At 42.8% G+C, this 288358-nt stretch overlaps 2 protein-coding genes across 4 annotated transcripts in view; one reads left to right on the top strand and one right to left on the bottom strand.

The window, feature by feature from the left end:
• Positions 1-4762, top strand: part of MED30 (mediator complex subunit 30) — a 17369-nt gene extending 12607 nt beyond the window's left edge. For all 3 annotated transcript variants that reach the window (XM_056484816.1, XM_056484815.1, XM_056484817.1), the window contains exon 5: positions 3404-4762. In XM_056484816.1, the coding sequence (XP_056340791.1) occupies positions 3404-3499 (96 nt within the window). In that variant the 3' untranslated portion in view covers positions 3500-4762. The remainder of the gene's footprint in view (positions 1-3403) is intronic.
• Positions 4763-84892: 80130 nt separating this feature from the next.
• On the bottom strand, positions 84893-265191 carry EXT1 (exostosin glycosyltransferase 1). Its single transcript, XM_056483707.1, has 11 exons — positions 263913-265191; positions 114944-115037; positions 112204-112311; positions 108575-108694; positions 103070-103202; positions 101630-101748; positions 100818-100913; positions 97801-97890; positions 93976-94136; positions 92800-92971; positions 84893-90337 (listed from the first exon to the last, which is right to left on the bottom strand). The coding sequence occupies exons 1-11, from the start codon at positions 264857-264859 to the stop codon at positions 90152-90154; spliced, it is 2226 nt and encodes a 741-aa protein (XP_056339682.1). The 5' UTR covers positions 264860-265191; the 3' UTR covers positions 84893-90151.
• Between the last annotated feature and the right edge of the window lie 23167 nt (positions 265192-288358).

Raw genomic sequence — 288358 nt, 5'->3', positions numbered from 1 at the left:
GTTTTTACAAGCACCACTTGGAATATGATCTTACTCTTCTACAGTGTTTACATTATTTTCTTTGCCTGAAGAAGGGATTTCTAACAAATTGATTGAGTGCAGCATAATGACTCACAGTGATGTTTTAGTTTTAAAATGTGAAGGATGCATGAGTTAAAATGAGGAGAGAGACAAGAATGCTGTGCAAAGGAGGGTTCTGATACGTCTCATTGTAAATTGTGAATTGAACTAGACAGCACTGATTTCTAATGAAATGCAAGTGAGGCAAAAATGACTTAAAGTAAAACATTTATTTCAGTCAAAGTTGAAATTACTGTGTCCTATTGAACCCAAATCTGTATGAAACATGGCAGGTTCTTTATGCTAGCTTTTCATCCTTGAAAGACAGCTATTTTCTGGATGTATGTTATGGTTCTCCCACTTTGTTTCATTTATGTGGGTTTTGTGCTTCAGTAAATGTTTTCATAAATGACCTACCTGACCTAAGCCAATTAAGGTCTTGTTGGTTACTGGAAGGTGCAGTCCTTGACAGTTCCATCACTGGCTATAATACTTGCAAGGTCAGTCAAAATGGTCCCCATTGAAAATTAGTATCACCAAAGAAGAGCCCTTAGGGTAGCTTTTTTGGTCAGATCACTTTTCTGACAGAGAGGGAATAACAGAAATGGGCCTGACAGATGTAACTTGAATTTAGGTCTCTTAAACTCATTATAAACTGCCTCATAGAATTTCTCTCTACCATCTTGAAACAGATAAGGTCAGAAACTGTTGCATGTATGTAGGATGTACTTTTTCTTGTTGCATACAACTGTTAATCCTGAGAAGCAGTCTAGAGTTCAACTAAGTCATTTCAACAGAGGGAGGAAGGAGTGGGAGACAACTTGCAAGCAATCTGTTCAAATGAAAATTTGTCACTGCTGCAGAAGCTGCTTAAAGATTTTGCCCATTTCCCAAGAAGGCCATTTCACCTATCTTTTCAAGGTTAGACTTGAGTTGAGATGTTCTTACTGGCTCAGCAAAGTCTTAAGCAGAGGCCAGCAGTTCCAATGGTGCAGAACATATTAATTATGTAGTATTTTGTGGTGTGGACCACTGCCTGTCAAAGATCAGTAACAAAGATCACTGTATGCATTTCAATTAGGATACTGTGCTCTCTGAAGTGGATTTTTTTCTTCTCTCTTTATTCTTTCAACAGCCTAGCAACACAGGGATGGTTCTTCATCTGAGATGATTTTTATGGCTCCAGAAAAAGTAGAAGAGCTAAGAAATTAGCTCTTCACTAAAGATGAGGATCTAAAATTATCTTCACATAAATAAAGAAATAAATTTATGATTCTTGTCCTTACAGATGCTTTGAAAACAAATGAAATCTAGGCTGAAGGTTCCCCTGTCTAGGATCAAATAAAGATCAAACAATTTACAGTGTCATAATACTTTCACAAGCGAGGAAAACAGTATCACAGAATGAGTCTTTTGGGCATAACTTACACAAAGTTCATGTGAATAACAGTATTTAACAGTACAATTGGACATGGATGGAGAAAGAAAACAGTCTGCTTCTCAGAGGTCAATGGTTCTTATTTCTGTCTGTGACTTCAATTACCAACTGTTCAGCCTTTATTTCCAAGGTTTTGAAAAACCTTGATATGGTGTGGCCTCAGTAAGAGGGAGGAGTTACAACTTGCATTAAACTAGTAGTTTTGATGTGAGTGATATTGCTGATTTCTCTAGGACTGAATGTTGAGGATGGCAAAACAGAATTATGTTTAAAAATGCCACAGATATGAACATGCTTGTTTATCTCATCCCTCTTGTGCTTTCTCAAGCATCAGGATCTTGCATTTACGACCTTTGGTAGGAAGATCCTTGTAATTCTGTCATTTCAGTGCTGTGGTAACTACATGTTGCTTAGCTTTCTCTCTTGCCTTTAGTTAGGAGCTGAATCTCTGCTGCATATTGTGAAGTCTTGGATCAGCAAATGGAAAAGAAAGAAGTATTAGATAATGCACATATTGACTTCTAAAACACCTTTTAGCCTGTAAAATGCTTGGCTAGGAATTCCATGTTAGAGCACATGCACTGTTCTACATATGTTTTTGTATCCTTCTAGGGAATCTAGATCTGAGTGTTGTGTCTTCCAGTGTTCTGCAAAGTCTGTATTCAGGAGTATTTCCCTTCCTATGTTTCCCATGTTTTCTAAGCCTAATTATCCTATTACTTCAGATGGTTTTTACAGGTCTGAAGTGAATAGCCTTCCTTTTTTTCTCTGTACTTCTTTCCCAGCTGACCAGCTGGCAGTTTAAAAATATTGTTGTGTTGACTGCATCAAAATTCAGGAGACTAATTTTCAGGATATTGCTTCATTTTCTCTCTGTTAGTAACTTTGGTTGTATACTGATTTGAGTCACGCTTTTAATGTGTTGCCTTTTGTGTAGTGCAAATAACAAAGTTACATCAAACCTGAAACATTTTGTTCTGTTTTGATGGAAGCAAGTCTTTCCTGTGCTTTCACTTTACTTGGAACTCCAGACTTCCCTACTGAATAAATAGTTTGATCTGTAATGTTGGAAGGCTGACATCTTATCAAATCAGAAAGAAATGAAGGACAAATTGTGTACTGTTAACAACAACCTAACTTTGTTCTCAACAGCTTTGATTTGAGCAGGAAAATGAATAAATGATACAATAAATATGAATATTATTGTTAAACAGGAAAGGTTAGGGAAATTGTGTGATGTCTTGGTGCCCTTATCTTTCTTCTGTAGAGAAATAATTTTTAAGTTTTGGCTATGCAACAAAATAAAAGCTAGTTTGCTGTTCTCTGGCTGCTCCAAATGCTTCTACAGTTTGCAAAAACAAATTTGTAATTTTGAAGAATTTAGAACCATTTTCAAGACAGGACTCTTAACGCATCACAGTTGACCTACATAGCAGAAGGACTGCAAAAGCTTGATTTGTTTCACCTGTACCCTGTGCCTTGTTCAAACTTGTAATGTTAATGCCTCATTTTTCTCTAAACCAAATTTATAAAACACATATTCACATAAATTTACCTGCTCCCCAAATTCCTTCTTCCAGCTTAGGATACTCTGTTTTAGACTTTTCAAAGTGAGGACTGATCCCTGCAGGATCAGTCAGGTGTTTTGAAGGTGTCAGGTGTTTTGATAAAAGGCTGCTGTGAAATGAAACAGCATTCCCCCTCTAGCAATGGTCCTTAACTTTTGAGGCTTTCAGGTATTTTTAGAATGTGCTTTAAAGGGGATGTATAATCCCACTAATAGTGCTCACTGACAACTTAGAAAAAGATTCATATAGCATTTCATAGCACTGTAACTTTTGTTGAATTTTTGAGTGCACTATTTGAACTGATCACAAAAAAACTTCTAATAAACTCTTCCCACAGAAACTGAAACAGAAGAATCAGCAGCTGAAGCAGATCATGGATCAGTTACGAAATCTTATTTGGGACATAAATGCCATGTTGGCAATGAGGAACTGAACAAGGAAAATCAAACTTTGTAACTGAAGAAGATACAAATCTGTTTGGAAATACTTAACTTCCTTCTAAGAAGTAACATGTTTTGCCACAATTATATTGCAGTAATGTTTGAAAAGTCTTCAAGATTAAAACATCGGGTCATTTTCTAGTGATGTAAATGGTGTTGGGTTTATTTTTATAGAAGATTCATGCTGTAAGTTTTACCTGTGTGATTCTTTTGCACAGCCTCAGTAATTTACAGTAGTAGTTTGGATTGCTGTGTAGATAGGGGGTTTTATAAATAAAGCGTTTCTGGATTTTCTTTATAATACAATTAAAAATTATAAAAACATATGTTTATATGCCATTCTTCAGTGCAAATAGCCTCTACAGAGAGGAAAAGTTGCAAGACAGGAAAGTTGCTCCAGTGAGCTAGAGGGCTGAAGTCAGCAATCCAATACTGCAGTTCAATCTGCAGTATTTTATATATAATCCACAGTGCAGAGCACAGCAGGACAATCCCCTCCCTTGCCCGGCTGGGCCTGATGCCCCCCAGGACAGGATTGGCCCTCCTGCCAGGGCACTGCTGGCTCATGTTCAAGTTGCCATAGACCAGGACCCCCAGGTCCCTTTCCATGGCACAGCTCTCCAGACTCTCATTCCCCAGTCTATACAAACAGCCAGGGCTGCCCCATCCCAGGTGCAGAATCCAGCACCTGCCCTTGTTAAACTTCACAGTTGGAGATCACCCAACCCTTTAATTTGTCGAGGTCTCTCTGCAGGGCCTTTCTGACCCCAGGGGAGTAGACAGCTCCTCCCAATTCAGTGTCATCAACAAATTTACTAAGTTTTCCTTCCAGTCCTGCCTTGAAGAGCACAGGGCCAGGGATGAAGCCCTGTGGAACCCCACTAGTGACAGTCACCAGTGCCCCATTCACTGTAACACTTTGTGCCCAACCCATCAGCCAGTTGCTTACCTGTCATGTAACTCAGTTACAGCTGTGTGCTGGACATTTTGTCCATAAGGTTTCTCTGAGAGACAGTATCCAAAAACTTTGCTGAAGTCCCAAAAGGTTACATCTGATGGCTTCCCTAGATCAGCTAGTGGTGGTTTACCCTGGTGTAGAAGAGAATCAGGTTCAACAAGCAGGACTTCCCCCTCAGGAAGCCATGCTGGCTCTGAACAACTGTTACTGGTGGTGCATTTCTGTAGCATAATGTATGGTTGGAATACTTTGTTTTGTTTACCAGAATGCACTAAATAAAGACCTCATTAATCTTTTACCTATGTCTGTGAGTCCTAGTACACTTTGGAGTATATAAGCAGTTCATTATTTTGAGTTAATTATAAACCTTCATCTTTTTTGGTTACTTCTCAGAATTTTCCTTTGCCCTGAAAATAATCTTGAAAATTTTTGTTATCCACAGATGCTGCCAGTATACTATGTGTCTCTCCAGATGAAAAAATACATAAAGCAACAGTTTCAATATAAATTCATAGGGCACTTTACTCTCAGTATTTGTCAGGTTGAAAACTAACCATCCTCAGGATTTGCTTCTTGTGTATTACTTTTAACTCTTATTCCATGCCCAATCAAACTCCATAGTAGTTTTGTGTGAAAGACTTGTTCAGAACCTCCTGAAGCATCCAATTAAATGGTATCCTTTTAAAAGCTACCTTTTCTGCAGTCTGATGGTTTGATACTGAATACTTAGTGATTTGAGATTCATGGATTTTAAATTGTTACACTGATTTTCATAGAGTCATAGAATGGTTTGTGTTAGAAGGGACTCTGAAGATCATCTTATTCCAACACCTCTGCCACAGACAGGGTTGCTCAGAACCCCCTACAGCCTCACCTTGGACACTGCCATGGATAGGACATTGCAGCTTCTCTGGGCAGCCTGTTCCAGTGTCTCACCACCCTCACAGGTGTTTTGTTGTTCTGTCAGTCTCTCTAATTCTGTTTTTTAATAATTTCAACCCATTCATCTACTCCTTGAGGTAGAAATCACTGATAACAGATCTGATCACAACTGATTAACAATATGTGACTTCTCCCTGAAAATAGATACAATATAGTTGTCTTTTGTTTATCTTTGTAAAGGCTGTAAATATTGATGGTTGAATGGATGTCCCGTCTTGTAGTTGAAAATAAAGTGTTAGAAAACCTTGATTTTTATTAGTTTACCCGGTGTTGAAAGTGGTCTGAATGTATGACAATACCTAGATGTGAGTAGCTGTCAAAACACCTTACAAATAAGATTTGATCTCTTTTTTCCCATATTGCAAATGCAAGAGTAGATATCTTAGTCCAGGGCAAAGGCTGCAGCAGAATTGTTTGTTCCCTGTTTAAATTCACCACTATGGCAGATTTGCTGGTTAGAAATAATAGGGTTTTCTGCAGCTGTGAGACTCATAATTATTTTGTATGCAAAGCTTTTGAAAAAGAGATAACTGCAAGTAGAGATTTTACTTTGTTGTTGGTTTAAAATGCAAATGCATTTTTCTATTTGCAAGCTGTAGTGGCAGCTTTCTGTTTAGTGCATGCATAAGCATGCAAACAGCCTAGAAGAAGTATTTGAAGTGGATTTTGAAATGGCACCATCATCTTAATTAGGAGTGTGAAATTCTCAGTTCTTCATATTTTTGTTCTATTTTTGGCACAATTATGGAAAATGGAGATTAGTCTAGACTTCAATGTACTGATCATATGGCATATAGGTGGTCTTACTGAATGTGTTTAAAGTTTGGTGACTTTTTTATTGCACACAAACAGTACAGAAGTAACAAAAAATGTGGAGTGTAGCTATTGCAACTAGATGTCTTGGTGATAAGATATTCAGCTTTCTCTTTGCAGCTGCTGCAGCAGCCAAGGTCTATTCTACAGTTTTTCATCTGGGAAAGAGGAGAAACACTTCAAACCACTACCAGAATAGATGGGCAGTAGCTAAATTGCAAAGTGCAGAAATAGACAGAATTGTAAATTATCACAGTAAATACTGTCAAACAGGACTGTGCAAGGTGTTGGACCAAAACCATACACTTTGACTTACACAGATGAAAGTAAGGGTAGTGAACATAATTCAAATGCTATCAGATCTGTGAATAAGTATAGAATTTGGCCAAGAAGATGACAGTTTTAAGAAAAGTGGTGATTCCTCAGCTGTGAAACACTTGAATGAATTACTGGGCATCAACACATGCTGAAATTTAATATTTTATTCATTCTAACTGAACTTTAACTGCTGGATAATGAAATTACACCAGATGAAGTATTTACAAATACCAGTAAAGCAATACAAACACAGATGTTTCAGTGTTTGGTTTATGTATCATTGACTCTTATACTAATATATATCATTGAAATTATCTTCATGCTACTGGTGTTCCCCTACTTTCCTCACCAGGCTGGTGGTTCTCAGAATTCCTGCCTGCAACAGTGCTGGACTTGCTGTCCCTCCTGAGCACACAGAGCTCTGACTGGCTCTGGCAGTGTCCCCTCTTCACTTCAAGCATCATTTTCATGTGACTGGTAGTAAGTATAGCTGCTTACTAATGGTTGGACTCAAAGATCATCAAGGTCTTTTCTAGCTTGAATTATCCCATGCTTTTGTGGCTATTTTTATATTTTTTGATAGGCAGAAGGTGGATAAACTGACACTTCCAAAAGCAAATACCAGAACATAGGATTGTGATATTTTTGGAATATAAAAATATTTGAGGGGTTTGGATTTCTTGGAGCTATGTTTTGCCCAGATAGGACTTGGGAGAGTAGAGCTACAATGCAGAATACTTTAAAGGATATTTGTGGGAGTAGTCCAGGTTAACACAACCATTAATCCAACACCTTTGTAGACAAAATAACAGATATTGAATGTGTGGTTCAGTGTCACAGCACAGAAGATGCCTGCTAGGCAATATGCAAAGGTCCGAGGTTTTTCTTACATAAAAAGACAAAAGTTCAGAGCAGATTTATGCTTTGCTCAGGAAAGATGCAAGGAGCTTGTCTTCCACAGAGGCAGCAAGACCAAATACATGACCATTCTTGTTGTCCCACAGAGAAAAACCTTGCTCTGATTGTGGTATTTCCTACTGATGGAGAAACTGGAATTGTGCACAAATGCTACTCCAATTAATCACTAAATAATGGATTTTCAGGGAAGGGGACAAGGATCTGGTCTCATAGGAACCAAGGTTTCATCGGTGTGCAGGATGGCTGCACAAGCCAAAATCACTACAGCGAAGGGTAACTGACTACTGCTGTGGAAAACAGTAAGTTCCAGATGTAGGTTTGAAGACCTGAAGTTGAAAAAATACTTTAAAATGTGCAATGACACCCAAAGACACTGTGAGTTGGCTGGGGTTGACAGAGGATGGGTTAGTTTAATTGCTTCATGCTAGCAGAGGAAATGGGGGATTATAAAGGAATTTACAAATACATCAGTGCAGAAATAATATTTGGGGAAGGAAGTGAGTAGTTTTCTCATTGCTTTTATGTAATAGTAATGAAGACTGATGTGGTAGAGCATCAGGGTTTAAAAGGGAAGGGGGTTTTCCATGCATAAAAAGAACAATCTGACTGATACCTATTGCAGGATATTAATTAAAGTGATAGAAAATATGTGCCAATGCCAGTTTTTATTTAATAAAATGTAATGGATAAGTGAAATGTAAGAGCTAAATAAAAACAATATAGTGAAACTTTTAAGCTTAACTTCTGTGTAAATTTTAAGAATTTTTTTTTGCTCTTATTGCATAAGGGACACATTCTGGCATCTGTTACAACATTACAGAACAAATAACACTGAAGAATCATTTGCAATAGTGTTTGTATTGATTGAATTTAGTCAGAAGCAGAATCTGTGTTTTCCAGCATCTCTCACCAGACTAGCCCAGTAAAGACTATCAGTGTGTTTGAGGTAAATAAGCAGAGGCAAGTTTCCATGTGTCTCCTTAACTCTGACAGCATCTCAGCTCATTGAATGCCTCTGTGTCCAACTTTCAGGCTCAGTGGTTGCTTGGAGTTCTGCTGCTGCACATGTTCCCAGCAGCTGATGATATCTGATAATCACTGCTGAAGTTGTAGAAACTGATTTTTGTTCCTAAATCCTATAAGAGACTTGATGTGCTTAGGGCCTGCTTGGCCCCTTGGGCTCTCACTTTCAGCTGACTGCACCTACTACAGAGCAATGTTCCAGAATGGAGTTGAAATTGAGTGGATGAATGTAATGAATTACATACATGTCTGTACTAAAATTTTCTCCTACACCTCTGTGTGCTTATCATGAAATCTTAATTGAAAAATAAATTCAGATTTGCCTAAATAGGAAGAAAGATTCTTGGTTTTAAAATTGTCTGAGTAGCAATGGATAGTAATGCAGTTGTTTTTATAGCGATATAGAGGGTTCAGTGGTATTTACAGTCCTGGAGAGGGGGGAGGAAGTTCATAAAGTTCATAAAGACAATCTGTTGCTGAAATACATTGTTAGAGTGGGAAGACTTTCAAACAATAAGGGCAAAATATAAAGAAATACAACAGCAGCAATCAGAAGTTGGGTGAGTACACCCTGGCCATAAAATAGAGGTAATGAACAGAGGTAATGAGGAAAGCATATTTTAAACCTGCATTGAAGAGATAAATTTGGATACAGTGAGAGGGAAAAACCCACTGCAGTTTTGGGGTGTATGTCCAAATACTGTGTAGTAGGAAATGTGAGAGCTCTTGCTCTGAAACCAATGATTCTGATACTGTAATTCTGCATGAAATACTGAATTAGTTTTGGGTTCAGCATGATACTAACACAGTAGAAGAATACTGATGTGGTCCCATCCCATATGAATAATCATTAGAATAACTTGTGAAAGCAAAGACAAAGCTCAAATATAGAAATTCTTGGGTAGATGCAAAGGGGAGGTAATTAGTGATTTGGAGTGTCTGTACTATAGAACAGTGAAGAAGGTAAACAAGAACTTACTTCACCAAACAGCAGTGAAGAGGGAAAACTCTTAGCATCAAGATATGAAATTCTATTTTCCCTAGCAGTTTAGAAGATACCTCTTGGGTTACCTGGAAATTTTAAAACTATACAGCACGTAAAGGATAACAAATGTGTTGGGAAAAGGAAAAAAAAAATCCTGTCTTGGATTGGCAGAGCAAGAGGTGGACTGAGCTGACCCGACTGGTTTCTCCACCTTTGGACTGTACAGTTGTAAAGCATGTTTATCAGATGATTGTCAGATAATGAGCTCCTGAGAGCAGCTGGACTGGATGCCACCTGCAAGTATTAAAGAGGCTCTCATGTATTCTTTGTGATGATTTGTTGCTGAAATTCCTCTTCAGGTTAACATGCCCTCATGGAATTTCTATTAGAAGAATTGAATTGGAGCAAACAAAAGAAATGAATCTTGTTTCTCACTCCTTACTTCCCCACCTCACATCTCAAGCCTTGCATTCCTAGTTGTGATGCATTTCTTAGTGAAGTAGCTGATACTTGACTACTGTCTGTTGACTCAGTAGAGCTTAGGAAGCCTTTTACTGATGGGACACGTGTTGCTATTTATCCACCCTTCCCCAACTTACAACAAAACCAGCTGCAGTGCTTGCATGCCTTGCAGTGTGATCTGGTATCACCAAGGGAGCACAGACACAGACCAGGATCTAAACATGTAAAATACTTGATCATATTTTGCCTCAGATATGAAGTAGCATTATAAAATTGTTATGTAAACCACATGTTACTTTTATAGCATTTGCACACATATATTTTTGTTTGATGTGGGAATTTTCAATTACTTTCTAGGGACAAGAACTTTTTAAAAAGATCTTAAATAGTCTGAGCAACCACATCTAAAATACCCTCCAGCACTCACAGAAGACAGAAGTAAGAGATGGAAATAGAACATAGGCATTGCTTCTCCTCACAGAAAAAGAAAATGGGTATTTATGATTGCCACAGCCCAAATTTCTCATAAAAATCCTTTGGTAGCTTAGATTTTATCAAAATTATGAGCCCCACAATACCTTTTGGAAAGTAATAAGTAGATTCATGGTTGTAAAGCCACATACAATTAGATTTATTTATTTAGCATGAAATTATTTATTTATTATAGCAGAAAGTTGCAGAGACTGCTATAATTTAAATTAGTTTTACAAAGCCAGAGTGGAGTTGGAATTAATTCAAGCAAAAAGTATGTGGCTTTCATATTAGAGCTTTTGAACATGACACAAACAATTCAGCTAGTTTTCCTGTAGAACAAAAAAATTTGGCAGAGAAACGGTGAATCCTTTAGATGTGCAAACATGTGTCACAGACAGGAGTAAGGAAAATGTGGAAATTTCAGCTTACTGATACTCTGAAATAGTTTTCAAGCAAATTATGGAATGTACTACTACCATTTTGCCACACAGTAACACAGCACATTCCAAGAAAAGTGGTTTCAGTGACAGAGCCCAGACTTGTAGCATAAGGCCACAAGTGTGTGCTCACCTCACATGTGTGCTGGCTGTTCAGGTCTGGGGCACAAATATTTATTCCCAAAGTCAGTCGCTTCCATGTACCATGTGTATAAAATTTCAGAAGCCCCCTGTATTATGGTTTGTGTGCTTTTTTAAGGTCTTCCACTGACATGTAATAAAGTCAAGTCTCTGGTGATCAACCATATACTGGTATGAAAGTAAAGATCTCTATTTGTATAGGTGGAGATATACAAAATCAATGTTTATCTCTGCCCCTGAAGTGCAGGTTAGATAAACAGGAGGGATTAATGACAGAAACAGACAGCAAAGAAATGCTTCCTGCAGGACTGAAGGATTTGGGTTTTGTTTGTCAGCTTTTTTATTTCAATATGTCTCAGTGCATGCAGGTTTCCATTTCCAGCTCCAAGACAATTTGCATTTGAAGTTTGAGTTCAGGCTTTTGAGAGGCAGGAATTATCTGCAGTGTGCAAATGTGAATGTGGAGTGCAACTGCCCAGGAGACTGGTGATACATCATCTCCAGGGTTTTTGTCAAGGTCTTGTATTTTAGCAGTGTCAGCCTTCCCAGTCTGTTGCAAGCACAATTTACACCCCTTCTGTCTCCAAGGAGGAAAGGAAAAGCGACAGAGATGTTCCCAGAGGAGTGACTAATTTTTACCCTTCAGGAGTGTTCAAGGATAGCCACCCCTAGTAATCTTTAAATAGTTGTTTTTAAAACAAGGGAGGGGGGGGAAAGGAAATCAGTTAATGCCATTTCCCAAGTGCTCTGCAGTGCACATCATTATCTATTCTGCTTCTTGTAGTCATTAGCAGAAAAAAATTAGGTCTAGCAGTGAATGGTCAGTATGATGCTGTGAGCAACACAGAATTCAATTTGAAATTTAAAATAGACTCTGTTGTCTGCCTATATCAGCTATTAACTTTAGTGTCATTGTCACAAAGCCATCAATCTGTGTCTGTCTCAAACCCATTTTCTGTGTAGAGTCAGCCCATCTTCCTTATTTCCTACACATGTAGATTTTAAATCATCTTGTAAACCTTGTACTGCACCAAAGGTTGAAGGCTGAAAGACTTGGCAGGTTGGGGGTTTTTTAATTCCCCTGCCTCCCCACAACATACATTCAATATCCACCAACAGATGACAGATTGCAGCTACTCTTTGAGCTGGATCATGCCAGAAATAAGAAAACAGAAAAAACCAGCCCTAAAGCTGGTATGAAATGGATGAAAACCTGGTTCCACTGAAGCTAATGGCAAATGCAGTAGAACAATTAATTTCCAAGTAAATGCTATAAAAATTGTTTCAGAGAAACAGTGCAGAAGTGTCCTTTCTAGGTTGAATCTTGTACATTTTAGAGATGATCTCTGCTTGTGTAGCACCAAAGCAGCTGAGCACATCAGAAATGCCTCAGTTAGTTGTCATCTAGTTTAATGTGGGGGAGTTTGTTACTGGAACAGTTTAAGCATTTAATTCAGAAAGTCTTCTGTTCTGTATTTTGCCTCTCTTCTGTGTCTAGTGATGTCTAAGAACATTGACTTTTAAGGCCCATAAATTTCCTCAGAATTTCCAGAAGGCACAGTTTTAGGAACATGTATGTTATTTGTAAAGGATAGCTGTAACAGGAAGGATTGCTTGACTAGAGAGCCTATTCTGGTCTTCATTTTATTCTATCAACATTAATTCTTCAAGCAAGTGTCTTTTTAAAATATCTACAGAGAAGTTTCTGCCTCTTGAGTCCATGACAGAATGTTGCTTCATTAGCCTACATCTCCCTGGAACAACTGTGATGTTGTGTTTCATCAGTACATAACACAGCAAGTAATGAAACCTGGCTAATTCTGCCCATTTATGTGTGCAATTACTTTGTTGTTTAAGTGTTGGATGCTTGGAACCTGAGTACTCAAAAGCTGCATGGCTGCTTTGAGTACAGTGTCCAACAATGACACTTGTTGCAAATCTTGTGTTCGAATCCCATTTCAGCCTGTGGATGTCTGTTTTACTGTAACACTGAAGCCAGGTTTTGCTTGCAGGAACTCACAAACTTGCTAAGCCTTGATGTAACTGAGCTGCTGTCATCCCTAGATAGGATCTAAGTGTTGGCAAAAGTCCTGTACTGACCCTTTCATCACCTCTCACTCTTGGGAACTGGCACTAGAAGGCATTTTGTAAGTGAGGCACAAGAGATTGCACAGTGAGATGCAATACCTGCCCCACTGGCATTAAAGCACTTCCTCAAAGAACCCAAACTCAAGTCTTCGATCTTTGGGAGCACATCAGGCTCAGACTGAGGTGAAGAGGGGTGCAGCAGAGTGAGTTGTGCCTGAAAGGATCCAGCTTGGTGTCTGGAAGGTGTTCTCTCATATGCAAGACTCTTATTTTTGCATGCATAGCAGCTTCACTGCAGAGAGAGAAGGCAAACATGTATTTCATGAAAACAGAGATGACACAGACTACGTGCATCATTTATGTTTGTTGGAAGATACAGCTTCTGAGTGCAAATCAAATAGCTGATCCAGAAAAGGGAAAAGTAGAAAATATTGCTGTGTTGGGGTTTTGTGGCAGAGTTTCAGTAGTGGGTGGCTGCATGGGTGGCTTCTGTGAGAAGCTGCTGGAAGCTTCCCTCAGGTCTGACAGAGCCAATGCCTGCTGGCTTCAAGGCAGACCTGCTGCTGGCCACAGCTGAGACCATCAGCCTGTGGTAGCACCTCTGGCACAATGTATTCAAGAAGGAGAAAAAACTGCTTGGAGGAGTGAGAATATGTGAGAGAAGCAGCCCTGCAGTCCCCAGGGTCAGTGAGGAAGGAGGGGCAGGAGGTGCTCCAGGTTCTGCTTGCTGCAGCCTGTGGAGCAGCCCATGGGGAGGCAGCTGTGCCCTGGAGCCCATGGAGGTCCATGGTGGAGCAGAGATGCACCTGCAGCTCCTGGAGGACCCCATGCCTGGCAGGTGGGTGCCCAAAGGACACTGTAACTCTGTGGGAAGCCTGTGCTTGATCAGACTCCTGGCAGGACCTGTGGGCCCCTGCAGAGAGAAGCCCAGGATGGATCAGGTTTCCTGGCAGGACTTGTGACCCTGCAAGGGACTCCCACTGGAGCAGTCTGTTCCTGATGAGCTGCACCCTATGGAAGGGGCCCATGCTGGAGCAGGCGAGGAATGTGAGGACTCCTCTCAATGAGGAGGAAGGAGTAGCCAAGACAAGGTGTGATGAACTGATCACAGCCCCCATTCCTTTCCCCCTGTACTGCTGAGGGGAAGATTGAGAGAATTTAGATGTAAAGTCGAGCCTGGGAAGAAGGAAGGAGTGGGGGGAAAGTGATTTAAGATTTTTTTTATCATTATTCTACTCTGATTTTTATTGGTAATAAATTTAGCTAATTTTCTCAAGCTGAGTCTGTTTTGCCCATGACAAGAACTGGAGAGTGATCTCTCCCCATCCTTTTCTCAACCTATGAACCTTTGGTTATATTTTCTCTCCCTTGTCCCACTGAGGAGAGGAGTAATAGAGTGGCTTTGGTGGGTACTTGGCATCCAGACAGGGTCAAAATTTCAGAAAGAGAACAAGTAAGTGCTCCCTTTAGCTAGAGTAGCTAAGGCCTAATGGAAAAGAGAGAGATACTATTTGTGTAAGCCCAACGCTGCTTTTGTGATGCCAGTGAATTTGCAGTCATTGGTTTAGATGTGAAATATAGTTGCAACACCTTCTCACCAGATCCCTGCAAAATTGCCAGATAATACTCCATTGTAGAAAATATACAATGCATCCTATTTCTTATTTCTCTTCACACACTTCTAAATGGTGCATAGGAAACACAATCCTATAACCCTTCTCACTACAATGTTGTGGTTTTAGGCCCAGGTGGACACATATAATCACAAACCCAGCCTCACATTATTCACATTTTGTATGGCTGGAAAAAACATCCTTTTCTGATGGCTAAGCCACTAGGTTTGATGGGATTCCAATACTCAGGTGAGATCCTCCACTCTTGCTGGAACCATGAGCCTGCAATGTCTCTTGTCTTCTAAATAAGGAAGGCAACTAGGACCAAATATGAAAGACACCTTATGGCAGGAGAGTAAAAGTGTCCTGGGCATAGCCTCAGCCAGTTAAGAATGGAGGAGTTCTCAGGAAACCTTGATCTTCACTTTGACCCTTTTTGTACCTCAGAAAGGACTTTGATATTAAAAATGTAACAAGAGTCCATCTGTAGAACAAGAAGGAAACTAGAACTTTATTCCAAATCTCTTATTTTTATCAGTTATTGATGTCTAGAAGTAGATGGATACTGTACAGGGCTTGAAAAATTCTGGTGCCACTGGGGGCTTTTAACAAATGAATTGTAAACACAAGCCAGGTGCTCATTAGTGGCCAGAGTGTGAAAGTTTTGGCAATATTTGGCCTTGTATGAATATCATAATGGAGTAAGAAGGGCTGGAGGAGCACAAATCCTCAGAGGAAGATGTGCTTTGAGAAAGGATGTATGAAAACAAAAGTGCATTCCTTTCTAAACTGCATAAAAGAAGAACTCAGTTTTTGAGGATGGTCTGGAGCATGGAGGAGACAACAAAGGCATCACCAAGGTATGATGTACTGCTGAGTGGAAATGAGGGCAGGAAATATTGCAGTTGATGCTATAAGTCAGGGCAGTGTTCTGGGGATCCTTGAAGGGAAGCACAAGTAGCTGAAATTTAATGCAGGAGGCCAAAGGAAGATGATGGAAGAATTCAGAGGTGCCGCTGTTGAGGCAGATGATTTACTGAGACATTTGAAATAGGTTGCAAAGGAAAAAGGTGAAAATGAAGAGGAGGCTCTAGTAGTCTTGAGGAGAAATGATCAGGGCATGACCACAATTTTTGTCACATGGCTGATGCTGATGAGACTTAGAGAAGTTCTCATGGTGAAATGATGTAATTTGGCAAATGTCTGGCTCTTGTTTCAGACTGGGAGAGATGACTCTCAGGAGATTTAATTAACATGTAGGACTCTTTGTAGGAAATTACTAAGTGTTGCTATGCCCAGAAGTCTCTCAGGAAATTGAGAACAAAATGAAAGACAATCATGATTTCTTCACTGTACAAACAAATTTTGCAAGAGTTTCAATCTCTGCTTGCTGTCCATGAGATGAATATTCAAGTGTGTTGTCTCCTTCTGAACAGAAAGCTCTAGAAAGATCAAGTACTTCATTCTTGGCCCTCCAGAAGGTTCATGCTGAATGATATTTGAAACATAGCTCAATAAGTGTTTATGAAGAGATAAAGGATAAATTCTATCTTGATTTCATATTGACTTGTTATAGACAAGCAACTGTTCTGAAAATGTTTTCATATTCATTCATCTCCCTTTAGAGAATGCAGTGTGCCAGTTTCTGAGAGAGAACAAAATTATCATGTATTATTTTTAGATGCAAGCAATTTGTGGTTAATGCCAGACCAGGATACTAAACCCCCAGTTTCAAAACCATGCAAGTTTACTGGGCAGCTATAAAACTCACTGTGAAGCAAAGAGGAGAAATTTTCACCTAACTCAAATAATCTGACATGTACTTCCAGCCTACAGATAAGAGTGAAACTGGAGTAGCTCAACAACAGAAGATGAAGAATATTAATGCACTGTCTATATGTGGATGCAAGGAGCATGGAAAATAAGCAGCAGGCTCTGGGAGAGATACAAAACAATGACGTTTATGAGCTACTGGGCACAGCTGAGGCAAGGTGGGTTGATTCCTGTCAATGCTTTGAATGTCAATAAAGAGAGAGACAGTCTGCACAAATAGGCAGAGACATGGTGGTAGGATGCAGCTGTTTTCTCACTGGTGGGGTGCATGCAATGGGCTCAAATGACTTTCTGTTTTCTCAAAGAAATTTTAAGTTGGTGGATCAGAAGAAATAATTAACGTGATGGATTTGGGCAGAGCTTTTTCATTCAAGAGCTCTTGGAAATCCATAGAGTCCTAAGCAAACTGGATGCTTGTGATAAAAAACAGTTCAACCTTTTTTAGTTAAATTAACACTCACAGTTAAGTAGTGTAGCAAAGCTACAAAACACTGGATGCTCTGTTTAAATGTTGGGTGTATTCTTATGAAGCTTTCTAATTGCAATTATTAGTACTAGCCCTGGGACAGGCCACCCACTTCTTTTTCCCACTTTGATGTCAGCTGCTGAAGGGAAGAATGTAAATAGAAGCTGGACTGTAAACACAAACACTTACTGAAGTCTTTGGTCCCAGTACAGCAGCCTTGACTCACTGTTTTAGGTTTAACAGCTCAAACATATAGGAAAGAGCTCTCCTGTGAAATATGTAACCATAAAAAAGACATTTTAGCCACCTCCATGTGTAGGTAGTTTGATCATTAGCAGTTTTGTGTGTCTCTTTTGCTCATGCAGTGTTAGCACTGAAATCCTATGTCCATTACCTGAACTGCAGTGCTTAGAACCAGCTGGCACTTGGTAAAGTCAGACTCAGCTTTCCAGTGGAGCTGGGAGCCACAGCTGACCCAAACTGGCCAAAGGGTTATTCCATTTTCAATCACATGTATAGTGATTGATGTGCTCAGGAATAAAAATGGGTAGAGGAAGTGAACAATGGAGTTTTGTCTTCCAAGGAGGTCATTGCTCAGCTGGTCTGCCTGTGGGACAGGGTGAGGAATCCCACTTGATTTTTTTTCTCTTTCCCTCACCTATTAAACTATCTTTATCTCAGCTCATGAGTTTTCTCATTTTTGTTCCACTTGCTCTCTCTCAGTGGAAGTTGAGTGCCCAAGGAAGAAGGTGGTCTTGTGAACATATCAAGGTGAATGTGCCAGCCACAAGGTTAGAGCTGAGGCAATTTCTGAGGCATATTGATCAAGACACCTTCAGCCTGACTTGGCACCTGCTTTTCTGCTCCTCTAGGATGAGATGTCTCAGGAGCCTGTGTGAATTATGGAGTAAGAGGTGAGATGCCCAGGATGCCTCATACTGGTAGGAACTGTTGCCCTCAGGTCCCTTTCAGTTTAGCTTCCCACAGATATATGTGCACTACTAAATAACTGTCTAAGGATAGTTCATTCAGAGACACTTTTCTACAGGTATTATGGACAAGATTCCCCAAGTTTGGATCTGTCCACCGTCCATTACCACTATCCCAGAAAATCTTGAAGCTTCCCTTCTCCCCCTCAAGCCAAAAAACATCACTGTGGGAAAGAGCCTCACATCAGTTCAGACACTCTTGGAGAAAAAACATCAAAAAATATTATGTATTAAGTCCTCCATGGGGACCCACCCTGGTGGAGACTGAGGCTGTGTGCTAGATGTGTGGATTTCCAGTTGCCTCCAGCACAACCCCTGAATTTTGGGCTACAGTCCACACCTTGCCACTGGCCAAGTTGTGTGTATAGCTTGTTGCAAATGCCTGTAGGCAGGGAGGCACAGCCTAAGCTTTCTTTGAAACATGGTAGGGAAAGACAGGCACTGACAGAATACCTGCAAGGAGAGGGCACATGCCTCCAAATGGGCAATTGCTGCAGTGGAAGGTCCTGGTCTGAATGGGAGAGTGATGGAAATTGAAACATTAACCTCTATCACCTATTCTGGTTAGCATCCTGACTCCCTTGTCTCCTTTCCTCCTCGAGATTTTATTTAATGACTGGTCACTGTGGGGAAAATATGATGTGAAATCACCACATTTCATGGTGGCTGGATAGTACACTAAAATATAAAGAGGAAAATTTCTGGGCTGGCAGGGACAAGCATAAAAAAGCTCACAGGTTATTTATCCAGGAGTGAGCTTAGTGAGCTTCTCCAAAGGTGCCTGCAGCCAGCCCTGTCTCCAGGCATGGCCCCTGGCCTTGGGAGGCAGCAGTGCTGCTTGCAGGTGGCTGGGATCTCCTTACCCAGGGCATTACTGCCCTCCTACCCAGCACTTTTTGTGACACATGGGGGCAACCCAGAGCTGAGAAAACGAAGCTGCCCTTGCACCTGGTGCTTCAGACTCTTGCAACACATTCCAGTTCCCTCTCTTGAGGGGCTTGCTGCTCCCCTGTGCAGCTGCTTCCTACTGTCCCCCCATCACCCCAAAAGCAGATGTCTCTGTTCCTCTCCCAGAGCCCTGCACCTGCTGAGCCTCCCTCACAGACTTTTTCAGTTTTGCTTAAATTCTTTTGAGCAGTAGATGCTTCCTTGCCTGGATCAGTTGGAAGATGGAGAATTTTTGTTTGACTAAGCTTCCCCTTAATCCTTTATCAGGAAGCTTTTATCCAGCAGGATCAGGGAGTGAAACACACAGGACAAAGGCTTGTTAGCAGAAAATATTGCACTGTTGTGTTTTCTTTGGGAGTTTGGCAACAGACTGCAATACTCTGTAGACATGCATGTGTCCAAGGAAGCCTTGCCATGGGGCTGGATGCAGCCTGCTGGGAGCAGGGGAGGGAGAGGAGCTGGAGATGTGTCTGTGATGAGATACTGCAAACTGCAACTGCCCTGCATGTGTCATTAAATCCACACTTCTAGATATAAAAACAGTGTGGGACTGTCAACACTAAATATGTCAGTCACAGGTAGAAATTGCCTGCAATTCTTATTTGCATGAAATCAGAAATAGTAGGAGGAAATCTGCCCGCAGCAGCCTTTCAATTTACGTCAGCCTGCCAAACTCTTCAGCAACAGCAAGCCACTGTGTGAACACTTAGTCATCACCTTCATTTAACATCCAGTGGGTGTAATGTTTGGCAGCCTAGCCCTCTGAAGAGACAGCCCTGGCATCTCATTTTAGCACATTATCCCATTATATTTTGTGCTGTACTATCCTGGTGTAAGGAAAGAAAGAAAACCACGTAGCTTTGTGCACAAGGGCCACACAATTAAGGATGACTTCTCTGGGGCAAGTAGAGTGCCTGTAATTAAAAACTGGAGGGTGGGGATACAGTGGGTGAAGTGAGGCAAGAGCTGGAACTGCCTGAGTGGACTGAGGATTGGCCACCAGCACCATCTACAGCTGAGGAACCTCTTTCCAAACCTGCTTCTGGAGAGGAGCAAAAAAGACTCTCCCTGGGACCTAATTAGTGTAAGGTGCCCATGGAAGGGAGGTTGGATCCAGATGATATTTAATGTCCTTTCCAACCCAAACCATTCTGTGAGTCTACAATCTACATATCTGTGAATCCATGAAAGAGGAGTGGCTGAGTGCTCTGCTGCACTCAGCACAACTTGGAAACTTATTCTCAATTCTTGTTTGTTTTGGTGCTCTTTTTTGATGTCCTTTTCTCTCCTCTCCTCCATGGTGCTCAGGTGATTGGTGCTCCAGCTACAAGGAGCATGGCTGGTGCTTGGGCTTAGCCAGTCCCTCCAGGGACATGGGCTGGGCCACCCCATGGCTCACAAGTGTTCTGGCTTGTGGAGAATGGAGGGTGCCTAGTGCCTGAGCTGGAGGATCTTTGGTGGACTTAGGGTCTCAGGGTGGAATTAGATATCTTTTTAGACACCAAAACTCATTCCAAATCTGACTCCACTGGGAAGAAAAGGATACCTAGGTAGATGCATGATGCTAAGTTCAAGTTTAGAAAACACTAAAGTGCAAAACATTGGTGTTTACTAAATCTTTATCAGCTCTTTTTCAACAAACCCTATGATGTTATCTGCAAGTACTAAATACCTATTTTGGCCCCTAGGTGCTTAATATCTGTGTAATCAAAAAGCCAAGGCCCAGATGGACCCTCGAGGGCAGCAAGTTTTCAGAGATATTCATGTAATTGGCAATTAAGAGCCAGACTCCTATGATTACACCAGACACCAAAACAACCAAAATACCTACCACTTGGTTCTCCCTGGTGTGGAACCCAAAATAAGAGTGGTCATATAGAGATTGCAGCTGTCCATAAACAGGCTTACTGTCACAAAGGGCAGCACCAAAGCTTGCAGAGACAGGGAAGCACAGGTAAACTGCCTCCTTGGGGAGGCCCTGACCATTCCTGCTCCACGTTGTGGCTAGATGTTCTTGGGCAGCCTAAGAAGTGTTCAAGGCCAGGTTGGATGGGGCCCTGAGCAGCCTGATCTAGTGCTTGACATCCCTGCCCATGGCAGAGGGTTGGAGCCAGATGATCTTTGAGGTCCGTTCAAGCCAAACCATTCTATGGTGCAGAGGTGGCACAAGCCCCAAAGTTTTCCAACTAAAAAAAAGCACCCATGGCTGAAGTACAGTTTCCCTTGATGTCCCCTGGCACTCCACAGCTGCTCAGCACAGTCATGGGCTGTTTCCTTGGCAGGGAGCAGCAGTGGTGGAAGAAGAGGCTTTAATCCACCTCCATCAGGTGACCTGGCTGCAAGGCTGGGGCACAGTGGCTTTGCTGTTGCACCCTCATCCTGGCCCCAGGAACCTGGATTTTTTCTGCATGCAGCTGCTTTCCCTCTATTTCTCTCAACCTCAGACAACTCTCACTTTGCTGGCCAGCCACTGTCTTAGACATTTATGTGCCTCCAGGCACTGGAGGAGCCTGAACACCACTGAGCATGAGGCAGAAAGTCTTGTGAGAGCTTCACTCTTGTGTGCTCAGCTGAACAACACCAAAATCCCTCCTTGTGTGTGTGCCCTTTAAAATGTTATCCCTAGAAAAACTGCACATAGCTAATGTGGTGCTTCTGTGATCTTATAACAGCCATGATGACATGAACATCCTTGAAATTCTACCCAAGCTGGGGGTGAGGAGGTGGATATTTTTATTCACAGCCAGCCTGTGACCTGATCCCATGAAAGAATGTTCACTAATAGCCCTGGTCTGAGTGGGATTACTCTCATTGCTCAGTGAAGAGTGAGCCCACAGCAGAACAAACATTGGCAGGATCAAGTAGCAGATGAGTCATCTTTTCTAAACACAAAAAGACAGCAGATCAGTAAATAAACATGTTAGTTAAATTAACTATCACACACAAACTCCATGTGTATGTAAAGCTACCTTGGGGGTATAGCCACCACTAAAATCCTGCTTAGGCCTGTGTCCTAAGACAAGCATCTCCAGCTAACACATCCCTGTGCAAAGAATGCCACTGCTGCAACTGTCCCTGGCCAGGGGAACACTCCTCCTAATCCAAACCATGTGCCAGCTGAGCACCAGCAGATAAACTAATGGAGTCCAGCAAGACAAACATCTGCAGAGTTAACTTCTGCTCTCCTTTGCTTCCTCTGTGACCAGTTTGAAGCCTGTTTGGAGTTGTACTGAGTAAATTAGAGGGGAGCTGTGTTTTCAGTGTCTCGTGCAAACACAACACTACCATATTCCCCCATGGGCATTCAAATAACTTTAAAGAATCAGTATAAAAACATAACCATTACATCGAAAAAATAATATTTAAGCTGATAAATCTTCCCAGAGGCTCTAAAACCTTCTCTGGTTTTTGTTTGGTTTTTTTTTTTAACTTAAAATTAAAGAGGTGAACATCTCCTGAGTAAACTGATCCTAGCAGTGTAAGGATGGAGCACAGCAGGGCAGGATGCCTTGTCAATGCAGAGTTCTTTGTAGTAGTCTTTTTGGTGTTTTTTTCAGACCTCTTCCAGGGACCAAACAAGAAACCTCTGACAGGATCAGGCCAAGTTCAGTTAAACCTCAACAATGCCAAAGTTTTACCAGCCTTTACATTTTTCTTGTTAAATTTTATGCTACTGCTCCTCACAGGCTCCATCCCTGGCATCCTTCAAGTCAGGACCCGATCACATCAACAGTGTCTGTGAAGGTGGGTTTGGTGCCCACTGCAGCAGTGGGTGCACTCCCAGGTCCTACAGCCTGGTCACTGCCCTGGGCATCCTGGGCCCTCTCTAGCCCTAGGCAGGCATGAGGTCACCCTCCAGCAGAAGCTGGTGTGCTTATTTCCAAGAACTCCTGATTTAGGGTCATCCTGGGCAGCAGTGATGGCCTGTTTTTCAGTGAGGCTGAGGAAGAAAATGTGTTCAATGCACCTATTTTCTGTGAAAGTCACGTTCATAGATGTGTCCAGCTCTGGGAAATCAGAGCTGTTTGGGGAGCTTAGATGAGTATGCCATCACTGTGTATGATTTTGTGTTTTTTTAAATGAGAGCTGTGTGGTTTGTATGGAATTTTGTAGCCTGATGTGTCAACTTCTAAATCCTAATGGAGCCATTTTTTTTCAGTCCTTTTACCTTGAAGCACTGGGTTATCCACAAAGACAATTTTTCCCCCATTGTATTTCATTCTTAGAAGAAAATTGCAGCTGATAATGATGCTTGTTGAGATTCTTTCAGCTCTAGACTTATTTTAACAGCATTTTAAACAAATTATGGGACCAATTTTGGCTGTACTGTTAGCCATTTGTCCCATTTTCACAGCAATTTTGACATTACCTCTAGTATCTTCTTCAAAGCTCTGCATGGGCTGGGTGCCATGAGGTTTGTTGGTGAGCTTTCCCATTGAAATCCATACAAGTCTAGCACATGGGCAATTTCACAGCATGGAAATGATGTCTCAAGAAATGCATAGTGTCAATATCTTTTCCATGGGCATGGAGCTCACTTGCTGCCTTCTGAGGTGAAAAACACTCCAGTTGCAGCAGTGGCTTTGTGCAACTTATTTAAAGAGTGGAGTCTCAGCTGCTGCAAACTTAGAGCTCCTCTGATTTCTATTTCTACCTGATAAAATTACAGCTCATTTGTTTGCTTGTTGGTTTCATTTAAGGTTTGAATTGTGCTGATGAGCCTCACAAGATGCATTTCCTTCTGTGACTTCAGTTGCCGTATCAGTGCTGAGCTGGGTTGAGCTGTGCTGCAGGAGCTCTTCCTGTTGAAACAGCTGTGGTGAAATCCTGACTCAGGCTGTGGCAAGGCAAGGAGGCTGGTGGCCTTTGGTGGGGCTCTGATCTCACACCTGGTCACCTGCCCCTCAGACCTCCTACCTGTGCCACAGGAGAGCTGAAAGGATAATGAGTGTTTTGGTCTGGGAATATAACCCCAACAGGATCTCAGCACAGCCATGGCTCTGAACTCTTCCTGATCATTTAGTAGGGCAAAACATGCCAGAGCAAAGCAATTGAAAAATGTTCTTATTCTGTAAGGCCACTTCATACCTGTACAGTTTTCTTCTCCACATGGTTTGATTTCAGCAGTTTAAGGGCACAGCATGCAAGGCAGTGGCAGATCAGACTGTGTCATTTTAATATGGAGCCTTAGCTGTGTTTCATTCCAGTAATATTTCACAGGAGGCTTCTATGACTGACAGGCACCATATAAATAAAATATATGATCATTTCAAAAGCATAACCTGAAGGTTGCTCTCTTGTGCTGAGTACAAAATTTGCTACTAACATTCTTCCTCAGCCACCAATAAAATGAATCAACAAAGCTGCTGGACATGGTAGTTTTAACACCAGTCTATAAACTAAATATGCAAAAGTGGTACATAAAATATAGGGTAGGGTAAATTTATACACACACACACATATATACATACGTTGGTCACTCACTGTCACATATTCACATGGTACAAAATATCAATTTCTTCCTTTTCAATCATGTACTTTTAACAAATGTAAAAATATATCATCAGTAAATATAGACTAAACAACTCAGCTGCCTACACACTGAGCTGTGGTATGCCTTGCTTGTCAGTAGGTGTCATGCAACACCACAATTTTTAAACACCTGGCTTGCACAAAAATATCTCTTAAAGAAGATATTCACCTCCAAATGGCTTTTGTGTGGTTTTTTTTAAGTTGCAAATATGGTTATCTGGGTGATGAACAAGTGTGATGTGAGCATCCACTAATGAGGGACTGCAGCTGATTCCTGTCTCTTTGGATACGTGGCTGGTTGTGTTTGGAAAGGCAGCAGCAGCCAGCCAAGCAGTGAGCTGGGTAGCCAGGGCTGCAGAGAAGAAAACCCTTGCTGGAGAGACTGAGCACAAAGGCACCAAGCCTGATACCTGCTCACCTCTACCTTACCTTTCCTCTCCCTTTTTCTCCCTGTGCTCCAGTAATCCAATAAAAACTCTTTGTTTCTGTCATAGCTGCAAACACAACTCAATAATGTCATCGTACAGATCAGCCAGCTCAATTTTTCTCTAATCCAATCAATAAAATGACCATGCTGTGCTCTCTGCTCCAATTTAAAATTGAGGATGATAGCCTGAAAGAAGTAAATCCCAGAGAGCTGCTGATCAGACCTTAGGGTATAATTTTGTTTGGTTGCTGTTTTCACAGCTTGGTAATACACACATTGAGCCTACAAGTGCAGCAATGAAGCTAAACTAAGTGGGAAGCAAAACCAAAGCTGAGTTTTACAGATTTTAGGCTGACTCAAAGAGCCCATCAGATGCCCCAGCTGTGAGCTGAGTGAGTGTCTGGGTGCTCAGTAGGAAGGAGCAGTTTCAGTCACATGCCTGGCATCACACGTTTGAGTGACTTGGCAGACCACAGGGATTTATGGTTCTGTGCCCTAAAATCTAGATCAATCCACAGCCCTGAGGGGTTCAGACTGCCCTGAGTAAGGACATTACATATAGCAGCTGACATCAGCAGGCATTTCCATCCCAGCTCCCTCTGGCTAATTCCTGATAACACTTTGAATGTCTATTGATCAGGCAGGAATTTTTCTATTTGCTCCTGCAATTGAAATCTCATTTGATTTGTTGGCATGAAGATATCATCAGCTTTTAATACAAAGAGAGTGATTTTTTTTTTCAACATCTATAAAGCAGAAAATTGTTGCAACTCTTTTTAAAAAAAAAAGAAAAAAAAACAAAAAACCAGCTCTAATGCCAAAACAGCTGGGGGAAGCAATCCTGAATTTGTCAGACAGATAGATAGCCCTTGTTGCAGAGAAGTGTTTTGGAGTGTTCCGGTTAAAATTGGTTTTCATTTGCCAGAGTTAAGAGCTGTTGAGAATTGCACATGCAGTAAATATTTTAACACTGATAGTGCTGAGCTGGGAGCTGGCAGAAGCTTGCTGTGCTGCTGCTGTGGCTGCAGTCTGGCCAAGTTTACTGAGGCATGGGATGCTGGAGGCCCCCGGGGGGTGTAAACCAAAGGGGCCAGGTGCAGAGATCCAGAACACTACATGAAGTGAGCTGGAGCCAAAAAAATGCCAAAGCCCCACAGGGCATCCGACTTCTCAGACCCCTTCTAAATTCAGCCCTAGGCCAGGGAGAGTTTTTCCTCCCCCACAGGAGGTGCCGTGCTGGTGTCACCGGTCAGGGAGCAAAGCACTCTGACAGCACATTGATTTTGCACAATGTAAGATGCTTCATGGAAAGGGAGAGATTTACTGTGTGCCTGATGGACAGAAAGGCAGGTAGCTGTGTAATCAGAGAAAATGGAGTCTACTAGCAGCATCTTATTTATGGTTGTTTATTGTGAAAACACAGAGCACCCAAGAAGGACTGTAATTTTCTCTTTAAAAGCCCTTGGAACAGTTTCCCAGCACCACATGCAGTATTGCAGTTAGTGAACTATTGGACTAAGTAACTTGGACCAATGTTTTGTTAACAGATATATATTGCTAACAGCATAATATAATATAGATATATTGCTTGATTTGGGGCCAAATCTTGGTTCTAGTCAGAACCTCTGGGGTAGCTATAAACTGTGCAGTGCCATGGCTGTACCCCCTTCCATAGATATCTTATTACCTTAAATTCATGCTATTATTTCTTCATCCTGTAAACAGCCACAGCAAATCTATCTATAGGTCCAGCACCTGGGGGTGATTAGAGAGAGGATATGGATGGTGGCAATGTGAGGTTGTAAGTAAAGCTTGTCTGTAAGGTTGTCAATAAAATCTATAGATTGAGAAATAAATATGGATCATCTAAACAGCTGGAATATACAGAGAAGTAGAGATACAGTGGGGGAGTTGGTGTGAATGAAAGACAAATTCATTCATGAGATGTATTCAAATATATGTCTGCAGATACACAATTTCCATATATATTACAAGACTGTAAAAAGACAAGGGTGGATATGCATTTTCAGAGATACCCAATTCTTTAAGCAAGGGAAAATACACAAATACAGCAAATAGCACAGAGCAGCAGAACTAATGCAAGCTGGTTTCCAATGGATTTGTGTCCTGGCTTGACTGTATAATACATAACAACCTGTGAGCTCCAAATTACTGTTTCCCATGTCTGGGAACCTGACAGGGTTTTCTAGCATCTAAGAAAGGGTTAGGCAAAGCTTGTCTGCAACCTTTCCTTCAGTGGAAATGACAGCACAGCTCTTTCCTCCACTTGGCTGCTGATTTTCATTAAACCTGTAGGGAAACAGTACCACAGAGATTGTCAAATATGTTTGAAATTAGTCAAGGAGTTGAAAACTGATTAGTAACACATACACATCCATACATGCACACACGTGCAGCACGTGCTTGGAGAAGCATGGGCTCATAGGAAGCCAAGCCTAGACAAATTTGTAAAAGGCTCTCTGATCTATAAGCTGCTCATTCCCAGTGTCACACAAAACATCAGAATGTGTTTTATTAAAATATTTGTCAGTCTGCTCTTAATTTAGATTCTGGTTCTTTGTATAGGAGAAAAAAGAGGTTCTCCTCCTAAGAGCAGGACTAGAGGCAAATGTGGAACCATTTGTAGATTTGAGAGCTGGAGGACAATTACATTCATGTAATCCCACATCCTCACCAAAGAGTGTACAGGCAGGGTGGTTCCTGTATGCACAAGGCACACTCAGTGCCTTAAGCTAAGAAAGACTTTGTTAAGACTGGACCTGGAGTCCATACCCAGTTCTCCTGCCATGTGGTAACAAAGAAGAATTCAACCCAGAATGGGGTAGAGCTGGCTTTGTAGGATGTTCTGGAATTTTCACATTTATTTTTTGCGGGGACACTAAGAAAGGTTGACTTTTTTAGCTTATCAAAGTGAAGGTTGGAAGAGAATATGGTCATTTTCTATAAAAATGTCAGGGGCAAGTGTGAGCAAGGCAGGAGAACTGTTTAAATGTAGAGAATATTGACAGCCTAAGAGCTCACAGTTGTAAGTCAATCTTCTAAAATTAGAACAGAAGTTGAAAGAAGCTACCTAGTGAACAGAGGAGCTAATTCCTAGATCTGCATTTTAGCACAAGTGGGAGTAAATGACAAACTCATGTTAAGATCTAGCTTAATGAAAGATTGCCAGGAAAGTGTTTGATGCAGCAGTATATAACTAGAAGAACTTTGCCACCCAAGATGTTCTTCATCCTCTTGAGGTTCTAAAGGTCTTAATTCAGCAGTTCAGAGGCTGGAAACCTGAAGCTGAGATGTACACTATACTGGAAAAACATGCCAAAGGGTAGGTCTGCAGTGCACTGCCACATTCAGCTGTGAAGGAGGATTGGGATCTACCCAAGAACAAAGGGGAATTCAGGTCCCTGTCCCTACACAGCACACCAAGTGGCACACAGTGCAAGCCTCCAAGTGATGATTGTAGCCCCATAGCTGCTCCCACTTAACCTGGCACCATATCAACTCCTGTTAGCTGTCATTTGTGAGCACAGTTCTGTCCCCTTTCTTGAACTTTATGGGTTTCTTTGCTCATACCCTATTTACCAGGCTTGTAAAATATGTATAGCCTACAAATGGCAGAAAGAGTTTGACTAGAAATATAATTTAGAGAATTTTATACAACAAAGACATGGAAACTGTGGAAGGCATCAGCCATAATGCTTAATGCTGTTGGATATGCATAACTGATTGCCACTAAGCCACCCAACAGCATTCCATGCTGCGTGGGCTTGATTTCTTTTTCCCAGATACTGCTGAACAGATTGGTGGGAGTCTGAAGAGAAGAAAACAGAAAGATTTATATTCTGACTTGCACCCTGGATGCCAAGCCTCACCTTCCACCAGCTCTCCAGCCTGAGTTAATTTCTGCAGATGCGTAGGTGTAGGAGAAATCTCATTCCTAATGTGGCATATAGGCTGTATTTCAGTCTCTCTTTATGTTTATCAGTAACATAAATCTTTCTTCTTACAGTGCAGAACATCTCTTGGAGGCAGGAACTCATTGACCACATGCTGCAGCAGTTGGAGGGCCATGCCTACTAATTATTGGCACTCTGCAGCACTTCATCAACATGTTGCTATTGCAAGCAATAATAATGAGCCACAGCATGGATCTCACAACCAGTAGCTTCCTTCCTACTTCTTGGGTTTTTTACCCTAGTTTTTTGCTTTCACTTTTTATCTTTGTACCCTGATCACTTTCCTCATCCCTGAACTGTCAATAGTCTCCAGGTTTGACAAAACTTCCAAGCTGGAACAAAGGAAAAAAAGGCATTAACCCTGTCTGGAAATTTATCTGCGACAGAGATTTCCCCTGAGCCACTCTCACATAAAATATATTTAGGTTAATGTTCCCCAAGGCATGGCAGGCCTGGCCATGACAGCATGGGCTGGTGTTACACGATAATTTTCCAATGTCAGGTCAGGAGAAAGCCTGGAATCCAGGCAGAGAATACTGATTGTATGTCTGTCCATTTTCTGTGGTGTTTACCATCTGCACTCAGACTGAAAAGATTAAGAGAAGTGATGACTCTCTTACCAGAGAGAGTCAGGAAAGTCATTGCAAATGAATGGAGATCCAGCTCTTTAAAATGCATGTGAATATTAGAAGAACAGAGCTTTTACATAGTAAGTTTTTCCTTGTGGCCTCCTTTTCATTTCTTACATGTCTGCATGTTCCTCACAAGCAGGTAGTGCCAGCAAAGGCTGGACAATGTACAGATAGCCACGGTGGATGCTTCAGGGTGGTGCTGCAGTCCTGACCACCCCTGACGTCTGCCTCCAGATGCTTCATGGTTATTTCTACCTGACTGACATCTGTGCTCTGAGACTGTTGCTAATGTGCTGGATGCACCTGTGTGTTGCTCTGGTTTGTGGTGGCACCTTGCCCTGAAGCAGGACACAGTACCAACACAAAGAGCAGAGCATGGTGGATCTCTTACTCTTATCTGTAAATTGTTCCGGCCCCCAGTCACCTTTCCATCCAAGGGATTTCATAGAAGTCAGCTTTCTCAGTATGCCAGTGGGAGCAATCTCACAGTGCCAGCATCATCTCAAGAGCTCCCCATATCTTCCAGCCATACCTCAAGAAATCAGATGTAACTCAGGAAGTCCAGCTCACACGGTCTCTTGGCTTGGGCTGTACAAAGGGTGGCTCCCAAAGACTCCTAAGCCCATACCCTGGATCCTTCCTCACCAGAAATCTACTTCCTGATTACTTTTCTACATGGCAGTACAAATCACCTTCTTCTTGCATCCACAGGCCCCCATAATCCCTCCTTAGCCAAATTAATGTGCACCAGCAGAGACTCACAGAGATGCTCTTAGCAACATGTGCTTGTCTTCTAAGACTAGTTCATGGGGAGCACTAACCTGTCCTGCACAGGATGAGGCAAAGTACAGCCCATGCAGCCTGCAAAGCCTCAAGTTTAACTGCTCTATTTTCTGGTATCTTCTTTCTTGTTTATTCTGATTAATATTTATAAAAGCACCACCAGTACTAAAATAATTGCCAGTATTTTGACTAGCAACTTGCATTTTCAAGCTTATGAAGTTAATGTTGGTCATAACACATGAACCTGAAAGCCTGTGTTGTCTAATATCCTATTTCTGAGAAAAAGCAAGGGAAGAACTCAGCCACATAAACTGCTACCAACATGAAATATCCTTCCTGCCTCCAGCAGCTTGGGGACTACACAGGCTGTGCAGGCAGTTTTTGTATGAATGATAATGTGATAAATGCTCTTTATTTTTAGTCAGCCAGCACATACAAGAAGCTTTTAGGATTTTAGTCTACTAAAGTAGGAGGCAAAAAGATTTTTAGATGTTATTTATTTCTATATAGAGAGAAAACTGCTGTTTATGTCCCCCAATGTATTCCTGTTTTCTTTTTATTCTCAAGGTTTTTCCTCCTGGAAAAGCAAATATATCTGTGAGTTAAACATTCTTTTTAGTTGAAACTGATATGACGACTTACTGGGAAAAAAAGAAGATAAAATACCGTCTCAGTTGAGTCTTTTTATTTTTTCCAAAATAAAATGCATATTTATGAATACTTGTCAAATCAGAACATGGATGGTCAACACCCAGGTAAACAGTATTAGTTTGCTAGCTGTTTTCCCAGCTCAGAGCCAAGGTTCTTAATGGCATCAAAAAGGAGTGTCATAAGTGCCAAAAAAGCCTGTATATGCACAACCTGAAGTTTAGTGGTCCTACCAAGCCTAAAAATTATCCTACATGCTCAGAGTGTTTTTTCCTGGTGTTTGTCTATTGACTGCAACAAACATATCTGCTATAGCATAGTTAAGTTGCCCAATTTGAAATATTAGTTAGTCTTCAACTCCTGCTGATCTCAGTGTTTAGGTTTCTGTGAAAAAGAAAACAAACCACAAAACAAAACAAGAAAGATTTGGCTATCTTTTCAGGAGTCTAGATGTGGAGACAGAAAAACAGATACTCAAATCCTGGCACCAGATGTCTGATGGCATGTTTGGAGAATTAGTAAGACTGGAAAGACAGGAAAAATGGAGAGGAATTCTTCACCCAATATGGTTGGAATGTATCTGCTAGCAATTATTATGTCATTATGATTTCACAAACAATATGTATTAGCCAGTACACAAATCTTCGTCAGTGCTAAATGAAATGTTAACCATTATATTCCAAATGCTTTATCACAAGAGACATTTTGTAACATCAGAAACTAGTTTTCCTTCCACTCAATTATGTCTATTAGCTGGTAATGTACACTGAATCCCTGCCATGCATTTTGTAATGCTGATCTTCATTAACTGAGTAAACAGAAATGCAGCCTCATTGGCAAGGCAACTCAAGTGACCAGAGAGCAGGGATCACTCTGGCCAGAGACCATCCATCATCATCCCTGTGTCAGGGTGTGAAGCTAGCATGTAATTACTGGGCACTTGGGGTGAGCAAGACCACAGATGGAGTCTGGAACAAGCATTACATTTCCACAAAATCCCACAGCTGTAGCAAGGTGCAAGACTTTGCTTTATAGGAAGCATTTGACAGCATCAGGTAGATTTCAATGCCCCAAAACATGAAGCAATTTATAAAGCAAAATGATACAAACACAAAAAGCACAGTGCACACAAACACAAAACCCACTTCTGTTTTCTCCCATGCAGCAGTGCAAAATTGGACAATTATCCTTCCCTTGAAAGACTTGAATTATAAATGACATTTCTAGATCTCTGTGATGGGTAACTCTCACACCCTTGAGTAGTGGGACTGATGCTAGTTAACTTTGACATCATGTATAAAATGCTATCAAACCAAGGACTTACTTCAGAAAAACATTTAAGCGCATGGTTAAGCTTAACTACTGCAGTGAAGTTGATAAAAGTGAAGCTCATATTTAAATACTTTTGCAGCATGGTTGTTATTATGAGTTGAAAAGCAGCCCTGAACTGAAAGTGCTTGGACTTCAGAACGGCTGCATCTGCTTTGTCTCACTGTGGAGTGGTTTGAATGGCTGAGCAGGGAGCACAGCTGTGCAAAAATAGCCCCAGCCCCAAAATCCACCAAATTCAGTTCTGCTGGCCTCTCTCCCCTGTTTGTATAATTACATGAGCACAGCTTGAATCTCTTCTCACTTCTGCAAGTGTAAATCACAAGTAAATCCTCTGAAGAGGGACTGAATAGTGAAAAACAGGGAGAGAATGAGGCCAGCTCTTCTCTCTGTAGGTACTCAGTAAAATCACACCAACACTGGAAAAACAATCCCTAGGAAAAAAAATAAAAAAAAAACTTTCTGCAAAACTGTCACACCCTACAACTCTGGATTTCCTACTGTGCTTCTGTCATCACCTTCTGATCACCCTTTAACTTTTTGCTTATCTAACTCCTCCTGACTTTGCTGAGCCTGGTTCTCTCTGACAACACTTCAGTGTAGACCTGCTGATGGTGGTTACGTGTGACTTACACCAGCAGGAGCAGGTGAGTGAAGAAATGGCCCCACTGGCTCTTATCTTCCCACCACAGAGCATCCTTAACTCACAAAGAGTAAGGATCACACCCAGCAGCTTGTGCCTGGTCCGAGTTGTACAGGCATGGAGCCTGTTACAGGATTTATTAATGGAGAAGGTGGTGATGGCAGTGCTGTTCTTCCTGCAATTTACATAAAATCTGTGCAGAAGGAGGGAGAAAAATTGTGAACATCTGGCTGTACCTGTAGCCAGTACAGAATTCCATTACTGGGTTGGCATGAGCCCGAGAGCATGGCACGGCTAAATAATTCATTAAATTAGCAGGAATTGCACATGGAAGACATACACCAATACAATGCAGAGCAACACTGTTCTCTATGGCAGAACAAGCTTTACAAGAGGAGGGGTTACTACCTGATGTTGTACCAAAGCCTAGAAAGGTGTTGGTCTTCCTTCAATTAACTTAGTATGGGATAAAAGCTCAGAGGACTTACTGTCCATCTCATGGATGCTTGTTGTGCATCACAGGGTACAAGGACAGCTGCTCTCCCTGCCTCCACAGCAGTTGTGCCACTGGCCTGCATAGAGACCCTACCCAAGCAGGGTCACTACCAAGCACTACCAAGACAGAAAAAAGGATATAAGCAGGACTGAGTGTGTGACCCACTTGGTGTGGCAGCTCACCCAGCATCACTCTCTAGATGAGGGTGATAAAGAGCTCTCAGCCAAGCAAATCATGTGGCCCACCTGGAAATCTTCCACTGCAGGGGTGTTTGTGTCTCCCAGCCACTGGTGAGGGCCATGAGACCTTGAAACTTGAGCACGAGGCTCAGCAGGGCGTGCAGAGCTCCCCATGGCCAGATCCAGGCTGAGGTCCCTGAGCCTCCCAGAGGAGCTGGGAGCAAGGACAAGCATTCCTGCTGGGGTTCAGCACTGACCCACTTGGGACTGGCACTTCATCACTGTGTCAAGATAATTCCTGATGTTCTTGATATCTGCGAACAGTTCAGGTACTCACAGGATTAACCCATAGAAGAATCTGCTTCAACAGCAACAAGAGCATAACCAGAAATCAGCAGCAAGTGGAGAGCCCAGACAGAAGCAGCACAATGTTGGTCACTTACTCAAGATTAATTCAACCATCTCTAATTTGCCTAACATAATGCATTTGCATTTAGTCTGAATTTGCTATATTAGCTTCCACACAACATGATACTGGCTCCCTGCAAACCCCATTCCTCTTCTCTTTGTAAGCTAAATTTTTACTGTCTTTTTTCTTTCTTTGTTTTTTTTTTTCTCTTTCTTTATTTTTAAGGCAATGAAATAGAGTTCCTTTCTATTGTTTTGCAAACAACTGCTGAGGAAAAGAGCAAAACTGTGTCAGGTCTCTGCATTGCCTGAATGAATACAATTCTCAGAAAGGACAGTGCTTTCATCTTAATTGCTAGCTAGCAACAAAAGTGTTGGAGTTTAGAACTTCAATATAAATCAATGATGGAAAAAAAGCACAAAAAATTACTGGAAAAGAAAGTATCTTTGTGGATATTGTATAGTACTGCAAAAGCAGGAGAATTACGTAGCCCATACTAGCATAATATTTATAAATCCCATTGATGCCAGTTTTCATAGGTTTTTTCCCTATTCCTGAGCAATTTGCAAACAGTGCTCTAGGTTCTGATAAACACTGAAATACAGATACCTTGCAATACCCTGTACTTGTGAGTTTACAAATGAGCTGTAGAATGCCCTCGTAACTTAAAACTTATTTTTAAAAAAACACACACATCTCTGAGACTGCAGAGCTATGAAATATCACCTTAAATTGGAGTGTGATTCATTTTGATGTATTTAATGTCAGGGCTTTCATTATTTAGCATGAAACCTGGTCAGTGTGGCTGGCCCCATTCCAATGGGTACTAGAGCTCCCATAGTCACTCCACCATAATAACATAGCCTGATTGAGTGTTGGCTCAGACCAGTGCAAGGATTGCAATGCTAAAAAGGGGACTAATGATTTGAAGTATCCATCCTTACCTTGAAAGAGCTTAATCTCAGAGGTAGGGGAAGAAACTGAGGGTCTATGGGGTATGCAGAAGCAGAGGTGCCTAAAACCATGGACACTAGTGGCTGTCACCTTTCCCAGAAGGGAACTTTCTATCACAGAGCATTGTGTGAGAATTGTTTTTTAAAAAACCTCCAGTCTTTAAACTAGATAGGATTTTGTTCATATTTTATCATATTTAGATTGTATTTTATCATTAAAGGCAAATCTTTCTTGCTAAAATTCTAAGACTTTGTTATAAATAAAACCAGTCTTGTCCATAAGTCCATGGTGATCTTCCTTATGAGGTACTGGCACAGGTTCCCCAGGGAATTTGTGGATGCCCCATCCCTTCTAGTGTACAAACCAAGCTGGATGCAGCTTTCAGGAGCCTGGTCTAGTGGGAGGTGATTCTGCTGATGGCAAGGGGATTGGAACTAGGTGATTTTAATGTCCCTCCCAACCCAAACCATTCTATCTTTATTTCTGTAATTCTGTGATTCTATGATGAGTGTTTTAAACATGCACCCACAAGCCAGTTGAACCATTCACATTACCATCTGAAGCTGACATCCCAACTTCTCCAGCAGCTGGTCCCTGTATCCAATTAGTTTTCTTGACAGGACCTGAATATTAATTTGCTCTGGGTTTTAATTAAATATTGAAGAATTATGGTGACATAGCATGACAGCCTACTGCAAAATAATTTACAATATCCTGTTAGGCTGTTATTCTAAAACAATTTTCCTAGCATGTTTAATCTTCTTAAAACCTGCTGCTAAGTGAAATTACTGTATTTTGCTATATATCAAATAATGATAAATGGCATCTTGTATCTACATGTGCCTTCCATATCCAAGGAGCAGAGTACTCCTTCTTACCTGCTTCCCTCTCTCCCTTAAAGAGAAAAATATTTCTTTCCATCATTAAGAAGCCCAAGTTTCTTTAGAACAGATCCCCAAGGGGGTCACTTGTATATTAAAAACTGAGCTCATGCTGAACATGTGCTATTACCATCAAAGGCAGAGAGGTCAAAATGGATATTACAGATCTGTATAAACCTTCTTTGTCTAGCAGCTCAGGTCAAAAAGTGCCAATCAAATGTCTGATGTTTTGATGCAGTTTTCTGCATTGCCTGAAAAATAAATCACAAAATCCACCGTTCAACAGAAATTAGGTGTGTAATAAAAATGGGCAAGATCCTGTTCTCCCTTTCAGCTGCAAAATCCCACAGACCATAATGAAATTTCTTGGGTAAGTGCAATCCAGAGGTGGATTTACTGGACAAGTGCCAATATCAGCAGGTATTGTGTCAGTCTAGTCTGGAAATATCTATAGAGCTGGGCTGATGCTTCTTTTCAGGTTTTATGCAGTGCCCATCACCTCATTAGCCAAGCAGTGATCTGCTGTGCTTATCCTTCCACACACCATGAAATCATGTATTTAAAATAGACCTCCATGATACCAGTGTTTGAGGTATCACTGGTTATTTGAATGACACTAGAATTGAATTTTTTGATTGGCTTTGCTTGAACTAAACCAGCAAAGGAACATAAGATCTCTGAGCACACAGTATATTTCTCAAATGTTAGATTTTTTTTCAGCCTGAGCAGAAAAAATGGAGAGTTAATTTTGACAGCACAGACACTGCTGCTATTGTGCAGGCAGAAACTCGAACTTCCCAGCTGTCTTGCTGGCTCAACACTCCATTAGACATTTGAAAGGGAAGAACACACACTGGAAATTTTTTGTGGAGGAATAGCTCAAGGGCAGAATGTTTAGACCACTGTCAGAGTGTTCTGGAAGCCATATTATTCTTTTTTTTTATTATTTCTATTATTTGCATTCTTCCCTTTATAATGTCCAGCTTCCAGGGAGGATATAATAACACACTGCTGCTTCTCAAAACCATAACCATGGCAAATGAAGCTTGGGCCAGCATCATCAACAACCTGCAATCTGAAGACAGGGGTGCCTGTGGGCTAGCCAGAATGCCCCTCCAACAATCCTGCTCAGTGTCAGTCTTATCTAAAATAATGCAAGGCACATCTGTTCCTAAAGCAAAAATTATAATTAAACCAAATAATTTCAATCAAGCTGCAAATACAGCAATTACAAGATGGATCAGTATCTGGGAAATAACAATAGTGTGGATTAAAAACCAGAAGGATATATGACACCTTTATTCATAGCCTCTGCTCTGAGCCTAGCAGCCTGCCCTAGGCACACCATTCATTTTCTTTGTACAGTGTTTCAAAACATCTTCCTGGAGCAGGGCTGTTCCTCCATGCCACCCCTGCAGAGACACCATCTGTGCTAGTGGCAGTCCTGCACACAGCATAGGTGACATCTTCATGCTTGAACAGAGGAAAGAAGTTTTACTTCCCCTATGCTCCCCTTAATGCACATTTGTTTTTCAAAGTAAGAGACTAGGATTGCTGCTGTGGAAGTGCTTTGGGGAGCTCATGTGACAAAAGCTTTAAAAGCATAAAGGGAACTATTAGTTTTTATTAATCCCAAAAGGCTATTTTGAGAGTTGCCCAAAGGGAACACATGAGCAATACTTGAGAAGAAGAAATATTATTTTTCAGTAAGGTATAAAATATTTACTGTCTGCCAGTGATGGGCACTAGATGATTTGTGAATATTACTTTGACAGTGCAGTGTTTAAGGATGCATTTCTCCCTACAAAGGCAGCCATCAAAGCCATATATCAAAACCTAAAGATCTCTTGCCCATGTATATATTGAATGCATTTGAAAATGAATGCATGTATAACTTACCTAATAGTTGTATAATTTTTACACAATTTTTAAATATGTGTATATGTATATGTGTTGTATAAAGTTCCTGTTGGATGAATCTCCCATCACTGTGCCTTGTTGCTCAAGAATGAAAGATCAAGGTTGCATTTTACACCACATGCAGGAAATTTAGATGCCTTTCCCATTATTTACTTACAGGGTGCCTGCACTCCATCCTGTCAACTGATGAATAACCCTGCTCCCCAGTCAGAACAGAGCAAAAGGCAGCCCCAGGGATAATTCACCTTCTCTGTCCTGCTTTCAGATGGGCACATCTCGCCACAGAACACTAATGAGCTGCTTAGCCCAGAGACTTGAGGAGGCAAGAAAAGTGGATGTCTACTAGTAAAAGAGACATACAAGTATTCTGCCTTTATTAAAAAAAAAAAAATCTCCAAGTTCTTTATCAACATCTTTATAAATTGTAGATCTGTGGAAGACTCCTAAAAAAATGGAATAGTTGCTTTACTAGTTTTAATTCATTTACACAGAAGCCCAGCAGACTGCATTTTTAATTCTGGCTTCCACTGAACCAAAATTGAGCTGAAAGGCTGTGGATATCATTGTGCAATATACAGGAATATTCAAAGCCTCAAGTTTTTAATGGTTTCAGAGCAAGCAAGATAAATCCCTTTGGTTTTCTCACTTTTCCCCTTCAATATTATGTTTATTTTCTAATTGGCTTGAAACAGAAAATTTAAACAAAGACTTCACATTTCCTGCAAGGATTTTGTGTAGATGTGCATAAAACTCTAGGCCACTTGAGTGATGTTATTCTTCTGAGTGCATTGCCCAGTAGTACCTCTGGACCTCTGGAAGCCTAATTACACACCTCTGGATTATTCACAGGAGTAAAGCCTGGAAGACAAGGCTCCCCTAATGAGAGATTGCTTCACCCAAACCTGACATGTAGCCACCTCTGATATGGATTGTGGTAGCATTTAACAGTGCACAGCAAGATAACCCAACTAAATTAGGACAAGAAGTGGAAAAAGAATAGTGCTGCCAACAAGAGCTCTGGGGAGACTGAAAGTAGGCAGATTGCAGCTACCCAAGCTGTAACCAAGCCAAGGAGCCTGGGGGAATGCTGTCAGTAGCACAACAGTGGCTGCACTGTTCCAGTGGCTGGAAGGAACTAAAACCTAGTTTATCTCTTACACCTCATATTAAACTGCACAGCCCCCATGTGCCTGGCTCAGGAGGGAGTACAGAGCAATACCTTGGAGGAGCTCTGGAGGTTGCAAAAGCACCTGGTTTGGGCTGTCCTGGGTGCATCCCAGAGCAGGGGTGACCCAGCCACCTCTGCCTGTCTCTGTGCTCTGAAGGGAGGGCATAAATCTCCAGGAAGCCATCTGCAGCTATGATGGTTGCTATTGCTTTACCAGAGCTTTCTAGCTTTATGGAGCTGTCTGGGCCATTAGGAAGTTTCTGGATTGTATGAGACTTTTAAACTTTTTGGGTACCTATGAATAAACTGAGACACATGAAATCATAGCCTAGAGGAAATTAAGAGTCTGAGTTTAATACTGGATTCATGCCTGAAAAAATCTATGAGTGCACCTCAGCTTCAGCCTGAGAGCATTTAAAATGACCACAGCAGAGGCACCTGAACTAGCATGACTAGAAAGCAACAGTCTCAACCTCTTCAGTACAAAAAGACTTCACACTATTTTGAAACACTCCTTTTGGTGGCTGCTCAGAGCATCACAGAGAGTGCTAGCATGAACATAAAGTCAGTTCCTTAACACCAGGAATGCAGTTGTTCAGGCATTCCATGACACACCAGAATGCAGATTAATATTAATGAGAAAGCTGCCTCTGCTGAACTTCTCAGCATTATTTTCTCAGCTAATCCATGTTCTGTGAACTTGAAACCACAGGCAGAGTCCATGTGAGGAGAGAATCTGGTGTGTCACAAGATTAAGAAGTTTGGAGCCCAAACCAGCCTCCCCTTGGATGGTCCTCTTAGTCTTTGCTGGTGGATTAGTCATTCCCTGTCAATACTAACTTGTTGTATGAAGGCTTCCACATGGATTCTGCAGTTGGCTGGAATGTGTTTCATCCCTCTCTGTGACTGACTTCAGCTGATTACTCCTCTATCACTAATGTGATAATCTGATGTAAGGCATTCAGGTTGTACACCTGAGATTCACACAGCACTTATATAGTAGAGCTGACCATGAGAAATCAGATTTTTCCTTCAGATCTTGTGTTGTCTTTTCAAACACAACAAAAATGGAGTTCACAATGTGATCAGTCATTCAAATAATTCTCATTTTAAACCCAAAGTATCTTAAATACTGCTTAAAGCCCTCAATAAAACCTGCACTAGGTAACTTTGCTCTTCTGCTGCAACTGAACCTCTCTAAAACTAGGGCAAAGCTTATCTGTGGAAGCAGAATTGGTCAGCCTGTGACTGTGGAATGAGTTCCCTCAACCTAACCATGTCTCTCTAAAATAAATGCAGAATATTTATTTTGTCTCTCTAACCTTGCCTTCTCTAAAATAAATACAGAATAACTTGTGCATTTTTCCAAGAAAACAAAGCTAAACAAAACCAAAAGTGATAAAGCTGTACCAAAATAAAGCATTCCAGGGAACACAGTTCACTCCAATGCAGGGGTGAAGAGTAACCATCACATGATAGATTCTAATCACAATCACTTAAGGCATCAGTGCAAGCATGCAAATGCTATCGAGATGAACCTATGCAAATTGAATTTCTTGAACAGTCTGCTGTGAAACCTTAACTTCTCCCTTAAAACCACTATGGAACAGAAAAACAGCAATGTCCCTTTCTGTACAGGAGATCAAGAGAGATATTGATGTCTAAAACTGACACAACTAAGAGAAAAATTAGGAATTGTAGTAAAAATAGGAGCAGAGGATGCCTGAATACATATGATGTATTTTTGGAAGTCAGTGCAGCTATTATAAGTCTAAATCCTGCCTTAGAAATCTATGATAGGCCTTTGAAGCAGCTGCCAAAGAGGTGAGTAAAGGGGATCAGCCAATAAGGGATTGTTTTTTGCCAAAGGGGTTTGTGCATTAAATTTTGTTGCATGGTTTCACAGAAAACCCAACATGTTAAAGGGAGAGGAAGTAACAATCATTTCTGGTATGAAAGGCCTCTGAGCTGAAAATGATTGAAAGCTGCTCCCAGTATCACATATGTTTGTCTCATTCTTAGCCCTCATTATGCAAACATTTTCACCCTTCCATACACACACAAGAGCACCAAACTGCACAAGCTTTTGGTCTGACCATTTGTCACTTTATCCAGCTATTGATCCAGCATCTTTCATCAATCACTAACAAAAGATCATCATCAGAGTATGAAACAAAGTTGGACATTTGGTTGGAAATGAGTTTGAGCCTCTCCTTTTTCAATTTTCTTCATGCTGGACTTTAATCCCTCCTTATGATGTGGCATTCACTCTGCTTCCCTACACCAGTGACATTATGTAATGAACTGAGAGGTGCCTGATCTTTTCAGTAATGACCAACAGTAGACATCCTATAGTTACAGAAAGGGCAGGGGAAAATGTGCTGTGGGAATACAGGCTTGACCTGGTTTGGGTTTTATGAAGGAGATAATTATGGCAAAAAGCCATATACTATCTTTTGTGATGCTTTTGAGTATCCAGAACAACCACATGAAGTTGTCATAAAGGGCTCTGAGTTTCCAGGGACCCAAACTTTCCCAGGGTCAGTCACAGAGACAGAGGTACCAAAAGCACCTGCAGTGGCACAACCAACTGCACTCTGCCACAGCCACAGAATGACTCAAGTTGGATTGAGACACTTTGGATTTTGACCTCTGAGAACTAGAATGACAGCTGAGACCTGCCACACTGGTATGGATGGGACTTTTTCCTCTGCAGTGGCAGAAGAGAGCTGCTCTGGTAGCTGTGAATCTCTGCCTGCTGACAAAGACCATCCAAAGACTCCATGGAGCTACTGATCTTTTCTTTTCAAAACTGTGCTGTGAGTTACTTTTCTACAGTCTAAACCAGATTTCTTTTATATTGAGCCCAGCACTTACATGAAAAAATATACAATATACACCAATATACACTATACATGGCTCTACTTGGGAGTACAGCAACCATCAGATGAAGCCATGCTGTGAGAAGCAGGTTCCAGAAACCAAGGGAAAATCAATGTCAAGCTGCCAGCTGTGAAAGAGCCTTTTCTGTAGGGCAGCCTTCAGCATCAATTGGACTTTTTTCCCTTTTTTTTACCTGCCTTATTGTGATTTAATGTAAAGGGTTCAGAAAATCTTTAGTAAATAAATGCCCTGAAATAAGAATATAGAAATATGCTTATGTTCCTACATTTCACTACATACAAGCCACACCTTGTGGCCACAAGAAAGGTACATTGCACATGTTACTAAGTGCACACAGGAGAAGGTGAAGTAAAGCTGGGGTCCACTGAGAAAAGCTCAGGATAAAAAGAGAAAGGCCAAGAACCTCCTTGAAAGCTGTAAATACGATTAAAACATGGAAGGGAGAATGTCAAATGGATTAAGGTTAATAGTTCACACACTGCCATGGTTTGCTTATGAAGAGCATTAACAGTTTTACCAGGAAGGATTGGTAAAGGACACTGTGAGCAATCTGCCTCTCTTCTGAAGGACCCTGCAGAGCACTCAATGCTGACCTCGAAGTCCTGACTTGATCAGTCAGAAAGAGGACCTGAAGACTACAGTATAACAAGGTAAGGAGGGGAAAAGCCTCAAAAATATGGTTTTATGTCCTGAAATCTGATTGAACCTTCCCTGGTTTATGGGCTGATCCAAAAGAAAATGTAGCAGAAAGCTTGGGCTGACTTGAAATACTATCTCAGAGCATCTCTTTCAGCTCCCTCTTGCATTATTTGGCAGTCTTTTGATAGCACTGTTCTTCTCTCAGTGATTTCAGACACAGCTGGCTTTCCTCCAGGCAAATGCTGGCTGGGAGCTGGGGACAGGCCACTGAAGAAAAAAAAGCCCTTGTTTTATATGTTGTGCATGGAGACAAAATCTTTATGGTGTCCACATCATGTGGAGGGAGGTACAAAGGGGGTGCAGGGCTGTACACTGAAGAGCCAGATGAGAAATGGAAATCCCCAGTCTGGCACAGAATGTGATATAAGATGGTAATACTGTGAGAAATGGTTCAGAAGTGCAACAGTTCTGGTTTCTTCAGGGAATTAGTAACACAAAAGTCAGTCTGATTTTGCTCAGCAGAAGAGAAACAATACCTAGCTGACAAGATAGCTCCAAGTACAGGAGATGACTGGTTAGATTACACTGAACAAAGCAGGCTACTGTGACAGCAAAGTTTCCTTTCTTGTGTCTCACAATCTTAACAGATGTTTACTGAGAATGCTTTTCTCCACTCACTCTTTTAAAAAATCTAGTTCAAAGGAGTTAGGAATTCATGACCACTGACATTACAAAAGAAGCAATAAACTTATGCATATCAAGGCTGATGTGTCAAAAATTCCAAAGAGCCAAGCAAGACATACAGTGATGTACTATGATATAAATAAGATACAGTGATGCATCTTGATAAATTAGTTTTATTGTATAGTCAGAGTGTCTCAAAATCTCCACACCTTCTGAAGAGGGGACTTCTCTAATAAGAATTTCTCTTATGAAGAGAAGTATCTGTTTTACTGTTTACTGGATCTATTTTACAGGTATACTCTGTTCTTTGTTAACTGGACTTTTTCACTATAGCAGTACCATTCATATCCTAGTTTTTCTTGCCAGAGTGTCATTTCTATCATAACAAGGAAGCAGATTTTTGGGGGGGTTTTGGGGGTTTTTTTTGGTTTTTCAGTTTTTGTTTTTTAAAAAGTTTTTGGTTCAGAAATTCAGCACCATCTCTGTAAATATAGTCAGGCCCTTTCATCTTGGCTTTTCTGTTGTGGAAACAGGGACACCTTTACCTTCATGGACCAATATTTTCAAAGTGATCACTGCTAGACCTCATCTCTCTCTGATCTGGGTTCATTTATCTTGTTTATTTCAATGTTCACATTTTGGCCTAATCTGGCTGTTTTACCATCACACACTAGCTTCACATTAAAGATAGCAGCAAAACATATATTTCCTGATTTGCTACCCTTCAAAAATGTTCTCTATTTTGAAAGAAGAAAAAGGATTGAGGAATTCTGATAAGGTGGAATGTGAACCTGTTTGAAGGTGTGTTGCCATTGTAGTGCAGCCAGAGCTGCCACTGTACCACTGCACACTTCAAAATCTGAACAGAAATAAATAAAAATGGTATGCATCCAGAACAGCCCCAGAGCTTAGTGAGGACCAGAGAATTCCTCATGTTTGATTAGAGAAATCCATTTATAAATTTATTCTTATCCTGAGAGCTGCTTATGGCAGTCAATCAACAAGTGACAAACCCTAAACCCCTATGTTTCTGGTTAAGTATTATAAAAAATGGCAACTGAGTTTCAAGAAGAAAAGCCATTTCTCTGGTACTGTCATCTCAGCTTTTGAGTTCAGTCACATGCTCCTGGGCAAGCAGTGTGTGTTTTTTGTCCATGCTGCAAGTGTACCAATTGCCACAGCAAGTGGTGTTCTGCATCATGGTCTTGCTTCAACTTCTGAAACATCTCAAGGGTAAGGCCAAGGAACCACCTGAGATGTAGTTGCCTCACAGTTGTGAGGCAATAAAAACACCATTAAAACAATGTCCATGTTCACAAAAAAGATGCTGCTCTTCTGTATTTAATGGAAAAATGTGTTTGTTGGACAGCAGCCATTGGGTATAGTGAGTGCCATCTGTCCCATTGCCCAGTATCACATACCAGCTGCTGAGCACACAGCTTGACCAGAAAAGGGTTAAAATCAGCCCCTGCCTCCTCTGTGTAAGGCATAATGTCCATTGGCATAGCCTCATAGTAAGAAGTAAGGACAATTTGACTCCACCTTCTGAAGGATTTGTGTTAACACAGAGAAACTAAAATCCAGCAGTGTTTTCCTTTTGTCCATCCATCCATCCATCCATCCATCCATCCATCCATCCATCCATCCATCCATCCATCCATCCACATTAAGGTACTTACCAGACACCAGTTGCCATGATTACTTTTGCTGTGGACACTGAGGCATGCAGACATAAATATGATACTACCAAGACTTTGGACTTGAGCCAGTCAGTCGTAAAGGAAGGGGAGTTAGAGAGTATTTTCCAAGCAAGGAGGCACACATACATCTGGGTAAGTTAGTGCAAGCAGGAAAGGATGGGCAGATAGCCACAGCTTCTGAGGCACATGTGTTATTTTAAAGCAGTTTTCCTTCAGTATATGTGTCACACCCAAATTTAGTATCACCACATAAAACTCATTCTTTTCACAGAACTGGCTTCTAGTGTCCTCTTTCTAAATTATATGGGATTTCTAGTGCAGTTGTGCTCTTTGGAAAAGAAACTATAATAATTTGGAGTAACAAGTCCAATTCATGCAGAAATAGTTCTTGCAGAGGCTCTGTATTAAGATGGTTATATGCCTTAGGCTCAGTATGCCTATGTCAGGGAGATTCTGAAATTCACAAGAGAGATTTATGCTCAAGAGCTAAATAAATATCTGTCTGTGCAGGAGGTGCAACTGCCACATAAACTCAGGAGTTTATTGCCCTTTTGTGCCACAAGACTTGTGCTATGCCCTTATCAGCAAGCAACATTTATCCCCCCTGCACCTGCTTTGCAATCTCAGGATACAAACTGGTGATTAGAGACAGAAGAAATCCAAACTGACAATTTATTATCATGGGAAAAAAATCTAAATTTAAAGTCATGGTAGGCAGGGCTACTAAGTTCCTCTGGGTAGTAGCCTCTTCCTGCATAGTCTAAGGTCTTGCATGTTGTTTGGGCATTGTCCATGTCTGCTTTAGTTCAAATGCCTGAAAAATTACATGAGAAGGAAAAACAGAGGAGAAAACGCTGAAGAAAAAGTTCATAAGAGTATGAGCTGTCCTTTAGTATTACGTGTGACCATTGACAGTGAATTTCCTCAGCTGGCCACTCCCTCTCAATGTGCCACCAGATGTGTCCTATGCGTCCAGAGTTGTCAATGACTCACAGAGCTCACCTGAAGAAGCAAGCCCAGGCTCAACTCCTGGGGATACCTGGCTTAGAAAAGAAGACAACAGTTTAATCTGACAAACTGACTCTGGAGGTTCCCATTTCTCTCCACCACCCATATCCCTATCCTTTCCCTCCAGCTCTCTACAAGGTAACCTGAGCCAGTAACTGTCAGCTTGCTTTTGCACTTACTTTTTGGGTTGTCCTTGTCTGAACCACACACAAATGCAGAAAAATGTCAGTTTTGATACTGTTGAACACCTCTTAGTGTGAGATGGAAACCCGCTGCACCAAGCAGAGGCCAAATTGTCCCGGTACATATGGGGCTCCTCTGCCTCGGGCAGGTGAGTGATTGCTTTGGGCATGGTTCTGTCAGCTGCAGCAAGCCTCGTGTCCAGCAGCCAGGAGCTCGCTGGGCTTGGCCCTCTCCTCCCTCCCCAGCCTGCCATCCCATCCACGGGCATCTGGAGGAGGGACAGGGACAGGGACAGAGACGGGGACAGGGACAGGGACAGCCCCAGGAACAGCGATAGACCCAGGGATAGCCCCAGGGGCAGGGACAGGGACAGGGATAGGGATAGGGATAGGGATAGGGATAGGGATAGGGATAGGGACAGGGACAGGGACAGGGACAGGGACAGGGATAGGGATAGGGATAGGGACAGGGATAGGGACAGGCCCAGCTGTACCTCAACTGGCACTGGCAGCCACAGGGGCTGAGGGAGACACTGGTGGCTTCCAGGCTGTGCCTCTGCCAGGCTGTGCCATTGAAAGGCTGTGCCCCCAAAAGGCTGTGCCCCCAAAAGGCTGTGCCACTGAAAGGCTGTGCCCCCAAAAGGTTGTGCCCACAAAAGGCTGTGCCCCCAAAGGGCTGTGCCCCCAAAAGGCTGTGCCATTGAAAGGCTGAGCAGCCATCCCTGCTGGCCAGCGAGCCCGCAGTCCCTGGCCAGGACACGCCCGGCATTGCAGCTGCAGAGCACAGCCCAGCCTGGCTGCCAGCCCTGTTTACCTTGTCTGGGGCTGCTGTGTCCTCCTCGGGCTGGAAGTCGTGTTCAATCAAAGCATCTCGCATGAAGCTGGTGTGTGTGCCAGAACAGAGAACCTCCATATGCTCTTTGGAGCAGGCAGATCCCCCATAAGTTGTTGAGAGCTATGGTGTGAGATAAATGGGAAGGAAAAGCTCCTCCTCTGATCTTTCCTAGCAAGCCCAGAAGTTAAAGGGAAAATGGCAACAAAATGCTAAACTTCCCTCTGGCAGTTCTGACAATAGAGAAAAGCATATGTATTTAAATTCTAGAGGAGAGCAGAGAGAAGAAGGAAGAGGAGGAGAAGGATAGCTCTGCTGGAAAAGGCACAAGGGGTCCCAAAGCCCCCCAGCAGCTCCATCTGGGGCTGTGCTGTGTCTTCTCACAGCTTGTACCCCTAACACAGCTATGCCAGTGTGACAAGATTTCTACTTTTTGTCTCTGGGCAAACAAGTTGAGGAAGCATTGTATTCATTCACCAGTCAAGCAAAGGGTTAATCCATCACTGCCACACAGTGCCACCAGCTTCCTGAATGCTGCCTGACTTTAAAACAAGACTTAACAGTATTTCTGACCCAGACCATCAATTATTACCATGCTTTTCTCAGTGGCCTTCCTCAAGTATTACTGCAGCACCCACAGATGATTTTGATATCCTGCAACCACTATTTAACCACAGGTGAGCTCAGACACTCTCCCCTCTTTGCAGCCAGTTCCTTCCCTTTCTAACTGGTATCACAGCACTCACAATTTTTCCCCTTTGACATATCAGCCCCTAATAGCCCTGTGTGCCTGGCTGAAGGTTTCAATAATAGGATGCAGAAACCCTAACCTGCCCAAAATACCATCTCAAGCATACAGTTTGTAAAGCCTCCAGTTGCTTTGCTGAGAAACTTTCACTGTCAATTAAAGTAAGGATTATCAAGATATCTACTTTCAAAGTCCAGAAAATTTATTAGGTTGGTGCTTTTTTCTTAGAAGTATTGTAACTCTTGTGCTACAGAAAAGATTGACTCTTTTCTTCACAGACTTACTCATAACAATAGAGAGCTTGATTTTCTCTCTCATTGTTTCCTATTCAGACAATTGGAGGATATTTCTGAAACCCCTGGAGCTGTTGCACATTCTGGGAGGGCTGACTATCTTATCTAGGAATACCCACTGTGTGCATGTTTTCTACAGTCACTGTCAGAGGCATCCAAGAGCCCTACAACTCCCAGTTCATATGTATAGACCAGACAGGGATTGACAGAGGAGGCTTCTGCTTTATCTCTGCAATCTGGTGCAGGACCTAAGCCCAGAGAACAGTAGTGGTTTACCAAGATTATTGATAGTAACTGTGGTGAATGTTCCTTCTGGCACTCAGTCCAGCACCCTAATCAGAGTAATCAAAGCATTGATTGGTGTGGATGCTGGGGGAGTGCTGATCACTGATGCTCAGTGTTCATATTTTCAGTCAACAGAAATAATACCCCAAGATAGAAATGACCAACACTTTTTAAAATAAGAGAAAAGCATAGATGTCATCATGAGATGGGATTACAGACATGTGGTCTGTATTGCATTTATAACTGGCCTGCATAACAATGAACATGTGCAGTTTAATGCAAATAGAGATAATCTGTATTGCCTGCTAAATGCATTCCATCAGTTTTACATTTATGGAGCTCAAGGCAAATATTTAAAATTTTGGCCAATGCACCATATGTCTAAAATGTTTTAGTTCCATTTGACATTTTTAAAGTATTTTTATTACAGTGGTAGCTTACTGAGTAAATTCGTTTTTTTCTAGAGCTGGCTATCCCATACTCCCTTTTGCCATAGCATTCCTAGACCTGTCTGCCATGATGTCTTAATTTTTTGGCTCACTAATCATCTCATTTAATCTAATGTGATTGGTTTGGCAGCTCTATTAACTTTTTTTCCTTTTTTTTTTTTTTTTTTTTTTTTTTTTGTATGTAGGTGCTAAATGAGGCAGAATGTGTGCACGGCATGCGAGGCTGCCTTTTTCCACTTGACCATTTTAAAGCATGATTGTAATTTTCTGGACAGCAGCAAGAAAAGTGGGACAGCACAGCCCCTCTGTGCAGCCCACCTGGTGGCAAATGAAGCATCCTTCATGGTGGATTAGCAGTGAAGCTGCTGGCAGGTCAGGATCAACTCTGTGCCCACTGCTCAGGGTGACTAATGTGCATGAAAACTGCACCTCAATAGCAAGACCTTCCACAGACAAGTATAGAGACAGGACAGACAATACAGAGGCTTCATCCAGGGGAGTTTAGGTTTGGTAATGGCTGGGAACTCTCACTATTGCAGGCTGGGCTTTGGGCTCCTCAAAATATCATCAGGCAAAAATATTCAAGTAGATATAATTAGTTGAGTGTTTTCATTTATGACTGCTTCTTCACACATAACTAGCACTCTGCTTTCCAAAACATTGTAGCTCTCTGGAAATTCTGACTGAGAGTAACAGTGCAACAAGTTTTTCAGCAAGACACAAAAGCCATTATAACAAATATCAAAACAGCGAGTCAGCCTAAATGTTTAATGAAGTGAGATTCAAACATAGCTTAATAGCTTAATAGATTTTCTTCAAAACTTCATGGGAACATCCTTGTTGGTTATGAAAGAAAATCTTCTTGTTTTCTGTCTGGATCAATTTAGTAAATTAAAATTGTAAGGAAACTCAAGTAAGTTCTATTGTTGAAATCTCATCAAGAAGCATTGCAAGGAACATTTATCAGTGTGATACTAAAATCAGACTTCTCTGAGTGCAGCAATAACAAAACAAATTCTCTGCTGATGTAACTTAGTTTAGGTCCTGGGTGCTGTGCTAAAAGCATACTTCACCTGATGCCACAATCAGGTTGTTCCAAGAGGTAGATTAATTTAGGTTCAATGGATTTATGTCAAGAGAGAATTTAGCCTAATATTCCTCACTTTGGCTTCTGTCTAGGGAAATATTCTAAGAGGAAATTTAAAGGGTTTTTGACTGATTTTATTTATCAAATTCCAATAGAAGACCTCACTGGAGAAATGAGAAGGTCAGCTTTTCTTCAGCACAATCCAATTGAGATGATCGTCAGAACAGCAGCAACTGCTTTTGAGATGACAAATATTTTTCAGAACTTAGGGACAATTTCTTTTTAGTGGATGGTGAGGCACTGCTCAATCACGATGGGGTGCAATTTTCAAAAGTGCATCTTTGCCTCTCTGGGCTTCCCCAATGGCAGTGGAAAGAGGCATAAGAGGGAGGTCTGTGTGTCTGCAGATTCAGGCCACAAGAGGTGACCAGGACTGTTGAGAACAATTGACATAGATGTGTGACAGGGTAGCAAATGGTGGATTTAATTGTGTCTGCCTTGGATGGACAGAGAGACTGAGTGCCCTGCTGACCTCCCTGTGCAGCACACACTGCTTTGCTGTCATCTTCTCTCACACAGATCCTGCCCTCTTGAAAAGCACTGAAGTTTTATACTTCTCCCTTCAGCAAGACACTGCTTTATACAAATGCCAGCAAATGAATCCTGATAAAGTAATCAATCAGTTTAACAGAATGAAATCCCCGTGTACAAAGAGGTGACATGAAATTATTGCCTAACACATTAAAGGAATACACTGCTGTAGCCCAATTACACCTTCACTACATACAATGAAATACCTCTCAAGCAATTCCTCAACAAAACAATAAACCTGTCATGAAAGAAAAATTTATTGTTCGTCAAGGCTGTGTATTCAGGAAGTAATACTACTTTCAGGGTCATGCTGGTAGTAACTCAGCTTGAGATTAAAGAAAATTATAGGGAGTCTTCACTGTATTTTATACTTCCACTTTGTGGAGCTAACAAATGTCTGTCTGAATCCCTAAACTTCACCAGCAAAGGATTATTCAACGAAAAACAGAAGTGCAAGTTGATAAGAATAGCAATTTTTATATGTACCACTTCTTACTTTGTAAGATCTTCCTTCCTGAAAATAACCTTAAAAGTTATACCAGCTAAAAATAAAGTTACTACACTTGATTGTGGAAAAAAAAAAAAAGAAAAATTCTTCTGATTTGCATTGGTAAACCTTAGAGTGGAGTCTGACCTCTTGTCAATATGAAGTATTCAGACTCCATATTCCTGAATCCATCTATAATTCTGTTTGTAGTCTAACAAAGAAATCGTGAGGTGAACTACTTCTAATGATTTTCAGTATTAAGAATTCCCCTCTCAATCTTTGCAAGAAAAAAAGACATACTGAAATAGAAAGTGTCATATCACAGGCTTTTGGTTAGCTGAGCAGCAAGTTAAAATCACAGGAAGAAAGGTTGTGAAATAGGCTTAAATATTGATTGGATGCCTGCTCTCATTCTGAGAAGTTTAAGCTGTATATTCCTGTGAGCTTCAGTTGCTGAAACCTTTTCTAACTGCTTTGCTAGGCTATGCAGGCAACTTGCTGTTCACTAATTACTTATCTAATCAAGCTGTAATTAGCATGGTTTTCTATAGAGAAAAATTAAAAATTACCCAAAGCTGTATTAGAGAAGATGCACATTTGGTGAAAGGAAGAAATACAGATTTAAGAACTGTCCTTTATAAAAAGAATGATGGTTTTCCCATCATGGGTTTTTGTGAAGATCAGTGGAACAATTGCTCCACATAAATATGATTCCTGAATCATTTAACAATCATTTAAAGCAGAACTTCTGAACAATTAGAGGTATGATCAGAAACCACAGAGCTGCTGAGCAGGGAAAGTGAAGATAGTTTTAATTCTGTTCCTCCACAATGGGGTGAAGGATTGTCATATAATTAAATTTTCTTAAGCTTCTATGGAAATATTTATGAAATGAGAGCATCTTTTAAATAAATTACTGGTCTATTTATTATTCTAAAATATTGCATAGATAAAATATTCACCCTGGTTTGATTGTTAAACTTGTTTGTGAGTCAGGCTGAGCAAACATTCTGAAGACCTGAACATTACAACCACAGGATAGTCTGTGCCTACTACACGACCCTATTAGCTCACACAGAAGAGACAAAACATAAGGGGATCTCAGCAAGTGGAAGAGGGAAAATGTGCCTCCCCAGCATTGTTTTCCCTTTCCCACACCACACAAAGGCTGTCAAATAAGCACTGTGAATTACGAGTCCCCTTATTTCAGAGAGAATATTGCAGAGCTGCAGGGCTACAGGAAAGCAAGGCAGGTCAATAAAAACAATAAAAGTCTTGGTAACATTCTCCTAGGAGAAGGAATTGCAATGATTGGAGTTATTTACCTGAAAGTCCCAGTTCAGGAATAGGAACCAGTAGCTTAGGATGGCTGCCATGGTTTCTAGCCTCCAGATGCTGGCTCTGCCCTCTTGGAAGATCCCATCTGTGCAGCAGTTCTATTAGGGATGGTTGTAGAGCTACTGCTGAGCCCCTGATTCAGGGCAGCTGGAGAGAGAGCACTAGGATAGTTCCCTTCTGGCTGTGGAGACCTTAGAGAAGGCAGAAGGGTCATTTGTCCTTTCCTGTCTCAAGGCACAAGCTGAAGGCAAGAATGGAGGTGGTAAGAAGGGAATAGCAATGCAATTAAACACTAAATCAATTCAAATAGAAGAGAAAATTCTTTTCTGACAAGTGGACCTATCCCGTGAACCTGATGCTGCAGGGCAGTGCTGGTGTGAGAAGGTGAAAGAACTGGATGTGAACATTGCTTTGCTAAAGGTGGTCTAAGTGAAAATTGCTAATTTTGACTCTTAGAGTAATAGTCTTTTTTATGCTTACTTTGAAGTCCTGCCTCATTGTTTGAGCCAATCTGTAATGAGTAGCAGGAGGAGAATGCCTAAAGCATCAGTGGAGGTCTGACATCTTCCTTTAAAAGGAGAAGGAAAAGGACTCTCCCAGATGTGCCATCAGAGCTGGTGCAGTGTGCTGCCCCTGCTCGTGCCATCCCTGTCACCCTGCAGCCCCAGGATGGCCCCAGTGCCCCTCTGCTCAGAGCCACAGCAAAAGGATAAAGCAAAGGTCACAGGTTCCAGCAAGGGAATCTTAAAACCAGCACAAGGAAGGAAGATTTCACTTGGGAACCAGGGACCCAGGAGAGACAGTTCCATCTTTGGAAGTATTTAAAGCAGCCTGGATAAAGCTCTGAGAAAGCTGGAGTAAGAGAGCCCTGCTCAGAGCAGGAGGCTGGAGCAGCTGTCAGATGGATCTGATGGCCTCTTGTGCTTCAGCACAGAGCCAGGTTCAACATTAATACCTCAATATCAGTCAGACTTGTCATGCAAGGTGCTGGAAGGAAAGATGGGAAGTTGACTCTGCATAGGAATGCCATGTGGAGCAGCCCTGGGCTCTACAAGGCTTTATGTGTGGGAGAAGAGCCAGTGCTGGATGCCACCAGCTCTCTGCAGACCATGGATGGAGGGGAAGGAAAGCATCTCTGTGGCTGCTCTGAGGATATCTATCATGACAGCTTGATCCTTGACTTGCTAATGGATCTACTTCAGAGAGAAAGGACTTAAATAAAGATTAACCTTTGTATTATTAGGGAAATGAGAAAGAAATGTAGAATGACCTTTTACCAATTCACTGGTACACTTTCCTCTCTATGTCTGGTGGAAGGCAATAATAATCATCCTACAGAGACTCAAGGAAAGTCATCAGTGCACATTGTTCCCATCTGATTTTTCAACATTTCTCTCTATCTCCTGCCACAAATCATCTGAAATTGTCTCCATTCATTAGAAAAGAATATAATTAGAAATCATATGAAAACATTTCTTTTTTAAAAGAGCACTAGCTCTGCAAATGTCTGGTAGATCAAGAATATTTTCCAGATCCCCAGGCTCCACTGAAATTAAACTGAAGCTCAATTATTTTTCAGAGATATCCACAAACCTCCAACATTTTCCCTGTATTTCAATACCTTTTTCCAGTCCCTACTGACCTCAAAAACTCATGGCCCCAAGACACAGAACAATCAACCTTTCTATTATTATTTGAAGACAGATGTTTCTTCCATATTTTTAAATAGCAATATGATAATAAGGCAGAGTTTATTTGACTCACAGATACCAGCAGCTGCAGTTCCCCTTAGTGGAATAACCATAACTTCCCAGGCTGAAAGGTTTATATGACATCCTTGCACATCCCATGCATAGATTTATGGTCAAGTCCATCTGCAAGGCCACATTAGAAAAATTATTGTACAATTCTGGAAATCTGTACACCAAAAAGCAATTCAGTGCATATTAGCAAAAAAGAATTTTTTTCCAAAGTGCATAAACTCTTCTAGAATATGAAAATTCATCCCATCTCAAGGAGCTTGTGTAACAGTATTTTCTATGAGCACTCACATGACCTTGCAATGGCTTCATGCACTGGTGCTGAATGAAGATAGACTCGAGTGATTAATTCCTCTGCATTGCTTTCTGCCTTTCCTTCTCATCTCCAAGCATGCAGCAGCCACACTTGGATGCAGAATTCATTCATATCTTTTTGATACTTATCTGTTCTTCTCTTAAAAACACCATGTCCTCAGCAGCTCCAGTCCTTTGCTCTTTTCTGTACTTTCATTATGTGCTGCCACAGTGTAAGCCCCTGACTTTTGGGATTGTTAAACTCCCCTTTATATTCTGTGGGCATGAAGTGTTGAGTGCAGATGAGATCAGGACACCTCTATGTTATGCAAGAGCCAATACTGAGTGCAGCACAGTAATTTTCTGTCTTGGGAACTGTAGTGCAGCCACTGCCTGGTTTTCTCCCTCCACTCCCTTCATTTCTGCCAGCAGCATCTGAAGACACTAATTTTGCATATGCTCCAGTGAAAACAGCAAGATGTCTTTTTCTTCATCAGCTTCAGTAAGGAAGGGATTTCTTCCATGAAATGTAACTGATTTTGAAAAAAAAATAAATTTAAAAAAAGCTGAAAAATCTGATTGACAGAAAATTTCAGATTTCACTCAGAATTTGCTTAGAAGTATTACATTTCTGATTAAGTTCTGTGCTCCAGAACTACTAAGCCAAAGTAAATTTCTTTACCACTCTTGATCTCAGCAAAACTTGCCATTTTACACCATCTGAAGATTTGTCTCTAATTACAAAGCAAAATCATATAAAACTAACTTTCATTTATTCTGTGACATTCCATTATGAAATTACAGTCATCCAGTGTAAGAATTTCCATGGAATACATCTTCTCCATTACAATCAATAATGGAAGCAGAGAGCAGATGAGAAGATACTGTAGCTGTGTTAGAAAATTTTCCCAACAGATTTGAATGACTGCTTGATTTCTCACAAATACTACATTTTTAAACCAGTTTTACATGTTTTAACTGCATGGGCAACACATTTCACTAGACCATCACTGCAAAGCAGTGCCTGAAGCTCTAAACCACTGAAACTAATGATCTAAAATTTCACAGAGGGAACCATAGGCAACACAGCAGGTTTGTGTTTCTGTTACAACAAAATATTTTTATGTAAGCCAAAATGGCACATATAATTTCATGAATAGAGCATAGACCAAGAGAAAAGAAGTGATGTAGCCACTATGTGTACATATATATATATAATATCTCGTGCAAGACACAAAAATTGTGACTGATGGGAGTCTGTATTGACCTGCCATGTCAGTCTAAGGGCATGCATCACATTGTATGGGCTGAATTTATTTTAATTCTTTTCTCATGCCAAGAAATTAATTCTGATGCTGTCTTTTAATTTTCCTACAAATTCTTAGTTTATAATATTTGGTTGGGCTTTTTTGTTTGTGTTAAAATGTCTCCACTAACATTTGACAGGCTAGAAAGGTCTAAAACAAATGTTGCTAAACAAACTCAGAAGAGGTTGTCTGGTGATTTTCCTATTATTCTGGTGAGTATCTCTATTTCAAATCCATGTAAAACAAAACATTTTATTTTTCTTTCCACATGGTCAAATTGGGAATTCTGCTTCACATTGGAAATTTCAGTGAATCATTTCAAGCTCACTATTTACTCTTTTTTCCTGCTTCAGAAATTAAAGCAATATTTACTGAGTTGGCAATCACAATGATTCTCCATAAATGGATTCATGGTTATAAGGTAAAGGAGCACAGGATGAAATTACATTTTTGGTAGACACAATGCAGCAACAGGGCATGGCTGGTCACCCCAAGGCTTTGGACAAAGGGCTGCTGGGACAGCATTTATGCTGGTAAGATAAGGGTGGGTTTGGAGTTTTGATCATGCATGCTGTGTATGGGCAGGGGATGTCTGTGCCCAGAGTGGGCTGGGAGAGGGAGGGTAACTCCTGCCCTGGAATCCACCAACATCCATGTGCATTGCCCAGTGACAGCAGAGCCTCCATCCCAGCCTAAGGCAGTGCCCCTGGTTCGAGGCAGGGCTGGGGCTGCTCACATGTGACATGAGCACGGGCTGGAATAAAGCTGCCTGCAGCTGGGGTGAGGAAAGGGACACTGTGCTGCCCTACCCCTGCTGGAGAGGCTCTGGGACACTGAGTGTGGCACTCCTGGATCCAAGCAGGACCAGCAGCATGGGCTGTCCCAGCCCTCAGGGGACACTGGCACCTGCAAGGCTGTTTGTCACCTCCTTTGGCCACCCAGGCTGCACCACGAGCAATGCACAGGGAGGCAGCCAGAGTCCCACTGGGGACAGGCATGGGAAGTGCCAGGCTTGGGCATCTTCTCACAGCTGCCCCCTGACTGCTGCAGAGCCACAGACAGAAATCTGACATCCACTGTTTGAATGTCAGACAGTGTCCTTCAGTTGTGGCTTTATTCTGTGATCTTCATGGGTGGTAAAAGAGCTGGAGAGGGAAATATTTGTCCCCTGCCAGGAATTATTAATGTCTTCCTTTATGAAATGAGAAAGGCATGTATGAGCAATCCCTAAACTCAAATTAGATGTCTAGATCAGAGGATGCTGCTCTGGTGAGGTGCCATCTCCTGCTTTGTTATGAGATTTCAAGGAGAGCCTCGAGCAGTTCCTTGAACTCTCACTTTCTTCCCTAGTTAGGAAGGACTGTGTGGGTCAAGGCACCAATTTCAATTCTTAAAGCAATAAGATCTTCCAAGCAATGAAGAAGGAGCTACTGACACTTGACACATCTACAAATCTTGCCAAGTAATTGTCTGCAGGGGTATGGAGCTGAGGTTAACATCATCAGCCTGCTTTTAGAAAACTGTACCTCTGTAACTATTATATGTACATACTGTATATATCAAAGCTATAACCTATTTACAAAAAGTTTAAAGAACCAGAACAGACTAACAGTTGGGAATACTTATAATTGTTGTGCATTGTTTTTAAACACTCTTCTTCCCTGCCAAAAACTAAAGTGATGGGACAAAAAAGGCCTTTCCTTGAAAGAGAAAAAGAATTAAATGAGAAATCCAAGAGCAGGATGGATTTCTGATTAAAGCAGGAGAAAAAACTGGCTACAGTTGTGTCTCTAATTTTTGACTAGCTACTTCTTTCTAAGAATCTTTACCTAATTATCCTGATCTTTCTTTTTTTATTATTTTTAAAGTCCTACTAATTCACAGGTATTCAGTAAAATACTCCATTATTAATTACTAGGGGATTTGTCCTATATTTTTAAATACTCAGATAAGGAATTGTTCTGTGCTGAAGCAAAGGAGCAGCCTTCTATACTGTAACTAGAACTTCTAAGAAAAAAGTCTTGACTGAAACAAACATCACACAGAACTGAGATCCTGAATAACCCAAGTGCAAGAACTAAGGAAGTGGAAAGCATACCAGAGGTTTCTTTAAAAACACACCAAGCAACAAACAATCCCAAGGGCAAATCTTTCTCTGATCCTTTCCTTTCCTAGGAAGAACATTGTACCATATGCTTGTAAATCCCATCTACAACTCAAAGAAACAAGACTGCTGCCACCCTTTCAAAAATGCCCTTCTGGACATCTGCAATCAGGCAATGACACCAGGCCTTTGCTTTGCCAGTTGCTCCATTCTGGCAAGTACATTTGTGTATTTATTGCATATTACCTGAGCATATTTATATTATAGCATATTTATAGCATATTTGTTATGGGATGAATCCCATGGATTCAGGGACACTGTGCAAGCCCCAAAGGACACAGAGCATTCAATCTGCTGTGCTGGTCTCCCAACACCTGGATATGTTATTTAGCCTTGTCTTTTTTGCAGGGTGGATGAAATGATGCTTTCCTGGCAGGAAGGCATTGGACAGGCAGTACCACAGCCATGGCTTTTGCTAACTGAGATGCCATATGTGTACAAAATAGATTGCAGTGCTGCACTGTGACAAGGTTCTCACTGGGACCCACATGTCCTGGGTTGCTTCATTGCTCCTGTATTCCTCAAACAGGAGGGAGAAGCAGGATTAAAAATAAAATGGAATCCTGCACATTTGCAAGTTTCCTCATATGGGTATGGGACTGCCAGTAACCCACATTGTAGAGAACAGCAATCAGAAAATAACTCGGAAAATAAAAAGTGATGAAAAAAATAAAGTCGAATGTTTTTGTGTTCCTGATAGATGAACTACAGGAAATTCAGATTTAACAAAAAGTAATCAAAGATAATGACACAAACCAAACCCAGCAGGTACTGTACTAAGGAAGACAGAGAAATCATGTAACTTGGGGTGATGGCTGTAACAAAAAAAAATGTACACCAAACAAACTGGAAAAGCTAATGAAAGGGTGAAATTAAGGCTACATAAGAACTCAAGATAAATAATAAAACTTCTTTCAAATATACATAGAAGATGAGGTCAATAAAGGAATCATTTGTGTCTCTAGAAACATAGGACCAGATGCCAAAAGAGTAGACATTTCAGAAAAGTTAAATTAACTTCTTTCACTGTTCAAGAGGGAGGAGGATGAAGTGTTGTCAAAGAGAGAAATGCACAATCCTGAATGAAAAAAATAAAACTCCAAATGAACTCAAGGTCAACTTATAAAACATGATAAAACAATTAAATTCTGAAAACATTTCTGGGACTCTGGAGCTCAATAGGTCCCATCCCATTCATTGGGAAGAGCAAGGAGCCCCTTATAACTGAGTCATCTTGGATTTAATGAATGTAAATAATTTGTGATAGAATCTATTGTTCTATTGTTTTCTATGATCAAATAGCTGGGTTTGTGTCCAAGGCATTCAGTGGATAACACTTATGTCAGCTTTAGCAGGGCTTTAGACATGCCTGCGACATTTGTACCTGGGGACACTGGGGTCTGGATGGGTGGGCAACCAGCTGCAGGGGTGAAAACTGGTAGGAGGGTTATGGTAGGAGAGTGATGGGTGAATTGTGCTCTGTCCAAGGTAGGCTGGGGCTGACTGGCTTTACTGAGACTCTGGAGTGCTGGCAGAGCCCTGCCTGTGCATCAGGAGTGTGCCCTGGCAGAAAAGGTGGCCACTGACACCCTGGGCTGTGCTGGTGGGAGCACAGCCAGGAGCTCATGGGGAGGGACTGAACTCCCACCCAGCTCCTGCTGGGCCACATGTACACACTGTACTCCTCTGAGCTCCTCAGAACAAGAAACACATGGAAAAAATGGAGAAGAAAGAATGCTGGGAGCTGGAGCACTGGGTTTGCTCAGCCTGGAGAAGAGGTGGTTTCAGGTGACATTACAGCAGCCTGCCAGCACCCATGGGGAGCCCATCAAGAAGATGACCAAGCTTTTCACAGTGATGCTGGGGAGATGAGAGACACCAGCATAAGTCTGAACACAAAAGGTTAACCAGGATATCAGGAAAAGCTTTTTCCCCAAGAGGAAAGTCAGATATTGGAGCAGGTTACCCAGACAACTCGTGCAGTCATCCTCCTGGGAAGTTTTCAAGACTAAACTAGATAAAGCCCTGAGCAACTTAATCTGATCTCAGATCTGGCCTTTCTTTGAGCTGAGTTTGGACCAGAAACCTCCAGAGGTTCCTTTCAGAATCAATTATCCTGCAATCCTATGATCTGTAGGGGTCAACAGCAAGCCAGCTGAGAAGGGAGCAATGGAAGGCTCTGCTGGATCATGGAAAAACTTAGACATGATAAAGAATAAACCCACTGAGAGTGTCTGGCAAGTGAAATGGCAGCAATGCCAATTAAAGGCAAGATTAGGAACAGAGATTAACCAGCAAGTGAGGTAAAAGAGAGCAAGGGCCTACAACTAAAGGCAGAAAAGCTTCTTCTACCAGTACTGCCCTTGGCTGGCTGTGCAGATTTGGAGAAGCCTCAGGGAACTTTCTCCCAGTGGTTAAAGCTGTGTTATTTCCTCCCTGTGTGATGTGAAAGTTCAGACAACCAGCAGTCCAGCCATGGGAGTGTTTACCATGCAGAGACAGCTGTCCTGGAGCCAAGGGCATGATGGTGATGATGGCTGTGTGGAAGATACACAGATATTTCATAGCATGTTCTCTCCAGGAGAGTCCTCTGGTCCAAGCCTGAGCCTGAAAACAGTTCTCCTTTTGCTGCAGAAACTACCCAGAGAACCTCACCAGCAGAAGCAACCACCTGAGCAGGAACCACTCAGAAAACATCCACAGTTTTTTACCAGAATTTTCTTTATCCTGGATTAAATGCTTGCCATGGAGAGACAACAAATAGCAACTCTGCCTGTGAAAATCCCTGAGAAACCCAAGTTGCTGAAGGCTGAAAAAGTATCATAAGAGTGTTATTGCTTTTCAGTCCCATGCCTAAGAGACTGGGATGGGTAGACCTCTTTCCTGTTATCTTTTGTCATTTTTTTTCCTGAGTCATTTTCATTTCTATTCATCAAATGGAAGGAAAACTTTTATTCCAGTAATGCAGGGACTTTGTCAGACTACATTCACAATTATAAGAGGCTGTTTGATCTTCAGGTAAATGCAGATCAAGAAAAACCATGTCCTCTTATGCTTGTAAATAATTGCAATGTAAAGTTCCATAAAAAAAAGTCGATGAACCCATTCCCAGGAGATCAACAAATAGCATTGTCCAGAGATTATAACCCAGCCCTGGGGTCATTCTCAATAGACAGCTGTCTCATTTCCCTTTCAAAGGAACAGCCATATATCTCACTGCAACTCATCACAAAAGTAATAAAAATATACATTCATTAACCTGCAGAAAGGAAAAGTGAGAGAGTAAAACATGCTGATGAAACAAAAATAGCTCAGCCTAGCTAAGACACGAGATTGTAAGGAGCTTCAAATGAACTAGACCAAACCAGGTAATTGGACAGTAGCACACCAGATGAAACTCAGCCTAGGCATGTGGTGTGTGGGAAACTGTTTAAACTACTTGTAAACATTTACAGGCTCTGAATTAGTTGTTACTGACAAGGAAAAAGATACAGGAAATATTGTGGGCAGCTCAATGAAGACATGTATTAAACATGCAGCAGCAATTTAAAAAAAACAGGGATGAAAAGGTAGGGGATATTGAGCATGGAACAGACAGAGAATAATACAGAGAACACTGGAATCAATGGGACATCCTCAGCCTTGCCAAGTCAATAGACATTTATTTTGTATGACACCTCTCCTGAAATCTACAACCTCAAGTGCCTTGCAAACCAATGCAATCTAATTGCAGAATTAAATAATAACAAGGGGAGATAAATTTGGTTCTCTGTTCACAAATTGAGTAAAGAGCAAAGGGCTGAAATGAACTCAGGATGAGCGCTGCAGTCCTTCACAACTGATGAAGAATTTCTGCCTAGAGAAGATCAGAGAGGAAGGAGAGAAGAGCAAGAAAGCAAAGGGAAAATATAGGCCTGCTGTGGCTGCTGAAAGGAAAGCAGTGTGAGTGGATGCCTGGGTTTGTTTGTGGGTAGACATCCACATACATAGCAAAAAAATCTCTATATATTGTTTTATCAGTGGTTAGCTCCAGGGGAATCACAGTCACTGCTTCAGAGCAGGACTGGACCTCCAGTGCTGCAGCCAGGATTCAACTTTCTGTGCCCATTTTTCACATCCCTGTTTTTGTCTGGTTTTTATTCCTTGAGCTGTTTATTGTGTAAGTTACAAACTATTTCTTTGCATTTTCTGTATGTTTGTGCTGAATGGGAAAACCCCTGGGGGAAATGTGTGGAGAGCAATGCTGGCAGGCTCAGAGCAGGAGAGCCAAATATCTGATCTGTCATGGCCATGTTGTGTTTGCAGTAATAGGAACAGTGGGGTGGAAAGGAATGCAAGGATACTACTGAGGTAACAATCAGTAAAACTAATGCAAAGCCTGAGTTAAGGAAGCTTCAAGGAATGTATGTAAAAGTAACTAAACCTCAGATAAATTAAGTTATAGGCAAAGTACTGATGCTGAATCCTGCTAGAGTGGTTCACATTCCCACTCTTAAAGGTGAAAAGCAGCCACTGTCCTCATTGTATAGATGAAAACAACCAGAGAGGAGTTAAAGATCATCCATGAAGTCATAGAGTGGAACTTTAGTACATGGAGAATCAAACTCAGCTTTGCAGTGATCTACCAAGAGCTTACAGAAAAGTCACTGAAAAGTTCTGCTATGGAAAACATCATTAGTGTAGTTTGAAAATTTCCAGTTAGAGGTGAACTACAAAGAGTAAAAAGCAGAAAAAAAGAAAAAAAAAAACTGTCATGAAAATTACGTTGGGTCACATAATTTCAAAAAGATGTAGCAGAAACAGAACTGATCAAGAAAGAAGAGGTGGAATTGGCACTGCTCAGGTTTTGGTTTGTAACCCCAAGAAGGGTACAAAAGTCAATGCAGAGGGGAAGCTGAAGGGAAACTGTCACTGTAGTATACTGAGAGCTAAACTTCTGTCCAAGGCAATTCTCACTCACCTTTGCCTACACATCCTACCTTAGAGGTCAAGCATTCACTGCCAGTCTCTCCAAGCACACACACTGGGGTCCATTGTAAAATTCTAGCATTAGTATCACAGATAAATATTTTATTCTCACAAAGTAAATGTAAATGTGCAGGAACATATATTTTTAAAAGTAGGGAATTTCAGTCTGAAAAGATTGCATAGAATTAGAGAAAAATTAATCATGGGAAGACTTTTGAGAGGAAAAAAAAATCAAATATTGAAGGTGGACCTATTTTGTACCTTTAATTAATTGAAAGGAAAATGTAAATGAAATCCTTTTACTGAATGAAAATCTAGAACTGGATCAAAAAATACCCCTAAGTTTTATTTAGTAAATTCTTTCCTTTGAAAGAGTGAAATAAAGAGTGGGTAGGCACAAAGAAATTGGGAAGAAGAATAAACATTATTTCCTAAAGAAAGAAGTTCCAGTCTAAATTTGATTAGGTGTAAGACAGGAATGACCTTCTCTCTTTCAATAAGGTGAACAAGGAAAAAAATCAAAAGTGTTCCTCTTAGGCAAACACTAGCAGTGCTTATTTACATCTGCCTTCCCATCAAAAGGAAAAATAATAAAGTGGGTAAAAACAGAAATAGGATTTTTCTCCTCTCTATCACTTAAAAAAATAAAAGGCAAAATTAAAAATTACCTAAAATAATTTAAGGAGATCCTCTTTCAACAAAGAGGAAGTGCCAAATTAATCACAGCCATGCAGGTCTGGGACAAGAGCTGAGGAAAGACACACATGACCCTTTTCCTACAGTCAAATTCCCATTTGTACAAAATGGTGACAAGGAGTCAGATGGTAGAAACACAGATATTCCAGAAAATTGAACTGGAAACCATATTCACCTTACACAGCCCTCTGCTTCCATGTTTAAAGCCTATTCCCTGCTTCCAGTGCTGTCACAGTTTCCATCTCAGTGCTCCCTCCTCTTAGCACTTCTCAAAGTAATACAGGCAACTAGATTCATTTAACCTGGAAGCATCATCCAACTATAAAATCTACATTATCCCCAAGGTAGTAAGTTCCTTTTATTCACTGTTCTCATGGCACTTTGGGGGCAAGAGTGAGTCTGGACTGTAAGAAACATAAAATATTTCTAAACCCTTTTTTCTACATACAGCTATCCTGAGCAGACACTGCTGAGTGTTACAGGACTAAGAAGTATTTGAATAATCATGGTCTGTAGCCACCTGCCAGTCAGTCTGAGCTGTGGAGAAACCAGAGGTCCTTTGTTTGTGTTGGTGTTGAATGGCTCTTGTTTGTCATAACTCACTAAAGTCAGAGAAGCTTCCTTCTGCAGAGCTCCAGCATCCTCCTCTGCTGTCTGAAGGCACAACCCTCACTGCTGCTGGGGCCACTTAAATACAAGGCTTTGGTCTTTTTTTTCCACTTTTCTTTCACATCACTGCCTGTGATGTCCCATAATTATAAATTGTTGGGGCAAACTTCCTCTTTGACTCCTTGAGAAGTCTTACTTTTTTTATTTGACAGACCTTTCACAGATGTTGTTACTCTAAGATATTGGGAGGCTGAGGGAATATCTTTCTGCCCCAGTCAAATAAGGGAAACACCTACAGCAATGCCAATGAGAGGAGCTCTTCTCAAATCCACATTTCCCTCTCAAAACAGGGTGATCCTGCAGAAGGCTCTGCAGGGCAGAGCAGGGTGCCCTGAGCCCTCCCTGCAGACTGGCCAGGGGGATGTGGGGCAGCCAGCAGCCCTGGGGCACAGGGGACATTTGGGATTTACTGCTCTGTGCTAGCAGCTCCCATGAGGGCAGCTGACTCCCTGAGCCAGCATTGCAAAGCCACTGCAGGCACACAGTCCCTTCCAGACTGACTGCACATCTCCCACATCTCCTTTGGGCCCCCTGCAATACACCTGAGACCCTCAAACTGCATTAGTATTTTAGCTTTTCTTTTTTTTTTTGTCAGAGACACCCAGCAGGACCCATACCACAAACACTGAAGCTCTGCTTTACTGTGTGGAAAAGAAGGCTTGTGTTGCCTGCTCTGCAGCAGAAAACAAGAGCACCTGGTATTTTGGGCAAATTATCCAACTTTAACATAAATCACTAACTATTGTCATGGCTGACATCTTCCATATTCAGAGAATTGAGTAAATCACAGAAAGATCACTCAAGTCCACTACTTGTTTTTCAAAATCCTTTAGATCCTTTAGATGCTATGGACTGACAATATCTATCTTGTTTGAATATTGAAAATATCATGGGTTGTCCCAGGCCTTCCCTAAACTACTGCTTCAGATTAGCTGTAACACACTTCTTGGTTAACAAGGAGCTAAGAAATTAATGAATAAACCATTAATCATTTAACACAGTATTGTCTAGTGATTTTTTTTAGAAACTAGAAATACAAAATTTAAATATAAACTCAACTCTTAGACTCATATATCCTAGGTTTTCCTGGTGCTTTTTTTAATAATATCTATGGATTGTAGCCAGGACAAGGAATATCTCACATCTCTGCCCTGTTGTTCACTGCAAAATATTCTGGTTTGCATTCACTCTTCTCCAGCAGTTTTTCAGTTGTAACATGCTGCATGAAACATCAGAAGGGGTTGCTGCTTCTCTGAAGCCCCAAGAAGCTGAGCTGTTGCTCTGAGTGTGCCTGTGCAGGCAGGACAAGCAAGTCAGGTCCCTTTTGCTCGCATCTGGGCCTGTGTTATTCTGTCCTGTACCTCAGGGATTCATGTCAAATAGATGGACAATAAATCACTGACTTATTAAGCAGATTCCAGACCAGATGGAGTTAATGCAACTCTGCAAGGCTTCACCCATTCAAGGAGACATCCTTCCAGGAGAGGAATGCTCTTTTAGTGTGGCAGCTTATGGTGCTTACAGGCTCATCTTCTCTTGGTATCTTCCTTCTTTTACTCTCCACTCCCATTTTAGAAACTGGATAGCACTCTAAAGAATTGTTTGCTTAGGACCACTGAAGAAGTAGGAAATGTTTCTGAAAATCAATTTCCCCATATATACAAGATTTTGATACATAAATCTGGGCTTGGCAAAGCCTTGCTGCTTCTCATTATGCAGTAAAGCTGTACAAAATGCAAGCAGGTCGAAAGATTGCCCAAGGTCACAATGGGAATCAGTAGCTCAGGTTGAGTGAAGGGTACAAACATGTGAGCTCTGATTTTCGTCATCTAGCTATTGGACAACACTTTATTTCCAGCTACTATTGATTTACAGCCCTCTACCCTCAGAACACAGCTGGCATTTTGTTAATTCAGTACCCAATAGCTCATAATGATCCTGCTAAAGATAGACTGCTATGGGGCAGTCAAACTCCATGGAATGATTGCATAAAAGAGTGACCAGGAAGTCATTTTTCTTACATAGTCTGATTTTTAATTCCTCAGACAGAAGGAACTTTTTGCTCAGCTAAGTTTCATGTACAGTCATTCAACAATTTTTCCAGTGGAAGAGTTTTCTGGCACAAATTGCTGAATACTTTCAAACTGAATGGCTTTTAGGACTTTTTTTTTTTTTTTTTTACATTTTTAGGGGGACGTTATTGAAATTTCTCATTTTGATAAGATGGAAATTCCCTAAAAAGAGAAAAAAAAAGAAAGAAATTTCTCAGGAGGCATGACTATCAGGGAGATCTCTTTAAAAGGTAGATTAATAAAAAAAGAATTTTTTTAAGGAATTTTATCCCGTCACAATTTTCCAGATTCCTCAGATGACACACCATGCCAACTATCATCACTCACATTATTTGCCATGACAGATCCTGCCTGACACAGTGAATCACAGTGGCCAGGACGTGTGACTGGCAGCCATGAGTGGGGAGGGTCTGATTTAAATCATGGGCTTTCCTTTACACCTGCCTGCTGTGCCTCTGCAAAAGCCAGGGCTCTACGTGCAGCCAGCTGCTCTTGGTTTGTTTGCAGGTTCAGAGAGAGCCACAGCAAGGGACAGAGAGTCCTTTTCAGCACTCCTATTTCTTTCCAATTCTCTGTGCAAAATGACTAGAGATTTCCATTAAAACATCAAAATATCTTTCTAGGTGGAAGTCCAACTCTGCATAAGATAAAGAAATAAAAAACTGTATAAACAATCTTAGCATTCAAAAGCCTTTCCAAGCCAATTGCTGTATAATGAATTCAGTGTAAATGTGTGCTGACCTTGGATACAAAATGATCTCTTTCTGCCAATAATTTGCATAGTGGATATTGCTTTTGAGTCAGGAATATAGTACATTGCAGTGTGATGGCTTTAAAGGATGAAAAAAAAAATAGAGAGTGAATATTAGCTCAGAGAGACCTGCACAAGCCAGGATGAGCACCAGGAAATATTGAAGTCTTCATCAAGTGAGGAGAGAACTGCATTGTTTTTAAGGAATAAATGCCTTCGTGTTTACTGTGTTTATTAATGTATGTCAATTCATCCACATTGGCCTGGCTGCAAGCTCATAAAATAAATTGTACATAGGGTGGAGAAGAGAGAAAGTGGCTGCTGCCCTGTCAGGTAAATGCCCTCCCATCAACGTGGGCACTCTTCTGTGCTTAGGCAGGGGATGGTGTGAATCCAGGCATCTCCTTCCACCCTTGGGGTGGAACCAGCTGCATGCAAGCAGGACGTAAAGGACATAAAAAATGCTCTCTGACCTCTTCACTGAAAACTTCACAGGCACTAACATGTCAGTGGGACTCCTGCACTGCCCCAGCTGCAAGGATGGTGCTTTAGCATGGACAGAGCAGAGCTGCTTCCCTCTGTCAGCAGCAGCCCCTTCCTGGGAGGATCTTCCTTTGGCCATGGGCAAGGCACTGAACAGTCCTGATCCTCTGATCCTCCCCACTCTCATCAGTGCTTCCCTCCTGTTTCCTTATCCTCGTGTTACATCACCTCCTTGGGCTGTCTTCAGGACTTCCCATGTGCCTTCAAACTCCCACATCAAATGGGTCCATAGGCCTACAAATAGGACAATTTTGGGTACTTTAGAATACTGAAACAGTGCAGGGAGCCTTGCATATGCTGAGCACTGCTGACCTACAAGCAAAGGATTCTCTGAAATGATGGAAGGACTAAAGCACCTGAAGGTTGCAGCCCTGCACCTTCAAAGCATTTCTAATGTTTGCCATGTGCACTGCACATGCCTTTAGTGAGTTGGTCTCTACTGAGGGACTGGTTATTCTCAGTGTAATACCAAGCCTGCACAAGTATTTCCTGACACTGGTTGATACAGTAGAGCATAAACTGTGGTTGTCTTTTCTCTGTCTCCTTTTAACATACAAACTATTTAGTGAGCTATTCACACTCCATGATCTTAATCCAGCTCAGTCCTAATAAACACCATCTTGCTTTTGTAGAACACCTTTGTCCCATAGGATCTGAAAATACTTAACAGGATTGTACTGTTTTCCTGGATAGACTCATTTTTATTCAATAAGACCATAATGTGCCAGAAATTTTTTAAGTGAATCTTTAGATGTGTCAGCCCTTGCCCAAGAGAATTTCAGTAAATATGCCTACATCATTGATTCATGCAATTCTGGACTTCTTCCACTTTATTCTGAAAAGTCAATATTTTTGAAGGATTCAGGATAGGAATGTTAGTACAGTACATTGGTAAAGACAGCTCTTCTTCTGAGGGGATATGAATGCTAGCACCAGAAAAACACTGTAAATATTAAAAGAATATTGCTCATGACAGAGGAGTAGCTGAAGTAAAATGAGGCCCTGACTAAGCACACATATTGTTTATGGGGTGGATACTTACAAGTGTGAGAAAGGCTCTCCTGCCATGACACAGGAGATGTCAAAGAACACATCCTGCTTAACAAACCATGCTTGACTTGCTGCCTAAGGCATATTCCACACATACCCCAAACACTGAGTGATGAAAATATGGGAGTGCATTGGAGTGTGGAGCACCCAGGGGACAGGGCTGGATGAGGTTTCAGAGGAGACATGGAAATGGAGTCCCACCTGCATCTGTGGCCTGGTGGATGTCACAGATGCCAGCTGGACCACTCGAACCTGATGGTGCTTTTGTCTTCCTTCAAGGTCAGAAAGGAGCCACATTCAGCTCTCTGGCCCCACTACTGCCCAGGGCTGTGCCTGTCATTCCTGTTCTCCTCATTTGCACAGTGAAGGAAAAGACCTGCTTACTATAGTGGCACAAAGGGCTTGGAGATGCTGCAGAGTAAAGCTCTGGGTAAATGTACATGACAGCCAGGTCACCAGAGTAAAGAGCATTTGACCCTTCCCCTCTGTTTGCACAGGGGATGGAAGGGAAGGGGATGGGCTGGAGTAGAGATGAGCTGCTACTGCTGATACTATCAGTGCTGATGATTATTCCAGATGAGCTGAGAACTATGGACTCAAACAGAGATGTCTGTGCCAAACACAGCAATAAGCCACTTGCAATGCCTTTGAGGTCACCAGGCAGTGTGGATGACACTCTGCCTGCTGACCCCCTGCCCCATGGCCAGTATTGGCACAAAGGGTGTTTGCTGTCAGTGATGGGTAAGGCAATGGATGGGCACCTCACTGCTCATCTTTGTTACTGCCTCAATAAAGCTTTGGCTGATAAAGCTTTGTCAGAGTCCATTACTATTTAGACCCTAGTTAGATGGAAACAGCTGGCAGTCTTTGAGCAGAGTGAGGGGTTTGGATGAAGACAGAAAAACGAGGGTGAAAAAGTTTTTGTGCAAGCAGAAGATTTAGTACTGCCAAGCACACAATCAATATTGCAAAGTAATCTCAGCAACCTGTTCAGCTTCTGGCCAAGGGTCACCAGTTCAGCTTCCTGAACTTCCTTCCACAGCTTAAGAACAAAGAAACAAACAAAAGGTTCTTTCTGTAGCACTCTGCAGCCTTGTTCTTCAACTATCCCAAGAAAATGCAAGTCCTGGACAGAAGAAATCCTGTGACACATCTCATAATAGAAGACATTTCTTGGGAAGTCCCCAGTCTGAGCTTCCCAATTCTGCTGCATGTGATCTTCATTATCTGTCATTCTCATTTTGTCTCCTGACAAAATGCTCTCTAAATCAGCTGGATTCCCTTAACTGATTGCAGTGGGGTTTGCAGGTTACTTGTGATGATAAAAGGATAACCCTTAGAAAACGAAATGCATTAAACACTCAGTGGGAGAGAATTTGGGAAGTGCTTGCCAAGATCCAAAATAAACAAGTTTGAGGTAGGTCATGGGGGAGATCAGACACAGCCATTCAAACCCACATATTTTCTTATGGAAAGCAATTTCATTTGTGTCCCTGTGACCTAGGGACAGAACAGAAGGGAAAGGCAAAGGGAGATGGGAACTTACACAGATCTGCTACAGAGCACTGGGTTCTTGAGCAAGACCTGTGGCCTCTCTGATCTCTTTCTTGCATATTCTTTCTCCCAGTGATACAAAAGGGATAACTCCACATGCTGCAGGCCAGGTACTGAAAGGACGATTACACCACAAGTCTTTGTTGTTCTGTGCTGTTGAGCTACAGTCTGTGCTACAAATGGGGAAGACTAATATTATTAATTCCGAGATTACTGGAGCTAACAGGAGTATTTGTTATCAGGACATTTTCCTCTAACCCCAGGATTACTGCTGAAAGCTTTGTGTTTTCTTCATAGCTTGCTGGTACAGAGCAGCAGAGAAGGAAAATTACTGCTGGACAGACAAAGGGACCTGCAAGTGCAGAGGTAGGCAGTCAAGGACCTAAAATAATTGGCACCATGCAAGCAGATGGTCTAATTCACAAGGCAGAATCAGTCCCTGTAAGAGCTACACAGATTTGGTCCAATGCCTCTTAGGACATGCCTTCATCAATAGTCAAGAAGGGGCTGATATCCCATCTGACACCACAGGTCTTTAACTAAGTGCACATTTCAATGGAGGACTTTGAGCAGCAAAAGCAAGCAGCTGAAATACAAGGTATGTGAACTAGACAGAAATTGTTATGTATAGGATTATAGAATTATTTAGTTTTTAAAAGATCTTTAAAGTTATCAAGTCCAGCCATCAACCTAGCACTGCCCAGGCCAGCACTAAACCATGTCCATAACTGACACATCTACACCTTTTAAACACCTCCATGGAAGGTGACTCCACCACTTCCTTGAGCAGTCAGTTCCAATGGTTGACAACAATTTTGGTGAAGAAATTTTTCCTAATTTTCCCCTGGCTCAACTTGAGGTTGGTTCCTGAGATTATTTGTTCCTATCCTCCTAGAGAAAAACCAACAATTGCCTAACCACCTAACCTAATGATCTAAGCACATGAGTCAGATGAACTGGGACAGCTACCAGAAACAGGAGATCCTCCTGCACTGTGCAAGGAATTGACCCATAATCCATGGTTACAACCAATTCTTGTGTTGTAACCACCATGTTAAGTGCCAGGAGGTGATTTTTCAATTTTTCAATTTCAAGCTTGATTTTAGCAGTTTGCCTAAGGGATGACAACAAACATGTTGCTGAAATCTTTGTCTTCTGAGGGCTATGTTAAGTGAAAATGGATTATGCTAATTTATATTGGCTGCACAGGAAGGCAATGACACAGTTATTAATGATCTACACAACCCAACACAGGGAAGCACCAACAGACACAAAAATAAGGTGCAGCTGGTCTTATGGATGTATTCCCTGTCCCAGTAATGTCTGGGCACAGGCAAATTCCTAACTCATGCAAGTAAGAGTTGTATTGCTCCTCACATCCCAGGAGCTTTGTGGAGACCAAGGGGACTGATTTTGCAGAATATTTATCAGCTACAGCACAGAACTTTTCTTCTGGGGGACATTCTCTGCTACAGGCCTGTATTTTTGAAACTGGTGAATACAGGGACTTCTCAGAGAACCTGGAGTGAGCTGGGGCTTGGAATGGCTCTGGAACAAGGGATGTTTATCAGGTCACCTCTCTGAGGGCTTTGGCTGCAGAAGTTCATCTCACAGGAGTCAGCACCAGGGTGAGCACAGGTGTCCCTTCCAGCCACCAGCAAGGAAGGCTGCCAGCAGTCAGGGGACAGGACACCAGCTCTGCCAGCCCAGGCACCAGGGCTGAGGCAGGACTGGAGTGGGGCCACAGCTGCTGATCACCTGCACCATGCAGCACCAACCTGAAATCACTGTCACAGAATCATCATAGAGACATGGAACATGGGTTCCATGGGTTGGAAGGGACTTTAAAGATCATCTAGTTCCAGCCCTCCTGCCACAGGCAGGGGCACCTCCCTCTTAACCAAGCTCCCCAGAACCTGACCTGAATGTTTCCAGGGATGAAGAATCTGTTTACCTCAGTTCTTACACCCTCTCTTTATCTCTGTCTAGAGGTAAAGAGATTTTATACTTGAGATGAGGAGGTTATCCATCACTGGGAGTCAGGAGGTTGGAGTTTTGCTATGGTAAGTGTTAACCAGGAATTTCCCTGCCCTGATGAATTTACTGACAAGGCAGCACCAAAGGAGAGTGGGTGGCTACTGACATCATGGAGAAAATAAAATAAATATTCTCAACCATAAATATTTTTATTGTTCTTTGCACAACACTAAGAAAACAGTATAAACCTACTCTTTGCACAGATCAATAGATGATCAATAACAAAAGCAACTTCTTATCACAAGCAGGCATTTTTATAGTCCCAGCTAAAGTGCAAAACTAAAAGGGGACACCTCTCATAATAATTTCAGTATGTTTGTTTGTTGAAAAGCTGAGTGGTACTGTTGACTTCTAGTTCTGATCTTCAGAGCCACAGCACAAGCACTGGAGTCTAAGAATCTTCCTGCCAGCCTGCATGCAGCACCAGGCTCATGCAAGCACCCATCCTGGGGCTAGCATCAGCATCCAACAAGTAAATAAGGGCTGGTTACAGGTGGTCAGAACTGGCTGCAGGGATAAAGAAGCCCCATGATGAATATGGAAAATGAGCTGCTTCAAAGCAGAGGTTTCATGGTAAGGCATTCCAAACTCTCCTCAGGCCATGAGCAGCAGCTGAGTTTGGGAGAGCAATGCATCCAGAAGGACTTTGGCTCAACACTGTTTCCTTCTTGGCTGGGAAAAGCTCTTTTCCATTGACTGTCATTGATCCAGACAGTATTTACTCAGATTTCCATGGACAGCAATAAGTCAAGGGGCCCAGGCAGGGAAAGCAATTGAGTTTTCCATGTGAGCTGGATGTGCCATTTCTGGAGCAGACTGGTGTGCCCAATCCATATCACAGGCCTGGTCTTGGAGAGATTTCAGAAAGAAAGAGGGACATATTTTATCCATCAGTCTTTTGATTTCTGTGTTGGAACAGCCAGCATTGCAGCAGCAGGTTTTCAGGCTTTAAGGCCAGTGAGCTCACCATGATTGGCTCACCTGCCCACCTGCATAAGGGATCCCATCAGTTTTCCCTGGCAGTGTCCCCATCCAGCCCAGTGCTGTGCAATTCAGCAAGAGCACACTCCTTCAAAAGACAATCAGGCTGATTTAGTCTCCAAGTGATGGAGATTCCCTCCCTCCCCAGGTAACCTGTTCTGCTAATGAATTATGAGAAGGAAGGGAGCCATTTAGTCAATGGTATTTGTGTACAATGATTTTACATGTTGCAATGGTGCCCACTGCAGTAAGTAAATTGCCCCCTGGCTTTCATAAACATCATCTGTACACAAACATTACCCAAAGCAAGTCTGTGGCAGGGAAATTCTCCAGTGTAAGATAATGTCATCTCCACAGCAATAAGGAAGGTAAAACAGTGCTTGGCAGCTGGGAAAGAGGGAGAGGCGACAAACAGCAGCCAGCTGTAAAATGACCATGTCAGGGCTACAGCTGCTCGTGTCTGCCTGATTTAAAGCACCAGCCCCACAAAGGCATGCTGAGGAAACTAATTCTGTAAGAGTAACTTCATACCCAGGAAAATTATTAGGAACCCAGAGGTCAAGCTGGTTCTGTGGGGTGCCTTTATAATACAGTCACCCGCAGAAAAAATGTCAGAAATTAAGTTCCATCTAATCAGATAGAATTGGCAATAAAGACAGGACTGCTCCATTTATTTATTTATGACATTGGGTCCAAGGGAACAAGAGCCCATTTTCCTTCTAAATTTGGATGTAATTGCAGCCAGCTCTTCATTAGTGCTTTCTAACTTCCATCTTGGAGCTGATGGCATCATTCTCGTTTTATTGGCAGAGAAACCGATGCCAGAAATTGAGAAGTGATCTGGCCAAATTCTTGCAACATCTCAGTAATAGACCAAAGAAGGGAATGTGGCCCTGCTCTATCATATCCTTTCCCCACGTCCTCTCCAGCTGTGCCCAGAGGAGAAAATTCCTGAGAGTCCAGTGCAGATCTACCACTTCAGCCAGGTACAGTCAGACTGAATGGTCCATTTTGACCACAGCCCCCTCCCTGTCTATATCTGCAACAACCTCTTCCATCGTGTGATCAAGGACAATGATGCTTTTGCTTGTACAACATAGACTCATCCAAACCTGCCTTAGGAAGGTGTGCAGAGCTTAAGTGTCTTTAAGTTGTGTGATCTCTTGGTTAAAAATGAGACACAATTGCTTTAGGCCATTTAGTCCTTGCTTTTGTCATTATTACTTTCTAAGACAGAAAGACTCATCATTTTGTGGCTGAGCAACAACCTAGTTATTAGAACTGATGACTGATAACAAACAGTCAAAAAAAAAAAAAAAAATAACCTGCCTTTAAAACATTAATGGGTTTGTTCTAGGTGGACTTCTGTCTTCTTCATACATGTTTAAAAATTAACACTTCTACATCCAGTATCCATCTGTTAACACAGAGCAAAACAGGAATTCAATTTTTGCCTGTAGTGTCAACTGAACAAACAGCTTCTTTGTGCAGCAGGACAGGGAGAGAATCTGAAGCCTTCATTTCCATCAGCACCTTCAGCTTCCAAGGAAAACACAAAGAAAATTGTTATCTGTTCTTCCAAGGGGGAAACTAAGGAGTTAATTTTATAGAAATTATCAGGACATGGGCCCAACACTAAGGATGTAAAATAAAGAACAGTCATTGCTCCTATGGGGTTACAAATGGCTGGATCTTTCTAAACAGTTTAGCATACTTTTTTAAAAAAAAATCTATGATTAAGTGTCCCAGAGGAGGCAGCTGCCTGATGAGCACTTCAGGAAATTTGACCCTTATCTGCAGGTGCTTAAATGGGAGCTGAGCCCTGGGGAAAATCTCCTGCCTGTGAACAGCCCAGTAAGTGGCAGTGAGAAGGGCAGGGAGCCATTCCCTTGTCAGGAGAGCATGGCTGGGATCCAGTCTGGCCCAGGCCAGGGGCAGTGAGAGCAGCCTGACCTCCAGAACATTCCCAGCCCAGGAGGAGGGAGCCATGGGTGGGAGGAGAAGGAAAAGCAGGGACCCAGCAGCCACAGCACCTTGGGGAGAGCCCCTTCTCCTGCTGGCATGGAGATACCTCTTGACCTTGGCCAACACCACCAACACACATAAAAAGCAAAATCAGGATCTACCAAATCAAAGAACTGCACCAAGCCATCTGTACAACATCATTCCACTCTGGTGGTTCTTCTGGTTGTTGGAACTCCTCAGGCATCACCAGGCATTGGCTCTGTACTCTAGATCCCCTGTCTGGGTCCATGGACATCTTAGCAGTGTTTCAGCCTGTGCTCCAACCACTGTCAGGCTGCCTGGTGCAGATCTGACTGTGCCAGCTCCCCCAGACATCACCCCCACACCATCTCAGGATGGCTCAGGTCAGGAACTGGCCCTACCAGCACCTGACACATGCCTGTTGGGTTTGAAGGTGGAAAGAGAGGGAAGGGAAAAAATAGAGGTGAGTGGATGCAAGCCAAGCTGTGACATTCAACCTCAGGCTGGAGGGCAGACCCTGTGCTGTTCTAGCTCCAGAGCTGGAGTCATTTCCTGGCCTTTCCCCATTTTCAGTCCAGGGTATATGCAAGCTCTCCCTGCTCTCCTCTGTACCTTCCATTCCTTTTATTTGGACCAAACACTGAAGTCATGGGTGTGGGGCCAGCATGCCTTAGTCCAGCAGCAGGACTTGATGCCTCTATTAGAATGTTACAGAATATTGATAGTGGAAATCACATGAGCCAGTCAAATTTCTATGCCTCAGAGACAGCTCTTTTCTGTGTCTTTGCTAAACAACTCATTTCTGATATGACCCAACCCAGACTCAGGCATTTTTCTCCCACTCTTCAAATCCTCAGCTTGTTCCATACAATTTTTTTCTCCAGGGATTTCTTATAAAAGAAACCAAACAAATAACAAGTGACCTCCTGCTCCAGCTCTCTTCCTTCTCACACCCCTCTCACCCACACCAGCAGGTTTGGTTTGTCTCCCTCTAGTCCCTGAAATCCCCCAGGACAGAATACTCCCTGTTCTTCCATGGCTGTATACAGTTTTAAGCTGGGCCAGGGGAGGTGTAGGTTGGATATTAGGAAGAATTTCTCCACAAATAGGGTGATTTGACATTGGAATGTGTTGCCCTGGGAGGTGGCAGAGTCACAGTCCCTGGGGGTGTTTGAGAAAAGCCTGGATGTGGCACTCAGCTCCATGGCCTGGTTGACAAGGTCATGTTAGGTCATAGGTTGGACTTGATGATGTCAAAGGTCACTTCCAACCTACTCGATTCTGTGATTCTGTGAAATATGATTTTGATGCTTTTGCTCTTTACAAAAAATCTGTCCCAATTTGTCTTCCCTTTCCTTTTCAATTTGGAAACCTTTGCCACTTTCCCTGATTTCCTCATATCCTTGTAATGATTCCTTAGGGCTTTTCTTCACGTTGTCTCTAATTTTCAGGGAGAAATTACATAGAACTCAGTTCCCATTTATCTTCTCTTCCTCTTCCAAAGTTTATTTCCAGCCTATTCTGCTCATAAACTGATTATTCCTGGACCTTGCCTCTCAGTTCAGATCTGCAGGGACCAAGCACAGTGTGTTCCTCCATATGTTCTACCACATCTTTCTGTTCACTTGCTCTCTAGCCAAATTAATTGTTAATTAGTCATAAAATGTGAATATCTTAAAAAAAAAAAAAAAAAAAAAAAAAAAAAAAAAAGAAAGAAAAAAAAGAAAAAAGAAAGAAAAAAGGGGGGAAAAAAGAAAAAAAAAAGAAAAAAAAAGAAACAAAAGAAACAGAAGAAAAAAAAGAAAAAAAAAAAGAAAAAAGAAAAAAAGAAAAAAAGAAAAAAAAAAGAAAAAAAAAAGAAAAAAAAGAGTGAAGAGGAAGAAGCAGACAAAGAAATAGGCTCTGCAATGGAGCAGTGAGTGTGTAAATGGGAAGCCAAAGCTTGGAAGCTTGGAAGTCTCCTTTCCCTTAGCACTCACCTCACAGCTTCCCTGGAAGGTGAAGTGCCTTTGTCCCTCCCCTCTCCTCCTCCTCCTCCTCTGTCTGCACAGAAAGCCCCTCTGATGTAGCTGGGAAGGTCTGAGAAGATTCCCAAAGCACACCAGAGCCCTGTGAAAGTGCCACTGCCCTGTCTGCCCGGGCCATGGTCCAGGCTGGGCTCATCTCACAGCCCCAGCTCACCCAGGGCTCAGCCAGCTCTGGGGTGTTCCTCTCTCTTCAGCTGGTCCAGTGGCAGCTTTTTGCTTTTATTGGTACCTCAGCATTGTTAGGCTGTCCCTTTCTTTCCCTTAAGTATTTTTCAATATACTAGACACCTAGAGAGGAGCTCTCAGGCCTGCACTCCTGTCAATAGCAAAGCTGCAGTGAACTGGACAGAGGGGCACTTCCAGATGCCTTCACTGAATGCACAATCACAACAGCCATGGATGGAACATGTGCTGCACATCTCCTTGCAAGGGCAAGATCTACCCCCCCTACAGAACACACTTAATAGATACTGAACAACAAGGTCCCCATTTTCTGCTGTGTCCCAGCTGCCAAGAGCCACTCTGATGCAGCAGAGGAAATATAAACCCAACAAAACTGGGTTTACAGCTGCTCTAACAGTAAATTGGCACAAAGCAGCTGGAGCTTACCAGGACAACTGGCCCTGTTCCTGGGTCCACATCAGCCTCATTTTATGAGGACACTTCAGATGGCAAAGACAGGAGCTGTGGATCCTGAAGAGAAATAAATAATCAGTTAAAAACAATGATGTACTCTGTGTGTAGAATTGCACCATAGCATATTATATGAGGACCCCTTTGAAGTTGGCTGCTTTGGAGCACAGAGGAGAGAACTGGGGCCTCCAGGAGCAGCAAAGATCTTATCCAGCAGCATCCTCCTCACTGCACAACCCATGCTGGAGCATTGAAATGAATTATTCTGTGGGTTAAAATGTGCTGCCTTACTTTTGAGTATTTGTTCACTAACTTTCTATCACAGAGTCATAGAGATTCTTTTAGATTCAAGGAGATTCTGGAGTTACATGTGAAAAGTTCATTGCTCACACAAGGTTTGCAAAATCCCCTAATATGATGTGATTTTAAATTTGAAGTAGCATAACCTTATAACCAGATTAAAAGGGATAATTGCAAAGGAGTGCAAGACAGAGCACACTTAAACCAGTGTTTTGGAAATTTAAAATGAAAAAGGAAAGAGTCAGCACTCTTTAGTTAAAAAGGAAGTTGTATAAGCACTTGAGAGAGAAAAAAAAGAAAGAAAGAAAAAGCTTTTTTCTACATGGAAAATTAATCTGAGCACTGACCTCCAATCTGCTCTGGCACTTACACAGTGGTACAAGGGGAAATGGGGACACAGTGCAAATGACATACACAAATTCCCACAGAAGAAACTCTTCTGCTAGAGACATCCATTCTCCAGATTCAATCCCAACCACACTAACACACTTTCATCTTTTGTCCTGTACAACTCCTACTCTGCTGATGGAAAGCTTCCACAGAAAAAGTGTAGCTTACAAGAGAAAAAAAATGATTGTGAGCAGGTTGGAATTTCTCTAGTAGCAGAGCTGCCATGCTCTGCAGTGAAAGAAGCCTTTGGCTCTTCAGGCTGACCAAAGCCAAGCTGAGCCCATGCAGGGTTCCAGCCTGGAGTATCTGCAGGCTGAGATCCACTGCACTGCTCAGGGCAGGATGGGTGGCAGCAGGCTGGGGCCATCAGCTGGGCTGGGTTACTCTGCTGGGCAAGAAAATAGATGCTATTGCCTGCTCAGCACTAAAGGGAAAAGGGAAAGCAGCAGTGAGAGAGAGAGAGACAGTTATTATAAGTTTGACTAGGGACAGAATTAAATCGATGCAGTAAATGGCACTTAATGCACTTTAGTGACCCAATGCATTTACTTCACCATACTGTGCCATGTGGCTGATCACATTTGATGCATAACACATGAAAAGCACTAGAGGCCATTGCTGGAGAATTTCAGGATGCAAAACAAATTGTCTGGGCACCTCTGTATTTTTTCCATCATTTCTGCACGCACACACACACGTGTACACACCCTTCCTGCCAACATACTGGACTGGACAGCAACTTCCAGAGGTCAGCTTGGCACTGACTCCACATTCCCACTAAGTTTGTCTTATCAGGATGAGCAGTCAGGGCTCATAAATAAATTCTGATAATTTCCTTAGTTTGGTTAGACTGAAACAGCACAGCTACCTTTTTTTAATTTTATTTATTATTTTTTTTAATTTTAGTTTTATTTTTAACTGAAAATCCAAGAAAACTTGGATTGTTGCAATCTTGAAAAATTAAATAAGAGGGGATGTGTGCCAGCTGCAAAATACAGCAGGACTTTAAAACACACAGACTAGGCAGGCTGTCCTCAGAAATTTCAAATCCAAGGGCTGTGTGAAGGCTCAGATTTCTTCCTTTACCTGACACCTGGGGGGATACACAATGTCAGAGCTGTGGAGATAAGAAAAAGACAATACAATTCTAGAAAGATGGTAGTTGTTGGCAAAGCTGGGCTCTTCTTGTCCTGGCATTGATTTGCCTTTTTTTCCCTTGCTGCCACATGGACATGTATAACAAGAGGACATGGATAACCTCCAGAACAGCTGGACTTGCAGACAGTGAATATCCATAACTGCAATGAGCTGGGACTCAACAGGCTGGGGCAGCCAAGCCTTACAAGATTGGGCCTCAAAAGTCTGCCCCTTTGTTATACAGGATTAATGACTTTCAACCATTTTTGTAAGTGGCTGTGACTGTGATATTGTTATTTCTGCATGTCACCATAAATCATTATGTTTTTTCCAAACCTTCTCTTCAATTAGAGGTTAAACAGAATAAATGAGTGGAAACTACAACCACACATGCAGTGAAAGGGGTTGGAAGCAGCCACACCTAGTGCTTCCCCCTATTCATACCATGCCAGGGCTTCTGCATGATGTAATAAAAATTTACTCTTAGACTGAATGTTTCACCTGAGGACCAGAAAGCATTAGCTATGAACCCCTAAAGTTCACATTCTTCATTGCAAAATGAGGGTATTTATGATTACCCACTTGCTATTTAGGAACAGTGAGGTGCAGAGAGGTTAAATGGCTTTTTACCTCAGACAAAATCATTAGAAGAGTTGGAAAGTGGAGCAAGAGTCCTACCCAAAGACCAAGAATCACATCAGCCAGTCTGATCTCATCACATCTTCCTCAAGACTTCAGTTGCTACTGACATTACCCCTCTAAATGTATCAGACTTGAATCCTGTTTCTAGGGCCATAAGATGGAATTCAAGGAGACTAAGCCCCATCCCCACCTGTGACCATGTCCCAGTTTTGGACTTGTACTGCACAGCACCACGAGGAGCACAGCAAAGCCACTCTGAGCAGGTGTCAGGCCCAAGCCATGCTCACCCCAATGCCTCACAGCTAAGGAAGGTCACTAACCTCCATGAGACCCCAGCTTGGGGCTCAGGGAAGCCATGAGGAACATTGTCATAATTTTGGATTCACTCCAGTGTTGCTGAAAGCAGAATTTGGCCCTGCTCTAAGAGAGGGAGACAAAAACACACATTTGACTTATTTGCCTTTGGAGCGAACTAGACAGATTTCAGCACTTAAAGGGATTGCATTTAAATCATCCATGGATTTTGAAAACAGCATTATTGCTTGGTATCATAAACAATTCCCAATTTTTAGATCTTCCTGAGCTAGACTCAGTGTTTAGTCCTAGTAGCAACAATTCCATTAAGGCTGTGAGGGAAATGCAATTGCAATGAGCTGGTATACATTTTCCTTAAAAATTATAATGTGACAAATGTTTTATTTTAGCTTCTCTTGAGGATTTCCTGGACATTAAAAATATTCTTAATGTAGTGGCTGGCTGGCATTAACATAGTGCTCTAAATGCCTGTTTCAGGGAAAGTAGAGGACTCTGTTTTCCTGGCAGCCTTTCACAAGGTTGTGAAGATGCTGTTGTAAAGGTGCTGTTGTAAAGGTGCTTTGTTATCTAACAGTACCAAGACATCACTGGATAAAAAAGTATTTTAACTTCATGCTTTGATGTCACATCCTGAGGTGTCTCCTTAGACCTGAGATCACCTCTGGTGGACATGCAGGTGGTTTGGAACCCAGCTCTTTCCAATGCCCGCCGATGAGAGACTGCAGGAGGCTGTTCTTAGAGGTTTTCATGGTTGTTTATTGTTGCTTATCTCAGGAATGCTTTGTCCAGCGAACAGCAGTCTGCTCGCCAGACGTCCATGGCAGAATCTGCCTGGCAGAGGCAGGACTTATCTTTTATAGTCTAAACTACGTACTAGGTATTTACAAATGACCCCCAATACAATACAATCTTGTTACATGGTCCAGATCTGTTCTCATCCAATCTAAGAGTGCCAGCGTGTCACCCAGCATGGATGACACGGAGAAGAAGGAGGAAGAATATCCACACCCCCAATTCTCCATGTTGGCCACGTGTCCCTTATCACAAACATTCTAGAAATTTGCTAATTCTACATTCTAACAGTCTAATTTACACTCTATTCACTCTTGTGGCTTGCATTTCTTCTCTCAATGTTGGTAAATTGTTCCAAGGAGCTAAATCCAGCCCCTGAGACACCTGGGTCTCATTCCAGGGTCTTTGGGGACCCCGCCAGGGGAGTCTTAAACCTTCCAAGGAAGCCAGAGGAATACTCTGGACTCCCACACTTTGAAAGTCCAATTCTGCCCTTTCTTGGGCTGAAAACAATCTATTGTCTTCACCACAAACAAGAGGGATTTACAACAATCAAAGCAAGAGGAAAAATCCATCTTTTTCCTGATATATTGACCTCCATTACTCTGTTTTAAATTCTTGGTTTTCAAATACAGCTCCAGGTACTCTCAACTTGCCCATTTTCATACTGTATTCCCAGCTCCCTGATGCTCCATCAGTGGTAGCAATAGTGGGGATATGACAGTCGTGCACACCTTACCTACTGCATTGTACAGCTCCACAGAAGTTTAGGTGATAAGACTGTAAAATGGGGCAGATTTTCAGAAAAAGACCCAGCCTGGTGTCCACATAGCAGACCATGGTGGAACTAAAAGCTGAATAGGTAGGTGTCTCTCCAAGTCAAGATGGTCTAAATGAACTAGATGATCTTTAATCTCTTCCAAACCATTCTATGATTCTGTAAGATATCCTAACAGATCCTAAATTCTTCCTTAAAATGGAGGACCTTTTCAGTCATTTACAGAGCTCTCCCTGAGGCTGCCACAGACCTCAGGATGCTTAATACAAGGAGGAACTGACTGTGAATCTATATTTCAGAAATAAAGAAAACTCAAAATGTACCTCTCAATTGCCAGCAACTGATCTGTGGTGGTTTTGTGATTGTGAATGGGAGCTGATTCTGTGTAGAGGGGAAGGCATGAACTTGAGTGAAAATATTTTACAGTCTCAGAATTCTCATTTCTGCTGCAACTTGGAGAAAGTGTTGTATCTTTTTCTGTTTTTTTGTTCTTTGTTGGTTTTTATTTCAGTCATTATCTCAGTAGTTTGTGTTAACACTACATTCTTCTTGTGAAATCTCAGAAATTACTTTAACTTATGTTTTCTGGAAAGAAATATAGCTGTTCCTTAATTTGCTTCACCACCACCAGCAAGACAATAGTTAATTACAGAAAGGAGACAGGTAAGAACTCAAGCTGCACAGAGCAGCCACTGCAGCATGGAGAGCTCATCCAGCCTTAATGTGCAATAGAAATGCAGGTGATGTGCAAATTCAGCTTCCCAGGGCCAGCAGTACCTGGAGCTGGCAGCTCATAAACCTGCACACAGCCCTGGAAGTCATGCAGGGAAATGAAGTGTGGAATAAACCATATCATGCAGTGACTAGAATGTCACCTCACACTGCTCAAAATCTTGAGTAAAATCTGTTTCTCTCTGATAACATTGTGGATACGATTAGCTAAGAGCTTTAGAAAGGGAAAGCAGACACTTGTTTCTTTTCTCTCTGCTAATCATTTAAAAACGAAAATAAAATAAGGTGTTGATCAGTGCCAAGTCTCTTATCTACCTCCATTCAAGTGACAGCACAATGGGCTTCAGTGAGGCTGTTCAAAAAAGGCTCTCCAGAGTGCATTCAAAGTTGAACTGATTATGTGCTAAATATTTTGGGGCAGATCCTCACTTCATGTGAGGAAGCAAGGTCCCAGGGACTTTGCAGACCTGGCTTTGGTGTATTCCAGCTAAGAATAGTTTTCATTCCCAGTGTGGCAGGCTAGCAGGCAAAACTGACACCAGTGTGGGATTCCCTCACTTACCACATCAACACAGAGATATCCAGAGGTTTTTCTTCTTTTATGGACCACTTTTCTATACAGCAGAGATGAAATGGGCATAGCCTCCAGGGATCCTACTCACCTGACTGGTTTTGGATTTGATCTCCACTGTCTCTGCAGGCCACTGAGGAGCTGTGACAGCAGGGGTTTGGTTGAGGTCAACAATGCACTTCTCAGGTGACTATCCCAGTTTTCTCCTTTTCCTCATTTTGGTTCACATCACAGGGCCACACTGGAGCACATCAACTGAACTCTTTTCAGATGAAATAAAGCTGTGAGGGGCAGATGTGGACCAGACACACTCCACCCCCCCATTTAAATCCCCACCTCAAGGTAAATATAGCATGAAAACCAGGTTTCAGATGACAGCTCTACACAGTCAGTCCATGCTGAATGCCAATGCAAACAGCCTTCTGGTGGCTTCTACAGGTGTAGCTACTAGCATTTAATCAAATTCATTCCACCACAAGCTGTTTTGTATAAATAACATAGCAAAACCACAGAATTCAAGTGCTGAAGGAGTGCTGTCAGATCATTTTGAGGGAAACATTTTGTATTCATTTTCTGGCAGGGAGAAGCCCATAGTCAGTATCAAACACCAGTGACTGCTGGGACACTGTTTTGAAGGAATCTGGCACTGAAAACCAGAAGAGCAGACTCACATCTTTCAACCCCCTCCCAAGATACATCAATATTCATGACTGGCAGATCCGATGGGTTGACAGGATAAGGACCTGTTCATGCCCTGGCAGTCTGAACCCCAGAAGGGATGAGGCAAGCAAGAACACCTTTGATGGGAACAAACACTAAGCCCTCAAATGCAGAGGCCATGGTACTGGGCCAGCTGGTGTTATCAGGAGCTTTCCCAGTGTGGGATTCACCCAACCAGATGTTGGCATCTGTTCTGCAGATCCTGCAATCAGTGTGCTTGTGCCATCAGCAGAGAGAAACCAGCACACATGAGGCACAACTTATCTCAGGCTAAAGCCCATGTCTGAAACAGGTGAGAAGAATATTCCCCAGCAGTTCTTCTGTCTCCCCAGCTATGCAGGGACACAGCAAGGCCAAGCTCTGACAGAGAGAGGATGCTCTGTGCACACAGAGAGTCAGGTGGGCTGAATGCAAACCCCCGTGATGGTGACAGGCTTCTGAGACCCCCCTAACAATAAACATGGGTCATAAATCAGTAAATCTTCAACCTGCAGGGATCAGTCTTCAAAGGCCTCCAAGATAGTGGAGCAATTATTTTTGCATGTACACATTACAGTGACTCCTTCTAAAAGTCACCTTTCCTACCAATGACTGTGTCACAACACAGGGATACTGTCCTGCTTTACAAAAGTGACACAGACCAAAAGTTCTGCCCTGAGGTGAGCCCCTGTCAGTGCTGCTGGATTAGGACACTGTGTATACAAGGCTACACCATGTTTGTCAATGCAACAGAGACACAGGAAATACACAGAGCCAATGCTGAGCTCAGGCTAAGGAGAAAGCAGATAAAGAGCCTTTCATTTAACTACTCCAGACTTGAGACACATGGCAGTTTTGCTCCCAAATTTGCATTCTCAAGAACCAAAGCAAGATTCGTTATTCTACCTTAAAAATAAAAACACACTGCAACAGAAATGTACGTCCTTTATTAACAACTTTTCAAAATAAATCTGAAGAAAAAAAGTCTTTGGTGACACTATCTATAAAACCAACCTATCTTAGATGGTAAACCTATGATGGTATACAGGTTAATGAAGTAAACCAAATTATATGGCTTTTAAATTTATCATTCTCTCTTTTTCTCTCACTCACACAGTTGCTTTAGGTTTAATTGCACCATGTTGTCAATAGTCAAACAAAGAGGGAGAAACACTTTAAAAAAGATGTGGCAGCACTATGAAAACATTGGTAATGCATTAGAAAATTTTTCTCAAAAATGTACATTTTATACAAAATAAGATTGTATTTTTGTTTGCTTTTTTGCTTTACATTTGCTGACCTAAGAACTCCCATTTCAGGTTTCCATTCTCATAAGCCAAACACTATACATATTATCTCTCAAAATAAATATACAGAATTATGTACAAGGTCGCAAGGCCCATGGATCATCACTAACCCACTGTGAAATAATCACTAAAAACATTGTGAAAGAGTGGAGGGAGCATCTCAAAGCATCTGATGAGTCCTATACCCCCTCCCCCCCAGTTTAACCCCTGCCTAATTTAACTCCCTCTAATTTAATTCCAACTTAAAAAATGTATGTGAAAACGGTTAAAATAGTGGTATAAAGGCCAGCTTGACTTAGTTTTAAACAAGGGTGAGATGTACAAAATTTTGGAAGATGCAATTTTATTTCCAGCAGACACCAGCTAAGACCCTGCATGGGGCAGGTCCCTTCTTGGAAGACCACAGGTCCATCCCATGAAATCCCACTAACGTCCAGGGAAATGGCTCTGTCAGGCTGATGCCCTTGAAGGCCACGTTTCCAGAACAGACATCAGAGCCTGCCCAGGAATAGAAAAAAAAAAGAAAAAAAAAGAGCAGTCAACCAAACCACCCTCTGCTGTAAGAGGATGTTTAAGTGGAGGAATTAACAAACTGTTGTCAATAGATAATGTTATGGTAAACATTGGGTATTCTTTTAGGTTCAGTAGGGAAGTACAAAAGAGACACAACATTTTACACTGGGCATGTAAGGATTTTTAAAAAATCTGAGTCTACATCTAGCTCTTTTTTTCATTGCTTCAAATGATGACTTCCATTCTCCAAACGACATCTTTTGGTAAATGAGCTATTTTAAAAGGCGCTCACTGGTGAAGATTAATTTCTTTGCCAAAATTTGCTCTAAAAAACAAATTGCAACCTGAAATTGATCAAATCCATGTTTTCCAATTGAAAAGATCAAAATGCTCAATAGCCATGCATTAGCACATCAGTGTGTTCACTATGAAATTATTACAAAGCTTAAACATTCACATCTAGAAAAAGTAATGGTAATAATTAAGAGATTCTCACAAAATAGAAAGAGGGCAAATAAAATCTTGCGCAGGCCCAAGGGACTGCAAGGAGTGCCAGGCACTTTCTATCTTGGATATTTGCCCCTATTTTTGTGTCGCATTTTTCTCATTAAACCTTTCTCCAACAATAGATCTCATTCAAATTATAACTGGAAAGGGTTTCTTTCTTTTTTTTTTTTTTTTTTTTTTTCTTTCCTTTAATAAATTCAATTAAAAATTCATCAGTTCTCCCAAACTCTAATCCCTACTTCTATTCGGTTTTAATGGCATGGATCTATTCACATTCATCCACCCATCTCACCCCTGATTAAATTAAGGTCAGTAACCTTTACAAAAGGCCACATGCGTAACACTCAGTCAAGTCATCAGGCATTCAAGTACCTGTAAAGTAAAGGCTAACATAGCCTGCTGTTAATGAAAAATAATAATAAAAAAAACCTACAAAAGGAGCAACAAGGAATGAACCTTGTTTCAGCACCATCTGAATCGGGAGAGGAGAAAAAAAAGAACAAAGAACCACTAACTTGCACCTAGGACATGACAGGAGAGTTTTTTCATTCACTAAGGAAACAATACTCTGTCCAACACAGGTAGGCATGGGAGGCTTTGCTGGCTGTCCTTAGGAGCACTGGCCAGGGATGGCCACAGTGAGTGTAACACACTCTGAGTGCCTGAGCTCTGTGTCCAGCTCTCCCCTGGTCCCAGGGCTGTGGACACGCAGACCGACACGGCTCTCGGACTGGCCGGGAGGGACATTCTTTCCCAGCAAGACGACTGCACCCGGGTAACGCACGGCAAAGAGAAACGCTCCTACCTATCCACAACCCTTCTGGAGCTCAGCCTTCCATTGTTACTTGTTTAATTAGCAATCAGTAAACACACTGAGAGTGCACAGTCTCTTTCAGAAACCCCAAAAAGTGACGATAACAGAATGTCAAACAGCTTAGAAGCTTGGCCTGACTTGCTGCCCTCCAAAACTAGTTACGCCCTTTCTAACTGAAACTCCAACCCATGTGCCCCCAAATGGCATTTACTAAAACCCAAGCAGAATTGTAATTTTGTTTTAGCACAGGTCTCTGTTGCTGGCTACAGACCAGTGTCTGTTTCCCAGAGATGCAGATGCTCTTGTGGACATGGGTGCTCATTCTCCTGCACATGGCACATGAGCAAAACATGAGCCCTTCAAAACTCATCCAGTGTTTGGCACATTCTCCAAAAAGTGAATCTAACGAGAAGATCTTCTCCAGTCCTTGAACAAACTACCTGATCTCAAGCCACTGAGCCATTCACTCTGGAAAATCAAATCACTGGATTTCATCTTCCCATACAGATCACCAAACACAGACCTGAGAGCACAGGGAAGTGAGGTTCAGATTTGTATAAGATGTGGGCAGCTGAATTAGCAGCTCACCTGAACACAGACTGAAATATATCCTGCTCCCTTCCCTCCCTGGCCCTGCCTACCTACTGCTGTCTCTTTACATTTCTCTCCATCCAGGCTGATTTATCTCTCTAAAATGGTATTTAAAATATCCAATAAATCACTGGACTGTTTTCCATGAGTTTAGAGAGCTGATGGGCTCACAGAAGCATCTGGTGGCCACCACCATGGCAGAAGGTGTCAGATGAGACTGCATGGCCAGGGACTGGGTGGGCAACAGGAATGGAGGGAAAAGTGGCACCTCTTCCTTTCAGCAGCTTAAGTCACTAGCTGCAGTCTCACATTTTTTGGCAGATTCCTTTAAAGATTTGGTTCAGATTTACTAGGGTAATGGTTTTAAACTCAAAGAAGTTGATTTAGATCAGATATTAGGAAGAAATTCTTTGCTGTGAGGGTGGTGAGGCACTGGAACAATTTGCCCAGAACACACTGGAGGTGTCCAAGGCCAGGCTGCATGGCGCTCTGAGCAACCAGGTCTAGTGGACAATGTCCCTGCCCATGGCAGGGGGGCTGGAACTAGATGATTTTCAAGATCCCTTCGAACCCAAACCATTCTATGATTCTAAAACAAAATGTCAGGAACCTGATGGTCCTGTCCTAACTCAATGTGCTCTGTTCAAATATTGCAATACATATGCAAAGCAAAGCACTCTTTGCAAGACCTTACATGTCAGGTTGCATTCAACATTTAGTAACATGTACTTTTCACTTTTACAGCAATTTTCTGTTTAGGGATAATGATCTTACCAGCAAGAGAAATTATCAAGCTTCACAGCATTCTCTCTGCAACCAGTATCTATTAGTTTTACAAACAGGAGAGTGAGGCATGCCCTGGTTATGCAAGTTGCTTAAAGCTGCATATTAAATTGGTGCCTGAGCCTGAATGAAACAGGTGGTCATTCTGGTCCAATTACTCTTCATCCCTACTAGATGGGACTGGTAGTGACTGAAGAGTCACTACTCTTCATCCCTGCTGCCAGATTGCCTGCTTACAAAGAAGTGAGGTATAGAAAGGCTTGCTGTTCTTCAGGGCATCAGCACTAAACCCTCTTGCTGCGATTTAACAGAGCTCCTCTTGGAGTGGGGATAATTACAGAGCACCCCAAAATGTGAGAGTTTGAAACATTTTTAAAGTGCTTATTTTCTTAGCAAACTGGAATGGCATCTTCCTGACCCAAATCACTGCTTCTGTTTTCATTCTTCAATGTAAAGAAACACATAAATAAGCAAAGGATTACAAAGAAATAAACAACTGGAATATTTCAATTCAAAAATACTTATATTTGAAATGCTAAAACCATTTTGGAGCATGAGCAGCACTCTTCTTTCAGAAGCAGATTTTTTTTGTGAGTTACCCTGCCCCAAGCATGCCTGGGAATACACCACTGCTGCCAGAACCCAGTGTCTGACCATATGGTTTACTTCAGGTGTCAGACCTCCATGAGGGAATTTCTCTATGTATTTGCACTTCCAGAAAAAAAAAAAAAAAAGGAAAAATAAAAAAAAAAAAAAAAGACAAAAGGAAGCCTTTGATTTCAAATAAGTCAGTTACAGGCCAAATTCCTGCACTGCAAGCACTAACATGTTTTCTTGCTTCCCATCAACACTCCTTTCACCCTCAGAAGGAAGCAGCTTTGGCTGTTCAGCTGCCAAGGGGCACCACTGCCCGCAGCAGGGCTTGCACAGGCTCTGGGTGTCCCACAGGACCACCATGGCAGCCGTGCCCACTGCCCTGGGGTGCTCTGCCATCCATGGGCAGGGACACTCTGAGCACAGCACACAGCCCTGCAGCCCTGCTGTGCGTGTCCCTGTGCTCCATGTCACTCCTCCACAGCAATGCTCCTCTCTGCCTTCAAGGCAAGGCTGATTCCTTTAAAACAGAGGTCCCTAGCCAGAAGGATCTACTCTCTCATTTGGCTCCTTGGTGGTTCTCCAGTTTTCCAGCTGTCCAAAGGAGTTTAGCCATAGGGGCTGCTACTGGCTTGGGGAAAACAGGAAAAAAAACAGTTGGTAGTAAATGAGAAATATTAATACTTCAGTTCTGTCCTGTTTGTGCTCAGTTTGTTTCTGGACCTGCTGCATTTTCTCCCAATGAGATTACAGCATATAACTGTGCAGGAAAAAAGGAATGAAAATTGCATTGACAATCAAATGCATAAAAGAAAGAAATGGCAGCTTTGAAATATTCACAACCAACACAATTTTGATTAAAGAAAGAACTCTGTTTTTAATAGGTTTTTTTTTTTTTTGATCATTAAAAAAGTTTAAACCTGCATAGCAATCATTTCAAAAATAATTATTTAATGTTCCATAATGAAACTGTACACGACCTAGTCTCGGGGCAGCGGCCTGCCGGCGTCGGGTCGGCGCTCGCTGCTGCCACAGTCCGGCTCCCGCGGGCCGGGGCGGCTCGGCCCTCAGCAGCTCCTCACAGGCGCTCGATGTCTCGGTACTTCTTCCTCAGGATGGAGACCTGGTCTTTAAAGAGGACAGGGTCCAGCCTCATCTGCGAGTGGATCAGCGGCATATAGCCAAACCAGCTGGCAAAAGTGTTCATGCAGCTCTGCCGCTGGGCAAAGTGGTCGGGGTCAGCCCAGCGCGAGGCCCGGGACGTCTGTGAGGGGAGGAGAGCAGAGATCAGAGCTGGCCTTGGCACATGGCATGGAGGGAACGGGGGGAGCTGGCCCAGGCAGACACCGCAGTGCCCAGCTGTGCCAGGGCTCGGGGACACGCGGCTCTGGGGCGGCTGGAACCTGCTCAGGGGCTCAAAGAGGGGGAAGAACACCCTGCCCACCCCTGACTTCCCAAACAGAGCAGCATGGAACATGAGCTCGACCACGAGCCAGCCTGTGGAACATAACACCCACAAGCAGCCCTCCTAACCTTGCCAGCACTCTGTTTCACCCTACCCCTAACTCTTCTTTTCTTCAAACCCTCCCACTATTTCAAAGATACAACAAGTTATTAAAAATCACCAGGAAAAAAGAGAAGGCCACTACTTTCCAGCAGAGGTGCATACCACCCAAGCCCAGGACAGTTGCTGCCCATGGTCTTCAGCCACAGGAGGAAAACAATTATTCAGGGTCAAACCTGAACTTTTGCAGTTCAGATCTGCAGAAATTTACACAAATAATTTCAATCAGCTTGTAATTGAATATATGTCCTTATGTGCTTGGCACTACTCGTGTAGGTGCCCTGCAGTGAGAAGCAATGTGCTTCCAGGAATCCCACTGGCCAAGTCTAGTGCATCAAACAGCACTGTCTCACAGACACAAAAAATGAATTGAAGTCCCATGCTACATCATATTGAACTCTGACCCAAGGAAAAGACCACAGTCTTTGACTGCATACATGCAGAATATTCTGGCATGATTTTCCAAAGTTCAGGGCAGCTGTAATCCCTGTGGAAGTTCATTGAAACTCAGCAGCTCTGGAAAAAAAAGGCCCTAGCAGCTTTAAAGCTGCTATTATTCTTTGTCTGTACCTAAAGAACATTTATAAACCTAAGAAAACTATTATTTAAGATAAAGTATGAATATTGAGAACCTAGGGTTTTTTTTGTGCCACTTCCTATGCATTTCTCTATAGCACTTATGTTTCCACTATACTTTAGAAACAAATATAAATTCATAAAGTCAAAGGATGTAAATTAAAAAGTGAAGAAACAGATAAAGCCAGGGACTTGCCAAATGACTGTGGTACCAGACTTGATCTTGGTCCAAGGCCTGTCCGGTTTAGCTCAAGTGGAAGGTTATAATGTGCATTGATTACAGCCTTCTGATTTTACAGAGCCACTAAAAAGCAAGTAAAAGCTTGCTGCTAGAGGATTATAGCAGATATTTTGGCCATTAACACTGAATTTCCATTTGGCTATTAATCTCTGTCACAACACTGAGGTTATGTTAATTTTTTATTTGTCTTTCAAGGAATTATGAACATGGTCCATTACATTTCCCAAAGCTGCAGGAACAACTTGTCTTTAGGAGAGAGTTATAGTTCATGGCTGACTCAAGTCACCCGTGCTGTAAGATGAAAAATGAGTGCTCAGGCTTTGCCAAACAGCCAAAGCACAGCCCTGTGGAGAGGTGAAGCTGAAACTGGAAGCAATAGGTACTTTTCTGGATGGCACCTTCTTGTTCACAGAAGGTCTCCTGGGCACCCAGATGAGTCAGAATTGCTGAATGCTACCAATACCTCAGGTGCAAGCACAGTGCATAGAGATAGTGGAGTTTACAACTGGCATGGCAACTCCCCAGTCAAAGATCCAAGTAATGCTACCAGGAGCAAACGTGAGGGGAAGATCGAGGGCCCTTCTGTCCCCTGCCCCCTAATGATCATTTACTGTTTTCACTGAGGTCACAGACACCATGGCAGCACAGATGGAAGGCTGCTCAGGACTTGCAGATTTTGCAGGACTTGCTACTCCCCTCATTGTTCTCTCACATAGGGTAGGAGGGCAAGTGTCCCACATTACTATGTATCCCTGTTACTAGAAGCTGGAAGAGGACCTAAAGCAAGCACTTCATGGGTGCTAGTGAGTGATGGCATGACTGTGGGATAAAATGCTCCCTGTGGGAAAAAAACACTTGCATATCACAAATTATCTCTGTTGTGACAGTTCAGTGTCAGTGCTTGAATCAAACTATATAATTTAAAATAGCACAGGGACAGCCTGGTACACTATATTAGTTAATAATAATAATAAATAGAAAATCCTTCTAGAATTTATTTATGCTTCTAGCATTCCACGATTAGGTCTTGGGTCTAGAATACTTAATTAGAAAATCAGAGTTTAACTGAAATTCAGTCACCTTAATCACCAGTTCCAGGAATTTGGGATCACCATGAATAACACCATGTCAGAAAACTACAAATGAAAGCAGCATCCACAGTAGACGTTTGCCATTTTTCCTTTTTCTTCACTAGAATAAGCATATCTAAAGTCCATTTACAGTTCTAAAACTAAAAACTGCACTAATATTTGACATAATTGTACCACTCTGTAAGCCTAACCTAGAAGTGAACCTGTTACATTATCAATACATCCAACTGCTAAAACATACTGTGATTACACACCTGTCCCATCATGGTCTCCTTGTACTGTTTTTTCTGTGTTACTTTGATTGGAGGCAATTTTGTCACGGCTGACACCAAAAAATTCATTAGAATGTCCTCACAATTGGCCAGTTGGTCCACCATATTCTTTAGGCTGGCAGGCAGGTAATGAGTGTACAGGTAGTGATAATATCTGAAAACCAACAGCAGTGTTATTAATACAAGTAACTGGGCTTTCACGTATCCAGGATATTTCTACGTCAGTTGAGACCCAAGTTTTGTATTCAACTCCCAATATAACACTTCCTTTCTTTGGTCTCACCCTCCAGCAAGAAGGGAAAACAAATCAGTTTCTCATCAAGACAATAAACAGTGCTAAAGGAAAAAGAGAGCTTTTATGCAGCCATGTTGAGAGAACCAATGTGGACCTAAGTATCAAGACAATGGGCAAGTAGGAAGGAGAGCCCCACCGTGCTACAGTTTGATAGACAACATTGATGCATTAATCCTACATGTTTTCTTTCCAAACTGTTCACTTGGAAAAAACTTTTACTAAAATTGCCCTACTACTGTTCCTGTTGTTGAAATTATTCTCCTTTGGGTCTATATCATCCCCTGTGGCCTGTCTTCTCCTTTGTGGGGGTGTGGATTAGAGACTCTAGAATTTCCTTTTTCTTTAAATGCAGGGAGTACTTTGGTCTGCTGAATAACACAGGTCTTCTAATAACATAGGTTTTCTCCAACATGCTGCAATATGCTGAGCTGCCACATGCTTATTGTACTGTATTTCTAGAGTAGCCAGAAGACTTTGCAGTCTGCAGCTGTCAGCCAACACATACCCAGAGCTGGTCTGGAAGTAACCTCCTTTCTGCTATGCTACAGGCCATTCAGCCAAGCAGCTTAATGAATTCGGGAACTCTTTGAAGTGTGTAATTCCTGATGTTAAAAAGAGCAGTCTGCCTGCCTCAAAACACAAGTGACTTCAAAGAGACCCAACAAGTGCAATAATGATTACCAGATCCCCAGAGCTAAACCAAGAACCTAAATTATTACCCCATAAAAAGTAGACCCACTTACTATCTTTCCATTTTCTCCCCTCCCCGGAAGAATGTTCTTCACACCCCACCCCCACCCCCACCTCCTCTTTACTATTTTGTTTCGTACAGAAGAAGGATAGCAGATGTTCTGGATTCTTACTTGTGGTAAATAGCAGCTCCTGTCAATACCATGGAATAGTCATTAGTCCATTTGGAGGTATACCCCCACCTTTCCTTAGTGTTGTCCCAGAAGTGACTGCGTGCAGGATACCCTACAATCCTCTCTGGAAAGCTCTGCCAAACTGTAAAGGCAAAATCCACCTGTGGACAAAGGTACAGGCCAAATGAATACTGAAACCGTTTCAACAAATGTCAACAAAACAAAATACTACCTTGCCACTAATTCACAATTCAACATCTTGGAACTGTTGCAAAACAGTAATTCTGTGTATTCATCAGTAAATTAAACTGACTGCTTGACATTTTGCCCTATAATTATGCACATTTTAATGGTTCCTGTTAAAGGGAGTCTAGAGCATCACAGCATTACATTAACATTTTCAAGCTTGCCCTTTACATATCAAACCTTTTCAAGTTACAGAAAGAATGGGTGTAGGTGCATGTATTTATACCTCAATGCAACACCAAGGGGTAATAGCCATGAGGTAAACTGAAATTTTTGCACATGTTTGTGCATTGCGTCTGTTTTATCACTGTTAATACAGAGTTTGGAAAATCAGGAGTCAAACACTTTCAATGGTAAAGGTGGCTCAGTGAGAATAAAACAGTCAATCAGTGTGGAGTCCTTTTATATTTTCTAACTGTTTTGAGCCTTCTGAAGACCATGTCAGTCATACTTTCAGGACTGTCAATATGATGAAAAAGGTTCAACATATAGCTTAATAAAAAGGAAGATAAAAATTTCCATTTAGCTAAATGGATAAGGAACCTAAACTTTAAGAAAAATGCTCTCTATTTTTATGAGCCACAGGAGCATGTCAAATGCTGCCAATGGCATTTTTTTTATTTTATTGTCTTGCTGTAACTATTTCAATAACTCAAATCTCTGAGAATTGAGAAGTGACAGGACATTGCTACCCCATGATCCTACTGAACAAAATCTAGTTATATTAGGAAAGGGATGATCGGGGTAGTTTGCAAAAGGAAGATCAGCACTATATTTGAGGAGAGTTTTGGTAAAAATACATATGGAAAGATTTTATCAATGGTTGGCAGTCCCTCCCCTTCAACTTAGATTTTGGAGCTCAAGCTAGACTGAAATTTTATAAGAGTTATACACAATTCTAACTGTCCTAGTCAAGCCCAAAAAAAAAGAGGGCTTTGTTTCTGCAATGCATTAGGTTCCCCTCAGTACCAGAGGGACCTAAAATTTTGCTTAAAAATGTTTGAAAAGCCTTCCAAGGAATGCAGTCAAAGTTAAGGGTATAAAGGTTAGATAAAGAATAGCTGCTCTGAGAACAGTCCCATTTTGTGTTGATTACTGTCAGACTTCTCACATTTACAAGTATTTTCATGAAACAGAAGAGTCGCACATGGGCTGAAATACAAAGTTAGGGCCTGGTTATTTTCTTTAAAGTTATTTCAAGGAATCTGAGGCCAACCAGAAAGACAATGTGCACAAGCCAGTTACCGTTGTGATAGTTCTGATCTCATCCAAATCAATACCACATGAAAGAACTGAAGGGTTTTTTTCCCATAAAGGCCTTTCCCATAAAACGTGACATCTGTTTTCTTTAGAGAAGTCTGAGAATCTCATACTTAAATAAATAATAAAATTGCTGCACCCAGTGCCCTCTCCTGTGCTTTCAACTATCTGCCCTTGCACTAGGGAGATGCACTAAAGCAAACACTGTAAGAGAAAACTCCCTATATTAAAAAAGCCCCTCAGATCTCATCCTAAGTAATTTCCAGAAGAACTGCCACTCTCAGCTGATCACCAAGAAAATCCAACCAAGCTGGCAGTCTCTTAAAGCTCTGGATCCTGACCCATGCTGATTTCTAATGACTTCCCATGCACACAGCCCTCTCTGCATGGGGAACAGCTCCTCTCACAGAGCAATTACTGTTGAGAATGGAAAGCCTGTACTACGCTGGGGTCAGACAGTCCAGAGGATGTGCCTGGTGACTGCTGCTCTCAATGGGAATGTGATTGTCTTTGACCACGTTTCTAAATTGCCTTTCCTGGGCCTTGTAGCTGTGCCACCACAACCCTCCATGAGCAGCATTTCAAAGCAAATGTCACATCATATTTGTGTAAGCTGTACCATGGGAGAAGTGAAGCAATAGAGAGGTCTCCCAGCTCTTCATGGGGAGCCACCAAGCAGAGCTGCTGGTGCTGGTACCCTGGTAGAGACATGCTGGTGCTGCAAGGTGGGCTCTAGCAAGAGCTGGCCAGCTGGTTCTGTCTGCAGCACAGGGACCAGGGGGCTCATAGAGCAAATACCCACTGCGCAAACACACTGGATCAGCTGCAAGCTGCTCACAGGAACAACAAAGAAAACAAAGCAAAGCAACAAAGTCACAAAGAAAAGTGTAGGTTGTCTCACACAACAACAAGTGTTTGTGATTCAAAAACATGGCCAAGTTGAATGAGAAGCACTATTCATTTCATATGTGTTCCAGAAGCCTGTATGACTGAAGTTTGGAGGATGACTAAATACCAGTTAAAACACAAAGCCTCAAATCATCATGGAGTCCACAGGATGGATTGCTGTAAGTACCTCATCAGTGCAATGAAGTCCCTTAGAGGTACTACCATGATCCCCAGGGCAGATGAGATGGGATGCTTCATCCTGAGCAACAACCTGCTGAGGAAGTCCAGCCCAAGGAGAAATGCCTTTTATTGTTTTGGGGCTTCTTGGGCTGTGCAGGGCTTTGTACACAAGTGCTTTGGCAGCAGCCATATTCTTCTTCATCTATCAGAAACTACCGAGGTGCAACATTGGTATCAAACAGGTTCAATGTCAGCTATTTCTTTCATTTTTTAAATGAAAGAGGGCTACCAAGGCTGTTTCTTGAGCAGTACAACCACAGCATAACATCTGTACAGGGAAGAAGAGCAGTTGCAATCTCATCCATTTAGAACAAATTCAGTGACATCTTGGGGTATATGGCAGTGACTGAAGACTAATGTTACGCATTTCTTCACTGACATATAAGTAGTGGCAGCATCAGCGAAAGATCCCCATCACTGACAGAAATGCAGGTGAAGTGGGGAGAGCAGAATGACCACGAACATGGAGGAAAAAAGGGAAAACAAAAGAAAATCGAGTTTTTCAAGCTATTCCCTGGCCATCATTAATAATGTATTTCCCAAATATTGCACTCTATATAAACTGTCATCGGTTTCCCTTGTGGTTCTCAGGAAGAGGTTCTAGAAATCAATACTCATCCCAGTTGTAAAAATTGGTTTTCTACAGTATTTTTCTTTTCTTAGTGCTATCTTGCTCTTGGCACAGACACTCAAGCACCTAAACTGGCAAATATCTCCAATTTTGTGGGCTGACACAATGGGGAAAGAGCATTCTTCAGTGAAATCCTGCACTAGGGTGACAATGCTGTCTTTTGGCGTGATAGCAGTCCCTCTCTGCTGGCAAGCCTTCCTTCTCCACCTACACCCTCCTGATAACTGGGGGGGAGAAGCTACCCCAATGAGAAAAGTGAGAGCAGAATATTAAAGCTGACTGCTCATGGCTGCCTACACCCGCCTGCAGCTATGTTACTAAAATAATAAAGAACGGAAGAACCATATGCTAATGATGAGCCAATTAACCAGGGTGAAAAGCTCCTCTGATGGCAGGCAGTGGCAGGGCTGCTGAAACAAGTGCAACACGTTAAATCTGAGGAGTGTAGCAGGAAATCTTGCAGCATTTGCTCACTGGCAAAGCCCAGAGAAGAGCATATCTGCTGTGCTCAGGCTGAGCCCAGGAGCCAAGCAGACGCCCAAGGCAGCAGAGACCCTTACCTCAGTGGTTGAAAGCACGGTGTCCTCATCCAGGCTCAGCACTGCATCTGTCACTATGTTGTCATAGGGTAGGAAGCGACTGCTCATAACCTGTGGGTATCCAAGGCAGGAAGGGGAGGAAATAAAAATCACTTGAAGGACTCATTTCCAAGGCAAATACTTAATTTTATTCCTCACTCTTATTTCCTCGTCTGAGGTACATGGCATATTTCTGTCTGATGGAAAGGACCCTTCAGCTCAAAAGTGAAGGAGTGTCATTTTTGTCACCCCAGCAGTCAGCCTACACCTTCTATCTGAGGAGTAATTTCTGAATAGACCTCCCTCTTTGCAACAGGCTGCTTTCCTTTAGTGACAAACTGCATTGGTCTGTACTAATAATTAGATGTACCTACAGCTTCTTTGTGGAGGACGTTTTCCCTGGTGGCTATGACTGTCCCTCTGCTCTCCTACAGGGTGTGAGGATCAAAGGTAATGAACACTGAGAAGAACTTTCAGTGCAGCCTTCATAAGCTTCACAGCTGGGAAACCAAGCAGCCCAGGCTGTGTGAAGGATATAATGCTACCAGGACAGTGCACCATTCTCCATCAGAAAAGGAGAATATGCTGAAAAACCTAAATTGAGCCTTATCTGCATGAAGAATTATATAGGTATCATAGCATTTTAAAAAGTCACATTCTTAAATGGTCTTCCTGTATCTGAAGGAACCTGAAAGAAAGATGGAGAGGGACATTTTATAAGAGCATGTAGTGACAGGACAGGGGGGGAATGGATTTAAACTGAAAGAGAGTAGGTTTAAATTAGATATTAGGAAAAAATTCTTTCCTGTGAGGGTGGGTCTGGGTTGCCCAGAGAAACTGTGGATGCCCCATCCCTGGGAGTTCAAGGCCAGGCTTCACAGAGCTCTGAGGAACCTGGTCTAGTGGGAGGTTTCTTGGTCCATGGCAGGGGGGTCAGCACTAGACAGCCTTTAAGACCCCTTCCAACTCAGACCATTCTATATACAAAAAACCTATATACAGAATAAGCTTTTTAAAGATATAGCAGGACAGTCTTCAAAATAACAGGAAATAGATGGGAAAGCTGGACCAAAAAGATAATAGCAAGAAATGAAAATCCATATGGTTTCTTTATCAGACTAAATAGCACCTTTTGAGAACAGACAAAGAATAACAAGGATACCATACAGTTTGTTTCCCTCATCTGCTAGGGAAATAGCCTGGTTAGTTACTAGACTTCTTTACCAATTTACTATGCCAAGAAAACACTTCAAACGTCAAGTCCAGAAAGAGGAATCCACTGTATGGAAACAGGGACATGGAGAAATTTTACACAACCTATCTAATTAATTCTAATTGTCAGTTCTACATCCCCTGCAACCTGCTTGGAACAAGTTGGAATTTATGCCTTGATTCAGAGAAATCTATCTGCATAATCAGGATGTTCACAATGTCTGTCTGGAGAGCACCCCTCCATCACTATGATGGCCTTGGTCTGGGGAGGCAGGGCTGTGATGAAGAGGGGATCTGGCTGGGGCTGAGGGTTTTGCTTTGCCTACACTAAGATGAAGCAAAGCAAGCAGCCAGCAAGAGACCCAGGTTCTCACCACTAATCTTTTACAGACTGTGCAAAATTTTCAAAGAGTTCAACAGTCATGACTTGCCATGTATTTTTTTATAGCTAAAGTACCATTTTGTAAAATGGGTGTTAGAATATTTGATTTCAAGAGAAGAGTGATGGTTTGGTAAAGGCAGACCACTGTGATCAGCTGCATGGAGTACTGGTGCCTGCCAGCAGGCCTTGGCCAAGTTTGGAGATGAAAAGCAGTTCCTTTGTGCAACCTTTGAACTGTGCTGCTCTGCAAGCTGGGTCCAAAAAAACAGCTTTCCACAAGAAGCCATTTGGCATACGTTGGGATATTAGAGGGAAGAGACTGTCCACTATAAACACACCTTTGTGTACTCAGGAGACTCATTTTTAATCTAAACAGTGCCTGGGGCCAATTTCTACAAACACTATAGAACTGGTCAGAGATTTCTCCTCTTTCCCACCTCTGCTAGTTTTACAATAAGAAAATAGAAAACACCCAGAACATTCAAAAGGTTCAGAAATCTCTGTACCCTTTCTTGGCCCTGCAGCAATTCTCCTGAAACTGTTTATATGGCTAGCTAATGCCACAGCCTTTAGCTGCCAACCTTGCAGGGCTCTGTGTCTTGTTAAGGTGACAAGGAGAAAAGACCAAAGACAAGACTGCAAATTCAAAATAGGATTGGACAGGCAAAGCAACTAAAAGTCCCTTTGCTCATGCAGAGCTCTGCAGCCAGCTGACAGAGACTGCAAAGAGGTCTAGAATCTATTTCAAATTCTAGAAGCAGGAAGTCTTGCATCTCTCAGGCCTGCATTTGGAAAGGAATCATCCACTTCAGTGTGATTTTTAAAAAAACTCTTTTCTCATCTGTTGGCATCTATTTTGACTTTGTGAAAGTACAAACAAGACGTGTGTTGCACAGCAGGAGATGACATGGTGATTTTGTTCTCACACAAGTGTCCCATGTCCCTTCCTTTTTTTTGGCAGCAGTACCTCACAAGGCCATAAAAGAAGATACTTTTCAAAGGCAAGTTCTCATTTTCAACTTTGCTTTTGAGTCCACAGCTGACCCCCCCCATATGACTTATCAGACTCAGTGAGTGCAGCTGCATAACTACTTTCATGCACCTGCAGAGATGGAATCTCCCATGATGGGGTCAGCACTATCTACTCACGGGGTCACATTTCAAAAGTGGGTCCCACCTGTGAATCTCAGATCCAAGGCATTAATTGCCATGATGATGATTTCTGAGTGCACAGGGCCCATGCATGAAACAAATCTACAACTAAGCTGATACAAAAGGCCAAGGAATAAAGGGGAACTGTCATTTTTTTGGGAACAACAAAGCTTTCACCAAAGCCGCTGGAAAAATAAATTCTTGTGCTGTCAGAGAATGCAGGCAACCTTTTACCATGCTCCTCTCCACCTACCTTGCTTTCTCCTTCAATGACTATGACAGGCACAGAAGTGGCAGGCCAGCGGTGTTTGGCTGGGAGGGGTTTATCACAATTCCATAAAACAATAATCTGAAAGAGAATATTGGACCATGATCAAAGACCTTTGTGGCAATGTGGTCCATACTCTAAGGTCTCAGATTTCCAGACACACACATTAAATTCAAGTGAAGAATTTCAAAATCAAAAACAATGAAACAAATCTGGATAAAAATAACACTCCCTACATTGATTTCACCCAAGCTGACTACTTACAACATATATCCTCTCAGGAAAATAAAGGTTAGACAGGAACTTGGGAAGTCTCTGCCTCAGCCACATGACACAGCTGCGACTGATTTACTGTGGCTCTCATTAAAGGCAAAACCACTCGTGACACTCCATTGCAAGAGAGTGCTCCTCCTGAACTCTCCAAGGTTTTTTTATAGAAGCCAAAATCCTGGCACTGATAAGACTAAAGTCACAGTGGGAGGAAGGAAGATCATGTAATGGCTCTTGAGGCATAGACACCCTTGTGCAGTTTGCAGCACACACAATGCTGATCTTTAAAGTGCACTCATTATTTTTCCTGTGTCATGTAACAATGGGTTTAATTACTATCTGTATTCCACTCCCATTATACTCAGAATTTTTATTTCCCATGCATGTAGGTCAGACAGTAGAAATCTCAGAGGAAAGAAACATCAGAATTGAAACACGGGGTTGAAACAGGGCTGAGTCACTAGGCTCCACATTCTGGCAGAGTGGTTTGTCTCCACTGTGACTGACAGCCAAACAGTGCTGCTTACCTGTGCACAGTACTGGGACTTGGCTACAGCAACCAGGAGTTTCAGCACAGGCTGAGATTGGGAAACCAGGGGAGTTACTGCGTGGATAACGGCAGTGAATGTGGAAAGAGGCTTCAGACCTGAAGTGAAGAGAGACACGTTCAGTAAAGACAAAATCGCCCCAGTTACTACAGATTAAAGGACTTTGGGGATGGAAAAAACAATCTGCACTTAATGCAAACCTTGCCAGGTTTTTTTAGGTCATCTCCCTTCCTCTCAGATACCAGATGCTTCAGAGATCACACTTCCCTTTAACTCCCACTCTGCGCCTTTAACTTCCACTCTGAAATACCGGGCTCCAAGACAATTATTTCCTTTTCTTACTCACTGTTTCCACAGATGTCCTGTAATCTCTTTCTTTCATCCAGTTTGTCCCACAATATTGACATCTATTTTGTTGAGCCAAATGTCTTTCTTGACACAGGCTCTGCCTGGCTTTGGATGCTTGATGTTTTTTACAGATTATCTCCACAAATTCCAGAAGTTTATTCATTTTCCACAGTTCCATTCAAAATCCTGTCAGATTTTTGCTCTTTCTGGGTTGGTTCCTATCCACATGCATCTTCAATTACATCCTGAACTGATAATTCTGCTTGCTTCCTTGCCTTCCATTTTTAAATTTTTGTCTTGCTATGATTTCCTTTTTTGCTTGGAATAACACATCCTACTGGCACTTACCCTTTATTACTGCTCTTAGCCTCATCTAAACTCATCAGTGTGGGGTCATAGTAGTTTTTCATCAGAATTACCACAGAAGTCTTCTCCTTTTTTTAACACAGTGACTGTCAATTTTTAGCAGTTCAGCAGTACAGATCCACACAAGTAGGATGGCATAGGCTGAGCCAAAAGTAGCAGCAGTCTGGTAGCAGGAACCCTTCAGCCTGGAGGCACATTCGCCTGCAGAACTCATTGTTCAAGCTCTGCTTCAGGAAAAAGCCATGAACCTAAGCCCTATTCATTCCTTCTAGTGGGATCCACATACCATGCAGAGTAAATCCATACATGTGTGCACTCCAATAAAAAGTGTCATGGGTAAATTACCACTTTTCCCATTTGCCAAGCACAAATAAACAAAGAAAGGAAAAAGCTATTCCTCTTATGTTCCCTCAGGCCATGAATGGGTCAGCAACTCAGGCATTAATTACCAGCAACTGGAAAGTATGAAGGAACACAGATTTTTTTTTTAAACAATCTTTGCAAGCAAGAGGCACATGACGCATGTTGATGAGTCAGAGATGTTCCAGCCTACAGTGGGCAGCGAAGATTGAGATAGGATAAATGAAAAGCATCATTAACTAGAAATGAATGGTAAGTCACTTAGCACATGCTACTCAAAGACAAAACTTCAAAATTCCACTAGAAATTCCAGATGCTACTACATTATAGCAAGGATTCACTCACCCAGATTAGCATAGTAGTAAGGAAAATCTCCCAGATATGAGGAATACTGTGGCAGTACAAATAACCCTCCAGGATGTTTATTCCATATTAAGCTGTTACGTGATATGTGCTTAAATATTCTGTCCTGAATAATCTGGAAAACAAGAGAAGTAATGATTTTTAAATATAGTCACTAGTAGAAGCTTCAGGGACTCCAGCTGACTGGAATCATCACCCATTCTGCAAAAAGCTGAGGCACACAAATTAGTAGACACTCCTCCTTGATCTCTCTTAAAAGGACTCAGAATCTGCACATTGTGACACCACTTCAGCAGTTCAGGCTTTGTGCCATAGGTTTTAGAGCACCTCATTAGTCTCTCTGGACATGGGGACCACACAATTTATTGCATTTTATATTTCAAGTCAAATATTTTGTCTACTTGAGTATCTTCGCAGTTGTAAGCCTGATTAGTTCATTGTCAGGTTTACTATCCAGAACTCACAAAAGATAATTATTTGAGGATGGCATTAAAAAGCTAGGTAATATTAGGAGATAATGAGAGTATTCAAAACCAAGAAGACTTTCAGCAAATCAGGCTGCACAAATTATTATTTTTTTCTTAATTATAAAGGGATATTAGCACTCAGATACATCACTGATCCGCGTCTCAGCTCTGTAACAGTTCCTTGTTGGATGAAACAGATGATCTTTTCACAACTACTGTCTGACTGACTAAAACCAGAGATTCCTAGATTTTTAAGGTCAGAATGGGTTGCTAGGTCATCTACTTTAGCATCTAGAATACCACGAGCAAAAAAGGAAAAAAAGATACCAGGCCATCCAATTGGTATGTATTTATGAAATTACAGTTGCTTCACATTGGATATCTGATTGCAGGAACAAGAATGGTTCTTACACTGATGGGAAATTCTTTAAACTTCCTGCAAAGGCATAACAAGATTCAGTGGTGGGAATTTCTTTGTAAGAGCAATACACTCTTGAGCCACACGTTCTTACAGATTTGCCTTCCCCTGGAGTATTAGAAGTTAGCAGGTCTGGAGATGGAATGCTGCAAAGGGCCAGTGTGTGGTGAAGGATTAATTCTCCCCCAGGCTGGCTAGGAAGGAATGCCTTGCCTTCCTCTGCAGCTCATCTTTTGTTATCTTCCAGGGAGGTTTTCATGTAACTGGCAGGGCTTGAGTGCCAAGAACATGTTGGTTGCTCTATCCCAATGCCCCTGGCCTTAACGTAGACATATCTGGATGAAACTTCAAGTCCCTGAGCTGGACTGAAGTGTAGGAAACAAGCAAAAAGACCCACCTCAAGAAGAACAAAAGCAGCTGCTGCAGCCTAAACAAGCTAAAATCTCTTTAAGCTGCTAAGTTCAGGGACATTTGGTCAATACCTGAGTAATTACTGCCCCAAGCAGGGGTTTTCCTGGAATTTTTGATTGCCATGACAAGAAAAGATTAAAACACCAGTTACATTGTGTTAGACAATCCACTCCTGGTGGCAATACACGTACAGCTAAACTGGGGCAGATGTTAAATGCATGCTTTTCTGAATTTTGCCTACAGACAATTACCATAGCTAATATGCCGTAATTCACTCACATGGGTAAGTTAACTTAACTTTTTTTTGGAATAACAGACTTAGGACTGTAATGCCATCACTGACAAGAATGTATCTGAATATTTCTAGTCGAAAAGTTAGGTGTATCAGTTATCAGATCTCCCACATGGCAATGGGGACTGGAAAAAAAACAGACGATGACTGCTGCTTTACCCAACTGCAAGTTATGCCACTAAACAAGAGAGAACCTGGAAAGTATTTATTTTTGAGTGTTTACCACAAAACATAAATACTACAGCTCCTCCCTCTTGCTTTCTCAGAACTAGGGCACAATCAGATAAGCAGAAGTACATTTACATGGCCAGGAGGTCACACAGGTGGTGGAGTTTTCCAGGGCACTGGCAGCCAACAAGGCTGCAGGGGAAACACAAGGCTGGTGTTGGAGGTGCGTGAGCATCCGGTGCCTCTGCAGCACCACACACCTCACCAGCAGGCTTCTGCATCCTCCTGGGCAGCTGGGGAGCTGCTCACCACAGTCAAAAAATGGATCACTCATTTATCACTCTCCTGGGACTACATAAGAAACCTAGCTGTCTGTCAGGATAGAGGGGGAAAACTTGGCAGAAAGAAAACTAAAAAGTGTAAAAAAAATTAACATGGAGGACACTAAGGAATCAAAATGCAGAGTGTACAGTATTGCACATATTGTAGAGACAGCATGTACCTGGTCTCTCCAATGATGAGGCATGACAGGAAGTTTAATAAGAGAAGAAAGGGGTTAGGATCTCTGGCAAGGTCTCCTTTTTCTGTTTGGAATGCATTAATAGTCCAGTATTTTTGTCTCCCTCATCTTCACACTTCAAAAAGTTCACATATTGCCTTAATCATTGCTGCTTTTCAACAGGCCCTAGCCAAGCATCCAGCATTTCTTGTCTGTGCTTTGTGCTGTCCCTCTCCCCTCCTCTTCCTTAGTGGAGGATGGACACGCTGTGCAGGGATGTTTTGGATTTGCTTCAAGACCAGACGAAGCTGAAGACATGCAGATATGCTGGAGCATGCATCCAATGGTGCCTGCAGTAGCCCACTGCTGCACTGCCAGTGCTGCCACTCACCAGCCTGCACAGACACTGTGAGCATCACTGCCTAACCCACTCCTTGTCCAAGGCACTGGGCAGCGCCTTTGTGCCTGCCACAGGGGGTTGCTGGTGCTGGTCAAATGATTCAAACATCTTATTTTGAACTATGAGCTGTTTGGCTTAGGCCACTGTGCTGGGGTAGAGTTCATTCTCTTCACAGTGGCTGCTAAGGGGCTGTGCTTTGTATTTGTGCTAAACACAGGGTTGACACTCCAGAGATGTTTTTGTTATTGCTGAGCAGGGCTTGCACAGACCCAAGGCCTTTTCTGCTTTTCATATGGCCACAGTGGTGAGGAAACTGGGGGTGCCTGGGAGGTTGGGAGGAAACACAGCCAGGACAGGTGACCCAAAATGGCCTAAGGGAAATTCCAGACCATATGACATCATGCTCAGGATATAAACTGGGGTGAAGAAAGAGGAAAAGGAAGACATTTGGAGTGATGGTGTTTGTTTTCTCAAGCCACCATTACACGTGATGGGGCACTGCTCTCCTGGAGATGGCTGAACACCTGCCTGCCAGTTGGAAGCAGTGACTTAATTCCTTGTTTTGCTTTACTTATGTATGCAGCTTATGCTTTCCCTACTAAACTGTCTTCATCTCAACCCAGGAATTTTCTGGCTTTTACCCTTCCAGTTCTCTCCCTGACCCTGCTGGTGGGAGAGTAAATGAGCAACTGCCTGGGGTTTGGCTACTGGCTGGGGTTAAACCACAACAGCCACCAAATGCTGTGAGATGATCAAGGAACTTACAGGTGCCTTGGTGATTTAAGGTTTCCAGAGGTGTGCTGAATAAAGGGCTGTGTTGTCCTTTCTGACATCTGATTTGGTGAAGACTTTTTCCTTTTTCTGTGCTTATACCCTCAGACAGGGACATACACAGGCACTGCAGTTAGTGGGCATGTGATATCTAGAATCACCAGAGCACTTTGACACAACAGTATTACAACAGAAGATGGATCACACCCACCAAAATTAAAAAAAAAAAAAAAAAAGGCAACCTGCTAGGAATTTACTTCCAGGCATTAGATTTTAAGAAGAGGATATACTGCTTGCAAGTTTCAGACAACAAAAGTCACTCTCAATTGTTTTAATCTTTTCCTAAGGAAAGTTAACTTGGGACTTCACTTAGGCAAGTTGAAATGAAGAAAAGAATCTGTTTTAGCTGTCTCAAAAGATTGAGAGTCCTCAATTATCAAAAACTACAAAAAAAAAAAAAAAAATTTCAACCCAGAATGAGTCTCCCAAACAAATGAAAAAAGCCAGAACATAACTTCAACACCAGGCAACGTTAATTGGTTTCATTAAACTAAATCTTCCGGGAAGACTTTTGTCTTCACTTTGTTTTTTCTGCTCTGAGCAGAAACTCCAGTTTGCTGGTTACTCATCTGCTTCAGCTTTAGAAGTTTTGCTGTCCCTTGGGCTCCTGAGCAGCACGAAAGGCACATGTGTGAGCACTGGAGCTTGATGTGATGGACACCGAGGCTGTGGGAGTTGCAGGTTATGTGTCCTGGTTAGGTTGTGTGTCCTGGAGTCCAGCTCCAGCACAGGCAGGAGAGGGACAGTGGTGAGAGCCCTGTGCCCCTGTCCTTTTAGCAACCCCTAACAATAACAGGGCACATGCAGGGAAGGCAGATTGTGAGGCACCTGACGGTCCCTGGGAGCACTTCTGTAAGGGTTAATTAAATTGTGAGCAATGGCACAAGGTCTTGCACCTTTCTGAGTCTAATCCTGGTGTGGGCTGTAGTAATTATCACTACCTCATCAGTGCTTATGAGGAGTCTGAGGATGCAGAACAGTTCTCAACAGGCAGCACAGATGAAGACAGGCTCTTCTGAGGGCAGTGGGAACATTGTGAGGGTAGCTATGCCAGGGGCTCTGCAAATGTTCCCTGGCTGGTTTTCTTCATTGGCATGGAAAACCTTAGGGACTATCTTGCAGCAGCTGGAGGCTGATCAGCCATGGGCACTCATTTGCAGTTTTCAGAGGGAAGCAGGCACAGCAGGAAATGTGGAGCCTTAACAACTGTGCATTACAACTGTGCACAAAGACAGGTGCAATTGCAGAAGCATTAGCATAAGACGAATGCATTTGCACCTACAGAGTGAGCCTCTTTCACTGGTACAAATGTGTCAAAAATTTATGTGAAAAAATTGCAAAACAGAAAAGAAACCTGCTTTTGAAATTGCAGCCTGGGCCCTACTTCTGAAGAGCCTTTCATCTTTCCTCTGTCTCTGAATTCAGAAAGGATTCTCTCCACATTTGAAATCATCTGTCTCCCCTTTTAATAGCAGTCTAATTATGATTATCTATTAATAATTTATAAGAATGATCAGGCCTTTCCCTTCTCCTGTGTGTGAAGATAAGACATAGCATTTACAAGCCCTCTCTTTTCCTTGAGCCAGATCAATAGCCCCATCACAAGGCATCAAAATGTTCAAGAATGGTCAAGGAGGAGCTCTACAGTAGCATCTTTTCCAAAAAGAATTCCAGAAGGGTTCCTTAAGAAATAAATTTACTACCAATGACAAGGATAGTGATTCATAAGCCATAAAGCCTTGCAAAGTCAAGATCACACATGACACCTTTTCCATGTGTTGGGTAGTTCCCATTTTTCACCGTGTCAGTTTTCTAATGTGGATTCCGATAATGAAGAAAGTATTTCCTTAGGGGAGAAAACTCATCAGGATGCTGAACTTTTGTCCCAGTGACCAATTGCATGTCATGAAAACCAAGGTCTGACACCAGCTGAGGACAGGGGCAGTTGGATAGGTACGGAAATCTCGCTGCTTGGCAAGGTCCCAGACAATTTCTACTCACCTCTAGTGTAGTCAATACAATCTTCTCAACTGAAGAAAAATAAGCCTCCCACAAGAACTGTGTCTGCTGTCTAAGTGCTAGGATTTTATCCTGATGGATAGACCTGATTGTAGAAGGAATCTGTAATACAAGATGTAATACAGTCAGAAGCCTTAGAAACACAATCTCATCAAATTAATATGCTGCTGACAAGCCCTCTCCTCCATTAACAGCCTGTACAGCTTCAGCACTCCTGTCCAACAGAGATGTGTGTCAACAGTTAAAGCTTGATGTAAAACAAATAAGACACAACTATTTATAACCTCTGATATTGACTATATTAATTTTTTAAAAATCTGCTTTCTTTAAGATTTTGATTGTTTTATTGTAATGAAGCCACCCCCTGCAGCCTTGTGGTGAGGCATAGTAAGGAGCTCCTCCATGCAGCCCTCATGCTTTTCAACCCACAAAACTCTTCATGGACTACTATTTTAACAACCTAGTACCTGCAGGGGTTGAGAGTTCCAAAATAATCTCCAAATTCCAAGTATATTAACAGGATCTAGAATTGCACTTACCACAGCATGGCAACACTAAGTGCCCTAAGGAAAACATAGCAACACCTTAACTTAAGACTCCACTTTTGGGAAGCCTGTGGATCAAATTGCACTTTACTAATTGTATTAGGTGGAAATAATAACATCTTCCACAACATCTGTTATTCACAAGGGAAAACCGCTCATTTTTGCCCTCTTTCCATTAATTCTACACTTTAGTTGTTGTATAAGGTACCTTGCAAATAAACCCTAAATTGTCCTGCTGCAGCAGTTTTCCATTAAAAAATGTAACTGCTCACTAGATCAGAAGGGAAAGGCTTCATGTCTGCATCTTTCACCATCCCCATGTCCTTGAAACTAGGGTGTGCACATGCCATTTTTTAATTTGCCACATTGAACAAGGCCTCTAGCACAAACTTGGACAATGCAAAATGACATTATCAAAGGGATTTAACTTGAAATTTGCTTCAGTGGTGATGGCTAGTCACAGCACTAGAAAGGCATTTAGAATATGTTGCTGCTTTGTGCTCATCTTTTTCTAGAAATGAACAGTTGTGTTGCACCTACATTTCTGTGATTTATAACTGGAATCACAGAATTAAGTTGGAAAAGACCTCTAAGCTCATCTAGGCCAACCACTAAATTAGGCCACCTTGTTCTCAGACACTGGCTTCTCATAATCTTTTACCTGAGTTATTAGTTTAAAAAACAAATTGTATTTGGCTGTGTATTTGGTTCTTGTGCATTCCAGCTTATTCTGAAGTTTGTCTGCATCCCACCACATTCAACCCTTTTCTGACCAAAACAAACTACTTATTCCTAAATAAATATTAAATATTAAAATATTCTGAGAAGAGGCGGTGATCTTTATTTGCTTTCACGTGTTCCCAAATCAAATGATTTCCCATGAAACCTCTTTCCTGAAGAAAATTTGTGACTTCAAGAAGTTACATGTAAAAAAATTTCATGAGAATTAGAAAATTCTTTACTTGCAGCATTTGCAACCACGTCTGGATACTTTGCCCATGGCTCCACTGGGTGCAGTGTTAGTCCAAGATGCTATTTTATTTCCCTTCCCTACAGGCCCTTTAAGTAAAATACATTTAGGTATAATATTTAAATATAATATTTAAGTATAATATTTAGGTAAAATACTCCCTGAAAAAGTAGTATGTATTGGCACATGTCTTTCTAAGAGATCACATCACGATTCATTATGTGTTCCAAGAAGGAGAAGGATAATGAACATTACCTGCACTGGCTGCACAGATGTGTATTAATCACACCCAGAAACATTATCAGTAGCAAAGACAAGATTTAAGTCACTTTGTAGTGGTGTTACAGCATTTTCTCAATAAATGTTTAATTGCAATACATGCAACCTTGTCTGGTGTGTATGCATATGTGTGTAAGCAGCACATAAAATCAGTAATGAATCCCCACTACACCTTTTGAAAGGGAATGCTGCTCTGACTATGAAGGTTATTACACAGAGTTATGATTTTACACATCATACCATGCTTGTGAGACCCAGCAAACACAGTGTCAAGGTTAAAAAGAGCCTTGATGGGGGCTGTGTTACAACAGCTGGAAAGAAAAATCAGAGCTCCCATTTTAAATGCATTTGCCTATTAATCTCCTTGTCCAGAAAGACAGGTAGGGAAAATGATGTATTAATACTAATCTGGCATGATTACATTGGAATTATTAGAACTTTAATAAAAGGTCATTTCAGCAATGAGTAGGGGGGAGGGAAATAAATGCACAAATAAATGCAGAAAGGCTGGAGTTAGCTCTCCCAGTGCTATGATGAGGAGAATATGCAAATAAAAACATCCAAGTTGCTCGCAAACAGGAAATGAAAAACTGTAACATAACAAAAACATTTCCCAGGGCAGACATTCAGGCCCTCTGCCAGCTCTTTAAAAACACTGTTAATAACAGTGCAGTAGCTGCTCAATATGGAAGCAGCTGTGTGAAGTGAACGAATGGCACGTTACCGGAAAACATGAAGATCAGCAAATTATTATTATTTAAAGAGAGACATAATTTTTCTCAGAAAAAATGTGATGCCCACAGAAGCAAAAAATCAAATGACCCTTTTATGTTTGCAGCTTGTGTGACATTAAGTAGAATAGGCAGCACATTGCAAGGCTTGCTAATCCAGCTCTTCACAAATATTTACTTCTTCAGACAAGTTAACAGCTATGTGATGACATTGCTAAGATACTTTGTTTTGGGGTGCCAGCACACCTGTACCTTTGAGGGCTTCTCTCTGTGGATTACACTAAATTCAAGGATAAAATAAAAACAAACTGCTCTTAGTGGCTACTTTGTCTTTATTCCAGACCTTGTGGATCTCAGCCTTATGCTGGGCAGTAACACTTTGGAAAAAATAATTTTTCAAAAACTTTTCCTAACATTAACTTCTCTGCAGAATTTACAGAATATATTTGGACTTTAAAACTCACTAATGTAGCTGAAAAAAACCAAAACAACCATAGTACATTTAAAACCAAACTAGATGCTAAAAGTAGCAGGGAATTTGTAACTTCTCAGTCCACTTTTTTTCTATGACTTCAAGATTAACAATAAGTGACATGAACACTGCTTCAGAAAGCAATGCTGCATGCTCCACACATTAGAAAAGGGACAGATTCTGCTTCCCAGAAAATTGTTAGATGATAACTCCTGCCTGAGAAAATACTTGCTTTCCTGAAGATATCCCTGAGGATAAACTATTTTTAAGGACCTGTGCAGAATCCACCCTCAAATGTTTTCCCTCGTATCAAAGTACCTGCAGGTCCATCTGAGATTGGCATCCAGGTGCTCCACACCAGAAGAGATTTCATGCTCTTTGCAAAAATAAAAGTCTCCTGCACTTAAGAATGTGGCCTGGTGGCTGCAATGACCTTCAGGTCAAATAATGAATGATGTCATATTAAATGAGTTCACAGCCAGTCTGACACAGACAATCCCTTCATGATAAAAAAATCTTTTACAGCCCTGACCTTTTGGATTCATCTTCCCTGTCCACTTAGAGGGTGGCAGCAATAATCAACTGATGTGCTGAGGCCAGGGTCTCTTCCTTACCTGTAATAACAATCTCTCATCGCCGATGATGGCAGCTTGGTTCCAGTCAATCACCTCCGAGAAGGGCAGCTCCCATCCGTTGCTGAGCATGACCGGGACGCAGGCAGCCTGCGGGCACAGAGGCACGGCCATCAGCACTGTCCCCCAGGGCGCCCACAGCACCCTGCTCCCTGCACCGGGACAGGCAACATGGCCAAGGACACCAGAAACGCCACAGGAGGGCATGGCCAAGTGTTTAAAGTTTTCCATTCTGGGTTTATTCATATGCACTGAAAGGTGGGGTTTGCACCAACAGTGGTATTTGCAATCCGGTGCTTATGCTGCCAGACAGGGGCAGAGCTGTTCAGTGCAGCAGATGGAACACTGGAGAATTTAATACAAAATGATGGCCTTCCTTAATGCTTTGTGAACCACTTAGCAGGGAGCAACTTCCCTAATTTTTATAACTTGCTGCTGACAATCCTACAGAAAATACAGATAATTTTTAACTCCTGACCACCTTTCCCATGAAGGAGTAAATTCTCTATCCTGTTTGGTATCAATGCTCCAAACAGAGGCAACTGCACAAATATAACTTATCACCTGCCTACAAAAATAAAAATTCTTGTATGTCCTAAAACAAACAAAAAGCATACACATTTAGTATCTATATCTGTCTAAACTAATTAAACTTTTATGAGTTTTACACATTCTTCTGCACAGATAGTTTGCAAATATTTAGCAAGCAGGTCAGTATTTCCATAAACAAATGATCCGGTCATGATCTGTGTTCTGGTCAGCTCAAGCACAACCTAAGATCCAAACCAAAACTCTTCTGATGTGATGAAATAACCTAGTACCAGAGAATTTTTATCAAACCTGTGCTCTGGTTTCTTTTGGGTCAAATCAAGTTTATGTCCTGAGTTTGGTCTAGACTAGGGTTCAGGCCTCCCAAAAAACAGTATAAAGGGGAATATTCCAGACTGCTGCACCTTCCTTGGTAAGATGTATCATGCACAGCATCTTAGACTGGTCAAGTCTACATTACAGCAATGACTATTATGTGTAAACAACGGTGATCTTCTGTAAGAAATTACATCAGTGCATGAAAAAAAGCCAACCAGAAAACACCTAGTAATGTGTTTTTATGTTTAAAGCATTCCACTAATGTAGGTTAGAACTTTCAACATTACCTGGATTCAGACAGAAACTGGGAATACACCTTTATTGGTAAATACTCTGCTAGCCTGATAGTGAAATCCTTAACTGCCTACATTTTATCATTGATCTGGAGCCCCCAAGTTCTGTATAGTGAGGTACACTCCCTGCTTTCTGCTTCTGAGATGTATCTAACAGAAGCTGTATGACTTGGACCCAGATGAGAGAAGAGCTGAAGAGTGCTCTTCAGGAGGATCTGAAGTGACTTGTCATCTCATATAAGCCAGTCCTACTTTTTCCTCTGAAGAGACTGGAGAGGGAACAGCACTTTTCAGGCTGTTAATTTTCTCTTTAGTAGGAGAAAGAGGCAAGTGACAGTCCAAAACTTGGATCTCAAATTTGATTGCAGGTTCAGGGTTCAGTGGTTACACCTGTGTGTCCAGAGCATGTAGGGTATCCAAAACACCCGAGGTGGGTTTTTGTATAGGGTGGGCAGACATGGCACAGGATCTACTGGACTCCCTCTGGAGAAGCAGCAGAAAGCCAGAAGGGTTTCTGGGTACCCTGACATAATATACTCAGACTTAGGTACCTGAATCCTGCTCAGCACTGCAGAGAACAATGCTCTCCAACAGTGGCTGGGATGTTTTATGGTTGATGATGAAAAGGGATGGGATGCCATTCATTAACAACTTTACTGTCAATGCTGGGACACTTCCCAAATGGCACAAAACAACTCCTCAAGGCAGGACCCTGTAAGGTGTGTTCATTTGCCATTTCACTGAAACCAAGCAGCTCCTTCTCTCTACTCCAGACCCCATGTAATCCAGATGCCAGACCTACAGGGGAGTTTGCAGCACCTCACAAAATGCTCTCTATGCCTGCCTGAAGATCCAGAATCCTGGGATTAGGCTGATGTTCACAAAACAAAACTAACAAAACACCAGACTGGCTGAAGGTGGAGTAGACAGGTGTCAGGCTTGACCACTGTGCTGCCTGGCCACAGGGACTCCAAAGCCCTTTTGCATTGCCTTCTGCTGCAAGCCCACAATAAAAAGGGAACCACTAACCAAAGTATTTTTAAAAGGTGAAAGATATACACATGCTGTCCCAGACAGAGATCAGCTTATATCCACCTTCATGTGAAGCTTCCATCTGGAGCTTTACCACCTCCAGGCCACCTTCTGTATGTTCAGCAAGCACCATCTCAAAACTGGCAATACATAGGCAGGTCTGTTTTGGCTAAGTGAAAACAAAAAGCTATTTTTACTGCCCCAGGGCTTATGTGTAAAGGCCAGTGTCTCCCAGGGGAAGTCTCACAGCTTGACAAAATACTGTTCTAAACCTGTCCAATCTCTCAGCCTCACCACATCCAGGGAAACCCTTTTCCTGGAGATAAAGCAATCCGACCTTCAGATGAGTTCAGTGCTCAGCCCCTCCTGGGAAGGAGCTGCCAATTGCTCCAGAAGTATGAATAAAAGCTTTTGCAAAGTGGATTACTGTCCACTGGGGAAATGAAACACATTCCCCTCCTCCCCGCCTCCCTGCCATTGCACACTGAATTGCAGCCAGTTTAGTCACTGCTTTAAACTGCAGCTCTTACCTGCAAGGCTTCCAAAAACCTGAAAGAGCCAAGCCTGCGGCCACGGGGAACCAGACAGAAAGTGGCATTGTGCAGCATTTCACGGTAATCATACCTAACAAGAACAGGGGAGAAAAGAGAAAATTCAATTAGTGGTGAGTCCTAGAGTAACTGGGCGTGAAAATGCAAACAGCTGTTGAGACACATCTGGATAAAATCATCCCCAACCAAGACTATTCAGCACCAGGTTAACTAACTCCCCCCAAGCATGTGTGTCAGCCTCCTTTCTCTCTGGCTCCTTTTTGTTCATCCTCAGGAGCAACCACTGTGGGACAGAGCTGGGGAGAGTGGTAATGAGACTGATAAGGAAGGAAGTAATTTTGTCTTTGCAATAATAAGCCAGTTCTGTATAAACAGTGCATGACTTCCAAGAACAAACTCACATTAAATATTTTGATACCCAAAGCACTGTTGCAGTACTTCTGTGACCCTGGTTTCTATTCAGATTTAGTCAAAACCACGCATAAGTGTGTTCACAAGAGGTTTGTACAAAGCAAAAAAATATTCAAACTATGCCAAAGAAATATCTCCTTATCAAGCAGGCACTAAAAAAGGGAAGGGGGAGGGGGTCCAATGACTCACTTGGTGGTTATTGTTAAGTATGGAGAGAGGAATAAATGACCAGATTTTGACAATTAATGGCATAGCTGCAATGATCCACGCTCATGTGAATGAAAGTGCTAATAGACACTTCTGGTTTTCCTTTTTTCCAATTACATCAATCACCACAAAATCGTTCACCAAAACCACACATCAAATCCCAACAGTTTTACTGCCTGTTATTAGCAAATTGTACTTCTGACAAGCCCATGGAACTGTAAATGGCACTGATCTCATCTGAGTCAAAAGGATTCAGACTGAACACCCTCCATTCTCCAGAGTGTCCTGGACTCTGCACATAGATGCTATTTTGACAGCAATCTGTAGCACTGATATTTTTTTTACACCAATAGTCCAATTCTACCATGTCCTGCAGGCAGAGCAATTTTTTTTGTATGTGAGTCTATGTATATATACATACATATATACATTATTATATTTTATATACAGAGAAGTCAGGATCTAAGTTTGTATTCTCACACAGGCCAGACAGATGGGAGTAAGCCAATTTTCAATTATAAGCTCTGTCTTTAGGAAGAGACATCTTGCAAAGGCCCATTTGCTTAAACAAGCGTGTATAGCTAATTTGCACAAGAAAAGGTCACTGTGAATGGATTAAGATTATATCCACTGAGAGTAAAATAAAACCCCTCATTGCATTAATTAAAACTACAAAACAGACTTCAAAGTCCCTTTTTTCTTTTGAATCCTATCTCAACTTTGGTTAAAATACATATATACATATCCCATCTGAGTGGCAGCTATTTATTTTTCTCTGTGTGGTATAGAGATTGGCAGCCATGTCCCAGCTCACCAGTCAGCACTGACACAAAATACAGGGGAAAATATTACGACTGGAGTACCAAAAAAAAAAAAAAAAAAAAAAAAAAAAAAAAAAAAAAAAATTAAAAAAGTTGCCATTTAAAGTTGCCATTTTTAAGCATTCTTTTTTTTTTTTTTTTTTTTTTTTTTTTTACATATTGAGAGGTCTGAGGCTCATTGGTTTTACTGTGCATTGTAGGACAGCAAATGTTAATAAATACCAAAAATAGAATACCCTGTAGGGCTAGAATACACCAGTCAGAAGTTCCCCATCATTAACTAGCTAAAAATGTAAAATCCTGTTAATACCCTGAAATGCAACATTATCCACAAAACATTGATGGCAAAACCAGAACACAAAGAAAAGCAGAGAGCAAGGCCACTGCAAGTGAATCTTCCATATCCCAATGACAACCTATACTGTGCTCCTTTTCTTTCATATCTAACTTGCTGGTATTAGGATTTTTCCCCTTTAGGGGAAAAAAAGGAAATGAATTTGCTCACCATTTTCCACTGCAAAACCAGTTAGCATCTTGCTCCCATTTTTGAGCATTTTAAAACTTAACGTGTGATTTATTATGGAGGTCTGTAATAGCATATCTCATGGTCATCAAGCAATTTATCTATATCATGTGTACACAGAAAACCCCATCCTAACCTTGATGTATGGGCACAAAATATCTACTGGCTTCAGGGAGGACTCACAAATACAGAAAGAAGAGATCCAGAGTAAGGTAATATCCAACAAGAGCTGCTGAAGTGAATGAACCACACTAGAGATTCTATTGAACAAATTTCCCTGCAATTTCAACCAAAATGCTTTAAGGTGACTCAATGGGATCTTTGAGCACAGTGTCCACTTTTAAACCCCTCAGAGACCACTCTGGTCTCGGAGCATCTATTTGAAATCTGCAAACACGAGGTGCTGTTTTTCACTCCTGTAAGTCCATGGGTAGCATGCCAAGCAATGGGAGCACTCTGCCTTAGCTGGAAGACAGAAGCTGGCCCAGTATAATTAAATACAAATTTGGGAACACTTTTTGTGCATACACAAACATTTCTGTCAGGCTGCAAGCACAGCTTTGCAACTGGAAGCATTGCTTACAGAGGAAATAATATACATGTACCAAGCAGTATTTCAGTCAAGCTTGCAACAGAGACCATTACACTTTTTTTTCTGGACTGCCAGACAGCATTTAGAGGAGACTCTGGTCTCAAAAACCTCACTTGGTAAATGAAACTCCAGCCCATAGGCCATGGTGAGGACAGAAGTTTCAGGGCAACTTTCACTTTCAGACTCCTTCCCATTCAGCCCAGACAGAACCATGCACACAGCAGCAGGTTTGATTTTTGCCAGCATTTTGTCAGGGACTGCAAAATGTTTATGTACATTTTTTCCCACATAGTAGAAATCATACAGCATTACACCTGAAAGCATCTCTGAACTTCCCTTAACTCAGACTTAAAATACTTTCAGTGAAGTGAGTGAAATAATCTCTGTGATTAAAGGTAAGCATATGACTGAAGTATTTGCTGGACATGAAATTTCTCCTTCACTTGTCCAGGAGAGAAATCAGAGCTGGCACAGACTTCCAGGAACACCCTCTCAGCTAGAGTACTGGTGTTGTACATTAAGTACCAATTTAATGCAAACATCAGTACTGCATCAACAACGGGCTTTATTTGCCCACTATCTCCACTGACTAATCTCAGCAAAACCTCAGCAAGACTATCAAGTATGAGAACCTCCACTCACAACTGGAGGAGGCATCTTAAGCTAGAGGGAAAATAGTCAAGTATTTAGAAAAGTGTTAAGAAGAGGTTCTTCCAGGGTTTCCTCTCATTCTTCTCCCCAGCAATGGGGGTTAGATCTGTTTCCAGAACTACTTATTACCATTAGCTGGTAACTTCTATGGCAGGGACATTTGTTATGGTCTTCCAGCTTGCATTGCTGTGGTTTCTGCAAACTCAGAGCTATCAGCCTTTGTGCACAGCTCTCTGCCTATGGATCCTCTTTATTTTTACTCAGCTGTGGAGGTTTTTCAGGCTCCAGAAAATCAGAGCAAAGACCAGCACTGCAGAGCACTGAGCAGGGGCTGGCTGGACACTTCTTCCTTAGTTGTGCTGCTTCGGTGTTGCACTGCTTCTGGCACTTTCCTTTCCTTCTGGCAGTTTGTCTTCCCTAGATTTACTGTAGAAAAGCTTTTAGAGTCGTCCACTGCTTTGCTCAGAAGGTATTTATTTCCAGAAACCTCCAGGTTTCCACATTAGAAGACTGGCAGGGAGTGGGGGCACATGCTTATTGCTCATACATTCCTGATTCCTTCATTCTGCACGCTTGCACAGAGGTAACATTTTACTGCCAATTTTAGGGTCGGCTTGGCCTGGGTCTCAGCTGCAGCATTCAAACATGTTAAAATCCAAAATGCATATGCCTTAAAAATGACAGTTGGGTCTTCAAAACTAAAATAGCTACAGATTCAATCCAAAGCTGGCATCCCTCTGTAAGTATTAGAGGCATGTTTTATTAACTTTCAGGCTTCTTTTCGTAATGATTAAGTGTACCTTGTTCACAGCTAGTACCTTTTTAGGCAGCATAAAAGAATAGCTCTATTTGCAATCAATTCTAATTTACTCACAACTTAATTTAATTATTCCCTCCCTGCCACCACCCATAGTTGAGGAAATATGTTTGGCCCCATCGATCACACTGGTGTAAACACTACAATGCCATGAGGGCAATTATCCAAAGGAGAAACACTGCCTGGCCAAATGCTCCTACCATTTTAACTCTTTGATCCAACACACAGTTCCCCCATCCCCCCTATTTTCTTTTTTTTCTTCTGATGTGCCGACCATGTCAATCAGCACATGGATTAGAAGGCTGTTTGGGATTCCTGGTTCTCCATTATCCCAATGAGCCCTGGCAGGCTGCAGAAGCTCTGCAGTGACTAATCAGCCATGCCATACATTCCTTCCTACAGCTTAAGCATTTCCCCATGTCACTACACTGTAGAGATTATAAACTAGCCTGGGAAATATTTTCACTACCAATTTTAGTATAAACAATTTTTTTCTTCAAAGCCACATCTTCATCACCACTGACTGAAGACAGAAGAGAGGTCTAAAATCTAAAAAGATTGTTTAGACCAGCAGATATATCTAGATGCAGTGATTATCATAATGCTTTATCTAGCTATATGGCACCTATCATGTAGACGATATGTTTTTTTACAGGATACAAATCACCATTCCCATTTCTTAGATTGAAACCTGAGACACAAATGACTGGTGGCTTCTCCAGCAGCTAGAGGGACCTTGGGAATGCTAACCACAGCATTCTGACCTTACTTCTTCCTCTGGTGATGCAGCATTCACTGAAATCCAGCTGCATGTTATGGCTATTAAAATTCAGACAGAAAAAATACAGGAGCAGAACCCAAGCCAAATACAACAGGTTTAACTCAAATCAAATGCAATGGGTTTAACCCAGCAGTACATATTTTAACAGTGCCACACATAATCCATCTCTTGGAAGATGCTGGAGCTCATCTTTGGCAGGGACTATCAGCACATTCCACCGTAGATGTCAGATGTGACTAGAGCTGCTTTTTTACTTCCTGAGCCAAAAAACTGTGATGGCACTTAACCAACTATGTCCAGGGCTCCCTCTCTGAATCTGCAAGCCCATGAATGCACACTGCATATTCCAGAAGCTTCTGTATCATACGAAATACTACAACAAAAACAGACAGTAAACACCTGTAAAACAAGGGTAAATGGAAAAGTGTTTCCTGGTTTTCCAGTATATTGATTTTCAGCTATTAACAAGTGGCCATTTTTCCATGTGTGAATGCTTAATATAGATGGCTCTGAACTACTGGCAGGAGAGCCTGAGAAGAAACCCCACTCAGTCACACGGAGCGTCTCGTTGCTCGGTTTCCACTAAGGTATGTTGGTTTTTAAATAAACTGTCAAGTAGAACTTGGCACTGAAAACACCAAGTGAGTAAGTGCCTTTGTGGCAGAGCTGACAGCTCGGTGGTGTGTCAGATAGACAGCTGCCCAGGACCGAGCTGGGAAGGCTCACACATCCTGCCTGGAAGGGTGCTGTCCCTGCGAACTGCTGGCTCCTGGATGTACGGCTGCAGCGCTTTGGGGCGATCCGAGTGCCGCTTAACCGGCTACTGGCAGCTCACCTCCTGCTCTGCGAGCGCCGGCTCTGGAATTAGAAAGTTTCGAGGTGCAAAAACATAATTGGAAAACTTTTTTTTTCCTGTTTAAAAGGCTAATTGATTTCACAGGTGTTTAATTATCATTTGCTGTGAGATAATACCTTGTAGTGCCATAAAAAATGGATTTAATTTTCGAGTGCTTGCAAAACCATTGCCAAAGCCAAGGTAGAGCGAAAGCTAGATAATTATTCTATAAATCAAACACACTGCCTCCTTTCTTTGAAATTTTTAATACTTGGCTATAATGACATCTGACGACCTTGAAACTAACATAAAAAGGATTTTTTTGCCAAGTGCTGAAAGGCAGCCATTGGAGTATTTCTTTCAGTCTAGCTCATTACTGCAGCCACAGCTACCACACTGCCCTGGCTGCTGGACTCCAAGGGATGCTCCTGTATAACTACAGCAGCAAGTGTGCATAGCAACTTCAGAATGCTGGTAATGGCTGAGTATGGGTATGAGCACGAGCCAATCTGAAAATTCTGCATAATTCTACTAGGCCTTGCAAAGGAAATTAAACTCTATAAGCATGCAGCAACTAATAGCAAAGCACAACTGTTTTCTCCATTCCATGCCAGCATCTTCCTTTAGTTCAGAAGGTTGGATTAACAAAGAAAAAACAGGGAAGTAGACTTTTCACTTTAATGCACTGCTAAAGAAACTCTATTTTACAGTTAAGATGGATAGTAACTGTTAAAACTGAAAGTATCTTTAAAGTCTTTAGTGACATCACTGTTGGATTCAGTTCAACTCAATATGATGCAGAAAAACACTTAGATACACAAGTCATTAAAGTCAATGTGCATTCCAACAAATAAAAATACTCTTGATATTTCTGCCTAAATATTTACACATACTGTCCTGTAAATCTATATGATGCATGTAAGGCATGCACAACACTTGGACTGCAAAATGCTATCCAACTGGCTCCCAGTGTAGTGGCTACACCACCCAGAGCAAGTAGTCTTACACAGCAAATGTGGTCTCACCAACATAACTTGATATTTAAAGATAACTGCTTATTTAGCAAGTGTACCAGAGTGGGTTTGTAAGCAGCATGTCGGAGGCAAACCTTGCAGAGGTGCCTCTCCAGGCAGTGTCATGCCCCAGTTACCAGGAACCTGCTAATGGCACCATGTAGTGCTTCTTCTAAAACCAAACACTGGCTCCTAGGCTTTGAAGTGCTCTAAGAGCGCCTGTTTCACAGCCGCACCTCGCTGCGCTGGCAGCAAGAAAACTCACATCATGCCTGAACAAGAAAAATCCATGGAGAAGCAAATGCAGGGCTCATCTGTATCTTGTGAAGAATGCAAATGCAGCCCCACACACTGTAAATACCCTCCAGGTCGGTGGGAAAGCAGTGATACTGATGCTCGCATGTGCTGATGCACACCCAGGAACTCGCACACACAGAGCCACATGGTGAGATTTTACCTGGCCCCACTTCCCCTGCCATGCCCTCTGAAGTGACAAAAGCATGTATGAATGCTCTTTGTCTGAAAAGTGCCCAGCTGGCACTTATTGACCATCAAGGTGCTGGATCCTTAAAAGGTAAATATAAGACCAAGCTATTAAGATGATCCAGTGGCCCAGACAGCTGCTTTCTAACAGGATTCTTCTAACAATAAATTACACCAGCACTATGCATCATTATGGTACCTCTACCTTGCCATTTTCTGGATATCACAAACTCCTTTTAGAATATTTTAATATAAAGAACCCCAGCCTGCTTGCAGGAGAACAGAGCAGCACTTCCACTTCACCGATGAAACCACCATGCAGCCTGAGCTTGGGCTTCATCTACTCAGCCTTGCTCCTCAGTATTCTGCATAGAAAAATATAGGAGTAAGTTGAAAGTAGTATCTAACTCTTGATAGTCTGCTTTGATGTTTCAACAGGGAACTAATATACTGGGCTGCATCAAAAGAAGTGTGACCAGCAGGTTATGGGGATGGCTCTCCCACTCTGGTGAGACCCCACCTGGAAAACTGTGTCCAGCTCTGGGGTCCCCAACACAAGGACATTGATTTGTCAGACTGGGTCCAGAGGAGGCCATGGAGACAATCAGAGGGCTGGAGTACCTCTCCTGTGAGGAAAGGCTGAGAGTTTGGCCTGTTTAGCCTGGAAAAGGCTCCAGTGAGTTCTTACTGTGGTTATTCAAGATATAAAGGGGGCTTATACAAAAGATGGAAAGAAGACTTTTTACCACATCCTGTAGTGACAAGAGTAATGCTTTTAAATTAAAAGTGATTGGATTTGCATCAGACATAAGGAAGAATTTTTCCTGTGTGAGGGTGATGAAGCACTACAACAGATTGTCCACAGATCCTGTGGATGTCTCATGCCTGGAAGTATCCAAGGCCAGGCTGGATGGGGTTCTGAGCAGCCTTGTCTAGTGGAAGGTGTCCCTGCCCATGGCAGAGAGGCTGGACTAGATGATCTTAAAATATGTCTTCCAACACAAATAATTCCATAATTATATGATACTTATTTTTAAAACTGGGGATATTCTATTCTATCCTTCACAGAGTGACTTTGTTTGGATTTTAGCCCTTTCCTAGCAGTGAAGCGGTGTCAAATACTTGTCCTAAACAGCTCCATCTACTCCCATTAACTGAACTCACAAGCTGTGACAGTCCAGCAGTGAACATCTTTGGGGTAATTTCCCACTGCAAGGACAATTTTCTTATTGATTTATTGTCTAACTTAAAAAACCAAAAAGCCAGTAAACCAAAAAACCAAACCACTGCTGGAATTTCAGTTATTAAAGCATCAGTTTGGATTAAAGATCCAAACAAAGAAAAATCTATACTGCATTTTCTGAACAAAGTAACAAATTTTAGTTCATCTGCTATGCACTCTAATTTTTAGATTACAGGACATACCTGAAAGCCTCAGCATGCAGAGATATAAAAGACTTATTGTGAGATGGTTCACCTGTCAACACACCTGTTGGCTCTGAAGCTGATGACTGCTACCTACCTGTCAAAAAAATAAAAGGCCTCCAAGTATTTCTTAATTATTTTTCAATAGCTCTTTATTAAAAACTTGAGGTTAAAAAATGCTGAAGAGGATCCATTTTCCAGCCTTTCACACTTCAGTATCTGTGATTACTGAATGTTTTAAAAACCTAGAAAGAAAAAAGGTTGATTACAGGCCCCAGAGGGTAAAACATGGATAAAATCTGTGTTCTGCATCCATTTATGCAACAGTCTAATAACTGGACCCAGCTGAGACCAGAGGACTCCATTGCAAAGAATACCATCTCTCCATTAAGCTACCTGTTGGAGTGGGGCTTCAGCAGGACAGTAGAGAAAGTACAACCCCTTGAAGATAAAATTAGAAGGGGTTATAGTTTGTATTCTTGCTTTGAATGTCTGGCTGAGCTCTTTACCAAACGATTTAGAATAGTCCTTAGGAAGTGTATCATTTTCTATTCAGCTCCACAGATTTTCCCATTATGGCTATCAAGCTCCTAAGTGGCTTGTTGGCATCTTTAAAAGTTATAGTCCTCCAGACACAACATCTAAAAATGGAAAACAAAGATGATGTGCAATGCTGGCTCTAATTATGCAGGAGTTCATTTCTATGAATGACTGGATTTGTTTCCAAAAAAACAAAGAGGGACTTTACACAGGAACTGCTGGCAGAGCCCCATGTTGTCTAGGCATGCTGACCTAAAATGTGACCATGCTTGGAGGAGAAATTAGTTCAGCAAATCCAAGGAACATCTTTGAATGAAATAGATAAGTGATTTTTTACTCATACTGTGTAAATGTCAGCAGCAGCTTAGTCCCCAGGAGCAGTACACCACAACACATCTAGGTACTTTGTTATTTTGGTTAATTATTAATTCTTCTACTTGCTTTCACCTCAGGACCTCCAAGTATTTTCTTTTTCCTTTCTATAAACAAAGAGACAAAGTTACCTCAAAAATAGGATTAGGACACAAAGTGGGGAGGGGGAAATAACTCTAATTCTGTGTATTTTGGTTTTGTAGCTCTGAATTTTAGGGTAAAATCCCAGCACTGTTAACAGTCCAGGGTGGTTTCCACTGGCTGATCTAGAATTAATGAGGACTAACTTCTGCAATAAAGCAGAGCAGGACTGTGAACTCTGGAAGGACAGAAAACTGCCATTTTTTTTCCTTATTGCAGTCAACAGTCAGTATTAAAATAATTTTTATTTTCAAAGAGAGAGAAAAAAGAATATAGCAGGAAAAATCCACTGATAAATGCTTTTTGGTGATGCCTCTGATACCTATTCAACAGTTTTGCTAAGATAAAGCTAAATCGAGGCCATGCCATGTGTGGTTTGAGAACCAGGACTGAGCCTCACTGAGAGGCCAGGTAAAACGGAATCTACCACTCTGCAGATCTGCTCCTCTGTGCTTGCTCACTTCTGCTGACTACAGTAAAATCCAAGTTTTCTCCTATTTGTTTTTCTCAGCAAAAAAGGCATCTACAACTAGTGCGCTGGTCCTCTTAATTTCTGCATCACCAAGTGTCCTTTGGAGCCACTCTCCTCCTCAGCCAGTGAGCTGCATGCCATGAAGCATGAGTTTAAACTTGTAGATGGCTTTTATTAGGTGTTTCTTACATTCCGCAGTGTTGTTGAGGCAACTCCAGTGGCCCTCAGTTGATGTTGAACCAGAGCAGGGTGTCTACTATATTCAGTAAGGCTGGAAAGAGTTCTATCCTCTTTCAAAGGTACAAGGGATAATCATTTCAAACTGAAAGAAGCTAAGTTTAGATTGTATACAAGGAAGAAATTTTTCACTTTGAGGCTGCTGAGACACTGGTATCGATTGCCCAGGGAAGTTCAGGATGCCCCATCACTGGAAGTGTTCAAGGTCAGATTGGCTGGGGTTTTGAGCAATCTTATCTATTAAAAGATGGCCTGTCCACAGCAGGGGATTGGACTAGATGATATTTTAAGATCCAGCCCAAACTCTCCTATAGTTCTGTAAGTCCCCATCACGACATACAGGACTTTTAGGCAAAATTGCCTAAAAAATCCGTGAAGCATGTTTGCATCCATGCTTACTTATATGCACACACTTCCACACTATATACAAAGGACTTTCATCTGGAAACCACTGATGAATGTGCTTAGCCTTCTTCTCCTGCCTGACCCTGCCCTGACACATAAAAGAACCTCACATATGATTTTTGCAAAATCACTTTTTCAAAAAACAAGGCCAAATTTGAGAACAAAGTCAGAGGAATAACCAACCACAGCATGCAAAGCAAGAAAATCAGTCTGCAGATGTTAAATGCCAAACACTATCTAAACCAGACCATTTCATAGCTCTGAGCACCACTGCTGCTTTGCTCCTAAGCATCCCATGAACATACCTGCTGATGGTGATTGCCTGACTGCTCACATCTGTATCTCCAGTGCCTCACCACAGTGTCAGGCATCTGAGCTATGTTGGGCCTGAGCCTATGAGATACAGATGGTGTTTCGCTGTCCCTACTGATGCCCACTCCTGCTCTCGGAGCTCAGCACTGCTCATAATCCTGTTTCCCCTTTTTAGCATTCCTGCCCCGCTGGGCAGTGTTTGCCTGAATGTGCTACGTCTGTTTGCAAGCTAATAAATTATTTACACAAACTATTCAGGCATAGCAGCAAAGATATAAAACATTTATCAACAAAAGGAACAGTTTGTCATTTTAAAATAATTATGTTTCTTTAAAGAAACCAACAAATTCAGTTGTCTCAGAATTACTTACTAGTTTGTGCAGACTTGTAAGGACTCCCTCTTTTGCAGAGAGGCATCTCTACTCCAAATAAAGCTTTAACCATGAGAAATTTTATACCTCAACAAGGAAATCTAAAGCTGGTAGGTTTTGTAGCCAGAATCCCAATGAGAAGCACAGGTCAGGTTAGGCATATGTTGGCACCTTTTCCTGTTGTCTGCCACACACTCAAACACTTCACATGAGCTGTAGGGGAACAAGGAACTCCTAAGTGTATTTGCAGCTCTGCTCTGGGGCCAGTAGCTGAAGCACACATACACCACGTTTACACCAGGGAGCAGCTCTACCAGCCCATGCCTGGAACACTGCCAGACACCTCCTGCAGCCCCACAGGGAAGTGTGGAGGGCCAGAATGACACTGCCTGCCAAAAAATGCCCTTTGCTCTCTCCCTGCTCCCTGCCCTGCCTTTAATACCTCCTTCAGCTGTGAAGGTGCAAGGACAAATGGAAAGGGAAAGGCATCAGCATGCAAGTGCTCAGAGGGACCTATGATCTGGTGTGCTTTGCAGATTGCCAAGGAAAACACGACTGTCCAGACAAAAGGGTTTATGAGAGGATGCCAGCAGAGATGAGGTTAGTCAGAGGAACAACAGCTCTTCAGCCAAATGCTAACAGCCAACAGATGGATGGGAAAAGTGTTGACTGTAAGAGAGGTCATGCAATGATGCAGTGCAACATGCAACTGGACTGCTTTTTTATACAGGTGTGGTAATGCTGGTATTGGTTTTAAAATATTTAATATTATTTTTGAAATTCCAGTGATAAGCATAGAGCAGGTGAAAAGATATCTGTAAAAGAGTCTTCTTTATCAGGGTAACTTCAGCTTCCTATCTCTCAAAAACCATAACTGTAGCCCCCTGTGCTAGTGGGAGAACAGGCTGCACAGTTCCCAGCAGAGTCTGGGTTTTGTGTGTTGTGTCCCCAAGTGGTATAAACAAGACCTCAAACTCTCCCTACAAACTTCCAAGCAGCTGGTCTCCCCCAGCTGCCCTTCTCAGACTCCAGATGGGCTGTGATACAGGCATTTTTCTACAGCAGTGCCTCAAATCATGTGTTAGATGTGTCAGCAATTTTTGCTAACATTGGAGGCTAAAAAGGTGCAGACCTGGAGCAGGGTTCTGGAGCATTTTCACATAGCACTGACATCTTTTAGATATTGTTTAAGAGACTATAAAATGCAGTAAACCAAAATATAATGCTTGGTATCTGAAACAAGACTTTTTATCTTAGAAAGGAACAATTCTGTATAGGATTAGGGTCATTGTGGACAAGCAGCTCAAGGCTTTTACAGAAAAGCAAATGAATCCTCAGACACATCAACCATGTACACATGGAGAAGAAATTGTCTCTTTGTACCTGAAGTCAGTGAGGCAGACACCAGAAAATACACTGTGCTAACATCTCCACTGTTTATAAAGATAGTGAATAATTGAAGACAGAGAAAAGGGACAAAGAAGTTATTTAAAGACTGTAGTAAATACCCTTCTGAGAGAGACTGAAAGACCTCAGCTTGTTCGGCTTATCAGTGAGAAGAGGAAGAAGTGGCTTGATTACAGCATATAAGTGGCTCTACAGGGAGAAAAATAAAAGGAAGCAAGAGTTCTTCAACCTGCTGAAAAAGGGCATAACAAGAATCAAGAGGTGGAAGTTAAAAGCGAAACAAACATCAACAGAAATCTGTAGTAATGCCTGGCATTGAAGGTATTGTAAGCACTGAACCAAACTGCCAGGAGAGATGGTGGCTCCTCGACTAAGTGATCTCTTGAAGTCGGAAGGAAGTGCTTAGCCAGAGGACACACTGTAACTCATCCTGCTTTATGGATACAGCACGGGTAAAGAGGGTGACACTGAATGGCCTGTGCAGGAGATCAGACAGAGTAATCCTCCTGCTCCATCTGGCCTTCCATTTTCTGTAAAAGCTGTAGTATCTGGTGCTTTTTCACAGTACTAAGCACAAAACTTCTACCTCCAATATTCCATCATGCAAACTTCATCCAATTACATTAGTACTGAAATGCCTGGGGGTATCTTCTGATAAGCAGCCCAGGCACTACTTAGATCGCTTTACTGGACATACAACACATCCTGTAAGACTAAATAACAACAGCTACACCTCATAACAAATAACCTTCAGGATTTTTCTAGTTCATACCAACACATTCAACTTACTCAAGAATTATCCATCTCATGGACAGACAGTTATTTCTTAGATCGCTACAGGTTTCATTCCTATAAAATTCTCCACAAGACTTTTCCACAAGGATGATCATCCCAAATAAAATATCAAGGCTGATTATCATTTTAGCAAACTTAAGAGAGACATTCATAAATTAGCGAGAAGAAGGGGGGAAAACCCTAAACCAATAAATTATTATGTCTAGATGGAAATTTTAAAATGATACTGTTTTAATGGATTACTGAAGCCCTCCCCAGTTCATCTGCAAATGCTGGAAGCATGAATGGATAAAACTGGAAGCCTAGGGATTAGCAAAGTCATTAACACAATCACATTTTCTCTATGTGGAATATTTTCTTTCCTCCTCCCTCTGCCTTTCAAAGATTTATGATCTCTGTCTAGTAATGCAGCCAGTTCTTACACAAAACTCACCAAGACCTTTGTAATTTAGTTGGGAACATCAGTGTTTATTATCTTTTGCACTGAGACATCTGATTTAAAACTAGTTTCTCATGACAAATTAATATTCTGCTGTGGGAAGTTTGCAGAAAAGGAGAAAGAATAAGAGATAAATTTGAAAGCAGCTCCTTGCTTGTTTTATCATCCCCCAGGTTAGTTTGTGTTCAGGTGGGAGGAAGGTCTGAGCACTGCAGCCATACCTCTCAAATACAGTTTTTTTTGGTTTATATCTTCCTCTGCTTTGGGCTTTCTTGCTCTGCTGAATAAATACATCTCTGGCAGAAACCTGACCATGCAAGGAGATGTGTGGTTTGTGTTTTGCCCACACCATGGCATCTCCAGCTGGCTGTGGTTTCACAGGTGTCTCCCAGCTCTCAGCCAGCACAGAAAGCAGCCTCTCAGCCCCTTCTCCTTCACGTCTGGCATGGTTCTGTGGTGACCTTTTCCATGGAGTTTTGAAGGATAACATAATTGCTGCCTCAGCAGATTCCCCAAGAAATTCATGAGTGAGCTTTCAGCTCCAGTTCTGTGAGGAATCTGGAAAAAATTAAGCCTTTAAAGTGACACACAACCTTACTGTCTGTCCCAGTGCTGCCACAAATGTCAAAAGCCTCAGAAAACACTTCTTGAATCAGAGATTTGACAAAAGCCCCATAGTGAAGTTATGGCAGATGATATTAACCCATTACTCTACCATAGCTGGTAAGTTCTGGTTCTCTCCTCAACTCCTGACAAATGTGCAAATTCATTTTGCCCAAGAAACCATTCAGATAAAAGTTGCAGGGAAATGTCTGTGGCCATCTTCTGTAGGTGTTCATACTAATCAGACTGCAGACCAGCCTTAGGTCTGAATGCATCTACACTCTCACTTATTTGCAGGCACATAACTACTCTGCACCCACTACGCCTGGAGGGAAGGGCAGCTCTGGCTGGGCTAGAAGAGACACTGTTCCACAGCACCCCAGGCATGGATGGTGGTGTAGTGCTGCTTTCCCAGCAATACAAACCAGATCCCACTAGAAGGGGGTACCTGTCTCATCCTGTCTTGGCAGCCCTGCTGCACAGGAGAGGAAGGGAGCAGGCTCAGTAGACTGCCAGACGCTGCATAGGAACAGGAGCTCCCTGCCTGCCAAAGGAGAGCTGGGCTCTGGGTTAACCAGGACTGAAAGGCCAAGTGCCCAGCAGAGACAACCCCGTGGGCTGCCTGGGACCCAGCAGTGGCTGGGACTCCAAAGGACAGGGCAGCAGCCTGCTGGCACGATCCAGCCACACGAGGCTCTTACCCACACACTGCAGTCATGCAGCCCTCAGGGGCCAGCCCAGATGCTCTTATAAATTAGTGCATCGAGGTCACCACAGCCAGGTTTTTGCACAGTCTACAACAACCCCGTTAAAAGCTGTGCTCTCTTCCTGAAGGCATGTGGCTGCTGACAGCAGTCCCAGGCCAAGGACAGACGGTGCCTGTGCCCACAAGCCCCACGGCCTCCTTTGGTGCCTCCTGTGCAGAGCCATGGTGCAGCTGTGGGCATCCCCTGCAACCTCAGCCCTGGAGCTTCTGGAGCTTCAGCCTCTGGACTTTGAAAAAACTGGCTGTAATTTTCACACATCAACAGCAACAAGGCTTTTACTTTGCTCTGTCTGCTGCTTAGAAAAACACACCAAGGTCAAAGAAAGAACATGACTTGAAGGTTCTTCCCAGCAGCATCAGGTCTTGGTGCCTAACAGAGGTTACGCCAGCAGGAAAAGCGCTTCTGCTCTGACGTCTGTATTGTGACCCCGAACAGGCAGCACCGGGCGGGTTCTGAGCACAGCCCGAGGACTGTTTGTAAAATGATCAATGACGCACACAAATGGCCTCTTGTTTGTCTTACTGTACTCTGCAAATATTGCTTTTAACGATGAGGTTTTTGCCAAATGGCTCTGAACACACCCAAAACAGGATCCTGGAGATAAAACCAAAAACAATGTAAAATCACCATCTGTCTTCCAAAAGGGGCTGATCAATGCTCTCTGGTTTGGGCTTAGACTGCACCACTGTTTAGGCAGAGCTGAAAAGTGGATGCAAGTAGCATCAGCTACCCACCTCTGCTGCTCTTAGGATCAGCCCAGATTGCAGGGAGATGCTGAACTGTTTTTAAGCTGAAAATCCTCTCCTACTCAGCTTCTGGACCAACTCGAACCCTTAAAATTTGAATTTCTCAGTTTCCCAAGATATACTCAGAATTTGTTTTTGAAGTGGTCTAAGTCAATAATGAATACACAAGTGTATTACTTTTTTAAGGAGAATCTCTACTTTTACCAATCAGTAAAAATAAATCTGTAGTTACCAAATGATTGTACTATGTCTATTCACAAAGTGAGTAAAACTGAATTTGTGCCTCTCTAAAAATCAAGTGCAAAAGGTTTGTAAGAGGAAGGTAAGGGAATTGTTCTCCATCCGAGCCCTCTCCTGAGGTCAGGTGGATGATGATGGCCAGATTCTGCTCTCAGTTACTCTGGTGTGAATCTCAGTGGATTGCTCTGGATTTACACAGATGTAGCTGAGAAAAAAACCTGCCCTGTCAATTTTCCTTCTTCAGTGACTGACTGTTCTTCTAAGTCCTGGGCTCCATCTTAGACCTGACTCTTCTTATGAATTGCCTGACTTCACCACAATGCCAGCTGGCATCTCTCTGCTGATCTGCTACTGTTTAGTTCAGAGGACTTCCAGACAGCTCCACAGATACTCCTAGAAAAAAGAGCAGCTCAAGAGGTACCTTGCATATTCTGAGTGCAGTCATTCAGCAAACAGGTCCAAATGGCTCTGCCTGTGCCCCAGAAAAAATCAGTAGCACCACGGAAATTGGAGTTTAATGTTCTGCATTTAAAGCCGAGAGTTTTTTAATCTTTGGCACTTGTGAAAGGCTGTTTTTCACAAAACGGAGTGATAAAACCCTACAAGAAACACTCATCCCCAAACTATCTGTGTGGTTTTTGCACACATCTGTTTCTCTCCTGTCCTCAAGAGATGTCTAAAATCTAATTAACCAATTAATTTGCAAATATATTCTAATTTATTCAAGACAGATTTTCTTACTGTTAAATTATCTGACAGTGAACCATACGCTGTACACAGGAACAGGACTTCATTAAAATACCAAAGGTTACACAAATGGAATAAAAATTATATTTGTACTACAGTCAGCACATACTTATATCCCCTAATGAGAAAATGTGTTTGTATTTCACTATTTCTAATTTGTTTTTGGATGTTTGGTGCAAACCTGCAGTTAATACATTTGCTACATAACTACTACACCTAGTGTGGAAACAGGAATATCCTGAGAGGTTTCCATGTCTGTTTAACTTACAACAGAATTTAAACACACAAATAATCCACCATCAGCACTGGTAAAACTCTTCTCTCAGCCCAAGCAATGCCACAGCTCATTTGTTACTGAGAATTACATCCATGCCCCTGATCAGCTCCTCCCGCCATCCTCCGCATGAAGCACCTTGGCTGAGAAATCTCAAACTCTAATTGACAGCACTTGAGCAAAGTGACTCTAGAGGAAAAGGCTGATGCCTTGTTCTTGATTGCTGCATTGAGCTGCTGTTTCTTTTTTTGCCCCTTGAAAACTCAGGGGCTGTGTGGGTACAAGTTCCAACAGCTGGTTTCAATTCCACCAGCTACTGGAGAGATTGTATCATTCACCATTGCATGGCATCAGTCACAGCTCCACTCGACCTTCCTGAAAGCACAGGAGATGCACTGCTGTGCTCAGTAACAGCCACCCAACAACATCCACCACCACAAAAAAACCTTCCCTATTTATTAATGCTCCAAGAATTTTATATAGTGTTAGCACAAACAAAAATACTTTGTCAGTATACACTGAGCACAAAATTACTTCATGAAAACATTAATACCAAACAGCTGGGTTTTTTGCTTGACAAGCAACTTGGTATTTTTATTATAGCTCATTACATTCCAGTTGCACCACAGTCAAGAAAGACCAAGCTGCAGTTCTTCTAGATGTACCTAAGGGACTGCTCCTCTACTGAAAGACACTCTAAGTATATCTGTAATTCATTAAAAAATTTGAGACTTCTCTCATCAATGCTGAGTTAGAACATCAGGCAGATCCCTTGGCACTGCAAACCTTGGCTGTCAAGATGCACCCAAGCCTGTTTTCATGCCACCAGGGCTATGTGCTCTCAGCAGGCTCCATAAATCCAGTACTGCTCATGGCTGCAGGCACCAGAGCATCAGGAATCCACCAGTGGCACTGCTTAGCCCCTGGGAAAGGGGCTGTGGGCTGCAGGGGACATGGCAACTTCCATGGGGCTTGACAGCTGAGTGAGATGGTCTCAGCATGAATTAAGACTGCTGGCTGCATTCTTCTTAATTAAAGGAGTAAGTGCAGACAGCTTTTCTGGGGGTGGGTGAATTAGGTCGGAAGTTCTGGAAAGCTGGAGAAGAATGACACCCCTCTCTCAGGGCACACTATCAGTTTTAAAACTAGACTTTTCACCACTTATGTTTAGCAGCAATATTTAAGGCAAGTACATAAGGAGGCAGAAGTGCCCTACCTACCACCACTTCTTTATATTTAATTTTTACAGTGTTTACTTTGAGCATGCAATGACCTGGAAGAGAGGACAACCTGCAAAGTGACTGACTCTGCAGGTGCCTAGATGTATAGCAAGATGTATAGCAACTGTCAGAAGGGCAAGAAAAATACAAAAGCAATGGCATGAAGGACCATTGGAGCTTGGTGGTAGGTTATGAATGGCACTGCCACGAATGCTTCCACAATAGAATCTGGTCTGGGTCCAAGTATGGCTAATGAGAACAAGCAGAAACAGTCACAAAAAGAAAGCAAGTGTTTAAGTTCAAGGATGAGAGCAGAGCCAGTCCAATGTGGAAAGCAGAACAACAAGTACAAAGCAGACACACTTGGCATTCCCATTTGATTTCAGCTGTACAATAAGAAGAGCCAATAAAAAAAAGACGGATTTAAAGCAAAAATATTTTTCCCCCCAGTCCATAGCTTATAATTAAGACATGGAACTAACTGACTCTAAATAAAATTCAGGCCAGGAACTTCTGGGGGATCAGAGAAAAGATGAGCAATAAATAATTGACTTTCATGGCTACATTATATTTCACATAAAATGAGTGAGGGATGCTTAAATTAAGTCTGTGGCATACCTTGTACTGGAGATGTGGGGGAAGGTAAACTTTGGGGGAACTATTTTATAGTCACTCTTAGGAACTTCCTCACATACTAGTACTGACCACAGCCAGATGCTGGAGGAGGCTGCCTACAGATGTCAGCTGGCAAGAAGACAGCTCCTTCAAGAGAAGCAAAGGAACCCTCTCCCACACCTGCAGATGGAAGGCTATGGGGAGGAACAGATGGAAAACAAGTTGCAGGGGACTGAGAAGCAGTGACAGTTTGAAACTAATTTTAATTCCTATTTGTAGTCATTTCCTTCACAGCCGCAGGTGAATCCTGCAGAAAGCGAATGCACAGAGTACAGGGTCAGGAGCACAAGGGGAGGCTTTGGCAGTGAGGTGAACTATTTGAATTTCCTATTGTGGCCCATTATGTCAGGAGGACTGTCTGCATGGCTTGACATAGCCGATTATTCCTTCAAAAACCTTTCAAATTAATTTATTTTTGCTCATATCCAAATCAAAGAATTATGCAGTACAGCTATTTATTTGCTGACTGCAGTGGTCAGAACTACCTACAACCACTGAGGTCTGAAAACAAAGCTCCTGTGACTGAGCAAACACATCACAAAAATCTCCTCATAAATGCTCTCAATTACTGGCAGCCTTTGCCCTGAAGCCCTGCCTGCTGGAGCACCTGCTGACCAAAGGATGACATGCTGACTGTCACACAGCACAGCCCCACGAGCTGTGGGGAGCACTGTGCTCCTCCTGGTTGCCTTGTGAATCAATGTGGCTGTTAATGTACACAGGTGCCACCACATTCCCTTACAGAAAACTGATCAAATCCACTACATGGATCAATTGATTTCACTAAATACCTGAGAATCTTTGCTACTCTTGTTGCTCCTGAGCCTTCTTCCATCCTCAGCCTGTGGCTGAAGACCTTTCAACCCATGAATAGGAGACTGCCTCCTTTGCCCCACTTTGAAGCTTTCTTGTCCTATAAGCTGTACATATTTACATACTTGGCTATAATGTACCACTTCAAAACTGCAATCAGACATTTCTCTGCTTAGATATTAATCTACAGACTCATTCACCACTGACCAAACATGCAATGGTTGTGGAACTTAAAAAAGGTTGGCCAGCACCAGATCCTATTTTAGTGCCATCTTAAGCCATGTGATGGTACATACCCTCCTACTCTGTGATCTCAGAAATGCTTTCTAGGCTTTGGTCTTGATGAACAGCACCTGAGCTGAGCTCCTCTTGACCTTATCAGAAACACTGTCTGCCCCCAGGAGCAAGTGCTCTCTAACAAGCTCCTATTTTTTAGTGAACAGACGTGGAAACTTGCTGCCTGACTAACAGGCCAAGAGGAACAACATTTTTGTTATCAAACTTTCAAAGAAAGTTAGTGATCCAAATTGCAGCCACTTTGGAAAATGACTATGACTAAAGCCAATTTCTTTTGTGACCCCATAAACAGCAGCCCTAAGTGAGACCCTTTGAGCTCTCCTAGACCACAGGGGCTGTGACCAGCATCCCCCTCTGAGTGGGACTCCTGTCAGAATTAGTGAACTCTCAAGATCACTGTACCTGGAGGACCACTGCAAAAAGCTGAAAATGAAGCCTGGGCTGATACCCTCAATCCTCAAGGCTCAACACTTAGAGCAAATTCTGTAGAATTTATTTTTAAATTATTAAATTAGACTCTCGATTAAGTGTTGTTAAATTTAAGTGCTGCTAGAACCTTTAGGCCTAAACCATGGGTCAAGTCTAGGGCTAAGTTTGGCAAGGGGGTCCATACTAAACCTTGTGAATCAACAGAAGATTATCCTTACCCTTTCCCATAGTTACCCTTTTTCCATCCCCAGTCTCCATGGAGATAATTATAGGTTGATTTAATTTCAGACACTGATTTTAGTACTATTTTTCTCTGTGTGCCTTAACCATCTAGTAAATAGTACAGTGAACCTTATCAATGAACGTTGTCACATTTATTTTTATACTAACCTTGCTTTTGTCAATACCTTTTCTGGTGATTCTTTGAGAAACCTAAAATACTTGCAACAAGCTAAACAAGTGTAGTCAGCATCATCTGCCTTAATGTCAATCACTGTAAAATATTACTGTCCCAATACAGAGAATTTCAGGACCAGAGCACAGTTTTTTCTACATTTTTGTTACAAAGCAGATGACACTTATTTCTTGCTGGAGCAGGGCCTAATAACTGACAATAAGTATTATTTGCATACAGCTTTTTACTTGCCTCTGAAATAGCAGTATACACTCTCAGATCTTCCTGACAAGCTTTAGCTTATTTAAGACTCGCTCAATATTTTCATGTTAGCTATTCAAAGAGGAAAATAAGGTGGGAAGAATTGTTACAACACCAAAGGGCATTGATTATAAGCATACATCTGTGATTTAAAGCCAAGGACTGTCTATAACTGAATTGTCTGGGGCTGCCTATGGTTTACTTACTGAATTCAGACATCCTGTATGGAGGTCAAAAGAGCACAGGTTTTTACTTATTCATAGGGAAAGCAGGAGGGGGGCCCTTGGCACTCCAGGTACCTCTGGTATTGAGGAACTCTCAACGTGTGTCGTGACTTCTACATCAGCTTCACTAGAGCAGCAGCTAACATCATCATGTCAAACAGGGGGAGAGATGTGCCCATCACATGGGACTTCCCGTTGGAGAAGAGGACACAATTCCTCAGAGAAAACTGCTCAAGTCTCTCTAGAGAAGGTCTTCACCAAGCTGAGAGGGCAGAGACATTTTCCAAGCCCTTGCTTCCATACCCTCTTTTTCTCCACAACCTATCTTAGAATCATAAAATCATCATAGTTGGAAGAGATGTTCAAGATCATCCAGTCCAACCATCAACCAGCACTGGAACCCCTAAAACACTAAACCACATGGTCCAGCACCTAATCCAAGATGCCTCTTGAACACCTTCAGGGATGGTGACTCCATGACTTGAGTAACCTATTGCAGTGCCTGACCACCAAAAATTTTTTTTCTAATATCTAATATCTAATATCTAATATCTAATATCTAATATCTAATATCTAATATCTAATATCTGAACTGCCTCTGTCTCAGCTTAAGGCCATTTCCTCCTGTCCTCTCACTGTAGGCATTGCAGAGGTCCTGTGTGGCTCTCAAGATGGCATTCAGGAAAGGAGCACAGCTTCTTCTTTAACCTACCCTGGATATATCAAGAGATTAAAAACAAATAGCTGTGATAAAGCACCCAGATGGACCCATGCCAGCATCCCAGCACAGGGCTGCAGAAAGCTGGGGCAGTCACACCAGCCTCCAGACCCAGGGAGTGAATGAAGTACATGCTGGAAGAGAAAGGACTGCTAATGCCTCCACTGCAGGGGGCTGATGCTCCAGCCCTGACCCCAGCCTCTCCATCAGGGCCATCATTTGGGCATCTGTCCATGGAAAATAAAGATCTGAGGCTACAAAAGCACTTGAAACCAAAGAGCTAGCACAGTGTGTTAATCTGCACCACCACAATGTGTCACCAGCTCCTGGCAGCTCACAACTCTGCTTCTCGGGAGTCACAGAAGGAAAGAAGTACAATGGTTACCACACATTTTCCCCAGAGAGCATTTCAGGTATTTCTACAACACTTACAGGCAGAACTGCAGACATACAGAAATATGTCTGTATATGTCCTGGAATGGCTTTTGCACACTTTGCCATGTGGGATTTTAAGAATACCCTGTTGTCCACCTTGTTTGCCCTACTAGTGAGCTTACAGCACACAGGTGTTAGGAGGGATTAGCTCTCTTGTACCAACTTGTAGGTAGGGAGAATTGACATACATAGGCTCACATCCACAAACACTCTCAGATCCAACTCACCCCCTTTGTCTCAAACTGGTCCTAGGTCTATTCACAGCTGAGGAGCCCTTGCTGGCACAATGGATGCACTGCACTGTTCATTAGGAAAGAAGATGCCAGTGACAGTGGCTTAGGCAGAACAGCCTGGATGAGTCCCTGCCACTAACACAAGATCCTTTGACAACACATTTCTACATTTCTGTGTGCTTTAGCCAACTCTAGAATAATCTGATCACATGATCCTGACCTAACAAGTGCTCTGAAATACAGCATTCTAACTATAGCACTTCTCTTGTATTTTTTCAGTTAAGGACGCTTGACTTTTGCCCAGTTTAGATCTTTTGACTCATTGCACTAACCTGGGGCCATCCAGCTGAACCAGCTGGCATTTCCTGGTGTAACAAAGGGTGCAGAATTAATGGGGGACTTGACTCTGGGACTTTTGAGACAGCATTTAATAATTTGATTCTGTTCTATCAGTAAAGCCCTAAGGAGGAAGGAAAACACCAAGTTCTAAGTGGATAAACCTTGAGTGTTATGGACTTGTTGTTTACATTATACAGAACTATGCTTGTTAGTGAGAAAAAATAATCTACAAAAATAATCTACATGAAAACATTTTTGCACAATTTCGCTCTTCAAGTGTAGAAGTGTTCCTCTGGTCTATTTTAGGTATTTTATATTAAAGAGATCAGAAAAAGTCTTGGTTCAATTTCACTGTGGCAAGTTTTCACAGTAAAGGGACTGATCCAGGATAATGATGACAGAAGAGGGAATGGGTAAAGATAGCTGTTCCTGGAAATACAAAAGTTTGGCTAAAGCCAGTACAGGAGTGACAAGGGACATGCTTAGCTCAATCACTTCAGCAGTCAGGGTGCCCCTCGTTTGCCACAGCTCCTTTGCGCCTTATGATTACTTCCATAATAATTTCATATATGTTGGGATAATAAACTATCCAAAGCACTGTTTATCAGCTTCATTAACACACAATAAATGTGAATGTCTCAGCACTGATCCTTTTGACCTGTTTTTATTGAGTCAGGCATCATACCCTCAAACCAAAGTCTGAAGCAGGGTCAGGGATACCCTAGCACACAGAAAGGATGCTCACATCCCTATGGCACTGCAAGGAGGGGAGAGCAGAGGATGAAGAGAAGGGAACAACAAAGCAGCAGAGTGGAGAGACTTCAGTGGAGAAAGGGGTGATGACATAGGCATTCCTCCTCTTGGGAAGCTAGTAGAAGGTTTTCTTGCATCAGACCCTTGGTAGCAGATACTTGATTTTATTTTGTTTTTAAATTGCTTTTGAACGGACTGCAAGGTTATATGCCAGCAGAGCCTTGGCACCCTGGATTCTGTTTTCAGGCTGATGCCCAAAACTCTGTGGTTTTGCTTTCTCACAAGCATGTTTAATGACTCCCCCTGTGTCCAGCCATTAATATCACCTGAATGCATCTTTGGGAGGAAATTATGTTTTGATCATCCGACGTATGTTTACCCTTTCACATGGAGGGGAAGTCTCATCCTAAATCCTTCCAACCCACCCAAGAACACATCTTTAACCCTTCAGATTCACCTCTCACCCATTTTTTACACACCAAAGGGCAGAAAACAGCCCCCTTGACCTCAAAGACATGCTCTTCAGTGCCTGGCAACTGCACTTTGCTTGCAACTGGATGGGTCTTAGGAGATGTGGCATTTCATGCTATTGGAGAGTCAAAAGAAAGCTGTTTGAACAACAACTTACTGCTTTTTTGCTTGGCACCAACTAAAAAGAAATTACAAAAGGAAGGAAAATTCTAGAGATGGAAATGTCAACTAGGGCTTTTTCCTTCCTCCCTGGCATGGTGCTGAGCAGCAGGCAGCAGAGCTGAATCACACAGCTCTCTTCCTCCAGCTGGAAGGTGACAAGATCCCACAATAACTACTGAGGTGTGATGCCTCCCAGCACTGTGCAAATGCAGGTATGAGGGACTCACTTCCACACAGCTGGCCAGAGGATGAGAGAATATAACTTCATATTTGTCTGCTTGATTGACACAATGAAATTTAAAGGCCTATTCCTGAAAACCACTTCCAACACTTAGCAAAGCCAATGTTTCCAATTACACCTCCCTAATGGGAGAGCAGAAACAAGGTTGAAAGTTATACATGCATTTAATTCCCACTGAAACAAGTATATGAACAGTGCCCTACACAGTCCTGTGTATTTGGCCTGGAGTGTTTGCTCAGCTCTGGTATATGGCCACTGAGAGCACTAGAAAGGAGTTGGATCAATCTAGGTCCTCAGGGAAAGGAAGTCATCATAAGCATTTGCAGCACAGCCCCAAGCTGCCTCTTGGCCTGTTGCTGTCACTCACCTCAGCACCACATCTGCCTTAAACCCGTAATTTTGGTATTTTACCACACAAAGAGGTGAGAGAGAAAGGTTGTGAACAAACACAGCACTGAGAAATGAACCAAAGCAGCAATTTCATTCATGCTGACAGAGTCCGCTGCAAATAACAAGGAAACCTTTTATTTATTTGGTCTTTGGCAGACAAATAAATTGGACATAAAGGGTGCCAGGGAAGGCAGATCACATGTCCTGTTTCAGGTAGGCACCTTTGAACTAGTCTGATGGTACCTGACAGCCACGAGCAGTGGACAGTGTTATGGGACAGTTCTGCATAAGCAGGAATCTTGTGTCCCCCACCATGGCCACTCTGGATCACTAGGGAAGTAGGTGGCCCAGACAGCAGTGAAAATTGTCCCCTTGATCTGGTCTAGGGAGAACTTTTGGACAGATGTCCACCTGGGTGAGAGGCAGTGCATGTATCTCCTGTAGCCCTTTGGCCTGGGCAGCACAGGACAAGGACACGGCACACAAGGACCTGCCTGGAGCTTCCACACTCCCCATCCCTCTTATAAAGAGACCTTTTGAATAACAATTTAGTGTCATTTCTTAAAATGAAGTGTTCTAAATAATGAATTTCTGACATCATCTGGTTAGGATTTTGCATCTTGTCCAATTTCAGACTGAGTGCTGCTAATTATTTAGGCTCCAGAGCTCCCAGACTAACACGGAAGATGCAGTCACTGCTGCACGCCAGCAGCTCTCTGTGCAAGACCAGTCCCAGTGTGATCTCAGGGAGCTGCCTTGCAAGTGCACAGCCAAGTGTCTGGCTCCAGGCTCCAGGCAATAACCAGCAGCAGGCACAGGGCATGTCACTGCATTCATGCAATGTTTATGGTTATTCTAGGAGTAAATAAGAGGCTCTGTCATGTCACCAATCATTTCAAGCAGCTCCCAATGATTTGAGCCATTTTTCCGATAAAGATAAGGACATCATGCAACTCAAGAGCAGAAGTAATGAATGTCTGATGGACCAGAGCAAATCCTGGCCCAAGCTAGTTTTTAAATCAGCCAGTTTTTGAAAGGTTATTTGGCAGGGCTGGCTGTGTGTTCAGAGACCTGGGCTTTATTCTACAGTGGTGATGAACTCTGCTTTTGAACTTTCTGTGCTTTAAGCCACTGCCCATTACCATTCATAATGCTACAAATTTTAAAACACTGCCAAAAAATAAACCTGTATTTCAAGGTGGCGACTAGAAAACAGACAGGAAGAGAGAGGGAAGGTTGTGTAAATGGGAGCCATGCTCATTGGATAAGCCCTGCTAGGAGCTGGATCAATATATTGGTCTGGCATCCCCTTGGCCAGGGGATATCCCTGTATATCACCTTGCATGGCAACGTCTCTCAGTAAAACAGATGAACCACCAATGCTCATTCAAAATATCAGGAAGACAGAGCAGGACTTGGTTCCTGAAGTGCAGAGAGTGGAGACCAAACACAAAAGAGGAGTAATGACGTCCTGGGCCACAGGTCAGTCAAAAGGTTTTGATCAGTTTAATGTGGCAGGCTGCAGCTCAGGAATGTTCTCCTGGTTTCATGTGGACAAGTTTTGGCTCGCTTCTTAAACTGCTTTCCTTCTCATCATTTCTGTCTTGGTGATAACCTGAACCACAGCTTAGGAGGGCAAAAATATGCAATGGGGAGTAGAGACTCCAGAGAAGTAATTTTTCTTTCAGAAATATGTTTTTCTCTCATTTTGTATCAAACTTGAAAACAGTATCTTAGTAGCCTTCTGCATACTTGAATAGAGGTTAATAAATTACTCTACTTGAGAAACATCCATATGTTTCAGACAGTGAGCTTCTGCTTGGAAGTTTCCTTAAAATCTGTTTTCACACTGAGAGAATAAAGCCAACTGTTTTTCAACTTACCTCCCCTGCCCCCATGACAACACCTCTCAGACACTGAACAAGGACCCAAAACCAAGCACAGGCCCAGGTTCACTTTGGGTGAACACTTGGGGCAGTGGATGCCCCATCCTTGGGGCAGTGGATGCATTTCCATGCCCAGCAGAAGGACACCAAGCACCTTGCCCCACCCTTGCTGCCCACTCCTGGCAAGTCCATCCACCTTTTCTGCTGTGCTTGGATATGATTACAAAGATGAACATCCCTACAATGATGAGAAGGAAATGTGTCTTACATTCACTAAAATGGGTTCCACAGTTGAAAGAAAAAGTGCTTTAAACTGAGGATAACATCTTCATTAAAGCTGATTATGACAAAAACTCAGATCTTTCCCTAATTAATTTCTTCTCAGCAGGCACTGCCTACTCACTGAAATCAGTATTTTTAGTAAAACATTTAAATTTTTTGATGCAAAATCAAATACGTGTTATTTTTGGTTTTAATATTTTAGGTGGTTGAAAAAGTCTGGATTTCTGGTAGCATCTTGATTTAAAAGTTTAAAGCAAAGCAAGAGCTTAAAATCCAAATGGGGCCAATTCTTTCATTTCCTGTTTTCTTCCATTTGAATTTTATCTCTGCTCAGACTCTTCATATATTTTCATTATTTCATAATCATATTTTCCCTTTAAAAATAAGTTTCTTGTTACTGGAAGAACATCCTCAAAATCACCAGAGAGACACTGCCAAACACTACTGGAAGAATAATTATCCTGACTGTGCAAGGCACTGTCAAGCAGAGTCAAGGTGAAACTCCTTATGAAGAGAAGCAACAAAAGATTTAGGGAATTTGCCTACTAAGTAAGATAAAAAACAGTATTTTTTTTGCTTTTCCTCTGAATCTTTCAGTTATCCTAGCTGTTGGTAGTACCATGCCTTTGTAAAATACTGTGAGGCTTCAACAGCACGTTCAGCAGTTGTCATTTCTAAAATGAGAAGCCAATTTTCTCAGTTTTCTCTCTTAAAGGACTGAGAAGCCTTTTAGGAGAATTATACACTGAATCTAATGCACAAACCCTGTGACTTATATACAAACCATCCCAGACCAAACAGGAGATACTGTTACTAATAAACTGTAAATAAAGGGGAAGTGGCTTTTTCGATTTCCCAATTAAGCAAGATAATACTTCCATCAATTATGTTTTTATGTGACATATTCCCAATATGGATGTAATAAATGGTATTATGCCTCCTGGTTAACAACTCAAAGAAAATCCATTTAATTGTCCCTGCCCTTGCACAAAATAACACCAGTTGTCTGTAAACCATTCCCTAACTCACACACGACCGGTATATTTCTGGAAGCCCCACTTAGCTTTACATAACACTACTCACTAATTAGCAACTTCTGAACACCAATCTGACATCACTTCTCTGCTCAGAGAGTACTGGTCCCTCCAAAGCAAAAGCAGGATTATCCCAGGCTCACTGAAGTCCCAGGAAAGGCAGTGTCTTTGCAGTTCCTGTGCCAATGGCCACAGGACTGCAGACTGAAGTGCATGGGGCTCCTGTGAACAGGAGTCATGGGGTCCTGGCTGGTTTCCCCCTGGGAAAGCTCCAGGGCAGAGGCAGGTGGGAGAGGGTTGGTGAGGATCACCCTCTGGGGGCCTTTGACAGTGGTTTGGTAGAACAGCAGAAAAGTCAAAGTGCTGCTGCTGAAGGGCTGCAGCAGGATCCAGGCAGCTCATGCACAGTAACTGAATTGATGCAGATGAATGAAAGGCAAGTAAAAAACCCTGCCCCAACTCAACCAAAAAGCTGAGCTGCAGAGGAGAAAAAGAAAAATGAAGCTTGCCAGCTCCTCTTGAGAGCAAAAGAGGAGAAAAGTCTGTCCACTTGTATCTACAACCTCCATCCAGGCCTTCTCATCACCCTCCACTCTGTTTCAGGGCATTAAACAGAAACACATTCTTCATGTATTTTTCTCAGAGGTGTTTGTCTCCTGGCCACCCATTCTGCTCTGTATAAGCAACATGTTTTATGTACTCAGTGCTTAGCAGCTATTTGTAGGAGCTCCTCACATGTCACAAAACACTTTATCCTTAAATTTTATTCCACATATCCCTATTTCATTTAGGTTGCTGCTTTGCATCAAAGCACACAGAGGCTGGCAGCTGCAACCTCATCCATCTCCCCATGTGAGCTCTGAGCATGATGGCTGAATATGCTCACAGGTTTGATGATTACACCTTTATTTCAGTGCAGGATTAAATGACTAAATATCCTAGTTAAGACCCCCAAATCCTTGAAAAAAAAATCTTAAATTTTTCAGAAGCCAGGTGTTTATGTATTCTGGTCAGGTGGCTTATGGATGCTCAACTGAATGGCTGTACCTCAGGCCAGCAGCAGCAATGCACTCCAGTTCTCAGGTTCAGTCTCTCAAGGGAGCAGATGGTCACCAGCAGTCAGTTTGTAAGCCACCACAACCTCCACTGAAAGGTCAGGGATCTGCTTTGGAGGATGCTCAACCCTGCTTTCAGACCTCATGGCTGTCATGTCTGCAGCTACAAAACTATGAAACATGAAGGGACAAAATTTTGGGAGTTTCTCCACTCCTCTCCAATGAAGACCAGATGTGATGGAAGCTGGGACCATGCTGGAGGCTGCAATGTTTGACTGCAGACACCTCTTCAAGAACAGCACCACCAGTGACTGATGCTTAAAGTCCAGTGGGTCTTCAGTGGGACTGTTTTCCCCCACATGGAATATTCCGTGCTGGGCTTATGGTAAACAAGCTAAGTATGTACCTGTTCTCACATTTTAATTTCAATCAGGTGGGAGGTGAGAGAACATCTCAAAAGCAGAGCCAAACAAAGGTCACCACCAATTTCTATTCCTCAGAGCTTTGTAAAGTGGTAAAAAAGAGAGAAAAAACTCTATTATTTCTAAGGCAGGTTGCTTCTCCTAATTAGTGAGTCAGCTCTGCTAACAAAGATTACAACAGGGCATGAAAGCAGTGCTGAAGATGGGAGTATTTATGCAGGTCAGTGGGGGTTTTCCTAAACATTTTGATTACTTTAACTGCACTAAAACACATGCAAAAACCCTATCATTAAATTCAAACAGCCTGATGATATGTGGTACCAGGATAAGAGAACTGCAAATAGATTGCTGTAATCTGCCATACTGTCACTTAGTCCTGCTCCTCAGCAGCCATAATTGACTAATAGGATAATAAAGTGGCAGCTATGAATCTAAAGGCTCAACTCCATTGTTTGAACATCCTTAAGGAGAAAATATTCCAAGTTAAGAAGATGAAGCAGCCTAATCACAATCATCTCCCCCAATTCAACTTATTTAAGTACTCATCTGGACTCCAGGATTACTCTGTATAAAATGTGATGACATCCTGGTCTTCCAGGGTGACGAGCATCCAGGCAATGCCCTTGCTCCAGAGAGCCACCAGCATCCCCTGCTGTCTTTTGCCAAGCAAGCCTGTGAAACTGCAGCAAGAAGTACCCCCTCTGGCCGCAGAGCTAAGTGAGGGACCTCGAGTTTGTGCAGCCAGGCTTTGTCTCAACCAGGGGAAATGCCTTTTACTGCAGAGAGGGCACTTTTACCTGATTCTGTGACCACAGCACCAGCAGCTATCCCATCCTGCACAAGGGTTACTACTGGGGAGCCAAATTCACACACATTTAATCAAGTAGATCTGCCATTTGAAAATGGTTCTGGTGAGGTAGGACATGCTGTAATGATGCCTGGGACAGATTAGGAGCATCCACTCTTCAGTGCTGCTTACAGAAGACCATCTGAGGAGCTGAGAGTGGACAAGCTCCTTTTCAAGCAGTGCAGAGGCCAATCTGGATTAAAGAAATTGTCTTTTTGTTATCACAGCACTCCAACCCAACCTGCAGTCATTCTACAGCTGGAATCAAAGCTCAGACAGAGACCTCCCACTACGTGTGTGTATGCATGCAGGAGAGCTGGACCACGGGAAACATCCCCACCAGCACTCAAAATCCTTGGAGACAAAAGCATGGCATAAAATAAGTGGATGTGATATGGCCACACGGGCACCAGAGCAACCTCCCATGCCAGCAAAGTCTTTCAAAGAGTTAAACTGCTTCCTGGTGTAAATGGAAAGCCAGTGATGAGAAATGAATAAGCAAACTGACCTCCAGGATAGAGAAGTATCTGTACTTTTGCAGCCAAACATGCTCTTCAACACAGCTTGGTGCAGGACGGAAGGCTGGAATTGGTGCCAGCCCTCCATCTCCCACAGCTTCCCTCCCTGCTGCTCCAGCCTGCGTGCCAGACAAGCACTTTATTGCTTTTTCCCTTGCCCTTTGCTTTTCTCATACATCAACAACTCATTTAGTCTCTTCCTTATGTGGAATAGAAAGGAGCAGCAGGGCAGCACTGCCACTGCAGCAGGGCTCCCCACAGCCAGTCAGCCGCTGCCAACACTGCATTTCACCCTGAACCCACGGCACTGACCACCATCAGCTGGGTAAGGAAAACACAATGGAAAACTCTCCACTCATTTCACAGGATTTGGCTTTAAAATCTGAGGCACTGGTGCCAGTTTTGGGAATCAGTCTCACAGATCCCCATTACCCCCCACTCCTTGCCCTCAGCAGCCACAGGGCTCCTGCTGTGACTCAGGGCATCCATCTTGCTCCAGATCCTTTAGGAAAAGCATGCTTTGCAGCACTGCTGGAGGACAGGAGAGTCTTGCTCCATCAGGGCACCTCCAGACCATCAAAGGACACAATGTCTGCAAAGGGGTGGACCTTCAGAAAGATGGAAAAAAACCGGCAAGCCTCAAAGAAGCAATGTCGGTCCATGATCAACAGGGAGAGAGACAAACACAGACGCCAGGAAAAACCAGCCACAAATAGGATTCCAGAATTACAGATGAGATTGCTCTGGAAGCACCCAGGGCTAAAAATCAGGATTAGAAACTACTAAAGGTGTTTTTTTCACTTTTTCTTTTAAGGACTTAATTCCCCTTATTTAAGAATGAGGATTAACTCTTAATTTGAGCCAGAGCCTTTAACCCTACCTAACAACAGAGCTGGAAAGGACTGCTGTTTATCTGTGATTCAGTCTGTTTACAGCACGGCATGTTAAAGCAATTAAGGGCCCTTAAAGATGAAATACTTCTGTACAGAACACCATTAGGTCCATTTGAGCATGCAGTGTCAGCAAGCAAAACAGTATCTTTGACTCAGTGCTCTGAGAAAGCTTGAGCCTGGGTAATAACTATTGTTTAATAATGCAAATTATAGAAAATAATGAGAACATTTGCATGCTTCCTCGACAAAGAGGGGCATTTCAAAGTCTCAGGGACCAGCCTAGGCAATAGGAAATGTTCTTGTTCTCATGTGTCAAACTGCTTTGCTTTTTCTCTTTCCTGCTGACCAAAGGGTTTCATGCTGGAAATGCTAATCACCCTCACATTTGCCATAGTTCACCCTCTTGTTCTTGTCTATAGAAACCTGCAATTCAACCAAATCACCATCAACCACGGTATTCACCAGGGCGCATCTATATGCCAACATAGGAATTATGCCAACACAGGAACTCCTCTGCACATCCACATGCATGAATCATAGCAGAATTCAAGTCAATGGGCAAGTGCTGAAACCTCCAAAGTGTTAAGCTAAAGAAGATGAATCCTCTCATTTTTCTCTCTGCTGCCAAGTTTTTAGCTTTATATTCCCATTCAACAATCAGATTAAAAAGCTTGGTTTGCACAAACTTTGAAATTGAGTCTATTTGAGTCACAAGATTAGATGCCAAGGATGCCTTCCACTGAGGCACAGGCACTGCCACAACAGGCTGAATAGTCATTAAGAAAACTTGAAAACAAAGAGGCAAAATATTTTTCAAGGCCTGGACAGGACTGTAAACAACTGGACTAATAATATGCAAATAAGAAATTCAGGAGCCCTAAACCAGTCCAAGAACACTGCTCTGGACTACAAGCCACCTGAGAAAGCTCCTTTCAACTAACACATGGGTATGTTGGTTTTGGCTGGGGTAGAGGTAATTTTCTTCACAGTAGTTGGTATGGGGCTGTGTTTTGGATTCATGCTGAACACAAAAGCTGATAATATAGAGATGTTTTTGTTTTTGCTGTGTAGGGCTTACATAGAGCAAAGGCCTTTTCTGCTTTCTATACTGCCACCCTGGCAGGGAAGTTGCAGGTGCCTATGAGGTTGGGAAGAGGCACAGCCTTCACAGGACAGGTAACCCAAACTAATTAATTATTCCAGACCATATGACATCATGCTCAAGATATAAAGCTGGGGGAAGACAGGAGACATTTGGAGTGATGGCATTTGTCTTGCCAAGTCACCGTTATGCATGCTGGGGCCCAGCTCTCCTGGAGATGGCTGAACACCTGCCAGCCTGTGAGAAACAGTGAATTAATTCCTTGTTTTCCTTCATTTGCATGTGTGGTTTTTTCTTTCCCTATTAAACTGTCTTTATCTCATCCCACAAATTCTCTAGCTTTTACCCTTCCAATTCAGTCCCCAATCCCACTGGTGGGGGAGTGAGCAAGTGGCTGCCTGGGGCTTGGCTGTTGCCTGGGGCTAAACCGCAACAATAGGAAAATCAAGGTGGAAGATGCATCTGGATGATAAAATCCAGCATAAGGTTTCCTACTACCATAACCCACATACAACACCCACACACCACAAAGATGTCATCTAGTACTTACTGAAATTTGCCCAAAAAAATTTCTAGTGAGCTTTAACTGGTACTAATTCCTCTCCTGCTCTCCTGAGCAGCTCAAGCTATGCCCAGATGCAGACATCTGCTACCTTTTCAGGCTTCCTAGGGTCTTCTCCCCAGCCTCCAGCTGCTGCTCCCAAAGGGTGCAGACCACTGCATTCTGAACTACATAGGGCAGGCCTGGGCAGATGCCTTTGATACATTTTGTCTGCTTGCAGCGCCTGGATCCTGCTCCTGGGGTCTGCATGGTGCTGACAGGGCAGCAGGGCTGTGCGGGAGCCTTCAAACCCAGCAGTGCTTTGGGTGTCCAGAGGGTAACGGCTCCGCTCTGACTGACACACGATACCCTCATTAAAGCAGCACGGCGCTCTCAGAAATCTTCCCTTTCAGCTGTATCTGTGGAAACCAGAATGTTGATGGGATGCTGAATACCTGGAGAAAATATAAATCTGAAATTGTTTTCAAGCCCCAACACTCCACTAATGTCTCAGGATTTACACTCATTCATACCTATACTACTTGTACACAACAAGATCCCTAAAAAATTACTGCTTGTTTTTAAACAATTTTGCTGTATAACTCCTCATGGCTCTTCTGACAAGGTAGGATGTGAAGGTTTTCGAAAATGCTGTTGAAAAACGTAGAATTTCATTTGTAAATGGAAAAGAAGCAACAATGTGTAAAAAATAAAGGCTCCAGTTTTTCCATTTCACCTATGCTATTTATTTATAATAGAAAGCTCTGCATTTCCTACTAACTGCCTGTATTACAGGACAGAAAAAAATTAATGAATAGCACTTTCTAGACCTAAAATAATGACAGTGATCAGCCCAGAAGACAGTGTGGGAAATGACTTCTAGGTAAACTCCTGATTCACTTTGTTACACAGGGGAAAAACACAGAAAACCTAAAACTGTATTACATTTTCCTTAATCTACACTAAACTTTCTGCTCAATAATAGGGTCTTTGAAATTATCCTATAACATCTTTTGAATGAGAGGTCACTTGCCTGCATATAGATTTATCTGAATGCATGTATGCTGATGTAATATACACTCTCTCACTACAGAGGAAAGGTTGCATTCAGTGAAAGCACTTATCAAGATTAAATTTACATTTTCTGATATTGTCGAAAAGTGCTTTTTATGAAGAACAACTGCAGAAGCAGCACTCACATTTAGAAATACTGCAAAAAGCACTTTCTGGAATAGGCTTTACTACTCCTGAACCTGACAGAGCTGGGAAATCCACAAAGGGACTGATGTACAGTTTTTAAAGAAACATGTTGATGTCTTTGACATTAAAAACAATATAAAAATTAATTTGGAAGAGAACTTAAATGAGATGTTCGCAGACTGAACTATACACCTAGATATGCCTCAGACTCAAGACCTTTTCATGCATGTATATATGACTGTATTTCAGCAAGAACCAAGCATCTTTACTGGTTTTATGTAGGTCTCAACACAGCAAAAATATATTTCATATATACGTGAGTTTCTACTTTCACATTAGAAATGTGTGCATGTCATACACTGGGGACACACATGCAAGAAATTCCTGAGATTGAAGAAAAAACGGTTCCCAAGTTATATGAACCACAGCTTTCTCTTAACACAAAAGACTGAAAAATAAAACAATTTCAGTAAGGCTCAGCAGCCATCCCTGCTGTTTCAAGACTTTTTTGTTTGTACTTTGAACTAGAACCAAATCCTGCCAAGCCTGATAAACCAACAGCTCTAAAGGACTTCAAGGCATTAAGAACTCTCTTCCTCTCTCCTTCAGCGCACACTCTGAGATGAGGGTTATACTCTCATTTTGGATACAAGGGAAATTTATACAGGAGCATTCATCAACGAAAAAAATACACTCTCAAGTTTAGGAGTGAAGTTAGAATTTGTAGACAACATTAGCGATGACATTTGCCAAATGGGTTGTTGCCACTCAAAATTTCCGACCACATGAAGAAAGCTATTGGATAAATTAATCCTTCCTGGTCTGTGCTCCGAAATATCAACAATTTGTCTGAGTTACATTCTGCACTGAACCTTCTCTGGTGTCCTATGAGAAATGAGTCTGGTATGTTTAGTCCAGTTGCCAGAGAGCTAATATTTCTGCACCACAAAAATTATAACCTCAGTTATTGTTTCCCTCGCTGGCAATTCTCAGCAGAGACCTCAAACGCTGAATGTGTCTCAAACCAGAAATGACTAAATGGTGGGAACAGCTAATTTTCGATTGCAGGGAGCATTGCTGTTGCCATCAACAGACTCAAGATTTTGCTTCTTTTGAGAGGAGGAGCCCAAGCTCAAGGTGAAAGAAAGACTGAAGGAGCTTATTGTACTGCTGCTGTTCTGGGACTCCATACACTTCCTAGAAATGTCAATAATTATCTATTATTGAAAAGAAACTAAAAGATGTGGCTTAAAAGCATTCTCATTTTGATTAATTTCTGCCACTTGTAGGCAGTTACTCACTAAACATTTAGACTAGAAATAGGTAATTTCTTGGAGATTACTATTACATTTGCAGAGGCCAAGCAAACAAGGTGCTGCTTCATTTTCAACTGTCACACTTTTTTACTAGAAATTTTTCCAAAAAGTGTAAAAAATTTGTGTGCTAGATCACCAACAATTTGGTTCACTGAGATGGCTTTATTCTTTTCCTCTGATTTCTACATGCAATAAAGATAGTCTCCTGTGTTACCTTAAGAAATGCATTGTTTCAGTGCCAAAGTCAACAGTAACAAACAAAAAGACCAAGCTGGTGTATTTCTTTCTATACATATGTGTATGTATATATATATATATTTTCTTTTTTTAACTGAAGAACACAGCAAAGCATTCTTATCAGATAGTTCCCCCTTAGCACTAAAAAAATTATTCCATAAATGTTCTTCCTTGGCCAGATTTTATTTACCTTGATGAATATTCTACAAAAGGCAGTATTTTTTTCCTTTTCTCTCAGGGCAGAAAAGAATCAAAGAAACTAAAGAACAAGAAGAGCCCCCTCCTGACTCACAATAAAAGCTCATCATTCCCACAGACTTTCCTACTTGCAGACAGCATCCTCCTCTGCCCAGCCTGCATAATTGTCTCCCTCCACCTTCAGTAAGGAACCAACACTGACCTCCAGTATTAGTTGGTGGACAGTAACACTTCAACACAATGGAAAAATAAAGCAGGGTATTCCTAAGGGAGAAGATGAAACCTACTGTGCTCAGTGATGGTGGCCCAGGGCTGGAAGCAGATGTGCTGGAATACAACCACTGGGACAGGTTTTCCAGCCCTGGGATCATATCACTACACATCACCTTTCAGACAGGCTGTCTCTGAACCTGGAGCAGTGCCTTCCTGAGTACTTCTAGACCTCAGCTACCAACACAGGTAGAAGGTATTTAAGATCAACTACATTGTTGTGCCACTATCGGGTATTTAATGCATTGCCTTGCAGAAATCTGGCAGGGGTATTCTGTGCAAAGGATGATAACATCTGCTTCTTTACATAGTAGTCTGACTTCTCAAGATGATAAATTTGAACTCTCTTCTACCCTTCCTTTTCTTGCCTTGAAGAGCCAGCATGTCACAAAAATCAAGGCCAACCACCTCAGGTTTATTCTACTGTTCATCAAATAAAACTTTTATTACTGGCCAAAATGAAAGGAAATTCAGGAAGTGGTATTATCACAAAAGTTGGTAATCCGTTAAGCACTTTTGAAACAAATTAGTAAAAGCACAGCCCCTGTGGGTCAGTATTACATCTTTCTTCCAGGCTTGCAATTAATGCACTGTGAAAGTGGTTCAAACTCATACCAAGATGATCTTTGGTGCCAAACACTGACTACTGCAGACCTGCTCACCTCTCAAAAACTGCTTGCACATATGACCCCCTCGAGAGTACAGTCCAGCATGCATTAGTATCATCTTGCCTCTGCATAAAATATAAAAAAATTAAAGTTCTCTGCATCCTGCACAAGCCTAAAAATACTGTTAGTCATTGTAGAATTGACACTGCACCAACGCTCATAACTATGGTGCTCATAACTGTGGAGCAGAAGGCATATGAAGATTGAGCCCAACCAATTTAACTGCTTTATAGTCTCCAACGTTGCATGGAACTGAGAAGTTGGACCCTAAATGTCCGCCATTAATTCAAAATAAAAGATCCTTTTCTGTTACAGAAATAATTGTTGATTCATAGCTAGAGAAAACAAAGTTGGCAGGTTTAGTAACTCCTCCAAGGTCATGGAAAGTCAGCAGCTGGGAAGGACCCAGCTGGTGGAACCTATACATCTCCCTGCTCCCAGTCAATGAGGAATTCACTTACTCTGGTGAGAACACACAGGGCTAGAAAGTCTGTTCTCTCAAAGCCAGCAAATTATAGTGTATTTCTCTTCCTTTCACCCTGACCTGAGAAAAACAAATAAATACAAATTTTGGACAATTTCTCCTTGCAAGCTCACTATGATGACTGTAAAAGAGCAAAAGTAGGGAGAAGAAAATCCATCCCAAAACCAGGATTACAGATTAAGGTAATCTTTAACTATTCAAAGACAGGAAGCAGTTGATGGTGTTTTTATAAAAAAGGGCAAAAACTCCTAAATACTGCTGCTGAAGGGCTGCAGAGGGATCCAGGCAGCTCAGAAGTTAAATACAACTCATTACTTGAGCACTCAATCCCAGAACGACTTAAAATCCTACATACATGGATGTTGATGCTGTCTAAAAAAACTCTGGAAAAGCTCTTGGCAAAGGGTGATTCCATTGTCTCTAATTTGTGCCTGTCTAAAAGAATGAGACAGAAAATAATAGCTGCCTCCCTGCAAACAAGTGCTGCTGGGAGTGCTGGAAACAGCCAGTGACCAGAGGTTAATTTTTTATTAATTAGAGCACAAAGCATCCTGGCTTGTCCCTCATTAGGCATCTCCAGGCAGTTTGGCTTGGCTAAGCAGAGAGCCAAGGGAGGCAACAGGCACCCTGTTACACGGCTGTTGTGGAGATAGCTGATCATTCCTCCAGGAAAGCTTCTTCAACCAGGACATGGCAAATTTGATCAACAGCAGTTTCTCAGACTGCATAAAGGCGATCCCAGTGCATCGTTTGCTTTGTTGTCTGACAAGGCTCCTGAAATCTGAGCCTGCAGCAACAAACCCCATCCATTTCAGCCAGGCTGGTTTTATTTTTAATAGGTGGGGAGGGAGAAAGCACCACAAAAGGCAGGCAAGGAAAACCACCAGGAAAACAAGCAAAGAGAAGAGAGAGAGTGAGAGTGAGTATTGCGAATTCATACATTTAAATACAACCATATTATGTTTGATCCACCAGAGCTCAGGGTCTCAATTTGAAGATTAGAAAGACTGAACACTGTGGAAATGAACCTTGTGGGGCAGGTGCACTTTGAAATACATAGTAGCAGGAGTGACCAATCTCGATTATTTTTTTCATTATTACAAAACAGACTCCCAGCATGGAAAACTTAAACTCCTCTAGACTATCCCCTCACCCTGGGAAGTCAGCTGAACATGTCTAGACATGACTGATAAAATAACATACAGTGTCTGCATGTACACTGCTGTGCATCCTCTCCCTATGATACACTGCAGATAAGGAATGCTGCTTTCCCCAGAATGAGTTGAGGGGAGGTGTGTGTCTGTTCCCATGTGCACGTTCACATGCCAGAGTTTCCTCTTTTTCCATTTCTTCTTCTCATTTTACATTTCTTGCTCTCCTGGGAAGACAGCTCAGACAGTGTCTGGCCTTACCCACAGATAAAGCTCCTTGTTCTTGTCAAAAGAAGTGCTGGGAGAATGGCAGCACAGGCAGCATGGTATTTTAACTCTTTCTCATAAAAACAGATAAAGACTGGCAGCTGAGCACTAGTGCTGGCACAGGTTATGCACCACTCACCAACATTATCTACATCCTTCCAAATCAGCTGGTATTTTATTTAAGAGTCAGCCAAAACATTTTTATTTGCAATTCTTAACAGGAGACTATCAAATGATACTTGCAACGTGGCAAGACATCATATCAAATTAAGGACAGTTGAAAAACTGAAATTAATCACCAATTTTAAGTGCACTCTTCAGCAAGCCCAGTGTTACTATCTGCTGCTGTTTTTGCCAGGTACAGGCATTTTCAGTCCTCAACCATCCTTTTCAATTACAGTGTTTTGGATTCAGCTGCACTGCATCTGCCTGAAGATCAAAGCATGCTTTTCAAAAGAATTACATATCCCTAAATTAAGTAAATAAATGCATAAGCTGAGGTTGGAACTATCTAAGAAATATACCCCAGAGTGAAGCTAACCATCAGTAAAATTAGAAATAAAGCTGATTTCTAGATTCAGATTTCTTTTAAATCAGAAGTATTTTCAAAGTTGTGGGGAAGCTGAGCCATTGGGATGCAAAACCAAATATCTAATTCTTTAAATGATTTCAAAAAGGTAACTTTATACATCAGAGCCTATAACTGTTCAAGTATTTTCAGAGAATTCATTGAAAACTCATCAGTATGCCTTTTATATGCTATACTGTAGCCCAATATGGAGGCAATAGCCATAGGTACTACATTTGCATTTTTATACAGACATTTACATGAATAAATGAAGTGTTTTGTAGGTCTGGATTCCCATTTAGGCACAAATCCCTGTTTCCAAGAGCACATTTTCAGAATCATGCTGAAAACAGAGCCTTTAAACAATGTCTTGCTGCAGCAGCCTTCCCCCAATGTGGCAGTGAGCTTGCAATTTTAAACTCATTTTTACTCTGTATCTCCAGAGGTCTGCAAGATCCTTTGAGGATTTTAAACCCCTACAAGCATGCCTGTTTACCGTGGCAATGCTACAGCTGACTGCAAATTCATTCCCTTGCAAATGATCCTCTTGGCACATTTTGGAATTTGCTCCATTATTTCCAGAGAAGGTATGCTGAGATCTACAGAAGCATCCAGGCACGCGTACCCTGCGTATTTTTAGCTCACTGGAAATTCAAGCAATTAAAAAAAAATTGAAATGGGGGAAAATGGACTGTGGGAAAAAAAGTGATTAACCAGAATATTCAGACTCCCTGCAAGAAGGCCTACTTCAGCTGCAGCTTCTACCAGATAGATGGTAAGAAGGAACTGCCAAGGATTTCACACTCTAATCAGTCTCTGGGGAAGTCTGCTCCCACAGCGACAGATATGGGCTCTGGTCCTGGGTCTGCTCTGAATTTCCTGTGAGACTGGGAGAGTTGTTAAAAATTTGTAGTGCTTCAGTGTTTTATTAATTCATCAGTGGGTCAAATCACAGTTTAACATCAGTTTCAGTTTCTAAAAGACATCTATTCCATTCAGAAGCCAGTTGTACACACTCTGCTCACCATGAGACAAAAGGAAAAAACAAATCCCCCACGCCATTGTTTTTAAAAACCCAAATACCCACAGCGTCCCTTGCTGAAGCACTGCCTTTTGCTAAATCCTGTGAAATGCTATGATGAGCTATTTGTTTCCATCCCCAAAGAATTCCCCTTAAAAACTCTGCAGCTCAGTTGCAAAATCTTTATTTCAAACCTTTGGAAAGCTGGATTTTCTGAAGGACACCACAACCTTCACTCTCCCCGAGCCCTGCAGTCCTCCTGCAGCAGGAAGCATGGCCAGGGGAGCGTGGGGCTGGAGCCCACAAAAGCCAAGCAGGGCTTGGAAAGAAACCCCAAATCCACAATTCCCTTGGTGCACATGTGTTTTCCTCTTCAAGTTGAACCCCCTGCTTGCCATCTCTCAGGCTAAAGTTAGAAAAAACTTATAAAGTGTCTAAGTCATTCCTTCTATTTTAAAAGTTCAGACATTAAACTATTCAGTGAACAACTGCTTTCAGGCATGAGAATAGCAGATGAATCATTAATTTTATCAAGTTCTGTATTTAAGGCAAAAATCCCCTATTGGAAAAGAAGACTGGTTTTGTAGATATAGCAGCAGAAGGCAATATTACTACTCCGCCATGGAAAGACACCACAAAATACTTAGACCCATACCCTGAAGTCTCTTTCCCTAACAGCTCCTCATCTGAAGATGGTCCTCAAGGGTGTGCCCACCAAAAGGTCCTGCTCTACCACTGGAGCTTCAAGGCCTGGGCTCCCCCCCATAAAATAACCTAAGGGTGAAGTTCCCAAAACTGTTCAATGTCTATGACCTCATTTGCTTTTCCCCCAAGGAGACTGGTAGGGTGCTTCTCCTCTAGCCCAGCCTGCCTGCAGCTCAGCATCAGTTATTTTTTTTCCCACTCGCTCCTGCTGTGCTGAGTTGGAGGCACACTCAAAAAGCAGCTCAAATATTGCTTGCACAGTAGAGCTATTATCAAATTCTCACACTTCCTCTGTCAGGTATGGCAGAACACACCCTCAAGCTCACGCTCAGATGGTGCAATGAAGGACATGCTGCCAGTGGTCCTCAACACACTCCAATGTTGTGACAGCAGCCACAGATGGGAGCACGTCTCAGCAGCAATGAAGGGGGCATTTCAATTCTTGTTGGTTTAATCAAATTAAACTTAATGGATATGAAAAACATGCCTTTTGTTCACCAAACAAAGGCATCAGACAATCTGCTGCCTCAGCTCTTTTAGCTCTAAGCTCTTTTTTTATTCATGTGTCTGTGTGTACAGTAAGTCTGGACTCCTCTCTCTCTACACCTTCATGTCCACATACAGAACCTGAATCACCTCTCTTTTTCCTGTCATTACAACAGGCCCACTCCTTATAGGACTATGATGCAACTTGACTGCTGTTTGCAACATGCAATGAATTTCTGGAGGAATGCAGCACTTCCATTAAACTGTTCCACAACTGAAAGCCCCAGGACTTGAAAGCTGTTTTCCTATTTGTCTCTTCTTTGGAATGGAAATTTCTGTAACAAAGGTAGAATCATCAACCACACCAGGAGCTACTGTAATGCACATTCATGCTATTGCCTTTCAAGTCTAATTCCAGTGGTCCTTATGAAGGGTACTAGGACAAAATCTGCATGGCAAGGAAAGAGAACTAGAATTGCAGAGAGGAGCCTGTGTTCCAGCCCACTTCATGCCAGGTCTACCCAAAAAGTCTGAGACTTATTTCTCTACAAGGTACCTGGAAGAAACGTCAGTGCTGCAGGTCCACCCACCTGGGACAGCAGTGTTGTGAGTTTCCTGTCCATGGGGTCCCACAGGAGGAGCTCAAACTGTACCCCAAAGACTGGATGGAGCATTTCACCTGGCTAAAGACTACAGTCAGTAAAAGGTCACACAGCACTACATTGCTAACACAAAAAATACAGATGCTATTGAATGTGCCAACAATGAGCTGAAAACACAGTTGTGCTGGAACACAATTAAGGCTGTTGAAATGCTCCGATGATTTGTAGGCCCAGTAATGCCAAGCCCTTTTAAACCTTTTATTAAAAAAACACCTTCTCCCACACAGGAAACAGTGCCTTCAGACATTTGGCATTAGCCACCAGGAGGCAGGCAAATCTAAACAAGGTCACATAGGTACAGAATTAAACCTGACAGCCACACACTGCTTCCTCGGCAAGCAAACAGTATAGCCAAAGGGAAGCAGTGAAATGTTCTCCATTAAGCCAAGCTTAATTGTAAGCAAAAATCCATCCCAAAAAAAAGCTTTGAGAACTGATGGTAACCAATGACATGGCCTGTCATTGCAGCAGGCATCATGTGATTTGCCTGGTGCCTGCTCCTGGAGCAGTTTGTGGCTTGTGGCCCTGGGATATTTTGTGAACTTGCTGAGTAAAGCCACATTGGCAAAGGACACACTTGCTCCATTGTCCCAGCCCAGCCAGGAAAGCAGAGGAGGAAGAAGCCAACATGTCCCACATCCTCCAGCACCTCCTGGAGAAGTGGGTTACTGTTAAGGGCTGACCTGCAAGCATGAACACCCAAAAATCCCTGAAAATGTCTATGTGTAATTAGGAAAATGTCAATGAACTATGGTGTGCAAATCACACGCATCTCTACAGAATATGAGAAGGCATTTTAAGGTAGCTGAATTATTTTGACACAAAGGAGTTATTTATACATAAATTACAGTAACTTTGCCCATGCTAACAATGCTGTCATCCCTCTGTGATTTACCACGGTCTTGTAATGCAAAAGCTTCATCTCCCTGGCACCAGAGCAGTACTGGGACTGGTCATTCCTGCACCAGGAGTGCTTCCCTTGCCAAAGGCAGTGATGAATGCCGAGTGCATTTGCAGGTCATGGCAGTCCTGCTGGCCACCCCAAGCTCAGGGAGGCCACCAGATACACCTGCATTAGTCCCTGACCCTCTGGCTGCTGGGGCAGCCACAGCTGGAGGATGCCTGCCCTCATCTAGCAACCAGCCTAGAGGAAATGGCATCCATACATGAGTGACTAAAATGAGGAAGACCTGGTTTAAAGCTGAAAGCTCAGTACGAAAACTAAAACGTACCTGAAGTGAATTATTTCATAACAAACACATGAAGAATATGAGTGTGTCATGTGTGGCATTTGATTTTACAAATAAGGCACTTTTTAATTTGCCCTCTAGATGAATCATGACCCTTAGACTCTCTCCTACCAGATTTGCTTTGCCATCACTGGGCTGGCCATGGTGGCAGCCCCCAAGATGGAAGGGAAAGGAAGGGGAAGGGGAAGGGGAAGGGGAAGGGGAAGGGGAAGGGGAAGGGGAAGGGGAAGGGGAAGGGGAAGGGGAAGGGGAAGGGGAAGGGGAAGGGGAAGGGGAAGGGGAAGGGGAAGGGGAAGGGGAAGGGGAAGGGGAAGGGGAGATGTCTCCACTGCAGGGCACAGTTTGGCTGTGATTCGAAAGTGCAACCACTGGCCCAAGAGGGGCTCTCCAGTCACACTCTTCCCCTCATCCCTGCAAACACTGGCTTTCCTTCCCCACCGCAGCTCCCACTCAGACTTGAATCTGCACAAATGCAGGACCTTGGTCCTTCTGCATTTTTATTTGTTCATGAGGCAGTAAAAAGATATTTATCTCATTTTGAAAGCAGCAGTCTTCCTGTGCGAGTCTGAAATTTCCAACGTGGCAGTGTGCTGGCTCTTGGGAGGCTACAAACTAAGCCAAAATTATGGGAGCTGGTGTGAAGTCTGCATTTATGCTAAGATGGAACTAGAACTTGTTTGATTTAAATACCTGATGGGGAAGTCCTGGAACCAAGTAACAGCAGTTAGTCAAAGCACTGAGTTTTCTCCAGCTGGATCTTGACACAGAGCAAAGCTGGACAGACAGATCACCATATCCAACTGTGCCCTTGGAATTGAAAGCCTCACGCTTGTCTAGCGTGGGTCATTCGTTTGCTGTCCCTGTAACACCCACCTAGCACAGAGATACAGGCAATGAAATGAGCTCAGATCCACCCCACAGCACAGGACTAGCTCCAACAGTAGCAGACCTTTTGGGAGAGGAGTCTGTGACATCCGTTGCCCCCATTCTGCTCAGCCAGCAGCACCCTCCCAGGCAAAGACCACCAATCCAGCACCAAAACAAGGAAGATAAAACTGAAAGAAGGATTTTGTCTAATCTGTCAAAATAAAGCCCACAGTGCCACCACAACTATCCACATATACTCTTCAGTTTCCAATCTTTCCCCATATTTAATTAAAGAAGTACTTTGCTGCTACGTTGCCAATTTAAAGTCCCTCAAATCTTCGTAAAAAAGAAAAATACTCCCTTCAACTCAGCAGGTCTGTTCTGCTGAAGAAGATAATCCATTTAGGAACAACCGTAACTGTTCTTGGAAAGAAAACAGAAATTTCCTTGAGAGACTTCCACCTCATTCTCAAAAATTCTAAGTTTTACCAACAAGGCTGCTACTTTTCTCCACTCTGCAGGACCCAGGAGTCTTCAATATGATTTAACATGAAGAATTAACATGAAGAAAAAGGAGAAGGAAATGGCAAAGTGAGAAGAATCCCCCTCAGTTCAAAGAGACCTATTAATTTTGATTTTCTGTAAATAAGTGTAAAAGAAAGAAGACAAATTATACTTTTTTATACTTTTTTTTTATGTCTTCAAACTGTGACCAAGCAGTCTAAATGCTAAGGCCTGCTACTAGCAACAAACATTGACAAGAAAGAGGACCCACTTTCCCTGGGAGAGCTGGCTGCTTTTCTAGTGGTACTTAGCCACTATTGACCAGAAGGTCACCAGGGTATTTCTTGGCTGACAAGGCTGCTGCAAATTGAATTGGTATAATGCTAAATGAGGGGGAATCCCTTTGGTTGCATTGCTAACAGAAGCTAAAAGAAAATTATCTATTTACACCTTCATGCAACATCCTCTCAAATCATCTAAGCACAAAGGTAATCAGCATTTGCCAGTGATTGCTGTGTTGCATGGCTCATGGCAACATCACACTAGCCTCATGGGTTATATCATATGCTTCAGAGAAAAAACAATTATCACCACAAGCCTAAACAAGTCAAATAAATAGAAGATGTGACCAAGCATCTGCACTGCTGTCCAACAGGTTTATGAAAGCAGAGTAATTGTTACTGTCAGACCTAGGAGGCATAGAAAAAAGAGGACAAAAATGCACAGAGGTAATTTGATACAAGTTATTTTGTATGCAAAGCAGGTGAGTTATTCCAGGTCCAAACACCTCTAGCCAGTAAAGCTACCTGAAAACCATTTATCTTCCTACTTTGCTGATCTGTACCCTCTGTGAGCTATTGCAACAGGGACTTTTCAAAAAAAAAGATGACTCTCCAAAGCAAAAATGCCAGTGGGCCAGCTTACACAAATACTGGGACACAACATTTATCTTTCTGGTGCATGTAGTGATGAGAATCCCCATCCCACCACACCACAGTGCTTGAAAGAAAAGAATTAAGAGGGAAATAAAGTGAAGAAGTGGGTCAGATAAGAGATAAGCAGAGCACAGCACTCATTTCCTGCTAGCAGGATAGGCACAGGACAGGGCAGGAGCTACAGATCACTAGGCTCCTTTCCAGCTCTGCCCATCCAGCTCCCTTTGGGGTGGTAAAAAACCTGTCAGGTGCCTTCTCCACGAGTTAGTTTCCATATCCATAGAATGGAAACAGAGGTACCCTCTTTTTTTTTTTTTTTAAAAGCTCTTTGGGATTTATAACTCTGTACTCTGCAAGGTGCATATGTGCCACATGCATAGTTTACAAAGGATTTTCTGAAATGAACCTTTACAGTTGTTATTAATACACTTCAAGTGAGGTGGGGAGCAACTAATTAGATTACAGCCTTTCAGGAAAGGACCTGATGATCACAGTGAATCATAAATGCAGTGTAAGCCAGGATAACTTCTCCTGTGGAAACAAAAAAAAAAAAAAAAAACAAACCAAAACCAACAGAGAGAAAAACCTTAAATGTTGCCCAGGCTGGAAAGCAGAGACGGGAGCACAGACTGCAAGACGCATGAAGTCATCTTTCCACTGCTGTCAACAGCTTGCATGGCCCCAGCTGAGAGACCAAAGGTGACGTGTCTCCAGAAATATGTAGGGCAACTGAGTTTCTAGAGAAAACCCGAGTGAGGCCACACTGTACACCAGAGGAATAGGAAAGTCTTTGAACCAGACAGCCCTGCAGTTCCAAGCTGCCCAGCTTGCTGTGCATTTTACCACTGAGGCAGCCAAGAGGATGCAGTTGTGAGTAGCCAGGCCAGTACTGCTGCACAGCTGATGGGGAGGACACTGTCACCCTGACAGTGAACAGCCAGGAAAACACCCGAAGCTGCAGGTGTCATCCCACCCAAGACAGTCTCCACGGCTCTGGAAATAAAGCTGTGTGCCAGGGGTGGCACGCTCCTGCTGGGCATTGCAACAGCTAAAACGCCAAAAAGGAGCTGTGAAAAGCAAAGCCATGAGCTCTTGCCTATTTCCTGCTTGGCCTCAGCACAAAGCTTGTTTCCAACAAGGTAACAGTGCAGCCTTTAAGGCTCTGCAGGTAAAACACTCTGGGTCAAAAACCTTTCCTATACTTCTATGAGATCTGCTGTATAAAGCAGTGAAGAGAAGATGTGGGTCCTTCTCCTACTTGGTCCATGCTTTGGTCTCCTCCCTCCCCAGCTCCCAGCAGTATTTCCTTGGGCTCAGCTGGAAGGGTTGTAAATAGAAGCAGGTCGGGATGTGCAAGCTATTCAATATTTGCACCAAAAGAGGTCAGGTGCCTAGGGAACCAAAAAGGCCCATTTTCCTCCAGGAAAAGGAGCATTAGCACTTTCTTAACAAGACTGTACCCAGTTAAATTTAGCAACTCGGCACACACATTGCACAAGGTCACGCTGGCTTTTCAGAAGCCTATCTAACTTTGACATCGTCGCACCTCATTTCTTTTTCATATATTTGCGATAAACCGATTTGTCATTCATGCTTGAGCATCTATCCTCTGAGTCATGTCTAGGCACAAGGATTTTTTAAGACTGGCGTCTGGGGGCATGAACAAAAAGGCCATTAATGGCAGTGGAGGCTATGGACAGTCAGAGGTTTAACTTACCCAGTTTATGAAAGCAATTTGTTTTCAGGTTATTGGCGACGATGGTGGATATCAGACTCACATCACAAATAAGAAGAAAGAAAAATACCAGAGACCTGAGAACCAGGCTAAAAACAAAGCTGCAAATGAATAACTGTGGAAAACATTACTGAAAATATAGTATATCCTCTTTCCCAGAACGGATAAACCCACGAAAAAGAGGCCAGGTCTGGAGACTGGTTCTCCTACAGTCTCTTTTTCTCATTTCCCCATTGTTCCTTAATATTTCATATTCACCAAGTGTAATATTAGATTATGACTGGCATTTCTCTTATGTGGCTTATATTAGAGAGGGGCCCAAGCAAGAGCCAGCTGGAAGGAGAAAGGGAAAATATTTCCCAAAATTTTTCATTAAAAAAGTATCTGCTAAGAAATCCACATCTGGATTTTGCTGCTGAGACTCATCTCTATCTTACTTATTTCAATCTCTTTTATTATTTTTGCATATCTATTATTGAGTTTTCCTTATGTATATACCATTATGTATACTCAGGTTCCCAGATAATCTTGCAGCCAATAAAATCCTTTTCCATCTAAAACCAAGTTACTGGCCCCCAGTCACCTCCAGCTCCACTCTGGGTATAATGCTTACCCAGTCTTCAAGTCATCAGTTAAGCTGGATACTGCATTATACTCCTCTTTGGTTTTCTAGGTTAAACAATGCCTTTGTACATGCTGTTGGGTGGATAAACTGTTTCTTAGCAATTGTGTCATTTTACTAATGAGCAAGAAGAAATAAAACACACTTGCATACAAGTTAAATTTTTTCACTAATTTTAAGGTCCGTTATGCTGTTACACAACCTAATATTTTGGAATGGAAACAAACATTTAATCATATATATGAGAATACTGTGTACACATATGCACTTATATTTTATTTATACAGTCATATATAACTCAAATTAAATGTATGAGTTTCTTCACTATCGCTTAAACAATATCACCAGTCATTTGTGCATTTTTTTTCTGAATTTTCCATGAGACTGACAGTGATTGAAAACAACTGCACCACCAAGGTCTCCTTGTTAATGGATGTGTCAAAATCCCAGAGGTAAAAGTAGTGACTGCAGCTCTGCACATTACACTGCATTTCTCTTCCATTTCACAGAACAGAGCTGAAGTTATTTTTTAAGCCATATGGTTTTGCTATACTTGCAACCTACAGCTAACAGTATACTTCCAAGTGCATGAGCAGGCATTTACATACATGGAATACAAAACTCAATCTTCCATTACTCATTTACACACATATCTTTGCAAACACATGTGAGATTTAGGTATAAGGAATGCACTTAGGAAGTCCTTTCTGATCCTTGGGATATTGACACCTCCAGTACTATGCTCCATGTTTGAGTAGAGGCAGGTATCTCTCCATTTCCTGCTCCTTCTACACACTACTGGAAAGCATAAACTGGTCTACATAAGCATTATGTATTCATAATATATAGTACATTTATGCCCAGGGAAGTACTCCCTATGCATCCATTCTGAGCAGTCTGTGCACAGATTGATGCATATATCACTGGTGCAATCTTGTAAATCAGTCACCCCTAAATTGAATCTTCACTGCCACAAGCATCTTGTATGAAGATGTTATAACTCAGCAACAGTACAATAACCACCTCTCATGACCTAGTAAAAATTGCATGACCCTATTTGTGACCCTACTGCCTTAAAAGTCGATGGTGCACAAAGGTGCTGTGCTCAGTTGCATACTTGTGCTTGGAGATGAGCAGCCAAGGAGCAACTGGTAGCTAACCAAAGCTGCATATACTCAGATGCAATCAGCACTGGCACCTCCCTGGGTGATATTCCACAATATGTGATATAGGCACAAAAACCACGGACCTGCAGCCAACTCAGCCAGAGAACTTAGATGGGAATTGCCTCAGTACCCACTGATGCAGCTACTGCCTCCATCCCCACTCCAAGGCTTATCTGTGAATATGATAAAGAGGACACAAAGCTTTGAAGCCACTCTGGATACCAGCTGGAGAAAGCCAAGCCAGGCTCCTCGGCTGTTCCACATCACATACTGTCCAAAGCATTTTTATTTGTTCTATAAGACAAACATAAAGATAGATAAATAATGAGAACTGTTGAGACACTGCCTTCTATTCAGGCTGTTAATTCACATAGATATAACATTGCTGCCTCTATGGACAGCCTCAGTTGTCCTAAGCAAATGTATAAGTTGTCCTAAGCAATTGTATAGCAATACAAGCAACAAGAATAATTAAGAGGGGCTCATTCCCAAGACTAAGTGCTACACAGATGGGACATGGGCAACAGATTTGAGTTTGGTTGGGTGTTTGTCCTCAGCAAGCCAGGCAGCAGAGTCACACAGTAGCAATGCATACAGAGGATATATGGTGGGGAAGAGAACTACAAGGCTGTAGAACACATCATGGGGTCCAGCCAGCATCACATCAATGGATGAAGAATGGAGCTCAAAGGGTTTGCAATGCCAAAGGAAAGCTGTGAAGTGCTTACTGACTGGTTTGATGTCACTGTCATTTCTCTTTTGTACAGCTCTGTTATTCAGATGCTGCAACATGGGCCTTTTTTACATTTCACGGCTTTTCTGAAAGGGCTATTCCTATTTCACCTTCTTTTTCCTGAACTACATCAACACGAATTTCAGCATTAATTCCCAGTGATTACTTGATCTGCAGATGGTTAGGCACAAAAATATCTATGCGTGCCAATCATGTAGTTTCAAGGGAATTATTCAAATATATAAAGAACAGCAATATATATAAAGGTAACAGCAAACACGATAACAGAAAATAACAGAAGATGCATCCTCTTCAATATTCTTTAAAAGAATAAATACAGGCTAAAAGATACAGTGGTAGAAACATTCTTGAGATTATTAATGAAGTATGATGCTGCATGATTTTTATGTTTTATTTCTAACTATTATCACCATTTATTTCTACATACTTCCTACTATTTATTTCTTACTATTTCTTACTTTAATTAAGGAAATAAGTTAAATAAATGAGTGGCACACAAAAGAAAACTAAAAAACCTGAAGTACTGGTGTTCATATCTGTTTCCAACGTCATCCACAAGGCGACGGCCCTGTAAGTCCTCCTTAAACACCTTGAGACTAATTTGCCTATAAAGCCGAGGAGCCTTATTCTCCCCATGAGAAAGAGTAATTTCATTCTGGAAGCAATGTGCTACACAAGCAAAGCCAGAAGCGGGCAATGAGAGGCTGTGTGCATGCGGGGCGGGAGCACAGCTGCTGCAGCGGCTGGTGAGATAGATGGGGCACTGCTCCCCTCCCAGCGCCTGCTCCCCAGCAAGACACACCAGAGACTGCCAGCAGACAGCCCACATCCCTGACAGATGTGCCAGCACTTCAAACAATTGAAACTCCCCCACACAGAGCCCAGCAACAGAATCTGGGCCAGAACACATTTATTGTGCTTTTAAAACACGCATGGATGCAAGGAGACACTGTGAAGAGAGATGGAGAAGACCTCTCCTTCTTCCACCCATCATTTCCAAAATAATGTGAAGAGATGAAGCACTACAAAAATGAGTGGAGAGGAAGAGGTGCTGTCAACAAGGCTCAGGCAGCACTGCAAGGGGCAGCATGGGGCACAGCTCTGTACAGCTTGGGACACACTGGGGAGGGTGAGTGGGCAAATCCTGTTTAAGGAAGCAAACTCTTCCATGCCTAGCATAAGGTTCATAAATCAGACCCCTTTGTTTTTGGAAAGAAGTAATTCTAACTGACTCCATGCCTGTTACAAATGAAAGGCTGAGGAAAAAGAGAAAAGGCTTAACAAGTACATTAAATTTAAATACAGACATTTGTAAAAAATTAATCTCCAGTATTTAACTGCAGAGCTGTACAAATTTAGTGTTTTCTGTTTACATAGGAGGCTTATGCAGTCAATTCCCATAGTTCAGTGGAAACTGTATTTTTGCATTTAACTCTATTAAGCTTATTTTTCTATGACAGAGAGGAAGGGTCCAGGGAGCACAGTGTAGATTACACTCAGAACAGATATTCTACAAACATGTCTGGAATGGTTTAACAAACTCCAATAGCTTTCATAGGAAAGGGCTGGGAGGAGAAAACGAAACAAAAAAGGTCATTGTAAGAACACTTCTGTGCCTCCCAGACGACAAGCTGCTGCAGAGCTGTTGCTAAACTGGGGATGCTTCACAAGAAAATGAGAGCTGCACTCCTTCCTGTCCCACTGTCTCGGTCACCAGTCCCATACCAGCAGGACTCCAGAGGCAGCTCTGCACCACCAGCACACCGTCCTGCCCCGCCCTGTGCTGGCCCCGCTGGAGCCTGGCCCCGCCCTGCTGGCAGAAGTGAGCAGCTTCAGTGCCTGCTTTGGATTTCAAAAAAAAAAAAAAAAAAAAAAAAAAAAAAAAAAAAAAAAAAAAGGGTAGATTAGATCCCCACAAACCAATTCTGCCTTCCTTGCTCTGTAACCAAAGGTGGATTTTCTGTATGCTGGCAGAAATAGAACGGCAGGTCCACACCCTGCATCCCCCCAGCTCCAGCACAGGGTGCCATTTATCACTGGCCCTGAGCCATGATCAATCTAGCACTATTTCAGCTGCTCCCAGGTTTCTCTCTCTAGATAACATATCAGGTAAAGGAGGGAGGGAGGGACAGAGAGGGACAGAGGGAAGGAAAGAAAGCAAGACACACTTCCACTTATCTCCATAGTAATCTCAACAGTACTGGGCAATCAGACACAAATTACATTTAAAGAACTTAACAAACTTCCAATTATATTTGAGATGGCAACATAAGGGTATTAATATGCCAAAGAATTATGTCCTTCTTGTTTTTCTTCAAGTAAATACAAGTTGGAAAACTTACACCTAAAAAATCTTGCCTGTGAAACATTTGTTTCAAGGAGGTGCTCTGTAATGCCTGCAAACAACCAGGCTTGCACAGAACTGATGTCATGTTGTCAGATGCACAAATCTCTACCATCAGTCAGACTGATTAATATTTGAAAAAAGCCCCTATCTCTACGTACACAGGAAAATATGTGCAAATGAGATACAGCAATGTAAGGGAGATTAAGAATCCAGTACAACATGAGATTAAAGATATTGCTTCTGCCTGGGTCTGAGGTCAACATCACTTGCTCTTCCCGAGATGCAAAAGTATCTCTCTCAACTCAGAGTACTCTAAGGGAGCTCCAAGGCTTTTTGGCTGACTTCAGCTGCAGGAGATAACACAGGTCTTTTGGTCTGTGGGTGGGTTGTTTGGAGTACTTTTGGTTTGGACATGATGCAAGACAAGCATCAGAGGGAGATGAAATGCTCTTAGTGCCCTCCTGCTAGGAAATGCAAGGTCTGGAGGAGGATTCCGAGGAGGACAGGACAGGACAGGGCTTCTCATCCCAGCACCCCTGCAGGGGAACTGCACTGGTCAGCAGTGCTCAAGGGATGGCAGGACACATTTGTCAGACCCAGCACCTCTATCATGTGGCTTCATAGTCTTTAATGTTGACAGAGCTCTTGCCTATCAGAGCATATGTGGTGTCTGGCCATGGCTGTCTGTGCAATACTGAGAGGCTGCCATCACATTTGCCAGCCCCATTGGTGGCAATGGAGCAAGACAGTCCTGAATGGCCTGGAGCCATCCAGCAGGCAAAAGCTGGCAGCAGTTCTGGGTCACTGTCAAGTCCCAAGTTTGCCAGGGAAGCGCTTCTGTTGACTGACCTTTCTAATCCTGCTGCATCTCATATGCAGCATGGCAATTTGAGCCAAAGTGCTAAAGTTAGGCTTGGGAGTGCCATTCCTCGAAAGCCTTATCCCTCTGACACAGCTCATCATCTGAAAAAGAGATTTTCTCAGTCAACTGGATCTGCTCTGAATGCCTCTCTCTGAAAGAAGGCCAAGAGCTGAGATTCAGTGGAGATGAGGCCAAATACCCTGCCCTTCCTGCCAAAAAACATCAGCTACTGGTATCAGGTGCCTTTGCTAGCTACTCTAAGGACAAAAGCTGAAGCCCATCAACCCAGATGAGTGGATCTGGATGTTCAGCTACAGCAGCTAGAAGCAGTTTGGTGGCACAAGACTATGCAGGGGCAACACAGCAGAGACAGGCACACCCACAGTGGGCAGCGTGGCTGAGGCTGGGCACAGCTGCTGGGGGGCAGCAGTGGTGTGCCAGCACTGCTGCTTCCCTTTCCCTCCCTGGCTGTCCAGGCAAAGTGCTGGAATGCCTGTTTGTAACAGAAGAGGTCTTAAAACAACAAAAAAAGCCCAGACAGCTCTTCTTTTTTGCCTCTTTGTTAATGACATGCTGGCCTCCAGTCCATACAATAAGATCCAAAGAAGGATACAAAGGTCATGTTAGAGGAACAAAGTTCCCTTGACTTCAAAGAAAAACGCAAAAACACAGGCAGATTATGGCTTAAGACTGCCTGTAGGTTTCCTGGTGACACATACCACTCACATCTCTGCATGTCTGGCCCCCACACATGGGTCAGCGTTGCTGCTCTGCTTGCAGCTCCCAATATTCCATAAAGGTGCATTTTTTAAAATTCAGGGTTTTTTTTTTCCTTAAATTTAACTGCTTTCATTGACCAGCATGTCATGTTGGACATCTGACACACAAGAACTTTCCATACCAAGACATGAACAAGCTCAAGGAAGTGTTCAGGGTCAGACTGGATAGGACTCTGAGCAACCTGATCTAGTTGAAGATGTCTCTGCTCATTTGCAGGGCAGCTGGAACTACATGACCTTTAAAGGTCCCTTCCAACCAAACCATTCTGATTCTGTGATCTCGGTCAAAATATGCATGAGGCAGGGCATCCTGTGCTAAAAGGCTGAACCATAGCAATCAATTCCTCTCTGAGTAAAGGCAGCAAGGACTAAAACCATGCTGACACCAAACTGTCTGACAAGGACCCTGTTTATTTCAACAATCAGAGACACATACATTCATGTCTACCACACCTGCACTCTGTGTTACAGCCACGTTTGGTAAAAGAAGAGCAATCAAACCCAAGTCACTGCACTAATTACAGATGCATATATCTAATCAAACAGAAAAAGTAATTTTTTTTTCTATTTAATAACTTATTTTTTAAAATTATTTATCACACTCCATTTCAGAGCCTTTTCTTTCATGCAACTCTAATGAGTAATGGATGCAAAGCAAAATTTTGAAAGTACTGGAGTTATGGCAAGCCACCTAAATACTACTGACTTCAATAACACCTAAGTCAATTCTGTCATACTTAAATATACCTAAAATACCTTCTCCATAGTCCTAAAACTGTATTTAGAGTGAAAGGAAAGTCCCATGGTCTGAACACAGGTTGTCAGTCCCGAACTGATGGCAACTCTGCAGAAGGGCTTTAGCAATTCACTTCCCTGCCTGCGATTCTTGCCTGTGTGCAGAGGATAATAATAACAACAGGGTTTTATTGAGTATAAAGGGGTTCTGTTGGGATTAACATTTAAGAAGCACAGCGCAATCTAAGTGCTACATTTGATTAGTAACAAACTCTGACACAGAGAATATCTAAGAAAAAGGCTGCACAAAAATCACCATACGAAAAAACAGCTCTCTAACACAAGAACTCTTCTATCCAGCACTGAAAGACCATTCTATGTGGAAACCTTCAAACTACAATTTGGCATTTCTACGTAAGGTTTTTCTCCTCCTCTCTATCTTTTTTTTTTACCCCCCCATGTGATTAACAGCTTTATTAATTTAACAGCTCCTTACTTAAGAGGATTCCAGCAGCTTACTGGTAGGATCCTGGATAGACAGCGCAGACTGTACAGTATACAGAAAGGCAATCCAAGCTCATCCTGATATAACAACTTCACACAGTACTTAACATAATCGAAGACACACAATGGAAGTATTCTCCCCTAAACTAATCAAACCATTAAAACATCAGCCTCAGCCCAGATCCATGATGTATTGTGCTCAACTGGCAGAGAGTCAATTCAAACAGCATCTCCCTAAACCCTCCTGATTCAGGGAGTCTGACCCATACTTGGTTCTCAGTGCTGCCTGCTCATGTAAAGCCTGAGAAAGCAGATATCCTGGCACCAAAGCACAAAGGAGAGCCTTCTCAGCCCCCTCCCCTGCAGGGCTCTCACCAACACTAGTAATAATCCCAAAAGAAAAATTAATAAAATCCACCCTGGGATGCAATATGCTTTGGTGCGCTTGGCTCAAGTCAACTGCTTAACAAATCAACCCATAAATAAACACAAGAAAAACACAAATTAAAAAACCCGGATAAAACACGTGGCGGAGTGGGAATGGGCTGGGAGCGCTAGCAAGCAGCACATACCAAAACTCAGACTGATTACTCAGCAAGCAGGAAGCTGGTGTCATGATCTGACTCACATTTCTGAAGTCACTCTGTGATGACTACAGTATCCACAGCCAGAGATGGCTAAGATTGCTTTTAAAGAGGTAATGCCAAAACTATGAAAGGCTAGTTTACAAGTTCATGGGAATTGGGTGACTTTTTTTACTTGAAAAACATTCAGCGTGTCAGAGACCAACCTTCTTACCCCCTCTGAAAAATGTTCCTCTCTCCCAGAGACAGCTCTAAGGACACTGCACCCAGCACAATGCAGGCATTAGTTGTTCCAAGCCCTGAGAATGCTTTCCTTGGTGACCCCATTCATATGATACAGAGATTTCTTTTTATTTTCTTCGGAGCAAAGCTTAATTAAATTTTTTTTTTAGGTATTCATGATACTTTTAATAATTGTTCCTCTTCCCTTCCTCCAGTCTCATTTTTCTGAAAGGCTTTACTACTTTATAGCACAAGCAGCAAACATGGCACCAGACAATCCATGCTCCTGTCCCAGCCCCAGCCCTGGGTCCCACCCTGATCCTCCCTGATGCTCAGACAGGGCTTGCCCAGGGAGGCTGCACGTACTGGGGTAGGGCTGCTCTCACCTCCTGCTTGTAAAAGCCCATTTTACCTATCCTTCCCTAACACAAGATTAATTCACTGCTCTTCTCGAGCCTGATTTCAACAGTAGAGACACAGGGAGTACAATTATTGTGCTTGCAACAGTCTCGTCCCCACTTTTTAGCAAAAGGAGCAAAGCTGAGGAGTAGGCTTGTCTGGTGACTCAGCTTTCCACTCCTTATTCCCAAGAACTTGGCTCCTCACTCTGCTTTCCCTTGGGTCAGAAGCTGATGTGCAGTATTGCATCTGGCTGGATGTGCAGAGTTGCTCACACGGCCCAGGGAGGTTCCTTCTGGACCGCAAAGGATATTAGTTATCACGCCAAGAAGAAAACTCCCAAACCTCCCATTCCCCAGAGAAGCTGTGGGGAGGAAAAAGCATGCATTCTTTGACATTGAAAAGGAAGAAACGGGGCAGAGTAACATTTCAGTGCATACCAGAAAGCAGCTCATGCCAGAAGTATTGCATGTACAACTCTGTTTCACCCCTTCCGGGGGGTTTGGTCTACCAGGGCATTACCTTCCCCATTAGTTTTTCTCAGTACTTTAAGTCTGAATTTCAGCACCATGATACTCTTTTCCCTCAAGGGTGTATATCCACACCTCCTTGGCTCTCCAGATATCTTGGCTGGTGAAAAACCTTGGACTTGTTCACTATTCCCCTACAGAAACTTTTTGTTTCCCTGTTCCAAAAGATTTCCATGGAAATATTCTTGCAACCAGAGCTTCCATCCTCAGAGCAACTCATATTTATCCTGGTGACAGTGATCCTTCCTGCACTCACCAACCTAGGAATGCTCAGTCTCCTGTAGGAAGCCCTGAAAGAGGTTCTTGCATACAGATGTCTGACACTCCTTCAAATTTTTCTGTTTCCTTCTTGGGATAGCACTGTCCTTTAATGATCTTTTCTTTGTGCTTCCCACTCTTCTAGCATTACTCATACATAAGCTGAAGGACACCTACAACCTCCACCACATGAGCATCCTGCAGTCCTTGCAAGAGTTTCCTCCTATCAATTTTAACCACAATGATTTCTTACTCATGAGGAAATGTGAAATCATAAAGAACATACCAGAATGTCTCTCTGGGGTATAATTTTGCTTATTAATTAGTTCAGGATTAGAAATAGCATCAATGAGGTTCAACTGAAACATCCCTCCTTCTGTAACCGGAAATCCTCCTCGGCTGATGGCAGAAGCTATTGCTGAAGTCAGATAAGATGGTATCAGACTCTTCTGGTCCTCTTAGTAGGAACTGACATAAAGATGTGAGCCAAGTGAACCTTTTCCCATGTGCAGCAGCTCAAATATGCTACATACTCTGAAGGTGTTCAATGAAGGTGTTTATGGGCTAAACTGTTAATGTACTTGCCAGCAGAAAGGACTCTTCCTGCTAGCCCTTCATATCTTCAGGGAAAAACCTTCCTTTCCACCCTCATCCTTATTTGAAAAGATACAGAGAGTGGAAGCTGCCAAAGCATAAAATAGGATATCACACAAGACTAACAAATGGGAGAAAGAAAAACACTTTTTTTTTCACAGCGTGGCTTGATCTAGGTCAAATAATCATAGCAGGATTTGTGCAGGTTCATAACTTGCTTCAATAAACAACAGACTTTTCTCCAGAAAAGAAAATGTCCCTAATAATTAACTTACAAGTTGCTCTGTGGGATTTTCTGATGATCCCGTGCTACCATTTGGCATCTCTGCATGGGACTTTCTGAGCCTGACTCACATCTCATTACAGAGTTTCCTTGCACCACTATAATGTAATCAACTCCAGTAAACTCATGATTTACATCACCCCCAGCAAGAAAAGAGTTGAGCCCTCCATCAGTTCCTCATTCTTAAGCAAAACTTACTTTTTAATTTGGCTAAATTGTGTTCAGCACAGCTTCTCTGTTAGAAACGCAGACATATGGAAAGCTAATGCAAAGATTTTATTATTACAGGGAAAGAAACAGATTGATTAAAGCAATTTATAGGATGTTCTCTTCAATTTGAACACTACCAACACTGCACAAGAAAGACATGCACAAATCCATATGAAAATTATCTACATATATGCACAAACCCCTGAATTTCCACAATGACAGAACCATTGCAATTTCAAACTCTTCAACGCTTTTTATGAATCTTTAAATATTCCATTCCCGTTTATTTTTAACCCAGGGTTCACATAAATATGCTTTTCTCCTCTCCACATTTAACTGTCTCAAAAAAACCCACACAATTTAAAAGAAGACACTTTAGAAGAAAGCATCGACCTTCTGCAGTGTCAGAGAGAACAGCAGGAATGCTGCAACAGCACTAGCAGGCAGAGATGTTCTGTGTAACCCAGGAGAACTCTACACAATTCCTGTGCTAATGTCCTCTCCAGGCAGGCAGGACCTTACCCCAAGTGCTGCTCCCCATCCCAGATTTCCATGGGAAGAGGTGCATCCCAAGCCATGTGGCATGCTCTGCCGCCCCAGCAGCCTGACCTGTGCCTGAAGCTGGCTCTGCAGGGACTCCGTGCCTCTGGACACAGCTCTTCCTACCTGGTGATGATTAAAATACTTAAGACTGTCAAGTATACAAAAAAAAGTTCATTCAGCCTCCAGAAGTCTGGGTGTTAATTTCTCCTATGATTTTTACCCTGCCTCTGATAAGACAGATACTGAGTGGGGCTGGGCCCCAACTCTGGCTTTATGCACAGAGCAGGTGCCCAACAAGAACTAAACTTGCTTGGTTTTAGAGCAATCAGATTTGAACTTAGACCAACAGAGTAGGAACAAGCTCCCTGTTTTCCTCCCTGGCTCAGTTGTTTATGCATTTTCTGCCTCGTGTCTCCAAAAAGAGTAACCAGCTTCAAGTGCACTTGCACAGGCATTATGAATAGGAATAACGCCTTAAGCAGCTGCTAGTCATTCAGTTCTCGAGGATTATGAGTCTCGCTCCAGTGATCTCTGCTTTAACCTACCCATAAAACCAGCTGTGCATTAGCCCTCCCCATTTATGGTCACTGACACTTCTCGGGTAGTGTTTAGATCTAAACCCAGGTTGTATAAACAGCACAAGGCAGGCTGCATTATGATTTCTTTCATAAACACACAAGCCCCAGCTTCTTTCTTTTCATAATTTAAAAAAGGCTCTCCATTATTTCATCCTTATTTGCTTTTCAAATAAGAAGGCAAAGCACTTCTAGCATGGAAGGAGATCTGCACTGGGAAAGATTGAGAGGGATAATAAGTACAAAGACCACTTATGCACCCATGACCCATGGTGAGGGGACAGAAGCAGGAGAGGAGGAAAACAGGAAATTTCAGAAGCTAAACATTGTGTCTTATAACTGATGCTGCTGGTCCTGCTTCCCTCCAGCTTGGCTTCTGTTCCCCTTCATTACATCTGCTGAAACAGCACTTGGGAGCTGCTGTCTGATGCCTGTATTCAAACCGATGGTTAAAGCCTACAGGTGCCACTGCCCTCTGGCCACAGAGCCCAAGCCACTGCCAGGGACCTCCCAGAGATTCCTCTTTAGCTTGAGAAATAGAAACCAGTAGTTTGCAGTTGATAATGGTGGATTCTCTAGATATTTTGGTAATGACCTCCCTAACAGTTTATCCTCTAGTCTATTTTGAAGCTTGACAATATCCTCTAGAAGTCTCAGCTAAAGAAACATTTAAGAGCATGACATCCCTCCATACTGGGATGGTGACCACTGTCATTTATTTGAGGGTCCTTGGTTTTGGACTACAGTGCCTTTTTTCTGCCCTGTTAGTTTATGGTGTTCCACCCCAGAAGTGTCTACTTCAGGAATGTTGGATGTGAAGTGCTTTCAAGTCTTCTGTATTACAGTTTGGCTTGCAATCATCAAACAAAGACCAAAAAAAAGGGTAAAAAAACCCCCAAAACAGAACATAACTCTGGGACACACAGAAGTTCTATGAAAAGAACAAACACCTAAACCCCACAATCTAAAAAATGGAAAGGCACGTGGGGCTGCAGGAGCATGAAACCACAAGCCTTACAAAGTGACTCCCAGGCTCTCACAGTTAACTGCAGGCAGGAATTCACGTCCTGCTCTGCTTAGCTAAAGTAATCCAACACTAATTTTATACCAAAGAATGCAGCCTCATCTTACACTCCTCAGTAAAAAAAAACAAAACCACCAACAAACCAAAACAATACAGAACATGCCTAAAATGCTTCGGCTCCTGTCTAGACTTATGCAGCCAAAGGGAGTAATTTTCCGTTTTGTCCAAGCTGGGAACCATCCTGGGCAATCAAGTGATGCTGATGGTGGAGGGGGATGTAGAGCCTGCAGCAGTCCCTGCAGGGGCAAGAGCTCTGTTTATAACAGTGAGTGGTGCTCTGTGGCTCCATGTTTGCTCTCAGGACACCCATCAGGCCATCCTTCCCCACCACTGCAGCTCCTTCTTTGGGGTGAAACCATAGCAGTGCTGCTTTGGTACAGAAAATGTCCAAACTGGCATGAAGAGAAGCAAGCTGGCCATTCTTCCTGGGAGAGTCCATACACCTCACTTGATCAGGGCAAATCATTGAAGCTGTTGGTCTCTTCTCTAGGTTAAGTGCCTGCCCTACCCATGGGTGATGTTCAGGGACTGGAGCAAGAGATGCAGTCACTATGTCTACCCCAACCCCATGAGGACTCCCACTTATGGCAAAGTATCTGAGTAGTTTAACATGTAACAAACTTATGCATTTACACTGGAACGTGTTTCATTATAATTGCAAACCGCTCTCAGTAAGATAAGACTATTGGGATTAGACTGCCCAAGTGATCTTATCCATTTAACCAGCTATTAGCAGCAGCTTTACTAAGAACAGGGCCAGAAAGTAGCCAGGCCAGCCAGGGCAGAGCAGTCTCTCCATCAGACCTCACCACCCAGCATGACAGACTGAGCACTCAGAGTTCATTGGGACAAAGAGGCAAAGCACACATGTAAAGAAAAGCCCTTACTTTAAAATTATATTAGCAACTATTTCAATGGATATCAGGGCTCTCAACCTTCTTTTAAGATCTAGGAAGCAGTGGAGTAGGAGGAAGGTTGAGGAAGCTTGGCAGGATATTACAAAGTGACTATATTAAAGCCTCTTGGAGAGGTGACTGGGGATTTCTTATGATTTTAGAAAAATCCCTTGTAAACAGAAAGTCTCAAAATGATTCAGAGATATTTGACTTAAGCTACGTTAGCTTCAGACCATAGTGGAAATTTCTGTTCAGAGAAACATCTGTGTTGATTGAGGTACCAGTGAAACCTAACATGTTCTCCAAGCAGCAGCACTTCAGCAACAAGAAAGGGCAAAAGAAGCTCCTGTCGCCTTGTACCAGATCTGGATCTTAGTAGCACAGATGCAAATTTAGAGGAAACAGTGCTGACTTCAAAAGAAACCCCACTCTAGACTTACACTGGATTTAGAGATTAGCACCTGCCCTTCTAGCCCCAGCCCAATAAGCAGGCGAAATACTAGTGGGGAAACTCCAGTGCCAAAGGCACCGAGCCATACACCAGTGGCAGACAGGACACAACAGCACTGCCAGCAGAGAGCCAGGCACGATGTGGAAATGGCTGAGCCTCTGCTTCCCACCACCACCTTTTGTCCTGATGCCTGGACTCTGTTACATATGACTTATCAGCTCCCATACATGATACATTTTAAGCACAGCACACCATGGCACAGCATGGCAAACATCTGAGATCCAGTCCAATCCTCCTCCCAGTCAGTAAATGTCCAACATAAAACTCAACCATAGAATTAATTAAGTAACCTGAAGGAAGTTTCTAAGAGACTGTCATGCATATTAAATCAGAGCAGCAGAGGGCTTGAAAGGCTGATATTCCTGACTGCCTCTTGCTTAGGTTAACGTTCCTAAACTTTCCACTCATTAAAAATTGGATGTTGCCAACAAAAAAGCCTTACAGAGATAGGTACAATTCCAATACCATAAATGCCAGGCATTGAAGAGTACAATTGAAAGTTTTAGGAAGATCAGGCACTGAATCAAGGCTAGTTTTTGCATCAAGCATATAAAAAAAGATAATATCTGCTCCTTAGTAACATTAGTGGGGAGGGAAAGAAAGACTTCCAAAGAAAAGGGATGCAGGTCCCCACTAGGCTCAGCAGAAGCTATCTCCAAGTTCTGAGAAGCCAACCTCAGCATGGCTAAAACTGTGACCTGAATGTGAAATGCAAAAAAAGTAATTAAAATGATCTCTCTTAGCTGACAGCTGTAGACAGCCACCTTCCTGACAACCTCTGTGACAACAACAGTTCACAAGCCAAGAGTAAGAAGAAGAAAAGAAGTATATATAAGTAACAGTAATTATATAATGCTTTCTCTGTTAGAAAAAAGCTTTTTTTGTGATCAATCAATCAATCCTGGAAGAGAAGGGAGGGTTGTTATATCTCTGTGCTCAACAAAGGGGTCAGACAAGACATGTGACTCTGATCTCAGCTTCACTAAGGCAAACGAAGATCATTTTTGGAGATTTCGGTCAAGTCACAGAGTGTTCACAGCAGATGTGTGTTAACACACATCTGCACAAGGATCCTGAACTGGGAGTTTCTGGCCCAAATATTTAGTACATCAGATCACACTGTACTGCTGGTTCACAGAGCAGTGTGGAGTTTTTTTATGGTTTGGACAGCATGTCACTCCTTGGGTCTCTGAAGGTTAATCAGTGTGGGGATGCTGGGATCCTCGCTGGTGAGCTACTAACCACAGCTGGACTCCAAGTGCACACATTTCCCACAAGGCAGCAGTGGTATGACAGACTGATGTCAGCCATGCTGAGCTGCACCCTCCCAAGGGCCCAGGCAATCAAACACAGAGGACATATGCAGTGTCATAAGACCTCCAGGTTGTGAACAAGCTCAATTCTTTGCCCTCTTCCCCTTCTCCTACTCATTTAGCAGTTATCAAGCATTTTCTACATGCTGCTTTTATCACTTTAGCTATCATAGGGAGCTTTTCCCATGTGTTGCAGTGCACAACAGCAGCCAAAGTGACTTCGGACTATTTGCATCTTACTTTATAATTAAAAACAGAAAAAAATCCCAACAAGTTTTAAAATCCAGCAATCTTTTTCCCTGGTAAAGTTAACAGGTAATGCTATAAATCCTCATTTCCTTTTACACTGATAAACTACACCAGAGCCTTGTTCTATGGAACAGGAGTGCCTGGAAAGCAATTGCTTTTCTGTCCACATCCACCCAGAATAAGCATGGGGGCTCTGGCAGTGGGAGTACAATGCCTCTCTTCTGCACCAGCAGTCAGCAAAAAGCTTCCCTGAGCCTGGCAGCCACCAGAACACAACAAAGAGCCAGAAGAACTATGCATCATGCCTGGCTGGTTGGGGATTGCCAGCCAGGCTGACACTTTTACAGCTGGGTCAGCCCAGGAGGCAAAAGGGCAGGAGGAGAGGGGACACACTCAAAGCGAGCCCCCAGTGAGCCTCAGGCTCCTTCCCCCAGATGCAAAGTTGACTTCAAGACGTAAACAGAAGGAATTGCTATCCCATCTGGCTTGGCTGGTGATTTAGACATATTATTTGACTTCAGAGAATTTCAATAGCATTGTCAGGCAACAGGTAAATCTTACCCATGAAAGTCCGAAAACTGAAAAGGAGAGGAGCACAGGGGGTTAATGTCTTTTGGCACTCTTAGTAACACAAGGGTGCTTTAATGCTCCCAACTTAACTGCTCTCCTCTTGTGTTGGCATCAGAATCTCTGCAAAGACAGACACTAATTAGCTTTGACTAACTAATGAAGAAAAAATCTAATTAGCAACCCTCCAAACTCTGGATGACCTTTCTTCCCGGTGCATAAATTGCTTCCTTGGTGCAAAAGGAAAGGACAAAGGCTAACAAAAGTCTGAGTTGCAATAGTAGTCATGGGTCAAAATGCAAGATTCATTCAGCAGCCTCCACTACCAGCATGGAAAGGGAAAGACTGGCTGGAGGTAACAGGAACTAAGGTACTCAACAGCTGGCTCCTGCCCTATCCCCTCTCTGAGGCCAGATGGTCCCACCTTTTGTACCACAGACCACCTCCAGTAAAGCCCATGAAGGACTCCACCATCCACCAACAGTTGTGTGTCACTGCGTATCCTCTTACATATTCCTGATCCTTGGGCTTATCCCACTGCCTCAGAAGAGGAACCAAGACAGAGGTAAGGAGCAGGCCAAACTCGAAGTCTCCTGCTCTGGCAGGAGAAGGGACCAGGTGCATTCTGCTCTGAAAAGTGGGATCCTTCCTAGTGGGACTCACTCAGCAAGGTGAACACTCCCAAAACACAAGTGCTCCACCTCGCCTGATAGCCATGTGAAATTTGTATTTTGAGAGGTGAGTTCAGTGGTTTGAGAGCAGCAGCGACAAGCAGCACAAATGTTCTTATTACAAATTTAGGATAAAAGTGAAGCATTTACTTCACGAAAGTCTGAGCTATTCTTCCCTAAAATTTCCTCAGTAAATGGTCTTTATTTACAGGACAGGACATTTGAAGAGCTTATATTGGCCAATAACATTGACAGTGTGGTATCAGACAGTGCAAACTGAGGGCTCACTGTCCATTTGGTGAATTTCAAAACATTTTTACTGGAATAAGCTCATTCCACTCAATTTTTTCCCTTCCCAGCAAAAAGGTATTAGCAATCTACTTTAAATCCCCGTTTCCTGGCTGAATTAAAAGTCAAAATTACTGAGAAATGCATATGTTCAGAAGACTTCAGCTTCATGACTCTCAGCTAAAATAAAATTGAAGACATGATTAACATTGAATGCATTGATCTATTTATCCAGTAAGATGATGTTTTAATATACCCAGGACAAACAGTAATTCATATGTGCAAACATATTTGAATTGGAAAGTGAAAGTAAACCATGAATTATTCCACTATCCATCATATTTACAAAAGCTGCTATGGCCATTTCTAGCTGGCTAAATCATAACATCATCCCTAGAAATACTAAGCAATATATCTAATAGTTCCTTCCATTTTTTTGTGGCATATTTTTTACTTTTGTTTGTTTGTTTGTTTTGGTTTTAGAATTTGCTCTCTCAATTTACCCTCCATTTCATTAAAATTGCATGTTAGATATCTATTTCCCCTACTGTTCATAAAAATGCAGTTGAAATTACCACAGCTAAGAAAGAAAAATATGTATTTTTTTTTTTACCCTGTTTATTTTCTAGATTCTAGACATCTCTGTTTTTTCTGAATATCTGGCAGTTTCTTTGTTATCTGTGTGTGTTGTCTTTCACATAGCAACAGAAGAGCAGGGATAAAGAGGAAAAAAACCTCTCCACATAGGAAAATATGAACTACTCTGAAATCCAAAGAACTTAGTACACTCAGAAGAGCTAATTAACAAGCTAAATAATACACTTTGGAAGGAAACACTGAGGCACAAATACCAGAAACAGAAATGAGAATCTGAGGGTCACAGCAATTCACAACACAAACATGAGTCAACAAAGTTATGCTGCTAAAAAAAAAAAAAAAAAACAAAATCTTGAGTTTTAGGAAGAGAAGTGGCACACATAAGAAATGGGAGATAATTGCTCTATTTATTCAGCCTTTGTGAGACCTTAGTCACATTCCTGTGTCCAGGCACAGACAATGCATTAACACAGATACAGCAGCAGACAAATTTAAAACAGCCCAGACCCTGAATAGGGGAGCTAAAGTCAGAAGAGATTTAAGAAATTTTACCAATGACTAAAGGATAATAGAATTAGTTCTACGAAGCAAAAAATAAAAGAGGGTTATGAAATAAAAGCATAAAAAGTTAAGCTGAAAAAAATCTTAAAAAAACCAAAAACTGAACAGTTGAAGATTAGTATGATCAATGGTGAATGGACAAAATACCTCCAGTTGCAACAAAATGCATTTAAGTTGTGCATCAAGTGAAAAAACATCAATGACCAAGACTGGAACAAGGATTAACTTCATGGAATTTTACAGCAGCAGCTTAGACAAATGAGATCAGGGCAAGACTTTTTCTTGTCCCAGTGCCAGAAACCAGATAATTTCTTGCAAATGTGTATCGTTTAGGATTCTTAGGGAATCCTGCTCCATGCCTGAAGCTGAGGATGGAACTGCAATACAGGTTCCAATAACCTGTGACCTCCTTAGATCACGGCGAGGATAATAGTTTGACAAGAGACATTCATTGCATCTGCATTTCACTGCCATTACCCTGTGCCAAGATCCTTGATGTTCATCTTCACACTGCAAAAAATTTATTCCTAAATTTAGCTAAACATCCAACCCTGACAAATAAATGTTTCATCAGCAATCTTGATTAGCAAGGATGGCAGAGCACAGATCTCTGCTGCAGTTCTATTTCTTGTCCCACAAATATTCCCCAAGCACACTGCAGGGAGTTGTGTTTGCTCCACGGACCAGAAGCAACTGCAGAAAGTCAGAGATTCCCACCCTGTGGCTGGATGGCACTGCCAGGCAGCTGCCCTGGGCTGGCACGGGCTCGGAGCTTCGCTTCAGCGCTGCCTAACAACCCTTCTTGCCACACCCGATTCCTTCATGGAGCCCACACAAAATACCCAATTCATTATGTCCACTCCATTCCCGGAGGTGATTGAAATAAAAAGCTGTTCTGGCAGAGAAGCTGAGGAAATGAAACACGAGGGAGATGGGGAAAAAGGAGAAAAATAGAAATCAAGAATAGAAAAAAAGCACTCAACCAGGTGGATGGAATGAGTCCAGAATTACTTACAGCTCTGGAGCTGAAAGAAAAAAAGAAGAAAATGAACACCTGGGCATATTGTGAGATTAAAATGTATTTAGTATGTGTGTCCCAAAAAGGGCAAGTCATAGATCTGAACCATGGGCTGAGAAAAGAAACTCTCTTTCCCACAAAGAAGGAATCTCAGCATTTAAGTTCTGGAAAGAATAAGTATTTATTCATAAAGATAGCTTTCTCTTTTCCTGCCAAAAGTAATGAAGATCATACTCAAAATCTACCACCTGCACTCGATTACCGGTTATTTAACCACAATCAAAATATTTTAAAAATGTAAATTAAGTACACTGATGGGCAGAAATGCCAGTTCCCCATGAAATTCCTTCCGTAAAGCTGAGATTGCCACGGGCTATAATTAAAAAATTGTCAGTGTCTGAGGCCTCAAGTATTTTCCCATAGAAAGATCCAAGATTTGTATGCTCTGTGGCAAATGTTAACACCAGCACTGGGAAGGTACAACTCAGGAACAGCTAAATGGAGGCTGATTCACTGGTACTTCAGAAGTATTAAAGCACCTCTTGTTCTCACTCTGTTTCTCCTTTTTGCTCTGCTTTTTTTACAAAACTGAAGTGTTCAGAAGTACTGATCCTACACATTTAACTCAAAGAAGAAATTACCAAACTACATTTAAACTGAATCAGCTAAATTGAATCAAATCTCTTCCTTTCTTTGTCTGGGTGACATCCTGGTGCAACTTATGTTGACTTACTGTAACACTTTGGCCCTACCAAATGCCTTTCAGTTTCCAAAGGGAAAAAAAAAATGCACAAACACAAGGAGCTCATTCTGGTGCTCTAGACAAGCAGGTAAAGAAAGAAGTCTATCAATGCCAAACATGAGGGTACTGCCTCCCAAGATCTCCAACCCAAAAGCTTTTTTTCACATGGCTGAGCTCCAGGTGTGCAGCAAACACACAGCAGGCAGGTCTAGGGGTCCCCCTGGCTGAGTGCTACATCTCATGTGCAGCGTGACACAGACCCCCAGAGCAATCCCAAGGAGCATGATGGATGCTCTTCTGAAAAACCTTCCATTCAGAAGGGATGTTCTGCCAGTTTCTGGCAGTTATGTTACAAAAGGAGTTTGAAGTGATTTGGTTTAGACAGTTAGATATGGGTGGTTGCAGAGATAAATGGGCCACTCCCTCATCTAAGCCAGGAACTTGAAAACACCCCTTAAAAAGAGTATAATCTGTTATTAATAAATCTTCAAAGGCTGCTGACATGCCCAAACAGAGAAAATGAAGTTTGCAAATGACAGTGTTCAAAGCTACTGCCTGCTTACCATCCAGCCATGAACCAATATGGAGAGCAATAGAGAGTGGCTCTTACACAAAATACAGACACTGGAAACTCTATAACCTGATTAGTGTCCCATGCCCAGTAGCTATCCTACTTCTTTTTTAATCTGTTCTAACAGCACATTTTCCTATTTTTACAAATCTGCTTCCTGTAGCTATAGGAAAGAGCCATGAAAACAACAAGGGGAAGCTGATGACACAAGGGAAAGAGTGAAGCTGCCTAACAAAGTTGAAATAAAACATCTGGAAAGCAGCGATTTCTTCCCTCTAAATTCATGCAGTTACAATGAACTTCTGTAAAGGGAATGGAGAAAAAAAGAGCTAATATAAAATAACACAAGGGTTCTTTTTTTTTTCCCTGCTGTTGTTGAGTTGGCAGTGGTCCTCTAAAAATGTATCCTCTCCTTAATGAGGGGCCTTAATCTCAGCCTTTAGAAAGGGTGCTGCTAAAGTCAGAACATGCTCAATTCAAAACAAACTTCTTTTTCTGGCTTGCACATATTACATCACTGAGGTAAGGGATTGGCAATATTATTAATTAAGTAGTGCATTTAAGGTCTTTTAATCCCAATGGCTACTTGCATGTAAGCTTGGCAATTGTCCTCAAGGGACAACTCACCAAGGTAGCTTATTCCAAGCAGATACTCCTTGGCACATCCATTATGCTGATTAATATGAAACACATTTTTAGAACAGTCCAAGCCTATCACCAACCAGTGAGAGTCATTCTGAGGAGAAATGGCTTAGGCTGCACATGCTTGGATGTTGGGACTGCTCTTTTGGAGAGATATCCACTACCAGGACAAACTACTGGTAAAGTGTAGGGTAAAGCAACTGAGGGAGTTGCTGTTGGAGAGGAATTGGCCAGTCTGCTGGGCCCAGCACTGCAAAGCCTGCTGTCATCATAAAAACAATGGCAAATCAAGTTGGTCTCATTCACCATGGGTGGGCCAGGGCAGAGCTGGGTTATGGGCAAGGAAATCTATAGGTACAACATCACTGTTGGTAGACACCTTAAGGCACAATGATGCCGTTTATCACGTTTCCTTTTTTCTCCCAGATCTCTCAGCAGGGTTCATGGGAAGATTATTTATATAGCCCTCTTTGGTGCACTGTGATTTAATCAGCTATAGTTTGAATATTACAAGATGTATTAATTACCATTGCCGTACAAGAGCAACTGAAGAAGTAAAATGTTTTTCATTTGCATGGACTGAGAGTATTTGTTTAAAAGGTTCTCAGTATCATTAGGATCTAATCAAAACAGAGTGCATGATAGTTATGCAGGAAATACAAAAAAAAATTACCTGCTGCTTAAGTATCCAGTTTTCTAATAATACTGCAATAATGTCTTGACAGATAATTGGCTTCCCAGTTATAATGGAATTCCTTATCTATGATGCTAAAATTACCTATTGGTATTTTCAAAAGACAATGAACGGTTGGGAAGAAAATGGTAATTGTCTTTAGTATGGAGAGATTTAATCAGGAAGATAAGTAAAGATATATGACCTGACTTCTTTTGGAAAATAAAAATAAAAATAACTTAAATAAGTTTTACAAAAGCTTCAACCCTTTTAGAAAATTATACAAACACAATTTAAAATTAAAATTTATAATAAATTTATTCATAACTGCTGTTGTTTTTAATGGCCTGTTTGAAGGTCCCTGCAGGTAGAACACCTGATGTGAATTTTACAAATAAAGGTAGAAAAAGTACAAAATATTTAAACAGTTTTACTACAAACTAATTGTTACTAATTGTGACCTCTCCCTTCCTGTCTATCATAAAGAATGGATAATGGGCTACATTTTCACATACTTCATTCCTGCCTTTTTTGAACTTTTGGTTGTCTGAATCCCAGGAAACTACAAAGTGACTCATTTTCCCAGATCCCGTGCATAAAACTTTGGAAAAGCAAAATCTTCTAGAACTTACCAAAGTGCTCTTCCATGAACCGTAACACTGCTTTTGAATTGAAGGGAAGGATTTTATGAACTATCAAATGTTTCTACACTGTGAACAACACACAAAGCTGAAAGTGTTCCCTCATGCATCCTGTGCTGCTGTGGCCATCCTCACAGTTCCCCCATCTCCAGTCTCTGCAGCTACTTCTGCAGCCTTTGATTCCAGCTGATTTCATATACAGAAATGTATTATCAAAGTCACAAGCTGGACTGCAATTTATTGTCAAGATCTTGGTCTTCTCAGCATCCTGTAATTCACAATTGCCTGGGAATATAGCTAAAAGATGTTGTTCCTAGATAAACGAAGGTACTACTTGAGACATATAAAATTTCCCCAGGGTTTCAAAAAAAGGTTTTTCAAACCTTTTTTTTAATAAATCAATACATGAATTATTTGTTTTTAGGCAAAGCACTTCTTTAAATGATAGCTCTTCTAATGCTATGGCATTAATAGTTTAATAACAAAGCTAAAACCTAAAGCCATGACTTTAGCACCTATCATTAAATGTTGTCTGCTTTTTTCCAGAAATTCAGGCATTTCTCTGATCTCTCCTTGAATTTTGCATTTTACCTCACCTGGGGCATAACATTTCAAAAGCTTGATTGTCACTTGACTAAATGCCTTTCTGAGGAGGCATCCCTCAGTAAGGTCTTCACTTTCACGAACAATTAGCAAAGTGTGAGCAAGTATAGAGCAGAGACCTTAATGTGACCATAAGAGGGGCTGGAGATGTGGGGAGAAGAAAAGACGAGTTTTATAACTTCTAGGCAATTCTGTCTGTACTACGAAAAGCATATGAGTCAGCTAAAACTATCTCCTAGCACAGTTTAAATGATATAAGCAGTAAGTATAATTTACTAATTTTGAGAGTTGTGCCCTTTTGAGGAATTGAAACTAATAGACATATGAAGACATAGTAATTTCTAAGTAGTGGAATTTGTTTAATGCTCTTTTTAGTTAACATGCTTTGATAGAAACAGGGTCTAGCCACTAAATCTCACTTCCTATCTGAGCTCTGGTATCAGGCTCCAAAGCAAAGTTTTAGTCACTGTGCAGCTAACAACTATATCCAAAATTCCATTTTAGATCTAAGTCTGGCTAGAGAAACCAGCTGCTCTCTGTCCTTCAAGTATTCAGAGGGTTTGAATCCATATATCTTGTTCAGACCTACCCTCCTCACAAGGAAGGCAAGCCAAGTAAGTCCCAATAGAGTATGTATTTGCCAGTGGCCTAAGAAAAAAACACTTGCAAATGAGGGCTTTACAAACATATACAACTCAGCATTTGTTTTCCTGGAGAACTTCCTATCTGATGGTTTCTGTTTATTTTATTAATACTGGTGTTTCAGGACATGTATGAAGCATTATCTTCATTTTACAGATAGGAAACAGATATTTATTCAGATAAGGCACAGAAAGGTAAAGTGACTTGCCTGAGGTCACATTAAGGTTTCTGGCAGAGGCATGATCTTTTCTAATCTTCTGAACTCTAGGCCTCTGTTTTAAATTAGAAGACTCCATCAGGTTTATAGCATCTCACCCTGCCCTACTGCCAATCGTCTGCAGTGTTGAATTTGCTCCAAGCAAAACGCATTCATTGATGAACTCTATTACTTGTTCCTAAACATTACTTATGGACTGCTACTTCAAATGAAATTCTCTGCACTGCAGTCATATTTTACCTACATGGTTATTCTAATTGAGTACTGAGCAAAGTGGCTAATTAGGAGTCTTCAAGGGACTGTTTGTTTAATTTTGTTTTGGAATGTGTGCTTGCATAAATGCCATACAAGAAAAAGTCTGGAGGCCACAATCATCTGCAATGTAAAAATATTTCAGTTTCTGTGAAGTTTTCCCTCCCCTGAGGGCTCCAATTCATCTCTCCTAGTTGATAAATCAAGTCAAAAACACCCTCCCCCCCTTGCTTTAGTGTCTAGCAGAAATATGACCCTTTTCTTGTCCAGGCATGCAGACAAATGATGAATCAGACTTTCCCCAAGAAACTGCTGCAGCTCTTTTCCTAAGGCAAATTACTGCCTGAATAACTCAGGTTTTCCTGAGCAGTGGGCCTGCTTAAGCAGCCTTTATTTATATGAAGAGAACACAAGATGTATGGTCTGAGTCTGATCTGTAGAAGGTTATCAAGTGCCATCCAGATAACCTCTCCAGAACACCAAGAGGTCTTACACAGCACTCTGCTATGTCCCTGTGCCATTTCTGTCTGCTGAGATTGCCAGAGGCTTCAGCTGCCTGCAGCAATCCCAGCCTATTCTCTACCATTCACAGAGGAGCATTTAGGTGCTCTGGGCACACCAAAACTATCTGTGATGAATGCCAAACCTGACTTACCACTACCAGCAACACATATGAATACGCCTACCTCCTTAAAGTGTCAAAAGAAGTTTTAACTTGAATCATTAGCATAAGTCATTATGATCTAAATCATAAGTATTTCAAAATATTTCCAACTCATTAGAGCCCTAGAGCAAGTGGATTTCCCCACAAAACTGTTTCTTCCCCTTCAAAATGGAACAGGGCCAATTTCTTTTTTGTCCTATAGCAAAAAGACAGAAGTTGATCCAAAGAATAGAAGAGATGCAGGCTATTTCATAATGTGAAGATAAATCTGCTATAGCTTTAAATATGTGACTGCTCTGCTGATTATCCAAGCTTTCTGTGTATCAATGGTTAAGCCCATGCTCTTCCTTAGCATGACACTCAACACTGTGGTTACTAAACATTTTGCTCACACTATTAGCTACCAACATGACTGTATCAAGAAAATACAAGTTTGGTCAATGTTCAGGCAATTAATTTGTTCTCATAGTACTCATGCAACATTTATGAATACTCACATTCTACAGAAGAAATTACTTCTGTGGAAAGACAAGATGTACAGGCTCATTTCCTACAGATTGTCAACTAATCATATAAGAAATTTGGAGTCTGGTCATTTTGCTTTCTCGTAGCCTGAGGTTTGCAACAACCAAGTGCAATGATTTGGATTTCCCTACCCACTTCCTTTTCTGCAATCTTTAATTCAAGGTAAAAATATGGCTCCACTGAACTGACAAGCAAGTAACTTTCACACTATCATTTAATTAAGCGAGGATCTTACTTTCTCTTATTTTATAAGGCACTGGTCACATAGAAAAATAAACACTTGCTCCCAACAAACCATGTATGGCATGGCAAGGACTCAGTCCAGCTATTGCAGGACCTGAAAATGACATGCAGTGTATTACTCTCACTAGCTCTAAAAGTTCAGAGAAGGCTGTAGGCTGTATCTTCCAATTATTGTTAGTTGGGAGGGAGGTTATTTTTGTTCTTTTTTTCATTTTTTTTATAACAATAAGCTATAAACTGACAAATGTGAACTACTTGGAAGATGAGGAAAGAAGAAGGCAAAAAAAAAAGCAAGAAGAGAATCTGTTCCTGTCCATACTGTCCTGCAGCTTGGCAGAGTACGTTGAACTCTGCCTGCAGCATATGGTTTGCTACAGTATATGCTCCATAGGGAAACAGTAGGCCAACAGTAAATAAGAGTCCTCCTAAAGCAATAACCTTGTGTATGTTAGACCTCCCTATACAGTGCTTTCAATTGTTTCCAAATCTCTTCTTAGTTGATCATGTGTATTTGGCTTTGTATGCTTTCCCAAACTGCTTTGAAATACTTAAAGAATGGGATTAAGGAGCAAAAGCTATGTGCACTGGAACTAAAGTACAATGCACCCCATGGCTTTACAGATGTTAACTGCTAATCAGTTGTATAGGGCACCAATATTTAAGAAATTTGGTGTATCAAATATGGCAAGCCCTATAACATGAAACAGACTACCAGCCTTGAAACATTTTTCTACAGCCCAGCTCCCATTTCTTCCTTCTGAGTAGACACTAAACAGAGGTTTTTCATCTCCCAAGACCTGTGTAATAAGAGTGCTGCAGAATGTACGCATCCAAATGATTGTTTATTTGGATCACTATAATCCAGACCAATTTACACAAGAAGGGTCCCCATGTATGTGGGCTTGTTTCAGTTCATTCCAACTTCACACTTAAACCCGGACTCCCCAAGCTCCCTGAGTTAACACACGTTTGATAGACGAATCAGTAACTGAAACCTAATATAAAGTTTGCAGACACCATGCAAAAAGCAGCACAGCTGTAATGCACAGACCCCCACTGTGCAAATGACTCCAGCTTCCTCTCTAAAATAGCTTCAAGCATTTTATTAATTCAGAGAAGGTCAGACTTACATATCAACATCCACTGGTTTCAAGAGTTCGTGCTGCATATTGTGAGATCAGTGGGTATGGTAACCAGCTAGCCAGGTATGTCTAAGCAATGAATACTCTCCATGTGGCTGAGACCCAAATACTAAGCCTGAAGAAGTAAACAGAGCTTCTGCAGCACTGAAACCTTTTGGGAAAGGCAGAGAGCTGACATTCAGGATGATAACTGGGATAAATCAGCTGGGATGTGTATGTAAAGCAGTGCACTATCTTGTCTCGATAAGGCTTTTGTTATTCACCCCTGCTCTCAAATTGCTACTTCACATCCTTGGCAATCACATACTCCAAAAATTTCAAGGAAATGACTGAACTTGCACACTCACAGTGCCACTCTGAACATGACACAGGCAGCATGGCCAAAGTTGCAGCTCACCATTTTACAAACCCCGCCACCATCATCACCATGTAAAAACTGGTGGAGTTAGGCATTCACGCTGCTTTCAAGGGCTGCACCCCACACCTGACAGAACTGTTCCTCACAGCTCAGGGAATCTCACTGTACTCAACTGTATAAGATGACTACAGATGACTGGAAAAATGAAGATTCTGGGTGCTTATTGAAGAGCCCGAGTTAATTAAATAACACTGAACACTGATTGTGCTAAGCTTTGCCCTCCCTCTGCTAGCTGAGCCAGGCTGACGGAGGAGGTCTAGGGGGATGTTAAACTTCCTACCTACTTAATATCAACTAACTTGAAAAATTAATCAAGGAAATTCACATTAATACAACTGACAGGCAAATGTAATTACACTGTGCATAACATTTAATTCAATATGGTTACTGAGCCTAAAAAGCACATTACTTTCTTTATGAGATTGCTTTGCTATTTATTAGGGAAAAGGTCTTTGTAAAATGACTCTTTATTCAGCTGCAGAGAAGAAAGAGAGATCTGGGAGCTACTCCCGTGGCATGGAAATTGCTTTATTCCCTTCAGCTAGATTTGCTGTTTAAAAATGAGATGTAAATCAAGACCAGAATTGCACTACTGGTCTTCCACTTCTTTAGAGTAACTTCAGGGTGACCACTGTGGAAACCTAGCTTGAGCTGCTGCCTTTCTATTCCTTTTCTAGCCCTTCACACTGCTCCCACATACATTACAAATTGCTGTTTATCTTGTTGCTTTAACAAAACTTTCATTTTTTTTCCTTGACCAAGAGATGTCTTATTCAACTCTAGGTTTCAAAACTGTATCAGATGGCAGAGTTTAGTTTTCTTGCTTCTTGGGAAAGGAATGAGCAGCAGTGGTGACAGAAGAGGCACCTACTTGTAGACCTCAGCAGAACTCACTAATGCGTTTTAAATTAATTTGAAAGGCTGTCTTGGCACAGAAAGGTCAGACCTTCCTCTTTTAATTAAAACTTAAAACAAAAAAAAAGCAGGCTGAATTTATACCTTAATCTCCTCTCTGGTCAAACCACGTAGCTTTACTCACAGCCAGCAAGTGGATTTTTTTTTAAAGCTCTGCCCTTCACTCATAAACAAAACCAGCCAGAGCTCTGTCTCATTATAGCCTGCACAGACACATGGTCCTGCTGTGAGGGCAGCCCCATGCAGAGAGCTGCACAACAGCAGAAGGAGCAGTTGCCCGCTAGTTTCTCATTATAACAGAGCCCCCGTTCATACAGTGCTGGAGCTGCTTAGAAATTCCAGCTTTAAGCCCTGTTCCAATGGTTTGTAAACCTGGATGGGAAAATCTGCTATGGATTCAATCACCCCATGCCAAGCCCTGCTTGTGCAGCAATACGTGGTCCCTGTCAATGGACACTTACGGATCCAGGGCACTGGCTTCCAAAACCCATCCCCTCCAGCCTGTCACCTCTGCTCTCATGCAAACTGACTTTGGTTGCCAGCTGCAGCAGCAAACCACAGTGTTCTTATCTCTCTGCTACAAGAAACACGGCATGAGGAAACATTGAAAGTGCAGACTTTCTCATTTGCTTTTTGGTTTTGGATTTGGGCAAAACATGGTAAATTTAGCATGTACTGTGAACAATAACATATCTGTTGGTTAATAAAGATCTTTCTGCTAGCCCATGCAGAGCTAGCCTTAGCTATACTTTTACAGCTGTCTTAATGAACTTACAAATATCTTAATACAATCCAAAAAAATAAGCCATTTTGAACCCTGAAGTAACAATTATAAAATTAATAGAGACCTGACAGATCTGCCAAAACAAGCACCAGGACAAGCATCTGTTCTTGAGCTGCAGATCAAATGCTGCAGTGGGCCTGTCAGTCAACTGCTGATGAGTGTCACAGCACTGAAGTTTGTGTGGCTGTGAAAACAGATTAATAATTGGAATAAAAGTGTGGATTGCCCATAGCTAAGACAAGGGAGGTGATGATTTGACTGGTGGCCCCTGCACTCCTGTGGCTGGGATATAAAGACATGGGCAGGCTATCACTGCAGGCGCTGCCAGCACCCACAGCCTCTCAAATGGCAACACTGGGTGCAGGGAACAACCTGCCTGCAGCTGCTCTGCACAGAAACTGGTGACCACCTCAAAAGCAATCCTCCAGAGCATCCAACCTTACCCACTGACTGTTCTTCCCATGTCATGACTGGGGCACACACACACAGAATCTCACACCGCCATGCCTGCTCCTCCCTGGCTCTGGCGGGGCTCCACAGGCTGTGTGCCGGGGTGCACGGCCAGCCTGGCAGCCAGCTGCTCCCCTGTGACATGACCAGGATCTCCACCTGGGGAATGGTGGATTCCAGGGCTCCACAGGCTGTGTCCCAGGGGTGCACGGCCAGCCTGGCAGCCAGCTGCTCCCCTGTGACATGACCAGGATCTCCACCTGGGGAATGGTGGATTCCAGGGCTCCACAGGCTGTGTGCCGGGGTGCACAGCCAGCCTGGCAGCCAGCTGCTCCCCTGTGACATGACCAGGATCTCCACCTGGGGAACGGCGGACGCCAGCGGCCCTTGGTGACCGATCTGTGCGATCCATTACCAAGAAGCTGTGAAAAACAAGAGCCAGGCACTGGACACGCGAGGCCCCCCTGGGCTCGGGCTCCCCAGCTCCCGGGGCCGGGCTCAGCGCCCAGGCCAGGGGTGCAGCTTGGGCCCGGCCTGGCCCTGCCATCCCCACGCCGGGGGGCCCGGCCCCGCATTCACCTCAGGCTCCATTGGAGCACCAGCCCTCTCTTCAAATGGCCTTTGTGAGGCTGAGCAGCCCGGGGAACAACCGGAGCAGGAGGTGCTCTGCAAAAGCTGCTCTGGGCGCTTTGGGGCTCTGCGAGGGAAGGGCGCCCTCAGTGCAATGCCCGCCCTGTTGCTTGGGAACTTCCCAAACGTGAAAAAGAGCCAGAAGCTGCTCTGCACAACACGATACACGTACACAGGTATGGGGGAGCCCGCAAATAAAACCAGGAGGGTTTGCATTTGGAAAGTATGAAGCGACGTAACTTGAAAAAAAAAACCTTAAAAATCCTTAAAAATCTACTTCAAATACGAGCCTTTCAGTTCTACACTCATGGCCATTTTTCAGCGCGCTGTCACTTTTCACTTCAAAGGTTATTCCTTGAAGTTAAATAAAATATTTATGTTATTCAGTACAAGGCATGAAAAATTTCTGGTTTGCTCATTTCTGCACATGGATTTGAAAGCTGCCTATCCCTTCCGTTGTTTGCAGGCTTAGCTGCAAATATTAAGTGTTCATTATTACTAAAACTGAAAAACCAAGGTCAAAGCCAGATATTAAGTGCTGGGTCATATCCTTTCTCAGTGACAGATCTTCTCTAAAATGCTTGCTATCACATCAAATCAATTCCATTTTTTTTTTCTTTCTGTATCAGATTATCAAGAGCTTACTCACTGGTTATCATAAGGTGAATTCCTACCCCACAGGAAGCCTGCACAGGTTGTGAACTGCCAGACACACACACAGACACACACACAGAGTAAATGCACATACCGATGCTCTACTTATGAAACAGATTCTGTTTTATTTATTTATATCAATATATCAAACATACCCAATTTTATTTTCTTCAACCAACTCAATTAACAGCTCACTGCATACACTGTGTAAATAAATCTCCTAATATTGCCATTCCACTTTTGTTTGTTTAAGCCCCCAGCTTTAGCAGCTCACAAATCAGAAATGAAAAGGCAGGTTTACTCATCCCTGAGTAAATTTCACTCCTGCTAAATTCAGTGTTATTTTCCTTCTAATTTCATTTAGGCTAAGTGAAAGTCTAAGGCTTTCTTATTGCTAAGTTAAAGACTAAAACTACAGTTTTCACCAAACTGAAAGGAAAAAGCTCCATAAAAGCACTATCATTATGCATCTACTCCCTGTGTGTTTGCTAGCAAAAACTAACCTTTATAAAGGCCAACTTTTCCTTTTAGTTTTGCATGAGTAAATCTAATGCTGTTCTACTGACCTCACTCCTGTTTTTCTGTTTTAACTTGGCTTAGGCAACTTTGAGTCACATGGATGAAACCATGGTATCTTGCAAGACACAGGATTTAGTTTTTGCAAATACTGGCTTTATCAGAGTAGGTGCTGGTATCCAGCACATAAGATGCATCACTGAAGCATTATAAATATTTTTAAAAAATGGTTACTAAGTCATGTTATTACCTTCAGTGTAAAGAGCCAAAATACACCTTCAACCTTTATCAGATGAGAGGGAAATTCCTCCCTGCACATGTGAACCATCATCCCCACCACAGCAAGCATGGAACTAAGAGATACTTAATGAACCAGAAACCCAATCTAAGCTACAAAGGAAAATGAAACCTTCATTTTAAGGCAGGGTAACCACACATACTTCAAATGAAACACACAACATTAGCAGGCCAACTTTAAGGACAAAGGCTGCATTCACACATAAGCTATGGCAGCAAGGGGGCCATGTGTTCTCAGACCCTGAGGACACAAATGAGTTCCACCCCAGGCAAAGATCCATCCAAACACGTCTGGAAGCATCATCCAGCATGTTAAAATGTACAACATTATCTTAAAAAGAACCCACTTGGTGTGATGGTAAGTGTGTGGGGCCATAACTGCTTAATACCCAACAGGCAGAAGAACAGTCCCACCTAAAATCTTCAAAAGAAGGCCTGATTTAAAGTTGTCCTCATCTTGACAGCATAAGAAACACAAATTAAGCTTAAATCAGTAAGTAAACTGTTATCACTTTGGGGATTCAAGTATTAAGAAGCTTCTTAAATCCAATTGGGAGATCAAGTATTAAATAATAATGTATTAGAATTAATAAATTAAAGATGAAACATGCTTTACATTTCGAGACAGAACTACCACTGGCTTTAATCTGAAAAATGCAACATAACTAAGAACAACTGAGGCAGCATTAATCTCTGAATTCAGTGCTGTGACAGGGAAAAATAAAACAGAAAGGCTCCAATCTCTGATGAGGTCTTACCTTGCACTGTTTTGATCTAACAAACTTATTTTGAAGTTTGTTTTTGTAACATTTACTAGAGAATCATGACAAAGGCCAAGGTCCTCCATTCTGCCAAAGCTTCCCAGTATCCACCAGTCCCTGCTGTCCTTGCTCTGCTGAGGATGCAACACCCAGAGTTCAACCTCTGCTGGCTGCACCTCCATATTAGAAGATAAGCACGCCTGCAATCTGTTCCACTTCATGCTAATTACAGACAAATCCTGTTTAGTCTACCCATGAAAGTAAATCGATTTGCATGGGATTATTTACAGGAGCAAACGAGATCTAGACTGGCCCTAAGGTTTTGGGGCTTTTGGGTGAGATATCAATGAATTCCCCAGTTGGATGAATTTCTAAGTGTCTTTCCCACTGCATTAATACAGGTCACCAAATGTGATAGAGAGATATCTTTCCTCTACCAGCCTTCCACAATATAACTTTTTTTACTTTTTTTTTGGATAATAGCAGGGTTAGTTTACTAACGTAAATCATGAATTTTGCTTTCAATACCCAAGAGATCTGGTAATAGTAGATAACTGCAAATGTATTTATTTATTTAAAGGTATTCCCAAAGGGACTACCTTCTTTAAACCTGTTTTCATTTTTGAAGGAGACAGATAAAGCAATAACAACTTGGGCCAAACCTTTTCTTGCCCCATTTACTACACCCCTTGGGGACCCATACATCTGTTCTAAACGAGGCATAGCTTATACACCTCATGCATTATTAGCACAGCATTTTCTCCCCAGGTTTCCCAAGCTTTCAGTTCCCTACAGAGTTGTTGTTGACAACTCACATGCACCTACTATTGTGTGGACTTTTTGTCTTACCAAAAGACAAGGCAGGGAACTTCTTCCCATGCAGTTGCTAGGGTGGCTCCAGCACAGGGTAGTCTTCCTTCAATGGAAACCAGGCCAGACATGACATGTGGAGGGACAGCTGGAGACCTCCAATCTCTGAATTTCAGCTTCTGGGAGTTTTCCCATTCCATGACACTCCTGGTGCTGGCAGAGAGGGACCACCTCTCCTGTCATGCTGTGAAACTCTAAAGTCTCTGGTCCAGCACAGCTCTATGGCTCTTCCATCTCAAAACAGGTGCCATGGATTAAACTGTTCCCTCAAAGACCACAGTGTTTCTACACTGACTGTACTAGATTCATAGGTATTAACACAGATATTTTTCCCTTGAATATCTAAATTCAGGTGAGACCAACCCAGCCTTGCTTTGACCCCTTCTATCCCTCAGGCCAGGCCAAGAGTTTGGCACTTTCTCACTTTATTCACTCTCAGACCCCATTAAGGTCAATTTATTGTGTCCAACAGAATGGGTGGGATTTTTTAAAACCACTTCCAGGCTGACAATATTTTTAAATATACTAAGTGTTGCACCAGTTTAAAAAAAAATCCTTTGCTCCAGCTCTCATAGCTGGGTGGCTCTGTGAGTATTTTTGGGTTTTTTTTAGAGGCTGATAACCTTCCCCTTTAAAGCTCAGCAAATGTCAGGTATTTACAGTGTCATTGCTTTTCTAAGGCCCCTCTGATACAGATACTCAACCATAAGCAGACCTCTAACACAAACAGCTGGGCTTTTTTTTGGTTGGTTTTTTTTTTCAGTTTGCCTGCCCTAACAGCACTTAAAAGCTTTTCAAGCAGTAAATTCCAAGTCATCTAGAGGACAAGAGACAGAAATGCCTTAACCCAGCTCTTTTGCTCTCCCTGTGATCCTTGCTTACTCTATCCATCAGTGACCTTATGTTAACGTGGCAATTTTCCTGGTTTATTTTTTGTATCCACCACAGCCTTTCTGCTGCTTAGGATAGGCAGCAAGTCTTCAGTAATCAACTGCAGGGACACAAAAGACAAACCCCAACTCCCTGTTGAGACTCTAAAACTGCTAATGCACAACAGCAGCAGCTGCAAGACAACACCCTACAGCCCAGATACGTGCACAGTTCCCACCCCTGGGAATCAATGAGCATGATGAAGAATTATATATGACCCTAAAATACAATCCAGTAAACACTTCAGCCTCAAGCAGTTCAGGGGTAAGTAAGAGGCAGTCATGGATCTCCTGTCTGTCACTCTCCGAGAGCGTTATCTACAAAGTAGCAAGCCTTCAAGCGATGAGCTATTCCTTTGCCAAGTCTCAGAAACACTGAATCCTTGAATGGTTTGGGTTGTAAGGGACCTTAAAGATCATCTGGTTCCAACGCCTTCCATGGGTAGGGACATCTTCCACTAGACCCCAGTGCCCCATCCAACCTGGCCTTGATGTGTTGAGTCATATGATGTGGTGAGTCATGCATTGTGTTCCTGACTCCACAGTGTCTCAGCTCATGACAGATCAGGATTTGGCCCAGGAAATACACTCATTCAACTATTTCATCCAAGATGCCCCCCTTCCAAAGAAGCTTGTCTGCACTGGTTCAGTCTGGCTAAGAAATGCCACAAGGCATTTGGCTTTGCTTAATGGTGGGTGTATCTAGAACCGGTATCACAGTCAGCAATGACAATGGAAGGCTGCAACCCCCAAAATTAGCTATTAGAAGAATAAGATGAATTCAGCTAGATCAGGAGATCTCCTCTGCTTAGTTTATTGTCTGTATTGACCAGCACAATCTGGCCAAATCCCCAGTGCAAACAAGTAGCTTCTGCCAATATCGTCCAAAGCCAAAAAGTCTTAATTTGCTACAGGAAATGCTCATTTTACTGTATCTTGTACATCTGGCAACAGCTAAAATGCATCTAACTTAGTCAACAGTCAGATGTGATGAAACACAGCCAGCATTTTTCCACTGGCGTAACACAGAGCTCAGCAGACGAGCTGAATCCAAAATTTGAACACCACTGAACATCAGATGTTTCTACATTCATTTTCAATTAAATGTTTTTGTGCAGAGCCCAGAGAGAGAAGTTGTCTAGAAATATGCTATGTGACAGAAGATACATAAAGCAAGAAAAAACAGAAGCACCTACACCAAGTGCAAGCCTGTGCCAGTAGCATGGCAAAGAAAATCTCTTCATCTTGAAAATCAAATTTTCCTCCATCCCTGCAAATACTCCAATAGCTAAATTATTCTTTGAAAATTCAAGAAGGGTTGGGGTTGGGTTTTTTGACTGCTGCCCAATAGAAATAATGAAGTTCAACTGTTTTCCCATCTAAAACATATTTAAGTCTTCTGATTTACATTATATCAAATCCACAGTATTTGTTTTGTATTTGTGTAGCATTTTGTAAACAAGCTTTTCCTTCCCTTTGTAAGCAATTTCCTTCTAGTTCTGTTGTCAGAAGGAAGCATCATCTTCCCACACGCCAATGCCACCTACAAAAAAATGGAGTGGTCAGTTCTCTCACTCACCTTCCCCCACTCCTCCCTCCATACACACACCCTCCACTCTGATTTCAAGTTTCCAGTATGGAAAACTGTCCACACAGTTGCATATAGTCATGGGGAGCAGACTGGAAAAATTTTCCTTTGCTGCTGGAAAACATGACTAACCAACATCTGAGATAGGTCCAAAACTGACTTGTTCTCCCAGCAGAACAGAGGCAGTGTTTGCTAATGGGGAAAGCCCAAACTCCCAGCAATCACACTTAATTTCTGACTCGTTCCTGTTGGCATAATTCATTTATACCTCTCTCCTTTGGTATGATCCTTCCCTGATCTCCAAATACAAAAAAATAATGTAATGACAATGTGAAAAAGTAATGTAGTGGCAATTACATCGTATTTTATATTCAGTTTGAGAAATTGTCTCCATTTTCCTTGCTGATCAAATGGAAAGAGGAGGCGATAATCTCCAGGGCAGGGACAATAAACTGGGTCAGCAGTGAAAACTGGCATCTACTGCCCTCCAAACAAGCTGGAAGAAGCTTCATATGGAAGTCGAGAGTTTTCTTGTTCCCTCCCTTTTTCATATTATCACTTGCTTTGGGAGTCTTTATTTTGCTCTGACACTTTTCACAGGGTTGGGATCAGCCCTGAGATTTGCCAGTTTTCTTGTGGGAGGGATCTGTTTGGTTTAAGAGAAAGTGGGGGAGGAAGCGTTTCATTTTGCAAACACAACCTGCATGGAAAGATATTTTTATTCCCCTGCTTTCCTATCAGAAAGTCTAGACTCAAAACCACTGAGCAAAAGTTTGATTTAATATACCAAAATTAAACTGAAGGCTGCAGATGGGAGCACTTTCGGTTTTCACTGCAGGTTTAATCCTACCCACTCCCCATTGCTTTGCTGTCAGCTGGGGGATAAGAAAGACACTCAGGATTGTTATATTTTTTCTCCTGCTACACTGCTGCTGGCATCCTAGGAGGCCTGTCTGCTCCTCCCAGTCATTTCTACTGGGTGTCAGGCAGCAGCTGAAAGTAGAGGCAGGCAGTGAGTGTGAAGACACCAGGGCATCCCACCTTAGGACTGCCAGAGGGGCACAGGAATTCCCCATAGTCCATCCACTTGTTCCTCCAGGCAGCCCAATGGGGATCACCACCAGCTGGGACCAAGGGAAGACTAAGAGAGGCTTGGCCCCAATTTTTGTCCTGCATTTGTTCAGCAGCACACATAGCACAAAATAATCTTTCCAAATCGTATTTTTTCATGCCAAAAGGAATAGCCTGTACAATGATGAAAACATCCTGACCTCCTCTTCCACCTCTCTCGGGGGAGAGAGCTATGAGGCTTTGCATTTGGTGATTGGAACAGCATAACCCTGTCCAAAAATCTCTGGGGAAAGACAAAGCAGGAAAACTGGTGCTGTGCTTCCTTCCAGGGCTTAACAAAGGAGGCTCCCAGTCAGCCTGCTCTAATGAGATGCATCACAGGGGCATTTCACATCAAATCACAGAGAGTTTTCACGGTGTATCTCCCACCCTCTCTCCGGAGGATTCCCTGGCCCTCAAAGCCCCACTCCTGCCACAGGCTCCCTGGACACCACCGTGCTGGCTCACAGAGCAGCAACACCCCCCAAAGCAGCTGCTCAAAGGAGTTTCATCTGCCCAAGCTCTCCCAAACATGGGTCCATCTTCCTTTCATCTGTGTGTCTCACAGGAGAACAGGGCAATTCGCTGAAATTATCCAACAAGCCAAAAAGCTTTAAAACCAGGGCTAAAGGTGAAGTACAAAGGGGATTAATTGCCAAATCTAAACAGCGCTGGTGAGGTACTGAAGTCAGCAGCAGCAGCATCTAGAAGTATTCAGCACATTTGAAGAATCCATCAACAACCTAATGGATTATTTTTTTCTGTGTGGAAATGTACTTTAATGTAATTTCCCTAGTGCATTTAAAATGACAGGATGTGTATCTTTCTTCTGATCCAAAGTAAAAATATGGGGTTTTTGCATCTCAAAGCCAGCTACAAATACCTATAACCTATGAATGCAAAATCCCCTAGGAAACATAAATAAAATCTATCCATATACTCTTTTTTTTTCATGCAACAGATCAGAACTGACAGAGGGCTCTAGAGCTGGAACAGGTTTTCAACTCTGGTAAAGATACTGAGAACTCTTTAGCAAGGATAGAAGAATACAAAAATTTAACCTTTTATCTGCTCCCTACTTTTCTAGTGTTCCATGCATGATGCTCTGCCATAATACAATAAAAATTTTAGTAATTTAAGTAATTTCCCCCCAGAGAAAGAAAAAACCAAAGGAGTAGGGGGTGAGACAGTCTCACATTCACATCTGGAGGAAAGAAAGCCAAACGAAAAGCAATCTTAATTTATTTCCAATCAAACATTCTTTTTGTGAAATGGCCACATTTCTGGCAGCAAGAAAGCAGCAAGATATACTTCATTTCCAGGTAAAATAAATACCTGGTTAGAAATAGTTTGAATGAATGAACTTGGTGTAGACCATATAATGCAATCCTCAAAGCTATTTACAACTAGACAACAATAATGAGAAAAACTCTTCAACTGAAGAACTGGGTTACTTTCAAGCTGCATTCTTTTCTTCTGTATTTACTTCCTTCTCCTCTTCCCCAAATGCAGTAAATTCATGGAGCAAAACTGTAGGAGCAGGGGAGTTTAGTTTCATTTTGTGTTTGGTTTTTGTTTCAGAGCAACCATTTCATAACCATAGCTATTCACAAACGTTTGCTTTTCAAACAGATGTTGCACTCTAATTGTGTCCAAATGAGCTGATTTGCAGTTGTCTGTTTGATTAGAGAATAAAACAGGTAAGAGCAAAACCACTGGGGCTATGTGAAATTTGTAGGAGTTTCAATGAAATAACTTGCAAGACTGCCCAAAAGCAACAAGACCCACCACTTGCACTTCCAAGAGAGATTCATCAACAGAAGTGTTCTACTTCCCTCCCTAGTATGTGTCTCAGAAGTAGCCTCAGGCAGACCTTCTCTCACAATCCATAAGCGGGTTGAGGTCTAACAAGCTCCGGGGATGGAGGTGAGGAAAGAGGAGCAAGACACTAGGGACTGCACAGACACTCACACACAGGCAGGAGCTGCATGAGCCTTCTCTCCCCAAGAGCCCACACTCACCCAGTAGAGCAAAACCAGATCAAGGTGGCAGAATGTTACAAAAGGACCTGAAAGCATGGCCTGAAATAAGGCTTGTCATAGAAGAGATAAGGGAAAAAACCCACCCACCCATGCCTGGGAAAATGATGGTCCCAGAAGGTCAAACATTGCACAAAGGAAAAAAAATGTTGGCTATTATGCAATATGAGATAAATTAATCGAGGCCAGAGGAACAGCAGCTGCTATGCAGATGGCACTTTCCCCATCTTGACTGCCAAACCGGACAGCCCAGGACTCTCCATTTCCGTTAATCTTCCTGGGCAATGACAGGCTCAGCAAGCAATTAAAACAGTCATGTCCGAGCATCCTGGGAGGCTGTGGAAAGCCAGTGAAAAACGATGGCTCTGGGGTTAACTAAGCCACGACTCTGATGAAAAGCAGATGTCATTTAATTATTGGGGGGCTTCCACTAATTATAACCCATGGACATATATTTTATAGTACACAAAAGATCAGAATTATCAAAAGCCCAAGGCTACTAGTACACACAGTTCCTCCCATGCCATTAAAATTGTACAAGTGGGAAGAGCAATAGAAAGAGTCATCATTTCTGTTGTTAAAGTCTTGCATCTTGTTATAAAGAGCAGTGTAGCTAGTCTTAGTTCAGGCTCTTCTACTTGTCTGAGAAAATTACTTTGTCAAAAGCTAAAAATCACAAATTAAATCTGTGTTAACCTGGAAGTTTTTTTCCCTAGCCTTCACTCTTGTGAACAGAGTACCATTCCTGAATGAAGTACAACACAGCCTTTGGTAGAAGATTTTTACAAAATTCAGTTTCACATTTTCTGCTTTTAGGAGCCCTGAATTACGTAACAGGATCTCGATCAAACATTTTTTTCCCCTGTCTGCATAGCGATTGTAAAGGCATCTAAACCACAAGGGTCTCTTAAGCTATGAGTTCCCATTCTGCTATGTTTGGAAGCAAATGCTTTCTATGAAGAGTGAGCTAGGAGGCAGTGGCAGGTAGCCAGATAAACTCCTCGCTTTGGTCCATATGCAAGCATTTCTCAGTACAAAGAAATCCTAATGACCTCAATTTCTTTGCTTAAGGTTCGCTTTTCACAATATTTTAAACACGCCACCACCCCAAAAGCTCTTCAGATCTAATACATACAACAATCCCAGGAAATTCCTTTTGGTTTACCCTTTGCTTACAAAGAAAGCCTCACATATGAAATTCATTTCTCTTAAATTCTTTAAACAGTATGCAAGCAGCACAGTCTTCGAACACAGTGCTAATTATGGGTAGCGGGTCTTTTTCTATCTAAATGGTCAGATTAAAATTTATGGTGTAGTTTACAGACTACCAAAATTCCTGGTTTAGTAGGTAATGTTTGTGGCCCTTCCTCATCAGGATCCTGTCTACCAGCAGGAAAACATAAGGACATTAAAATGTATATCAAGGCATAAAGAGCAGTATTTTAAATAATGTGTGGCAAAGGCTAAGGTAATCTCACTTCTAAGTTAAAAACTGGCACAGGCCTAGTTTTCCCAGTGTTTTTATTTTCACAGTTATCAAATAAAAGCTATATAATGGTATGAAAAGGGACACAGTACAGAAGCAAGAGTCTGCACAAAAGGTGACTTGCTGTCCTTTGCCGGAAGAAAAATCAGTCTGACTCCTTCCGTATCAAGCATGGCAGAAACTCTCAGCTCCCCGGGTTAGTGGCAGCTTACACATCCCGTAGTACTCAGCACCTCTTTCAAGTCAGGGCAAAAAGCCTGGAGGACACCTGTGCAAGTGCCTTGCCTCAAAGCCATCTTCCCACAACTACACTCCTCTCCTGCCCCTCCATACCTCTATCTCAGCCCAAGATACTGCTTTCCTGCTATACAATAAACACCTCAAGCCTTGCATTTTGTACACTTCAGGACTGCTCCTCTGGCAGGCAGGAGATGCCAGCAGACAGCAAGTGCAAGGCTGGAGGGTCTGTCTCCCCCTCCCACAAGGACAGACCACACACTAGCTTTCCTGCAAACCCACACCCCGACAGCCATGGCCTGGAGACCATCCTGCTCATTTTAAACGTCTAAGGAAACACAAAATAGGATGTGTCGGGTAGCAAAGAAAGCTTTTTGTGCCACTGCTTCCTCACTTTGCATGGTTAGGTTTTACTTAAAAAGAGTGGAGGGATGGTTTGAATTCTTGCATCCCTTCTCCCCTTCCTGAGGAAGCTCTGCCGCTCTAGCCAGATGCTGGGAGCAATTCCAGCTCCATCTGTTTGAGAGTTTTGAGTTGTGCAACATAAATTTTACTTTAATGTGTGGTAATAATGACCTCCAAAACCCCATCTTGCCTCATTCAAATATGCTAGCTGAAAGCCAGTTTTCATGTACATTAACTTTTGTGGGGTGCATGTTAATGCTGTTTATGAAGATTAAGCCACACAAATTCCTATTAGCACTAATAGTGGTTTCGTAACCTAAAACCCAAGAAACACAAAAAACTGTATTTTTGAGCAGTTCCAATCTCATACCCATACTCCCTATCCATGCTTGTCTGATCATTCCCACCTTCAAACATCCCATGTGCATCCATTCTCATTAGGTCTCCCAGGCTCCACAGGTTCAGGACAGGTCAAGCCTTCAGACTGAGAAGGCTTTTACAGAAGTTACAAAGTCATACAGGAAACAGTACCAGCACTTCATTAAAGTGAATTTTCCCTCATAAGATACCAAATCAGTGTTAGGTTTTGTAAGAAAGTTTGAAAATCTTAAACTTTGCTGAGAGTGAGTCTTGGCATTGTTACTAGACATCTGCATGGTCTCTTTTAACAAGCCAGAAACAAACGCTGGCTGTGCTCCCTTTCTGTAGCTCTGCTTTTCCACAGCCAACCTATCCTATTTCACCTATTTTTTTCAATGGCAAAAACAAGACACAAAAGCTGATGAACCAAATGTTTTCAAATGTAAATCTCAATTCTCCTGTGAAAAAGCAGAAAGCATTGTATTTTCCTCCCCACAGGATGTCCCCCCAATCTTTGATGCTTCACTTTAACTCATATACAGAGAAGCATTGAAGTGTTGCTTTCTGGATGATATATTATTATTATTGTAATACATGTTATTTGTGTTCACAAGCATATATGAAAAAAAACCTATCTTCGCTTTTCCAGGTGGCACATGTTATTCAACACTTTTGCAAGCATACAAGCAAACATCCAGCTTTGGCAAAAATCAGCATTCATTCTGCAAAGATCTCTGCAGAGGTCAAGGTCACATATGAAGGAGCTGTGTGCACTTCACAAGTTTTGTCAGAAACTAAGGGAAGGGGCAGAGCCAGTTCTTGAGGAAGGTTCATGCTGAAACTGCCATTTGCAATGAGCCAGGATTCCCAAGGAGCAGGTTTCTTCATGCTCTCTCACCTCCTCCATCCCAAGACAGATATTAAAATAAGACAGCTCCTTCTTCTCCCCATTCCAAGTCTTCAAGTACCCCTAAACCTTGGGTGGGCCTTCCACATCTGTTTGCTACACTGCCACACCAAGCAGCTCCAGGCTCTGCCTCGGTGGAGGCAGGACTCTTACCTAGAGACTGAGATACAACACATTTCATGCCATTCGTCTCATTTACAAACTCAGGTCAAGGCAGTAAGGTACACATGAGAAAATGGAGTAGAACAATTATAAGCTTCATTTACCAAAATAATTCAGCTCTCAAGACTGAAATAGTGTCTGTTACCACATCCAGTTACCAGTATCCAGTTACCACACAAGAATAGTTGTCCCAAGGCACACAGAATGAAATCACACATTTGGCCTTCGAGGTAAAGGAATTTTTCTCATGAACTGTCACTGATAAATAGATAAATAAAAAAGTGGTCATGCAGTCTTTGTTGATGATACTACAAAACATGCCAGGTTATATACACTGCACTGAAGCTTGTCTTTTAGCTTAACCTAAACAGCAGTGAAAAAACCAATAGATATATAGACTTCAAATGTGCACTCTCCCAGAAGAGAATCAAACCAGTGGTATGAAAAAGAGGGCATAATTACGTGCAACACAATACTGTGCACACTGAAGTAACCAAGTAATCAAGTAACTTGTCTTGCATTCAACAGTCAGGCACAAACATTTTTCCAGAATGAGCAGTGAGGTGATGGACACAAAATGTTTGTAATGGATGCAAAAGACTACTATGCCCTTGGACTCAGTTTGTATTCACTGTTCCTAGCAACTTAAACTAACCACAAAGGGAGAAAAAAAATGCAAAATGTAAAAAAGGGAGATTCTTGTCTAAGTAACCTTCAGAGCTTGAAGTTTAATAGGAACTAAGCAACTAAGGAAATAGGATGAACCTTCATACAGAGCAGCTGACACAGAGGAGCTGAAAACATACTTTGGAATAAGTTGAAAATACACATTGGAATAAGCCCTAAGCTACATTTGCAAAGTTTGAGTTGGATGCAGTGAAAGAGCAGAACCAACAATCACTGCAGATTTGAATGCCTGCAATGAAATAAAGAACAACAGAGATAAGGCCAAAACATGATGAAATCACATTTTATTTTGTTTAGGGTGGGGAGCCCAGACTTTTCCCACTGGCTCTTTTCTAAAATAAATAGGAAAAACTAACTAAGAGCCACAAACTACAGAAAGTTCAATAAGCAAAAGGATTTAGCCATGGGATCCACATGATGAGTTTTAATAGCTGGCACTAGCATGCTCCAAGCTTGCCTTTTGCCAATTTTTCAACAGCTCTAAAAAGTCAAAGAGAACCATATTTTGTGCTTAAGAGTTTTGGAGGAGGGGAGAATTCAGACCCTCTCTTCCTTCCCACATAATGTAACTGATACACTTAATCTAGTTTCCTCAGTGGGGCCCTCTGCCAAAATATTTAGTCATTTTTAGTCTGTTTGCTCTTGATACAATTAGATGTTTCTGGTTTGTCATATCCTTATCTGATTCAGCTGGGTATTTGTTCAACATGAGTGGCTGGGAATGGGGCATACTGTTTGCATATTCACATACACCTCTGACCATCATTCTCTGAAATACACCCCCACACTCCCACACACAAACATGGACAGATTTAGCTAACTGCCATACGGAAAAACAAGTATGCCTAAGATATCCTGTGAAAGAAGACAAGATTGGTAAACTCCCAAGCAGAACATAAAGGGAAGTTTCAAGGCTTTTATTTGAGGAAGAAATAAGATCATCTAGCATTCTGTTTTGGCGAATTTGTGTCAAATTGACATTCCAATTTCGGCAGCATACATAAAACTGCACAACTATTTAGCATTGTACAGATTTTACATAACTCTTTAAGTTACTGACTCACTTCATTTTCCTTCTGACTATAAGACAGATTAATCTGAAATGAATTAAGACAGGCAACCCAAAGTAATGTTACTATAGCTGGTAAACATTCTTTAAACTGCTCTATCAGTAAGCTGCTTAAAAGCCTCACTATCATTGTATGCTGCATCTGCTCAATAATTATTACCTCTCAAATCAGGGATTATGACTGTGTGCTGAGTATTGCAACACAACAGGCAAAACAGTACAGGTAGCCAGGAATCCCAAAGGCAGCAACTGGTGAAGTACTTAACTGCTCACATATAAAATGCTGGGCCCTGGAAAATCAGGCAATATAGCATCCAGTCCCTCGTACAGGCAGATGATCTGAGCCTTGAAATCAGAATTTCTATCTCATCTTAAAAATAAAATAGAAAATAAAAAAAATGTGTTTCATTACAAGAGGCAGAAATATTTCACAGAAAGAAGGAAAAACTGCATTAAGGACAGGACAGCATATTGTAATTACAGTTACTAAGGTAAGCAAACAAAAAATAAAAGGCAGTGACCAGAGCAAAGTGAAGGAGGCAGGAAAGATTCCTTTCACCAAAAGGCTTTAAATTTCAAGACTAAAATGAGAAGCACATTGTGAAAAGACCTGTTAATTCCTATAGGACAGTGCTTCTGTCATGGCTTAGTCCTATACACCTTAAAGGAAGTGAGTGTGTCCACAGCTCCAGATCTGCCCAGGATAAAACACAACCTCTGCCCATGAGTAATTTAGTCTAGAAAAAGATTCTGACTGCCCAGAAAATATGGCAATTGTGCACTTAAGAGAGTTTGTGCTGGTAGAAAGGAAATCATCACCACCAAGTGTGAAGCATCTCCTAACTGACAACAGATTCTGGCTCAGTGCAAAACTGAGTGTTACACAGCTGCAGTAGCTGCACTAGCTGCAAATAAAAATAACCCCAAAACAAAAATCACTCTGCTCAAAAAGACAGGCACAGACCACAGCAAGGAATAAGAATAAAGAGAAATTTGTATAATAAGAATTTGTCTGCTGTGAGTTAAAAATTAATTTTGCTAAACTTGCCAAAGAAATACTTATCTCCAAAATCTTAATTCAGTAATGTCTCAGTCTACAGCAAAGAATCAAAGGAAGAATTAATTTGCAATGCAACAGTTTCCAGTTTTGATTTGGTTTGTCTCCTTGAACAGTACTTTGCACATACATGTTCTAATACCTGACATTGGAGGCATCTGGATTTTGTTCTCAATTCCCAACATGAATGCAAGAACACAAGAAAATAGCTGTCTTCCACCTGGGCACTTGCTTTTATACTCTGCTTATCAGATTGTTTCCCCTTAAAAGTAAAATTTAAAAAAAAAATCAGTTTAGTTATTTACATAGAAATTTTAATTACTGAAACTAACTTCTAGGCTACTAGGAAGTTTTGAATCTCCTGTCAGAACTGACTGATAAAAATGTGTCCAAATACCCAAAGATATCTAAGGTTACAGGGAAACACAGCTTTAATATTAATTCTTTGGTTTCATGTTGTGTGATAGCAAATGGACCTGTTCCTCACCAGAAGCCTTTTGAAAACAAATGCCACAGAGTCAAAATTTCAGGTAGAACCAGAAATACACTTAAACTGTAGTTCTGGAAGAGACTCAAAAGAAACAGAGAGAACACAATCCTACAAGCTGCTTGTTTGCAAAGCCATCACATACAATTTAATATCAAGTAAAATTATGGCTGGCTGGTAGAGTTTTCCTGAATGGGTGTGACTACAAATGCACTATTTAACAAATCAAAAGCATGATTCATGCAAATATTTCAATAAAATAGGATCAATGCTTGATATAAACTTACTTAGACAATGCTCAAGGTAAAAGAAAATTACAGTCTACAATGAGAATATTTAAGATCCTGACTCTTGTATGAAATAAGCCCTGTCTTACTCTTACCCCTCCTTTCACATCAATTATTAATTTGGGCTAGAGGAGAAAACAATGGAAGTACTCACATGAAGGATACCATTTTGTCATTACCCAATATGGAGCGTGTATAATTAAATACAAGCCTGAAATTAGCTCAGCCACAAACTTTTGTAACATATTTAACATCCTCACTGCTATCACATGGCTTAAAAAATTCAAGAACGACCACCACAGAATTGGAGGAATCGAGTCAAAGGGGAACTAAGAAAATTACCTGACTCTTATTTCCAGCCTGTTTTCTGATCCAATCACATGCCCCTGCATAGTCAAAGTGAAGAAAGCAAATCTGGAAGGCCCAATCCTGCAGCATGTATAGATACAGTCAAACAGCTTCAAAAATCATTTGGGGGTCACACAACCATCCTGGGGCCAAAGCAGGTCAGTGACTATGCACCCAAACTTTCCCAGGGCCACGAACAAGGATTTAAACACCTAAATGCCTGATTATTATAACAACAGGGGGAACCCATGTGGATGTCTGTGGATGTCACACTCACTACTAGTGCAGGGGTATTAATGCTATGAACAGAAAAACCTGCTCAGGCTCCCCAGCTGTGGACCCCTGCTTAGCACAGAACACCTGGGAAATATTTCCCAAGGCTGAAAATAAACACTCACTGGCAGTTACAGTAATATCTACCCACTTTCCTATACCAATAACTGTCCACCTTCCCCATCTGTTCAAAACAAAAAATAAATACATCCTGGGAACCCACCTTTGCAGGGCACACATCCTCCAACCCAGTAATCTGTTTTATACACGTAAATCTGGTTTGTGTGGACAATCCTGATGACTTGCTATCACCAGTGGTGACCAGTGCTGGTTTTCTACCCCAGAGAGCAGTGGCTGAGTGCTCTTCTGCATACCAGATTTGTTTCAGGGTGACATATCTCTGTGAAAAATGGGCTGAGGACTTCAAATGACTTGGGGGGAGGGGAGAGCTTTTCCTTATCTGTGTTTCGTTAGGAAACACTATGGTTCCAAAATCCAGTAAGAAAAGGTTCACTGTTATCTGAGCAGACAGAAAATGTGAATCTTCTTTTCAAATATACAACTGCAAAGCATTAGACAAAAGACAAGTAACTAATCCTTGTTTAAAATAGCTTGCTTTGTTTAAAATACAACATATTCCCTCTGGCATTAACTACCTCCGATCTCAGGGGCTTGAGGTTATTTCAGGATTTGGTAACTAATGGAATAATTGTATTACTAGGAGTTTAAGTAACAACATCTACATTGTGTAAATATCTTCCTGTAACTGACTGGTGGTAACTACATTACACATCCTCCAGAAAGCATTATATTCTGAATATTTACAAGTTTCTTTCAAAGGTTTCTGATTTTATTTAGAGTGTTCAAAGTGTGTAGGCATAGTCAAAGCAATATATTTCAAAACCCTGTCATAAATCATTCACTGTGCAAAAGCAAACTTTCATTAAAAACAAAGTGCTTAATTGCTGAGGACTTCCTGAATGTGAGCTGCCACTCTGGACATCACCTCTTGCACCTTTTTTTTATGGACAGTCACTACTTGTGGCAGGATGGACACTCACACTGCCCGAGCCATCCAGCTCTGCTGTACCACCCCCAGTGACCCTGCCAGGGTTCCGAGATCCCCCAGCCAGCTCAAGCCTCTGCAGTCAACACAGAACACCTTCATCACCCAGGGGACCAGCTGTGGCTCCCAGCCTGAAATTCAGCATTTCAGCACCTGTGGACTATGAACTTAACTACTGAATAACCATTAGCAGAGGGACCCAAGATGTCTTTTACCATTTTGAAGATTTTTCTCTAGTGCATGTTTTTCAGATCTTATGTCACCTTGGTGATTTAAATAGACATTTATTAAACTTATGGATGTTAACAACTGTCAACATTTCAATTGTCTTCATGCAAAACAAGATCTAAGAGAGATTTCAAGAAGGCACAAGCTGACAGTGGTACATGAAACCAAATCCCACCCCTTCCTTCCATGCCAGTACTTCTAAAGACCATTTCACACCTGCATGAAACCATTCACATTTTAATATAAGTGCTTTGACTTCACAAGGGGATGCTGATTTGCCTCTCCTTTCATGGCTTCTCCACCTGGAGAAGTCCTAATGCACATTGACACCACCCAGCAAGGGACCCAGGGAGGATTCCTTCATATGCGAGGGCCCCCAGGCCGAGTTCAGGTGACACCATCCAGGTTTGCCAGGACTTTGCAAGTGAGAGTCTAAAGACAGACATTGAAAACCACAAGGCAGGATGGAATTCAAAACTTCTGAAGGCAAGAGACAGGATAAATGTACCCAGGGGAAAAAAAAAAAAAAAAAAAAAAAAGGTTTAGTATAAAAGAAATACAAAAGATCCCTTCAAGATAGCTGAACAATAAACAGAGAGACAAGTATTCCTTTCTGAAGCCAACAATTGTTCAAAATATGGACACTGAGTTGTGTGCATCAGAGCTTTCACATCAGCCCTCTGCAGCTTCACACAGGTAAAACAACACACTCAACAGAAGGTGAAGGAAGAGGAGCTATAATGATCAATAAAACTCTGATACTGTTTGCAAGTATTCTCAGAAGAAGTTACCTCACCCTTGCAATCTCAGCTCCCAGCAAAGAACAAAATGCTCTCACTCAGAAGAGCACAGCACTGCTCTTAGCATTCTTCACATCATATCTCATACAATATCCCTTAACTGGAGAGGCTGGGGCCATAGCCCAGAGCACAGCTGCTCTAGTTACTGTAAAAATCGTCTGATTCTCCTATGCCATGTTGATTAATACCATTTAGGAAGCTGAATTTGTAAGCATTAGAAAAATCAAATTGATTTCATCTAAATTACAAAAATCTAATTGCTTTCTTTCATAAGCACTAACTGGCTTTGCTTATCCAGATTTTCCAGCAATGAAGCCTGGTCTTTTAAAAGCTGGTCAGTGACTCTTTCATGAGCAATATTCTTCTTGTACTGGCCAGAGATTTCACTTAGCTTTAATCTCACTTTGTATCATGTAACTGGAGAAAAATAATATTCTGCAACACCCCTACTCTTTGCAGTGAAATTTTGCACAAGAGCTCTGTCAGCTGCTGCTGGGATGGTCACAACTGGAGAAACCATGCTCCAAGGGCAACTTCACCATTATGAACATCCAGGGGAACTTCCAACTTCCTGTGTGGTCACAGTCCATAACACAGTGTTTGCCAGCATAAAGCACATAGATATTTTAATATATGCTGCTATTAATGTAATACAAGATCAGACTCAGTAAGGAATGTGAGAAGAACATGGGCAGCCAAGTGGAGGAACCACTGTAGATTAAACACCATCCATGCTGGTTTGCTGGAGGAAGGACAATAAATAAAGGCAGAACTGCTGATCTCAGCTCAGTCCTTGAGGAGATGTAAGGTTCAAGCCACAGAAAGGTACTGGCAGAAAAAAGCATAAGCTACACAGACAAATTGGGAAATGTCTGTTTAAGAGATATCTGGGCTTGAGCAGAGAAGGATCACAGATGTGTCACTGCTGAGAAGGAAAACCCAGTCAGGTAAAAAGATTTAGGTCTCCTGTGTAGGAAAATACATGCTGGCTGACTGCCCAGCATGTGACCCACTGGTATAAAGGCTCAAATCTACTCTCCAGACAGACAGCTCCTTAGAAAGGAAACTGGAGATTAAGACTCCACTGGAAATGACCACTTTGGAGATTAATCTGTGCACATGCACACATGTACACACACACACTAAGGCACTGGAAATCCGCTGCTAGAAACACATCTAAAGCAGGTGGAAAAGCAGGATGGAGAGCATTCAGGCTGTAGGGTTTAATGCAGCCATAAATATTACCAGTCTCAGCTATTCCAGAACAACACAAGCACCACTCATCAATACTGCTGTCAGCTCTGGGTTAGCAGCAAACCACATGACAGCCACGGTCACCCATTGCCCCTGGCCAGCAGCACCGGCTGCAGATGGAGCTCAGCGTGCCCACACAGGCACAGCCCTGGACACCTTCGTGCAGAGGCAGAAAGGGGAAGCACACACTGGAATCTGACACCCTGGTGTCAACCAGGAATTTGCTTTATAGCAGCTCTGTGATCAGTTGCTGGGGTAGCCTTTTCAGGAATTATCCAGGAATGCAGAGGCAACCAGAAAGCTCCCTCTGAAGTCTCACTGTAGCAAGTGATCGGCCCAAGCGCCAAGGTGATGATTCCGTGTCAGGCAGCCTGTCCTCATCTCCCCAGCCTCGAGGGGGACTCAGAGACAGGGATGGGTGTAATTGTGACTGGGTATCTACTGATTGCTACAGAGACATCAGAACACTCTGTTAATGCAGCCAACCTTCTAAACAAAAAAATCAGAAAAACTCTTCAATATTAATTTTTACATTTTCATTCCAAGTTCTTCTCAAACCTCTGATGCTGAACTGACCTAGAGAGGGGGCTCCTTCCTTTGCTGAAATGACAGCTTTTAAAATGGCATCTGCAGTAAGGTGCATCAAAACCAAAGTTGGGTTCACGGGATTTTAGAAAGTTTTCGGTTATTGTTCACTGCTACTTGCTTTAAAATACTCCCCACTCCCCTCTGCTTTTACATTATGTCTTCCTATAATGTCATATGGGTTGGATTGTCAGAAGGAGCAAACTCTAGCATAGCTCCACCGTCACTTAAACCAACAGTAAAAATGTCAAAGCCTTTGAACAGCCATCACCTAGTAGCAGCTGGGGAATTTCCACTACAAACACTTATTTTCAAATTTCATTCTGCCTATCCATTTCTTACATTTCAAAAACATTTTAATGCCCCTTTTCCACAAAGCAAGCAACTTCACCACAGGATTCATGAGGAGTGATGAGTCTACATTTCAGAGACAAAATCAAGTGGGTTTTGATGAAGAAGACTAAGAAGCAGTCTAAACATTGTGGAGAGAGAGAAGCAGTAGAGAGTCCAATAGAATATTTTCTTACCTTCACTATAGATTTTAAAAGTCCTCACCATTGCAACTTTCCTAGGAACAGACTGGCGTAATTACACACCAGCCTCTGCGTGACCCAGGGGGCAAACCTGGAACACTGCACCCCATCAGATATACTGGGCTGCAATACTTTGAAGAGACAAGAAAATGAGCTTTCTAGTTATTTATGTAAGCAATTCAGAAAGCATATCCACCAGTTTCTCAGAGAGATTTAATTTTTGTGGGGACTTTTTAAGGACAAAGGATTAAATTCAAAACTTTACCAAGGAAAAGAAAATAAAAAAGTCCCCATTACACTATTTTGTGCAACAAGCAATGCTGCACCAATTGCTACCACTGGTAACTTCTTGGTGTGCCTAGCACAGAGCAGGGCCCAAGTCAAACATGATGTCAACAGCATTGACTGCTTGGCCTGACTTCCACAGCACTCCTGATGGATGCTGTGTTGCTGGTGCAGGATGGCATCCCCTCCTGGGCACCCAGAGCCCCTGCCTCCAGAGATAAACTCCTGCTGCAGCAAGGAGTCAATAACGAGATTCAAGAGTAGTGTACTTGTGTTTCCTTCTGGCAAATTAATGGGAGGATTCAAGTTCACAGAAATGTTTGAAATGGAAGGTAGGAGGGAAAACAACTGATAAAATACAGCCTCAGAGCCTTGCAGGGTACAGTGTACATATTCTCCCCTCAAAGATCAGACAGGGATCTGTGACCACCTGCCCTCAGGAGCTCTGGGTGACAGCCCAATACAAGGTACATGCACAGCAGCCAAGTGAGCCTGACTCTGCACCCCCAGTGTTGGGGAGGGATGTCAGGAGCACCCCAGCCAGCCCCACAGACACAGCAGGTACACCTGATCCCTCTGCCTTCCAGGGACTAATCCTGCACTCTCCAAGAGTAAGGGGGTTTAGCTTAAAGAACAGGCACACAGTCCTCAGAGCAGAGCTAGGAGCACTCTTCACACCACCTGCACGAGCAGGGACCCAGCCCTGCCCAGAGAGGTGAAACCACAGCTGCCCATCAAGCACAGGCATGGCCATCTGCCCATCAGCCAGAGCCGACCCTGGAATGACCAGCCAAACACTGCAGTGCCCTCTCTGCCTTTTCCCAGAGTGAAGGAGACCCAAAGCAGGACCACAAGGCTCCTCTGCGTTTTCCCTTGCTTCCCAGTTCCCTGCACTGTAATTATTGCCAGCCGTGTCAGACAGATAAGTGACAGGGGCAGTGAGAGCAGCAGGGAGGTGCTGGCCTTGCTGCCTGTAATGGTAGAGTCCTTCCCCAGTGGCACAGAGGTTGGCCATTAGGGGCCTCACCTGTCACCAAGCCAGAAATCACAGTATCACAGACTTAAACATTTATGGAAGACACCATAAACAACTCTGTCTCTCTGGTGACAGGAAGGATGCACTTGACAGGTTGCTGCAGTGTCTGAACTAATGATGGGGACAGCAAGGCAATGAGGTGCACACTGACTTGAAAGAGAGACCAAGGGCATCTGAAAAGGTTAATGTATAGGGAAAAAACCCCACAGTTTTATCAGTATTTCTCTAGAAAACTCAAGTGATAAAATACAAGATGGAAAATATAGTGTCACATTCTCAGCAGCACTGTGTCTTTAATACCAAAATCATCCTGTTAAGTTCAATTAAGTGTGTTGCTGTACTGAGGTATTCCTGTGCCCAAGCCAAAAATAACACAGTTGTTTGCTAAAGAATAGACAAATAAACCTTGAATCTGAGAAAGAGTTAACCACAGCTAACTGAGAGGTTTCCAAAAGGCTACTGGACAGGGTAAATAAAAGAGAACTAAAGAAAACAAGTGTGGCTGTGCAGAAAAAGTGGGAGGAAGAACTGACTTCTCCCTTCTCAGTATTTCCAAGGAATACCATTGCAAAGTTTTGACAATTATAAAGCACATTAGCTAATCATGAAAATTCATCAAGTATGTCATAAGTGACAAGGAAAGAGTACTTGACTGCTAAAATTGGATGAGCCACAAAACCTCCTGACAATCACTTACATAAATCACAGGAACATATCCATCATTTGACACAGAAGGTGTTTCCAGAGAGTAATATTTTTATGCCAAGAACAAGAAAGTTTGTATACCTCTTTTGGAATCACACCATATTTTGATCATTACCATATCAAAGCATTTCAGTGGGGGGGAGGAGGGGGGGAAGGGTTATGTTTTTGTGGCCTAAAACTCAAATATTTGCAGCTGAGGCAGAGGACCCTCCTATCCACCACCAAGGCAGCATGAGCAAGGCAAAGCCACATGCCATCAATGCCAACTGCTGCTTGCATGTGAGTAATGAGGAATGACAGCAAACACACACGAGCACTTTACACAGTGACACTTCAGTCCAGGAAGTAGCACCAGGTTACAAATGTTAATCCTAAATGGTTTACAACATTACTGGAACAAAAGGAACACCGCAGAAGGTTTGTTGCACTTTGTTTCAAGGACCTACATGTGGCATATATACCAGGAGGTATATATAAAGGTAAGAGCACTTAAGTGACTGCAAATGTAATTCTTTTGTTTTCAAATCTTACCTTCTGGTTTTGCATGTGTAACTAGAAATGTCCTAGTTTATTTTGCAGTTGTTTTTCAGGCTTGTTTCTTCCTCCACACCCACTCCCCCCACCCCACCCCAACTATTCCAAATACAAATTGGTAATGTCATTAATATAAAATTTCACTTCTTACAACAAATATAAACCCAAGTTAAGAACTTGCTATCTACTCAAAGTGCTGTTGGTTTTTCATTGAAGGAAACTCTGCTCACCTCCTGTGAACCTCCTGCTCTCCAGAGCCAGAACTGCTGTGCTCTTTAGAGGTTTGGTTGCATCCACCCCACAGTGGGGCTCTGCATGCTTCCCATTAGAGCAACTAACTGACTTCCTTTCCCATAAATCCTACTGCAGAGCAGGAAACAGCTCATGGACTAACACAGCTTAGGAGTTTACCAGCTTTGGCAATTCATCTTTGCATCAATTAATCACCGGTTTCCCTTTGGGAAGGGGTAACACAGGAGATACAGCAGGTAGTTCTGCAGATAAGGTAGCAGAAGGATGCAAAGAGCAGCAATAAAATACATATTTCTTGACACATTATTTCAAGAAGAAATAACCTGCCATCCACAGCTTATTTTCTTCCTTCTGCAATTTTCCTTTTTGTTTTAATTCTGAGTCTTGACAGTAGCTCTCAATATTCCACCATGGAATTTTACATAACATTATGCATTGTCAACATCCTATGGAGTTTGAAGATGTCAATGCTAGCTTAAAATATAGCCCACTTGTTCTCTTCTCTACCATTTCTGAAATGCTGTCAAGAGATATATTGATAATTAAATCTCTATGTACATCAAAAGATATCCCTCAACTCAGTAAAATGCATACACTCCAGCAGCACAATTAGTCTGAGATGACATCCTAGATTTTCTACTTAACAAGGTCAAGAGAGAAAAGAAGGAAACCACACCTATTCAACTGCAGTCTTTACTGGCATATGTCTGTGAATGTTTGCTGTATTTCTTTTTTTGAATTAAAACTTGTCTTGCTAGGAAAAGGAGAAAAAGACTGATTTTATAGTCCATACACTAAAATATAGTATGTTGGAAAACAGATGCTAGAACAATATTCCACACACCCCAGCAACTGCACAGCAGCTCTCCTCATCTTCACACAAAAATTTCAGCACAGTTGCCAACCACTTGAAAATGAAATAAAATGACGTTATCCCAATAGAAGTAAGGTATCTCCATATAATATCATGGGTAATTTACCTTGTTATCAGAACCACAGAGAGGTGGATATTTGAAAAACAATCTTCAATTATTTTACAATATTTGCCACCAAACGTGCTAAGCTAAATTACTGCCTATGCAGCTATGAGTATGTCGAAGCACAGTAAACTGTTAAAACTCTTCAACAACAGCAGCACTGCTTATGGCCACACAAAGGAAACAAAGAAGTCACTGATACTTGTACTTTACTCTGTTTATGTGACATTATTTTACAAAAGTAACTCTGAAATCCCAGCTCTTCAGATGACCTGCAGGGTATGCAATATAATACAGCTCAGTAATTTTGCTCTTTACCTCTCCACAGAAAGGAATTACATTTCTCTGAACATGCTGTGATTTATAGCGCTCTGTTTTGTTTGTGCTCACAGATTCTTATTAAGGCCATTAAATCATATAGCCACTGATGGACTTCAATTAGCAGTGGAAACACACAAAAAAAGCTTTGTTAAAAATAAAGTTAACTGACAAAAGACATTTTCGAATCCAAGTTTTCTCATACAACAAAAGAAATAACCTGATGAAACAAAATACAATGGGAAAGTAGTTGCAACCTTAACAGTGGAGAAACACCCCATCAGTTCATAACGAGCACGGGACTGTCATTTATCCTGAAGCTCAGAACAAGGCATTGTACATCCTCTGTAACAGCTTCTTGTTACTACCCCCATGATTGTTTGCAAGCATATTCAATCCAATTAATAGTTTTTAGTAACAAGTATCTGGCCTTTGCTAGGAAATGTAACTAACTCTGGAGAGAAATCAGAACTTCTCATCGAATTCCCTTTCATTGCACAAGGAATCCAACTCCTTCCCACCCCCAATCCCAGAGGACAGATTTTGTCATGGCCATTTCACTCAGAGCTGAACCTTCAGAAAAGCCTGAAGAGACTCAAATGGATGGCCTAGAAAAATGTGTGTACCAGAAGTTAATTTGAAACAATATACACAGCACAGTTTAAGTATAAATTCAAATTCACCAAAGGCTAAGGGGTGACAAGAACTCTAAATTCTGGCACTTGGCACCACTGAAATCTGACAACCAAATAAGCCAAAAAGCAAAGAAATCATTATACATTTCTACTTAACAATTTACCTACAATCTAGTGCCAATACTACAAAATTTGGTGGTTCACCAAAATCCATTTTCAAGGTTCAACAAGAGAAAATAATGAATTAGGTTAAATTATTGACCACAAAGAGGCATGAAACAACCTTTACTACTGCATTTGCTTTCTAGAACATGTAGAGCAAGACAAATTCCTTCCCAGCATCTCCAAACCAATTATCTCATGATTTAACACCTTTACTGTACAAATGTCTGCTTAGCGATTACAACAGACCAATCTTTTGCAACAAGACAGAACTAGATCTTTTTCTTTAAAGAGCCTCTAAAGTATCTATAGTCAAAATCATTAGATGGGAGAAAAAAAACGAACAAAAAAAGAATGGTTTATTTCTGCCCATTTTCTTTCCTAAAATAGCTGAAAATAATTTCTAAAATATTCAATTTTAAAAACCTTGCATCAGCTGCCTTGGTCTAAAACCACATAATATGCTTTTAATTAGCATAAGGAAAAAATGTATATGTTTTTAAGAATAATAGATAGATTTAAATAGTGAGATATGCACAAAAGGAACTTTCAAACATTTGCACTGACAGCAAAGTACCAACCCTATAAACCCTAACCACTGGGCACAGCACTCTTCCTCTTTTGCAGTTCTGGAAGGAATGGCTATTTTAAGCAATGGATCTCATATTAGACAATACTGGTCCTTAGAGATCCTGGAAAATAAGGAACACAGTGAAGGACCATATAACATGAACATCTTTAATAGCACGAACATTAATAGCAGGTTACTTTTTGAACAGCCTGTAGTGGGAGGAAAGAACTTTGTGGACTGCCAAGGAATTAAATTTGCGTGTTGGTAAAAATGCATCACTGTTTGTGGGGTAAAAAATGAATGAGAGAATGTAGTCAAATTATAGCCCCTGCTCCTCAACTTAGACCTATGTAATGAGTCTAAGTTTTCTTTTTCCATCTAATCTGATAAAGCCATGGCCAGTTTAAACCTCGGGGAAAAAGAGGAAGTCCCAGAATAAAGCAGATAAATTCTTAACTGCAGGTAGAATCAGACACTAGTGATCCAGCAATTTATAATTAGTGGTGAAGAGTTATGAAGAAGGAAAAACTATATATTTGTACTAAAGTAGCCACTGGGAACATTTACATAACAGGGTCTGCATTTTCCCATATAAAAGGGAAAGCAAAACAATAAGCACTTTAATCAGAATCATCCTTATTAACTAAATATCCAGACTCTGACTGAAAGCAACAACCCACATTCCAATCACAAACAGTTGCAAACTTGTGAATATCTTAATTTCCAGTTTTCTACACCAGACTTCTGGCATTTATTAAAAGTAACAAAGGTTTCTACAAAGAGAACTGGTGGCCGTCACATCGCCTGCTAAAAATCAGGGATCAAGAAAGAACAATATTTTTGTTCAGAACTGCCATCTTTTTGCAGGGAGATGGCCATGCCATCCTTTGTAAGCATGCACTTCAACAAATCTCTGTAGAGCTCAAGTAGACCAACTGACCTAATTAGCAGACCACAAACTACAGGAAACAAGGGAAAGCTTCCTTGGGAAGTGTGTCTGCCTTTCCATTGGTGCCTACGACCACAGTAGGTTTAGTACTACAAAAATGCTCAACATAGATCATATTTTGACTCAGTGTCTAGGAATACAACTCTTCTCTTTCCGGGTACTTTAATAACTTTTTAGAATTGGTAAGGAAACCAGTTCTGATGGCAGCTTTTTGGAGAGAAAAGGAACTGGGCAAAACACTATCAACTGGCAGGTAGGCTTCTGCACCTCCCTCCTACTTCTTTCCACCAATTTAGCACATTCACATTAGCAGATGGAAAGACGACAAAGATTTATTTTCTCAAAAACACCTCTCTAGTCAGCAGCAGACAGCTGCTCCCTATCTCAGGGCGCAAACTCTATTCTGACAGGCACATCAAATGCATTTGTCAATATGTATTTGGGAATGTTGATACCTGCTGCCTGTCTCATCCCCAAGTGGAACTCATTCCCATACCATGTGAAATCTCCACATACACTCACATACATACACATCTTAGATGCATCTAAGCTCAAGACACAACTCCCCTCCTATATTCTTATCCTGACATTTGAAAACTGCAGGAGAGTTTAATTCATTCGCATTTCAAAGCGAGATGAATCTCGAACAAGTGAGCAGCACTGGAGGAAAAAGAAAGGCACACATCCAAATAAGCAAAACAACTTGATCAGACATGTGCCCACACTACTGTAAACTCAGAGGAGCACAAAATCCAGATTTGAATTTTGCAATTTGGCATGGCTCATTCCAGACCACCGTCTCCATCTTCTTCCACAAACTGAAGCTTTCAATCCAGGCAGATTACAGCTAACAAAGTCATACAATTTAGCTGATCCAATAAAATGATCCAGACAGGAAAGATTCTTCCTCAAATGCCTTGTTATCTTGATTAGATAATTGAGTTTCTAAAGTTATTTCATGCTGCTAGGAGGCAGGCACATACACATTGACTCACTGAATGACTCTGGGCAAAGTTCAACTATGTCCTCGCACCTGCACCCAATTTAGCAAGACTATTCCTTGCTGCTTCACTACTTGCCACATCAGCTCCTTGAGATTCTGCAAAATCTCAAAGTTGGGCAAAACTCTGTCTCACATGATCTCTTAATAAAATCGATCTTTGAGAAGGTCTCCTTAGCCTTCCCTGGAGTCTTTTGTTTCAGCCCCCATACTATTCATGCCAAACAAAAGAGGCTACACATACTAACTGAGCCAAGAATGGAAAAAAGTCCAGATGGTTTAGTAAAGAGTTTGACATGATTACAAGAAGTTTCCAAAAATTAGTAACTTTAATGGACTAAGCTGTGTCCTACATTAGCAGAATGCATTTTCCATGATCTCCTTTGGTCTTTTGAAACCTTCTAAAAGCTCAACATTTCAGTTGCTTTATGTCTGTTAATTTTTGCTACATTCTTCACAGAAAATGCTTCTTTTCCTTCACAACAGACATTTTAGAAATCTCCTTCTCTGTTCATTTTCTGAGAAGCTCCACACATTCTAGATATGCGTCTCTAAGAAAAGCTCTACTGAACAGAGTAAACACATGCAGACATAACTAGCCTAGGCAAGAGGAAGGTGCTTAAAATTGCCTCAAAATAAGACACAATTACAGCCACAATATCCAGAGCTTATATATTAAAATAATCTGATGAGAGACAAAAGTGTTAAGTCCTTGAGCTTCATTCAGCATCCACAGCTGGAGTGAGACATCTAGGATGGGTCTCCTGACACCCAACTCCAGACACCTGAAAGCCAGGCACTGTAAGTCAGCTCTACAGACTCTCTGAGTCAAGAAAAAGAGATAGGTTTCCTCAAAAACCAGTGTAATCCATCTGTGGATGTGGAATGGATATAAACCATATGGACACCAACTTGAGGAGGGCAACATGAGCTCTGGAGCTGCTCTCTCTTTTCATTGTGTAGAACAGGAGATTGGTCACCCATCCTGGATGAAGTATTAAGGTTTTAGAAGACTAACCCAGAGTACTACAAACTTCTCTTCAACAGCAGGTACTTTATACATTTCAGGGATGTTAGACACTTTTATATACAGATCTCACTCAGCAGCACATCATGTAAACAGCTACTGGAAGAAATTACTGATGGAAGTAGCACTCACCAGAGCACCTTACTGTTGTGCCATGCCAGTGGCACACAATCATCACTTACCCAGGCCATCAGTCAGATGCTGCAGCTTTAAGCTTACTTTATATACCAGAAGAGGCATAGATGAGCATATCCTGTAATAGTCTGTACAGCTCACTGCCTGTTTAGCACATCTAAAAGCAGAGACTCTAGAAGCAAAACAGAAGCTGATCTAGTGATAGAAGTATAGCAGCAGGAAACAAATACTGAAAGCCACTTCTTCACAGACAGAAAGATACCTCCCAAAGGAAATAACTCACTTTCTTCTTTCCAGCACAAAAATGATGTGGCAGTCATGAATGAGTAAAAAGGAGCAGAAACAACACAAAAGGAACTGAAAGCAGTCTAAAGCCCATTGTGCAGACCATGGACTTTCGACCTGAGAGCACGGTCTTGGAGAACTGCTGCCACTGAGCTAACTAAGCTGAAACAACCTGCTGTTCCCAGGCCACAAGGTAACACCTCACAACAAATGGCAGTGGAGTGAGTTCTTAAGAAACAAAGTTAGCTTCACACACCATACATGCAAAATCCAACATGCATCATCCAGTCCTCAAAGGAACAGACTACAGGACAGCCTGAATTTACTCAGAATACAATCACTCATTTTATTTATCAGTTCAGAGCATGCAAAACTCAAGGCACTTTGTGAACAGACTACAACAACAATTTATGACCCACAATGATGGTTTAATATATGCTCAAAAGCTGGATACCAGCATCATCCGAAGTGGAACCGAAATATATCAGGCCCTTACACAAACACTGAAGCAGTACTAATCAGAAATCCTGGCATAACTACTGCAGTCATTCAAAAAACAGAAAAAACAAACAACAACCACCCAGTCCTGGAACAAAACAGATCAAAACTAAAATTTAGAAGAAAAACAGTATATAAATATAACCAAATGTGGAAAATTCAGAAGGCTGCTTCAAAGTTAAGGCTGTGCGGGTCTAGATAACACTGGGTCTATTCTGTGTTCCAAGATGTTGTCACTACTGTTCCAGCACGTTAATTTTTTGGACCTACAAATAAGGACAAGGCTCAAGAATATCTTCCATCCAATAATGTGAACACTTTCTGTTCATGGGAAAACAGGTTTCGCAGATATCAACCTGCCAAACTAGGTTAAGGGTTTTGAATACAGGTGCCAATAGGTAGGACTGAAATTTAGCTCAGTGCTCTTATTTCTGCAGGTCAGTAGACAAGGAGCACAGAACTGCCAGAGCAGCACAAGGAGCTTGAGGGAAAGGGTCACTGCTGGCCATGACAGTGGATCACTGCTGCCACAATGCAGGACTTGGTGCTATTACCAGAATGGTTTTCGAATTTCAAATTTCAAGGGATGGAAAGTAAGAGCCACTGCTTTGTTTTGGATGGGAAAAGATGCTGTGTACTGGAAAAAAGGACAAACCAATATAAAGATACTGATTTTACAATGCTGAAGTATGCCTGTTAATCTGAGCCACCTCCATTACAGAGGGAAACAGTGCAGGGAGAGCTGCAGAAGAAATGACACATCCTGTGCCAGAGCCTTTCTGAACACATCCTTACAATCACCCAGGCTGTTCAGACACGCATGTGAAACTGCTCAAGAGTGGTCTCAGTGAAAAGGGACATCTTCCTCACCCACTGCCAGATGATTTTAACAACTTTCATATTCAAATTTCCACATGTAGAAGTCTTCAGCTTACAAGCATCCCTTCACGTCATCAGGGAAAGCAAGCTTTTGTTCACTAACACCTAAGTCATAACTCAACCACAAAATATGACTAGAGCAAAACCATGCCCTGAGTACACAGCCCACACCACACAACTACACAATCTCAAATCAATGCTGCCCTTCAGAGCTGGCCCTGCTGCAGAGCCACCAGGTCCTCAGAGAGGGGACCAGTCTTTCATGCCACTCCATGATCTGCCCTCTGAATGGTTTCTTGTCTGTATAATCCAGGCAGTGGACGATTCCTCTGGGATACTCGCTGGCAAAAATGCTGCATGACTTTATCAACTGTCTCATCAGAGAGATGCAGGGGTGAGAGGGTAGGAAGCATTGCAGTGAAGTTAATAAGAAAAGAAACACACAGGGGCAAAGTCAACTGCCTCTGGCAACATTGTTTTTTGCCTTTCAGGTGTTAATTTAAAAAAAAACAGATGTACTAGACATACCAAGACAGACACAGAAGAGAGTCAGAGGAAATGGCAAAATAAACACAAACAGGAGTTTGGGAAAGGGAATTAACTCTAACATGTTGATTTTCTAATACAAATGTAAATTTTACTAGAAATTTGTTTTGTTTTCTTTGCATTTTTCCAACACACACACATTACAAGCAAGTTGTTGCTGGTGGGCTTACTCAGCTATGAACACTACACTACTGCCATCAGTAAGATCAATCATGCACTAAATTGCTACTGAAAACATACTCTCTCTTCTGGCTTTGTTTCTCCACATGGTTGAGCTGCTGTTTTCTACTGTACATTTTTTATGTAAAGAGTAACTGCATTTTGAAGTCGCCTACAACTTAACCACTGGCTTCTGAAAAAAGCTCAGTGTGAAATATTTTTTCCCATACTATCGTGATACCAAAAGCTGCGGCCAATATGAACATACAGGCTGTGGGTCACGTTTTGCTTGTGACCATGCTGGTTAACCAAGGAATTAACAGGCTCTTAAACTGAACAACATTATTTTTTGTCAGTTTTCACTGACCCACAATATTCTCTTTCTTCTCTTCAGAACAGGCAGAATTCCACTACTTCTGTCACTTAGAAACGAATTAAATAATATTAACATTTTTTTAAAAAGCATGAACAAAGAAAATCTATCAAAAATCTAGCACCACCACTTGAAAATTAAAACATACTTAAATAGAAGGTTCACAAAGCCTCTGCTTGACTTTGATTTATCAGCAGCTAAAATTTTAGGAGATACCTGGGCACCCTTTAAAGGTTTCCAGCTTGTTAAGCCGAGATGCACGAAAGGAATGTGAGGCAGTAGCATCAAGGAAAAGCCTGTGGCAGGTGCTTCTAATGCTACAAATACTGTTGGACCCAATGACTACCTTAAAGATATCTAGAACAGAAAATTATTTTTCTAGCAATTTTTTGGTGATTTGGGTTTGTAGATTTTTTTCCCAAGAGACTGACTACACTTCACTGCTTCTTTTGGAGATTTAAAGTAGGCCTGGAAGGCTGGGGGGTAGGGAAGCAGAACGGGGTTTTGCAGTTAATTTTTACATTACAGAAAATACACAGAATCTGATTTTCCCCATGGGATACTAAAATGAGAGTCTTAAATTTTGATTTAACTGAAGGCTTTGAGTTGTTCCATTTGGGCTCGCTCCTTGTGAAAATTCGTTAGATGCTGAATTTAAATCTGCTTTATAAAAATTTAAAATACTTTCATTTAATTGTGTTCATCCCAGTGTGTGCCTGCCCATTTTTAACACGTTCTCCACTACATCTCATGTCAGCATTATCATAGAGATTCTGCAGCTTACAGAAAACTCAGCATACCAAAAAAAGAGGAAACAAAGATTGCAACATCATACTGAGAAGCAAGCAAGTACTACTACCCATCATTTAAGGATTTGGCTCAGCACTGGGTTAGCAGGTCTAGGGTTTGTAACATCAAGCAACACAGGACTTCATTTGCTGTGGCCTTGAATACTCACAATTCAGAAAGTAAGATCTCTGTACCTCTTCCAGTTCTCCAGCTCATTGACAACCTTATTCTAAAACTGACCTAACCCTTATAGGTTGGGTTTGGTAGCCTGAAATTCATTAATCCTCACCCTCAGACAGAGGAAGGAATACAAAGAGAGTAGGTTTGAGATGGTTCACAGGGCTGTATAATTCTGAGCACACTAGTTAACTTTCCTATGCTTCATTCACCACCTGTAAAGCTGGGATAATGCTTGGACACTCCAAAAGCCTTCTACAAGGCTTAATTAAGCAGCATTTGGGCCTTGGCTCAAACATACTGAAGTGACCAATACTCAATTTCTCTGAAGTTGGGGGTGGAAAAGGGCAGTATTTTACACTGTGAAAGGTCTCTGAGAGCACTGCTGTTGGTTGGTAACAATTTGTCTGCCAAGGGAGGGTGAAGGTATCGCAGTCAGGACATACAAGTGAGCAGGAGCACTTGTCACACTCAACCCTTGGGCCCAAGCCCCTGCACAGGCAGGGACCTGCACCTGCATCACACCAGGGGCCACCAAGCCCTCATCTCTACTCTGAACAGTTTTCAGAGGAAAAACTGTACTGTTTTCTCTTTGCAAAAAGAAATTACAAGGGCACAAATGGAGAGGTCTAAATTGACAAAAATTCTCCAGCACAGCTGGGATTTGAACCCACTTCCAGTCCAGGGCCTTATCTGCTAGGCAAAGCTGTCCAAGAAGATAAGCTCTGTTTCCATGTCCTTGTTAAAAAAGATCTTTCATCTTTTTCCACAACGACCTAACTCTTTCTCATTACTGTTTTTCTTGCAAACAAACATGCACTTTGCACAGTTTTGGCTGAAGTCTATTTTTTTTGTTTGAGAGTAAGCTCTCCTAAAATTAAATAATTTTTTTGTTTGTTTACTCGATTTCTAAGTGGATGTCTCTGATGAATGAAGAATGAAAGGCAAATGGAGTTTAACAACCATGATACTGAATAACTTGATTTATGATCCCAGCACCACTCTGCACAGATCTGACTGAGAAGCTGAGAAATCTTGCTCTTGTGGGTAGGCAAGGTGGCTGCTGAACAAGAAGCACATCGGTGTGGTTTTCAGCTTTCCAAGCTACATTCTTACTTTTTCCTCCTGCTGAAGAAATATTTCCCAAACTTCTCAAGTGAATGAACTGCATGCTATCTCTTGGACATCAGTCAGTATTCTTATGTCTCTTTTGGTAAAGAGTGCATTTATGTATGTGCTGAAGTCCGTATTTTGGGGAGAAAATTACAATGCATTGCATCAGAAGAAAGCACTCTTCAGGAAAGAAATTACCAAAAGCAACCATTCTGTCAACTGGCCTACAGTGACCAGGTCATGCTGCACGAGACACCTTACCTGAATGACAGAATCAGATGTAAAATCTCAGGCAGCTTCCCACAAGGATAACCTTTTATGAACATGGCCACACACAGGAGTGTATACGTTTTGTTCTACTCAGAACAGCATACTTATGCTTTCCAACCAAGAGACCTTTTTTGGTAGCACAGAAGCTTCACCTCTCTCTGAACGACCCAGTGATCTTAATTCTGCAAAGGTTCTGTGCTATCACTGCTGCAAAAATTCTCTGCTATCATCACTGCAAGAGTTCTGGGCTATCACTGCTGCAGGGTTCTCTGGTATCCCTTCTCTCACCAGAACTGCCACTGGTTCCTGCTGCATCTCCACTGTAAGATCAAAAGGTATCAGAGGTGAGCATCAAGAAAGAAACAAGCTTAAAGTATTTTTAGTAACCAAATGTGCTACACAAGCAAGGCCTCAGTCTGTAATTACCACATATGGCAAAAAGAGGCCTGTAGCAAAACCAAATATCAACTTTGCAAGATCAGTACACAGAGAAAATGAAAAGCCAGTTGCCTGTGAATATACAGCTCCCAAACTATAGCTTTGGGTTTACAGAGCAGGACAGGTGGTATTCAATCCCTACCAAGCTTATCTGCTAAGTCACAGCAGAAAATACTACTATTCTTGACTGTTCTACCTCTTCGTAAGCAATCACAACAAGAACACAGTATGTTCACAACTGGATGATAAATTAGGAATGGCCTATGGTAAAGTTTTGTTCACACTCCAATATTTGTGTAAAGTACATCTTGAAGCATTTCTTATTTTGTGCCATAAGTCATAGATCCCATCCTCTCATGCATCATTCAAGTTTACTTCTTTCTGGAACCACTAAGAGTTACAAATCCATTTATAAAATTCAGTGAGAAACAGTCAATTATTTTCCTTTCTTTTAAAATATACTAAAATTAGAATGCAATAAAAGTCTAATTTCACTGTGTCAAGAGTACTACTCAAAATCAAGTGCTAAATTACTCACTTTCAATTCATCACTGTTTTGCAGAATTTACATACATCAAATCTCAATAAAAGCAACTTCACAAGGGTTGTAAACAAGGAGAGAAGCAAGAGCTGGACGAGATTATGTAATAAGAATGGCCATGCAAGCCAAGATTCTACCCTTTCTCAGGCTGTAAACCTGTGCACTTCACACCAAAACTGAAAAGTGGGAAGTAAATATAACTGATTTCTTCAGTTGCAATGAACTGTATAAAGAAATGTTTTCCATTCTGCAAGCTTTAATTTCTTTCAAAATTATTTTTACTCTTATGCCCCTAAATAGCTAGGAAGCCAAAATTTATTTTAGCATACACTTCTCTGCTCTTCTTGGAGGTGAAGTAAAGAAAGAAGGGATTGGCAAGACACATTGAAACTCTGAAATAATCCTTTCAAATGACATTTTGCCAGGACATTCCCTTCAATGCAACACAAAGGAATTAATGCAAATAGACTATCCTTATAAAGAGAATCAAAACATTCCCATTATCTCTTTGGCCCTAAAACCTTTCACCAGAACAACTATAAAATAGTTTTATTCAGGAACATGAGCACAATACACCAGACTCTTTTCTTGTTTCAGAGATACTGAAGCCCTTATTGCTCTAATCCTCCCACAAGCATCACACCACTCACAGCCCATTCAAACCCCAACCAGGGCCATGCAGACAGGCTGGCCTGCCTCCCCTCCCACCCCACTGCCTCTGCTCACAGCCACCTCTTCTCTCACAAGGTGAAAATGAAGGGCAAAGAGTACAAGTTAATTCTGGGGAGATTTCACCTGATCACCAGACAAAAAATTTTCACTATGAGAACAAGCAGTAATTGGAATAATCTCCTCAGGGAAGTGGTGGACTCTCCAGCATTGAATGTCTTTAGGATTTGGCTGGACAGGGTGCTGGGAATATTGACCAGCCAAGAAAGGCTGGACCAGATGATTCTTGAAGTCCCTTCCAAATTCTATTCTATGATTCCTATAGCATATAGGCTCTGCACAGGGTGCATGAGGCCAGCCTGTGGGATGCCAGTTGAAGATGGATTGTTTTTTATTTTTTCTATTTAGCATAGAGGCCTGGAAAAAAGGATGTTCCTGAAAGGCAAGTGGCTGACCAAGTGAATGGAAGACACTCGACACCTCTGCTCCTTGTGATGTTCCCAGGGAGGAAACTGTCACCAAAACAGGGGGTCACCATGAAGCCAAGATGCTACTTCAATTCACCTATGAAGTATTTTGACCGATACATGAAATTTAAGTGGCACCTAGGTCTCACACAACACAGAGGAAATGTAGCTTCCTACAGATTAAAACCTTTATTGGAGGTTTCTCTGCATGGCCTGAAAGCGTTGCTCTCCAAAATGAACACTTGTTTATGACAGAATTCAGCTATTAAACAATATACCATGGCTCACCCTTAAGGCTCTGTAATATTATATCCATTAAATGGTACATTTTTCGAAGCAGCCTATAGAGTTATGACAAGCTACAATTTTCTCCATGTCTGTCAGTGAGATGCTTTCCAATACCTGTGACTCAATGCAGAACTGAAGCACTGTGGACCACTACAACATTGGCATATCATGCTTTTCATCAGCATTCACAATCCAAAAGAACCTTGTGAAGGAGAAACTGAGAAAAGAGCATCCTCTTTCCTGCCTCCTCCCATGTCCTTTAAAAAATGTCATTTTATATTGCTGTCCCTTTTTTAAACATTTTTTTTATTTACTTGCATATTTAGACGCCACAATCCTGCTCTGCAGAGCTCAGAGCTGGCTCACAGGCAAGCTATCAAGCTACCATTGTACCAGCCATAGCTTGGAGCAATCAGAAAAATCTATGTCCACCACCACCCTGAGAAGGACAATAAGCCATACAGAAGCCAAGAGTGAAAACCACAACTCTGTGAGAAATCTTCAAAGACAGAGTTTCACTCAACTTTTCTGTTTTCTTTTGTGTAAAAAATAACTCTTGTATGCCAACAAATCACTGACAAAGCATACCCCTTATTTTAGCTGTTATACTTACTTGCAATATTTGAAGTACTACAGAGGTAAAAGTATTCCATATTCCCCTTCTTTAAAAACACAAAGAAAGAATGGGCCAAATTGTGTTTTCACCATAAACCAGCATATCAGAGTAATGTGGAATACATTTCACTTTCTAATTTAGTGTATTCTGCTTTTATTGAAAACACGACCTGTATGTTTACATAGCAGCTATGTGCAATATTTATACTGTCCATATGATGCAGAAGTTGGAGGCCCACTGGAGAAAAGTAAGTAGAAGGTGATTATTTGACTCACAGAGGTTTGGGGTTGTATAAGTCCCACAAAATGAAGAGGTGAGGAAAATGTTCCATTTCCTTCTTACCACTTGACAGTGCTGGTTGTTTAAGGACTTTTCAACTCCTTGGGTGAAATGCAGCTGAAGGTTTCCAGACTAAAACCTTGCAGCAGCTGCACCAGCCTCTGAACATCTGGGTCAGCCTCATCAGTCCCTCTTCAAACTACCCACCTGAACAAGGAGCACAGGACACTTGTAAAACACCAGTTTCCAAAGTCAGCTGGAAAAAGCTGCATTTCATAGGAAAAAAAGCTAAAAAGCTGCATTTCATAGGAAAGGAGCCTTCCAGAAGCACTTTCAGTATTGAAGTGTGGCAGTCACTTTATCTGTGCTAGGTCTGGTGCACAACTGGTTTCACCAGAACCCATGTTGGGTTCAAGGGTGTAAGGGAAAATTCTTCACTGAAGATTGAGGATAGAAGTAGGACCAAAGCAAGGACTGTTCAGCAATCTGGATACAGGGGGCAAAGGTGATTTAAAAGAAGAATTGGCTTGTGGATAGATCTCCTCCTCCTATCTCCAATCACCATAGTATACATACTAACCACACCATTCCAACCCTACTAAACAAAGGCAGAAGCTAGGTAAGTTGTAATTTCATGGGCCCTGCACTGGATTCCTCACAGTGGATTGCAAGCATCACTCACAATGGTGAGCAGTATGCAGCCAGTCATCAGGTCTTTTTATAAATCAGTTCTGCAAATCAAACATGCACACAGAACCCATGACTTAAAACAGATAGATGACCCCACTCTTAACTCCACAGACCATTTGCCACAAAACTATTTCGTAGCAAGGGCACGATGATAGTTCCAAGGGAGAGGGCAAATAGGTGGTTGTACGTGCCCATGGGCTTGCTGCAAGGACAGGACAAAGGCAAACACACCTGGGGAAATTTCCAATGCCAAAAGAATGCAGAATGGTACCTCTGAACCTTGCCACAGTACAACATCCAAAACTAGCAAAGGAAAAAAAAAAAAAGCTGCTCATTTTCCAGACAAACTGAGTATGAGCTTTTCTACAGGTAGTGGAAATAACAACATTTGTTCTTCCATGAAAGCAGCACCTCTGCTAAGACTTGTTTAAAGCACAAGTCCAAACCCATATTCATCTAAGCCAAGTACAAGTCATATCCTCTTCAAGTAACTACAATCTGAACTAGGCATCTCATCTCTGCAGAGCTCATGGTAAAGCTTTAGGGCCTGAGTCATCTGACCTATTTTAATGCCACATCAGGAGGGGAAGAATTGCACCCTGGAGTGTGTATTTCTCTCTAGCAACTATCACACAAATCCAGACAACCCACCTTGCCTGAAACATCTCTAACGTTTCATGTCTCCAGTTTATCTGCTCAGCAGATCTGATGGTACTCAAGGCCATGCTTCCAACCATGCTAAACCTTGCCAGTCCCCTGGGTGACACACCAGTGCCAGTGCTCAGAGGGGCTGGCAGGACAGCTGGGCACAGTCAGGCTGCAAGAGCATGAACAGGCTATGCTCAATGCACGGCTGTCCCAGGAGCACTCCAAGGCACACACGTAGCAGGGATTACCAAGAACATCACACTTTTGTACATTTCCACACTGCAGACACTGAGAAGGGCTTGGCTGAGGCAGAAGATAAACCCTGTCCCTGCTTTGCTGGATTAGATAGATTCACTCACACACCAGTTACAGCCTCAAGTTCAAGAGAGAGATTTCCCTTTCCCTTCTCTTGAATGTTTCTTGTTAGAGAAGATTGAGGGAGTAGGACACCTGGGGATCAGAACCTAATGGATTCCAGCACAGACTCTGAGCCTGAAAATCAAATCCTGCTGTCACTGAAATGTTGCTAGGTATCTTTGTTATTCTTTCCAGTATTTGTCTCCTTGTTTTGGTGCTGTCAGATGGATCATGTTACCTTAGACAGCGAATGCCCTGGGTGCTACCTTTACCATGCTCCCAGGAGCTCATGTGGCATTTCCAGTGCCCAGGACATAACAGGGATTATTGCAAGAACATGCCCCTGCCTGGGACTTGCAGGATGCAAGGACTAAACAGCAAAATATAAAAAAGCCATAGATAAATTGCTACAGTAATTATACAGTCATCATGAAAGTGTTTGGTTGCAGCCTGCATTCATTAAAAGTATAATCAAACAATTCCTTGAGAAAGATTTTTTTTTTTTTTTTAAGCACACGTGTTTCATTATCAGCAGCAGAACAAAGATTACTGGTGGCTGCACCTCTGACTCCCAAGGACTTGTTAGCTCTAGCTATTGTTCCATGAACTAAATATATTTTTCTGGGAATTTCTGGCCAGCAATGTCCATACTAACTACTAAACTACTGCAGGTGGCTCGTGGACTGTAACACTGCTCTTAGTGTTCATCAGGTTCATGCCTCTGAACATGTTATTACCCACCAGTTTTCCCACTAAGTAGCAAACTGCTGGGATTTGATTCTGTCTTTGTTTGAGGGTACTTATTTGGAGGGGGTGATGGGCTACTAACATCAGGGTTTAACTCAAGTACACAAAAGCCAGGAAATTCACAGCTAGGGCTGAAAATGTGTGCTGACACAGCACCATTATCTCCTGCCATTAAGCCTTTTCTGGATCTTTTGGCACAACTGCCTGGGTTAAAGCCTGCGTGTCAGCAGAGATTTTTCAGACTTTGCCACTAATTTGTTTGCTTTATTTAAGTTGCTAGCATCAGTTAGATATATTCTTAACATTACATGAACATCTCGTGAAGGCCCAGTACATATGCATACACATCCCCACACCCAACACCTTTCCATTTGTGGTTTCACCTTCCTTCTCCCCAGGGCTGTGAATGCAGCATGAACCAACTTGCAAAGTCCCAGCTGTCCTCCCAGAGTGGACACAAAAGGGGATTAAGCAGCACTGAATAGTGCTGACAAACAGACCTGGGCAACCGTAGCAATTGGTATTTCAGAGTAGCTCACATCCCAAGGATCCGGCTTTGGCTCCCCTCCCAAACCCAGGAAGGTGGGTGGGAGGAGGATCCTGGGGATTAGCCATGGCATAGCTCTCCTAAGGGGCAGAGATGCCAAAAATGGTGCTTGGGGAACTGTTCTTGGCTCTTTTAGTCACCCTCACTGAATTAATTTAGTCGCTTTTTTAACAGAAGGGTGAGGATAGGAAGCTTTGGCTGCCTTTAACGGGAAGTGACTTCCCAGAAAGGGGATATTCTCCATTCCAATGGCAGAAGTGGGCCTGGGCACAGCCATGGCCACTGCCTGCCCCTTTTCTCTGCTGTCCCAGCCCCTCCAGGGGCTTCTCAAATCTAAAAATATCACAGGAAAAATAACAGCCCAAAGCAATAAAAAGATGAGTTTTTTCCCATTTGTGCTTGTGTGACTATGAGCTACACAATGGGGGATGGCTGAAAATGGATTAAATTGTGAAGTTATCCCAGGAGGTGAACCCTCTCCTGCAGGAGAGCTTGCCTGGACACCAGCTGCTGCAGCCATGGAAGTCAGGCTGCTGCTCTCCACACTGGCTTCAACTGGTCCCCCACCACAACCAGCATGAGCCCAGCACAGCCCTGCTGAGCCCCTGGGGCCCAGCACACACAGAATACCCACACACTGGAGCAGCCCCACGCAGGCACAGCCTGATCAGGACCTGCTGAAGCAGGCAAGGCCTTGGTCATGGAGGCTGGAAAAGGGAAGGAGACCCGGGCAGAAGTGGCCTGAGAATCCAAAGGGGGCTACCTGGGTTGAACAAATGACAACACAGCAGCCCCCACCACCTTTCCACACAATTAAAATGTTCTGCCAAGCAATGTAAGCTCCAGCTACCTGTAGGGCTGGATACGGAACACATATACATTGTCTCCATCTATTTTTAAAATCCAGAATAAGATTTAAGTCAAATTCAAGAAATTACTTAAATGAAGCAAATGACCAAGAGAACCCATCTCATCAAGAAAAAAACTAGCTAACTTTTCCCTCTAAACAGGCACCTAGAAATTGCAAACTAATCTAATTAGAGACTTTATTTACCACTTAAGTAAAAAATTAGGAGATTACTTACACCAGCCCAAAATTTACCAGCTTAATACAAAGGACTTGCCAGAATGACTCAACCTCAAATAAAAGAGCAGAGGTTGGATTTTACAGTTTTAAAGACACGCAGTTAATATAATCTATAAATAACTGAAATAGTGTTTCTGAGTGAAATGGCTATTGTTCATTTTTATCACGGATATGAAGACAAGTGCTGTGGTGAAGGAGGGGAGACTTTTCCAATTATAGATTTATTTTATAAAAAAAACAATGCAACAATACAGAATGATATCTCTGGGCAGTAGTTTAAGGTATGCTTCAGTACAAAGGTAGAGTCTTTGACAATATGGATGTCAAAGAGATGAACCTAACCAACACATACCAGAAAGAGAAAGCCAACACTAGTGACAGATAAATTTGCATCTTATTTGGACTTTAAAATCATACATATTTAATGTTACTGTGAATACAATACAGCTGCTTAGAAGGATTTTTCTGATAAATATGAGCCGTTTTGGACAATAATGCTTAAGAAATTTTATTATCATTTAGAGCCTAAACCTAAATCTGTCCTTAGCTTTAAACCAGATCAGTTCCCAGTTCTGGTTCACGGGGTAACCACAGAAGCATTTGTCTTATCACAGAGGAAACAGATTAATTTCTTTTGATGGAAGTGACATCATTTTGACGGTAAAGCAACAGCAGAAATTCATCAAAGGGTTAAATTCCTCTCTGCAAATGCTGCTGCAATAGTAATAGCTGTCAGGACCAGGCCATGTCTTGGGCCAGAGAGTCTTACCCAAACAAGTCTGCATCTTCACCCATTAATCCAACTGAAAACCAGCGGGTCTGCACAGAACACACAGCGCTGTCAACTGCTGAGAGCAGAGCTCCCTGGATTGACAGGGCTGGCAGGAAAGCAGGCGCCCACCCAATTAATCTGCCCCGCAAGGCTGGCCAGCTGATGTTAGTTCTGTGGGGAAATCAACCTCTGGCTCCAAACACACAAGAGATTAAAGACCTCAGGTTCAGAACACTACATCTTCCTTGCAATTAACTGAAATAAACAGTTGAACAAAAGGGTGGATGAGGTTGCTTCAAAACAGTAGCCTTAAAGTCATGTAATAAACAGGAAAACAAACAAAAAATAAAATTCAAAGCTGTCTGACAACACCCTCCCCCCCATACATATTTTATTCCATTGATGACGGAGGACTCAGTCAATCAAGATCTGCAAATTGGTAGGCAGTACATTCTTTGCTGTCTGTCAGTATTACACATACTAAAGGGCTGAATAAATAATTGAAGAATAAATAATTGTGCCAGGGCTTTGTCTCATGGGCCATTTTTATAGATTGCTGTCTAATGATAGCACCATCTGCGACGCTCCGCATTAATATGGGATAAAATTATATAGGGCTTTGTTTGTTCTGACACTGTGATGTTATGATGTCTCTTAATATTATCTTGAATAAAAGGCTAGAGCATTGATGGAAGTGTCCCAATTGCTTGTAAATTCTCGTTTAGGGAAACCCAAGTTTAAGCAATCAGAGACGTTTTCCCCCCAGGGACAGAACAGGGGAGAGCGGGGAAGACTGGATGTTTCCAAGGTGTCTTACTAAGGTGATCAAAAAGAGAGGAGCTTGTTAGCAATGTTTTCGTTAAGCATGTCCAATTCAGAGACTGCAGGTTACTAGTCCTTTGCTGACAAAACAGCAGCCAGGCTGACCTCCAAAAAAACTACACCCGAGCCCCAGTTCCCTTCTGAGTGCAGAGAGGAAGGCAAAGAGTGAGGCATAGGTTCTCACTCCCTAAATCCAAAAGAAGTAAGGTTACTTGCATTTGTTTAATATGGCATGGAAACATGCCATAGATGATGGGGAGTACCTGCAAGGAGACAAAAGCTTTCTGCATGGAAAAGAAAGCAAGCGCAATACAGCCACCACTTGCTTTCCGGTAATGCTTTCACAATTCTCCACCCAAGAAACATTTTCATATCTATTCTCAGAAAGTAAAACCTAAAGCCACGATTAAATATTCACTGATAGTACTCCTTCTGCCTTGTGTGCACTTTTCCATGCCTGCAGGACACCAGAAGCATTTCCCTTCCTTCCTGAAAATGTTTTGTGGACATCATCTCTGCCTCCCTCCTCAGCTAAAGGTGGCAGGGGTGCCAGACACAGTAGCACAAGCAGCCCCATCCCCTCACCCCTACGTGTCCACAAGTGCTGCAATGAGCAGCTGGGGCTGGTAGAGTGGTAGGTCTGTGAAACAAATGCATTTGCTGCCTCAAAGTTATTACCTACCTGTGGAGCAACTGCAAAATTTTAAGTAGGTTTTGCAAAGCCCAATCTCGCTGTTGTCACAATCCAGCATCATTCCAGGTAGGCTAGAATGAGAAGTGCTTTGGCCTCTCAAGCTCCAGCCCTCTATTCCCATGTACTCCTCAGCACCTGCCTCCAGAACTGAATATTTCAATTTTCACATCCTGGAAAGCAAACCCAGAAGACATGTTTGGCACAGGGGGTCCCTGCAGTTACGATACCCACAATGTCACAACTGTGACCACAGGCTTCAGGAACTAATTTGCAAAGCAGGAGGTTTCAAAGTCTCCATTGATCAGGTTTAGCTCGGTGTCAGAAGTACAGAGATCAAATAGAGTTTGCAAGAAGCTTTGGAGAATGAAGCATTGTGGCTGCTCCAGTCAAAAAGATGATGGTGAAGGAAAAGCCTCTTGCCCCCAAGCTTTCCTTGTACCATCAAATATTTTTCTAACCCTCAGTCCAGCCTCACACTAAGAGCTGGCATACAAACTAACCCAGGATGTGTGGTTATAACTAGGCCGTAACAAGTCACACCTAAATTAACAATTAAAAATAGACCTACTGAGACAATTCCCAGCAGGAAGAGGTTTTCAACCAGCAGGAAGCTTCTCTGAACAGACAACACATGCAGCATCCCACCCCTGCTCTCTGCAGCATGGACCATGGTTGAGATACTGCAGAGCCACTCAATGGGTGCAGCAGCATGCCCATCAGTCTCTAAAACCACAGAAACCCAAATGCATGACACAGGCTGCTAATGCACACCACCACAACACAGCAGGGGTGGAAACCTGCTCCTGCCCAAAGGGCTTGCTGGGACTTTGCAACAGATGTGGCCATTTAGACATTAATCTGCACCAGCACATAAGGATATCAATTCAACAGTGACCACAGTTCACATAATACGAACTCAAGAGCTTCACCCCCAAATTTGTATTGAAGAAGATACACAGATGGCCATAGAAGGGCACCATGTCCTGCCCCCAGCTCTGACACGGAGCTGCTGCACGTTCAGACAAATTCCATCACCCATCCTGCAACTCCACTGGGCCAGCATGGGACACAGACCCATGGGACATAAACAGAGCTGTTCTATGTCAGTGTTTAGGAAACGTTTTAATGTAGCTGAGCAGATACCTCACTCACTTAGCAAAACTTATTCTAACACCATAACACCTCCACCTTTGCCCCATGCAGCTGGGTATCCTGGGCATGCATTATTCTCCCTCCTGGAAAATATAAGACAGCCTTCCTTGAGAACAAAACACAGCCTGTGGATGTGCACAAGAGATGGGGAACAGGAGCCAACAAAGACACAGAAAGATGACAAGGGAAAAAATATGAATTGAACAAATTGCCACCAAAGAGGACTTGGGCTACAAATCAGAATAATGTGGTTCCTTCAGCAAAGAAATAAAATAGTCAGAGGGTGTCCCAGACACGGTGGGTCCATGTGTGCCCTCAGGAGTAGCTCTGTCTTGCAGGCATTCCTCTCTTCCTGCTACAGATAAAGAAGGCCCAGCGATCCATGAAGCGTGGGGAATTCATCCCCTGGCACCCAGGCGAGGCATGGGACAGCCATTGTGCTCACTGAAGTTCAATTGCAGATTCTGTCAGAAAGGGAACCGCTCCCTGAGGGCTATGGAGGATGGCCAGGAGGAGGAGAAGTTTAAGGTCTTGCTAAACTGCAGATAAAAACTGAAGGGGAAGGTACAAGTGGGGTGTGCAGGGCATGTGGCTGCCACCTGGTCTATGAAGGCAAATATCCACTTTTGTCAAAGCAAAGCAATGAAAAAAAGAATAAAAGTAACAAAAAGTACAGCTCTTGACATTAAATATTCATGGCAACAGCCACGGTGCAGCTAATGGAAAATGTCCGTAAAACCTTTAAGTTTGTTAATGCACGGAGACTGGCAGAGGTTACAGCATGCTTGGTGCAAATCAGGAGCCATCAAACAAAAATAGTTTGTCCCTTTTCAAACCTGCACTAAAAAGGTGTCCATTTATTACCCCAAAACCACTGAAGGCATCAGGAAGGGTCATAAACACTCATTAACAGTATTCTTGGTAGCTGCTGCACAGCCACTAAAATCTCCCCTTAAAATTCTGACACCAGATTTCAGTCACTAGCTGAGAGGAGGCTCCAAGGACAGTCCTGTGCAATTTCAATGCCACTTTCCCCAGCTCCATGCTAAGAGGTAAGGACCAAAACCCACATAGTCCAGTAACCTCCAGCCTGCATTGAGACTGACATGGTTAGTGCACAAAGTATCTCTACAGAAACACCACATAAGCCATTTATCTTTGCTATCTCCGCTTAGTAACAAAGCCACACACAGACCTCAACATCCCTGTGCTTTTAGGAGTGCTAAACATCTGATACTCTAAGGACATATTAGCACAAATACAATTTGCCAAAGCACCCAGTTCTCTTCCTCACCCTTATCCTCAAAGTAAATCTGTTACCCAAACTGATAGTTGCAAACTCTGAATTTTGCAGTTTCCATCACTGTTTTGCTCTGAATAGCAACAAAAGTTCAACCTCACACCCCATTCCAGGCCATGCAGGGAACACTGGTGTTTCCTGGGCAGAGCAGCAGCTGAAGCAGTGCCAGACAAAGTCCAACTTCTCCCATCACACCTGTCCCCCAGCAGTGCAGACAGAGGGAGTGGGTATTGCCAGACAGCTTGGTGGTGTGGTACACTCCCTGCTGACAACACAGGAGAGCACCACTTAAAACCACCTCTGGCTATTTTATCAGAGAGGTCCTGCAAGATCAGGTGGAATAAAGAGAGTCACTGCTTGCTGACTCTCGCCTCTGATTGCTTCCAGGAGAAGGGCAGATGCAGCCAACAACAGCAGCCTTTTGTTAGAAGCCCCATCTTGTACCATCTACACACCCATGAGCCCCAGCACAACACCATTTCGGTTCTGTTATCCACCTTCTAGAATTTATTCCATGAAAATAACAATTACAGAGCCCTGCCACCAGTCCGGACACAAAAGCAATTAAAACTCTGTAACATCTGTGCATCAAATACTAACTGCAAGTGTATCTTTGAGTCTGTCAGGCAAACGCTGCCTGCAGAAGGTCATCAGGCACATAAACACTTGCAGCTCAGAGACTGCACAGACACGCATGCTCAGGTGTTTTAAATATATATGGAAAGACTTTAAAGAATAAAAAATTGTCCATATTTCTCTTACTCCCTGTTGGCCAATAATTTTAAGCTTGCATCAGCACTGGACTTCAAACACTACTGCTAATGGCAAAAATGTATACAGCAGTTGCTTTGTTTCACTCTGTATTTCAGAACGCATAGTGCCCACATAAAAAATCATTTACAGTGCAAGAGTAGGTCACATTAAGAAACCAAATATTACTCATATTAATAAATTTTTTATCAAGGATTCGAAGGCTCAAAAATCTGTCACTTCCATTGCTTGGCTCAATAATGTTTACCAGGTTATTTATTTCCTATGAGTTCCTCAGCTTTCCAACCACTAGTATAAAAGAGGTTTTCTCTCTTTTATTTTTTAACTAAAAATGAAGTGGAAAAAAAATTGTGATTCACTACCAGGACACAGAAAATCTACTTGTGATGGAAGAGAAACCACCAACACATTTCCCAGAAAGTCAACAGTTGTTAATAGATCTTTTTAGGTTAATAATTTTGGCATTCCTTCGCTTAATTTTACATTGTAAAGGTCACCATCCATTATATTTTCCTCCCAAACATTATTAACCCTCCATACTTCCACAGGTCCAAACACCAACTTTCACTAAGGCAGAGCTTTTTAAGACATCACCACCTTCTGTGAATGCCAAAATCTCTGGTGGAGCACAAGCACTGGTTAAACCACCCAGCACAAAAAGGGGCACAGAACTATTCGGTCAGATTGTGCTGCTCTTGCCACTGCTCTGGCTAGGTCTGAAATGGATTTCAGAGTCCAAAAGAGTAGCAGAGTCAAGAACAAAGCCTGCAAAACAGACCATGTTTCATGTGCTGAGCTGTTGTGGTGCCTGTGCTCTGTGAGACCAGTTCTTCACCTCTGAGGGTTTGTTTGGTTTTCACAGCTAACATATGTAGTCCATGTTATTTCAGAGAGTTTGCAGTGACCTAATAGTAGAGACAATTAAAAGCAAAGAAAGGGCAAGCTGGTGGGATGACAACCAGCCAAACAGAGAAAGTCGGGTGTATTCAGTTCTATTTAAGATGCATGTGTATGTGCAGGTGTGTAAATGAAACCCATGATCTATACATCAGTTCTGAACATGCAGAAACACTTAAATCACACATACCCCAGAGCAGACAAAAATGTGGACACCACGAGACATAATATACTCCACCTACTCAGACTATCTCCCTTCCCACAAAGGATATGGCTCTGCAAATTAAATTTCAGTGCAAGAAATTTCAGTTCGGGTGAAAGTTTTTGTTTTTAGTAACATCCATTTGGCTTCCAGAAGCAATGCCAAACACAGGTGGAGCAAGTTACATGAGATTAACATACAGCTTTAAGCTCGTATTATGTCAAAATGTACCTCTCACCCATTCATGTGTACTCCCAGGGAACATGTGACCACTCACTTCACTCCTGGTTTCTTCATTTTTAGATTGACTCCTAGCAAAGATCTCAAACTACAAATGTACTCACACACATTTTCCATACACAAACACCGTACTTTATTGTATTTAAATATGGGGGATGGAAAGACAGATTGAGTGAACTGTTCAAAGCCACAAGCACAGCACAGGAGAATTCATATTCAAGACCTTCCCGGATTCAAGTTCAGCATATTACATCATTCCTTCCTGAAAAAGGTTTTTCTTTATCTAGGCTTTGCCACAACAACAAATCAAACCCTTCCACAGACAAACAGCCATCATCCACAATAGGCTTACATCAGGCATGAATATGACTGCAGTACCCAGAAGAAAAAAAATGTGCTGAAAATAAGATATTAAGAGCCAAATTAATTGGTGACATAAGCAGGTACAAGTACATTGAGTGAAATGGAGTAGCTTATGCCTGCCATGAATATAACCGTAAGCGTTTAGAAGGTTCTTCCTCGAGTCTTTGTTTAAACAAATCTGAATTTATTAGTCTGCTGCTGAATAAATATGATAAACTCTTATTGAAATTATCCTCCAGTGAGCAGCAATAAATACTAGGCAACATTCTTTCAAGTGATCCATTATCTTAAACTGGCTGAGAGCAACTCCAGGTTTTCTGCATGCACAGACAAAAGTTATCTTCAGTACAAGTGAGTGCAAAATAGCATACTGCTGCAAGTTTGGGGATGCACCCACCAAATCAGGCAACTCAAGACACCCTATCTCCATGGATTTCATATGGTAACAATACAGAATATTTTCATACATTATTTACAAACTACTATGAAAAACTAGAGGTCAAAACTTCTAGGGCATAATGTAACAGGAAAAACGTGCAAGGCATGTTGGATCAGCTTTTCTGATATTACAAAAAATCTGGAGCAAAAACACAGGCAGGATTTGTAACTAGGAAGAAAAAAAGTCATCTCCTGTCAGACACAAGCTTCAAAGTTTATCTCACTAACCACTATTTAGACACACTTGTAGGCCTCAAACAGGAAAGCAGGGGGGAAAAATCCTGTAGAAAGAATCCAGCTTGTGCTCCCATCATCCACACACCCAGGGCCATTTTAGCACTTCCCAGTGTTCTCCAAATGCACTGTTTAATAAACCTTTGTGTTGTGAGACACTTTCAAGCATTGCATTTCAATACAGTAGACAATGACATCCTTTGGATGCTTCCATTGCCAGAAGCTGAGGCTCAGGTGGCTGCTTAACCATCCCCTGCACAGGGACAGAAAGCAGGCAATGCCTAATCTTCTATATCTTCCCCTCCCTGCCTGCTCCCATCCCCCTTTCCATGTAGCAGCAAAGTGTCTCAAATACCACTGCAACACCTGCTTCCCAATGCATCCATGCCTCATTCTCTATACAAAATAAAAATCAAAACTAAAACACATAAGGACGTAATACAACATTTGCATAATGGGTGTGAGACAGAAAAGACAGTTTAGCTACAGTGATTACACAGACACAAACTCTCTGCCAAAGGGATACAAAACAAACATGCTCTGTTTAAAAATACATCTTGCACATCATTTTTACCATGTTTAAAAGAAAATCATACTCTTTAAACCAGAGGCATGGCTGCAATGCCCTGGAAGCCTGTGGTACAGATGGCATCTCCCTGCAGGCTGTCCCCCTTCTGCCTCCATACTGGTTTCACACCAGTTTCAGGTGAGACAGCACCTGAACAGAGCTGGATATCTCAGTGTATAGCTGCCTCAGCACAAACTCTGCCAGATCTACCTCAGATGATCACACTTTGGTGTTTTGGTTTGCTTTCTAACAAAATTTGCAGCAGTGGAGCAAGTTCACACAAGGTTTGTGCTCTAAAGTTGCACGCTTGTGGTGCACCATTCAGCACTGACAGCTCACAGATTTGGTTTGTTTGTCAGTCAAGAAGCCAGAATCGAATGCCATCACACCCCAAGTTCTCCAGGTCAACATGGAGGTGTTTCAAGCCATGACGAGCATTTCTGTTGCAGGCATATCTGTTTCAACAATATGACATTAAAAACTGAGAGATTAACCTCACCTCCTCAATACCCAAACAGTGCAACCCTACTCCTAACAAACATGAGAGGAAACAGAGCTGAGAGGGAAGAGCTGTTATAATAAAAGATATAGTGCTGCTTTTCTAATTCTTAATTCTCCTCCTACTTCCATCCTTGAGTTTTCACACATAATATTTAGCTCCTTGAGAGCTCCTTAATGCTCACCCTGCTTCTCTTGAGGCCCAGAAGATCTCACCCATTACACATCAACCCTGGCACTGGGCCACCCCAGCAGGACAGAGGTCACCTCACACACCCTGGCACAGCTCAACCAGAAACCCCTTTTCTTCTACAGAAGCAAGCATAAACCTTCACGCCCTTGATAATGAGCACACCCTCTGCTACAGAAGTATATTTTACTGTTTAAAGCCAAGTGTGTATTGTTTTTTTTCTAAGCCACTCCTACTTTAGGGTCATCTTTATTATCTTCCCCTAACCACAAAATTACAAGGTTCCTCAGCAGACTAATTCCTAACAAAGATGCTGATAAACAGAAATAGGTCAGACAACAGCTCTGCCTACACTTAAGAAAATATTGCACTGTCTACAGCCTCCAGCTCTTCACTTTGGCTTTCCTTTGGAAGCTCAAAGATAGCACTTTTGTCTGTGCATTTTTCTATCTCAAACACCCCCACAAGTTTATTGCTATTTGCCTGTGACAACACCAGTAACTGAGAATATATCCTCTGCCAAAGGCAGCTGTTGCCTTGATTCAGTCCTTTTGCACAGAAGCCTCCACCTGACAGAAGTACATCTGTCCTTTCCTCCACTTGTTTCCAACCTACCCAACAAGCAGATGCACAGAGACAGCACCTACATGAAGATGTTTCATCAGGAGTACACCACTCTGACAGCAAACTGCCAGTATTCAGTAAAACCCATCCAGGAATACGTTTCAGCACCAGATCTTCAGAGTCTCTTTTCCTCCTCCCTTCTTCCCACTGGTCTTGTTTCACCCGAGTATTTCCCTCCAGCAGTTGTAAGGAAAAGCAGATACAAGAATACACCATTGCCACTAATGAATTCACTCAGTCATGTCACTAACAGTCCCACTTAACTGTACTGTAGTATTCCTTTGGCAGCTTCTCCCACCATAATGTAGTAACAACTCACCACTGTCCCAAGTGAGCTACCAGGGTTCAATTTACCACGTCACTTTATTTCACATCAACCACCCAAAATGCTATCCCACTTGACTCTTACTGCCCTGTAATTAAAAATAGTCAAGATGAGAGTAGCCAATATCCATCTAAGCTTTCATGACCAACCCAGAGACTTAAGATCAAATAAAGAAATTACTGCATGGGGATACTTACCAGCGGTACCTTCATTACAGGCAAACTGGACATTAATCGTTAAGTCCTAGATAATGATTTTAGCCTTTTGTAGCACAGAAATTAAGTCAAGATTATATAAACAGCTGGCTAATAATAATAATAATAATAATAATAATAATAATAATAACAACCCAACCTCTGACTATGAACATAGTTGCAACTGGAAGCTTTCACTTACTGTCCTAAGCATTCAAACACAAAAATCTGGACCCTTCCTCCCCATGCTTTAAATATTTGGTCCAGGCCATTCCCAACTTTTCCCTTTTAGCATTCCCTAAGAAACAGCTACTCTCACTGTCCTACTATTGCTAAACAATCAGGCTCAGCTACGGATAAAGACCAGAGAGGTGGCATGAGTATGCAGAAGAGGATCTGGCAACAGGAGTCTTGAGAAACCTGAGCTTCATCTTCTGTTCTGCATCAGCTTCCAGGGAAACCTCAGTGAGCTGCTTGGGGCTGCCACCTCCTAAAACCCAGCACCTGTGGCAACAATGGCATACAGTGCCTCCCAACCCTTCCCTTCAGCCTGCTCCTCTGGGCCAACTCAACCACACGTGGGAAGATGCCATCACTGTCTCTCGTATTTGGGCTGACACCCTGAATGCAATGAGAGCCCAAAGGAATCACCTCCCAGTAAATATAAATCACAGACACCCTTTTGACTCCCCAAACCACAGTCCCAGGCTTCTGGGATCAGTCCTCCAAACACCCCAATTCAGTAAGCATCAAGCATGAGGACACCAATTCTATTTCTGCCAAAGCAACCACAGCACATAATGTGATGTGTGCACTGGCCTTGCTTCCTGCCTGGAGGATGCTTGCTCGATCTAGCTAAAGCAGAACTGCTCTAAGAGATTACATCCATCCTGATACAAAGTCTGGAGACACAACACTCCTTGTGCAGCATATCTCAGTGACCTTGGCTTTGGAGACCAATTCCCAGCTGGAGATCATACTGCTGCAATAGTGATGCCTGTTCCATCTGCACCATTGATGGGTCACAGTCACACCTGACCCCACAGACATGCTTTTATTCAAAAAATCTCCTTTGAGTAAGCTTTACTTCTTCCTTGCAGGGGTTGCAATGGTGTCTTCCCCTTAAGTCTTTCAAGTTTTCCATTCAGGTCTTGTTTTCTGAGAAGCACAGCTGAACTCAAAAGCTCTCAGAACACACAAACCTCCCAGGGCTACAGCTGCAGACATTTTGGACCACTCATCCTCCTAAACCTCCAGCCAAGAACCACACAAGGAAGTCCACTGCTTGGTATGAGATTGCAGAAGCTCTGAAATCCCCCTTTCCTGATAGATCTACTGCCAGCTTCAGCAGAGCCAGGAGATCCCCTGCCTGCCCAAGCTCAAAGGAAAAAGATGGAATAGTTTGAAGTTGATGTTTTAACTGAAAGAGAGCAGAGATCTTCAGTGTGTGTCATATTTCCTACAAAGAGTCTTACAAGTGACTCAAGCTGCCCTAAGTGAGTTCAAGCCAGTCCTTTCTTCCCCCCTTTTTCATCCTGCTTCTTTTCACAGGACCACACTCATAATGATGGAAAAGTTTGAGTTAAAAGTGTCATCTACATAAAGGTTGCCTAGATACTTTGAAGATGCATGCCACAGGATGTGTGCAAATAACAGGATTTCACTTTACGTTGCATTTAAAAGAAAATGTGCCAAAAGGGATCACTCTGCACACAATGGGTAAGGGAACAAATGAGCCCATGCCACACCGATAGCAGGATGGAAGCTAAAGGGCTCATTCTGTTTGCACTGGTAAAGCAAAACCCAATTACTCCTGAGAAAGAAGTCAGAATCAGAAGCCACCCAAACTTTTAAATTCAATTCTGTTGCTGTCAGTGCAAAGCCACACTGGTCTCAGAACATTCTGGAGACATTAATGAATTAAGAACCAGCAAACCTTCCAGGGAGGTATCTCCCTACTCTACACCTAAGTGAAGCAATACCCTAGATAAAAAATACAACAGTTGAATTCCAGACTTTGCATGAAAAAGTAAATGGAACATTATATACTGTGTGGGGGTGACAAACATCTCAGACCATTTGACTTGTAGCCAGACTCTGCAGCCTCTGACAGACACGGCACATTTAGCTTTTAGGTTAAATGAGACTTTGGTGCAAAAGGATGCATTTACACATCAGCCTGCAATGTGGAATCCATCCCCCACTTCTCAGGCTTCTGTTTGAATAGATCAAAGACTTCTGGCCATGGAAAGCAGCATCACATAAGGCAGTTGGGTGCCTCCTAACACCTCCCCTGCTGCTGCTGGCCATGCCCTGGCTGAGGACTCTGAGCAGCCACAACAGTGCTGTTAAACAACTGAAGTCAGCAATAAGCAGATTACACCAGCATCCCCAGATATAATGAATAAAAAGCATATTTCAAGAAAGATGTATTTCAAGGAAATTACTTCAATACAGGACAGCAGCAGCTGAGCACATGGCCGTGCCCAGGCACGGCTCCTGCCCAGAAAGCAGGTCTGTCAGTGGAGCAACTCCTTGCCCCAGCAATGGGTCTCTACACCTGGGGCTGCATCAAGGCAGCCTCTGCAAAACAAAAGATGCAGGGAATGAGGCACTTGAAGAAGATTCTTCTCTCCTAAGTGCTATCATTTGGCAATTTGTTATGTGCTCCCAATCCCATTGTTTCTGAGACTCACAGAACAAATGCAGCCACCCATCAAGACTCAAAATTACAAGGTTTGTCTTGCAGAGAGAAAGCACTACCTAAGTCATATCTGGTTTGGAGAAGACTACAATTCACCAAAAAGCTGAGCAGAGCTCTCTTCTGTCACTTTAATTAATTGTGCACAGAAGAACAGAATTGAAGCAAACATATTCCAAAGCATGCTGAAGTTGAAGGTGTGTTGCAGCCCCACAGTTTTCATTATAAAAAAGAGGATTCTTGCTTATTACTATTTTGAAGAAAAATTAAAAAGTAGTAAGTTTGGACTGTGAGTTTTCTAAAAGGATTTGGTTTCCACACTTCATCTTTAGACAGCCATAAGCCACTCGTGTCTCACCTTACTATCTAATTGGTTTAAATGATCTGGTTTCACTTCTTCCTAAAAAATATACTGCTAGCATGTAGTGACAGGCAGGGCTTTGCAGGGTTACAGCAAGCCAAAGGCAAACAAAATGGCATAGTTGCCCACAAACAAATAGCAAGCATCAAATCTAGGGTAAAATGAGTATAATTAGCTCTTCAGAACTGCTGAATCCTGTGCTGGGACTCCTGACAACCGCTGGAGGTGGATCAAGCCAGCAATGCTCTGAGAAATGAAGATACATAGCAGTTAAAGTCTGTTCAGTAATGCAGTGAGGGTCAAATCAAGGAATCCTACACATGTCCAAGCATGAGCATGGACCCATGACACTGCACACTGCCAAGGATGAGCAGCATGCAGAAAGGGCTCAAGCCCAACTTTAAGTTCTGCAGCTCAAAAATACTGAATTGTTTGTGTAGCCCACAGATCTCCTTCCCTCTTACTTTATCAAAGCTTTCAAATAAAACCTATTGTTTGTAAGGGAAAAACTTCTAAAAGGAACAGAAAGACTATTCTCACCTCTAGAGACCCAGTAGCGCTATCCTGTACATGCATTCAGACCACCTCCTACCTTTTAAACCAGGGCTCAAAACACTGTAATAACTGATTCTTTGTTAATCTGGAGAGGGGTTAAAACCATCTTACAACTAGACAAAAACAATGCAGGAACAAGCTCATTCCTAGGCTTATAAAACAAGCCTTTACAGATAATTATGTTTTATTAGTTTTCATTTTATGAGGATTGTGTTATATGAAACAAATACCAGATGCCTATTTGTTGCATTTGGGGGAGAGGCGGAATCTCCACAAGCATTGCTGTAAGCAGCCCTGCTTTTAATTAAATACAATAAATGCATAAAAATTAATACTGTTGGGAACCAGCAGGTAGGAAGCAAACGGATGAACTGTAGCTGCTGGAAGACTCCCTCCCCTCCAAGCTGCTGCAGCAGGAGCAGAGCCACTCACCAGCCTTTTGCTTAGGGCAGGAGCTCTCTGACCAGGGCTCCTTACGCATTTCTCTTTCATGCATTTCCATTAATGCCAAACTTTGCAGGTAACCAAAGCTTAAAAAGAAAAAGAAAAAGAAAAAGAAAAAAAGGAGAGGAGAGGTAAGCAGGATTTAATGCTACTTTTGTTAAAGAGACATACATGTACTCAGCCAGGAAAATCTGCAAATAAAAGTCAAGTTCTTAAAGATGGAATAAAGATGGAGAAAGAGAAGAGACAAGGCAAGGAGGTGTAAAGAGATTTCTGGCAATCTTAAAGCAACCATCCAAAGCCTGATGTAACATTTTACTGTTCACTTGCCAAACTCATACAAAACACTCCCAAATGGCCTGGCAGAGGATGCAGGACAGGCCTCTATACCTGAGATGAACGACATGTCATCTGAAACATGTGGACACAACCAGAGGGAAGCACATAAAGCATGACCCATAACAAGCAAAAATGGGATGCAGTTCCTAAAGGACAGTAGAACACAGCCAACTTTCCAGCAACTACCAGATGTCAGCCATCCACCTCCCCAGAGGCACCACTATGAAATCTATTTCCCATTTTCAGTGGTGGCTTCCTTTTTCATTTTAAGTGCACTATGATTCAGTCATGGGGTGACAATAGACACTTCTTTAAGGATGATACCAACTCTACATTTCAAACCCAGTTTTCAACATCATGTCTGATACTACTTTAAAGTTCTGCAGAAGAGACTGAAATTGTGTACACAGGATCTCATTGCAGTGGGGAGACAACTTCCTTTTTTTTTTTTTTATGGAAAGATTTTTAAGACATGGTGCAGCAATAAATGCAAGGTAAACAGTAGTGGGATAGTTTCCATGCTTTGCTGCTCATTTTCAGGTTTCCATCTGCTCTATTTATCAAAGCTGAGGATGGGTCTCTTCTATTATCCTCCACCAGGGCATATCCTTAAATTACTTCCTAATCAAGTTTGTTTACAAATATTCATTAAATTCCATACTTTATTGGCCCAGTCAGTTAATTGTAAGACCACGGTACCACAAGCTGCAATTACAGTAATCAGTGCATTGATTATTGTGAAACATGTTACTCTGAGACCAAAGTTAAAGTAAGAACTATTGCTATAACCAGTAACTACACCAATAGGGCACCCGGGGACTGGTACACTGTCTCTAAATTCTTCAATCACCAGTTTTAGACACAAACAACACACATAATTTCACTGGGAATTATTTTACCATGACCCGTGTCATAAAGAATTTTCATTTAAAATGAAAGAGTAAAAAAATTTTTGCTAAAAGGATTATCATTACAGGCCATCAGAAATAGCTAAAAGATGAAAACCTGTTGTCACTGCAATTCACTAATGCTGTGATACAGAAAGTCAAGAGACAAGTGCCCTGGGTTTTTTTGGTTCTCAGGAACAGTAACTGAAACAGGCATCAGCAGGCAGTGAGGAAGAGTCCTGTCAAAAATGGCAGGGGCAGAGTGCAATGATTTTTTGACACCTATGGCACAAACAGTTAAGACAAGGTCCCCCTGCACAAACACAGAGCAAGAGTCAACCCAGACCTTGGGGTGCTCAGCTGCTGAGCTCCACAGCAAAGACAAAAGAGGATCTGAGAAGAGGCAACAGCTGAGAAAATAGCCAGACCCATAGCTAGCTCCATGTCAAGAGACACGCAAGGAGTTTAGAGATGGGTGGGAGTTTGGGGCTTCTACTGAGCTGAGGGAAGCTGAAGCCTCCACACTGGGTGCAGAGCTCAGGAGCAGCACCCATGTGTGGCTGAGTGAGGGGTGCAGGCTTGCCCCAGCCAAGGGTCCCTTGACAACATGGTCTCACGGTCTCTGACCATGCAAGGTCCAGCTGGGGACAATCAGATGCTGCTCAGACCTTGCAGCTCTCATCCTGCCTACAGCAGCCCTGAAACAACACTTACAGGCAGATGGGACAATAAGGTGATGGGCTACCCTCAGCTGAAGGTGAACAACCTCCTCCTGATACCCACAGCTATGGCACTTGTCTCCCTACACACCACATCTGCAAAAGCCATACTCCAAGGAACAAAGCTAAAATTTTATTACTGGTCTCTGCAAGTAAATTTTGGAAAGGCCATAGAAAACTAATTGCATTTGTGTGCGTGTGAACTCACAAATTAACCCCAGGAACTCTGTTTATGGCAGGGGGGGTCATTTACAAGGAGAGGTGAGAGCAGCAAGCACACGTAGCCTGACTTTGATGTGTCACCCACCTGCCTTCACACAGCTCCAGCTCCTTGTGTGCTTTGATTACCCGAGCTTTCCCCGCCACCGCCTCACTCAGCTGCTTTCATCTTGCCACAACAACAGCGCCATGAGAAGAAAGGGGGAGAGGGAAGAGGGTGAGAAAGAGAAATAAAAAGAAGGAGAAAGATTTCGGGCTGGAAAAGTCAGCTTGGTAGAGTAACCTGGAAAGAACTGACATGCTGTCAGGCAGAGATGAAAGCATTAGAAATAAGAGATGTGTCACACACTTATTAAAATGGTGGCATGATTCTAATAAGAAAAGCACATTTTTGGCACCTCCCATGAAAGAGCCACGCAACAATCTAGGACGGCTAAATTGAGCACCATTTTTATCTTTTGTCAAATATGCATAAAAGCTTCTGAAGAAAACTGTCCAATACAAAATTGTAACAAAAAGTATTTTAAAATCTTACTTTAACTGATCCACAGGCCAGACTGACCATCAAATCTGAAGTGACGCCAAGCCGTGAAGAGAAACCTAACACCAGCTTGAATTAAACTTGCAAAACTGTAGTAAAAGAAGTAGGCAGGAAAGGGGATGAAGAACAGTTAGGGAAATGCAGGACTGCCTGAAATATTTCCCTATCTTCAAAAAATGTCGCCTTGAAATTCCTACCTGCTTCATTCACCTTGCTGCTATCAGATTTTTTATTATCCTCAGTTTTGAGAATTTGTCTGGCACTTAGTATGCAGGAGCAGTGCACAGGAATAGATCCTGCTGCCATAGATAATGCGGTTCTAAGGGAAACCCATCAATTGTTAATGGCCATGCAAATTGTTGAAACTAGAGAGTTATTCACAGTTATCTCGCTGTGATTTGGTAAGTGTCCATGCCTGATGTGATCACTCAGTTGATATATTATTCCATTACAATTCAAGTAGTAGTCTTAGCTTTTGGGTTTAGAGAAAAAAATGTGTAAGGGAGTGTGGAAGGGTGAAGAGATGTTATTTGTTTTAAATTATTTTAAACAGTCACACACACCTTCTTATGTAAAGTACGATAAATCCCTTCCTGCGACTACAGTCATGCCTTATTGAAACATTTAAATCCCTCCGATCAGAAACTAAAGGAGCTTAGCGTGCAACTTTAGACCATGATCCTGCAAAGCACTTTCTTATGTTTCAACCATACACATGGTGCACATGTCCTTTGTGGCACTGGATCTTCCAGATGGAGTTCACATCGTTTTACAATTTCTGATCAGAGTTTTCTACTGCTTATGCAAAAATTTGCTGGCATTTAATAAGCTACAGGCGTCTCCTCAAATCCATAATGCATTCACTCTCTCTTGCAGCAGCAACCTACTGATCATTAATTTTCAGCTTTATTGCAGCTCCAACATATCAGCTGCTTTTTTTTTTCTTTTTTTTTTTTTTTTGCATCTTGTCTGAGATTTATTACTTTTAGCGAAGTGTACTTTAGTTTATTCTATTTTGTTTGCTGATTTTTAAACCGCCCTTAAGGGGGAAGTGTTACTCTTCTTTATAAAATAATTCTGAAATCACAGTATTAAAAAATAAATCCTATAATTATGTTTCCCATTAGGATTAGATAAATTACATTTCATTAAAAGAAAAATCTGCTCACACCCAGCACAATGGTTGGTGGCAAACTCATAAGATTAAACATTCATGTGTTTATCTTCCTGAAGCAGCTGACTGAGTCTATGAGCAGACACACCAAAACAAGCCTTCAGAGATATAAACTCAGACATTATAACAAAAATTTGTCCTTTCCTTCAGACAAAGATTCTGATTGTTAGAAGCAGCCTCTGAATTTATTCTTGACTACTACAAAAACTACAGTTCTGGTGGGCTTTATGGCAGTAACACACTGAACTACCTGACTGCACCAGGAATTCCAGTATTGTGATAAAATGTCTGCAATTATTTGCCAGGCAAAAACCAGTATCAGAGGTCAAGATCTTCTAGGAGAATGAAGAAAAACAGGATTCCTACCCAAACACTGCCATGCTCCCTGTCTCCCACACTGCTGTTGGTCAGGTGATGTTCTCCATCAGCCTGAAGGCTGCAGGGGTCACAACACACACTGCAGCTCTAGCAAACTATTTATACCATGCTCCTTTTTACAGCCTTAGAGAACTAATTATTAACGGGACAGGATCCCCCACGGATACCCTCAGCAAACACCACAGTATGCAATTTTCCTTTAGGAATTTATTGCTACGTGCAGGCCGTCAGCATCACGCTCTCAATTTTGTTTAGGAGCTGAAGAATGATTGATCTTATTGATTTGTGTCAACAGTCTGACATGGTCGTATCGACCAGCTGTAATTTTGTAGGAGGAGCTGGGAAGGGAACTGGAGATTGCATTCTCTGTGGCACATCATCCTGCCTGAAGAGAAAATGATGTTAGAGATGCTGGTACAGCCATCGACAGGACCGCACTGGGACTCGAACCGACACAAGTGAACGAGAGATTTCCCACGACCGTGTTTACAGCAAATCCACTGCTAAACACCCAAATGTATAATTATAATCTATTACAATTATGCAAAGAAGTAACATTTCAGAAAGGCCTTCTCATTTCCCATTCTTAGCATTGAATACTTTTGTTTTGCAGCCAATCAACTAAATTAGCCCTAATTCTGTTTCATTCATAAACACAAAGAGGATATTAGAGGGGGAAAAAGTGAATAAATGGGAAATTTACTTAGGAACCCAGGAATTATTTTGTTTTCTTGTATTTCTGGACTAGAAACCATCATGGAGAAATAAGTCAACTTAGAGAAGCTTTACTGAATTTGCTAACTGCACTGCAGGAGCCCTTGTAGGAGAGACCAGGAACAACAGTGCTTCAGTGCCTGGAAATGCAGTGGTCTTTGGTAGCAGCTGAGTGAAGCAAAGAGAGGTAAAAGGTTCATATACCAAACATGTCAGGACAAGTCAAGCCCCAAAAAAAGCTTTAGAGGATATTTGCCCTCGCCAAACACACAGAGAAGAGCTGCTTTATACTGCTTCTGACAACTGTCACCTTTTACTGGAAAATCATTTTAGACCTATGCTCACTGATGCTCCCGCAGAAGGGGATACAGAAAACATAAATTAGTAGTATTTCAGTTTTACACATGCTCTAAACATTATAAAGCACTAAAGTAAGCCCCCAAAATGCTTAGGAAAAGGAAAGACTTCTTTCCACTTTAAAAGCATATGGACATGGGAGCCTGATTTAGCCAACACAAACATCCCACCACTACCACCTTACAGGGAACACTCATTTAACATCCTAGCCAAGGAGATAGCACTAAACCACCCGAAAAACTGAAGCTAAATCTCAGCAAGAGCTAGTGGGAGAGACAAGTGCAGAAACACAAAGCATTTAAAGAAAATGGACTCTTCTTTCTCCTGTTATTGAGCAGGCCTAACCCTCCTGACTGGCTTACAATTATGTTTTCTTATTCTAAGAAATGATAACACTTTAGGAAGTCAGACTGTCTTGGAAAGCCATTAGTCTGGCACCACTCATACCAGTTTTTTCCCAGCAAACCAGTTAAGACAACATTTTGCTGAGATAGGGCCTGTATTTCTTAAAACACTATTTACCCCTTCTCATGTGAAGCTAATCTCTTTCGTTCTCATTAGGAATTAATTTCTTAAACTAGTTTCTTCTCCACCACAGCAGTATGGTGATCTCTCACCTCTTAGCCTTCAAATGCAGGCTATGTGGCACCCATGCCACAATACCAGGATAGTATCTACGCAGGCAGGGCTGTCAACTGTCAAAAATTATAATTTGTTATGTAAGTGGAAGAAAGGACTCCCACCATTCTCTGGCTGAGACCTTTAATTGCTCCTGTCCATACCTGGTGTTGCAAGGACCCCCTGCCACAGCTCCCTGCCTTCTCCAGAGCTTTGGGGATGAGTTGTATCAGCACTACACAGCATCAATGCTCCCTGAGTTGATTGAGGAGGCTCCTAAATTAAGGAGAAATATCTGAAACCTGGATTGAAAAAAGAGCAACACAAAAAAGCCTCACATAAAAGTACAGCGTAGCTGGAAAAACAGAAGAAGAGGAACAAATCTATTGCTCAGTGTAAACCAAGAGAAGGTTTTGAAACCTATATGTCCCAAATACCTGGCAATGTGGAAAGGTGCAGAACCTTAACTATAACCTGAAGTTATATTTACATTCCCACAGGCTAAACTAATATTTGTATGACATGAGACAAGAGTGTAAATCTTTCATCATTGTCTAGATATAACCCAGTCCGTGAGAAGTCAGTCACTTTGATGCCTTAGGTTTTAGCTTTTGTATTTTTCAGATTCTCTGCTGCTTAGTGTGTAACTCCACAACTTCATATTAGGTAAGTTCTCTTCACAGGGTAGTCAGACAAAACAATCCCTTCCTAGCTAGAGAATCAAGGACACCTGGTACCCAAAAAGCATAAACAACTGCGAGGTAAACAGGGCAAGCCAGGGGGCTGATACTCCATAGCCCAGGGCTGTAGTTGGATAATTGACCCCCATATGTAGATGAACCAAAACTTATAGAAGTGTAAAAACTCGTGACTGGGATCCATCTTGGATTTGATTTGGGTGTAGCCCCAGCCAGGCTCTTGCACTGCCCAGAGTGCAAGATAAATACCTATTTAATTCCTTTTGCTTTGCCTAGTCTCTGTTCCAGGTCAGCCTTTCCAGGCAACAACCTTAGCAGCTCGGAACACGGCATTTAACTCCATTCACAGGCCAGACAGCTGTCCATGTACCTACCAATTATTCTTCTCTGGTTAGCAAAACAGTTTGTTTACCCAAGACCACAAAACTCCACGGATTTTCTGAAAGAAACCCTTCAGAGAGAAAAGGAAAACAATCACAGATAATACTCCAGAAATCATCAGATTACAGCACATTCTCTTGACTCACATCTGTTGAGTAAATAAGTGCTTCGTGCTGACCAGTTTCATTTACTTCCCTCTCCCACAAGCAGCTGCTGGTTTACTTTCCAGTGGGCTGTTCCAGGCCTGTATGTGGGACAAAAGGATTATCTCCAGCAGTCAGACCAGCAGTCTTTTTTGCTCAGGTTTGTCTCAAGCTGGAAGTCGTCTTGTTCAATCCTATTCTCCCAGCAAGATGCACTACTTTACAGATGTATGGATGTAAACAGGCCCACAGCTAAGAATACTCTCAAGGCAGCAGGGAGCAGCAGGCAGCTCCATGCAACCCACAAGAGAACCCCAAATTCAGCCACCCCTCTCTCTTAGGAGCAGTTTCAGCAAAGCTTACTTTAGGCCACTACAAAATGCCCTGCAGAAGTTGGACTTTGCCCTGTGAAACCCAGCCAGGGAGGGTAAGAAGGCAGGAGCACCAAGGGATGCTGTGTAGCACCTTCTTGCTGAGGCCAGCCCCTGGAGGCAGAAGAGGACTTTGGCTTGCCAAAATAGGTAACTGTTACTCTTAGCTCAGTCCTGATCTGGGTTCAACAAGTCCTGAAAAAATTACTTCTTTCCAGATTAATTCTATGAGAAATGATAACTCAGATAATTTTTTTCTTTGAATTTTGTTCTATCATCAAGTGTCTCTTCAATGATGCGTATTCATTGTTAAACTATCCTAGATCAACTTTCCTAGGCAGGAAAAATAAAAGCAGAGCCCCTCTAGCTGTGAAAGCTGTGTTCACATACATTCTGCATGCAGAAAACACCTGCTGCACACCAGATCACCCATCTATTATAACGCTTTGTCACCACACAGCCTTGTATGAGATACTTCACAGAAAGACACAGAAAGGCCTGGGGCAACCAATTATAATAATAACAACTCACCCCACAAGAAAACTTAATTACTTGAGGTTAGGAGGGTGCTTGGTTTAAGGCCCACGGGCAGGGTGGGCTCCTGTGCCAGGGCCTGACCCTACACACCCGGCCACACACGCGGCAGCGCCCAGCACTGCTCACGCAGGGAACAGGCACACGGATCCACCGCTCCCACCTCCACCGAGAGGGGAGAGCCTGTGCAAACGGCCAGGCTGAGGACTGCACAGCTGGCTGGGAGCTCAGGGATGCTCCTGTCGCTCCAGCTCCTGCCAGGGCATCAGTCTGGAGCCTCTGGAAGCTCCTACACCCCTCAGGGCCCGACTTGCATTAAATCAGCATCAACAGGCACATAAGGACACTCTACAATAAATACAGAGAGCAAGAGGAAGAACACAATAGAGCAAGTCCTATATTCGCAGACGCCCATTAAAGCTTTGTTATTTACCTGCTTACTGCATTTTGGATAAATGTATTGTAAACCAGGCAAATTTCCAGTTTCTAAAAAATCGATATTAAAAAGTAGTCTGGTGGGGACAGGTCTCTGTAGGAGCCAAGATACTCTGGGAAAATGCCCAAGAGCTTTCAGTAGTTTTTGAGTTTTATCCAAGCTCCCAAAACAGCCTGGTGATATACAAGATGCATTGACTGGTTCCCATCTCATTTCAGATGTCCTGAACACCAGCCACTCTGAACCTGTTCTCAGACCTGTCCTAAATAGCTGCAAATGAGCTGACTTGTGAAGGCTTTTAGATAATTCAAAAAACAACCCAGTGAGTGATTAAGTGTGGCATTTACATTTGTTTTAGTACAATACACGGAAGCTCAGTATATTAAAAATACAAGAATTTCACCTTTGTTTGAAACGTGCACATACATGCATATGGAGTGTTCACATTATCACCACATGTTGGACGGGCAAGCCTAAGCCTTACTTTACATTCTCATGCCAGTCTGCTGAGTGGAAAAGTCATCCCTCACGTGTACTTCCACCACTTCTTTTTCTCAGTATGTGTACTTTATTCCTAGTGGGAAAGAAGCAAAACTAAAACTTGCTTTTCTTCCCATTCTGCACCTATTGCATGACTGTGACCTTTACTCATGATTACAAAGGTGGGAGTTTCAGCTGTGATTGGCACACATTCCACCAGTAGAGTGCACACCAGGTAAACCTACCGGGTACCAGGCATCAATGAAAATGTTCAGCTGGATATATTCTCCTGCAGAAGTACACATTCAACCCTGCCTAGTGCTACTGTGTGCCCTGCAGAGACATCTCACCGGTATGAGCATGCAAAGTGCTGCTGCTCTCTCCCTCTTCTGCCAGCACCCAGCAGCCCCAGGTAGATCTGTGAGCACCTCCTTCCACAGGCTCCTCCTCCACTACCACATCCCTCCAACCTCCTCTGGCAAAGGTCCTGCGTGTTTTACCTTCCTTTCTCAGTTCAGTCATGATCACACAGGCTTTTTGAGCACTGACTAATCAAAAAACCTCATTATAAAGAACACTTCATTATGCTTTTTGTCCTCCACCATAGCTGCTCACTTTTCTCCAAAAATATGGGGTTTTTTCTCATTTTTCCTACTCCATTCTACTCCTTTCTTCTTTTTTTCCCCCTCTTGTTTCATTCTCATCATTAACTTTATATATCAAGCATGGATGAGTAAAAAGTCGCCCTGAATGAGCTTCTGGTGGGACCTCATGTATTTTGATACTATCACTGCTACCCTCTCTATCTTCCAAGAGCAGGGTTGCTGGAGGTCAGGGGACATGCCACAGACATTATTTTACTTTCCTAGAAAGATCCTCATTTTGGTGCAAACCTCTTCTCTGCATCTGGCTTTACTAGAACACCAAATTTCTCCATTTCTTTTGGAATCCACAGTCATTTATATTACCTTCCAAAAAGTAATTATTTGGAACCAGTTAAGCCTGTATATGAATTCTGCCTTTGTTTAAAACACATTGTACATATGTATATATTTAGACTGTCATTAAATATTTAAGAGGCTGTCTTCAAACTTCAGCAGCAGCAGCGTTTATTCCCTTAACCCTTTGTGAAACAGAAAGCTTGAGGCTGAAATCTTATTGTGGAGGAATTCAGAAAGCCCAGCTGCTCTAGTGCTGGGTGACAAAGGCCAACTGACAACCAAGGACACTGTAAAGAAAACCAGAGATTCTTTGTTTTCTTTTATATCCTGTTTGCTAGCAGTCTAATCATGGTAATGTAACTCATTTTACTCTGCCTCAGCTTTATCTGCTGAGATGCATAACTAGGATGCAAATTAATTAGCTGTGACATACAGATGGATCTTTCAATACAATTCACAGAGACAGTCAAATACACATATGCCCATCCCTCCTTACCCCAAACAAAGTAAGACACTCTACACATTTTTCCAGAGGTAAGGAAGTCACCCTTCTTAGCTTTTTCAATCTCCTAGAGAGGAAACACCACATCCAGCAGACTGGTGGACCTCATGGGTGTCCAACACCAAATGTTACACCCTAAATGAAACCCCATCAAAAGTAACTTGTGATTTGTGCAGCCCCAAGCCCAAGACATCGTAACACCACTACCCTGCTAACATTTTTAAACATTTTTAACTTTTTAAAATCTGGTCACCTAAATTACCTGCTTGACAAGGCCTCCAACCTAGACCAAATCATTCATACATCACCCCAGCGAGTACTGGTATCTCGAGGCCAGCTCTCCATGGCCAGGGTACCTACACTACTCTTCATGTCTTTCACATGAAGTGATATAAGTATCACAGCAGAGGATAGGAAAATCAGCACAGAAAAGCACAATATGCAACTCCCAACTGTATACTGATATGCCAGTAGGGATATCCTGGAAAGTACGTTTTTCCTTCTTTTTGATTAAAACCTTGAGGATGCATTGTTAAATCCAAGCCCCAAATGCCTCACAAGAGCCACTCCATGTGCAGTTTTCAAGGCCCAGATGTATTTAGAGACACTTCTTTTCAAACACTACAGCCTCACTGATGATCGGATGCTGCTTTACGTGGGATGAAAAACGGAGCTCTTCCTACAGCTTTCACTCCTGAGTTACACATCAGCACAGAGGCATTTCAGCTGGAGAGCTGTGTCATGCCACCTTGGGGACGTGACTCTGGCAGATTTTATAAAGGGAGTGGAGCACCAGGCATGGTCCCTGTGGGCACAGAGGAGCCAGGAGACGGGGCCGTGACAGGACGCAGTGCTGGCAGAGCAGCAGATGGCACACTCGGCTGTGCATCGCTCCGAGGCACAAGTGAGAAGGGGCAGCAGCACACTCTGCCAGGTGCCCTTCCTCCAGTAAGAGGCTGGGTCCAAGAGCTGCAGCATCTGCAGTTGTTCACTAGAGCAAACCTCTTCACCTCAGCAGCTCGACCACAGACTGAGCCTGCCTCAAATCTTAGAGTAATCTTATTTTCTTGTCAGCATCAGTTTTTAGTTCCTGTCTTTTAACAGCAGCATTGCAACAAACGTTGAAGCCCCCCGCCCCAGATACGGCAGCATCCTAGCAGTAAGTATGCTTTTTGTCTGAATAGCACAGCATACCAGTCAGATTCATGCTATCATACCCCCCAAGGGTCACCACAGTAAGTGGCAAAGACACTTCAGGGGGAGCAGAGCTCACAGGGAAATGTCTTTTATTAGACCAAATGGCATGGCTGTAAAAAATTGGACTCACGTGAAACCACAGGCAGGTATGTTTGGATTTATGACAACTTTACAACACACACACACTGTAGTATACAGCAAATAACCAGGATTTTTTCCCATCTGTAAATTAGCCCCAATTGCTCAGAGATAAAAAAAAAACCAATACACCCAGAAAGGCTGCAATTGTCAGGTCTCCCTTCTTTCCCAAAGTATATATTCCCTGAAGGAGATAACAACCCAAAGGGACTCCCGGGTGACAAACAACATGAGCTTAGCTTAGTATCTCTACTGATCACCCACCACTGATGCTGTATTGCTTCCACGTGTCCATTATTTCACCACTCACCCATCAGTTTTCTGAAAATGAATGGGAATAAAAGTCCACTGAATATTTGCACTGCTCTTTCCTCCCCCTCTGCAGTAGAATTACAGCAACCAAAAGGTGAGCAGAGTTCACCCAGGCAGTTCACGCAGGCTTCCCGACTTTGCAATGCTGACCTTCCCAGTCTCTTCCCAACCCCCGAGGACAGTTTCGGTGGAGAAACAGCCAGCCAGTCGGAAATTTTCACCAGTATTAATGCCAATGTAGTTTCTTCCCAAATGCTCTCCAGAAGTATTTTTCCACCCACGTTCCCCCGTGCACCACAAAACCCTCCAGCCCTTGGCAGCTCTGGGTGCAGCTCCACTGCACATCACTCAGTGCTGTACGGCTGGTCTGTTTTAATTCAATGTGTAATTCATGCTACCCAGGAAATATTCTCGTGTGAAAAACTTAATATACAGGCACCTATTCTGCAACAAACATAGTGGTGGTCAGCATTTAAATGAACTAATCAGCTGCAAACGGCTTAGTCAGCATCGCAATCCTGGAGGTAATTCCCAGAAGCGATTTTCCCGGCAGCTATATATACAAACCTGAAAAGCAGACTGGAAGACAAGGGCAGCAGTACAGCGAGACAAAATTTGGCTTCATAGTGACATTACCAACAAATAAAAATGAAAGTCGATAAAAGGCAAGCAACCAGGCATTCACAGAAAGCACATGCTGAGCTCGCATCACTGGTGTATCCTCTCACACATAAAAACCAGAAACTCAGACACAGGACACAAACACAGCCAACACTCCTTCCTTCCTTCTTTCTTTACTGATACTGTGCTGGTTTGAACTGAGAAAAAAAAAAAAACACGGCAAGACAAGTTACTGGCTTGTCTATGGAGATACACAGATACAGGTCATGCCAGGCAGTGCTTTTTGGAGAGAGCATCCCAGCCATCGCCCTCAGCAACCAACCCACTTCGGCAGCCTGGCTTAATGCGACCTGGAGAGAGCTGAGGACTCGCACAAACTTTGTCTCAGGGCAGGGAAGGCACAGGGCACCTGGCCTAAGAGGCACTAGGGGACAAAAAGCAGTGCCAAATGCCAGCGCATCCTCCAACAGCACCTCCGCCGCCGGCAATGTTTGCAAAGCCATCAGGCTGCGGATGCAGGTCATCAGTCCCCGGGCAAGGAACACCAGGGCTGCAGGACACCGCATCGCCCTTCAGTAATGCATCCCCGCCGGCTGCCCCGGCCAAGGCAGCTCGGAGCCAGCCGCCAGTCTCACGGGTGACGGGAGAAGCCACCCACTCGCCCAAAGGAGCGATGAATGCCTTCCTGCGGCCACTGCCAGCGCACTGGCACACATCTGCTCACATCTGTCCGGCGGCCAGGGCATGCCGGCATGCCCTGGGGATACAAGCACGGGGAACGGGCACCGCTCACTTACTTTTCGTATTCGGTGTTGTCTCGATCGCAGCGCGAATCCTTGTGCTTTTGCCAGTCTTTGCCATGCTTGCAGGTGGTCAGGAGGACAACATCCTCTCCGTTATGGACGTGATATAAGGCATTCCTGGTGTCTGACCCTATCCCCGTCAGGTACCTTTTCCCCTTGAATACCAACATGTACTTCCTGAGAGGAGGGATGGTGTTAAACCTCAAAAATCCCTTCTCCCCTCCTGTCCTAGGATGATCCTTAGAAAAGAGCGGGATAGAAACGTCAAAGTTGGGTCTGAAGTTTTCAGTACTGATGCTGGCTTTGGCCAGCATAGCCTGGCCAATGTCGAACCCCACATCCTCAGTGTAGTCGGGCCAGGTGCCGGAGTATAAATTAAAAATTAGGTGGTTTCTGCCGTTGTTCCACAGGTGGAGGCTCTGCACCTTGGAGCGGAGGTTGTGCACATACTGGGGCGAGAGCTGGTCTCGGTCCAGCGTGTCCAGGCTGAGGACGAAGAGGCAGGCCTGCCCGGGGTCCGAGGTATAGAACCGGGAGCCCTCGATAGCGGCCAGGACGTTTTGGTAGCTCTCGGCGATCTTCTCCCCCTTCTGCTGCGGGTACACGTAGACCTTGAAGCCGTTTTTCCGGCACTGGGCGAAGTCGAAGCAGGACTCCATGCGGCAGCGGCGCCCGCGGTAGAGGCCGGCGCTGGCGTCCCGCCGCTGCCGGGGGGAGACGCGCCCGCCGCCCTCGGGGCCCGGGCGCTCGGCGGGCGCGAAGGGCCGCAGGGCGTCGGGGAAGCGGGGCCAGGGCCGCTCGGCGCCGCCGGGGCGCGGGCCATGCCGGCTACCGGGCGGCGGGTGCCGTGCCGCCCGCAGCCGCACGCCTCCCAGGTACAGCAGCAGGGCGAGACAGGTGCCGGCGGAGAGCAGCGTCAGGTAGCGTTTTTTGGCCTGCATGTGTCCGGCGGGGGTCCGGGGGGCTGCGGAGGAAGGCGGGGGCAGCCCGAGCTCGCCGGGCGCCGCTCTCAGCTCCGCTCCGCCATCTTCCCGCCGGCGAGCGCTTCAAACTCTCTTCGCCCACCTCCGCTCGGCGCCGTTCCCCAAGCCGCCGGCCGCGGCCGCGCATGTGGGCGACCGCCGCAACTTTCTCGCCGCCGGTGTCTCAGGGGCGGCGGGCGGCGGCCCGGCGGCGGCCCGGCGGGGCGCCCCGCATGCACTCAGGGCCGGCCCCCCGCGCGGGGCGGGCACCGGGCAGCGCCGCTCCCGCCTTCCCGCCGCTGCCGGCTCTCGGCTCCGCCACGCTCCCGCCCACCCCTCTCCGCCCCGCGCCGCCAGCCCAGCCCAGCCCAGCCCGGCCCGGCCCAACCCGCCGGCTCACAGCCCGCGGCCGCCGCGCCGCAGCCTGACGAAGCCCCGCATCGCCCGGCGCCCCACGCCTGGCCCCGGCGGCGCTCGCTCCTTGCCTCGCTCCCGCTGAATGGCCCCCAGGACGGAGCGGCGGCGGCGAGGACCCTCCTCCTTCTCTTTCTCCTCCTCCCTCTCTTTCTCCTCCTCCCGCTGCAGCTCGCCCCTCCCCCCTTCCCGCCTCCCCCGGGCCGCGGCAGCAGCGGCCGCCGAGCCCCGCGCTCGCCCACCCCGCCCGCCCGGGGCCGCGACCCCCGCCCGCCGCACCCGGCCCGCGCCGCCCCCGCCCCGGCCCCGCGCGCTGACCTCACCCCGCCGCGCACCCCGCGCCCCCATTGGCGGGCGTCACGTCCGGGGGGGCGGGGCTTCCGCCGCGCCCATTGATAAGCGGCGGGCGGGGGCACCGCTGCTGGGGCGGCGTTCGCGGTGCTTGGTCGGTGTCCTGCGGGCGGGCGCGCTCGGGGCTACCCCGCGGTGACATCCCGGCAGCCCCGCCTCGGGGATGCTTCGCCCCCTACCCGTGCAGCCCTCAGCCCCCGGCCGAGGCTGCCCCGACCCAGCTCTCCGCCGGCACCGCCGCTGCCGCCCCCTGCCGAGTGCGGCGCCGCTATGCTGGAGCGGCCCCGAGGGAGCAGACCCAAAACCGGGGCTGAGACCCAAGACTCCAGTTGTGAGGCGGCAGGCGTTCTGTGTGGTGCGGGCAGGGCTGGGAGCCGTGGTCGCGGCCCCTCTCCCCGGCGGGACGGGGCTCCGCTGCCAGCCTGGGGCTGCCCTCCGCCCTGGGGTACCCTGCGCTATGCGGGGTGCGGTGTGCTCCGCGTCCCCGGGAGCAGGACCTATACACCGCTGGGACACTGTGCTGTGCGGTGTGCTCCGCGTCCCCGGGAGCAGGCCCTATACACCGCTGGGACACTGTGCTGTGCGGTGTGCTCCGCGTCCCCGGGAGCAGGCCCTACACCGCTGGGACACTGTGCTGTGCGGTGTGCTCCGCGTCCCGGGAGCAGGCCCTCCGCACCGCTGGGACACTCTGTGCTGTGCGGTGTGCTCCGCGCCCCCGGGAGCAGGCCCTCCGCACCGCTGGGACACTGTGCTGTGCGGTGTGCTCCGCGCCCCCGGGAACAGGCCCTACACCGCTGGGACACTCTGTGCTGTGCGGTGTGCTCCGCGCCCCCGGGAGCAGGCCCCATACACCGCTGGGACACTGTGCTGTGCGGTGTGCTCCGCGCCCCCGGGAGCAGGCCCTCCGCACCGCTGGGACACTGTGCTGTGCGGTGTGCTCCGCGCCCCCGGGAGCAGGCCCTCCCCTGAGGCGGCTCCGCGGGGCTGGCAGACGATGCTGATGAACGAGTGGTCTGTAGGGAGCTGCCTAAGCACTCGGCCATCCTTGCAGCTGCATATTAGAGCTTAACCTCATCCGCTCCCTGGCATGCAGTGCCGTGGCCAGCAGGCTGTGTGCTGGGAGAGCCCTCAGCGCTCAGGCAGGATGGTCTGTATGGCGAACCCAGGCTGGAGGGGATGGCCGGGACACAGCTGGAGGCCCGGCTTGCTTTGGCACCCGCAGTGCTGGAAAGGAGGATTGCAGCACCGATGAATGTATCTGTCCTGCTAGCTCAGCAAATAAAAGTGGGGAAATTACCTGCGATGGGCTTCAGGGTGCTTGCACAAGACCCTCGATGTCAAGTAACTATCCGATGCTAAAGCCTGTCCCAACGTGCTTTCCTTGTCACTCTATTGTACATTAAAAGTGTAATGGATTTGCCTTCCCTGGATTGCAATCCCCCTCTCCATCTGCCAGATACAGAGGGGTCTTATACCACCCGAGGGACAGAAACCTCGCATCAGCCAAAAGCTTCCCTACCCCTTCCATGCATGTCCCAGGCATGAGCTGAGGCTCCTGTTGTGTCCTTTCCTCTTCTCCCTGCACTAATGCTGAGTTGAGGAGGAGAAATGCACCATAATGTGTGTGAAGATAGTCTCTTCAGGAAATGTGGTGAGAGCTTATTATGGAAGGGTGTGTTGCTGATAGAAAATCCGGGTCAGCCCTGTATTGGAGCCAAGAGAAGGCAATTCCCTTCAAAAATAATTTGCCTGTGGGGAAGACTGTTGCAGGAAGAAGTTGGGAATAATAAGAAAAAGTCAGATTCTGAGAACAAAGTCATATTTATGGCTGGTGTAGATTTAGGTACAGGGGTCAGCAATTTTTGACAATGACCCAATAGTGGGGAATAGTGATTAAATATTAATCTATTCGTTAGCCCTGTAGTCCTTCTCTGAAACATTTGTCACAGCCCACATTCCAGAACTGAGATGCTGTTCAGGAAAAAAGAGGTCAGCTTCTTGAAAAGTGAACCAAGGCAGCTCACAGAGGCACCTTCTGTCATGCACAGGAAGGTGGAATCTGGAATCCCATTACTGCAAATTTGCTCTGCAAATTAAGCCTCTGGGGACCAGTTTCAAACAGAAAAAGAAGGCTGTGAGCTTTGCTGCCTGTGCCAAGGATGGTAGCTGTTGCAAATAGGTTTTGAGGATGGGATGCTGGTGAGCCTGTGGTACCATGGTGCTGCTCCCTGCAACAGGGAAACAGTAGGAGGGAAATGAAAGCTTGGGTTGGGTTTCCAGCTGAACTGCCCTGCACTTGAAGTACTCACACTGTTGCTGACTTCAGCACCAATGAATACTTCGGGTTTGAAATACTTGTATCTGGAAAAAGGCAATGAGGTTGTCATTTTAGACCACAGAGAAATAAACCTCTACAGATCACTGCTAGCAGGTTTTATTTGTAGGATTCCTGACTTACAGACTGATTGTTCCAGAGAGATCTGGATTCCATTGTGCCAGGCAGAACCTACTCCAGGAGCTGTGTGAGTGCCTGTAGCTGGGGAAAGAGTGGCTATGGTGATCAGCTGCCTTTTTGAAGACCTTTCTAAACCAGCCATCACACATTGTTTATAACTTTCCTATGTCACAGACTGAAATCAGCCTGTGCCCAGCCCACTTCACTGCTGCTCCTCAGGCCCTGTGGGCAGCATGGCAGGAATCCCACAGCCAGCCTTCAGCTTTTTGGCTGGAGAGTTATCCACAGCCTGGGCAGGCACTGGAGGCTGAGCTCCAGAAAAGGAAGCCTACCTTTCTCTGCCTGCATCTGCCACCTGGCAGGCAGATGATGGAGCAGAAACCAGTGTATAATAGAAATTCTGCCTGAAGATGAGGAAGAATCAGTGGTGAAAGGGTATTTCAGTGTATCCACGTGGCAAGAACATGAGCCACCAACCCCAGGTTTGCTCTGCCACTGCTGCCTGCTAAGGGTCTGCAAGTTTGCAGGTGGCTTTTGACCCTGGTTCATTACCCTTTACACTCTTCCAAATAATTTATATCTTCATGTGGCTGACAGTTGTCTGGGAATCTGTCCAAGCCTTTAAGTGAAAGGCCAGGAGAGGGAATTGGTTTTCTATTTCTGACTTTGTAACTTAACACCTGCCCAATCTGTGGCAAGTCACTTGGGGCCAAATTCTTAGAGAGGTAGATTACTCTTCTGGGCTTCTAATTTTTGGGTCTCTCTTGGTGTCCAGCTATAGCTTTAAATGCCTTCAAAATTTTATTCCTCAGAGTTCCTGGCTCAGCTGTCAGTTAAATCTGGAGGTACCCTCTACTTTTTTAATGTGAAAAATTTCCTACTGCTTCACACACTTGGATGCATGTTAGTTTTGATGCTGTTGAGTAATGTCCTTGACTGATTCACTGGGTATTAGATGTTTCTTCTTCTTGCACTGAAATCCACTCAAAACATAAGAGAAAAATGCTCACACTCACTCGTCCATCCCTATCCCCCTTTTTTTTAATCTGGTAATTCTGTGCATGAAGTGTTTGCCCAAGCAGGAGACCTAAAATCACCCTCACAATTTCCAGGAGAGCATCCTCTCTGAGGGGGTGGAATAGGATTCTCCTGCTGAGACTGGCTTGTTATAGGTAGCTACCTGGGGTAATCACTCTATTAGACTACCTGTGGGTCTCACATTTCCAAATAAATGGGATTGATAATGTTTTCCTGGCTAATAGGACAGCATGAGAGCTGATTTATCACCACTGTCATGATCCTAGAGGAAAAAGGATAAAAAATGCAATGGAGCTAGGATGTTTGAAAAGGCGTGTTGACAGACAATGTGCAGTTAAAAATTGCTACTCTGTTCCATGCTTAGCCCAAATCACCACTCTTTGTGCCACACACATGCTTTTCCCTGGAAAAGTGCAACAAGGATTTCCAAAGGATAAAGCAAAGCCTTGTGCAGAACCCACAGCCTGGAACTCCAGGCTTGGCTCTGTATTTATAAGCCTGGTTTCCACAGATGCCAAGTACCTGCAGATGCCACTTTGGTTTGGGTGATCATACACAGATTGAAGAGCGAAGCTTTTAGCAGAAGTCCTCACCTGAAGGCTGTGGGAGAGGAACTGAATCCGTTTGATATTTGTTCACCTTCTGGTGGGAGGCAAAGTCAGTGCTCTCCCTTTATGCAGTGGTTCACAATGCCAAGTTAAACTTCAGAAAGCATTTTTTGAAGTCCACTCCCCCGTCTGGAAAGAGTTAAGGCTGCCTCAAAAATTGTCTCTGCCTAAAATTGCTCTTAGAGGTAAAAATTGCTCTTAGCCAGGGCTGTGTCGCTTTATCAAAAAACAAAGGAATGGGGGGGGAAACACAATAGGCTTTCAAAGAGTTGTTTGTGGAATGCTAATTTTCTGTTAAAATTATTCCTCATTGGGGCAAACTGAAGTGATCTTTGCTCCACAAATTAATACTAATGCTATGGTTGCTTATCATGTCTTGGTAATATCACATGGGAATAAAAATATCGACTCTTACCCATTAAAATAGCAGAGATGTAACTGTTTGAGCTTCAACATTGCAACAGCTGTTTCTCATGTCCTCAGAAATAATTGGCTGTTTAAACGTGTGAAAATTACAGTGATTTTATAATTAGTTTATTTTTAAGGAAAAATGTAACTGCCCTTTGTTAAGAAGGTGAGATTTTCAGGTGAGTTGGAGGGATAGCAGTGTAGGCACCTGATTTGCCATGATATTAAACAGATAGTAAAACCAGAGGCTTATAAATATTAAGATCTTAATGCAGAGCTCTACTGGGCAAAAGCCTGAGACAGACAAGACATTGCCTGAAACCTGCTGTAGGGTTGGGGCCCTGGTGTGCTGGTTATGGAGCAGGATGGCAGTGCTGAGGGTCTGAATAGAAGCAGCTCTGACAGTAGAATTGTATGAGATTCATTTGAGGACTTCGTGCTCTCTGGCTGTTTTGAGTGCATCAATTCATAAAAGTGTCTCTTTGGATCCAACCTAATTTGGAAACAAATCCATGAACATCTAATGTGGTGGGGCTGGGAAAGCTCCTGGGCTGCCTGAATGCCTGCTCTCAGGTGTGACCAGGGTTGGAAGTGACCTGGGGGCGATCAACGGCAGAATTCCTGGGTTCCGCCTGGCTCTCCCTGCACAGAGCTCACCCAGTTCCCCACCTGAGTTTAACTTTTCCCTCTATATCCCCCAGGAAGAGACTTGGCCAGCGACTGCTCTGTGCAAGGGCCTCCCCCTGCACTGTCCTGCCGGGGGGAGCCTGGCAGAGGGGAATGTGGGCAGTGGGAGAGTGGCTGGGTGTGGGCAGCATCCTGCCAGCAGCCCTGCAGAGGTGCCATGGGTTAAGTCTCCACCTCCAGTTTTGGGAAAGAGCTGGCAAACACTCTGACTTTGTGAGTTTGTGGCCAGCAATCCCCAAGGAGGGGCAGGAAGGCACAGAATGACTGCATGTGACACCATTCTGTCCCCAGTATTTCATAAGGGCTTTTCTAATTAGCGCTCTGCCTATTGCTTCTGCTGGCGTGTCCTTGGGCTTTGCTGGTTGTTCCCTCGGCTCCTGTGCTGGATGGAGAGCACGAGGAGCCTGCATGGAGCCAGCTGGGCTTTGGCCCCGAGCCCCAGTGGGACAAAGGGTCAGCTCCAAGGGCTCCTCAGACACGAGCCGCAGGGCTCCTTCCTGCAGCGTGTTTGCTCTGCAGGCTGCCTCATAACAGCTGTGCCACTGCAAAGGCAGGCTGGCCCAGGAGAGCTCCTGGGCAGCTGCTGTCCCCGAGAGCACCGGCAGCCTCAGCACAGCTTCTTACTGGCGCTTTTCTTTGAGGAGTAATGACTTCCAGATTTACTCCTTTCTAACTGAGCATCTTTCAAAGTGGGTGTAGAACTATTTAAATAGCTTCTGTGGAGGTGGGATGAGAAATTGCTCTTATTCCATAGTCTGCAATCAGCACCAAACAAGCACTTTTCTCCACTGCACACACAAACAGGAAGGTATCTGCCAGCAGCCTCAGCATTTTAGATCTGATTTTCTGCCCGCTGGTGTAAGACACAAGGAATTTCACTAACATCAACAGAGTTTCAATCGTGTAGTTTTATTTTACTTTATTCTAAATCCAGTTAAATCTCCATATTTTTTTCACTCTAGGGACTTCTCACTGCTCCAGGAGGAGAAGAGCTCCCACCCCAGTGCAGAGTCAGTGCAGAGCTGTTGCAGCCTTTGCTTCCCAGCATAGCTGGGCCGTGGCATGGTTCTGCACAGCTCTTTGTCTGGGTTTTGGATGCATCAGGAAACAGTTCTGTGACCCACTTCTTCCTGGACAGCCAAATACGTCCTACTGCACCAGAGAGAGGAGCTTCTCTGCAGGGGATAGAGGCTATTGATGTCCTGAGGTGCCCTCCTGGGGTATCTAAAGTTGGGCCCTTTGCTTTTTCTTCTCACCTGTGGAAAGAGCCTCAAATCCAAGGGCGGGCAGAAAAGACCTTGTTGAAGATAAAGATACAGGGTGCAAGGCCCCAAACTCCTCCCTGCTTGGATGGAGCGGAAATGCAGTGAGGAGCAAACAGTACAAAGAAGTCACACACCCTCAGAGTGGTCAGAGGGGAGCCAGGCTCCCTGGTGGCTTCCAGAGACAGCTCCTGCCCCTACCAAGACGAAGTGTAGCCATTTACTGCAATAAACTCCAACAAAAGTTCGGGTCCTTGCTGAGTCAGTGCTGTAGCTGGTGATGTATTTTTGTGCATGGCTTTTCTTTTGGTGCAAACATGGGTGGCAATCTGATTAGCTTATGATTCATGATTTGGCTAATGTCCCTACTTCCCCCAGTCCCCACCTGTTCAAATAACTACTACTGTAATGTAGGCTGTTAACTTGAAATAACTTTTCCAACTCCTTTGGTAAATTAGCTCTGGAAACTTAAAGAAGTTTTGTCCAGAGGCAGAAGTTATAATAATTTAACTAAAATGCTTTTCATGCGAGTCAACATGGTGCAAAACGCTCACTCTATGTGAGCATTTAAGAAGAAACAAGTTTAATTTGAGCTGTTTCTATTCAACTAATGCCATGATCAGACATGCTGTTCTGGGAGTGCCTGGTTTCCAGACCCTACTGCTTGGCATTGCTTCTTGCCAAATCCCATCCCCTCCCCAGCTCTGCCACACAGAAATACAGCTTCTGACCCGGCCCTGAGAGCAGGAGCCAGGTGAGCAAACCCTCCCATTCACAGTCACAGCTGATCTGGAATATTGTGCTAGAGCAGGGTGAGGAAAGGCTGCTCCAGGCAGTTTGATTGTCAGAGCTCAGCAGGGCAAGGGAAAACCTGCACAAGCAGCCATGGTGGATTGAGGCTGGTGACTTGAGCCACCTCTGCTCTGTCACATGAGCAGGCAGGCACTGCTCCTTTGGTCACCTGTCCTGTGCCCATCACTCACCAGTACAGTTGTACTGTACAGTTACAGGCTGTAACCCAGCCTGAAGGGGTTACAGCAGCAGCTCCACATGCCCTTTGACCAGCTCAAACTGATCAGTCAGACTCAGGACAACTTCCCAAAAGCCTTAAATTATTTAAGAAATAAAATAAAAATAAAAATAAAAATAAAAATAAAAATAAAATAGGAAATAAAGGAAATACTGGTACTGAGCTCACCAAAGGATTGATTTAGTCTATTCCTCAACTGGCTCAGTCATTGCTATGTAAAAGTTGGATCATTTTGAAGCACACATGCATTTCAGCCTTGGTGCATACAACCCTCAGAAAGACCATCAGGCAAATCCTGATCTCACCAAGTCCTCTTCTAGCCAGGAGCTCCCCTGCACTTGCCTGCTTCACTCCCTGCACAACCCTCAGCTTCTGGTTTGGTGCCCTGTTGTGTGTTTAGCTCTTGCTTCCTCCATTGCCATGGATGTCTAATCCTTCATCTGTAAATCCACCCTTCACTGGTGGCAGGTCCTCAGGTTGGGTCATCATGGGCATGGTGCAGAGCTTTGAGCCTCCCAAAACCAGGTGGAAGGCAGCAGGGAGAGTAGCAGGTGTGTGACCTTGCTGCTGCAATCAGCACACAGGTTTTTCACCAGGGTAGGTAGATGCTTTGCCTGTGGGTAAAAGCAGTAGGTTCACCAAGGAAGTGCCTCTCTATAGGTGGTGTGCTGATTTCACCCCTGGCAAACAGCATTAATATAATACATCAAAGCTGGCTGCATTAATAGCAAACCAAGGGAAAGGATTTGCTATACATGCTAGCTACTTTTCAAATGCAAATGTCTGTTTTAAATCAGATTAAGACAGAAGGAAGCCTAGAGAATGCCAATAATTAATACATGATAAAGGAATAAACATCCAGGCCATCAAAAGGTAAAACACAAATCACCAAGATTAAAGTAATCCATTTTCTCCACACAGCCTGCTCTGCTGCATAGAGCAAGTGGGTGTGAGTCCCCATCCCCATTTCCATGGGTAGGTGGTGAGTGTAAACCCAAAGAAGCTGCTAAGGAAATAAGAAGGCTCCTCAAGCTCAGCCAGGGAAGTGGAGAGTCCTCAGGCTGGGCTGAGCTCAGCTCAGCTCATCTCATCTCTCCAGACTTCAGTGAGCCATGCTGCTGCAGAATGGAAAGCTTTAGCAGTCACCTCTACTCACTGGCATGACCTTGGTCCCTTCAGGGTGTGCACAGCTGGCTCCTGTGGCTTTAAACCGGTTAGAAAGGTGGTGTTTGGGATCCTCACTGAGCCTTGGGTAGACCTCAGAAATACTTTGTCCTGGATTCTCTTCTTTTCCCCACATGAAAAGCACACCAGTCCCTCCCTCTTTCCCCTCCCTCCCCTATGAACATCAAGTTACAATTGGGGTTACTGCAAGACCCTCAAAATTAATATATCTCCTCAACACTCAATTTTAAAATAAGAGAAATAGGAAAATAAAGAGAAAGTGGTGACAAATTCTATCTCCCTTTCATATTTCTTAAAATTCACATGATGCTGCCATTGGACACTGGCAGTGCCTTGTGCTTTTACTTCCTTCTTCAGCTTCTATTGGAACAGCAGCTCTTACTCTGGCTTTGCTAAGCTCACACAGGGCACCAGGCTGTCTCAGGCTTTGTGTATCAATGGTGGCAGAGACCAGCAGGCCCAGCCAGCCCACAGTCCATGCATGTGGGGGTGAGCTTTGCTGAAGGCAGACACACATCCTGCTAATGTTTGGAAACTGCTGTTCTCAGGGAGCGAGAAGCCCTGCGGCTGCTGGTTTCACTGACTGGTCTGTGTACTAGTCCCTGCATTTGGAGGGTACTTATCTCACCAAGTAGTTACTTATTTTCAGCTCTAGTTACCAGAAAAGAAACAGAAGTCTCTTCCCAGACCTCTCAGGAGCTGTGTTGCTTAAAGTGACTTAAAGGTTTGTGAAGTGCCCCCAAGTCAAAACATGGCCAGATTCATGGAACCACAGAACAGTTCAACAAATAGCTAGTCCATCCCCCTGCCATGGGCAGGATCATCTTGATCTGGTTGCTCAAAAGCTCAAAAATCCATCCAAACTGACCTTAAACATTTCCAGGGATGGGGCATCCACAACTTCTCTGGGAAGCCAGTTATACTGTGACCACCCTGACAGTAAAGAATTACTGCTCATATCTGTATTGGGTTTACATGGCAAGACTCTGGTAGCAGGGGGCTATAGAGGTGGCTTGTGTGAGAAGCTGCTGGAAGTTCTCCCTTGTCCAGCAGAGCTAATCCCAGCCAACTCCAGGGTGGATCTGCAGTGACAAAGGCTGAGCCCATCAGCTGTGGTAGCAATGCCTCTGTGATCATATATCTTAGAAGGGAAAGAAAAAAGTTATTGCACACAAGTAATTGCAGCCAGAGAAGACTGGAGTCAGAATATTTGAGAGGAACAGCCCTGCAGACACCAAGGTCAGTGAGGAAGGAGGGGCAGGAGATGCTCCAGGTGCTGTATCAGAGATTCCCCTGCAGCCCCTGGTGCAGAACATGGTGAGGCAGCTGCTGTGCCTCAGAGCCCATGGAGGATCACAGGGATGTAGAGATCCACCCACAGCCCCTGGAGGATCACAGGGATGCAGAGATCCACCCACAGCCCATGGAGGAGCCCATGCTGGAGCAGGTGGATGCCCAAGGAGGCTGTGATACCCTGGGAAGCCTGCATGGAGCAGGCTCCTGGCAGGACTGTGCACCATGGAGAGGAGCCCACACTGAAGCAGGTTTGCTGGCAGGACTTGTGACCATGCAAGGGACTCACAGTGGAGCAGCCTGTTCCTGAGGGACTGCACCCCATGGAAGGGACCCATGTTGGAGCAGATTGTGGAGAGCTGCAGCCTGTGGGAAAGACTCACACTGAAGAAGTTCAGTGGACTTCCATGGGAAGGACTCTCCCTGAGGGGGAAGAAGAGGCAGAAACAGCCTGAGATGAATTGACCATAACCCACATTCCCTGTCGCCCTGCAGTGCTGTGGGGGAGGAGACTGAGAATAATGAAGTTAAGCCTGGGAAGGAGGAAGGGGTGGGGGAAAGTATTTTTGAGATTAGGTTTGCTTCTTATTTTCCTGCTCTTATTTTTATTTGTAATAAATTCAACAAATTCACAAGTTAAGCCTGTTTTGACAGTGATGGTAATTGCTGAGTGATTTCTCCCTGTTCTTATTCCAACCCACAAGCCTTTCTTTATATTTTCTCTCCCCTGTCCAGCTGAGGAGTAAAGTGATAGATTGACTTTGATGGGCACCTGGGATCCAGTTCAGGTCAAATCACCACATATCTAATCTAAATCTATCAAATTTTCAGTTTGTTTGTTCTGTCACTACAGGCCCTGGTAAAAAGTCTCTTTCTTTCTTGTGAACTCCCTTTAGGCACTGGAAGGCTACTAAAGGCCTCCCTGGAGCCTTCTTTTCCAATCTGAACAGCTCTCTCAGCCTGCCTTCATAGGAGAGATGCTTCATCCCTCTGTCCATCTCTGTGGCTCTCCTCTGGACCTGCTCCAACAGGTCCATGCCTTTCCATTACTTGAAGTCTCAGAGCTGGATGCAGTGCTCCAGGTGAGGTCTTGTAAGAGCAGAACAGAAGGGGAGCATCAGCTCCTGCATCACCAGCTGACCATGCTTCTAATGCAGCCCAGGATGTGATTTGCTTTAGCACAGTATTCCAGGTGGAAATCACTGCAAACAATTACAAACTGAGGAGTAAGGATACTCTGGGATTTTCTTCCACTTTGTGACTCACTTTGTAGGGGCCAAACTTACCTGCTGTTCCTTGAAAGCCCAGGAACACACTCTTAAAAATAAGCTGAAAAAATTGTTATGCTTCCCACATGCTCCTTTTACCTTTCTCTTTCTTTCTCTTTTTCATTCAAACCTCATGTTGGGCTGAAGGGAGCCCCAGGCTAGACCTCAGTGTGGACAGATGGACAGTGTGGGCAGTTGGCCCCCTGCACCTGGCATGCTAGGGATGAAGGTTACTGCCTCCATCACCCACTGATAAATCTGTGCCTGCTGCCAGCAGAAGCAATGGAAGTTCAGTCGTTCTGGGACAAAAGCTGGCTGCAACCCAGAGTGGCCATGCCATCATGGAATTGTAGAATCATTTAGGTTGGAAAAGATCTCTTAGATCAAGTCCAACTGCTAACCCCGCACTGCCAAGTTCACCACTAAACCATGTCCCTAAGTGACACACCTACACATATTTTAAACACCTCCAGGGATGGTGACTCCATCACTTCCCTGGGCAGCCTGTTCCAGGGCCTGGCCACCCCTTCTGTGAAGACACTGTTCCCAATATCCAATCTAAACCTCCCTTGGTGAAACTTGAGCCCATTTCCCTTTGTCTTGTCATTTATTACCTAGGACAAGAGACCAACCCCTACCTGGCTCCAGCCTCCTTTCAAGGGATTGTAGAGTGACAAGGAGCCTCCTTTTCTCCAGGCTAAACACTCCCAGCTTCCTCAGGTGCTCCTCATCTGACTTGTCTCCAGACCCTTCCCCAGCTCTGTTGTCTTTCTCTGGACACACTCCAACATCTCATTTTCCTTCTTCACATGAGAGGCCCAAAACTGGGGCCCAAAACCAGCACTTCAGGTGTGGCCTCAAAGTGCAAAGTACACGGGGACAGTCACTGACCTGGTCCTGAGCACACTTTCTGATGCAGGCCATTGGCCTCTTGGCCATCTAGGCACATGTGATTCAGGTTCAATGGCTGTTGGCCAACACTCCCAGGTCCTTTCCCACTGTGCAGCTTTCCAGGCACTCTGCCCCAAGCCTGGAATGTTGCATGGGTTGTTGTGACCCATGTTGATCTCTGCACTTCTGCAAGGGCCCCTGTTTTCCTGCACTAAGTGTACATCACCATTATCATCTTTCCTCAAATCATCCTCCAGGTACCTCCTGGAAGTCTCCCCAGTGCAACTGGAAAGCCTTACAGCACAGGCTGGGCCTCTCACAGGGGTGGAAGGGCAGGTTCCCAAAGGAGAGGTCTGACACTGAGCTTTACAGTGAGCCCTGTAAGTTCAGCAATCATTGCTTGCATAAAAATCAGAGAATCACAGAATGATTGAGGTTGAAAAGGACCTGTGGAGGGCATCTGGTTCAACCCTCCCACTTAAGCAGGGTCATCTGGAGATGATAAAATATGAGAGATACAGTCAGTGACTGTGGTGGTTGGGCTCTTAACCACAGGTAATGACAAAAATCCAGCCCACCTGCACTGGCTGATACCCTGCCACCCAACCAGTGGAATCAGTCAGAGGGACTGAACAACAACCAACCAGTCCTTGTCCAGCCCCTCCTCACTGCAGAGAACCCTGGCAAGGGTGCAGACCAGATGGTACCAACTCTGCTCTCTGGGTTGCATGAAGAGGAGATGCCAGTGCCACCATCAGCACTGATGTAACAGCACACACATTACTGCCTTTCTGCCAGAAACTTTGTTCTGCAGAGGCCAGTGAAGCAGCCAGCAATGTCTGCAGTCAGTAGTTATCCTTTGGAAGACAAGCTGGGTCAGCAGAGAGGACAGTCCTTTGGATTTCTGAGCAAGGAGAACATACCCCCTCAACCAGTGGTTATTTAGGCTTGACCATAGCCCTGCTGACAACATCAGAGCCTTCTGGCAGATTGCAGATGTCAGCATGGATTCTGATCTTTGGCTGCTGTCCAGAGAAAATTATTAATCATTTTGACAAGCACTATCCAAAAGAAGTCTAAGCAAGTAATGCTCCAGCATCAGGATTACAGGTAATATCAAAGCTGTAAAAAGCCAGAATTTCTGTCTTGGCCTTGGGACCCCAGTATTTTGAGCTAATGAATGAAATCACTGTGACCAAATATTGCAGAAATGCTTCTTGGTCAAAGGGGTGTCTGATGTGGAAATTATCCAGGGGTGGTGCTGAAGGCAAATGCTTCTAATACTTGCATATACCTACAGGAACCAGAAGTGGGGTTTGTCCTCTATGATTGATTACTATGGGATGGACACACAACCCTTTACCTTTGTGAGGGGGGAAGAAAATGACCTCTTGAGATGTATTGCTATATTTCAACCAGACTAGAATCCTATTTTGACAATTCCCAGCAAGGACTGGAGTGCTGTAAGGAGCAGCCAGCCCACTCATTCCCTGCTAGCCTTGCTGTTGAACCCATATGGTTTCACATGATGGTCCAGTCTTAAAACCCAGCATTTATCAATTCTAATGCTATGAAGGAAGAAGGGTTTTCAGTGGTGAAAGAAATCAGTAGAATCTGATTTGGGGACCCAACTTCACAAGCAATGAACTTTGCTGTGTTTTTTCTGTAATTTTCACAATTGGGGGGAATGAGCTGAGTTTCACAACATTCTGGTTGGACTTCAATGACAAGCAAAGGTGATATTTGCAGGTTGAAGTACAGCCCTTATTTACTTTAGTAGCACATCTCCCAGCAACTTCAACCAGGAAAGAGTTTTGTCCTTGCTGTCTTTCACTGGCAGGGCTTTTGTTCCCATGGTCAAGTCAATAACCTTCCCATTCACCTCTGGCCCCACAGCATGTGGCTGGGCAGCATCCTTGCTGTGCTCCCTCTCATAAACAGCCTCTTGCTTTGGCCTGATTTCTGCCCTAAACAACATTTCTTCTTGTAACTTAATTTTTACTTACTGCCTAAAATTCCAGATTAAATGCCATCTCCTAGCAACTGGTATATTTTTGTACCTAGTCTGCTAACTTTCAGTGTTTGAATATTGCTTTTCATTCATTTTGCTGTCTCAGACAGAAAACACTGGTTTCCTGAATCCTACTGGTATGTACATTTGCTTGTTAAATTTATAAAAAGTTGAATCAGTTAAACAGCTAAATTTATATCCACCTGTTTGTTGACTCCACAGATATACTCCAGAGGAAAAAAAAATACACAGTGTAGTCCTCCTGCTTGGTGCATCTTTATAGGAGAGACATGGGGCAGGAGCTGCCTTGAAAGGAGTGTCTCACCTGAGATGTTTTGGTATGAGACTCTTTTTCCTGCTGTGCAAACCCTTGGCATTTCTTGTCATTAAAAGAAACATTGAGAAATGAGCTTACCACCCTCTGCAGACAAACCACGTGTGTCCTCCAGCAAGCCATGGCAAGAGCCCATGCTGGCTCTCAAAAGCAGGACAGGGCTGAGTTATGCCCACAGTGAACCTTTCATGGACCTCACATTAAAAATGAGCCCTTTCTTTCTTGGCTGTTCAGCTCAGATTCTGTGCTGTGACTTTTAAATGTGTCTGAAGAGGCATTTGCTGCTTTTATCTTTGTAGGTAACATGGCAGGATCTCATCATACTGCAGAGAAGGGCTCATGCATCAAACCTGTGTCTCATTGGAAATTCTTAGCATTTTTTGGGACTTGTCTATGAATTTGCCTTCAAGAAGCATTAGCAAGTAGGGCTCATCTGTGGTTTATCAACTTTAGTAAACCACAGTCTCTATCTGAGCTTCCTCAGGTGGTCAAGAGAGGGAAACTGCAGCTTTTAGGATGTGTGTCAGTGCTGCAGCTGTCTGCTGCAGACTGGGATGGGGAATCCCCAGGCAGGGCCTGGAAACAGACTTTGCACATGTTTTGTGCTGGGCAGGTGGATCCTCTCACACAACAGGATGAAGTCCATCCTCAGATTCAGATTCTTGTCACTTTTCTATCCATGCAAATCTGATTTTAGCTATTTTTCTGGTTTTCCATGGCTATAAATGGAATTTACATGTAATAAAAGTTGCTGTCCACGAGAATAGAAGAACAACTGATAATTCATGACTTTTATTTCTGTAACTTCTCACTTCCAGAATATCTATTTGACAAACTGTGAGTCATATACATTGGCTGGAACAGATATGCTTAGTTCTGATTTGTACAGTGAGATGGAAATTATCAGTAAATTAAATGAAAATTTTCTCTGTGAACTACTGTTCTCCCTCTCTCCCTTTCCCCCCACCCCCCTCCCTTCTGCTTTAACTCACCAGTGTTTAAAGCCATGAAGCCCTTGCCTGAAACCTGAAAACAGGCCATACACCTTCTCCAGCAGCAGTGCTTCCTTCAGGACTGCTGGCAGGTATAAGATTGAAGCTGCCCATTTGTTCCTGCAAAAACAACGTGGCATCAGGACAAACAATGGGGCATTTAACTTCACATGTCTGCTAAAAAAAGTACTTCCAGCCCCCAGGCATAAACTGTACTGGCTCAGAGAGATGGACACTTAGGATGTTCTTTAATATTGCTTTGTTTTCCTGCAGCAGTCCTTGCAAGGTACTGGCCAAAACTCTGCTTTGCCAGATGATCCTCAAAGGGCAGATTTGCATCTTGCTAACTCTAAAATTCATAAAATACCTGTGTGAGGAAGGAAATGTGCAAGTGATTCCCTGACAGCTGAGTGGAACCAGAGATATCTGCTATCACCCGATGAGAACACGAATTTTGTCAGATCTTGCTGAGCTAGTTGGGTCTTGCCTGCTACATGTGATGGTCTCATTAACACCTTCTGACAGATGTTTTCCTTTCAGCTTGGCCAGAGGTGCCTGTGTGTCAATAGGCAGCACTGAGCAGAGACATGTGTCAGTTTTTGGCAATTTTATGCAGTTTGGCTTCAGAAGGATTAAACTCTGCTGCAACATAAAGTAAGGTAACCTTGTGCAGTTGTTTAGAGCAGTATTAGGTTAAAAAAACCAAACCTCTCTGTGCACTGAGGCTTTGTAAAAGAGGGTGTTTGTAAGATTTCATGGAGCAGGAGCAGTGAAGCCAGTAGATTCTCCTGTGCATCCTTCCTCCTCACTTACCTGTTACCCCAGGCAGAGCACCACTCACACACAGAGGGCAAGGAGCTCTTCTCCAGCAAAATCTGGGATGAGCTCCTCCATGATCTGACTCTTCCAGCCTGCTCCCTGCTGTGGCACCTCCTGCTCCTTGCCCCAGCTCTCCCCTGACCACAGTGCCATGATGCCACTCTCCTGCACCGAGGTCTATCCAGCTGGGTTCTTTCAGAAGGACAAAGAGCATTAAAATGCAGGCTTTGTCTAGGTGCAAACTGCACCACGCTGTCGTGTGCCTTGGAATGATTTCCAGACATTTAATAATTCACATGAACGATTTCTCCCTTCACAAGAATCCAGTGACAAGGATCTGTCACTGATACACTGTGTTGGGTTTGAGTGGCAGGGTTTTGATAACAGTGGCACTACAGGGGTGGCTTCTGTGAGAAGCTGCCAGAAGCTCCCCCCATATCTGGCAGAGCCAATGCCAGCCAGCTCCAGGATGGTCAAGGCCAAACCCATCAGCAATGTCAGTAATACCTCTGTGATAATGTATTTAAGAAGGGGAAAAACACCTCTTCAGAGTAACAGTGGGGAGAGGAGTGAGAACATGTGAGCAAAACTGCCCTGCAGACAACAGGGTCAGTGAGGAGGAGGGGAGGAGGTGCTCCAGGCACCAGAGCAGAGATCCACCCACAGCCCAGGGAGGATCACAGGGATGCAGAGACCCACCCACAGCCCATGGAGGATCACAGGGATGCAGAGATCCACCCACAGCCCAGGGAGGATCACAGGGATGCAGAGACCCACCCACAGCCCATGGAGGATCACAGGGATGCAGAGACCCACCCACAGCCCATGGAGGATCACAGGGATGCAGAGATCCACCCACAGCCCATGGAGGGCCCCACACTGGACCAGGTGGGTGCCCAAAGGAGGCTGTGACCCCATGGGAAGCCTGTGCTGGACCTGCACCAGGAGAGAGAAGCCCAGTCTGGAGCAGGTTCACTGGCAGGACTTGTGACCCTGTGAGGAGCCACACTGGAGCAGCTTGGTCCTAAAGGACTGCACCCCATGGAAGAGACTCACACTGGAGCAGTAAGTGGAAAACTGAAGCCCATGGGAAAGACTCATGTTGGAGAAGTTTGTGGAGAACTATCTGCCATGGAACTATCCCACACTGGAGAAGGGGAGGAGTGTGATCTGTCCTCCTAAAGAGGAAGGAGGGGCAGAGACAAGGTGTGATGAACTGACCCCACCCCCAGTCTCTGTCCCCCAATGGGTGCAAATGCTCTGAGAATATTTTCATTTACCAGCACTGATGTGATTTAGGGTCCTCCTACATGAATTGGTGCTACACCACATGAGGTTTGTTCAGGAAAAATAAAGGGATATGAAAAAAAAGGTAGCAAAGGGGGCATGAGAGGCTGGAGTGAGCTGATACCAGATGGGATGAAGAGGCAGAGCTAGGGTCTAGGAGGAATAGGAGGTGAGTTGGTGAAAAGGCAAAAGGGGGAGCCAGCATGGAGACACAGGAGTGGCAAATGATCTTTGCAGCAGCAATTTGAAGGGACATGTGCCAGGAAAGATTTCATTTGTCAAGGGCAGAAGGAAGGATGTGGTGAGATGTGAGATGATCTGAAGTTTATTTGTGAGGATGCAGGGGAAGGCTGTGTCTTGGCTATGGTCTGAAGGAAGAGTCTGGAAGGCTTCATTGTGGCCTGGAAGCAATTGAGGGATGCCCTGTGGCCTCTGTTATGTACAAGGTCAGATTAGATATTCACAGTAGTCCCTCCTGAGTTTACCATCTATAAATCTGTGAAATAGAAGCTTTAAACCATGATAAAGGCCTGGGTCCTTGGAGCATAATATTGAAAGCCCAGAGTATCCTGAGATATTGGCTTTAAGACTGGGATTTGGGGATATAGAAAATCTATTCTAGGATATTTTTTTTATTATATTTTAAGGTTTATTTCATCTACCTGGTTTCACAGGCAGAGTATATTAAAAAAGCCTCTAATAAAATATTTAAAGCCCTCTAAATATCCTTAAAAGAGTATTTTCATAACATGTGTTGCATAAATAGGCAGAATGCTGCTGGGATGTGATATGCAGATGTCATCACTTTGATAGTTTCATGGATTTCACAGCCAGAAGGCACCACCATAGTGGTTTCCTCTGCCCTCCTGCATAATGCAGACCATGGAGTTTTGCCCAGCAATTCCCACACTGATACATGAGCTACATCATGTACAAAGACATCCACACTTAATTTAAGTATCTTTTTGGGTGATAGAGAACCTACCATATCCCATGGCAGCTCCTCCAGTGGTTAATTACAAGATCATTAAGAAGAAAAATGTGCCTCACTTTCAACTGGATTTTTTTCACTCTTTTTATATGCCTTTGTCTGCTAGGTTAAGTAGTCTCTGGTACCATATTCCTCCTCCATGTATAGATACTTATAGATCAATTCATCCCTTATATTCCTCTTGGATAATATAAATGGATTGTACTCCTTTGGGTCATTCCAAGGTATGCTTTCAATCAGCCTTACAGCTCCTCACCCAACCTTCCTCATGTTACAACATGATTTTAAGTGTTGACAGCTAAACTGGACTTGTTTTGTCTCATTAATGTCATGTATAGAGCTAATATGTTTTCCCTACCTCTCAATATTCCCAGTTTTGCATCCTGGGGTTGTATAAAGGCTTATATTAGCCCCTTTAACAAGAGCATCACACATGGAACTCGTATTCAATTGCTTATCTGTTGTGACCTCTTAGGTAAACAGCCAAGAACAGCTTCCTGAATATTCTCTCTATAACAACTCCCATGGGATCACTCTTCATTTGCAACTCCTCTTTGGAGACTTGTCATTTAACTCCTCATAATCCATTTTAAAAGTGCCATATTGATTTTTACAGTGCTACCATTCAGAACAAACTGAATGGCAGAATGCAACCCCCAGCACGGCTCTGATCTTCCCCAGGACCCATTTCCATGGAGATGCTTCTGGTTCCCTCCAGCAGCTCTGTGCTTGGCTGGCACTGGGGGAGCATGCAGCCACCCCAGCTCCTGTTTCTGCTGGAGGTCTGCTGCTGCTTCAAATCTATAATTGGAAGCACAGGAAATTGGAGCAAGAGCACCAGCCATGAGCTCTGAAACATCTAGAGAGAGTAAAATGGATTTGCAGCCAATGCTTCCAGAGACAGCAGAACTGTTACTGTGTGTTTAGATACCAATGCTTCTTGATGGTTTTCAGGGAATACTTTGAGACAATATCCTACTCTCAGGAGGTCCCAAACTGGCCCCTGGAGAAGCCTCAGTCTGAAAATCCCATATAAATGCCCTGCTGCTAGTGCTTAAAACCACACTGTTTTTTAGAGTGGTTTTAATTTAACAGGGAGGGGTGTGTGACTGGTGGCCCAAGAGAAGTGCTGAAGGCTCAGGGTGGTCCTTGGTCCGACGTGTTCGGATAATATTCCAGACAATCTTGGTTTTCCTGTTGGTTGCCAAGTCCCTCGTGGGATTAGCACAACACTGTCCAAAAGGTTCATATTTTGAAATTGAGAGGCAGCTTGTTATGGGACTAATAACATGGAGAAAGAGGGGAAGCATGAAGAAAGCCTAATTTCCCCTGCCTAATACTGTACAACTCATGGAAGTGGAGGAGGGCAGAAGAGATGCTGCCTCAGGGTAAAACAAGCAGCTGCTGTCCCCAGGTGAAATCAGACAGTGGGAGCCCTGAATCCCACAATTTCTCATGCTCCTGACAGAAGTTTAACCTGCCAAGAATTGCCAAAACCAGGCTGAGTCTGGGACCTAAGGGACACGGACAAAACCACTCAGCATAACAGTACCCTCCATGCTCTGGATTAAAACTTAAACAGAGGCAGAAATTCCCTGCAATGTCCCCAGAGTGCTAAAATTTCTTGCTGTAATGAACGACAGGCAGGGGCTTATCTGGCTCTCCTGCATGTGGGAGTGTTTCTCTTGTGCAAATCCTTGCAGCTGCACTTTTCATGTGGGGCAAATGTTGCAGCTAAGTAAAATGGTTAAAATGAGTTAATCAGCTTAGTACAATGTTTCCAATATTTGCCATGAAACAATTTGCCTTCCACATAGTGTCTCCGTCCCATTCCCAGCGCGGAGGAGAAGCAGAGCGCCCCTCGGGCTGAGCGTCCAGGGCTCAGCACCAGCCAGGCTCTCCCGTCTCGCCTGGAAAGTGCCAGAGCAGAGTGTTCAAGCCGAGGCTTAGGCTGTGCCCTGAAGTGCTTCATTCCTCTGCAGTGAGACTCCCCCGTGAAGGAAGAGCAGCTTTTCCAATCCGCCCGGAGCTGTTGGTGGAGGCTGGAGGTGCCAGGACGCTCCTCAGCCTGCCCTCTGTGATGGATGGCTGCAGCTCTCCAGGCTTCAGCCAGCTGCCTACAGAACGGTGCTTCTCTACAGCTCATAATTGGGCTCAATACAATTTTTTTGTTTTAACTCCTAATTCCAAGGCTTTTCTCTAGCCATCCCTAATTTTCTGATGGTGCCTAGTAAAGACCAGATGAAAGCCTGGATGTAGGAGCTGGGCTGGCCCTGGTCCTGCAGGGTGCTGCCTGTTTTGTGCCCTCAGGTATCACTGAGAGCTGTTTGTCGCTGTTCAGCACAGGAACTGTGCTCTGGCTCACTGGTGACTGTGGATGGGAAGGTGGGTCCGGTCCCTGCTGTCACCCCAGGCTCTGGCTCTGCATCTGAACTGGCCACAGCAGGGGACGTGTCCCAGTTTCTCAGCTGACAGCCGGAGGTATTGACTAAAATTACTCTGGAATTAGTCATAGCTCCATAGTAGCAGGTTTCACCTGGAAGAGGTAGAAAATGAAGATGCAGTTCCATTTGAAATGTAAAGTAATGATAATTAACAGAGGTAACTCTTTGCTTCCCATTCAAGTCTTACCTGCAGGAAAGTTGAACTGAGAAAGAGATCTTGGTAGACAACTTGGTCCTGTCGTACCAGAGGGTCAGGATTGCTGAGGGATGCTCTTCAAAGCTATTCTCCATCTCTTTTGAGCAGCTGCTTCAGCATCCCTATTCCTGAAAAGGATTTTTTTTTTTCTGTTCCTAGGAAGTGTTCAGTGCACATCCGTGCTATTTTAGCCTGTTGTTCCATCACTGACATGGAGATGAGGTTAATCCCTGTGTTGCCCTAAAAAAACCCTGTAGCCATTTGTTCTCTGCTTTATCTCCTCCCAAGGCCAATGCCTCGGTGCCATTTATTAAAAGGAAAACTCTTCTTTTTGACAGCATGTTTCTCACATGCAATAATTCAGTGTTTCCCATGTGATGCTAATAACAGTAGAAGGCAAGAAATGACATCAGGTGCAGAAAAGCAAGAAGACAATGACAAGGCAGTGACATGAACGAGACAAAGGAGTGCAAAAAAGAGAAACAGACCTCAGACAGGCCAAGAGCAGGGTGATGTGACACTTCACCTGTAAAAGTGTCACTGCACACACAGATCAGCACCTGGGGGCAGGAGAGGCGGGCACTGGAGAAGCAGGAGCTGGGGATGACAGCTCCTTGTCCCCCAGATAAGGTGTCTGTTTTGTACCACAGTGCCCAGCCTGCTCAAATCAGTCCCACTTGTAACACAGTTTTCTTGGAAGACTTGCAGTTCCTCTGTTCACTTTCAAGGTTTAACAGTGACAGGTAAAAGTTCTACAGTGAGGAGAGATGGGACATGAAGAGATGATGTGAGGGAACATCTCCTTTCACAAGCAGCAGGTCAACAGTGGGACTGGGAACATCACGTGTGTCTCTAGGGTTGCACTTCATCCACTGGACTTCACTATGGACTAAGGACATGTGCTCACTTCAGAAGGCTTTGCTCAAATGAGCACAGATCTGCTAACACCATCTTAGTTCAAGAACACAATTTTTGGACAGGGATATGGCATTGAGCCCAAGGGTCCTAAGCTAAAACTTAAGGCATCATTCCAAGCAGCATGACTTGGGCCTGTAACCCATGATAGATGCTCAGGTAAGGCAAGCTTTGATGGAACCATGGGGTGTACAGGGTGTAACTGAGGTCATGCAAGTTTCATCAAGGACTGATTGTCACTGTCAGGAAAAACAAACTGTACAACTGGTTGCTCCATTGATGGCTTCTGAATAACAAATTGTGTGTAAAGAAACTCAACCCCATCCCCAAAATTTGTAATGCTAAACCCATATGAGCACAAAGGGAAACACCTTGTCCACAGCTTCAACTAACTATTTGCACTGTCAGCAGGGAAAAAAATCTTTCATGATCATGACAGCTGCTGATTCATTACAAAGCAGATCTGGTTTAGGTGGCATATTGTTTATAAGAAATAATCCTAGTGTGCAGCACACAGAGTTGTAATAATATGGCAGCACTGTAACCCCCAGGGAGACCCTGATGGTGAAAGGGTATGCGGCATAGTAACTTCTTCTTTA

This window comes from Oenanthe melanoleuca, chromosome 2, assembly GCF_029582105.1.
Source record: "Oenanthe melanoleuca isolate GR-GAL-2019-014 chromosome 2, OMel1.0, whole genome shotgun sequence".
In the NCBI taxonomy this organism is placed as follows: Eukaryota; Metazoa; Chordata; class Aves; order Passeriformes; family Muscicapidae; genus Oenanthe; species Oenanthe melanoleuca.
Note: the sequence above shows the minus strand (reverse complement) of the source record. Positions and strands in the feature narration are given on the sequence as shown.

What these genes read in the sequence shown, in the direction of transcription:
- EXT1 (XM_056483707.1), bottom strand. Translation starts at nt 264,859, where the DNA reads ATGCAGGCCAAAAAACGCTACCTGACGCTGCTCTCCGCCGGCACCTGT. An exon ending in AGTCCCAGTACTGTGCACAG is followed by an intron (nt 100,914 to 101,629) that starts GTAAGCAGCACT and finishes ATTCTCTTTCAG; the next exon opens with ATTATTGTTTTATGGAATTG. An exon ending in AGGAGACCATGATGGGACAG is followed by an intron (nt 90,338 to 92,799) that starts GTGTGTAATCAC and finishes CTCCCCTCACAG; the next exon opens with ACGTCCCGGGCCTCGCGCTG.